This window comes from Doryrhamphus excisus, linkage group LG18 (genome assembly GCF_037039965.1).
Source record: "Doryrhamphus excisus strain RoL-2023G ecotype Guam linkage group LG18, RoL_Dexc_Guam_v1.1, whole genome shotgun sequence".
Lineage (NCBI taxonomy): Eukaryota > Metazoa > Chordata > Actinopteri > Syngnathiformes > Syngnathidae > Doryrhamphus > Doryrhamphus excisus.
The window spans coordinates 4,852,071-5,072,303 of record NC_136374.1 but is presented as its reverse complement, the minus strand read 5'-3'; the positions used below and the strand labels follow the sequence as shown (position 1 = coordinate 5,072,303).

Genomic DNA, 220,233 nt, shown 5'->3' with positions numbered 1-220,233 from the left:
AATTTTGTCCTTGTGAGCACCATTGTTATCTGGACATTTGGATACTATTGGAGCAGAATTGAATTGATCTGAATTGAGCAGAGCTGGCGGCACCGCGTTCGAGTGGTTAGCACGCAGACCTCACAGCTAGGACACCAGGGTTCGATTCCACCCTCGGCCATCTCTGTGTGGAGTTTGCATGTTCTCCCCGTGCATGCGTGGGTTTTCTCCGGGTACTCCGGTTTCCTCCCACATTCCAAAAACATGCTAGGTTAATTGGCGACTCCAAATTGTCCATAGGTATGAATGTGAGTGTGAATGGTTGTTTGTCTATATGTGCCCTGTGATTGGCTGGCCACCAGTCCAGGGTGTACCCCGCCTCTCGCCCGAAGACAGCTGGGATAGGCTCCAGCACCCCCGCGACCCTCGTGAGGATAAGCGGTAGAAAATGAATGAATGAATAAATGAGCAGAGCTGGTAACACTTGTGATTGTCAAACACCTCCTCCACCTTCCTTACTTCCTTCTGCTTGAGGACGACCCACATCCACTCTGTCACCTTCATCTTCCTCAGCAAGACACTTGATCATCTTGAAGGTGTAAAAAGTAATTTCATGTCCCAATCAGGAAGACAATGCATGATATGCTTGCATGTTGTTATTCCTCATTATACTCACAGAGAAACAGAGAAAAAGGGAAAGCTTTACAACGTCAGAGTACATGCTGGAATTCATCTTTCCCCTCAGTGAGCCACAGCTGCCCAGTAACAGCAGCACTCATGCAGCCCCAGACCATGCCACTTTAACATTGCTGTGCTTGACAAAAACATTATATTACAGTATATTGTATTGTTTACATTGTATCACATTACATGATTATGTTGTTATCTTTATCTTATAATAATAATAATAATAAATGTAATTTATAACGCATTTCAAATAAATGATCTCAAAGTGCAATTATTATATTATCATAGTTATGTTACAATTACATAGTAATTTAATTCATTTGAACCTAAAAACATCACTAAATGAAGGTTTTTGCAAGGGAAATATGGTGATGCGGGTGCATGTGGTGCCTGCTCTAATGATGCCCTGTAGTTTCCTGTGAAGGTCACAGACTAAGGTTGTTAAACACCACGCACACACACACGTACACACACATATGCAGGGGGTACTAAAGCTAAAAGACTTTGCATCAGCGCGTGAATGTCCTGAAGTCACCTTCCCTATATTATTCCTGCTTTTTTTTCAGAGACTCTGGGATATACTTTGACGTCTATATTTAAATGTCTTTTCACTTTCTCCTGTTGCTGGAGATCGGCCGCGAGATGAATCCCCAGGCAGATGGCAGCTGAAACCTGATGCCTTCAAATGCAGCAGCATTCGAATGAATCAGTCCTGGTTTGCACGGCAAGGCCATTAATTGTTGTGCTCAAAGAACTGCTGCTAGTCTCACCCAGGAATAGTTTGTTTAGAAAGTCATTATGTGCTCCATCAGTCTGCTTCATAGCATATCGTGTATGCGTAGGCCACCATATGGATATCACACAAGTGCAAAAACATCTCAAGTTGCACATTTCTGTACTCACTCTTAGCCTACTGAGTGGATAAGTGCATTCACATATAGGTCAAAATGCAGTGTGAGTACCCGCATGTTGCACTCACAATTTGTTTAATTTTTCTTTAATTATTGTGTGAAAGTGGAGGGGAAACAGGGAACAGGGGACGCTTTCATCCCTTGAGGACTCAAATATTCATTCATTCATTCATTTTCTACCGCTTTTTCCTCACGAGGGTTGCGGGGGTGCTGGAGCCTATCCCAGCTGTCTTTAGGCGAGAGGCGGGGTACACCCTGGACTGGTCGACTCAAATATTAAAAAAGAAAATAATTATAAATTACAAACAATATTGTTTGTGGCTACACGGCGGGGCTAGTGGTTAGTGCGCAGGCCACACAACTGGGAGACCCGAGTTTGATTCCACCCTCAGCCATCTCTGTGTGGAGTTTGCATGTTCTCCCCGTGCATGCGTGGGTTTCCTCCGGGTACTCCGGTTTCCTCCCACATTCCAAAAACATGCTAGGTTAATTGGCCACTCCAAATTGTCCATAGGTTTATATAAGAAAAAAAGTCAGATTCTAACCTGAAAAAAAATGCAATTTTTTGAGAATTAAATAGTAATATTATGAGGAAACACAATGTAATGTAACATCATTTTAAAGAACAATATATTTAAAAGTTGTAATATGATAAGAAATGAATATTTAAAAAAACAACGTTAAATATGTGGGAAAAAGAGCAAAAGTCATAGTTCATACCTTTTTATCAAAAAGGCGACAATTGCAACTTTCTTTGGCTCCATAGAGACTTGTGGTGCAACTGTGTTAGAACTACAGAGAACTACAGAGTCAGCCGCTGATGACATCATGTACGTGTGACGGAGCAGACTTATAGTTCCTGTTTCCATGTATTGGCAAATAGGCTACTTAAGGTCTTTTTGTAATTAAAAATACATTAAAATACATTTGGACAACAAGACATGCCCCATATTGTATATACATACACACACATGTTGATTTCCCAATTTTGTCCTTGTGAGCACCATTGTTATCTGGACATTTGGATACTATTGGAGCAGAATTGAATTGATCTGAATTGAGCAGAGCTGGCGGCACCGCGTTCGAGTGGTTAGCACGCAGACCTCACAGCTAGGACACCAGGGTTCGATTCCACCCTCGGCCATCTCTGTGTGGAGTTTGCATGTTCTCCCCGTGCATGCGTGGGTTTTCTCCGGGTACTCCGGTTTCCTCCCACATTCCAAAAACATGCTAGGTTAATTGGCGACTCCAAATTGTCCATAGGTATGAATGTGAGTGTGAATGGTTGTTTGTCTATATGTGCCCTGTGATTGGCTGGCCACCAGTCCAGGATGTACCCCACCTCTCGCCCGAAGACAGCTGGAATAGGCTCCAGCACCCCCGTGACCCTCGTGAGGAAAAAGCGGTAGAAAATGAATGAATGAATATTTGAGTCCTCAAAGTGTCCCCTGTCTCCTGTTTCCCCTCCACTTTTACACAATAATTAAAGAAACATTAGACAAATTGTGAGTGCAGAAAGGTAGAAAATGAATGGTTATTGTTAGTTTTTTCAACAGGCTAAAGGTCAAACAAAAAACCAAACATATGAAAACCAAAACAATTTTTCCCAAAGGAAATCATTCAATTTATCCTTTCCAGACACCCAAAAACACAAACAAAAAATAAAATTTACAGATATCCCTTCCCACTTCCCACTTTAAATTTTCTGACGTCAGTCTACCATGGTTTTTCCAAAATATATTAATGAATAAATCATGTAATTTCATGGTTGAAATAGCATGAAATTATGTGCCCTGTGATTGGCTGGCGACCAGTCCAGGGTGTACCCCGCCTCTCGCGCGGAGACGGCTGGGATAGGCTCCAGCACCCCCGCGACCCTTGTGAGGAAAAGCGGTAGAAAAAGAATGAATTAATGAAATAGCATTAAATACGGAGCGGAGGTCGTCTCCCAACCGGAAGGTTGAGGGTTCAATCCTCTGTCCTTTTTTCATCATGTATCCTTGGGCAAGATACTGAAACCCCACTTGCTCTTGATGCTGCGTCCTTGGAGGTGGACAAAGGCCATACAGGTGAAAGACTATTTACCATTTCATGGTTGACTAAAGCCTACTTAGTTAAAAAAAAAATAATAATAATAATAATAAAATGCACATTTAAGCAAATCATTTTTGCCAAAATGAAGCATTTTCAGGCAAAAAATGTCTAAATGAAGTCCAATACAAATATAAGGCATTCAGTAGACACATTTAAATGCATTGTAATGATATGTCGTATTTATACTGATCACTTGGTGTCAGTAATGTTACTGTAATCTTGGGTGAGAAACACAACCACCAGATTTAATTGCCAAAACATCAGGCTTTTATTGCAGGGATGATCCCACAATGGATAAAATTTTATATAGCGCTTTTAGTGGTAATCTACATCAGTATCCACAGCTGCCCTGAGGCATAAGGAATAGCTGTAGATAATAAGGAATATTGTAGATGAAATATTGTACCAAAACCGACGCAGTGTATGAAACCACTACATTTTAGCAAATATTTTCAACAAAAAACAAGACATTCTAAAAGTAACTGAAAACAGAGGTTTAACTGTATTCCATTTGTGACACAGCACCTTGAGTTTGATGTGTCACCGCGTAACGCAGAAAATAACCATCCAGCTTGACTGCGTTCACGGCATGTAAAGCACTTCCTACTGCTGATTTGAAAAAAAAATGCATGTGCTTGGCTAGTTTCCTGGTGAGCACATTTCTGCATCCACTTTGCAGCTTGCAAACGCACCACATTCACCGCCCATACCAACAGGAAAATGAAAAATGTATTGCAGTGCATTTATACAAATTTGCGCTGCGAGCAATTTTTGTTGGCTCAGGTTTCCTTCAGTGCAGCGGGGTACGTACGTAGTATGTGTCTGTGTGACATTGTTGCACTCAGCACAACCTAAGTTCATCTGGCACAACCGGCCTACTTTGACGACATCAACATTGTTTGGGCATCAACAGTCTGGTTGCTAGGTAACCCCCCTCCCCTCCTCCCAGTCTTCTGGACTGTGACTCCATACTCATTACCTCTGGGGTAGTACCGCTTTGCAGACAGTAGAAGTGTTACTCCTAGAGATGCGCCATATTGGCTGTTGTACAGATATTAGATATATCAACCGATATCAACCGATATCAACCGATACCAATGCTGGCAGCAGCTCTTCCCCCAAACTAATGTGGCGTAATGAACACATGTTGCTTCTTCTACAAGTAAACCCAGTTTGTGCAAACTAAGACAAACACTGCACTATGCAATGTAAGTGTGATGTCATTCATACTTTAGTCAAGGATTCTAATAGCTACGGCCAACTTCCAGGACAAAAGTACACGTAGAGGAAAAGCCCCCCTCACACACACACCGCACACACACAATGCATCAACTCTGTGGGTGTGACCCTTAATGATCAAAGTGGACGGTTGTTTGGGTGGGAGGAAGGGAAGCTTGCATGTGTGTGTGTGTGTGTGTGTGCGTGTGTGTGAATAGAACTGCCGTGGAAAGGTTCAGCAAGTTCATGTGTGGTGGGGTTCAAGGTCAAATGAGTGGAAAGAGCATGAAAGAAAGCAGACTTTAACGGTGGAGGAACAAAGGCAGAATGAGGGAGGGTGGACTTATTGAAAGTACATATTGGGGTGCAAATGACAAACGAGAACTCTTATGGTGAAGATGGCCATTTTTTAGCAAACTTTTTATGCCATATTTTTAGCACATGAGAAAGAACACAAATAACACACAAAGAAACTAGGCCATTTGTGTAGGAACTGTCTCAGAATTCTGAAAGTGACTTGAAATCCTGCACAGAAAATTTGGTATTGCGGGAAAAGTGGGAATTTTTGGAATGTGAAAAATACTGTACATTGGAAATCGGATTCAAAAATGTTGAGAATGCCATTCATTTCAATTGGATTTTTTGAGCTTGGGATGTTTTGGTGTTGGGATGATTTCAGTGGTGATAAAAATTCTTCAACTCCATTGGAAGTTATCCTATAAAATAAATGCAAAGTGGAAATTTTGGGGATGTGGACAATTGTTATGTTGAAAATTAGTTTTCACTGTTGGAGCGCTTTGAGTCATTGAGAAATGTGGAATTGGTAGGAATTCTTATCATAGTTTTTGTGTCTTTCGGCTTTTTCCTGATTACGGAGTGGCCACAGCGGATCTTTATGATCCGCATACTGATTTTTGGCTTGAGCCCTTTATATTGTGTTATGGAAAGGGGCTATATCAGCAAAAGTGGAAGTATTTTTAAAGCTTGGAATGGTTTGAATCTGTTGAGAAATGTGGCAGTAGTACGAAGTAGTTAAAATTTGTGTTTTGGAAAAAGTGGAATTTGGGGAAAATTGGGAATTGAGGGGCAGGGAGGGCGCACAGTGGATTAGTAGTTAGTTATAAATGTAGTTACAATGTTGTATTCTCGTGTTAAACGATGCCATAGTTTCAAATAACGAGGTTTGCACATTTGGAAGTGAGCCCTGAAAGAAGTTTGGGATGGCTCAAAATGCTTGGTTTCAAAAGGCGTGGTAATGCTGCCCCTTTGTGATGTCACAGAGGGGCAGACTTCCTCATATGGGCATGGCTGTAAGCCAATTAAGCACTCTGCCCTCCCCCAAGCTCCGCTTCTCTGTTTACGTTGCTCGCAATGGCTTGTAAGGGAAAGCCACATTTTTTTTAATTCCTAAAGACGCCACCATCAGGCACAAGTGGTTGGAGTTCCTGATTGCCTACCAGCATTTTAATCTGTCATCGGCATTTCACACTGGACTGTTTTTGAACATGGGCCACTGTGCAGCTGGACTAGCCCACAAACTTGCTCAGGGACGTCTTCTCGGCACTTTGTCAGGACTGAAGCCAACCCCGATGGGGGTCGATTTGAGGACCTCACTAAACCATCCAATCGGTTGTAAGGGCAGAGACTTAATCAACGCGAACTTGCAAATTTGCCAGCCGCGTTTCTGATGTTATTTGGTGGTGTGGAAGAATCAGAAGAGCAAGCAGTAAGTATCAGTTTATCAGTGTCCTGACTTCTTTATTTTGTGTCACGGAGTCATGGAGTCACGGAGCAAAGCGCTTGCATACAAGGAGCGGGGTTGCTAATAGCCGTTTCCCTTCACAAATAGTGGCCATTAGATGTTACCGATGCTGTAGAAATGCTACAATGCTAAAGCTACTTAACATTGAGAGCCGTCTTGAAGTTACCTCTTTTCCTGAGAAACTTTGGACTGTTCAGCCTCTACTTTTGGGTGGAATACATGAAAACAGACCATTTTTGCAGCTGAATAGGTGCAGATTCTGCAAGAACTAGAAAGCTTTGTGTGCTGATTATCTGTGCTGCTCTATGTGAGTCCACCACTCAATACAAAAGGCCAAAAAATTAGCATAATAGGTCCCCTTTAAAATTAAAGTTGGCCGCACGATATCCAAGTGTTGTCCAAGTACCAGGTGATGTCCAGGACTCAACATCGGCAAAGTAGATGAACGAAGGTAATGGTAATGGTTTCATTTCATTTGAACATGCATCAGATTACAATTGAGTGCATCCCATAATCAGTTCACAGTTCCACATGTCCAAAAGGAGTAGGAAGAAGCAAAGCTTATTAAATCCTACCCCTCCATCTGGTACTTTTAAGATACGAGGTGATATGAGCATCCAATGACATAATGGGTACCATAGTAAGTGTCAATATAGTGATATATATAGCACATCATGACTGGTTCAAGACTCTTCATCCTTGTATTTAGCAAACATCAACTGCTTGTATTGTTTCTTGAATTGGCTCATCGTTGTGCATTGTTTGATTTCCTTACTCAATCCATTCCATAGTTTGATTCCACATACTGAAATGCTATGGCTAGCATAACGTAGTCCTAGCATAGAAGTGTTTCAAATGTACTTCTTCCCTGAGATCATATTTCTCCTCTCTTGTAGAGAAGTATTGGGTGACATTTTTAGCTAATTGGTTATTTTTAGCCTTACGCATTATTTTAGCTGTTTGAAGATGAACTATATCAGCAAGTTGAAGTATTTGTTATTTTAGAAATAAGGAGTTAGTATGTTCTCTGTAGGCCGCATTATGAATTATCCTTACTGTCCTTTTTTGCTGTACATTTAGCGAGTGAAGATTGCTTTTATAGTTATTAGCCCATATTTCCACACAATAAGTAAGATATGGTAGAACCAGAGAGCAATAAAGAGTGTGGAGTGATTTCTGATTGAGAACAAATTTTGCTTTGTTCAATATTGAAATATTTCTGGCCACCTTATGTTGTATGTTTATAACATGAGGTTTCCAGCTCATATTTTCAGGTAAGGTACCGAGGGTATCGAGCAGTTGCCATGCTCCTCTAAAAAGTGACAGTTAAGCTTGTGCAGAAGTGAGAGTTAAGCCTGTTGGAGTGTCGTCGACTGTGTGTCTGCGTCTTCCAGTATTTTTCCATCAGTCAAATGTAACTGTTGCGTAACTCTGATTGTGTTATGTGAGTGTGTGTGTGTGTGTGTGTGTGTGTGTGTGTGAAGAAGGCCTTCTATGAGAAGCTGTTGACTGAAAATGCACTGAGGTCATAGACTGAATGGAAAGGTGTAATAATAATGTTGAAAGAAAATTAGTTTGATGGAAAATCTGGAAAATGGGGGGAAGTGAGAGGAATGTGAGATGAATATTTTAATGGTTCGAACGGTTCTCAACCCAATGGAATTAGTTGAGCGTCAAAAATGTGGAATAAAAAACAAAGTGCAGGAGAGCAAGCATGAACAAATATGTAAATATATATAATACATATCATTTTTCAACTTTCTTTTAAATTACTATTCTGTGACAAATTGAAAAACTGGCTCTGATCTGGGTCAAAGTGGCCCAATATTGAAATTGAGTCGTGTCATAATGAAGAACATCTGTAAGCGAATTAGAGGGGGAGGGTATTTAGCGCAATTTGCCCCTCCGAAGTCGTAAATAAGGAGTGTTGTGAAGACGTGTGCCAAGCAGTACACCGATAAAGTGATGGATGTGCTGGCTTCACACCAGAGTAGTCAGGTTACACGTCTGCCCACCAGACCACACACACACACACACACACATACACAGACACACACACGCACATACAGACACACACGCAATCAGTCAGGCATTCCCGAGGTTGGAATGTGTTTTGGAAGGCGAGTGTGAAAGAGGAAGTGGAAGGATTAAGAAGAATGGCTATACCAAATACAAGCTGGTAGTGTATACTGATGGTATACGTATGTACGCATGTATGGGTAGTGGTACCTGGTTTTTGTTATTAATTCATTCCAAAAGGTTTAAGGCTATTTTGTCCACAGGAAATAATGTAAATCCATTCCAGACACTCCAAAATATGAAAGAAACACATTTTACAGAGAAAAATTCCCTCTTAGGGAAATGTGCATGGTTGTTTGTGTCCTCTGACTGACTTCTGACCAATCCAGCATGCACCCACAGCGGGCTGGATAGGACAGGCACTATAGAAAATGAATGAAAGTTTGCATACGTGGAATTAATTAGCAAACTCACCAAACGTGTTTTTGTATGCACTGTGACTATTCAGTGCCAGAACCAGATGAGAACAAAAAGTCCTCTACAGATACTTTAAAGTTTGAAGCACCACTGAAGTGGTCTATTTAGTCTAACTGGGAGTAACATGAGCAGCGGATTTGAGGAGGCAAAGGGGAGGAAAGGAGGGAAGGGGGCAAGGGCACGGCAAAGTGGAGAAAGAGAGAAGCTCAGCGGATGGGGGATGGGCTGTTTGTGCATGCCTGGAATTCTTTAGGTGTTATCAGCATATCCCGCTGCATAATTGTTGGCTTCTAAGAAGAGGAGGAGGATGGGAGGTGCTAGGGCCAAACATTGTGAAGCTTCCTCTTTTCACCACAAGGGAGGGGGTCAAGGGCCCGAGACGGCGAGGTCGACACTTTGTTGTCTACATTGTTATTTTTGCATCATTGAGACAAAAGACAAATTTGGATTTCCAATAAAACAGCTCATCAAAGGACATTTGTTATGACTGACACACACCACCTACCTGCAATGTGCAGTACTTCCTCAAAATCTGTCAGCTTTGTGATATAGGTAACAAAGTATTATTAGTATCAACTTTGATCTTTGTGTTTTCGTCCCCATTTTTACTGATCCATCAACTTTTTTCTTTCAAAAGATCTTCAATCGTGAATTTTCTTTTCATAATATTATAACAGCCTCAACCTAATTTTCCAAAAATGACAACTTTTTTGTTTGTTTTTCATAATATTACAAGAATTGTATTATATTTATATTTATATTTATATTTATATTTATATTTATATTTATATTTATATTTATATTTATATTTATATTTATATTTATATTTATATTTATATTTATATTTATATTTATATTTATATTTATGTTTATGTTTATGTTTATGTTTATGTTTATGTTTATGTTTATGTTTATATTTATATTTATCGTGCTGCTAATATGAAAATTCTTCATAATATTTCAATTTTATTTTCTTAAGTTTACAACTGTTTGTGTCAACTTTCAATTTTAACTTTATTCCCAAAATATTTTGACTTGTAACATAATTTTTTCCGTAGTCTAATTTTCCAAAAATTCCAACTTTATTCATTGTCTTGTTTGTTTCTCACAATATTACGCCTGAAAAGAAACATTTTTCTTTAATCTTTCAACTTTATGCTACTAAAATGAGAAGTAATCAAAACATGCATCACATTACTAGCTTTAAAGGGAACCTAGGATGATTTTTCCACTTTTCTGACCAATAAATGTACTTGGAATGTTGTATTCTTGTATTAAACAATGCAAAGTTTCAGATAATGAGGTTTGTGCATTTGGAAGTGAGCCCTGAAAGAAGTTTGAGATGGCTCTGAACACTCGATTTCAGAGGGTGTTGTAAAAGTCTCCTTTTGTGATGTCACAGAGGAGCGGGCTTCCTCATATGGGTGTGGCTGTCGGCGATATGTGCTCTCTGCCCTCTCCCAAGCTCCGCTTCTCTGTTTACGAAACAAAACAAGCTCAGGCAGAAGTTATTGTACTTGTTGATTCCCTCCAAGAAAAAAAAATTTTCATTTGTCAACAGCATTTCACACAGGACTGTTTTTGTGAACATGAAATTGAAATAGCCAGAAGCAGTGCGCTCTCGTCAGGAAAGGCGCATTAATGTTGGACATGCTGTGCATCCACAGAGGTGGGGAGTGTAATGACCGCATGTCCACTCCCGATGTACCAAGATGGTCTGCAGTTAGTAAACACAGCACCCTGACGTCCAGCCTCTGACAGGCCAACATGTCTTTTGGATGTTTTACTCGTATCAGCTTTGGGCGAAATGTCCATTTTTTCATACGTCTCACTTGGGGCCTCCGTATGTGAGTCGTCCAGCACACTTGCGTCCAACATACGTAATTAGTGCGGCTATTGGGTTCAAAAAGGAGTCCATTATTATATTAAATATAGTTTTACACGACTTCCAGGGGGTTCTTGGACCACACCTTCCACAAATAACGGGGATCTTCTGTACTCTTTGTTTTGGGATAAAAAAGTGAAAGAAAAAGTGAATCTCCCAGATTCAATGTGAACTGCAGGCTCACACGATGTGCAAGGTATTTTCACCGTCAACTTCCCAACTGTACGACTTGCCTGCAGAAGTCTTGCTATATTTATTGTTTTCTTTGCTGATTTCTGTTTCGCTTCTGCAACCATCCAACTGAAGCCTATTCTCAAGTGCAGTTGGAGAAGTTTTCTTGCTCGTGCAAGATTAGCTGCTTCCTGAACCCCACCAACCCCCCGCCCCACACACACCGCACCCCTCACCCCTTGACAATGAGCAGATGGATAGGTATGAATAGCAAAGAAGTCCTTTGCAGAATTGCTTTCCATTTTACAGAAATTGCTGCGGTGCATGACTGTTTTGCTCCTGATGGGAGTCGTAACTGCGTTGGTGGGACGCCGCCGTGCACACACAGGATGTGAATGCAGGAACTTTGATTGATGAGATAATCCATCTGGCTCAGCGGCTAAGGAAGAAGGAGGGGGGTGTGGGGGGGGGGGCAAGTGAAGGACGGGAGAAAGGCACTGTGTACAACATGAGTGATGGCATTGGTCCAAATTCCAGCTTCATGCAGGATACACACTCCTTCAGCAACATACTTTTAGGTCTAAATTTGGATTTAACAAATGACAAACCACAGTTTTTACTTACACCGTGGCAAAAAAAACCTTTGTACAATGTACCAACAAACTTGCCACTTTAAGGGTGGCTGTGGGTTGTGTTTTCCTGGATCGTGTTCTGGCGGCCTGGTTTCTATCAGCGCTACAGTGAAGTGGGTGGACGACGGAGCATCAGTGATGAGAGAATGACAGACGAAATACTTGTCCCAGTCAGGACATAAGCCAGGCAAATGGTGTTTTCACTTTCTCATGCAGGACAATTGGCCCAGTAGAGAAGGGGGGAGCTACACCCCACCCTGGTATGGGGAATATTATACCTCTGTATCGTTTTTCAGGTTGAACTGTAAGTATAAAGGGTGTATGGTTTTACAGCGTGACTGGAGTATCTGTATGGAATGTGGAAAGCCATCCCTTATGATCAAAAGCATCATGTTACAACTTTGATGCTGCAGATGCTCCAAATCAATACACCACAGCTACTGTACTCCTGTAATAGGAATGAGCACATTAGATGAATAAGAGCAAGCTTTAATGGTGTATTGATGGAGATACAAGAAATGGGCCTTTGACTACATTTCTCTGATTGACTATGGCAAAATGTAACACTCAATACAGCAGTAATTATAGTAGTTATTTTTAAACGCCATAACTGAATGTCCTGAACTCCCATTTCCATTGATGTTGTATGGTACAAATACTATCATCCACTCGATATGTCTTCTATACAATATTTTTCAATGGACAAAAAATAGGCTTTCTGACCTGAGTACAAAAAAAAGTTGACGTTGAAATCCATGATAAAACTACGAGTGCTTGTTGCTGATCAGAATGGCTTGTATTTTGCTGCCACCTGCTGGTGGATTGTATTAATTACACTTAATCACACCGGCCACGTTCAAGCCATAAAAAACGTCAAAGAAATGCCACACTAAAGCTGTCTTGTTACAAGTACATATATTTCTAGGGACTTAAAGTCACCATATGAGCCTTAGAGGAAACGTATGATGCAATAAAGGCAATGTAAATATGACATAAATGCAGCGGCATTGAGTTACGTCAAGAATTAAAGTCAAGCTAGCTGTATTTTGCTGTATTTATCCACTGTGCTAGCTGTATTTGTCAACTATGCTAGCTGTATTTGTCATCTATGCTAGCTGTATTTGTCAACTATGCTAGCTGTATTTGTCAACTATGCTATATGCTAGCTGTATTTGTCCACTGTGCTAGCTGTATTTGTCAACTATGCTATATGCTAGCTGTATTTGTCCACTGTGCTAGCTGTATTTGTCAACTATGCTATATGCTAGCTGTATTTGTCCACTGTGCTAGCTGTATTTGTCAACTATGCTAGCTGTATTTGTCATCTATGCTAGCTGTATTTGTCCACCATGTTCGCATAGTGTAATCGTGTATTTCCATTCACTGCATTTGTGTTTGAGTTAAATCTGGATTGGGGGGGGGGAAACATCTGGCATGACCACATTTGAGAGTGCCAAAGAAAGTACTAAAATAAGCAAGAACGTGAAGTGAAATTGCCGACATAAGCTAGTCATTTCTCTTTGTGTAATAAAATCGCTGGCCTCGTTAAAAAGTTTGGGCTGGACACCAAATACTACTTTTTTGGTGGCGGTAGTGAGTTACAGGAAAGTACCCCCCCCCCTTTCATTCCTTTCACACAAAGAACCCTTTGTTCTATGTAACACTGACATTGTATGGCCGGTAGGTGTCACTGTTGTGCAGCTTTTCACACATACTGTTCCAGATGACGCTGCAGTAATTAATACAAAAGTATAAGGGACCTCATAGTAAACAAGGAATGGATGTCATTTAATACAGATAGATAGAACAATTATAGAACAAATATATGTATGTATGTGTATGAACTTTTTTATTTTAAATTTTTGCAGTTTATTTTTCAATTTCCCAAATATTTCAACTTTCTTCTTAAATAAACTTTGTACATTTTTTATGACTTTTTTCCCCATCACATTAGAACTTCTTCCACAACCTAATTTCCAGAAATTTGTTTAGTTTCTCATACTATCAAGCCATAAAAAACACATTATTTTCTTTATATTTCCCTATAATATTACAAGTTCATTCTCATAAAATATTGACAATTTTTGTTGTTACAGTACAAGTTTTTATTTTGATTTTATTCTTGTGAAATTACATCTTTTTTCTCAATTTCTGCTTTGTTATTTTTTAAATTTCAAACTATTTCAACTTTCTCTTTGTAAATTTTCTTCTCATGACAATGATTTTATTTTTATTTTATTCTCGTCACATTATAACTTCCGCAACCTGATTTTCCCAAAATTATTGACAATAAACGTTCACAATATATTCTAATTTAATATCATACCATTATTCTTGTAAATAATGATTGATTGAATCGATTTTTTCTCATTTGGTTACAACTTTTTTTCTCTTAATATTTTGACTTTGTTCTTGTAAAATCATTTTTTGCTGTTGTTGGGGGGGGGGGGGGGTGGTAGTTTTCTTCTGAAATTCTATCACAAGAGTTTGTAAGAGTCTCTACTCCCAAAAATGTAAATCAAAGTCAATTGAGGTCTACTCCCTACTCTTCCCATCACCCACTGACCACAAGCTTGGGTGCAATGCACTCTACATAGGAGAAACCAAGCAACCTTTATACAACACATGAGAGCGGTATTTGCATCTTAAAAGAGACGGGGCATTCTAATGATGTACAAATTCTGTATCGGGAGGACTGCTAGTTTGAAGGTGTGAAAAAAATCCATATATGTCCATTTAGAGAAGTTCACATTTTGATATCAACCCGACACCAAGTATTGCTGATCCTGATAAAAAAATAAAGATTTTTTTTCAAGACTGATGGTTGACTTTGTGATTTTGGAAATATTTTCTTGGTTGTGACTATAATCAGAATAAAACACAGACTATTAGGTACTTTTGGATGGCATATGCGTGTGTACAAATCTATTTTTTCCCATTTACGCTTTGATTGCACAATATTGAGACATATATACATAATGCACATAGGAGGCTGTGTTTATTTCATTCATTTGATTGATCATTCAATTGATTTTAAATTTTTTAACTTGTTTTAAAAATATGATTTAACAAAAACCTTGAAAAAAACAGCAAAAGTGGAAAAATCAGTAGTAATATTACACGAAAAAAAGGTATCTATCTATCTAACAATCTAACAAGAAAAGCTATTATTTTACAAGAATAACGTTGTAATATTATGAGGAAAAACATTAATGTCATTTCAGATATAAAAGGAAAAAGAGAATGTAAGTGGTATTATTATATGAAATAAAAAACAAAACATAGCTGACATTTTTGGAAAATTAGGTTGTGGAACGTTTGGAAAAAATGTTAGGATAATAAGGCCAAAATATTGCGGGAATAAAGACGTAGTAATGAAAACCACAGCTGTAATTTTATGACGACAGAGTCAAACTATTCAGAGAAAAAGTCACGTTCTAACGAGATTTATTTTATTTTATTTTATTTTTTACAATTTTGCAATTTGAAACTTGTAATGTTATGGAGACAGATAATGCAATTTTAGTAGCATAGATTCCATGTTATTTTTAAAAACTGGTAACTGACTGTTTTCACATCCTTTAAAGATGTCAAATTTGCATAATAGGGAACTAAATAAATGAAGGTTGAATAATTGTGAGTAAACACAGTCTCCCCTAGACATAGTAAATGCGTTGATTGCAGTGAATGAATGAACCGAAGAATACTTATTACTACTATTGTTAATACTAATACGAATACTTACCAATAGCAAATTGAGGCATAATGGAGGTGGATGGAGGTATCGGGTGCCCCGGGAGGAGGGGGGAAGGAGGGAGGAGGAGAGAGGAGGTGGGGAGGGGAGGGCCAGCCGACGTCACTCATCAGACGGCTGGCTGACGGCACTTGGAGCCTCCAGCCTCTCAATCTGTGGCCAGCGGCGGCAGCAGAGGCAGAGGCGGCGGCGTGCAACAACCGGCAGCGTGCAACCTTTTCCAGCAAGCTTTTCGGCTCCGTGCAGTCAACCTCATCCTTGGACGAGAAGCGAACCGAACTCAAGGCGGACGAGCTTGCATGATCGGCGGCTCCAGCGAGACAGAAAGCCAGGCTAGCCGAGCCCGCTAGCCTTTGTGAGGGTGGCCGGGCTGTCCGCGCACCCGGGGAGCCTCGAGGCAGCCCCGGGCTGGCTGGGAGAAGACGGAGCCGGAAGCCTCGCGCCTTTGAACCCCCGAGCCTTGACAGTGTTGTGTTTGCACGCGGCAACGGTGGATCTCCAGTGAGGAGCATCCTCTCCCGCCTGTGTGCAGCCTACCAGCCTACCAGCTTACCAGCGTGACAGCACCAGGAGGCGATTGATGACTAATATTCCCTCCAGATAAACCACAACAATGTTGCGCACCGTGGCCAACGTGCTGGCAGCAGGATTGCTCGTGTTGGGAATGCTGCACAGCTCGGACGTGGTGTCTCCATCCAGGGCTGTTGATGGTAAGCAGGCTTCCTGTCTATCACCTGCTGCTCAACATACAGTACCTGCAGCTTGAAGCTGGGTAGCTCTTTTGTTCCCGGGAATATTTGCATATTACGATATTAGCTTCCACCGAGGCGTCGTTATTAGCAATTGTTTTGAAATGGGAATGCCAAAATGCAAGCACTTGCTGCGTAGTAGCTTTTGTGTTTGTGGACTTTTGAGTGGTGGCGGGGCTTCAAACGACACACTCGGAGCTCTGGACTCATATTTGCTGAACGCTGCACAGCTGAGACGACAGCTTCACCCCACACCTTCCCGGTCACATACTGCATGTCAGGGCTCCTCAACTCCCGGCCCCCGGGCCAAATCTGGCCCAGGTATCACGTCAAACCCTTCCCGCACCCTGTGAGTTCAGTTTGAAAACAGTTTGCTGCTCTCCTGTATAGAGGATCTTCGATTGGCATTTTTGCAGTAGGTTCTTAAAAACTGACTTATAGAGGATCTGACCCGTTTATAATATTGTTTGTGTGCTAGCGAAGGCTGCCGTATAGTGGATCTTTGATTGGTTTTCTTGCTGTTTGTTATGAAAGAAAGCGGTGTTCCTGTCACATAGAGGATCTTTGACCAGTGTATATATTGCTTGTGTTTCAACTTGGGGGAGACTAACATTTTTGCACTAGAGTCCTAAAAACAGCAGAGCACAGCCCCATAGAGGATCTTTGACTTGCATTTTTTCAGTAGGTTCTTAAAGGCAGCAGAGCAATCCTATTGTATGACAGGATCTTTGACCAGCCTACATATATTGTTGTATATTAATTGTTGACTAAACTGGGGTAGAGTCATAAAAAAGCACAGCATTATCATATAGAGGATCTTTGACTGGTGTTATTGCCTTTGGTTCTACAAAAAAAAGAGTGTTTCTGTTTATACAGAGGAGCAGAGCAAGCCTAACACAGATACCAGCAGAGCACTGTCATGTCAAGGATCTTATGCAGCTGGTCCTTACACACAGCAACACACTACTCTTATATTGAGGATCTTTGGCAAATGTTTTGACAATGTTCTTAAAGACAACAGAGCTCTAATGTTACAAATGTCCCCACTGAGGGACGAATAAAGGCATATATTAATGACAGTAGGTTCTTAAAAACAGCAGTTCTTGTCAGAGAGAGGAACTTTGACCAAAAACAACCGTGCGTCCCTGTCACATACAAGATCTTTGACTTTTTAGCAGTAGGTTCTTTAAAACAGCAGAACACTCTTGTCGTACAAAAGGATCTTTGAACAGTGTGTTACTTTTGTTTTAAAAGCTTGGGAGCGACTCTCATTTTTGGAGCAGATTGCTGTGATTTGAGGTCCTTAAAAACAGCACAGGATCTTTGACTGCTGTTTTTGGCAGAAGGTTCTAAACTCATTCAATCCCAGCTGTACCCCCTCAGTACCGGCCATTTTAGATGATTTTGACAGATTTTTCAAGGCACACAGAATATTGTATTCTATGGCTATATAAACATGGACATACCTTGTTCTGTTCTTTAGTATTCAGCAGTAGAACATAAATTAAAGTTTCAGGACTATACCTGTTCCCTACTAGAAAGGGGGAAAAAACTTTTGTGAAAAGATATATTTGCAGCCTATTTTTGAAACAAATGTTTTGCCTCTCTTGCAAAATGTCTTTGGGATTGGGTGTTCAGATTTATAAGAGCGTAAAAATACGTCTTTGGGATTGAACAAGTTCAAGACAGCAGGATGCTCTTGTCGTGTTGACCAGGATACATATTGCTTGTGTTTTAAAAACATGGGAGCGATGAACATTTTTGCAGCAAATACCAAAAAACGGCAAGGGGTTTTGCAGGGCGTTGTTAAAAACAGCAGAACGCTCTTGTCAGAGAAAGGAACAGTGCAACCCTGCCCCGTCACATAGCCTTCCAACCACCTCTGGCTCTGACCACTGTATTGTTTTTGTTTTAAAACCTTTCATTTTTGCAGCAGAAAAAGCAGAACAGTGTGATTTTTTTTAGGTCCTTAAATACAGCACCGCATCTTTGAGTAGTGTTTTTGCAGGAAATCCTCAAAAACAGCACACCTGTCGCATAGAAATGTTGCGTTTTCATTCTGGACAAAACATAGGGCCAGAGTGTTGTTCTATAGAGATTTGCGTTTTTTGCAGTAGGCCCTTAAAACAGCAGTACGCCCCTGTTATATGAGGATCTTTGACAAGTGTTTAAAAATAGACCATTCCTGTCGTGTGGAGGATCTTTGACCAGCCTAAGTCTACAGTATTGCTCGTGTGTTAATTCAGGACTATGTCGTCCATTTGGTGAAGTAAAAGTTCAACGTATGGCAGTTTCTTCACGACTAGGACATTTTTGTTATCCAGGATGAAAACAGCCCCCTGCCCCCGCCCCCGCCACCCTCCTCCCCTTCCCACGACTGACTTTGCACACCTTCACAGACTGGAACAACTTCTGGAAACCATTAAAAGCCTCCCAGTCAGACTCACGCACACCTCTATGTGGCCAGAGAGGAAAAGGGCGATTCGTTAGATTTTTAAAATGGAAACAGAGGGACTTGTTTTCTTTAACATTCCCTATCCCCAGCCATCCTTTCAGTGGCTGAATGAGCAACTTTCAAAAAGTCATTTTTAATGAAATGTTCTGTAGACTAATGCACACTTATGTGACCTGTAGGAGTTGTAATGGAGCATCCTGCTCCTTTAGTTGGAACTGATTCAACAGCGCCCCCACTGCCTGCAGCCGAGTACTGCACACTTGGCTTCAATTGCTTCAAGAAAAACTTAATCAGCCCTCAGTGCCACACAACTCTGCTATTAACAATGCACCCATTTTATTTTTGATTTTATTTAGTGTGTTTCTTGAGGCCTGTTTGATTGGATGAGTCATCTTGGGCAGTCGGCTGTCCGCTTGAATATTCACTGCGGTTTGTTTCGGGTCAACATGAGAAAAAGGACTTGATACGCTGTGAAAGTGTGTTTTTCTGGCGGATAGTTCCATTATGTGTGACTCATCCTGTTCCATGTCAGCTTCTTCACTGTTACCAAGCAGTGGTAAAACCTCTTTGCAAAAGCTGATACATCACATTCAAAGATTTTCTTGTGTACGTTTTGTTTCGGACTCACTGTGAGTTGTTTTGCCATGTTCTGTACCGTAACCAGGCATCCCGGGTCACTCACCAGCCGCCCATTGGTTTTAATTGGGTCTAAAGTGCTCTTTGTTTCTCTCGGTGAACAGTTGCAAATTGTTCAGAAAGTGCTGCTAATTGGCGGCTTAGCGGCAAAGACCCTAATGAAGGAATTCACATTGCTTCACCGTATGAAACCCCCCTAAAAATGGATTCAAATTTCACTTATTACTTGTTATTTTGTCATTTTTGATAGACTTTCCCTAATAACCAAATCAGCTCTTCTTAAAAGATGCCTATTACGCAAAATTAACATCTTTAAGGATGTTACAATTTGTCATTCTACAGTTCTCTCTAGAGCAGGGGTGTACAAACAGCGAGGGCCACATTGTGAAGAATTCTCCCCTTTTTGCTGTTTTTAAAAAATATATATAATTATTAAAATATCATCTAAAATATTTTGGGGATGTTTTGCTAATATTATATTAATACCTTTCCACAAAATGAAATTTTTTAATGATATTTTGACTTTATTCCTGTACAATTACAGCTGTTTGTTTTCTATTTCTGCTGTTACATTTTCCATAATATTTTGACTTTATTCTCATCACATTATTACGTTTTCTGCATTGAAATTTTTCAAACTATATTGGTAATGTATGACAATATTACAACAGTATTCTTGTAAAATTCTGACTTCTCGTTCACTTTTTATCTCTCTTTAATGTTCAGTTTTATTTTTAAATTATAAGTATAATATTATAACTTTTCCCCAATTAAATTTTGGTTTGATTATCAAAATTTTATGACTTTTATAAAATAACTTACTTTTTTCTTTAACTCTATGCTACTTTATTGTTGTCACATTCCTGTTGATTTTTTTTCCTGGCTTTGTTGTTGTTTTTTGTTTTTGTTGTTAAATTATACTTTAAAAATGTGGTCCATAAAAAGAAATGGCCCCTGGGCCACACTTGGGACACCCTCATTACATTGGGACACCCAAATCATTTGATGTGAGAAAAACCATGTTTGAGAGAAGATGCTCTTGTTTGAAGTTACGGGTTTGACGACACATCTTAAAATGCCACCTGGAACTGGAAGCAATTATCTATCTGCCAATCAGCTACAGACATGGGAGCTGTAAGTTTATCTCTTTGGTTTTAATCAGCCAATAGTCTAACCAAGCAGGATGCTTCTGTTCAAATGCTAGTGGAATGTTAGCACTGTAGCTCACATGCGCTAGGATGATTTTCGAGGTATATGTTTCTGGAAATGTAGTCAGATTTCCAAATTGTACGACCTCAGGTGTTTTTAAAGAAGTTCCTTCTGTGTTTATTTACAAGCTAGTAAAATGTCATATCTTCGAAGCTCCCTGAACCAAAGACTTTTATGGACGTTGAGGTTTTGAGTGACATCTTTCACTTTTGAAAGGTGGTGGTTTGACCTTTGCCGTTTTGTGTCACCTTAGAGACTTATTCAGCAATAATATATACGTACAGTCACCGAAAGCAGACTTCGCCACACATCTTCAAACGTAGCCTGGAGTTCTGACAACTATCCGTCAGTCAGCCACAGACACAAAAGGTGTAAGTTTAAGCATTTTGCTTCTCTTCAGTGAATAGGCTAACCTAGCATGAGGCTGTTGCAGCTTATTTAGCGCTTGCCCTGCTGAAAAAACCAGCATAGACCAGCTACCAGCATGACCAGCATATGTTGTGTTTTCCTGCTGGTATGTCGGTCTCCAGAACAGTTCACATATTAGTTATTAGTTGGTTAATATTCTGCATGATACGTTGGTAGTGTATTGTCTGTTTTATCCATTTTATCCATTTATTGTGTTGCTGTGTGTGTGTGTGTGTGTGTGTGCGTAGTTCTTTTGATACCAGGAGTAGGAATTGTGTGTGACGAGCTAATATGTCTCACACAGGTCGACTGTACTTGAGTACCATCTAGTGGCTCAAATGTAACATGACACGATGATCTTTTAATGATAACTTTTTTAAAAAGAGAACTCAAAATTATTGAATATCGGTTGATAATTAATACCACCAGCAAAATTTGTTACAGGCCTATTTAGCACCGTGCCAGTGTCGCAAACAATCATATCCTCCTGTCCCACTCCTTAATGTTAAGTTGTTTTATGCGATATAAAGCATCTATTCCATTGGCCGTTGTATATTAACTTAACTTATTATATTAAGTGGATTAAAGTAGCTTCTTTGAGACATATATTTGTGTCGTGGACAAACATGGCTCATTAGCAATGAAGCTACACACTCTAGTGTCTAAATTCCAACACTGCAAATAGACTATTGAGGGACCTCTGACATGTCTTAAAAAGTGGTGGAAAATAGTATAACTTAAAATGAACTTACCATCTGTGATTGTAATCTCTTGGCGCTTTACCCCGACGTAACGTTTGGCTGCATTACTTGGGATTCCCACAGATGAAAGGTTCATATTTTGCTGTCTGCAAATATGGAGTGCATTTGGCGTCTTCGACTTGAACGTTGCATATTTCAGCTTGTACGGTGATTAAAATATCTAAAAGTGACACTAAGATTAGTAGCTCCTTTATGTATAATCGAGTACTTTTGGTCAATGAAAATAATAAGTGAGGATCATAACCGAGCTACATTATTATGTTGAGAAGCATCAAATACTTCATGCAAGCCAGGGATTTCATTTGCTCATCACTGTGAATTTTTCAGAAAGATCATCACATTTTTTTCTTTCATTAAAGAGTTTCAGTGCAGCCTTACTTCTTGTGAAGCTCTTTAAATATCTTTCTAAATGAGAGCTGGATGAAAAACAAATTACAATGGTCGGCTAGCCAAATAAGTGTTAGCTTAGCGTATACTGTATGCTATAAATGGCTAACTCGATTTGGTTTGTGTGGGAATAAAAATGATTTCAAATGTGATTCTATGGCCTCTATTCTCTGGTAAAGAAGAAACTACACACGTATACCACACAGTGGTGTGAAATGAGTTTTCCCCCTTCCTTTTTGTTTTTTTTGCATGTTTGTCACACTTAAATATTTCAGATCATCAAACAAATGTAAACATCAGGCAATGACAACTCAAATAAACACAAAATGCAGTTTTAAAATGAAATACTGTGGGGCAATGCCAGACAAAATGTGTGGAAGCATAAATGGCCTTAAATTAAAGAAAATAATATATATCATGCTAAGTGTTAGCATGCTAACATTAACATAGCAGCATTTCTAGACGTTTTCATAGGTTTTATATTTATTTATGATAATATTAATAACAACTATAATTTCATGTTTAATTTTGTTTTTGGAGGCTATTCGTAAGGAATTCATGCTAGCTTATTCCCTTAAAGCCAACTGACATTTTCCTCTGTAAATACACACTTCCAAAACTGGTTTCAGTCTATTTTAAAAAGAACACGATCAAGAACAAATGCAAAAGTTTTTTCTATTATAATAATGCACAGGGGGCTGCACGGTGGTTGAGTGGTTAGCGCGCTGACCTCACAGCTAGGAGACCCGAGTTCAATCCCACCCGCGGCCATCTCTGTGTGGAGTTTGCATGTACTCCCCGTGCATGCGTGGGTTTTCTCCGGGTACTCCGGTTTCCTCCCACATTCCAAAAACATGCTAGGTTAATTGGTGACTCCAAATTGTCCATAGGTATGAATGTGAGTGTGAATGGTTGTTTGTCTATATGTGCCCTGTGATTGGCTGGCCACCAGTCCAGGGTGTATCCCACCTCTCGCCCGAAGATAGGGATGGGATAGTCTCCAGCACCCCCTGTGACCCTTGTGAGGATAAGCAGTAGAAAATGAATGAATGAATGAATGAATAATGCACAGTTTGCACAGTAAAGTACAGTATATTAGTACTGCTGCTCTGAACAGGACTGTTTAGCGAGAGCTGTAATTCTTCATATTTGGGTATTTTGAACAAATATTTTTTTTAAGAAAGACTAATTTGTAAAAAAAAAAAAAGCTAAATACATTTTCTTTAACATAATGTCATATTTGTGGTGTTAAACTTCATGGCATTAATGCTAAAAGGTGCTTCTAATTTTTGCCCCTGTATGCAGGAAAGTCGTGCTTTATTTTGATGCAGCTCTTGCACTGGATATATTTTATGGAACAATTTGACGTTGGGCTCTTTGGTGGCAACATCCTGGAGACAAATGGTGCCCACAGTTTCAGCTGTATTGGCAGCCTCTGCTTTATCATCTGGACCCAAATACACCCAAACAGGGCACAGAGGCATTTTTCTTCTTGCTCACTTGCCAATTCAACTTCAAGGCGGTCCGAACGCTGACACTGCAGCCATGTTCACAAATTGTGTCCAATTGAGAACTGTGTGTTCAAATAAGTTTGTGTCACCTCCAAATGTCTTGCTTTGTTCATAAATTCATCATCGATATAAATATATATATATATATATATATATATATATAAAAAAAAGGCCCCGTTTTTGTGCATCTGGTTTTGTGGGTCTTTCCTGTCCCATGTAAACGAGCCACCACTCACCCGTCCCTTCCATTACCATGACGACTAAAAGCACCGCTTCCAGAGAAAGTACTGCAGTACAGTGGTAGACTGTACGTGTGTACTTCTCTAAGAGTGTCTAACTGCCAAAACTGAGCATTATTATCTGGAAAGGCAGAATGTTTGATAAAGCTCTCGGATTCCCTGTAGTGTAGGGAATTATAAATGGCTCCATGAACAGATAAAATGCTTTCTATTTTAAGCACCCGCCCGCACAATTCATACATTCATTCACGTCCATTTTATTCTTTCACTGTGGGATATGCCATCCATTTTTCAGTGACAAACCTACGAGGGGGGCAAGGGTAGAACCCCTTCTAGACGAGCATTCGTTCCTTGTATGGAAGAATTGAAGCAGACTAACCTGACAGGATGCAGAGCTTCAACAATCGAACACCCTGATAAAAGCTCTCCCAGCTCTTTGTGGACCGACAATGGAGGAGCCTGGCCTTTCAATCGTTTTGACGTATTAATCTTGTTTTTACAGTCCTGTACCGTGGTGAGATAGCAAAATAAGGTTGTGGAAATATTAACGCCTGTCGGCATGATGGTGTAGGGGACTGGGAACCAAAATGCTGGATTCGCTGGGAATGAATTGTGTGGGATTGAGTAGTGAAGTAGTGAATAGCAGGGGTGTTGAGATTCACTCCATGACAATGACAATGGGACACGATTTTAACAAAAGTACAATAAAAGTACGATAATAGAAAAAATATTTTAAAACGGACAATATATTTCAATCTACTTAGTATCTATCTTCTATTATGTTACCTACATTCTGTCTGTCACCCCACCGAGACAAATAGACTGTATTACTGAGAAAAGGGCTCACTCCGTTCATGCATTTGCTCTTTGGAACAAATGCCCCAAAGTGCTAAAACCAATAAACAGGGTGAACTATCTTCCTTTTTTTGGAAGCGAGAGATGAGGCCAGCAAAATTATCAACTTCATTTTACATTTAGCATGTGATTATTTATTATTCTCTTTCCAGGCCAAGCTCCAACAAGACATTTTTTTTGAACAAGAAATCTTGTCTTGCAAGATATTCTGACCCTCTTAATGAATAGAGTGCAGTACTTGGCTGCGAGCAGCAGAGGCGCTGTGGATGCAGCATAGCCCGCTGTAATGTGATCACTTCTCCAGTTACATTTCACAAACTTTCATAATAGAACGACAATCGAAAGACAAATCCCTGGTTCATAGCGGGTAATTGGGTCCACACCCGAATATAGAAGTTATTTATAAATGTACATTTTTTGTAGTTAGGGCAACCCTCTTAATACGTTTTTTTTAACATGATTAGAGACCTGTAGACATGAAATAACACCCCTATAGTTATCCTTAAACTTGCATTACCTAATGTAGTAGAAATAATAAGAGCAACATACTCACACGTTTGCATTGGGACTGTTTGCTGTTGTTATTTTTTTTACTTCCTGTTCTGGACCGTACATCTATTGTCTCAGCAATGTAAAATTATTGACACCTAGTGGACAGTGTAGGATATTACATACCATCACAACATATTTGGATGCATCTTCTGAATGTCTTACATTTGTGTTTGACTTCATTTAGCCATTTTTATGCTTGAAAATGCTTCATTTATGTATTCAATGATTTATTAATTATTCATGAAGATATTTTTGAAAAACCATAAAGTGACATCACAAAATGTAGCGAGATGTTTGTATGTAATAATTATTCATTCTGAATAATACGAAAAATACATCGTCATTCGAACGCAATAAATGGTCACTGCTTTGTGGTTGGCTATGACTATTATTAGTGACAAAAATGCATATTTGAGCAAATTGTACATATATTTTGCTCAAATTACACATTTCCAAGCATAAAAATGTCCAAATAAATTTCAGTACAAATCCAGAGTATGTGACTCTATGGGTGTTATTTCATGTCTAGATGGTTGTGATAATATTGAAATATATATTTAAAGACCATAAACAGGTCTTTTATGGTATAACTACGTAAATATTCAATTCATAAAGATGGAGCCTACTTTGCTGATTTGATTGGTCCTCTGCATGCAATACAGAGAGCAGCTGATAAATAAAAGATATTAAAGATATATAATATATCTTATATATAAAGGGTAACCTTCAATTACTTCTTATAGTCTGGCACTACTGTATATGGAAACTAATTTCAACTCAACGTTCTTGGTAGGGTGGGTTGCCCTGCTAATATTCTGGTCATATATAAAATATGCTACCTCTTCCTTCAATGAACATTATCCCTGCTTCATGGCGCGCATGCGTCACACGTGGAGTTGAAACCTGCACTGGTCTCATGAAAAGGCCCGAAAGAATTTCATATAATCTTCTTTAGCATGTTTCCCCTCAACGGCATGTTAAGTAGGCTTAATTGTCATTCTTCTCCCACTGCAGCTATGTGCGGCGTGCGCTGTGGAGATGGCGTGGCGGGGGGATTTATCTAAACTGACTACGTTGTAAGTGTGGAGGGTCTTCTTTTCATATTCCCCATGTCTCGCTTTCCCCCCTCACTGAATTTCATTTTACGTGGAAGCCACAGTGACGGAGGAGCAAACACGCCAGAGAAAAAGGATGAAAAATAGAAACAAAAACCAACCCACAACAGAGAAGGTGACAAAAGACTATTTACTTATATTACTTAAATTACTTCGGTTCTTCTCTTCTGGCTTCCCTCACATTCATGTAGTAAAATAGCTATTTACGGCTCTTTACATACCGGTTTTAACATTATTAGAGCCCTGTAGACGTGAAATAACATGCCTGTAGTCACCATTATGCTCCTGTTACTAAAAGGGAGCTACTACGTATATATAGTAGACATAATAAGACACATATAAGACAGAAATAAGACTCATGCTCATGTGTGTTGATGTAAATGTGTTTAAGGATTATTGTGCCTGTTGTGAGATGATTCAAAACATTTGTATAATCATTTTTATCCTTGAACATGCTTACCTCATTCATTGCCAGCCATTTTTCAAAAGACATCCTGTCCACTACTGGCCATTTTAGAGGATATTGACTGATCTTTCAAGGCACATAGAATATTGTGTTCTAAGGTTGTATAAACATTTCACACAAAAGAAAGATTCGACTTGTCTTTCAACGGTTCAAAATAGTTTGTTTCTATCTTTTTCTGTTCTGTAGGAATAAGCAGTAGAACAAGGAAAACAGCGTTTTGGGAAAGATGCATTTTAAGCACAACTACGACTTTGACACAAATTTTGCCATATATACAGTGCATCCAGAAAGTATTCACAGCGCTTCACTTTTTCTACATTTTGTCATGTTACAGCCTCATTCCAAACTGAATTAAATTAATCTCTTACCTCAAAATTCTACACAAAATACTCCATTTTGACAATGTGAAAAAAGGTTTTTTTGACATGTTTTAAATTTATTAAAAATAGAAAACAAAAAAATCACATTTACATAAGTATTCACAGCCTTTGCCATGAAGCTCAAAATTGAGCTCAGGTGCATCTTTTTTCCTATGATCATCCTTGAGATCTTTCTACAGCTTAATTGGAGTCCACCTGCAGTAAATTCAGTTGATTGGACATGATTTGGAAATATAATAACTGTCTATATAAGGTCCCACAGTTGACTGTGCATGTCAGAGCACAAACACCAAGCATGAAGTCAAAAGAACTGTCTGTAGACCTGCGAGACAGGATTGTCTTGAGGCACAAATCTGGGGAAGGATACAGAAACATTTCTGCTGCTTTGAAGGTCCCAATGAGCACAGTGGCCTCCATTATTCGTAAATGGAAGACGTTTGGAACCACCAGGACTCTTCCTAGAGCTGGCCGGCCTTCTAAACTGAGCGATCGGGGAAGAAGGGCCTTAGTCAGGGAGGTGACCAAGGCCCCGATGGTCACTCTGTCAGAGCTCCAGCGTTCCTCTGTGGAGAGAGGAGAGCCTTCCAGAAGGACAACCATCTCTGCAGCAATCCACCAATCAGGCCTGTATGGTAGAGTGGCCAGACGAAAGCCATCAGACCAGAGAATTTTGTTTCTCATGGTCTGAGAGTCATTCAGGTGCTTTTTGGCAAATTCCAGACGGGCTGCCATGTTCCTTTTACTAAGGAGTGGCTTTCGTCTGGCCACTCTTATATAGACAGTTATTATATTTCCAAATCATGTCCAATCAACTGAATTTACTGCAGGTGGACTCCAATTAAGCTGTAGAAAGATCTCAAGGATGATCAGTGGAAAAAAGATGCACCTGAGCTCAATTTTGAGCTTCATGGCAAAGGCTGTGAATACTTATGTAAATGTTATTTTTTTGTTTTCTATTTTTAATAAATTCATAAAAAGTCAAAAAAAACTTTCACATTGTCATAATGGAGTATTTTGTGTAGAATTTTGAGGTAAAAGATCAATTTAATTCAGTTTGGAATGAGGCTGTAACATGACAAAATGTAGAAAAAGTGAAGCGCTGTGAATACTTTCCGGATGCACTGTATTTTGCCAAAATATCAACATTTTTTGTCTAATATAAGAGTGTAAAGATGACCATGGGGGGTCATGACAACTTAGTTTTTTTTTTTTACATGACAGTAACATTTTGTGTACAATACTGCAGCATGACCTACAGTATTTACAGTTTTCACATTTGGAACTGTACTGTGTAAACGTGTGTGCGCATGGTAAAATTTCCGTTCAGTTCTATAACCTTATACATGCTACACTCCTCCATGCCTTCCCACTCCCTGCTTGCTGTGGAATGTGTTATTACATAGGAAAGATGCCGAGCTCTTCTAAAATGCACTTCTGTTACCCTGTGGCTATTTTTAAGGCTCAAAACGCAACTAAACATGATTGTGTCCTCACCTCTTTTTGACTCTTGTGCAACAAAAACATAAAAGATGTATACTGTAAATATGTCTTTGGTAGCGAATTTGCTCAAGTGTGTATATTTTTATGCATATTCAACATGTTGAACATCATCCTATGCAGGTTCTGTTTGAATCTTTATTTGCTATCCTTGAGCTCATTTTTCCATCTTTTTTTTTTTTTTTACAGCTTGCACAATCTCTGAAGAAATGCTTTATTTAACAGGCACAGCTGGGGCCCTCTTCTTCTGTGTTTTGTAACATGACAAATAGGAAAACTTGTCTTCCCAGCCCTCTTGTGGGTCTCACTCTCTCCCGTTACAAAATCTCGGATGACTTCATGCCTGCGTTGCGGTGGAGGATGAAGAAGTGGTCGAGTGCAGCCCAACAGGCTGGAATCCATGTTTTTAAGAGCGCTGTTGTGTTTTTTGGGGCGTGAAAAAGGACAAATATGAACCAATATTTTCCAGTGGAGCCAAACCTGATTATGATTATGATATTTATGAGCAGCTGTGTTGAGGTAGCATTTGTGTGGACTTGTTGATTGATCCTTGTCCTCAAATATTCTTGGAAGGGTAAATTTAGGACAGCAGGATTATCATCTCCTTGAGAAAGCCCTCCAGTGTTTTGCTCATGAAAGTACGCCCTACGCCCTTTAGTAGACTAAACTAAAGATGGGCTTTTATACCCAAGCAGACATTGCAAGGAGTCTGTGAATGTTTTCAGCAAGCTCGCCGCGCTTTTACCTTGGCCGGCACGGCCACCTGGTGTTTTGCTGTGTCCTGGTTTATTCTGGTCAAAACTTCAGGATGAATCACTAACTCTTTAGTGGAGAGAGGATCTCGTACGGACACCCGCCTCAAGATGTTTGTTGTGTCTCCATGGAATCAGGAGAAGTGGCGAGAGACGCCTTATCTTCCATAATACCTGGAGATCATACAGTAGTATGTGTGGCCTTGACTCAAGGCACAATTTTGATGACTCTGGATGAGACTTGACAACGTCATCAAGACTTGCAGCTCGAGTTGGACTTTGACATCAATGACTCGACTCGGACTTTAGTGTGATGACTTGAAAGCTTGAGATTTCCAGTGAATGTGTTGACTCACATTTCCAGCAATATATAATTCCAGCAAAATATAATATAATTTATATATATATACTCACCTCTTTTTGACTCTTGTGCAACAAAAACATAAAAGATGTATACTGCAAATATGTCTTTGGTAGCGAAATTGCTCAAGTGTGTATATTTTTATGCATACTCAACATGTTAAACACCATCCTATGCAGGTTCTGTTTGAATCTTTATTTGCCATCCTTGAGCTCTTTTTTCTATCTATGTATCTTTTTTTTACAGCTTGCACAATCTCTGAATATATAAACTTAAATTATAAAATATATCACGTCTTATAAAATTGGGTTCGGCAGCTAACGGCACAACACCAGAAGTCCTTCTGAGCACTTCGGGCCGGGTGTAATAAATTAAATGAAAACAGACCTTTTTCGCCAGAAGCATGAAATCCAAAAAAATACAACTTATGTAAATAGGTGCAGATTCTGGAAGAGCTAGAAAGCTTTCTGTGCTGACTATTGTGTGTAGCTGCTCTATTGGAGCCCACAACTCAATACAAAGGGCCTTGAACATCTCCTATATGACTATTAGGATTATCTAAACATTTTTATAAGACACTACCAAGTCAGCTGTGGTTTCTCTTTCAAATTTTTGCCAAGATGCGCATGACATTTCATGTGAACAGACATTTTTTTTTAACCAGTGAAGTGAAGGAAATGTGCAACAGCATGATGCCAGCCATGTTTGGCGACTTGATGATACGCGGGCAAACATACATTTCTTTAACATTGTCATTTGAGTTTGCCAGATGAATGAGTTACGCATAATGTTTTGTGGTCGAGTTATGATTTTATGAGGTTTGACTTGTCTGTTTTCAGCTTTAATTTGGAGGTCAAGCAAAAGGGTCAACTGTAACAGAAGCTGGTGCACATCGTCCTCAGGCTGTTGCAAAAGCGACCGAAGAAGGCTGTCTTGTATGTTGATGCCGTGTCGTCTCAATGTCTGCTGGAGCTTTTTGTGGTGCCCCTCTTGATCTCGGACAGCAGACCTCCAACTTATTTATAGCCGTGCTGTGGGTGTTGGAGGAAATGGCGCTGTGGCTGGAGGAGAGGGTGATGTTTGTCTTAGGAGACGACGCTTCCTCCAAAAAACAGACTGAACTCATCTTGGAGGAGTAGCCTACAGCGGTGAGCGAGGGGGGTGGGGGGCCCGTCCCAAAAGACCTAAAACACTCTACCTCGGTAAACACACAGACTGCTCATTGATAGCATGTGTGACATTCCTCCATCCCAGCTTCTTCTCAGATCTTCTTTTCCAGTCCAGCCACTTCTTCATTTGCTCTCAGTTCATCCAGTTTGTTCTCTGATGTCATCCTGTGTCATATGTATCTGCTTAGCTTTCTTTATGCTGTCTGTTCTTCCTGCTTGCATTTGTTACGCTAACAAAAGACACCTGACAGCTTCTCAAAGAGACAACGGAAGAATAATGGATGGAAACTTTTTTGAAATCTGCATTTGTCAAAACAAATAAATCCAGAGAGTCTCAAGTGACAGGATTGCTGGTTTGAAGCTGTAAAATATTACACGTAATATAATATAACGTTCATAGAAAAATCTGAAACCATACAGGAAGTGGATGAATGCTGTTTTAGCTGTAAATGAGCTTCATCGCCAAAGTAAGTAATGGGGATTGGTGTATCAAAGCATGCATCACCAAGTGCTAGGGGTGGGACAGTAAAGCACTATGCTAATAATAGTTACTTAAGATGTCTTTAAAGTCATTCTTAAAAAGTACATATACTTTTACTTGAGAATGACCCTTCTAATATTTGTAATATTTACTTAGATTGTCTGTGTGGAAAAAGATACTGAGCTTTTTTAAAAGTAAATGTCACTACAGATTTTTTTCAGTGGTGGTTCCCGAAGTGAGGTATGCATACCCCCAGGGGTACATCCATTGCCATGGGGGGTACGTGAATAAAAATGAAAAACAATTAGCCTAAAGACCCCCAGCGGTGAAAACCTGTCACTGTGAGTGGGGATTCACATGAAAATGAGGCTTTATTGTTGGTTGTATGTATTTTTGTATTTTACATACTATTAAGAAGGCAGTAGTGGTTCTTTTAGATTTGGGACACCATGGAAAGATTCCAGTCAGATCATGGACACTTAATACTCAACAAGCAGGATCAAAACTAGCAAACTGCTGTCAAAACCAGCCGCTTGTTGCTCATACAACAATAAGACAATGTCTTATTACCTTTGGACAGACACTGCTTTATGGTGATTGATAAACTTTATATGCAGACCTTAGCCATCCCAAGAGGACAAAAAAGTGAAGCTTAAATCAAGTTGGTTCAAATCAAATAGATTGAAGGGGGATGATGCCAACATTAGAGTGGAATAAAAGATATATAGGATGATAACTTATCTATTTATCAGTGCTCATGTCAAACTTTGTCCTAATCTCATCATGCAAAATACACCCGAAATTACGATAAAATGAATGAACCATTAAATTATCATTATTACTTCACGTTAATTAACACAATAAGGTGTATGATTTTTAAGTGTGCAGGATTAGGGGGTACATGGCTTCAGGTCAAATGTCTGAAGTAGGGATCGACCCATATGTTTTTTTTTCGGGCCGATGCAGATACCGATTTTTTTTCCCATCATCATGATAAAAAATATTACAGGTCTCAATTTTAAACAAATGTTTATTGAAATGCAAACACTGAACACAGTAGAATTCAACTTTCATTTAAACACACATTTAAACGGCATTATCAACTTTAAAAGGAACAAATATTCAACCATGTGCAAAACATTTCTGTCGTAGTTGAAGTTTTAATCTAGCATCGATGCGATGACTGCTCCTCTGCAGTGAGACAGACACCTCGTCCCCCCCGCCCGCCTCCACACACACAAACACATCACACTGACACAATTTAGTACGATATATAAAACATTTCTCTCATCATTAAATTTAGTGTTGTGCACACTAAAGACCTCTGATAAGCAGACACGGCTGCTCCAATTCCTTCTGTGTGTGTGTGTGTGTGTGTGTGTGCGTGCGTGCTCGGAGAGAGCGCACACACATTAATATGACACGCATTTAACCTCAGCCCAGCGTTGGCTGAATGAAACTCCTACAACGGTAGGCACTTTTAAAGATGAAGCATTCAGCAGCATTCCTGGTTTTCAGACCCACAAACTAAACTATATTTTCAAGCACGTATATTGCATGCACTTGGCGTTCATGTTTCCTATTTCAAAGCAGGTGGCAATATTTCAACCAAGTTGAACTGTTAGAGGCTAATTAAAAGTTGAAAATGTACCCTTGTCGTGATTCAACGTTGTGGGAGGGGTACTGCGACTGTGTGTGTTGCAGGGTCCCCCGGCAACACAAAGTTGCCCGGCCGATGCCTGCCTGTAAATCATGCGGCGGAAAAATACATCGGCGAACCCACACGCGTATCGGCCGATACCGATTCAAGTAAAGAATGCAAATATTGACTCGATATATCGGCTGGCCGATGTATAGGTCGATCCTTAGTCTGAAGGGATACGTGACTGTAAAAAGTTTGGGAACTATCCTTATATGGTTCATAGTTAGGAAGCACTTTGGGCTTGTGACCAATCACAGCACAGTGGGCATGTCTGGAGGCGGGCCGTGGGTGGACTAAATTAAACATAACGTTTTGTCAGGAAGCGCAAATCAAAGGAAATACAGCAGGAATAGGCGCAGATTCTGGAAAAGATTTCTGCGCTGGTTATTGTGTGTAGCTACTCTATAGGAGCAGCTCACAACTCAATACAAAGCACAATGGATCCCTTTTAACAGTTCCATCGCTACTGAACAATGGCGGCCGTTTTTGTCAGGGATGTTCAAAATGCGGCCTGGGGGCCATTAGTCAATACTGCACATGGAAAACAATACTAGTTTGTCAAAAGACATTTTTATGGCCGTCTCAATTACTTGCGGGTTTAAATGAACACTTAAGCTAGTTCCACTGTACAGAGAACACATGGACATACAATACAGTTTTTTTTCTACATATTTCTTTTTGATTAATCTTTGTAAACTTTCTTATCATAATATTGAGATTTATTTCCCATAATATTTTGACTTTATTTTTATAATATATCCTTTTCTTCAACCTAATTTCCCAAAAATGACAACTTGGTTTTGTTTGTTTCCCTTATTTCAACTCTATGCAACTAAATGACATTTTTGTCATTAGAATAAGAAAAGAATTTTCGAGATATAGATGGTATAGATTGCAGACATAAAACATGATATCGGCCTAAAAATGATCTTCATGACCATCTTGTTTCTTTCTTTGACAGCAGCTAATATTATAATTGACTCGGAAGCTGTTTGTTTTCATGTTGTCAGGGTTTGCTTCTGTTGCTTCTCCACCCCAACCATCTCTAGCGGTACAGTAACCCACACCTCCACCTCGCTCACCTCCTGACCTACTTCCTGTGCTGTGATATGTTTCTGTCGCCAGCATCTAGCGCTCCTCCCACAGCTTTTATTGGAAAGAGAGCATCCTGCCAGGCTGTCAGCTTGTAAATAAAGCATGGACGGTTGACAGAGCGAGCAGCCGCCTGCTTGGGCTGCTCTCGATACCCACCCCCCCGAACATGAAAACAAACAATCACATTGAAGAGAGAAGGAATAAGGAGAATAGTGAAGTGTAATCTTGGCCGCCTTTTCATGAATAAATCAATAGCTTGTGACTCCTCAAAGGGATGTTACGCTGCTCCATGCACACGCTCACACACACTCACATATTAAGTGTGGCGATGTGTCAGCTTGAATTCTTCCTATTTAGGTTGAGCTCCATCGAGGCTAGCTTTAAGTGTTCGTTGTCTGCAGGATTCCATCCCATGCTTCATTCGAAGCACTGGTGGTCTCAATAATCTAGAATTTACAGTAAAATGTCATTTCATTACAACCACGCATTGAGAGCTAAAAGCAATTTGGAGTTAGCGTTAGGAGTTGGGCTTAGGGGAAATTTTGGGTCAAAATGCCCAAAAATGACAACAACAAAAGAATGCATCATTCATCATGCAGCAGACTCCAAACTTTAACTGACATTTGTTTTAACCAGCAATGGCAAGAGTGTGATGATGACCATAGAACAGGAAGTAGACCTTATGGCATTGGCATTGTCATTCTCGCCTGCCTTGTCTGCAAAGCCAGACAGCTAAAGCAGCATCAGTAATAAAAGCAGAGCGAGATGTCCAACACAAATGGACTTCTGTTTAGTGTTAATGTGGGGAGACTCAATTTGTTGTGTGCTAAGACTTACTTGTCATGTTATGACTTACCTATGTCATGTCCACCATGTCATTAAATTTGACATAATTTGTCATTGAGGTTTTACTGTGCAAGTGTTGACTTATTATTACACTTGCATGATCTTGCCAAAGAGTGAATGTGAACAGACGCCCCCCCCCCCCAGGCACACGCCGTGATCCTCCCCCTGGATGTCACATCCACCGCATAACATGAAAGTTGACATGAAATGGTGGTCTTTTTGGTTTGGGTCGTGTTTGACTCGGGAGATTGCACAGTATTTGATTTGAACGGTGACAGGAAAAAGTGTTTCATAAGAACTTTTTTGGCTGTTTCACAGCGGGCCTTCCTCCATTTGTCACTGTCAAAGTCTTATTAAATGAAAGACAAAGTTCAGCCAGTGCTGTTGCTTTAAGCCTACACTACTAAGTAATGAGAGAGGCCTTGGATTCAATTCAAGGACTGGTTTACCGCTTAGCTTCCTCAGACATTTTGCAGAATAGATTTTTTGGATAAGAAATAATTTCACTGGAGGTTCATTATGTCATTCTATGTCGTGTGATTGGAAGCACTAGCTTGCCATGCAGTAAGTTCATGCAAAGTCATTCCAAGCCTTTTTTTTCTTTTGCACAGTTGAATTAGTGCCCGCAGCATTAAGCACAACAGACCCCGCTGGCTAATAAGACCTCAGGAATAATAAATCTAATTGGCACAAAAGGTGTGTTTTCCTCTGCAGCCATTTCAACGTGTTCTCTTTTCTTCCTTTCCAGCTCCAAAGACCTGCAGCCCAAAGCAGTTCGTGTGTAAAGATGGTGTCACGTGTATCTCCAAGGGCTGGCGCTGCGATCGTGAGAAGGACTGCCCAGACGGCTCGGACGAGGAGCCTGATGTTTGTAAGTGGTTTTTGGTTTTTAGCATACATTTTTTTGTTTACAATGATTGTCTGCATTTTCTGCAGAATGAACCTTGGCTGACATTGAACTATTCAGAGTCGATAATTGCAGCTTTGGTGGGTTTCACTTTGTGCAGCTCTAAATATATGCATCATATAATTTAAGGAGGGGAGGGTTCAGGGTGCTTTTTTTTTGCATGCTGTGCAGTTGATATGCGTTAATGTCATATACGTTATTTATTTCCCCCACATTCTCACTGCAGCTCATCCTTCAAAGTGATTAAAAATAAATGAACATTTTCCAATGTTGGCAAAAAGTGTGATGATGGCCACAGAACAGGAAGTAGAATGTATTGCATTCTCATTTGGTGCGGAGGTGTCATGTTTCAGTGCAACCTAGTTACGCCTGGTCTGTGCGTTTTAAGTACTTAATAGTGCTCTTATTTATTACTTATTGTAAGCAAGCTTACAGCTATAGATGTTTAGCTTGCTCCATTGTTTACACCGGGGAGCAGCTGTTAGCTTTGAGCATGCTTTGCTACGTCGAGTGATTGGAGATCCCTGCGGAGATCTGGAGGAAAGGCTGCATAGCGGGAGTGAACAGCGAAAAAGACGGTATAAAGGTAGCTGTAAAGACGCTATCAACCATTTTTACCATCTGTCGTCATGGGGAACGTAAGATGGAAGTGCTAATGGTGCTAACCCGGCTGCACTTAAAAAAGACAAAATACTATTTCATTTCAGCTGCTATTTTTCTATTTTAGCTTTGACGTTTGTCTAAATTCAGTTCAGGGGGAAAATATTGGAGTATATATCGAAATTCTACCTAAATATATCGGGATATGAGTTTTGGTCCATATCGCCAAGTCCTACGTTGACCTGACACTGAGCAACTGATACTATGTGGTAATCGCTAATTGTAAACCGTTGATACCACCACCATTTTCTATACATTTTAAGATGAAACGTGTCATGTTAGTACGCATATGTTTACACTACAAGTGATCTGTAACATATAACATCATAAATGTACTTAAATAGTGTTATGTGCTTATGCAAAACTCTCCGAAAGAACACGTCTTGTCACACTGTCTATGCCGTGGCGGTTAAGTTGCCAACTTTTGTCAACACATCTCATGTACGTGCTTTCAGCACATTGAAGCCCAGTTTTAACTTTGCGAAATAACACAGAAAATGACAAAGTATTTCCACATAGTGACCGTCCTGGGCGTGTTTTAGCGGTTTTGAGACTGTGATATTTTCATACCATGGTATACATTGAAACCAGTAACCGATCCATGCCGAGTCACAAGCTTAACTAATTGCCAATAGGAGTGCTCAATTACAACAGAGGACACAGTTAGATTTGTCTTAGTTCGTCTCCTCCTCTTTCTCTCTCCCACAACAACAGCCACTTCCTCCTTATCCACCAATCAGAATCCAGAACATTAACATTACACCACAAGAAGGTTGTGATAGTAACATTACTGACACCTGGTGACCGGTGTAGAACATGACATGTCTTTCAATATGTTTTCTGAGGGGGTGTCCCCATACAATTTTTAAATACCGATATTGCAGCCTTTAACACTGTCAGATACCGATATCAGCATGAATCATTCTGACTGTGTTGTGTAGTGTGGAATGTTAGAAAAGTGATATTACTCAAACAGAGAATAACAGTCTGTGCATGTCATGTTTTATCCACCTTGTAGTGGCAGCTCGTCATAATAAAGCAAGGTTCGAGGTGTAGAATTAAGCATTCAAACACAACTTTGGGTGACAAGGGATCACTGTAATTCAGATGAAAAAAATGCTGCATGTTTCAGTTTTTGTCCAATTATTTGGAACAAACGAACCACAAAAAACAGGTACGGCTGTACATTATTGATGTTCCCTCGCATCTCGCATCCTAGCTGCAACTTGTATCATTTTGCAAGAATATTTTTGGGGAGAATAATGCAGATTGGTTTGAGTTGTTTAGCGAGCATGCTTATCTGTCTACTGTCATGTTTGATCCCTGTAAGAAACTCTGACTGAGGACATTGACGGTCTATTAGATGTGGTTAGCGTGACGGGTGAAAACAGTGGGTTGTGTTGTTAGCGATGCACAGAGATTATTTAGCCTTAAAGCTCACCCGTTTTGCCCAATTAAGACATTTGCAAAGGTTTTTTGCCATCTGTGATTCTTTGTTTTTATTTCACTGTCACAGAAAATGCACTTCATGAGACAAACAGTCTAAAAAAAAATAAAGTAAAAAAAAAAAAGCATCTGTGGTTCCAAAGTCTACACTGGAGATGGACTGCCCTCAAACTTCATCCCTGGGGAGGGAATGAAAGCAGTAGTGTCTCTCTGGTCAGCTTCTCAGGCTGAAACCACGGTAGTTTTCCAAGAGGACATGGGGGAAACTGTGTGTGTGTGTGTGTGTGTGTGTGTGTGTGTACATTTGCCATGGGCTGGCATGGAGTGTGAGACTGGGAGGTGAAACCTCTCGAAGTCTAGACGCAAGGACTGTGAAAGAGTCAGTCTGGAAGTCATTAGAGACGCGCCCTGCTGTTTTTCACAACCTGCTCTTTCCTCCTTCCTCATCTGTGGGCGATGTTTCTATCTGGGATGGAGACAACGGTGACTACATCCCTTGTCTCACCCGGTCTGCCAAAAGAACAACAAAACTTACAGGAATAGTGCACTGAAGAAACCTGACAATGTGCTGGTGGAAAACCCTGTGCTGTTAATCACAGAAAGACCTTCCCATTACCCTCTGTGGCTGTAGTCAATCTCCTGATGTTGTGGGGCCGCTGTGGGCGCGGCCTGGCTGTGTGGGTCAGGGTTGTTGGTTGCAGCGACAGTTACACATTCCCGTGTGCGTTCCAGTTATTGTCATTCTGTTTACTATCCTGGTGAAAGATTGTTTCAGTTCAGTATTATGACTGTGACTGTTGATTGCGGTATTATTTTGTCTTCTCCATTCTGGTCCTTTTGGCCATCACAGACATTTGCTGATGCAGTCACGTTGGTTTCAGTTGTTTTGGTATTGTTGCTCTTGTTCTTGTCTGAAATAGTCGGCGTCCAACATCTTTATGTAGCTCTGCATGCGCTTTAAAAACATTATTTGTACCAATCATCTCACACGGGTTACAAAGTTGTTTGCATTCAATTAAAATGCCATATCAGTTCATATTAGTATTATTTTTCTTCTACTGATTATAATATTCCACCACTTTCATATAAACCATCTATGCCTATATTAGTGGACATAACGTGATAGCTGGTGGCTAAAGGAAGCATATGGAATATTGATTGATTCCCTTACGTGGATGTAGCCTCACAGTGTCCCTTGTGGGGGTGTGGGCTCTTGCCGGTGAAGTCAGCCACTGTCCCCTGCAGCTGCTATGTTTCTCCCACAATGCTGTCCTTTGTACCCTGGGGTGCTGGGCCAGACTGGGATGGAAGGACACTGACAGAGGACAACAACAACAGACGGGATGCTTGGGCATGTGCCCATTTTATATACAGTAGATCTGCGTTCCCAGTCAACCAAGCCAAGCCATGCCATGTGACTGATGGTCCTCAGGTAGGGTGAAGCCTCTCTTTTGGAGTTCCCCGGGCCACGGACTTCATGTTGGTCTTGAAGTGTTCCCACGTCTATAGCGAGGGGCACCCTGGAAACACAGGAAGTGTGATTGTGACGTCCACGGCCTCTGGCCTGTAATAAGGCCAGTTTTACAGTCTGTGCCTACCTAAGCTGCAATTAGCCTTTTAGGACATTTACAGCCCCTGTCAGTGTAGAAAAGCCATTTTAATGATGTGGTATATGAGAGTAGCATGCAGAGGATGCTGACACATATCAAGGGGCTTTTTGTATGGTTTCGTCCGTGGTTATTATACTCACGTAAGACGGACTGTTTGAATTGAGACTTTAACGTGAAACAATATGTTGTCTCACTGTCAATGATTTATTTGTAACTTTTCGGTTTGGCATTCCACCCCAGGCACAGCCTTAGTGGAGAGAGGCTGCAGATGTGTTGTGTTGCTACTTTGGGGGTTCATAACAGCGCCACCATGTGGTGTATTTTTCTGAAAAATAATAGCACAATCAACACAGCGTTGGGGCATGTTATTTTTTTACCCTTTTGTGTGCAGCGGTTCAGGAGTAGAAGAGTTAGCTTACACATATTTTAAGAGGATGGGGCTCTGCCAGCCACCGTTTGGCCATTTTTAGTTTGACCAAAGCTGCCCCCTGTCAGGGGGTTTAAACCAAATCAAGAAAAAAGTTCATTATGTAATCTCAGCAGGGTTCCCCACAAACGTAGTGGGGGGGCTGTGGCAAGCCAGAGGCGCTGGAAGGGGACACGAGAGCAAGCCTGGGACAACATAGCTGATTATAACACTCGGCTGTAGGCAATTGTGCAAGATGAACTGTAATAACACGATATTTGGAGTCGGTGACGCTGAGGCAGGCTTCATCAGCGCATGCTCAAAGACGGCATAGGACGGCGCTCTCATCTGCAGAGATGGTGTAAGTATTTATAAGACCGGTTTCGGAACGGGGTCACTTTTTTGTGGCGCATGACGACAGTCGCTAAGATACAATAGAGTGGGGCCTCTGCCAGTCAACGACAGTCGTATGAGTGGAATCTGTCCTATCTAGTCTCTGAGCATGAAGTGATGAAGCCTGGTCGGATGAGAGGCAAAATGTCTTGGAAGACAATCTGAACACTCCAGTTTTGATGGATTCACTGCCCCTTGAAGTCTTTTCCAGACTCAGCCCAGCTGTCATTAATATTGTTCTGTGCCAAATGTTAAGAAATGTAGGACCCAAGCGCTCTAGTAGTTTTTCCCTGCCTTACTTTCTCAAAGGTTGGCCGCTTTTGAGTTATAGCTTTTAATTAGACTTCTGCAGACACAAACCCAACAGAATATTGGGTTTGTTTGGCCTCCTTTTGAGTCAGTTTCCTATAAAAGCAAGGGTTTTTCATTATTCATGAGGCAAACAATTGCAAGCTTGTCAAGAAAGTTTTGTAGTGGGAAGTTAGAGAAATAAATAGATGATCTCAATGGAAATCAAAGCTCAGACTTTTTTGGACAGCAGGTTTGTGTCCATGATATCCGTAATTAGCCTACTTTTGTCACTTTTTACGATGGAACCTCAAAGATCGTGTTCATGTTTAATCCTAAAAAGGAATGCATTTGAACAGGTGCTATCATAAACCTTGCCCACCACAAAAAAAAACCAAAACAATCAGGCTTCACCACATGCCTTAAATAAAACTGGGAGCTCTGCCAATTATTCAGTATTGCAGACAGATGATGACAGATCCACAAGCTACAAGTCATTAAGTTATTATATATTTTGGTTTTTCTGAGCATGATGTGACCATCATTTTGGCACAGAGCATTTTTTGCATTCTTTTTCCATGTACAACTATTATTATTCAAAATAAAGTGTATTTGTGTTCATATTTTGAGGTATCTGGAGCAGATAATTGGATTTCCAAAAGCAGAAATCACTTTGGTTTTGATCTTTTGGAAAGAAAAACGAGGTCTCACTGTACTATCCTAAGTTCTATTGCGAGCCAATAGTTCAGTATGTTTATGAGAAATGAGTTAGCACTTTTTGTGGGGAAAAAAATTAAATGGATATTTTTGTCAAGAAAAGTTCTTGAAATACCGGCACATACCTCCTCTGTGTGATCGTTTGCTTTCAATCGTTCATAACCCAAACTAATGGAGGAAGGTATGCTTATTTGTTTGGCATATCCGGTGAAGTCTTGAATAAATCTTCTGTGATTTGTCTGCCGCAGGGACACTTGAAGTCTTCATTTGGACAAGTATGTTGTGATATGGAGTGCTGCATTTATGTTTGCTGCTTGGGTTGTCACCTTACCAACTCTGAAGGAATGGAAACGCGGTGGTGATATTGTTGAAGGGCAAAGATCATGCTGTCAATGCAGTGTGAAAGGAGGTCTAGCGCTGGGGTTAACCGAAGATGCAAGAAAGGAGAGCTTCAAACAGATCAATATCAGATGAGTTCTTCATCCCCTTGAAGGGCAATAGCCAGTATTTTCCTAGGCTGACAACCTGTAATTTTGTCTAGCAGGCACAAATTTCTACCTTAAAGTATGCATGTCCGATTTGTTACTAAAAACTAAAAAATGGTTAAAAAAGACAGCATGCAAAGCCCATTTTGGGACAATTGGGATGCAGACTTTTCTGTATCCACGCAGGAAAACCTCCCATGCCACGAGGTCGCAAAGGCAAGGTAGAGGAGAGGTACATGCCCCTTGCATGTGTTGCAAGTTTACAAATACATTGTGTACATTGCCTGGCCGTGGCAGCGGCTCCTCCCGCAGCGGGCGACTACTCCAGCTGTACCTTCTGGTTCTCCTGACCACCGTGGACACACGCCGACTGCGTACATAGTGTATCTGGCATGAATCGAAGTGAGTAGTAGTAGTGTGTTCTTTGAAAGGCTGTCCTGAGATTTTGTTTTCATTTTTTTTGACAGGACAGACAGTGTAGACGGCCCAAACAGTTCCTTGATGGCTTTAGGTCAGGATTTGGTTGCTTCATCCAAGAATGCGTCAGAGAGAGCCAGCTGGTCAGCGATGGCCTGACATAAAACAAACACTATGGATGGGGGTAAACTGGTGCAGCACTATTTATTCATGAAGTATATTTATGGAGGGTAAGGGTAATAAATTATTCATCTTTATGTGGACAGCCATGGAAAAAAAAACTAGAGGGCTTATTTTGGAGGATCCCGAACCAGTAGAAGGGCTTGTCACAGTGGGGATGCGTCTACTCGGGTATTAACTGGCGAGAGGACCCGATGACACTTGTTGCCATGGAGAGTATGGTTACATCACTGTCAGGGATAATTTGTGGGTGGCGTTGGCAGAGTAGCAGCAGAATAAAATAATCTGTGACTAATAAACTGCTCTTGTAGCAGGAAGAAGTCGTCTCATTATCAACTCAAGTGACAATGTTTTGACAAATGAAGTTCAAATCCAGTCACGGCACGGAGGAACCCTTGGAATTGAAATGACGAGCCGCTTTCTTCTCAACAAAGAAATTTGTTGCGTATGCATTGGAACTTGTTGATGTATGTGGTTGTTGACATTATCGAAAAACAAGCATGTCAACTAAAATATATCGGGATCGTCGATACTGGCCCTGCATTTACCGGAATTTCCGGACTATATGCCACTTCCTTTTTCACAGTCTTTGAACCCTGTGTCTTAAACAATGGGGCGGCTAGTTTATGATATTTTTTGTCGTCTTACAATAACAATAACCTTTTGTTCCAAACAATGTGTGTGGCCCTTTGTTACAAAGGTGACACGGCAACGAGATTGGCACAATCTCATGGAGGAAGCCGATATTATTTGATCTTCAAAGATACAGAGCATCGACAGCGAGACATCCCTGGTTTCCATGTTGCTTAGCGGGCAGAAACGGACGATGTATTTTTGCAACAAAAGCTAATGTCACATGTTTTCAAGTCTTATGCAGCGATGATGTTTGATGAAGTGTACAATTACAACAGTGGACTCGGACTGCTTGGATTGCAACAAATCAGATGGGAAAAAAGCGTCTCACATCTAACCATAGAGCTAGGGACACTGAGTGTAGGTAGGATTGCAATGTTTACAATGTTTACAATGTTTACAATGTTTATGTGTGTCTTTGTGTTTAAAATGGACACCTTTGGCCTATAGAAAAGTGTGGCCAATACATGTACAAAATAGTTTTTTCTTTTAAATTTGGTGGTTGTGGCATTACTGTAAATGTGTCACCACATAGGTACATAATAGTTCTCAAAGACACCCCCCCCCGTCATCACTGTGCTCTCCCCATGTGGCCGTGCCACAGTTCAGATCAAGGTTTGCACATGACAGCGCTTACAACACCGCAGCTCAGCGTGATTTGTATGGGCCCACAGCCGATTGAAGTGATCAAACAATGGCTTTATTTCTCGTGTCCCCTCGGCTTCCACCCCTACCTCTGGCCTCACTTCATCCCACTGCCCCAGTCCATGTAATCCACCTCAGTGTGCAGCGGCTTAATGATGTGTCTGCCATGTCTTGTTCTGTTGGCTTCTTCATCTGCTTTTCATATGTGTTGATTCCTGGTATTACAACATCCATGTGACATTTTTGACACCTGTTTTGGTGGGGTTTGAAAATAATATGACATAACCTCTAAAGCCAAACGCCTGTCAGGTTGAGTTAGACCGTACTTTTTTTTGGACAGACACACCAATGGTTTCCCTGCCAGATGCCTTAACCTCTTCCCAAGTGAAGCGCAGGCGTACACAATATGGCATTAGAAGCATTCAAGTAAATCCCCTGTGACAGAAAGTTAAATCTAACAATTGAAAATCCACGATTTCATGGCTCACACTTGACATTCCGCTAGTTGCTTTTCTACTTCATGTCCTGTAGAGGTTGGTAGCATGTGTTTCAAACTGTTGTCAAAACGGATAAAGAAGAAGAAGGCATTCCAGACATCGGTGGGCTTGGAACACCGGTGTGCAGAGCTGACAGAGGAGAAATGTCTGACAGAAATGTAAAGAAAAAGGCAGCGAATGTCAGAGGCAAGGAAATGTGACGATAAGCGACATAGGAAGAGCAGGAAAGATGATCCCCAGGGTTGGGCAATTACTATACGATTGTGATTGCAATCAATTTCAGATTAATGATGGCGATCAGCCAGAAGCATATTGACTTGATCAAACATGGTGGAAATGTCCGTGACAACAGCCAATAAGAGTCACTTTTCCTTTCTAAGGTAATGGAAAAGTAAACGGAATGACTCAACATGGAGCTAAACGTGCAGCTGAGGGCAGCGAACAGATGTCAGCCGAGTTAAGCACCAAAGATGAGGCAACGTGGGGGTTTGTTGTCTTGCCCAAGGATACTTTGCCAGGACGGAGGAGCCAACCGTCCTGTGCTCTGAACACCTCCCCCAGGGAGCCATCCTGACCAGATGCCCGAGCCACCTCATCTGTCTCTTCTCAATGTGGGGAAGTGGTTCTACTCCCGTATAACAGTGCTTCTCACTGCCACCTTATGGAGAAAACTCATTTTGGCCACTTGTACCCGCGATCCTGTCCTTTCAGTCACTACCCAAAGCTCATGAACATAGCTGAGGGCAGGAACATAGAGCGGCCGGTAATGTGAGAACTTTCACCTCAGCTCCCTCTTCACCACAAAGAACTGATGCAGAGTTGACATCACTGCAGACGCCGCACCAATTCGTCTGTCCATCTCACTGTTGGTTTGAAGATATTGTGTGCAGAGTAGGGATCGACCAATGTTATTTTTTTGGGCCAATGCCGATATCGATTTTTTCCCATCACCCTGAGCCTCCACACTCACAAACACATCACACTGACACAAGTTAGTACGGTATATTAAACATTTCTCTCATCATTAAAGTTCATGTTGTGCACGTTAAAGACCTCTGATAAGCAGACACGGCTGCTCCAATCCGTTCTGTGTGTGCGTGCGTGCTCGGAGAGAGCGCACACACATAACACGACACGCATTTAACCTCAGCCTGGCGTTGGCTGAATGAAACTCCTACAAACACCATGGGACTGAATTGCCAAGGTTGCCATTAAAGCGGTGTTGGTAACAGCTGTACATATTAGCCTCCAACTACATCAACAGCTCCCTAATTCCAACGGTAGGCACTTTTAAAGATGAAGCATTCAGCAGCATTCCTGGTTTTCAGACCCACAAACTAAACTATATTTTCAAGCACGTATATTGCATGCACTTGGCGTTCATGTTTCCTATTTCAAAGCAGGTGGCAATATTTCAACTAAGTTGAACTGTTAGAGGCTAATTAAAAGTTGAAACGTACCCTTGTTGTGATTGACCACTGTTGCCTTGTGGGAGGGGTATCGCGACTGCGTGTGTTGCAGGGTCCTCCGGCAACACAAAGTTGCCCAGCGGATGCCTGTCTGTAAATCATGTGGGGGAAAAATACATCGGCGAACCCACGTCGTTATCGGCCGATACCAATTCAAGTAAAGAACGCAAATATCGACCCGATATATCGGCCGGCCGATGTATCGGTCGATCATTAGTGCAGAATGCTGGTGCCAAGAACAAAATATCAGGATCCCAATCGGTGGGGCGTCTCGATACAGCTTTTTCACTTTCAATGCAATACTGATATTGCAGCCTTAAATATCTGCCAATATCTGCCAATGTCAGCCCGTCCGAATATCAACACCAATCATACATACTTGACTTATTTTGTAGCGTGAATGTTTTACATTTTACTCCAATAACAATAGTCACCAACTCAATTTGTCATGCTTTACGTTGATTGGGAGGGGGCGAAGTTTTGTTCGTTCACGTCTGTGATCTTTTCAGAATCCTCATGCTATTTTTTGCGGTGTGGCAGGAGCTACAGGAGACTTGGACTCAACTGCGACGTCTTTTTTGGACTTTGCCGAAGGGTGCTGTTAGCACTTTGTTGTGAAAATATGTCCACTAGAGGGAGCCTGTTGCGAACCACTGGCTTCCACAAAAGGATACAAACAGTCCACAGCGGATGCGGCAGAGGAATATGGAATAAAAGGCTGTGTTTCAGCCATTTCTATGGCAGCCTGAGCAAGTGCTGCCAGCTCACAGAAGAATGAGGCCTTGTGGGACTTTGGACCACTTCCTATGAATAAGGTGTTCAATTAGCTCCCGCGAGGCTCCTCTATTCTTTTTCATTCTTTTTTCCATCACTTCAATTGTTTCATGCCCTGGTAATTGACCACACATGTACTCTGCATCAACAGGAAGAATCAATTCCATGTGTGCTTTTGCGTTGTCAGAATGTCCGATTCAAAGCGCCACATGATGTTTTACACTTGGTTTCATTCCATGCGTTCCGTCTTTGCTGCTGACGTAAGCCAGCTTCTTTTTATAAAGTTTGGCGTTATATAATCCTGCTGCTTGTCAGGGCATCCGCCCAAATGTTAAATGAGGGGTTGTGCCCACATAAAACAAGACAATGACACGGTGGGTGTTTATTTCAACATTTTTTCCTCCTGGGGTGCCAGCATGTGACCTCAGCTTATTAGCCCCCGATTGGCAGCATAGCTTAAAGGCTACAAACAAGCCAAACATCCGGTCTGCTGTTCTCCAAAGGTAAAAAAAAAAAGGTGCCCCCTTAATTAACACCTTGTTCTTAATTTGTCCTCATATTTAATCCCTTGGCCAAACAGACGTAGCCTTGGGTCGGTGGTTTGATGGCCAGGCCCACAGCCTGCTCAAGACCGCAGTGTTGTGTTGTTATGGCTCCCTGTTCTTTAGAAAATGCATTAATCCCCAATGAGGGGCTTTGTCGTCCCTTGTTAAACCAGCAGCTTAGCGACGAGGGAACCGGCACGGGGGAGAACGTCACACTACGTGCTGATGCTATTGTGTGAACATGCCCCCACCATCAGCCTCTGCCAGCTTGTTCATTTAGCATTTACAATACTTTAGTAGCATATTGAGCATGAAGTCAAACCTCTAAGGTACGGTAAAGATGATGTGTGTCCTAATCGAGGCCCATCGCTGTTCTTTTATTGGCTGCAGCACATTCTAAAACTTAAAAAACAACAAAATCCAAGAATAAACTTTGAGTATTGTGTTCCAGCAGAAATGGAACACACTGCAGTCATTTCAATGAGCATAAAGTCCAAATATTATGAGACAAATTTTAGGAGAATAGCCGCGTAAAAATATAATTTGAGTAGTGTAGAGTTTAAAAGTCAAAGAAGCAATACTTTAAATAAAAAACAGTAATACTGAATGATCGCCTGACCAGTTCAGCTTTACAAACTCCTTTCCAGTTATGATATTTCATGAATCATTTGTGCTTTTTCCGCTGGGGGATAGTGGAGTGGGGGTGTAAACTAGTGATTCATCGATGGGTTGTTATGATGGTTACTGAGCAGCACTGCTGCTCCCCTCCCTTCGCGGAGACTTGGACAGTGTGTGACAGCCGTTGGGACAGACTTCTTGCTGAGTCATTCGTCCTTTTGTGGATGAAAACACGGTCAGAGTCACAAGGCAGCAAAATCTCATCCAGAAGAAGAAGAAAAAAAAGTTGAATAAGAGTTAAGTAGAAAAGCCGTCTGCGCTTTGCTTGTGGCAGAATATTCACTAGTTTGTTGAGTTGACGCCGCAAATGCTCCACGTCTCCTGAGGAATTGAAGTCTGCCCAAACTGGTGTTTACTCCAGATATATTTTCTCCCTCAGAGATTCCCAAGATATCCCTCGGCAAACTGCACCGCGCCGTGTCTGCATGCCACTGCACGGCCCTGGCATGATTATTGTGGGTATTTTGTCTCGCCGTGGATGGAGAGGCAGTGAATGCTGGAGTGTTTGTAGTTCTGCTGCTCTTCCTCCGTGGTCACCATTTGCTTGTGGATGTCTGCCTTGTGGTCGTGCTGTAAAGTAGGCATAGTAAGGAGGAAACCAAGCCAGAAAGAACAACTTTATAGGATTATAAGATAAAATTTGGTAATGGTAATGGTTTTATTGCATTTGAACATGCATCAGATTACAATTGAGTGCATCCCATAATCAGTTCACAGTTCCACATGTCCAAAAGGAGTAGGAAGAAGCAAAGCTTATTAAATCCTACCCCTCCATCTGGTACTTTTACAATCAGTAACTGTTACATTTGTTCACTTCCTGCTTTCCATAATACAGTTTAAGGTTTGTTTTTTTAATTTTATTTTTAATTTTTTAATTTTTTGTCACGTACTGAAGTAGGAGGTGATATGAGCATCCAATGCCATAATGGGTACCATAGTAAGTGTCAATATAGTGATATATATAGCACATCATGACTGGTTCAAGACTCTTCATCCTTGTATTTAGCAAACATCAACTGCTTGTATTGTTTCTTGAATTGGCTCATCGTTGTGCATTGTTTGATTTCCTTACTCAATCCATTCCATAGTTTGATTCCACATACTGAAATGCTATGGCTAGCATAACGTAGTCCTAGCATATAAGTGTTTCAAATGTACTTCTTCCCTGAGATCATATTTCTCCTCTCTTGTAGAGAAGTATTGGATGACATTTTTAGCTAATTGGTTATTTTTAGCCTTATGCATTATTTTAGCTGTTTGAAGATGAACTATATCAGCAAGTTGAAGTATTTGTGATTTTAGAAATAAGGAGTTAGTATGTTCTTTGCAGGCGGCGTTATGAATTATCCTTATAATTACATTAAAATTTCATGTGAAGGATGAATTTTTTTGGTCCAACATCTCTCGGCAGGGCAGGTCATGAGACAAGCAGACAAGTCAATGCTAACCTGTAAACGTTAATAACTATATGTACCACATAACATTCATTCATTCATTCTTTTTCTACCGCTTTTTCCTCACGAGGGTCGCGGGGGTGCTGGAGCCTATCCCAGCTGTCTTTGGGCGAGAGGCGGGGTACACCCTGGACTGGTCGCCAGCCAATCACAGGGCACATATAGACAAACAACCATTCACACTCACATTCATACCTATGGACAATTTGGAGTGGCCAATTAACCTAGCATGTTTTTGGAATGTGGGAGGAAACCGGAGTACCCGGAGAAAACCCACGCATGCACGGGGAGAACATGCAAACTCCGCACAGAGATTGTACCAAATAACATATTTACCAAAATTGGTACATAGGACACCTTGAAGCTATAAATAGGTCACTTGCTCAATTTGTCTCAAAATGAAATGAAATCGGCACCCCCGCCAAGGTGGGCCAACCCACATGAACCTGGATGTGTGTGGCTGTGAGAGGGCCCGTTCGACACTGCGCCCAGCTTTAATTTTTTTTAGTGAATTGATTGTCTCATAAAGGCTGCACGGTGGGTGAGTGGTTAGCTAGGAGACCCAAGTTGAATTCCACCCTCAGCCATCTCTGTGTGGAGTTTGCATGTTCTCCCCGTGCATGCGTACAGTGCATCCGGAAAGTATTCACAGCGCTTCACTTTTTCTACATTTTGTCATGTTACAGCCTCATTCCAAATTGTATTAAATTAATCTCTTACCTCAAAATTCTACACAAAATCCTCCATTATGACAATGTGAAAAAGTTTTTTTTTGACTTTTTTTGAATTTATTAAAAATAGAAAACAAAAAAATCACATTTACATAAGTATTCACAGCCTTTGCCATGAAGCTCAAAATTGAGCTCAGGTGCATCTTTTTTCCACTGATCATCCTTGAGATCTTTCTACAGCTTAATTGGAGTCCACCTGCAGTAAATTCAGTTGATTGGACATGATTTGGAAATATAATAACTGTCTATATAAGGTCCCACAGTTGACTGTGCATGTCAGAGCACAAACACCAAGCATGAAGTCAAAAGAACTGTCTGTAGACCTGCGAGACAGGATTGTCTTGAGGCACAAATCTGGGGAAGGATACAGAAACATTTCTGCTGCTTTGAAGGTCCCAATGAGCACAGTGGCCTCCATTATTCGTAAATGGAAGACGTTTGGAACCACCAGGACTCTTCCTAGAGCTGGCCGGCCTTCTAAACTGAGCGATCGGGGAAGAAGGGCCTTAGTCAGGGAGGTGACCAAGGCCCCGATGGTCACTCTGTCAGAGCTCCAGCGTTCCTCTGTGGAGAGAGGAGAGCCTTCCAGAAGGACAACCATCTCTGCAGCAATCCACCAATCAGGCCTGTATGGTAGAGTGGCCAGACGAAAGCCACTCCTTGGTAAAAGGAACATGGCAGCCCGTCTGGAATTTGCCAAAAAGCACCTGAATGACTCTCAGACCATGAGAAACAAAATTCTCTGGTCTGATGGCTTTCGTCTGGCCACTCTACCATACAGGCCTGATTGGTGGATTGCTGCAGAGATGGTTGTCCTTCTGGAAGGCTCTCCTCTCTCCACAGAGGAACGCTGGAGCTCTGACAGAGTGACCATCGGGGCCTTGGTCACCTCCCTGACTAAGGCCCTTCTTCCCCGATCGCTCAGTTTAGAAGGCCGGCCAGCTCTAGGAAGAGTCCTGGTGGTTCCAAACGTCTTCCATTTACGAATAATGGAGGCCACTGTGCTCATTGGGACCTTCAAAGCAGCAGAAATTTTTCTGTGTCCTTCCCCAGATTTGTGCTCTGACATGCACAGTCAACTGTGGGACCTTATATAGACAGTTATTATATTTCCAAATCATGTCCAATCAACTGAATTTACTGCAGGTGGACTCCAATTAAGCTGTAGAAAGATCTCAAGGATGATCAGTGGAAAAAAGATGCACCTGAGCTCAATTTTGAGCTTCATGGCAAAGGCTGTGAATACTTATGTAAATGTGATTTTTTTGTTTTCTATTTTTAATAAATTCAAAACATGTCAAAAAAACCTTTTTTCACATTGTCATAATGGAGTATTTTGTGTAGAATTTTGAGGTAAGAGATTAATTTAATTCAGTTTGGAATGAGGCTGTAACATGACAAAATGTAGAAAAAGTGAAGCGCTGTGAATACTTTCCGGATGCACTGTAGGTTTTCTCCGGGTACTCCGGTTTCCTCCCACATTCCAAAAACACCCCTGCAACCCTTGTGAGCATAAGCGGTGGAAAATGAATGAAGATTATCTCATAAAATATGAATCAAGTTTCTGTGGCTGCCATGGGTATAGGTATAGTAGTAAGAGGGTCATCACTTTTACATTGAAGAGGAACTCATGCACTTGCACTTATTTTGGGAATTTTGCTCATCATTCATAGTCCTTATGTCAAACACATATTTGAACACATACTATTTCCTTCTCTTTTCAGTGCATTATAAGGCGCAAAAATATAAAGATACAGTTCACATAGGTACAGCTCCTTTGATGCTTACGCCCCAACAAAAAACGTTTTCCATAACTGACCTGTATATTTACAGCAATATTGTTATCGTAGCAGCTAACACAAAGTACTATAGTATCACATTGCCTCGCTATAGGCGTTGTAAGTGACATCTCAGCATCACTCACAATGCCTCAAGCTACTCCATAGTCACTATTATACTATTACTCCACAGTAATACTATTGATGCTAATCCGATGCAAGCGGCATTTTATTAATGTTCAACTTCACCGCATATGCTGTTTGCTGTTTATTAGCACATACAACTACTAGTAAAACAGCATGGTCGTGCGCACGCAAGCAGCAGCGAGGAAGTTTCTATCCCCCCCGCAACGTTTAAATGGTATGTTTGGAAAATAATACCGTGTTAAAAAGCCGTACAACGGCAGCAGGACAAACATGCAGACCCCCTTAAAAAGGGGACACCACAACACAGACAAGTCTACCGCCGCCCCCACGTCTAGTTCCTCGTCGAACACCAGGGAAAAACCAAGCAAATCAGGTCAGAACAAGTGGATCTTCCTCTGCTTTCCAAATGTCCAGGAGCTATTTGTCCGTCCCTGCAACAAGTGTCCACAAAAGGGTAGAAGTTGTTTTCCACTTTCTGCTCCTCACTACTGTATTAGTCTACCTCCTAGTGCACTCATATTAGCAGTACGTTTTACAGATAGGAATATAAACAAACATTGATTGCACTGTTGAAAGTGTCACTTTAACTTTGCTGTTGCTGTACTGTATTTTTTACAGCAGTAATTGTTGTTTTTTTTATTGTAAATAAGTCAAAATACTGTAAGTATTACATGTTATCATCAGTGTACATGTTCTTGCATGATCACAGCATGTATATACAACTCTAAAATGTTTGAGGTTTTTTAGAGGCCTTCATAGTTGAAATAGGTGTGTCCCAATGGCATGTGTTGTTAGCAAACTCATATTAACTTTTATGCACAGAAAAGGCTCACAACAAAAAACACAGAAAAAAGTGCAGTTCTGCTTTAATTCCATGGGAATCCCTCATGCACAGAACCAAAATGGCTTTATAACAGAACACACTAAATCCAATACCTTATTGACCAAAATTTCCTGAATATTTCATCTATAGAGTGAAAATATTAAAGGAAAAAATACTTAAAATATCATAACATTATGAGGAAATATAATATTTTAGTAGCCAACTTAAATAACATTATATTTTCTCATAATATTACAAATTTATTTGTGTAGAATTGTGGTGTTTTTCATACATTGTAGAATACATTGTATTATTAATGGAAAATATTAATAAAACATTATATTAGCTTAACAATTTGATTCTTTGATTCTTGTTTCATGTCTTAATGAATTAAATAATCGAAATTTGACATTTCTTCTTGTAAATTTTCATTTCAGAATTATCACATAATATTTGTGGACTGTATTCTCGTAACATTAGAACTATTTTCCACAACATAATTTTCCAAAAATCGCCACTTTGTTGTATTTATTTTTCATCCTTTTACGAGCTTGAATAAAAAACTGACCTTTCTTTCTTTCTTTCTTTCTTTCTTTCTTTCAATTACAACTTTTTCTCATTAGATTACAACTTTTTTTCTCAATATTTTGACTTTATTGTTCTAAAATACTGCAAATTTTTCAATGTTCGGGCTGTAAATTGCTCGGAGCTACACCAGGGCTCTACATTAAAAACAAAAATGACTTGCCCATGGGGAATCCTTAAGGTGAGAACTACTTGCCCGAATATGCTGATAATTCATCAGATAATAGTACTGATGCATTGTATTTGGAGGAATGTCTGAAACGTATGTTAACATGGCATGCCATGCTACCTTACACATGGTAGTCGTAGTAAGCAGTGATATTTATAAGTTGTGCACCACAATGAAACATTATTGAATAGACACATTTGTGTACTAGTAAAGTGTTTTTAATCCAGAAAAAAAGCTCAATGGTCAAACAATAATTTGTGAAGCAAAGGTGAGAAAAATACACAGAGAAATGGAAGCGCTAGATTTTGTAGCTTGTGCAAAATCAGCACTTGGTATTGGATCTAATGGGTGGGGTTTCATTGTGACCACTTCAAATTGTCACAGCAATGTGATTCACTCACCTGTGCCATCATTTGATTTGCTGCCGCTAATAAAATACTTGTTTAGGAGGCACTGGTTCATCACTTTTTGCTGTTTTCCTTCACAAGTTGTTGAAGAATTAGACCATGTTGGCATGGACGCCATGATGGATGTTTTCCGAGTCAAACCATCGCTGATTGGTTGATCGCGAACAAGAACGGGTGTGGGTAAAACGCGGACTGTGGACTGCGGACCGCGGACCGCGGTCTAAATAAACGATTCTGATTGGTCTATTTCAAGATTTGCAAGGATAGGTTTGCAAATTACCACCGGAATTACGCAGTCCGTGTTTTACCAACACCCAACAAGAACCGCTTTTAAAAAAACTTTTGGTATGGCATACCAAAGTGCACTTGCCCCACGGGAATATCACTGATTGGATTTACTTGCCCCAATTTTGTTTTAACTTGCCCTGGGCCATCGGTACATCGGTATTGTCGAGCCCTGTACACTTTGGACCCCCTTCATGTAGATGTTTATACATTTGAGCTTTTTATTTCAGTAGTGCCAGCTTGTGTTTTTTTGTTTATCAGCAGCAGTGTCGTAACCTGCGTGTAACCTGCGTGTAATATGGAGCCCGGTCACAATGACACCGTTTATGCACATCAACCCGTCATTCCAAATGACCCATGTGTGATATCATGTATTCCAGTTCATCGTTTTGCTTCTTTAAAGCTTTTTGCTTTCCATCTCATCCATCTTTACCAAGTGAGGCATAGCAATTATGATTGTTTTTCTTCATGCTGTCATGATCCTTCATGCATCTATTGTGTTGTTTAGCTCCTTGCTGTGTTCATAGCATGTCATTCAACATCATCTTATTAATATAGGTAGAAATGATTCCAAAGTCCCAGCGAGTTGGAAGTTGAGCGAAATCCCTCAATAGATGACGCTCACCCTGGGAAGCTTAAGGGCACTTGACCTCACTGCACTGAATTCCCAGGACAGTCTTGAGAAGACACGAAAGGGACTCTTAAGGAGCCCAGACAACGCCACGCGCTGTAAAGCTTGCTTGTAAAAGGTTGTGAAGTGACAAGGGCCTTCCGGCCACATGTCAAGTGCTTAATTGTTGCCAGCTTGTTTGGTTTGCTGGGAGGAGATGATAACTCGTCTTAGGAGAGGTCCTTTGAGGTTCTCATGCGATGTCAGGATGGGGTGGGATAGAGCTGGTATCGCTGTAGATGAAAAAGAAAGATGCGTTTGTGCCTTCTAAGATCAACTTGAATGACTATTTTATGGAAGTCTACACCAACGTGTGATTATTTGCAACATTTTTCCAAACTTTGTACTTAATAAAGTGTGTGTGAGTGTATATTGGGTTGCATATGAATATTGTCCTCTGTTTTAGCCATGCAATTAATATAAAGTAACATTATGTACGTAAACAGGTACATTTCCTACACTGTTTGTGAGCTTTCAGTCACTCGGTAGTGTTATATTTTGCAATGACGATATAATATTGGGGAAAAATATCCAGGCATTTATTGCAGTATGCAAGTCAATATGTAAATGTCAGTGATGAACATTTGACTTGTCTTGCTTTATTGCAGGGGTGTCAAACTTGTTCACAGTTATGGTTGCCCTCAGAGGGCTGACTGTAACTCTGAAACTATATTCATGTATAGTCAACCTCATAATGTTATTGTACAGTATGTATTGACTTAGAGGCCTTTATTGACTTACTTACAATGCTAAGCAGAAATTTGTGTATCAATTGTATAGTTCATTTGAAATGAGGTTTGACAGTTAAAAAATAAGTCCACTTGCATGCAGTGAAAAATGTCTGTCAAAATTGACGTAAAAATCTATTTAGCAAGATGTTTTTATGTAAAATAATAAAAATGTGTAAAAGAATTAGAACAAATAAAACAATTAGTAGTAATTAATACATGTAAATTAATACAAACAAATATCTTCAGTTTTAGTGGATTTTTTTGGTTGCGATTAACATTTTATTCCCAGTTGTTATTATTACTATAATAATTTATTATATAATTTATATTATTTATTATTACTATATTACTATATTAGTATTAGGAATAATACTTATTATTTATTTATTTTAGATTTAATTTAATACATTTTTATTTTTTAGATTAAAATATTAAAATGATAGTATTGTTCTGAACTCCTTTTTCAATGCTAGTATTATATTAACCAACGCTGCATGGAGGAGTGGCCTCATATTGAGTCGAGATGGACTAAGTAGCGCCACTGGTGGTCACAGCCCAGTGGTGCACTCCACAGACCAATTCTTTTTTTTTTTTTATTGAATTTTGAATTGACCATTTTATGTGTCTGTCCCCCTCAGGCCCACACAGTGCCGTCTTAAAGTGCCCCCCCAATGAGTACCAGTGTGGGGGGACAGAGCTGTGCATCCACATGAGCAAACTGTGCAACGGGGTTGCAGACTGCACCGACGGCTGGGACGAGGGACCGCACTGCAGAGGTATTTACGCACCATGTGGTGACACATCATCTTATTTCATAGAAAAATGCATTATTAATCCCACTATGTGCTTCCTTTGTAACAGTCAGCCTCCAGTAGTAGTAGTAGCGTATTTACAGACCACATCAGGGTGCAATGGGTTCACACATTCTGCATGTGTGGTGAAACTTTGAATACGTGCTACACGAAGCCGATTCGGCGATGAATCACACATCAAAACCCCCTGATTGAAGTGGCGAGTGTTTATCGGCTCGCGAGGCCCGAGCGAATCGATGTACTGTGTCTGTGCTTATAAAATATCGACCTTGTCCGCAGCTACAGACAAACTGAGATTGTCTGTGTGTGTGTGTGAGAGTGTGTTTGTGCATGCATTGTTGTCTTCATCCTCTTTGATGGGCCTTCTCCTAAGCCGCTGTCAATCAAAGAAGGAGCCAGGAGGGTGATTCTCATCATTATCTCAGCCCAGCAACCCTTTAGTATTGACAGACCAGGAAAATAGGTGGTAATGACACAGATTGTTTCCGAGTGAGGAGATTATTAGCAAAGGAAGAAAGGGATGCGGCATGACTAATATCCATGTGCCAAATTCACGAAGTATAACATAGAATATCAGTACAGTAGTTGGGGACGGATGGGCATAATAATCAATGGTTAATTGATAATTGATGTGCGTCCCGTGACTGCAACCTGTGCCATGCTTGGACTGACTCTAAAGTAGTCCGGTCTTAAGAATAACTGTAATGCCATCACTCCTTGCAGGTTATTGATGAAAACCCAGAGTGAAACAAAAACATATTTGACCCTCTGAGAATGAGACTTCTAAGTCGGGGCAAGGGGAACTCACCCAGGTTTTAACAGCCTGCTGTGTAAAGGCGGGGCATTCAGTGCATTCAGACCATTCACAATCGAGTAACTGATTGATATTATATGCAATGCTGAAGCCTTTACTTTATCGCTGCTTCTCCTCTCATGGAATGTTGCTCTGGTAAGGACTTGGGATCATTTACTTACATGTTGGCAATCACATGGAATTGTTGATAGTTTTTAAATATAATCCAACAACCTAAAAAGGAATTTCTTATGTCCATTTTATAAACTTCCCCAAATGTTCTCAATTGAATGTAGATCAGAGGAACACCAGGATGGTTCATGTTTCAAATAATTTATTCCTGTGGAAGAAAATCGCCATTTGACGCCCCTGCACAACTTGAATCATGATGGACCCCCCTCCACTGTGCCGTGTGGAAAAGTCCACCTTTCAATGGCCCATGTTTGGTGCTCTCGTGCAAATTCAAAATTTTGTGGCGATGAAGTACTGCCTTTGAAGTTCTTGTCATGCCAGTAGCCACCAGAGCCATCAAGGTTACATTTTTTTTCTCATCAGGGAATAAAACATTCTTCCACCTTTCAATGTCCCTTATTTGGTGCTTGTGCAAATTCCAAACGGGCAGTTTTATGTTGTTGAACGAGACGAGGCCTTGGAAGGCCTGTTTTCTCCTTAAATGTCTTCTCTCTCTCAGATGCTGGCTGGTGGTTATTAGACAGCACTCTGCACCAGCAACAACCTTCAATTTTCTGACATTTTCTTGGGTCGAGACGTCACTGGACCTTTTTGTTCCATAACCCCCAGGATCTTTGAAGAAGTTTCAAACTGTGAATTTCTCTTCTGAGAGTAATAAGATATGGATCTATCGACAGCATCTACCTAAACAACCGTCTCACTGCGTCCAACTTCAGCAGTCTGTACAAAAGTCTGAAAGTGCTCAAGGACAGCTTTTAATTTACTTTGGGTATGACGTTTGTAGGCCGGAAAAGGAAAATGTCATAATTCGAAGGGGTTAACGAATTGAACTTGAGTTGAACTTGCAAACAACCTCAATTAATGTGACAAGATAGCTAAAGCATAACATCGTAAGGTGTGTGATTTAGCAAAAGCACTTAATCATGAGTACAAGTACACGCTGAAAATAATCCTCTCATGCATTTTTATCCTCTCCATAATGCATATTTTGTGCTGTGCGTCAGTGTAAGTTGTTTACATTGTTGCCCATGTCGCTTTTCTAAACACATCTGACTTTTCAGTGCTCAGACTTGTTTTGGAAAATTCCCGGCATGTGTGTAAATTTAACTGCGGCTGTCTGAGGGAGCTTCTGAAGAAGAGCTGGATGCTTGTTGTGTTGCACTGCAATCGGCTACAGTTCCTTTTTAACAAAGCATCTTTCTCAGAAGATGAACAAAAGATGATAAAGAAACGAGAAGCGTAATTATGTAAATATGCGGTGAAGAGATTTGTTTTTGCCGGAAAGTCCTTCCTTGAAGAAGCACTTCTTATCAACGCTGCGCCTCATCTTGCTGCAGTAGTTGACAAGTTGATGCGAATTGTGTGTTTCTGGGCAAAGTGAATCACTTGTGATAAGCAAGCTGACTGTGTGTGTGTGTGTGTGTGTGTGTGTGTGTGAGAGAGACGACTGATGATGACTCACTATGATTTATCATAGGGATTCTATCCTGAGACAGTCAGCGAACAGGAAGGTGTGATTGTGGCAAGTTTCTGCTGTTTGTGTCCTTCTGCATTTTAAATAAAGCTGCGCCGGGTCGGTGCGTGGCTTTGTCATTATCACTGCTTTCAGGGGGCAAGAAGTATTTGTTACGGTAAAGAGCTTCCGTGGAAGGTTCATTGTAACAGACAGAGACGGAATGTTAAAAGAAAACCCAGTAAAAAAAAATAAAGGTTATAAATTAATTGATTTGATTGAGGGAGATAAGTGTTTGATCCCCTACTGACCAGCAAGCATTCTAAGACCCCCCTAACCTCCTCTGTGCCAAAGAGCAAAAAAAGCTACAAAGCACACAAATAAATAGTGTTAAAAAGCCTTCCATTTGAATTGACCAGTACAGAATGACAATGTAGGATCTGGTTGATGATGTCAAGGGAGTTGGGAGCACAGCCGGGAGAAAAGCATTGCTCCTGGTAGCTCATGGCTGTGGGGAGGGCAATCCTAAAGCATATCTGGCCTACAGCGCATGCCCATATAATAATGCGCAAACCTCATTATCTGAAACTTTGGCATTGTTTAACACGAGAACATGATAACAACATTTATAGGTCAGAAATGTGGAGCAAGCATAATGGGGCCCCTTTACGTGCGCTGCCTTTAACAGCCAATTGTTGGCAGAAATGTGAATTTTGTGTCAGGTATTCACAATGTCATGATCTCTTTTTTCAAAGGCAATAACGTTTTCTCTTTTTGAACGTGGTGGGATTGTTGAGCTGCATAAGCAGGGCCCCTCACAGCGCGCCGTTGCTGCTGAGGTTGCACAGTAAGACCAAAACTTCTTCAAAGATCCTGAGGATTAACGTCAAGTGATAGACAAAAAAGAAATGTCACCATCCCCGAGCCGCAGAATCCAAATTGGCTGTCCACCAAGACACAGGACAATCCTCAGCCCGAATGAATGCTGTGTGCGGCCCAATAACCACCAGATGCCATCTGCCAGAGGAGGCTTGTAAAAAGAAAAAAGGTCTTCAAAGGCCTCTTCTTCTTCAACGCCATAAAATTGCCCATTTGGAATTCGCGCATAGACAGCAAACATGGGATATTGGAAGGTGGAAGAAAGTTTTATTGTCTGATGAGATAGCTGGTTATGTAGAGAGGTTGTAGGTTGGAGGGGACATATCTTATGACTGAAGGCCTTAGTCTGTGTGGCAATGACTGGCAATGCGAACAGTCCACAATGCCCGCCTTACAAAGGAGTTCTTCCTGAGGAATGAGCTCAGTTCTTTTTTTGGACCATCCTGCATATTCCCCTCATTGAAAATTTGGGGATGGATGGCAAAAATGGACATCAGTTTCAAGCAGTCGATGCCCACCAGAAACCACCTCCATCACCTGGAGCAACATTGCCATTAGGCTCCTGGAAACACCGCCATGATGAAGGCCCAAACCAATTCTTCAGCCGATGAACAAGAATGGCACAGCTACTCATCACTGACTCCTGGGGGATCAAATACTTCTTTTGCCCACTGTGATCCATTCCCATGTTTGTGAATGTGGAGTTCCAGTGTACTGTTTGTTTGGTCCACATGCAATTGCAGTGATTGCAAGTCTATTCTGGGTATTGTGGGTGTGGCGCAGTGTGATGTTTTGGATGTCAGAGCTGATGGATGACCATAACCAACATTTCAATTGAAAACATTTCTTGTTGAAAATGGCAAAGACAAACAAGCCTTTGTTTCTGACTTCATTTCTCCCTCCACTGCCTTTTGTTATTTTTTTTCTTTCCCTTGTTTTTGTGCATCTTTGCCAACTAATGAGCTGTTTCTGCGGGCCAGTTGTCAATGTGCAAGTCATCGATGCGGCTCCTTCTGCTTGAATACAGCCGGTGAAGTCATAGCGAGCTGCTGGATGCTTGATCCTTCAGGCTGCAGTATGATTTGTACAAACTTCACTGTCACATTGTCATACTGTCTGTCGCCCATAAAGACACATTTAGTCCATTTTGCGTACATGCTGACTTGTAGCCCCCCCCAGAATATGTATACACTGACAGCATTAAGTATTCTGTAATTAAACGTGAGTGAGTGAACGCAGTTTCATGTCTGCACATTCGGTGGATTATTGCACACTTTAAGCACAAATCCTCTTTCCAACAGAAGTACTAATGCAGCATTTCCAACTGGATACGAGTCTTCCACTTCTGTGCACAGCCTGCTATGTTATTCTACAGTATCTCATTGCACAAGTTCCACCATGTCAAATAAATGTCCCTTCTTTCTCCTTTCTCAGAGTTTATATCCAATTGCTCACTTATGGGCTGCCAGGACACTTGTGCAGAGACTCCACTTGGACCTGCTTGTTACTGTAAAAGTGGTTATGAGATCAGCTCGGATGGAAAAACATGCAAAGGTGAGTCGATGTATAGCTTTTACATTCGGGACTGGAGGGTGGCGGTTCATTGATGGGGGGGAGCATTAATTCCATCATGTGCTGTGACATTGTGGAGAAGAGCACAATCCCCTGCCTTGGGAAACAGTTTTACGACATGATACAGAGCCCCAAAACACCTTCAAGATGAGGAAGATGAAGGAAGAAAGTCCCCAAACCTGAACCCAATTGTGAGCGCCTGTGGGGCATTCTCAAGGTGTGAAATGTGCTCCAGCTCCACACGTAATGTCAATATGGAGGAGTGGAATGTTCCCTCAATGAACCGCAACTTCCCTGTGCTAGCAGCACTCGTGCACAATGTTCTGTGTACATCCTCTTGAATGCGGTCCACAGTTGTTAGCGGGTTTGGTTTTTGTACGTTCAGACTTCAATGAGTGCAGTCTGTATGGGACCTGCAGTCAGTCCTGCACCAACACTGAAGGCTCCTACTCTTGCTCCTGTGTGGAGGGCTACTTGCCGCAACCTGACAACCGATCCTGCAAGGCCAAGAACGGTAAGAAAAATCTTAAAAAAAACCCATAAAAAGTCGCTGACAGCAGCGCTTGGAGACGCCATGTATATGCTGTTCACATCCTCCCTCCATGTTTATGTTTGTTCTTCTCAGTCCCGGTGGACCGTCTGCCTGTGCTGTTGATCGCCAACTCTCAGAACATTCAGGCTACCTCCCTGAGTGGCACCACCGTCCACAGCCTGCTGTCTACCAGCACCAAACAAACCACCGCCATGGACTTCCTGTACACACAGGAGACAGTCTGCTGGATCCACGTGGGGGACTCCCCCTCATCCACGCATCTTAAATGTGCCAAGATTCCCAACCTGAAGAGCTTCAGTGAGGAGAGAGTCATCAACATCTCCCTCAGCTTGCATCGTGAGTACAGAACAACATGGACCACTTTTAGACCAGTGTAGGACTTGGGTGGGGGGGGGGGGCACACCGTGGTAAATTAAATTGCATTGCACATGAAACAAAAATACCTTTTACTTAAATTTTTTTCCAGTCATATTCCTGGGTGCCACAAGCAACCAACCACCTGAGTGTTCTTCTACCTCATAGGCAGCTTCCCAGCCATTTATTTAATTGACCAAATATGAATCTTTACCAAATAATATGTGACATACTAGATCCTCTCACCCAAACATCTACAGTGCATCCGGAAAGTATTCACAGCGCTTCACTTTTTCTACATTTTGTCATGTTACAGCCTCATTCCAAACTGAATTAAATTAATCTCTTACCTCAAAATTCTACACAAAATACTCCATTATGACAATGTGAAAAAAGTTTTTTTTGACATGCTTTGAATTTATTAAAAATAGAAAACAAAAAAATCACATTTACATAAGTATTCACAGCCTTTGCTTAATACTTTGTTGATCCACCTTTGGCAGCAATTACAGCCTCAAGTATTTTTGAATATGATCCCACAAGTTTAGCACACCTATCTTTAGGCAGTTTTGCCCATTCTTCTTTGCAATAAGTCTCAAGCTCCATCAGGTTGGATGGGAGACGTCTGTGCACAGCCATTTTCAGATCTCTCCAGAGATGTTCGATCGGATTCAAGTCTGGACTCTGGCTGGGCCACTCCAGGACATTCACGGAGTGGTTCTGAAGCCAATCTTTTGAGATCTTGGCTGTGTGCTAATGTCTACTGTCTATATGGTCAAGGTACATGACCAGTCTACTGAGGTCAAGAGCGCTCTGGAGCAGGTTTTCATCCAGGATATCTCTATATATTGCTGCATTCATTTTTCCTTCTAGCCTGACTAGTCTGCCAGTTCCTGCTGCTGAAAAACATCCCCACAGCATGATGCTGCCACCACCATGCTTCACTGTAGGGATGGTATTGGCCTGGTGATGAGCAGTGCCTGGTTTCCTCCAAACATGGTGCCTGGCATTCACACCAAAGAGTTCAATCTTTGTCTCATCAGACCAGAGAATTTTGTTTTCACATGCAACTTTTACAGAAATGGCCTCATCTGCTAGTTCTTTTTGCTAATTCTATAATATTTCCTTGTGAGTACTTACTGTGTAGTACGTAATACTGTGATATGATTATGCATGCAGGTCAGGCATAAAGGAGGCTTGGACTTCATCAATGAAATTTACAGGGGCACTATTTTTGAAATAAAAACTGCCGTGCTTCTGCGATTAAATCCATTCTTTTGGCCACATCCATATCTGGAAGGAAGCCAGTAGGGATCGGAAATCAGGCCGTGTGATTAATTAGCTGAGAAGTTTAAGTCTGATTTCATTGTGCTTAGTTTTGCTGGCCGCCATGTGCCACTGCTGCTGCTGCTACTGCTGGGATTTCAATATCAGACGTAAACATGCCAACCGCTGGGTTATGCTGCATTTATTTGATATGTTTTCCTCCATGAACTGACTGTTATGTTATTCAAAGATGGGTACAACAAGTATCTGGTGGCTTGTTTAACTCCAGTCAGAGATGTCATGTCTGGAAGCATCTGAGAGGTTTTGGACCTCCTGGAGACCAGACAGCATACGTGTGGTGGTGCCACTCCACCTCCTGTACAGACTTGTTGACATGGAGTGGCGCAGAGTGGAACACTTTTGTTTACAATCCTCCATGGAAGGAGGAGGCACAGGCAAGCGAAGGCAGGAGTGAACATACAGGAAATGATGCACGTGTGGTTGGAGTGACTCATGACCTCGGTACGCCACAGATGGGTTGTGCAGATGTGACTCCACCACCATCTCTGTCACTCTTTTCTTCTCTGCATCAGGTCCTCCTCCAAGACTTGCAGGCTTTAATCATGTCATTGCACACGAGGAAGACACTCATAATATTGCACATGCAGCTCATCAAATTCAGGCTTGCTGGAATTGAATATTCTGTAAATATGGAAGAGATGAACCGTCTGGAACTTTTAGAATAGCTTCAGTCTAACTGAGAGGGACCAAATGAAAAAAAAAAACGTCATTGAAGGTTGAATGGGACTCAAATCCCCACGTGCACGGGCTATGCGATTTTTGGGAAATTTGTTGGCCGTCGCCGCCACGTAGAGACTAGTCAGAGGGGTTTACGTATGGAGCAGGTGTTTCCTGACACCCACCTGCTTGCCGCCTGCTCCTGTAAGAAAATGGTAGTTTTTAGCTCGGGAGTGCAGCGTGCGGCTCATGCATGCTAGGTGCATGCTAGGCTTCATGTGAGGCTGTCATACGTTTCACTCACTGTGGACGTACGTGTGTGGGCGGCGTACGAGGCTCTTGCAGCCCACTCACTTGGATTACAGGACGCGTGTAGCGGCTTCCTATTTGGATATCCGCCAATACCAATACGATTAAAGTGGGCATGACAACAAAAGAAGTTAGAAAAAAACAAGACATGGATAAATAAATCTGAAATAGGAGGGAAATGAAGTGGTGATATCAGCAAACGCATCCAGAAGACTATCAGCTATCTCCACACAAGCGGCATTGCTGACGTACGCGAGCGCTCAGCCTGATGTTTTAATGGCTTCACATTTAGTCAGACAGCAGACAACTCTTAACATCACTTAACATCACTTCCGGGTCGCTCCATTCCCGTTATTGTTTATTTGCTACGAGGCTTTCATGAACTCCTCTCTACGGGAAAGCATGATATTGGAGCAACCTGTGTTCAGAGTTTGGGATGTCCGACTGTATTGTGTGGCCGTGAATGTGTCAGGCAGAGCCCTCGAGTGTGTCTAGCTGCATTTGCTGATTTTATTTTTTGTCTATGAATGATAATCTCGTGGCTTTGTTTGCTGATATTCTTATTCTAGCTGTATTTGCTGGCATTCTTTTGGCTATGTTTGCTGCTACTCTTTTGGTTGTGTTTGCAGATATTTTTGTAGCTGCAGTTGCTGATTTTTTTGGGTTATGATTGATACGCTTTTAGATTTGTTTGCTGATATTCTTCTAGCTGAATTTGCTGATTTTTTTTGGTTGTGAATAATAATCTTGTGGGTTTGTTTGCTGATATTCTTCTAGCTATATTTGCCGGCATTCATTTGGCTATGTTTGCTTCTACTCTTTTGGTTATGTTTGCAGATATTTTTGAGCTGCAATTGCTGATATGTTTTGGCTATGTTAACTGATACTCCTTTGGCTTTGTTTGCTGATATTCTTCTAGATATATTTGCTGGCATTCCTTTGGCTATGTTTGCTGCTACTCTATTGGTTGTTTTGCAGATATTTTTCTAGCTGCATTTGCTGACTTTTTGGCTATGATTGATAATCGTTTGTCTTTGCGGACATTCTTTTTGCTGTATTTGCTGGCATTGTTTTGGCTATGTTTGCTGATACTCTTCTAGTTACATTTGTGATACAACAACATTACAGCAGAGATGTATCATCCCCCCTCCCACATGATACATCAGGGCTCTACATTAAAAACAAAAATGACTTGCCCATGGGGAATCCTTAAGGTGAGAACTACTTGCCCGAACTTGCCCCATGTAAAATGAAAAGACTGCCATAATGATATCATGTAATTTTTTGTGGCATCACATGAGAATCTCAAATAAATAAAATAATAAAATAAATAATACCTTACACATCGTAGTCGTAGTAAGCAGTGATATTTATAAGTTGTGCACCACAATGAAACATTATTGAATAGACACATTTGTGTACTAGTAAAGTGTTTTTAATCCAGAAAAAAAAGCTCAATGGTCAAACAATAATTTGTGAAGCAAAGGTGAGAAAAATCCACAGAGAAATGGAAGCGCTAGATTTTGTAGCTTGTGCAAAATCAGCACTTGGTATTGGATCTAATGGGTGGTGTTTCATTGTGACCACTTCAAATTGTCACAGCAATGTGATTCACTCACCTGTGCCATCCTTTGATTTGCTGCCACTAATAAAATACTTGTTTAGGAGGCACTGGTTCATCACTTTTTGCTGTTTTCCTTCAGAATTAGACGATGTTGGCAGTGACGCCATGATGGATGTTTTCGTAGTCAAACAATCGCTGATTGGTTGATCACGAACAACGGGTGTGGGTAAAACGCGGACTGTGGATTACGGACCGCGGTCTAAATAAACGATTCTGATTGGTCCATTTCAAGATTTGCAAGGATTGCTTTGCAAATTACCACCGGAATTACGCAGTCCGTGTTTTACCAACACCCAACAAGAACCGCTTAAAAAAAAAAACTCTTGGCAGTATGGCATGCCAAAGTGCACTTGCCCCACGGGAATATCACTGATTGGATTTACTTGCCCCAATTTTGTTTTAACTTGCCCCGGGCCATCGGTACATCGTTATTGTCGAGCCCTGTACATAATGATATGGACTACAGTACGTGGTTTCATTTGTACATTTGTACCTTTGTTGTGGTGCTGCATCCACAGGAAGGAGAAACATTCATGCTTATTGCAAATGTTGAGCCGAAATAAGAGCACAACATCTACGTCAAGCTAGCAGGAGGGTTTGGACTTGGCATAGGTATGGTGCCCAGATCCATCAACGTAACCCCTGTGAGTCGTGTGGATCTACAGTAAAGGCAAAGTTCCTTCCTTGAGAATCCTTGAAGCGAAGCTCAGTGAACCTTAGACACTCTGAGCATGGGAGGGCTGATCCCAGAGGTGTCGCTAAGCCTCCAGGAGAGACCTGCCCAATCCCCCTCCACCCGCCCCCCTTGCACAGCCCGCACCGTGTTCTGCTCAGCACACACGCCAGCTTGAAATCTTCTTACAGGGTCATGTGCTGCTAAAAGTCAAGCCAGCCAGCACATTTTTCACAATCTCCTGCCCATTCACATCCACCCTAACCTCCATTGACAATGAAGCATTGTACACTTCATTGGCTTGTCTCCACTTTACTGCCTCAAATCCTCTTCTTCCCTCTCCTGTCTGCAAGCCGTGGCATTTAGAGGCGACCACCTTTTTTCACACTCACGCCAGTATGTTTCTGTTTGTGACGCATTGGCCAGATGCTTGGGAGGGAGTGTCATATGCAGGAGCGTGGCAAAGGAGAGTGGGGGTTGGGTTGCAGCAGTGATGGGTGGCACTCAGCAGAGTCGATCATTAAATAAAAATCATGGTGCACCAAACTTATTTATGATCATCATTGTGGTTGGCGTCAGTTTCTGCAATCATCAGCTTGGGCTCAGACTCGAATGAGGCAGTAAATTCTAACAAGATAATACCTTGTCATATAAAAACAAACACAAAACAGTCACACAAATCATATTATGTGGTGCCAAGTGTGAAATAAGCTTATCATGATAAGATGATTGGGTGAATTGGCTATGTTCACACTGCAGGGTACGAGTCCCAATTTGGATTTTTTGTTCAAATCAGATTTTTTTATGTGGTCATTAACATTACCAAAGAAATGTGGCTTTTTAAAGTGAAAGCAAGCAGAGTCGATATTTTCTTAACCAAATGATTCCACGTGGGAGATTAAGAACAATGAAGGCAAGAATTTTGGCTATGGCACTTTGTGTAGAATTTGTTGTGACATCTTCACTGACACTTTTTAAAATAATTTTAGACTGATTAGAATAACTTTTTTGGTGAGTACTTTGATCCAATTCTTGCACAGTAAACCACACCTTTTGATGACGTATTGCTCGGATATATGCAATCTGACTGTTCAGCTACATATGGGATTCGTATCGCCATATAAAGGAGGCCTGGGTCATATTTGAAAAAATCTGAATTATACTCTTCACTGGTGGTTAATCTTTGCAGAAAATCATATAAATAGTAATAATTAACATCCGTTGAGTAGAATAAAACCCATTTTTTACTGTGTGGTTAGTGATAGATACAGTATCTGTGGGTGTGTGAGTGGCAGGTAGAAAAGCTCTGACTCACTTGGAAAGAAGTCGATTGGCGACCCCAAATATAAACTGCTATGTCTTCAGACCTATGGAAAGTCATATACTAGTATATGAGTCAATACACCACTTACTACTAAACAGAGGATGCCTGTGACATCCTCCCTTACAGTATTTGTTGATGTGATATGTATAAAACATTGCTAAGTAGTGCTCCATTTGGTTTTGGTATTAGGTGAACGTGACTTCCCAAGTTGTTGTTTTGCTACTCTCATGCACCAAAAAAGGCGAAAAGGCCGTCTGTTTTTTTTATTTATTTTTTTGTCCCATCCAGCCATTGGGGCAGATAGTATTGTTGGTCTAAATGCCCTTACATGCTAAACAGATTTACTCTGTCAGGAACTTCCCTGTACTATGGAATTTTATTTGCTGTTATTTGGTGTTATTTGGTGTTTTTGTTATGCGAATTTGGAGCGGCTGGACCGGAGCAAGAAGAAACACAGAAAAGAAGAAGAGAAACTGGGGTGCGGGGGTGGGCGGAGACAGTAGAGAGAGAGAAAAAAAAACAGCAGCAACAACAATTCCCATGACAACAACAGTGACAAACAGGACTGCATCAGTTAAATGTCAATGATGGCTAAGGGTCACAATGGAGATGATATCAGTGAAATGAAACAGTCAAACTTACCAGTGGCAATAGTAACAATGAAGACATGAACTGTGATAGTAAACAGAATTACAGCAATACAGTTGCAGTAATTAAAATCTCACTGCTTGACATCATTATTACTGTAATAATAGCATACCAATAGCATAAAGACATCAAGGATAAGATGGTAGATTGTGTCGAGAAGCACCCATGTGCTGTGAGTGTCCATATGGAGGTGTGTACTTCTGTTGGTGTGTATATTCATATATGTGTGCATAAGTGTGCTCATATGTATGAATGCGTGTGTGTGTAATTGTCACTGAGAATGACAAAAGGAGAGGGACTGCCTCCTACCACCCAGTAAACCCCGCCCCGTGCGGCCAGGTCAAGCTCTCACCGCCAGAGATTGGCCTGGTGGGTGCGGGCAAAACCAGGGCCGACTCCCCAAGACCCGCCCCCGAAGCATCCCCCTGAAGAGACCAGCAAGGGACCATGGAGGAGAAATCCCGGCCAACAACAGGGCGCCAGCAGGCCGGAGGAGAGCCACACCCCCGAGACCGGCGGGAGACCATACCCCACTACCCGGAAGGGAGCCCGCCCATGGGCCGGAGGGCCCCCCCCCCAAGGAAGCAGAACCCAGCCCGCCCCAGGTAACCCCAGGCCCGGCCACCGACACAGGACCGCTCCGGCCGGGACAGAAGAGGCCCGGACCCACTACCCCATGGAGGACCAGGCGGCAGAGATGGGACACCCTGCGCCAGACCCCCGCAGAGCTCACACATAAGCAATCGGAGGGGGCGCGCAAGCTAGCAGCAAGGCACCCCACCGCGCCGGCCTACACCCGCCGGGCAGCTCACCCCCGGAGAGGTGTAGCTCACCATCCACCAGGAGGCCCGACCTCCCCCTCGCTCCTAGAACTAGCAGCGCACCACTCACGTACCGGAGAACCATCCTCAACTAGCCCTGGGACAGATGTCGCAGAGTATAGAGACCAGTGGTAGCAGACACCCAAATGCCTGGGAGAGCATCGCCCCTCCAGCAGGCCCGACCTCGAGGCGCATGCCCCCCATCCGCCACACGCCACCCAGGCCCCCGTCCGCACGAGCAAGATCAGGCTCCATCTCAACACAGCAGCCACCACAGCGCAGCAACCCCAAGCCACCACCGCAGACTTCAGGCCACCAGCAGCATGGACTGCCCGGAGACCGCTGAACGCTCCCCCAAGGGCACGGAGGTGCCCGTGACCCAGGACAGACCAAGAGAGGTACCGCCAACCGCGCCCCGAGGGCAAGCCCGAGCGTCAGCTGGTTCCAGCGAGACCCCCAGGAAGGCTAGGCAGACCAGCCCAGGGCACCCCGAGCGAGCCACCAAGCCCCAGCAGCCAGCGGGCCAATCGCGGGGATAGGCAGAAGGCTCTCCAGAACTGAGTGTCAAAAGTGCTTTTAAAATTGAAGGGTGTCCGAGCCAGAGGACAAAGGGGCCATCCGCAAGGAAACCCCTCACCCCCGGCACAACCAATTGCAGATCACCCCCCCCCCCCCAAGGTCCTACATGTATGTGAGGTGGTGCAATGCAGCAGGGAGGACCGGGGCCCACACACGCCCACCCCGCACTACCGACCAACCGAGCAAGCCGTGTGCTGCAGGACCGGCTACAGGCCCCAACCATGGCAACCAGTCTGGCCCCAACCCCCCCAGCGATGGCCTCTGGCCATCCCACACAGGGGGCCCCACCAGAGATTGCGCCAGCTACGGCACCCCCAGACCACCGAGAGCCGCGGACAAACCACACGCCCCGAGACAGCTCCCACAACCGCCAGAACAGCAGAGGCCGCACCCCGGTGACACATCCATCACCATGGCAGCCCGGGGAGCAACACCAGAGACCGCAGGAGAACCAGGACCCGCATGGGGCAGAGCACAACCACGCCCCCAAGGAACGTGAGCCAAAGGTGCCAGGGAGGGACAGGGACACACACACCACACGGCACCCGCCTCGGCACCCACGCACCCACAGCCAGCCCCCCCAACCGCCCGCCCCACATCCACCACAACACAGCCGCCCCCCTACCGAAGAGAGAGAAACAGGGAACCCTCCACCTCAGCACTGCACCTCCCCCATCCAGAGCCCAAGCTGCACAATCGAGACCCCACCTCCCACACGCGCTCTCCAGGCACCCCACCCGAGGAAACAGTGGGACGATAGCACACCATATATCCCCTTATATCACACATGCCTTCCATACACAAAAATAAAAATAAAGAATAAAAAAAATTGAAATAAAGTCATTGATAATAACAATACTAATAATATCTTGATAATAGTAGTTAGGTATGTATAATAATACCACTACTATTAATCCTTAATATATAATAATAATTTATATACAATAATAATTTTTAATAACTTAGATATTTTAGATATGATAATAATAAATATATACATACATACATACACACACACACATATATATACAAATATAGATATATACATACCTAAGGGAGAAGGCTCTGCAAGGGCAGCGGGGTACAACCACCCCTGCCCCCACCAAGGACAGGGCCAAAGCCCCCCATGCCCACACCCCACAGTCCCACACAGTATCCAAGCCAGAGCACCAAGGGCAAACCTCGGCCCACCCCCAGAGGCGAGGGAGGCCACGGAGAAACCAGGGCCCACCGGCCCCCCTGGCAGCAGCAGGCGCCCACCACCCGCCGGATGCGGCACCCCGTCTACCCACCACCCCGAGGGCCTCCAGGGGGTCAGCCCAGCAAGAAGGAACAGAGATACCCGGTGTCCACCCGCCCACCCCCCAGACGCCTGGGCAACCCGGCGACCAAGACCATGCCCCAAGCCAGAGGAACGGGACCGCCAGGGGCAGAGACAGGCACACTCAGCCCTTCGAGAATTAGATTAAGAGATTAGTTTAAGAGATTAATTATTGGAGCCCATATAGATTGAAATTCTGACAGTTGTTCTTTGGATTCAGCAGACATTCTCTCAATTGCTATATGATCTAACAGAAGATTTTTGTAAAAGGCTATGTTCAGTTTTTTTTGGATTTCCAATTGATAAGAATGGTTTTCTTGGCGATGCTTAACGCTGTGATGAGGAGTTGTGTGTGATTTGTTTCTACGTTGACTGTAGAAAGATCACCCAACAAGCATAATACAGGTGAGGAAGGAATAGAGGTCCCAAGTGCCAAAGAAAGGTCTTCGCACACTGCTTGCCAGAAACTATTAATGGGGGCACATGCCCACATGGAGTGTAAATAATCATCTACTACATGATCTGGGCAGTGTACACAGATGTTAGAGTCGGTTAGACCCATTTTAAACATTCTCTGCCCTGTGTAGTGTACTCTATGAATGGTTTTGAACTGAACCAACTGTAGGTTGGGATTTTTTATTAGGTTATTATTCCTGGTTTATTAGACAGGAAGGATTAATACATATTTGCTTCCAGAACTCAGGGTCACAACTTGTAGATAAATCTAGGTTCCATTTGGAGACTGGAACCCCGACGGCGTTGTCACACTTTGACAAAGGAATATACAGCTTGGATAATGTTTGGGGAGCGGATACGTTTAAGAATTGATCAATGGTGGGGATTGCATTCCCAAGATATGTTACTTAACTAGCTCTAATTATGGATTTAATTTGGAAGTATTCAAGAAATGTATTCTGGCTTAATCCATACTGTGTAACAAGGTTATTGAATGACACAATTTTTTCCTTTTTGTGATATTTTCCATGCAACTTATTCTTTTTTCATGCCATGTTGTAAAATCCAAGTTTTTTTTTTAAAGCAATATATCAGGGTTATTCCAGATTCCAGAGTGTACTGGCAAGGAGTGAGCGAGAACCTAACTATTTTTAAAAATTCCCACCAAGCTGTCAGAGTGGTGTTTATACAGTGCATCCGGAAAGTATTCACAGCGCTTCACTTTTTCTACATTTTGTCATGTTACAGCCTCATTCCAAACTGAATTAAATTTATCTCTTACCTCAAAATTCTACACAAAATACTCCATTATGACAATGTGTTTTTGACATGTTTTGAATTTATTAAAAATAGAAAACAAAAAAATCACATTTACATAAGTATTCACAGCCTTTGCTTAATACTTTGTTGATCCACCTTTGGCAGCAATTACAGCCTCAAGTCTTTTTGAATATGATCCCACAAGTTTAGCACACCTATCTTTAGGCAGTTTTGCCCATTCTTCTTTGCAATAAGTCTCAAGCTCCATCAGGTTGGATGGGAGACGTCTGTGCACAGCCATTTTCAGATCTCTCCAGAGATGTTCGATCGGATTCAAGTCTGGACTCTGGCTGGGCCACTCCAGGACATTCACGGAGTGGTTCTGAAGCCAATCTTTTGAGATCTTGGCTGTGTGCTAATTTCTACTGTCTATATGGTCAAGGTACATGACCAGTCTACTGAGGTCAAGAGCGCTCTGGAGCAGTTTTTCATCCAGGATATCTCTATATATTGCTGCATTAATTTTTCCTTCTATCCTGACTAGTCTGCCAGTTCCTGCTGCTGAAAAACATCCCCACAGCATGATGCTGCCACCACCATGCTTCACTGTAGGGATGGTATTGGCCTGGTGATGAGCAGTGCCTGGTTTCCTCCAAACATGGCGCCTGGCATTCACACCAAAGAGTTCAATCTTTGTCTCATCAGACCAGAGAATTTTGTTTCTCATGGTCTGAGAGTCATTCAGGTGCTTTTTGGCAAATTCCAGACAGGCTGCCATGTTCCTTTTACTAAGGAGTGGCTTTCGTTTGGCCACTCTACCATACAGGCCTGATTGGTGGATTGCTGCAGAGATGGTTGTCCTTCTGGAAGGCTCTCCTCTCTCCACAGAGGAACGCTGGAGCTCTGACAGAGTGACCATCGGGGCCTTGGTCACCTCCCTGACTAAAGCCCTTCTTCCCCGATCGCTCAGTTTAGAAGGCCGGCCAGCTCTAGGAAGAGTCCTGGTGGTTCCAAAGGTCTTCCATTTACGAATAATGGAGGCCACTGTGCTCATTGGGACCTTCAAAGCAACAGAAATGTTTCTGTATCCTTCCCCAGATTTGTGCCTCAAGACAATCCTGTCTCGCAGGTCTACAGACAGTTCTTTTGACTTCATGCTTGGTGTTTGTGCTCTGACATGCACAGTCAACTGTGGGACCTTATATAGACAGTTATTATATTTCCAAATCATGTCCAATCAACTGAATTTACTGCAGGTGGACTCCAATTAAGCTGTAGAAAGATCTCAAGGATTATCAGTGGAAAAAAGATGCACCTGAGCTCAATTTTGAGCTTCATGGCAAAGGCTGTGAATACTTATGTAAATGTGCTTTTTTGTTTTCTATTTTTAATAAATTCAAAACATGTCAAAAAAACCTTTTTTCACATTGTCATAATGGAGTATTTTGTGTAGAATTTTGAGGTAAGAGATTAATTTAATACAGTTTGGAATGAGGCTGTAACATGACAAAATGTAGAAAAAGTGAAGCGCTGTGAATACTTTCCGGATGCACTGTATTTATACTTTTAAAACAATCGTTTTTCCGACGGATTTGACTTATAAAAGGTAAGTTAAAGATGGGGATTTCTTGGCTAAATGATATCAATATCTAGCCATAACTGATCCAAGGGGTTAGGCTTTAGCCATTTTAAGATATACTGTAACCTGAGAAATTTGGCAGTTCTAAGCCCCCACATTCTTTAGATTTTTGTAATGTTTTTAGGCTTATTCGTGCTGACTTATTTTTCCAAAGAAATGTATTTATATATGAATCTAATGACTTAAACCAAGTTATAGATGGTTTGGTTGGGATCATAGAGAACAGATAATTGATCCTTGGTAATATCATCATTTTCACAGTGGATACTCTGCCCATAAGAGAGATCGGCAAAGTTCTCCAACGTTCAAGATCATCCTCAATCGATTTCAACAGTGGGTTATAATTCAAGCTGATCAGGTCTGACAGATTGGAGGAAATGTTGATGCCCAAATACCTGATATTCCCTGAACGCAGTGGTATAGAGGGGGTGCTTTGGAAAACAAAATTAATGGGCAGTACTATGGATTTAGACCAGTTAATAGAGTAGTCCGAGAAGGTGCTAAAGTTATTGATGAGTGTGATAGATTGGTGAAGTGAGGAGTGTGAGTTTTTTAGGAAGAGTAACACATCATCAGCATAAAGGCTTATCTTATGATGAACATTCGTTGTGTGGATCCCTTTAATATTTACATGTTGTCGAATTGCAGCTGCAAGAGGTTCAATGAAGATAGCAAACAATGAGGGGGAGAGTGGACAACCTTGCCTAGTACCTCTTTGTAAAGTGAATTCTGGAGAGACCAGATTATTACCGAACGGAGGCCTTTGGGGTGCTATATAATATTTGGATCCACGTTCTAAATGACTCTCCAAAGCCAAATTTCTGTAGGGTTGCAAAGAGAAATTTCCAGTTAACTCTGTCGAATGCTTTTTCAGCGTCTAGTGAGACGATTGTGGTTTCCAAATTATGGATGATAGAGTGATCAATCAAATTGGTTAAGCGGCGTACATTGCTAACTGAGTGTCTCCCCTTGATAAATCCTGATTGATCGGGATGTATTATATGAGGGGTATTTTTTTTCCAGTCTTCTAGCTAATACTTTGCATATTATTTTAAGGTCTGCATTAATAAGTGAAATTGGACGATAACTGGAAGGTAATGTTGGGTCCTTTTCTGATTTTAGCAAAAGACTGATTGTAGCAGAGTTCATATATGGGGGTAGGCGTGCATTTTCTTTTATTTCCTGAACCATTTTAAAAGATACTGGGGCTAGCAATGACCAGAATGTTTTATAAAATTGGGCAGGGAACCCGTCCGGTCCTGGTGCCTTGTTTGGCATTTGCTGTAGAGCCTCATAAAGATCTGTTAGAGAAATGGGTAAGTCCAGGGTTGTCACCTGATTTTTTTTTCAATTTTGGTAATTCTATGGTGCTAAGAAATGTTTCAATGTCTAGAACAGAATGGTTAATCTGAGGTGTGTATAGTCTTTTATAAAAGTCCCTAAAGACTGAATTAATTTCCTCCGGAAGGTGAGTGATGTTACCTTCTGAGTTTCTAATGGAGGTGATAGAGTTTTTTTCTTTATTAAGTTTTAGTTGGTTAGCTAAGTATTTTCCAGATTTATTGGCATGTTCGAACTTCTCCAAACGTAGTCTTTGCAATTGGAACTGAATTTTCTTATCAGTAATTTCTTTTAAATCTAATTTCAATTTTCTAAGGTTATTCAGAGTATTCTCATCTTGTGAATCTGCATAAGCGATTTTGATTTTTTTCTCCAATTCCAATAATCTTTTTTTTTCTTACATGAATGTATAGTTTTTTATATTTTATTTATTTATGTATATTTTATATATATATTTTCTTATATGAATTTTATGTTCATATAATAATAATAATTCATAATTCCTATGAATGTATCAATAGGAGATAATTTTTCTGCGCAGTACTACTTTTGCTGTCTCCCAGAGAACACAAGCCGAGGTTTCCGGTTGGTCATTAAAATCTAAAAACATTGTCCACTCTCTCTCAAAGTCTTTTATAAAGTCTGGGTCTTTAAGCAATGATGTATTAAATCTCCAGCATCTAGTAGGTGTAGCCGTCTGTTTTTTGAATTCAGTTGCTCTTCACAGACCGAGGTGGACGGAAGGGTTTTTAATGACTCCAGATCAGCGAGGGAGATGGGGTAAAGAGAGTAAAGGAAAAAGAAAAGCAGCGTGTGTCACAGACGTGTGGACATTCTTTCACTTTGACACGATTGCACAACCTCCTTCTCTCCTTACCTTTGTTTACGCGTGGCTTAATCAGTGAATCAGTGTGTCGCAGGGCAGCTGGAAGTGTTTAAACAGAGAACTGTGTGTTCAAAATTAAGACTACCTCTGGGAATATGGCCGCCGACTCCCATAAACCTCAGCAATGCGGCACAATGGCCAAGTTTCCCTGGTGGAAATCAGATCTCTCGCTTTCCCTCCCAGCTTTTCCTCTGTCTTCTATTTTTTGACCCATTCCTCCACCATTTGCTCTCCTAGTTTTTTTCTGCCAGCTTTAACTCAAACCAAAACACTTGCAACACTTGCAAGTGGAGATGAGATTTATGGCTCAAAGTATCTTTTTGCCAAAGAATCTGCTTTGTCATTTCCTCCTCACCAGAGCCTTTCTGTCTTGGTTGGAGAAAGTGAGACTTTGGTGTCCTTGAATCATCGCAGTGACCCAGCTCACCCGCAGTACTTGATGACCCGGGACCCCTGCTGCACCACTGCAGCGCCATATCTGGCTTGTTTGTGTTTGTGTGAGGGCACTTGTGGAGGGAGCAGAGCTCAAGGCAGCTGTAAAAATAGACGTCTTGTGGTTTGTCGAGCCCTCCTCCCCATTCCACTTTCTCGGTGTCGCTCACACGCTTCTTTTTCATCTCCTGTCAACAGGCGGATGTAAAACAACACACATATCTTTGACTGAGAGGGGCCCGAGCCTACATTGGCAACTTGTCTGACATGGACGTTTCAGATCTTGTGTTTCTCTTCGACATGATGTGTCAGATCAGGAGTTTGGGGTCTTTTTTTTAACTTATTCCTGATCGGATACAAGACCGTTATGAGGTTTTGGAACTTTTGGAAGTGCATGTATGACACCTTTCCAGCGTCCAGCAGTAATCAGTACGGCTTTTTCTTTAAAAGGGCCTTTTTTCAGATGTGAGATTTGGGTATCTAAACCAAAGTAAGGCCGCAGTCAGAAGATTTGGTGTTTTCTGGGGAGCCAAAGACCGAGCTCACATTTGAACAAAGCACAGTTACACGTGCCCTATCCAGTATAGTAATCCCTGTTTACCATGGTTAATCGGTTCCAGACCCCACCAATAAGTGGGAAGGGAATTTCTGTCAAGTAGGTGGACGTTGTTATAATTGATTATTATTAAATTGAATATTTTGGTAGTTGGAGCATAAAAAAACTGTTTACCACCGTCTGTATATGGCTTTAGGCATTATTAGAGCCCCTTAGACATGCAATAACACCCCATAGTCATCTTTACACTCCTATTACCTAATATAGTAGACATCTATTTTCTGTCCCACTTATCCTCACGGGGGTCACGGACATGCTGGAGCCTATCCCAGCTGTCTTCGGGCGAGAGGCGGGGTACACCCTGGTCTGGTCATTGACCAAGTAATCGTGTTCAATATTTCAAGTTAATCAAGATTTTTTAAAGTTTAAGGAGAGGTGGGTACAAACGCCTGAAGGGGGAAAGGGGTTACTGTACCCCTGTATTACAGTATAATCCTTGGTACACTGATAGCATAAACACAATTCTATGGTATTGTAAGGTATATTCTTTTGGCAATCTCCAATGACCGAGGCCGTTTGTCCGCGAGTGGAGTGCCCAAACATAGAATCCCACACTCCCAGGTTTTCGTACGATTTGGTTGGTTTGGTTTGGAACAGAGTAATAACGATGAATAGCCAGTATTGAGTTATTCCTTCCAGTAGGAAGCATGCATGTGGCCAACAGGAGACTAATGCAGATTTACTTTATTTAAAGAAACTTACTTTCCCAGTGAGACCCAGTATTATTTGAAAATCCTGTGAACGAGCAGGACGGGGCCCCTGCTAAAGTGGAGATGTTATACTGTTGCATGCATTCCTAAAGCTTTTTTATTTTTATTTATTTTTGTATGCTGATGTCCTGTGCAGCTTGCATCCATGTGAACCAGCTTGCAGGCAGATCTTGGTCCTCCTGGCCTTTGCATTGTTACACAGTGTAGGCCCTGGACCACATGACCGGCCCTGGTAGTGCATGGATCCATTGTTCAGACTCCGTCTTGCATCAGCCGCATTTGCTGCAATGTGCAAGAATACGAAGAAGTGAAAATGTTGTACTTTGGTAACATGGAAGTTTGCATGTGGTGACATGTGAACTGCTTGGACCTTAATATCTCCCTCTGGTGGTGATCCCTACTCTTTGGAGCAGACTTGAGCTGTTTTATATTTGCATGCCAAGGAGCAAGGGATTGTTTTGATAGCATTTAGCTTGACAGTTCCACTCAAAAAGCACAGTACACTCATCCCTCCCTTTGCGGTTCGCATTTTCTAGGCTCTACCTAGCGAAATATTTCATTTATAAATGAAATGTTGTGCGTCCATGGAGGGGGCGGACCCACAGCCTTGGCAAGAAGAAGCCACCCGCTCTCTCCGGGAAAGGTGCATTAATGTCGGACACACGATGCCTGCACTCAGTACAGGTGGACCTACTTTACCATTTCATACACAGTAAGCCAGTAACCCACAAAATTAGAATGTAGGCTTCGGCAGTAGTCCGGAAGTACTTGGGAGTGTGACCAGTCACGATGAGCGGTGTGTGGAGCGACTAACTCACAGCTCAATACAAAAGGCCAAAAAATGAGCATAACAGGTCCTTTAATAGATATTTAATATATATTTAATATATTTAATCAATATATTTTCAAGTGAAACTGCAAAAAGTGTGGAAGGATTACTGTATTCATCCAGTTTTTGAATTTTTATGTTTCAGTTTTCAGTGAAAATGTCACTACAAGCACAATAATAATGATAACATTATTACAATCATCATAAGAATAATAATAACTTGGGCTATTGTTGCGGCCGTAACCCACGCCAAGCTAAAACCCAACTCTGAAATCCTGACATCACTTCCTGTCTGCCACATATTTTGCTCCCCTTATTTTCTCTTACGTCTCCTATATTTATGATATAAATAACGAGTGATGAAAGATGAAGAATATCATATAGCTGGCCTGTCACAGCTTTGAATTTGTTTGGGCAGTCTTGCATTTCAGTAAACAACCTAGAAGATGCTGGGAGGTATTTGGCCACTTTTTCTGTCAGAATGAAGGAAGGAGGAAGTAATCAAAAAAGGGGTTATACGTACTGTAGACCGTTTTTTTTCCCTTTCACTGCTTTACCTCACCCACAGTCTTGTGAAAGACTATTTATTTTGCTTTTCTGTACTGGACACTCTTGAACTTTGTCGGGCCATTTTATTTTTCCCCTAAGTTGTCATGTGATGTCACATTGACCTTTAAACGACACATCAATGACTTGCACTTACCTTGTCAACGCATTCGTCACGCAAACATCCTCCCGGTCTCATTTTTAGTTCAACTAAATGTTACTTCGTCAAACCTTTTCCCTTCTTGTCTCGCTCAACTTATTTACAGCAACACATCACAAGTTCACCTTCTTTTACAAGTCTGCAAGAATGTAAGGACTAAAAATAAGTTGCACCTCCTCCTTTCTCCCCCTCCAATGCCTCTTTTGCTCTCTCTCTCTCTCTCTCTCTCTCTCTCTCTCTCTCTCTCTCTATGCAGATGTGGAGCAGATGGCCATTGACTGGCTTACCGGAAACTTCTACTTTGTGGATGACGTGGACGACAGGATCTTTGTGTGTGACAAGGATGGACAGACGTGTGTCACCCTCCTGGACCAGGAGCTCTACAACCCCAAAGGCATCGCCCTGGACCCCACCATGGGGTCAGTATCATGCCTTCCCTCCACCACCGACGCCAGTCCGAACGAGTCTGCAAAGCTCCCATGATGGCCCTTGACATCCATGTCACCTGACTGCAAGACCGTTAACAGCGAGCGAGGATGTGAACGTTAAATTAAGCAAGCACAGATGTTCCATTATCCGTAGCGTGACCAAAAAAAAAAATCCAACTGATTTCCCGAAAGTGTGGCTGTGTTACGCAAGCATGTGTATTTGCACGAGTGTGTGTAATGGGGGAGGAAAAAGAAGGGTGTGCACATGTCAGGACATGGATCATTTTAATCCCCAATTTGCGCTGTCGTGCACCAAACATCAAACTCATAGAAAATGTTTGGGGTTACTAAACTAAACAGACAAAAAATCAGCTTCTTCTTTAGTTTTTCACACACACAAAAAAAAATCAAAAATTCAAAAAAAAATCCAAAAAGTGTAACATGTCAATTAAAATGGTTCAAGACTTAGCTTAAAAAAACAATTCTGCTACTAAATTATAGTTTGATTCCCTGTCAGGAAGTTAAACCGAACAAGAAACAACAGTACTAAAAATACAATATTAATAACTTATAATACTAATAATAAGCAAAGAAAGAACACAAGATTACATGTACGATATTAATTAATTTTAATCTCTTCATAGCTAATATTAAAAAAATTTAGATCTGGTTAATTAGTTTTTATTTAATTATGTAATTTAATTACTATCATTTTTATTTTTTTTGCCAAAAGTGTGGTGTTCAGTGGTCTACATTATATAAATGTAATAAAAAAAAAGTACTTAAAATAAAATAAATACCACTAATAATAGTAAGAAATGAATATAATTTATTTTATTAACAATTTATTCTATTTATAATATAAACCATTTTAATATAAAATGTAATTATTAAATATAAGTGTAATTAAACATGTACTTAGTTATTACACATATTACTGATATTAATAATTACATCCATCTTGCTCCCTGTCTGTCCCCAGGAAGGTGTTCTTCACAGACTATGGTCAGATCCCCAAAGTGGAGCGCTGTGACATGGACGGCCAGAACCGCACCAAGCTGGTGGACAGTAAGATCGTGTTCCCCCACGGAATTACGCTGGATCTGGTCAGCAGGCTGGTGTACTGGGCTGACGCCTATCTGGACTACATTGAGGTAGTGGACTACGAAGGCAAGAACCGCCACACCATCATTCAGGGCCTTCTGGTGAGTAACACACTGAGCGCCTCGACAAGTCTCAATTACTGTCAAGACGGGGTGAAGGATGAGCGTGGGGAAGATGGAAGGTGTCGACTTTTTCATCAGAGCAGCTAATTAATTGCGTTTAATTTGGAGGTGGTTCATGTTTGGTGTGGGTTGCCTCTTCAAGCCTGATGTTTACTGCCATGTAGGACTTGTGGGCTATAGTTTGGCCATGCTGGATTCCCGCTGTAAATCAGTCGAGGCTGCACTCTCAGGCGCGGTTAATCAACAATCCCTTCCTGACCGATTGATCAATGAATCCAATCCATAAATATGTTCATATCAACACAGCTCTAACATATTGTGAAATCAATGACAGTGTTATTTTATGAAGGCAGAATTTTTAGCAGCGAGTCCACTTTTCTATGTCTCCAGTACGGAGACAATTTGAGATGAACAAAGATGGGGAAAATAGCGGTAAAATAATGGCTTTGCATTCCATGTAACACCATAGCAGTGCTTTGCCCTGCAGCCTGGGATGGCAGGATAATAAGTCTCTGTGTCTGAGTCCCTGTGTGTGTGTGTGTGGGGGGGTGCATCATTATTTGAGCCATTACGATCTGAGAGTTCTTCTCCTGCCGCTTCAATCCTACCAGTGTGTCCATCATTTAGTCCTGGGAGAACAGCAGCAGCACCAGTAAGCACATCTTTGTAGCAACTAGACTTAAAGACGGTTGGAGTTGCTCAACCAAGCTCCCGCATCACCGCACGCGTTTCAGTTCGTCTGGTTGCCATAGTGACAGTAGCAAGGCCTCATGCGACTTTTCCAGGGAACATAAAAGACTGCAATTGTCACATTTTGGTTAAATGAGCTCTGCTTCTTCTTCCTTCTACAGACATGTTGAATAGTTCAAGTTTACATGTGATATTCTTTGCTAAGCATGTTTAAAATAAACTAATCACTAATCACCAAATATTATGATGTATGACGTAAGTGCAGTAGTACACCCACTAATGAGTTCAGCTTCATAAATCATGCTATTTTGTGGTTGAACATGCTCTATTATTAGTAAAAAAAATACATATTTTAAAAGTCTAAATTAAACATTTTCAAGCATAACGACTACACGAAATATAAGGCATTCAGAAGACTCATTCAAAGATGTGATGATATGTAGTATTCTCCACTGGTCACTAGATGTCAGTCATTTCACATTGATGAGACAAAAGCCTTCGTACGACAACAGGGAACTCTCCCAATGAGGCTATGTTATGTCTTATTTTTCTTATAACGTCTACTTTATTGGCTAATGGGGTGTAAATGTGACTATAGAGATGTTACTTCATGTCTTGAGGGCTTGTCATGATTATTTAGAAGGTTGTAAACAGGTTGTCTTTCCTCTTTCTTTGCAAATATTACATTTATAAATAAGGAATCCAACTTCTGACTGGCGACCAGTCCAGGGTGTACACCGCCTCTAGCCCAACGCCAGCTGGGATAGGCTCCAGCATAGCTCTAATAATGTTGAATGTGTATTTGGAAGATCATAAGCAGTTTTTCTATGCTCTATATACAAAAATATTCCATTTAATCATAAGAAATCCCACTTGGCGGAAATTCACTTATCATGGTCGAGTTTGGAGCAAATTATTTGTGATAAACCCTGTGATAGAAATGATGGTAAGGCATAATGCTACGCTCTTGAATGGGGTTATAATCTGAACCCAGCGTCTTCTTCTTTAAGATCGAGCATCTGTACGGGTTGACGGTGTTTGAAAACTACCTTTATGCCACCAACTCGGACAACGCTAACATGCAGCCCAAGACCAGCGTGATACGCATCAACCGCTTCAACAGCACTGACTACCAAGTGGTGACACGCGTGGACAAGGGAGGCGCGCTGCACGTGTACCATCAGAGACGCCAACCACCTGGTATATGTCTCTTCTCTCCTACAAACAGCGTCTGTGATGAACACATGAAGTTTGCATGACGTGGTTTTCTTCCCACTCCTACGGCAGTCCGAAGCCATGCTTGTGAGGTGGACCAGTTTGGAAAAGCAGGAGGCTGCTCAGATATCTGCCTGCTGGGAAATGGACACAAGACTCGGACATGCCGCTGCCGCTCCGGCTTCAGCTTGGGTAGCGACGGCAAGTCTTGCAAAAGTGAGTCATGAATTGTTCAAATGATACAATGCACATTTTCTAAAGTACTATACGACATTATACTATACGAGTAGTATACTGTCCCAACGATGAGAACAGCCTGAAGAGCAACCCCTAGTATTTCCACAAAAGGAATTCTTGTTTTTCATTTTGAGATGAAATCCTGATGTTCTAACAGACTTTACTTTAAGACAATCTCTCCCAACTAACACAGGATGCTAACCTTGCTATTCAATGCTCATCACAAACAATCATAATGTCTATTGAACACCACAGAGCCGGAGCATGAGCTCTTCCTGGTCTACGGGAAGGGCCGCCCAGGGGTGATCAGGGGCATGGACATGAACGCCAAGGTGCCGGATGAGTACATGATCCCCATTGAGAATCTGATGAAGCCCAGAGCGTTGGATTTTCATGCCGAGAGCGAGTTCATCTACTTCGCTGACGCCACCAGCTACATCATTGGGCGGCAGAAGATCGATGGCACGGAGAGAGACACCATTCTGAAAGAAGGTGGGTTGTGACGCCGAGGGAAAGAACGGAATGTGTTCAATAAGGATTAATCGCAGGGATCCACACGGTGGAGGGCATCGCTGTGGACTGGATGGCAGACAACTTGTACTGGACGGACGACGGACCCAAGAAAACCATCAGCGTGGCTCGGCTGGAGAAAGCCTCCCAGACCCGCAAGACTCTCATTGAGGATAAAATGACTCACCCTCGTGCCATTGTGGTGGACCCCCTCCATGGGTAAGTGATTATTTCATGATTTGGTGGAACTGTCCTGATTCTCATTCTTAACATATAAAGTAATAATAAACAGCTCCAACAACAAATAGGAATTTAAAAGTGATTTGCCAAGAAATTGTGCGCCTGCTTGATGATCAGTAAAATAGATGACTGCAATCTACTCCAATAAAATTCCTATAAAACCCACCCGGGACTCATTTTCTGGCCCCATCCCAAAGTTAGTTGTGAAATGGTGTTCTTGAAACTTGAATCGGTAATATTGAACCAGGGTCACTATTGTTGTTTCATTAAAGTTGAGTATGCTTTAGAGTAGTCTGTGTGCAGTTTGTACTAGCCATTATTCCCTCAATAGCTGGCAACATGAAAAAGAAGATAAAACAATATCTTGCCTCCAGTCAAGCATTGTTCTAAACTAGATGGTGAATTTTTTTCCTGACTTTTGGGCACCCCCTGGAGGCCACAATGCCCTTAGCATCCACCTATATGACCTAATGGGCCAGGCAACTCTGCTTGGTGTAAAGATGTGACCAGTCACCAGCCTGAGTGATGCTTCCTGTTTGCTGTTATCTTTTTAGAATGTATGCATCCTGTCTATCTGCAGTACTAACACACAGGCACTCATCTGTCTGTCACACTCTCAAACACACAATAATCCGCCTGTGTATGGATGAGTCTTATTGCTACGACCTCCATGGCTGTCTCTTGAGAAATACTGCACATGCTCAGAATACGCACACACACACACACACACACACACACACACACACTGTCTGGTTTGCTAGTGGCAGCGTGATGTGTGTCCATGCTGTCCATGCTGTCCATGCTGTCCATGCTGTCCATGCTGTCCATGCTGTCCATGCTGTCCATGCTGTCCAGGGGAAAGGCACTCGCCTGCACTAATGTCTCAAATCAATCTGGCTGAGGGAGAAAAGGGAGGAAGAAGAGACGTTTGCCGAAAGGAGGGGAAATATTGAGACAGATGGGGAAAGAAATGCATTTGTGGGAACAAAAATATTGGGACAGGTCTTTTAAGCCTTATTAACCTGTGTCGCCAACACTAAATATCTAAAATGGGCTTGATCTCATCAATTGGATATTTATTCAATACATTTGCAATTGCAAATCCGAGAAAGCCTGACGTGATGTATTTGTCCCGATCGCACAAATGCTAATAAGACACTCAATAAATGTCACTGTTTCCATGGTTTGAAATGTATTAGTACTTTTATTGCACGGTTATTGTACAGGATTTTTTGGAGCAGATTTTATTTTAGACTCGGGAAAGAACTTTGGATGCATCATTCTGTCACTAATGGAGCTCCTTGGGGCTCCTTTATCAGTTTGTCCAGCCTCTTCCTTCCCGCTGCTGTGATGCTGCTCCCCTGGCGGACCACACCATAGAAGGTCCCACAAAGTCGGACAAAACCCAAAAATGCCCCCGTAGGAAATAATGTGATGAGATTTGATGTAGACTTTGCTTACACTCTGGCGAGATTGAATTTGATAGCGTTTCTCACCTTCTCTATCAATTGGCTGGCACGCTGGCATTCTTTGGCCCCATGGTGGGTTATTTAGCAGCCACACTTTGTTACATGCCAGAGTGTATGAAAACCGAGGTTTGACAATCATTCAGTTCTTATGACCAGTTCATGAATGTACAGTCGTGTATGAAAGGCATATTTTGTGTATGCAGTAGTTGTGGTGACGTCATTGCCTTGAGCTAATGTATCTTTCCAAAGTGTCATTTCCCATCAACCTCAACAAACCATCAACCTCAACTATTCCCCTTAGGTGGATGTACTGGACAGACTGGGAGGAGGATCCTAAGGAGAGCAAACGAGGCAAAATTGAACGCGCTTGGATGGACGGCTCCAACAGGAATGTTTTCCTCACCAGCAAGACGGTGCTGTGGCCCAACGGCCTGAGCTTGGACATCCCTCAGGGAATCCTCTACTGGGTTGATGCCTATTACGACCGCATTGAGATGGTCTACCTCAACACCTCCGAACGCAAGGTCAGAATCTCTACCAGTGGAGAGCTTTACATAATTGTCTTTTAGTCGTGTGTTCGTCTACAACGGTGAACAAGCTGTCTTTTTGTCATTTTTTTAATTGTACATTTTGTTGTGTAATATTTTGTTGATGCTCGGATTTCACTTCAAAAAGTTGGAAATTTACAAACAATCAGGTTGAACCTTTTGATATGGGTTTTTATTTTTGTATTTGTTTTTTGTAGCAATCTGCTGAGCATATTATCCCAAAAAAACATATACACAAAAATAATTGTAATAATTGAGTTTATAGGTAACCAAAAGGACTTAGTTGCACAAATAAGTTGCACAAATAATTCACAATTAAATTCAATATTGCAATAAAGATCATTACACATAATTGGTTAAAAGCTGTCCACTTCCCTCAAACAATTTACTTTTTTTTTCTACATAATTAGGCGCTACAAGATAACTTTTGTTATAGATAGAGGCATTGTACCGCCAACTTTTATCCATAATCGGACATGAAAAGAGCTAAAAGTTGCATCTCTCTGTGTAGTTTGAGACGTCCCATTCATCATTGCCGCGGGTGAGCAACAGCGAATCAGGAGGGGCGCCGACTGATGTCATAGGACATCAACAAATTGACGTTTGTGCGATCGACAAAATGGGCCTGTCTTATACGTTGTGATTGATCTTATTATGTCTAATAGGTTGCGTAAAATCAGTGTAACGGCTACTGTAGATGTTATTTAATGTCGAGAGGGCTCTAATAATGTTTCTATTCTTTTTGAATAAATTTGATTTAAAAAGAAGGAATCCTACGTTGGACAAATTCACTTATCACGGTCTGGTCTGCTACCAATAACCCTAACCCAACCATGACAAACGAGGGATTAAACATATTTGGTAATAAATTAATAACGTAACAAAAAGAGTCCATTCCCATCACTGTTGCTATTATTGACCTTATAAGGAATGAACTCTAAAGCTGTAGCTTTTATTTTGACTGGCTTGTTGGGTTTATGTTTCTTCTTAGCAGTTAGCCATATGACTCTACAAATTGGAATTTTGTTGTCTAAATATTTGGACAAACTTTAAACAGTATTTAAAACGTATTTAAAAGTGGACCCAAATGTCTTGACTTGTTGCATAGTGGTTTTTTATTTGAATGTTTTAATGCTTTAATGTTAACTGCTAGATTTTCAGTGTCATTACCTGGAAGTAGGTAAGAACTTACATTTTATCCTCTCACCCAATCCCCCATCCCCTTCCCTCACGCGTACAGACGGTGTACGAGGGCCAGGAGCTGAACCACGCCTTCGGTCTATGCCACTATAAACACTTCCTGTTCTGGAATGAGTACCGCAGTGGCAGCATTTTCAAGTTGGACACCACCAAGGGCACTGCCACCCTGCTGCGCAACGAACGCCCACCCATTTTCGAAATCCGCATGTACGATGCTCAGCAGCAACAAGGTCGAGGCGCCGTCACATACAGGACTCTTCTCTGTGTGTCTCAGCTTTGGTGTTTAACTATCTTCACCTTCTTCTTCTTCTGCAGGTTCTAATGCGTGCCGTGTGCACAATGGAGGCTGCACCAGCCTGTGTTTGGCCATACCGGGGGGCCGGCAGTGCGCCTGTGCCGAGGACCAGATACTGGACCCCACAGACAATACCAGCTGCAAAGGCAAGTCCCAACTGGGATGTAGTCAAACAATACTAACGAAGGGAACCACTCCAAATTAGTCTACAAAGTCAAAATAAATACGTGTCGTTTAATGAATGCAATCACTCTGTTGGAGGCGATGCAGAGAGCAGATCAGAAATTGTAGGTTTTGAAATTTTTGACCATGACATGCCGCTAACACCAACATTCACAGAATAGACAACCGTATTGCAATCGCTCCTCCATTTGACATTACCGTTCTAACTTTTACAGACCGTTTTCCATGCGACTAAATGGGAAAATGTCTCCAGATGTTTGACTGGTAGTGTACATTTACATTTGTCAGTTCTTCATAACAGAACGCAACAGAAAGACTCCAATTTGGAAATGGCATTGAATAGAGTGTACATTGGAATATGAACGCAATGAATGCATTGCATTGCAACTATTTTGTCCGATCTGTTGACTTTGTGATGGAATGGACATTTGATCGAACCGCACAATAGCCTCCTCTCATCCTCCACAGCCAACCCGTCCTACGTGCCCCCTCCTCAGTGCCAGCCTGGGGAGTTTGCCTGCAAAAACAACCGCTGCATCCAGGAACGCTGGAAGTGCGACGGCGACAACGACTGCCTGGACAACAGTGACGAAGCTCCTGAGCTGTGCCGTGAGTAGACACACACACACACACATCTGCTGTTGGCACTGAGTCACCCCCCACACCCCCCCCTGCAGTCTAAATGATGATATTGAGGCTTTCCTGCCCGCCTGCCCTTTTTCACACTCATTTGCATACCAGGCGTCTTCAGCCATCCTCTCGCCTTCCCTCTTCATTTCTTTCCTCCAGACCAGCACACATGCCCCACTGAAAGATTCAAGTGTCAGAACAACCGCTGCATCCCCCTGCGCTGGCTGTGTGATGGCGACAACGACTGCGGTAACGACGAGGACGAATCCAACACCACCTGTTCAGGTTGGAAAACTAACAAAGCCAAATTGAGCAAGCTCTCCTTGCGTTTAAGTCCAACACCTCATCCCGTGTTGCCTTTCAGCTCGCACGTGCCCACCAAACCAGTACTCGTGTGCCAGCGGCCGCTGCATCCCTATCTCCTGGACGTGTGACCTGGATGATGACTGCGGGGATCGGTCGGATGAGCCTGCCTCCTGTGGTGGGTCAATGTAGTCTGGGACAGATTCATGCTTCGTTGAATCAATCTCCGCTCCCGGTTTAAAGGATACGTAGTTTAGGGTCTACTCACTCCAAGCATCCATGGAAGCAAGTGTGCTGTGGGTTTTGACTTTGTAGATGATGTAGTCTTTCTATTTACTTGTTAACTTGAGCGCAGATCAGGGCGCTTACATAACTGCAAGTGTGAGTATACCCTGGTTCCGGCTTTCATTTCACGTCATGGTCCAAAACGGTTTCATGTGTTTGTGTGTCAACAGCCTACCCCACATGTTTCCCCCTCACCCAGTTCACCTGCAACAACGGACGCTGCATCAACAATAACTGGCGCTGTGATAATGGTGAGTGTCACTCTGCGTCACGTGCGTCCACTGGTTTTGGCTTTTGATGTGTGTGTCACCATGTAGATGTTGTGTGTTTCTTTCCTGTCCATGTCGCTGTCCTGTGCTGTTGGCCCACTCTGGTGTCTTCCATTGGTTCTGTGTTTCAGAAAAGGATTGTGCTGACGGCTCTGATGAGTTGCATTGTCCAAAACTGGCCGGTTAGTGCATAGATCAACATGCACGGCGGTGGCCATGACGCTTGTCTTGCTGGTAGATTAGCCCGGCAGGCTAAAAACAAACACTTAAATGCTGCTTGGCTTAAACGTGGCCACACGCTGATGCCAATATCGCTTCTAATACCGCACAAAGGCTCAAAGCTAAATTAGATTGGCTTTAATGTCAAGTCAAGCAAAGAGATGGTGATGAGCTACGTAAGTTCATTTGATAAAACGACAGCTCTCTTGTGCCGATCAAGTGACTTTCTATCTGTAGCCATAAATGTTCCAAAAGACAGGTTTCATGTGGTATATCATGTATACAGGAGAGGTGGAATTAGAAACATGAATTCATTTATTCATTTAGGTAAAATAACAACATTTTAAGATGTTAATAATAATGATAATAATCATCATAATAATAACATTAACAAATAACAAAAATAAAAATATATAAATATTTATTCAAATAAATGAATGAGATTCAACAGTATTGTCTGAGATTGGCTGGCGACCGGTCCGATATTATTAATAATAATATGAATAGTAATATTAATATGAATGTTAATCATAATAACCATAATATGTATTTCAAATACCATTGTTATGATTATTATTATTATTGAAACATGTCAACATTTTATAATGTAATTATTTAATAACAAAATCACATAATTGAATTATATAATTTCATTATGAATTATTTGTTGTTGTTGTCATGAGTAATAGCAATATTTGAAATTATTTTCTTGTAATTAATTAAGCTAAATTAATTTAGTTTTAATATGTCTATTATTTTATTGCAATTAATTACATTAAATTAATTTAGTCTTAATATGTCTTTATTATTTTATTTACTTGTAATTAATGACATTAAATACATTTTGTCTTATAATTACACCTCTGCATTATAACTAGTCTTTTTAGCGCTCTTGCTAAGCACAAGAGAGTATCATAATTGACAATTTTTATGAAACTTGATTATATATTATAATAAATACAAAACATGTATTCGTAATCTGATGTTTCTGTCGTTGGACTGGTGGATTTGTCCTTATTTTCTGTAAAGGTTCCCCTGTTTCCAAATCCAAATATTACTAGTGGTATACTTTCCACCCATTCCACCCACCCGTGGTATTACCTGCTTCTTGTGCTCTGCTGCCAAGCCCGATGTATCAGCGCTGGGTACAATCCCTCATGGTGCATGGTCTGATCTATGCAGTCATTATTCAAACTCTCAACACTCAAACTCTTTCTCTTGTTCACTTGCTACGAAAACAAGCCTTTCCTGTCTGGACAGCGTATAAATATCGTAATAATAAAGCGTCTCTCCACCTTTTTGGTTTTTCAGCAAGCGTCCTGACAGTGAATGTTTGAATGTTCTTTCCAGATAACGACTGCGGGGACAACAGCGACGAGGCGGGCTGCAGCCATTCGTGCTCCAGTGCTCAGTTCAAGTGCAACAGTGGGAGATGCATCCCGGATTATTGGACCTGTGACGGGGATAATGACTGCGGGGACTACAGCGACGAAACACACGCAAACTGCACAAATCAGGGTCAGTATCTCAGGTTGCTCGGACTCGGGAAGCCTCTGGGATGGAGATTATTGATGACTTCGGATTGGAGGGTAAATAATTCTGCAATTAAATTAGAGCACGGTACATGCGTGACTGGATACAGTCAGGAGACTGGAAATGCTTGCATCTCAATATGTTGGATTCATGTTGGATTTCAAGCAAGGCGTTCAAAGGTGAGCTCATTTAATGGTGACAGTGGTTCAAACTTTGTGCAACTTTAGAAGCGCATTTAACAATAACAATGTTTCAATAACTTGATAACTTAATTTTCCAAAGTTGACTGCTTTATTGATTTTATTTTTTCTAATAATCCATCCATCATCCATCTTCTCTGCTGCTTATCCTCACAAGGGTCGTGAGGGTATGCTGGAGCCTATCCCAGCCGACTAAGGCCAGAGGCAGGGTACACTCGAACACTCTAACAATGTGTACTGCTTATTGTCAACCTTCTTTCCTGGCGCCTTCCCGTTTTAGTAGCTTCCTGTATGTTTACCAAAAAAGTCCTGTATTTTCTGGAAAATAATTCCCATATTTTGAAATGACAATGTTGTCGGGTACGATATGCTGATGTATACTTAGAAGCACTAAGCCACTCCTTGTGTTTTTGTTTGTTCCATGCAAGTAAGCAAACTGGCTAATCTAAATGACTGTTACTAATGGCTAAATTACAGTGTGACCCCAAATAAATGAGCTCCCCGGAGGGACGTCTAAATAACAAAGTCTTTGCCTGCCGCCTGCACCAAGTTGCGCCCCGGATTTTTAATGTATGCGAGTGAAAGCTGCAGCCTTTGGCAACGATTGCACTTCATAGCAGAATTCACCACAGCGACCAGCGATGAATGATAATACCGCCGCTCTCTCGTCCGCCTCAGGTGTGCACGGGGGAGTGCACGTGATGCACGGAAGGGTTTTCAGTGGCTTTAAAGACGGATAGACACCATGTCGCCGGGGTTTCTGGCACGCAAGTTTTGGTTGAGAGTGGGCGTCTGCTTTCCTGCCTCAATTTCTTGTTTCCATGTGAGGCAAGAGATCCAACAAGATCCAACAGGCTTGGTTCTGATCACTTACAGGTGGAAAATGTGCACTACAGAGGCAAAGGATGGAAAAACAGAAAACATCTGATAATTTTTACGAAGCGTACACAAAATGGATTAATTGCCGGCTGCTCTTTATGGCTAAACAACAACCTTCTGCCCCCCCCCGCCCCCGGTCCCCCACAGCCACTCGTCCACCAGGAGGCTGTCACACGGATGAGTTCCAGTGTCGGATGGATGGCCTTTGCATCCCCCTGCGTTGGCGCTGCGATGGCGACACCGACTGCATGGACATGAGCGACGAGAACAACTGTGAGGGTGTCACGCACATGTGTGACCCGGCAGTCAAGTTCGGCTGCAGGGACTCTGGTGAGGGGTCTGCTGTTACTGCTAAAAAACCTACTGTCTAATATTTGTCAGTGTGGTAATACTCGTGTCCTCTCTTTGCAGCACGGTGCATCAGCAAAGCATGGATGTGCGACGGAGACAACGACTGCGAGGACAATTCGGACGAAGAAAACTGCGAGGCGCTGGTGTGCAAACTCTCTCACCACGTGTGTGCCAACGACTCCACCATCTGCCTGCCCGCAGAGAAACTTTGCGACGGCACCGATGATTGCCCAGATGGCTCCGATGAGAAACTTTGTGGTAAGTGGCGACAGAAGCAAGGATTAGTTTTTTAGTAAATATTCATATTTCTCATTATATTAGGCCATATTTAACCACAAAGCAGCATGACTTATGGATATATTGTTGAAAAACCGTGATAGAGGGAAGCATAAAGTGGATTACTGTACATTTCATGTCAGTGATAATGCAGTATGATCAAAAACCAGCGCAGGTGCAGCTCATGCTTTACTGTTCCAAATGCTTCATTCAATCCCGAAATGTCTCCTGTCCTTGTCCTTTTCAGACCTGTGCTCGCTGGACAATGGTGACTGCAGCCATAATTGCACGGTGGCCCCCGGCGAGGGCGTGATATGTTCCTGCCCCCTGGGCATGGAGCTGGGACCAGACAACAAAACCTGTCAGATCCAGAGCTTCTGCGCTAAACACCTGAAGTGCAGTCAGCGCTGCGAGCAGGACAAGTTCAGCGTGAAATGCTCTTGCTACGAGGGCTGGGAGCTAGAACCGGACATGGAGAACTGCAAGAGCACGGGTAAGGTGCTTCGGATGAGGGGCAGAGAAAGGCACCTGATTGGTTGAACTAGAAAGGCAGCATTTTGCCGTTGGCTACCAGATATTTCTTTGTTAGACAGTAAATTTGTCAATTCAAAGACCAACACTGAACATTTTACTGCTCAGTTTCTCTTTTAAAAAGGTGTGGCCTTGGCCTCCGTCTTTGCAGATCCTTTTAAGCCCTTCATCATTTTCTCCAACCGCCATGAAATCCGACGCATCGATCTCAATAAGGGTGAGTTCAGCGTGCTTGTGCCCGGGCTGAGGAACACCATTGCCTTGGACTTCCATCTCAGTCAGAGCGCCCTTTATTGGACCGACGTGGTCGAGGATAAGATCTACCGTGGGAAGCTGTCCGAGAATGGGGGTGAGATTTTGTGATGACTGTATCGTAAACCGGAAACATTTACAGTAACAAACACGCGCCAGTCTTATTTATGTCTTACTATGCCTGCTTTATTGGGTAATAGGAGTGTAAAGGTGACTATGAGGTGTTATTTCATGTCTTGAGGGCTCTAATAATGTTGCATCCTACTTCAAGGAAATGAACTTATCACGGTTGAGTCTAGAAACCAATGAACTATGTTGAACAAGGGATTACTGTAGCCTGGATTGATTCTACCGCCATGCAAACCTTACAAACACACAGCTAATATTCTCCGGAATGAGATACAGTATCCACTTACTTATTTTTATGAAGTAATAAACGTGTGGATTCTTCCCCAAATGTGATGGAAACATCATTGAAAGAATGCCAAGCCATCATAAAAAATCCATCAAAAACTGTCGACAGGAAGTGAAGTTATCCGAGGGCAAGATACCGTCTTTGAGCATTTATGAATCAGGGCTTTGGGATGGCACTACGCTCCAAAGAACAGATCTGCTTTGCTTCAGGCTTTTCAATTTATGTAAATGCAATCAAGCAAGTTTTCTCAGAAAGCTAATGTTGCATCGCATGAAATCAAATAGCTCTCATCCACGTGTTTGGGAGAAAGTCTTTTCAACACTGCTTTACAAAAACAAGCATGTACGGTTACACTTGTTCCGGAATAAAACAAATTACAAAAAACTATTAACATATTAAATAAAAAAATACTAATTAAAGTACAAACTATGAGGTATGTTAATACATTAATTACTTTTGTGTTGCTTTTATGTTTAGTGTCGTCGCTACACAACAATAAACATGATCTCTTCTTTTGTGCACTTATGTGCACTTGTAAAAAAATCATAAATACTTCTTTGGTAGTGAATGAGTTAAGGATTGGACACGATTCCCCCTTCTGTCTCAAGGCCTCGACTTCCCTGCACTCACACTGAGCATTCATGCCACCATCCATTATGCATGCTGCACGCTGTTGCCAACTCCCCAGTCAGAAAAGTACCGTAGCTGTTGGCTGACCTAGATGATGTCATTGGCTAAGTTGCATATCATTTGCATATGATGTAAACGTTGCTTTAGGAAATAAGCATTACCTCGGAGAGACAAAGTTGAGTAATAACACAAGTAAATGTTATTCTTGGTTTGTTAAAATAAAATTGGCCATTATTTCATCAAACATCCAGGCTCACCTCCGACCTTTGTCTTTTATCTGGTAGTTTAATTTATCATACAGCGTCCTCGCATCACATGTTGCTGACACAGTGACAGTCCCGAATGAGGCCTGCTTGTAATGAGTAGTAATTTAATGAAGGTTAAAATAAAAAAACAAAACAATTTCAGATCAACATTTACATTTGTTGTAATTATTCGATGAGGTAGATTGCATAGAACATGCAACACGCGCTGCTCAATAGAAACTAACAAATGAATTTGTCATGCACTTGTCTGCATCTTTAGCTTTAACCAACTTTGACGTGGTAATCCAGTACGGGCTGGCGACCCCTGAGGGCCTGGCAGTGGACTGGATAGCAGGAAACATTTACTGGGTGGAGAGCAACCTGGACCAGATTGAGGTGGCCAAGCTGGACGGCACCATGAGGACCACCCTGTTGGCTGGAGAGGTTGAGCATCCTCGAGCCATTGCCCTGGATCCCCGTGATGGGTAAGCAATTGCACCACACACAATCTCAACTGTGGCTTTCCTGACATGTCATTTAACACAACTTCTCCTCAGAATCCTCTTCTGGACCGACTGGGATGCCAGCTTGCCAAGGATTGAAGCCGCATCCATGAGTGGAGAAGGCAGGAAGACCATCCACAAGGAAACTGGCAATGGAGGCTGGCCAAACGGACTCACGGTGGATTATCTGGAGCGACGCATCCTCTGGATTGATGCCAGGTCTTTTTGGTGCAAATACCCTCTTGTCATTCCTGTCAGAAATACAATGATTGTCTTTTTTGTTTTGTTCTATGCAGGTCGGACGCCATTTACTCTGCCAAATACGATGGTTCTGGGCTGATCGAGGTTCTGAGGGGGCACGAGTATTTGTCCCATCCTTTTGCTGTCACCATGTACGGTGGGGAGGTGTACTGGACCGACTGGAGGACCAACACGTTGGCCAAGGCCAACAAGTGGACTGGGAGCAATGTCACTGTGGTCCAGAGAACCAACACGCAGCCTTTTGACCTCCAAGTGTACCATCCGTCCAGACAGCCTCAAGGTGAGTCAGAAGTACACCCAGTAAATTACATGGATATATACAAAAAATTGATGTCTTATATTTGGGCTCAAGAGGTGTTTTTTGGGGGTCGAGCAGAGTGGTTTTGAAACTGTCAGTTTGAGTGCCCAAACAAAGCCAATGCTGACTCACCTTCTGTGCATTTTTTATTGTGACGGGTAAATAAACCACCATGGGGTCAAACACAATTAAATTACATCTTGCCATGCAGCTGAAGTCCACATCAACAATAAGTTCCATTTAGTCGACATTTAGAATTATTTGACGTTGTTTTCTGCATGTAAAATCCTAATTATTTTCTGTAGTTTTTGTTAATTGTAATTGGATTTCCATATGGGAACATTTTTTATTTTTGTTGAACATTTTAGAACAAATTAATAACAGAAACAGAGGTACCATTGAGTAATACTATATTTTTAGGTTGTAGATTCATCTCCTCCTCCTGTGAGAGATGGAGACAATGAACGGCAGGCTCACATGCCTAGACACTATTTGAATCAGGTGATCAGCATGTGCAGGACTAGTTTTGGATACAAGAGGCCTCTAGTCTCAAACAGATAATCATAGCAAACCAGTCAACATGAATGTGTGTCTTAGCAGAAATACTACATATATTAGTATATGTTTGTGCATAATTATACCTGAGCTCCCAGGCTACCATGGTACCACTACTATGCTGTTTGTATGTGCTGTGCTCTTTCCACACCGCCACATACTGTAGCCGTATATCCAGCTGCAAATGAAGTCCATACCTGTGAAAGTTGCCATTCATACATTCACATTCTTGTTTCGTCTGCAGCGCCTAACCCGTGTGCTGCCAAAGACGGCCAGGAGCCCTGCTCTCATCTTTGTCTCATCAACTACAATCAGACGTTCTCGTGTGGCTGCCCCCACCTCATGAAGCTCGGGCCTGACAGGCGTACTTGCTACGGTAAGCATGAACATCGTATCTACCGCCGCAGACAAACGCCCTGTGGAAAGCTTACAAATAATTCCCTCTCGGAGTGTAATCCCTGTCTTTGCTAAGTCGTTTATTTTTCTTTCTTTTTATAAGTATGTGCATGTTTATGTGTGTGTGGTGGAGAGAGGGGGTGCAGCGAATAAACAAGACTTTTTTCATTTTGAGGTGCCATTATTGTGGCAGCTTTGGTCCCCATTGATGTGGTTGTGATGAGTGTACGTGCAGCCAGATTAGTATTCAGCGCAGGGATCGCTATTCTCTTCAGGGGTAATGGAATGGAGAAGCCCGTTCTTGTCTGATGCAGGCAACCCTCCACGCCACCCACCACCTCGCCTGACTGGGCTGATCCAGCTTGACACTGTTATTATTCCCCTCCTTCTTTCCTGCACAGTCTCTCTTTTCCTGTCTATTATGTCGGCGCTGGAGGTTCACCGATAATAGGACTGGCGAGACCGGTGCAGTCGTAATGGATCTTCTCTCGTTGCATTCATTCACATGCTCATGACGGTGCGATGGAGTTAGCCAGCCAGATGTAGATGAACGGTTTGTTCAAGGAGCTCCAATGATGGAGATCTCAGGGCCACCAAGCCTGCCTTGATGTATTCTCTAGTATGAAAGACAACAGGCAGATGCTCAGATGAATGATGTACCTTCTGCCATCTAGTGGAAGAGCATTTCATTATTTTTGAGTGTGTCACTGTCATAGGCAGATGAACAAAATACAATAAATAATAATCCAATAAATAATCCTCACTCGGGATGGGACTAGGGCCTGTTATTGGCTTTTTACAAATATCCAGATTCATTGGTTCCTGACCCGACTGTGATAAGTGAATTCCTGAAAAGTTGTATTCTTTATTTCAAAATGGAATATTTTTATAGTTAGAGCATAAAAAACCTGTTTATGACCTCTAAACAGTTTTTAACATTATTAGAGCCCTCTAGACATGAAATAACACCCCTATAGTCACCTAATTGTATTACCCAATATAGTAGATTTAATAAGAGACGCAATATAGACCCACACCCCCACCCCCTTCATTTAGCCATTTGTATTCCTCAAAATTTCATACACACAATTTACTTAAAGCAGCATATTTTTTGATGAGCATTAGCCGTATCCAACCACAAAAGAGCATGATATATATATATATATATATATATATATATATATATATATATATATATATATATATATTTGAAAAGTGAAGCCTATCCCAGCCCGGACTTTGAACCATATAAGGAAGTCCACCCCTCTGTGATGTCACAAAGGAGCAGTTTTACCACGCTTCTTCAAACGGAGCGTTTTGAGCAATCCCAAACTTCTCTCAGGCCTCACATCCAAATGTGCAAACCTCATTAGCTGAAACTTTGGCATGGTGTAACACGAGAATACAACATTCTAACTACATTTATAGGTCCGAAAAGTTCATACAGCACTGCTCTGGCAAAAGACCCAGATAAAGAATTTTTATGCCAATATCATCTGATAATATGGGTTGGCTGACATGATCATCCCTAATGCAGTATACCTTCATACACAGTATACCATAATACACAGTATACAGTATATCAAAAAATATGTCATTGCTTCTCCCTTCAGAGTCTCGTCAGTTCCTGCTGTACGCTCGCCAAATTGAGATCAGAGGAGTGGATATCGACAATCCCTACTACAATTACATCATCTCCTTCACTGTGCCTGACATCGACAATGTAACGGTGGTGGACTACGACGCCATGGAGCATCGTATTTACTGGTCAGATGTCCGCACGCAGACCATCAAGAGGGCTTTCATAAACGGCACTGGGGTGGAGACCGTGATATCTGCTGGTATGACTCACACCACAACACATGAATAACTGTATTGTACTTAACCCAGAGGAACTCAAACAATTGGTGCTTTAAGGAAAAGTATGGCTGATGTACCACAAACCCAGTGGAGATGGAGTCCTGGAGCTGATCCTTGACCAATAGCAACAGAGTAGTGGTGTTCCAATAAGCTGTTCCAGGGGTGTCTAAAATGTCGTCTGGGGGCCATTTGCAGAAAGCGTTTGTTCTTTTTATTGGCTTGTGGCAAATGCTAAAAAATGGTTAAATGTAAAAGATCACCAGTAATTTTACAAAAATAAAATATATAGAGAACAAGTCCAATGCTAATGAGAAAAAGTCCCACTTGTACGAGATTAAACCTGGAATATTATGAGGGGAAAAATAATGTCACTTTGTGTGCATTTTTTAAAGGAGTAATATTATGCATAACAGAACTAGATTAGGTTTTAATTCTTGGAAAATGCATTAGGGGAGAAAGTCTAAATATTATGGCAATAAAGTCAGAATATGATAATAATTATGAGATGAAATTGTGCAAACATTTATAAAGAAATGAAAATATTAATGAAATGTAATGAATTTAATTAATAAAATGAAAAACAATTCTATCAAAAAACAGCACACAGAGTTCATTCAACTTAGCATATCTATTGTTTTATAAAATATCAAAGTGACCCTTGCATCCTTCCATTTTTCACTATGTGGCTCTCACTGGAAAGAGTTTGGACACCGATGAGCTATACATTCAATGATATCTAATGTTAGATGTCACATTGCTCTCATGAGTTGACAAAAAAAACACATAAAAAATGCATGTGTGTTGTGTGGATGTGGGCATGCAATGTTGGGGCCGGAAGAGGGTGGGACGTAATGCTGGGCTTTCGGCTTTGGGGAGTTGTGGATACCAGAATTTTGCTCTGGTAACAGGCATATTGGCTTTGTTTGGCTATGAAAATAAATGTACCAAAAAGTTTGATTTTATAGCTCTCACGAGAAAAAACCTTGGTGACTCAGTAGTACAGTCAGTAGTACATTTAAACATGTACACTTCGGTATCGGTATTGGACAATTTTACTAATGGATGATCGGGATTGGTATCGACAGCATAAAACCCTGATGGGAACATCCCAAATTATTTCTCCTGTTTTTATACGTTTTGGTTTTTGTCTGGAACAGATTGCCAAATATCAAAGTTATACTGTATTAGGGAACGACAATATGTTTTTTTTAACAAATATTACAGGTCTCAATTTTAAAGACATATTTATTAAAATGTAAACACTGAACACAGGTGGCAATATTTCAACTTCAACAAAGTTGAACTGTTAGAGGCTAATTAAAAGTTGAAAACATACCCTTGTTGTGATTCACCACTGTTGCAGTGTGGGAGGGGTACCACGACTCCGGCAACACAAAGCTGCCCGGCGGATGCCTGTCTGTAAATCATGCGGCAGAAAAATACATTGGCGAACCCACGCGCATATCGGCCAGATATATCGGCCGACCGATGTATAGGTCGATCCTTATACTGTATTAACTGTATATAGTAACACAACATTTAAAAAATTATTCCTTGTGTGCTTGTCCATCTTCAGATCTGCCCAACGCTCATGGTCTTGCAGTTGACTGGGTTTCCAGGAATCTCTTCTGGACCAGCTACGATGCCAACAAGAAACAAATTAATGTCGCCAGACTGGACGGCTCGTTCAAAAACGCTGTGATCCAAGGCCTGGACAAGCCCCACTGTCTAGTTCTGCATCCTATCCTGGGGTGAGTCACACCGTACACACGCTGTGAAGCCGTCACATGAAGTCAAAGTAAAGCTCATTGAAATATCACATCGGAACCACACAGATTTTCACCTTTACCCTGTATCACGCTGACTTTGAACCCCGCTATCCTTTCCTTCCTCCTCATTATTTACGGCCTGTCTATCTTGTCTTCTGTTTCCGTCTTTATCCTGTGACTCTTTTCTTGTTTAGCAAATGTCTGTTTTCCTTAGTGTCTTGAAACCTAATCCCCTGCTGAGCTCCCCAAACCAAGCCTGCATGGCCTCGCTTCTAAGTAGCACAGCAGAGACAGACCATCTGTATTTATACATCAAGTTCAGTCCCCTTGAATGTTTTCTCTTTTTTTTTTTCTGAAGTGGATTAAGAAGGTAGAGAGTCTGTAAAATTGTTGTGGCCTTCTGTCTTTTCTCCGCTCCTCCCTTCCCACTTAAATGGAGGAATGTTTGTGACGTGAGCGTTGTTGTCGTGGGGGAAATGAAAAGCAGATGCTGCGAGATGCATGCGTCGTCTTTCTGGCACACCATCACTGCGTGCATCCTGGGGTGGGCGCAGGCAAGGCATGAGGCTTTGAAAGGAAATGGGCAAAGCTCCTTTTAAAGAAACTGTCGTCTGTACTCGGTCTAAGTACAGGAGCACACAAGATGTCTTACAGAAAGAGAAGAATGGTTGCTGCTTAACCCAATTCTGCTGTGCCTAAACACGAATTAAAAGACTGGACAAATATTAAAGGGGACCTATTATGATCATTTTCCAGCCCTTTGTATTGAGTTTTGTACTGTTGTACAACAGCAGCTACGCACGATAATCCACACAGAAAGCTTTCTAGATCTTCCAGAATCTGCACCTATTCCAGCTGTATTTCCTTGGATTTCCAAAACGGTCCGTTTTAATTTATTCCATCCACGGCCCACATCCAGGCACACCCACTCCGCTGTGTTTGGTATCACTCCCACGTGTTCCCGAAGACTTCCGGACTACTGCCGAACCCAACTTTCTAATTGTGTCTGTGCAATGATGATAATAAATGAATAAACCATTTGGAGAGCTACTTGAAAGTGGTTAGGAGCTACTGCTTGTTTTTTGCAGGACTACCCGTGATTTAAAAAACTCGGGTAGACTGGTGGTGAAAGAAGGCTATTAGCAATTCCAGACATTTGCACCCCATATCCTGCGTGTACACTACATAGTGCTACACAGACAACTGCTTACGTACACAAAATAAACACGGGTATCAATTGCTACTTACAGCTTGCGCTTCTGACACTTCAAAATGACCAAATAATGTTGGAAAGCCATCGGATTTCAGCCGCAGTTGGTGGATAGTCCATCTTTGCCCATGTTCACAAAACAATCCCGTATTTTTCACTAGCTGTTCAGGAGTCTACAACTCCAACCACTTCTGCCTGATACCTGACTGTTGGGCAATTTAGCTGTCCCTCAAACCCGAATAAACATGTCCCGGAAGAAGCCAATGCTCTGTGAAATCTTCAACATAGCCATGTAGCGGGGTAGCAGTGTTTGCGGACGGGGCCTACAGCTTGTGCTCACTGTTGGCGAACTGTGATGTTACAAAGAGTGTGACGTGTTTGAAAATATTCTCTGAAACAGAGCGTTCAGCGCCATCCCTAACTTCTTTCAGGGCTCACTTCCAAATGTGCAAACCTCTTATCTTTGGCGTAGTTATTCTAACTACATTTATAGGTCAGAAAAAGCATTGTGGTCCCCTTTAAAGATCACATCTTCACGACTACATGAAAAGCACAACAAACAAATACAGACCAATGCAGTTTGTTTGGGGGAAAAGTCATTTGACAGCAAGACTGCAGCAGAAAGGTTTGCTGAACAAGAGGACCTGGAATTAAAAACTGCGGATCTTTTCTCACAAGATCTTACTCAGTTAAGGGTGATAAGATTTCTCCTCCAGAGAACTGTCTCACAATAATAAATAACTGCAAAAAATGAGGAGCAATGCAAGGTAACATAGTAGAAAGTTGGAGGGAAATACAGTAGATGCTTGCAAAGCCAAATGCCATAGTATACTGAATGTATTTGAAAGTGGTAGCAACATAACAGACAACAAAACAAACCTGCCCAACTCAAACGTATCCACACAACTCAGTTTTAGGGATTAAAAAAAATATAAATTGAGGTGCAGAGCCTTCGTTCTGACACTCACTGAGACGTTTGGTCGGTTATGTAAATACAAACAAAACAGCATAAAATTGTGTGTGTTCACAGAAAGTCATGGCAAAAGAAATTCTGCTCTTTAATACAGTTGAAAAGTCAGCATTTCAAGAAATGCTGCAAACGTTTGACAGACTGAAGTAGTTGCCTTTGGGAAACAGCAATTCCACCACTTTACAGAATGAAAGATGTCATATTGAAGGAAATATTGAATTATTATCATACATTGTTATTATATACAGTATCATCTTATTATATTATTAGTGGTTTCAGAAAATGTTGACAATAATATTGCTTAGCGTCAATTTGTGGGCAATAGACATAGTTTTTTTGACTCTGTTAAATTAAAAATGTTATTAATCCAGTCACATTTTTTCTTCAAAAATGTCATCTGGCCTTGTTCTCGCGGTCCCAATCTCATGCATTGTCTCACCTCGGGAGTTGGGTGTCTCGTGACAGACCCTATTTATCTGTTATTGCTCAATATACATTCCACATTTATTTATGCAGTTCATTATGTTACTATAGTATGTCACTCTCATTTTTATTGATTTTATTTTATTTTATATTTTATCTATTGTCTTTTATTATTTTTTGTTTTTAATTTATTGACTTATTTAATTCATTTTCATTTAACACTTATTTTCCTCTTGTTTTTTTTTCCTTAATCACTGTTATCTGTTCATTATTACAATTTTTTTCCTACTAGAAAATGTTGACATTTCAACACAGTGAACAAATTATCAGTAATTACTGAGACACGGAGAAGTTCCCAATTCCTCTTTTTCAGACATGAAAGTTGAATTGTGCAAAGTTGAAAAGTATAAACATCAGATTTTCCTTGACGTAACTTGTTAAGCATCTCTGAAACAAATAAACCATGGCCAAAAAAATGTTATGTCTGAATTCATTGCTGTGTTGCACGTACTGCGTAAAGTAAGATATAGCAAAGGTTGCTTTACTGATTCTCTCTGCTTTCCTCCCGCAGGAAACTCTACTGGACAGATGGGGACAATATCAGCTTAGCCAACACAGATGGCAGCAACCAAAGTGTCCTTTTCACCAACCAGAGAGGCCCTGTCGGTGGGTATCACAATGGTTTAGGTGTTCCTCAGGGCTTTGTTGTCGAGCCATACAGACGTAGGACTATATGGATTGGACACATAGAATGTACGTACACTTAGTAATATTGAGTTTTCAAACATTGGAGTGTTTGTTTTCCAGGGCTCTCCATTGACTTTGACACTGAGCAGCTTTACTGGATCAGCTCAGGTAATAGCACCATCAACCGCTGCAAGCTGGATGGCTCTGGATTTGAAGTCCTCGAAGGGGCCAAGGGCAAGTTAACCAAGGCTACGGCTTTAGCCATAATGGGTTAGTGGCCTAATTTTGTCTTCTGCAAATGTCACCCAGTTTTGTGTCTTGACAATGTAAGGTGTGCTCTTAGTCCCTCATAACAGTAATGACATGTCATTGTCCTCCAGGGGATAAGTTGTGGTGGGCCGACCAAGGAACTGACCAGATAGGAACGTGTAACAAGAAGGATGGTGGCAACTGGAAAGTCCTAAGGAACAGCACATCCCCAATGATGCACATGAAGATCTACAACGAAACAGTGCAAAAAGGTGCCTATTTTACCTTTACGATGACAATATTTCAGGCGGAGGCTGTGGTTATCAGTCGGAAAAGGGTCCATCGAGTCATTTCTTGCCCGAGTTGGAGGAGTTAAAATGTCTTGGGTTCTTGTTCACAAGGGAGTGAAAACTGGAGACCCACAGCCAAATTGGTGCAGCGGTCTGAAAACTGGAAAGCAAAGCTTCTACTTCTACTTTCCTACCCTCAGCTAGGATCACATGTTTTCCTCGATATTGGTCGATTGGTCATCTGAGAGCAACTCAGGGTAGATCCAGTGCTCCTTACATCCAGTCCAGAGGAGCTAGTTAGGGTGGCCAACTTGTGGCTAGGAGGAGGTCCAGGCATAGACCCGGGACACGATGGAGGGATTATGTCTCGGCGATGGCCTGGATATGCCTTAGAGTCCCCATGGTAGAACTGGAAGAGGGGGTCTGAGACCAGAAGGTTTGTGCTGTCCTCGTGACCAGGACCTGGATACACGGCAGAAAAAGGAAGACTGGATGGAGTAAAAGACTGTATTTACTGTCAGTTTGTGTTTTCATAAGCAGATTCTTGATACCGATCTTCTAGTAGGTTTTATTCCATAGGACCTGTTGTATTCATTATTACCTTGGTTCAAGTACTTGTCGTGTAAGGTCTCATTCTTGAACCAAGACATAGTTGAGTTAGTTTAGCACGTGTTTCGTTCTTTACTTTTTGTGTTTTCATGTGTTTGTTCTCATGTTTTTCTTTGTTTCCAGGCACCAATCTTTGCAGCAATAACAATGGTGACTGTTCCCAGCTGTGTCTCCCCACCTCCCCGACCAGCAGGGCTTGCATGTGCACTGCAGGATACAGCCTGCGCAGGGGCCAGCAGTCTTGCGAGGGTGCGGCGCATTACATTTGTATTGTGTAGGCTTTGAAAGAGTCAAACGCTTGCTAACGAGTGTGTGTTCGCTGTAGGTGTTGGCTCCTTCCTCCTGTACTCTGTCCATGAGGGGATACGTGGTATTCCTTTGGACCCGTCGGACAAGTCTGATGCCCTTGTACCAGTGTCAGGCACCTCCCTGGCTGTGGGAATAGATTTCCATGCTGGTAAATCAAGCTGTTTGGAATCATAAAAGTCCTGCCATTTGATTCATTCACCTTTTGATCCGTGTTTCCTCAGACAATGACACTATCTACTGGGTGGATATGGGCCTGAGCACAATCAGCAGGGCCAAGAGAGACCAGACGTGGAGAGAGGACGTAGTCACTAATGGCATCGGTAGGGTGGAGGGAATAGCTGTGGACTGGATAGCAGGTGAGATGACACACTGTGAGCTGTCGGAACAACAAAGGTCTTATCTTTAATCGGAACCTGTTATGTGTCTGATGACCTAGCAAGTAAAGAGCAAATGTTAGCGGGGTCAGAACGACACTGCTAGTGAAAGTCGTGCCCCACTATTTGAGCAATACTGGGTTAGTGAATCCAATCCACGCACTCTGGGACTTGTACGACGTCACTCTGCCTTTTGGTGTCTGCACAGGAAATATCTACTGGACAGACCAAGGTTTCGATGTGATCGAGGTGGCCCGTCTGAATGGATCTTTCCGCTACGTGGTTATCTCGCAGGGCTTAGACAAGCCTCGCGCCATCACTGTCCACCCTGAGAAAGGGTGAGAAGGCAGCAATTTTGACTTCAGGTTGCTATTTCCCTCTTGATTGACTACCAAAGGAGTCATCGTTGTGCCTGTGTGTGTGTTTGTGCAGCTACTTGTTCTGGACGGAGTGGGGCCAGTACCCCCGTATTGAACGCTCCCGACTGGACGGCTCACAAAGGGCTGTTCTGGTGAATGTCAGTATTAGCTGGCCCAACGGTATCTCCATCGACTATGAGGTAGTGTAAAACAAAGCCCTGCAGTATGATAAAAGTGATAACTTTCATTTGAAAATGCACGCCGCTCATGCAGGACGGTTTGCTGTACTGGTGCGACGCCAGGACTGACAAAATTGAGCGCATCAATCTGGAGACAGGAGAGAACAGGGAAGTGGTTCTGGCCAACAACAACATGGACATGTTCTCTGTGTCCGTGTTTGAGAGCTACATCTACTGGAGTGACCGGTTAGTCCTGGCTTTGCCTTTACTGGTTGTGGTTGTCTGCCACTTTTCTTTATTGTCATCACCTGTTTTCATGCAGGACTCATGCTAATGGCTCCATAAAGAGAGGCAGTAAAGACAACGCCACAGACTCGGTCTCTCTGAGGACTGGGATCGGGGTGCAGCTCAAGGATATTAAGGTCTTTAACCGGGCCAGGCAGCAAGGTGAACATGGTTACATTCACACACTGGACACGACAACATCAGTAATAATAACAATATTAGTTACATACCTGCATGCAAGTAAATACTGTGCAGATTTCAAAACACAAGAACAATGAAATACAACCGTCCCTTGCCACTTGGACCTTTGACATTTCATTGTATCGTAGTTTGTCAAAAATATATTTTCATTGCTGTTTCATGGTATTATTATTATTAAATCAATATTTTTTTGCAAACATAAAAATGAAAGTAAAATATAATTCAGAAGACGCACCCAAAGGTGTTACGATGACATATACGTAGTATTCTACACTGGTCACTAGGTGCCAGTAATGTTACATGGATGAGACAATAGCCACTGCAGGAAGTGCTTTACAGAATGTGATTCTATATTATTCCATGTTATCGTTTACTTATTTACTTCTATATTATTATTACTTATTTCTTACATGCCCTATTTTGTCCTATTATGTCTACTTTATTGGATTAGGGGATGCCAAGGCAACTATAGGGATACGATATTGGGATACGTTTTTCTATTTTTCAATGCCCCAAATTTTCCATTTATAAATAAGAATCCCTTATCACGGTGGGGTCTGGAACCAATTAACCGCAATAAAAACGAGGGATTACTGTATAGATATGATACATAAAATATGAATGAGTGGGGGCGGGGCAATTTGATACATTTTGTTCAGTCTCTGTCCCACTGTGTTGTTTAACAATTCCATCTGAAACAGACTTTTATGAATGTGTTTATGCCTCCAGACATGGCAGCATTTTGACAACAGTAGGACCAAAAATGAATGTTTTCACAGCCATGACATGTACTCACATATTTCATATAGGCAGCCCGCTCGCTGTCATGCTCCCTCTCCTGCACGGCAAAAAGTCACTTATTGGTCTCATGTTCCATGGTTTATTTCCTGACCATGTCATTTTCTGTATTCAGGAACGAATGTGTGCAAAGTCAACAACGGCGGGTGTCAGCAGCTTTGTCTTTACCGCGGCAACGCGCAGCGCACATGCGCCTGCGCCCACGGCATGCTGGCCGAAGACGGAAGCAGCTGCCGCGACTATGACGGCTACCTGCTGTACTCGGAGCGCACCATACTAAAGAGCGTTCACCTGTCGGATGAAAACAACTTGAACGCGCCCATCAAACCGTTTGAGGACCCCGAGCACATGAAGAATGTCATTGCCCTGACCTTCGATTACCGAGGAGGGGGAGGGAAGGGAGCCAACCGGGTCTTCTTCAGTGACATCCACTTTGGCAACATCCAGCAAATCAGCGATGATGGATCTGACCGCAAGACTGTAGTAGAGAGTGAGTATTACTGTTCCCATCTGATCTGATTCCCTGTCTTATCCACAACGTCCTTTTCACAATTATATGAGCTAGAATTCAAAATATTTTTTTGCATCCCATTTGTAGCAAAAAAAGGATGGGAGATATACCACAGACCAAGTGGAACACATTTATGTTTCTTTTCTTCTGCCTTTTTTGGGCTTGTACTTCAAGTTGTATTTGAAATTGAACCAAAAAATATAGCAGTAGCAATATTATTTCAGTTCTGAGTTTTGATGGAAAAGTCAGGGTTTTATCTGTATTATTTTGAATACAGGTAATCTGTATATTCATTCATTCATTCTTTTTCGACCGCTTATCCTCACGAGGGTCGCGGGGGTGCTGGAGCCTATCCCAGCTGTCTTCAGGCGAGAGGTGGGGTTCATACCTATGGACAATTTGGAGTCACCAAAGAACCTAGCATGTTTTTGGAATGTGGGAGGAAACCGGAGTACCCGGAGAAAACCCACGGCCCTGTATATTATCTCTCTCTATTTTTAATATGATGTATTTTTATGTATTATTTGTAATCTTCTATGATGGATGGGATTGTGCAGTTCAACACATGAACGAACACAGACAGACAAAGCTCCATTTCAATGATTTCAAAGCTCTTCTAGTGACTTTAATGATTTAAATGCAGGGATTGGTCGTCTTGACAAGGATTCCAATGAGAGATGATTAGCTGTAGATCCCAGTACAGTAGATAGTCCGAGAGGATTAGTTATGCCACACCCCCACTGGCGCTCTGCCCTCCCCTCTTGAACAACTTCTGCAGGTCCTCTCTGAACTTTTGGGACATGAGCGCATAGAGAATAGGGTTTAGCACGGTGGAAGCGATGGCCATGAGTCGTGCGAACACGGTGAACGGGCCGTATCGTGGGGAGGTGCCGGTAGCACCTGAGCTTTGATCCAACAGTAAGGCCAGCATCAGGCCGTAGGAAGGCAGCCAGCAGAGAGTAAATGCCAGAACCAGCAAAGCAGACGTCTGGGTTACCTTGCTCTGGTAGCGTTCTATTTGTGGAGCCTGACTGGCCTTCCGAGTCCTCCACAGGAACAAGTAGATGTTTCCATAAGCAATGGCGATGGTGATTAGTGGGAGCAAGAAAGCTACGAGAAAGTGGAACAATCCGTAGATGAGCTGGTCTCTATGGGACAGGAAAGCGAAGCAAGCGAGCCCATCTGGGTTACGATGAGGGGTTCCCACTGAGCGGAACACTAACTGGGGCATCGCCAGGCAGCATGCTGGCACCCAAAGAAGCACGGCAGCGATGCTCACCCTGCGAGGAGACAGGAGGTGGTAAGCTCTGGTAGGGTGCACCACCGTCATGTAGCGAGACACCGCCAGGGTGGATAGCGTGAAGGCGCTGGCTGAGGAGCAGGCCGATCCCAAAAAGCCCGCCAGGCGACACAGGAAGTCTCCAAATGGCCACAGCTGCATGGCGATGGCGACTGTGTGAAAGGGTAGCGTGGCGAGAAGGAGCATGTCTGCAGAGCTGAGGGCCAGCAGGAGGACGTCTGTACCCGTTCCAGTCATGGAGCTCTGTGCAGACTGACCCGTTGTCCTCCTGTGCCTCCTGCAGAGGATCACCATCACCATGCTGTGGCCCCCCACACCCAAAAACAGAATCAGGACATCAAAAATAGGGACGAGGACTTGCTCAGCATTGCCTGGCCTGCTGTCGCTACTGTTTCCTAGCAGATCCTCTCCACCTGTAGAATTCCACAGCAACATTTTTATGTCTTCAGTTTAGTCTTTGCCTCTGTAATCATGCTCCGGGCGCTCGTAAAACCCGAGATAAGGCGCACATTGGAAGCGATGGCTCACATTATGGGTGAATGGCAGTCTACACGGGAAAACAAAGACAATTTCCTTTAAGCATCGATGATTAAAGGCACCGCAGGGAGCCCCTAATTGTTGTTAAAACGTGTACCCACAGTAGATACGCTGCCTCCTGACATTTACCCATTCATGCACAGCCATTGATGTAAATTCTTGCTTGTTGGGCCATTCCGAGCAGGTCAATGCTGAAAAAAGGCGTCATCTGCGTTTTATGAGGAGTTTCTCGTCACGCCGAAGCAGCTCCAAGCCGCTCCTGAGAAAGAAAAAGGCCATGTTGAATAGCTTTACAGAAAGACTGGATGGCGGCGAGTCATCAGCAGGTGAACTCTGGACTGATTATGATAGAGCAGGACGAAGATTGGCCGGCATGCTCACAGGGGGTGGTCCCTGTGGAAGCCAAACATAGTAGCTTTTTCCCAGGGTGCGTTCACTTCCCAAAGAATGTCAACATTTGAAAATGAGACATGAGAGAATATGAGGTGATCAAATGTGTGCCATAGCTTGGATGTTGTTTGGTACTCACTGGCCACAACATATGTTCCTAATGAAGTGTCTGTGAGCGTGAGGAATTGGTATCAGGAATATGGGTAATTATTGACTGCTGATAAGAAACACTGACCTGCTATTTGTTCAAATCAATGCCATACTTGTACGTCACTGTACATCTCAACTCTATATATACACTACATTGCAGCCTCCAGCCTCGCCTGCAGCCACACTGCTGCTGGAGTAGCCAGCATGCTTTGCGGGCACGGATTACACAGGTTTTTAAAAACATTCATCATTGTAGCGCTAAGTTGGCACCCTGAGTAAGACGGCAAGTGAAAGAGTACCTTTAGCTGTTGTCTATCGTGTGTGTGTGTGTGTCTCCATTTCAACCCCAGGACGTTGTGTTCCTCCATCCTGGCCAGTGCTTGTCAGCCATCTGGCCTCTCTTCAGGCATGAAGTACACAGGGTTTTTTTTTTCCTGACTCACGTCAAGGTTAAAAAGTAGAATTTGTGCTCCTCCTCCTCTGCTGAGGTATTGCAGGGGAAAATAATACGGCACTTTAATCGCTATTGTGACCTTTTTAGTGAGGCATTTTTTGCCGAAAATCCCGAGCCCGAGCCAAGACATTTCCACAATGTTCTTGGAAATGTCTTGGCTCGGGCTCTGACCCCTTCCTTCCACCCTGCAGCCTTTTAACTCCGCACTAGTGTTGACATGCTTCTTTTCCCTCACCCTCATTATTATTATTATCATCTCTATTTAGGATTCATCTTCACTCCCAATGTCCAGTGTTATTGTTAAAGGGTACCTGTTATGCTCATTTTTTCATTTTTTTTATGCTGAGAAATCGGTCTGGGTTCTTAGCCTGAAGTCACTGTGTTTTTGCAGATGTGGGCTCAGTGGAGGGTCTGGCGTACCACCGGGGCTGGGATATGCTGTATTGGACCAGCTACACCACCTCCACCATCACCCGCCACACAGTGGATCAGAGCCGCTGGGGCGCTGTTGACCGGCACACTGTGGTCACAATGTCAGGAGATGACCACCCCAGAGCCTTCGTTCTGGACGAGTGCCAGAGGTTGTACTTCCATATACGGGATTGTTTTCTCTGATCCTTGTCTGTCAGCTCCTTTGTTAAATGTCTTGTTTTTTCACATAGCCTCATGTTCTGGACCAACTGGAACGAGCAGTCTCCCAGTATCATGCGGGCCACGCTCACTGGGTCCAACGTGCTAGTCATCATTGGCACTGACATCCGAACCCCCAACGGTTTGGCCATTGACCACCGTGCTGAAAAGCTTTACTTCTCTGACGCCACCTTGGACAAGATCGAGCGCTGCGAGTATGACGGCAGTCGGCGCTACGTGAGCTACATATTTATTCAGCAGTGCATTTGCATATCTGTTTGTCTTCCCCGGGATTGGAACCCCCTGAGTCACGAGTGGGGCTGTGCTTCCCCCTGCAGGTGGTACTGAAGAATGAACCGGTGCACCCATTTGGTCTGGCCGTGTATGGAGACTACATCTTCTGGACGGACTGGGTGAGGAGGGCTGTGCTTCGGGCCGACAAATACACAGGAGGAGACATGAAGGTCCTGCGTGCCGATATTCCCCAGCAGCCCATGGGAATCGTTGCCGTGGCCAACGACACTAACAGCTGTGAGTTCCCCCGCCCCCAAATTGTGCTGGTGCCACTGCTGTGTCCTGTGTCCGGTGTGCTGTGATTGATTGGCACGTCCTATCAGATGGAGCCTCTGTACCTCTAGTGGCACTCGCACCACAGTTTTTCCTCACATTCCTGCTTCCTGCACAGGCGAGTTCTCGCTGTGTCGCGTCAACAACGGAGGATGTCAAGACTTGTGCTTGCTGACGTCGGAGGGGAGGGTCAACTGCAGTTGCCGTGGCGACAGGAAGCTTCTGGACGACAACACTTGCATTGGTAATACCATAATACTGCTTGGATGTGTTCCTGAATCTTTGCAGTCAAGTTAAGTTAAGCGAGTCAAGAGAGTTGATACCTCGGGACACAGGATGGACACTCTTTTGTCGTTTGTCAATTGAATGATTAGGTTGGTGTCTCAAGACATGTCCATTTTTTTTTTTATTAAATCTCATTTGAAAAAGGTGAGCCGAGACTAGGTTTGAACTTGTTGGAATGAGCTGTGAATGTCTTTTGTCTGCTCTCTAGCTCTCAACACGACCTGCAGTAAAATTGACGAGTTTGAGTGTGGAAACGGAGACTGTGTGAACTACACGCTGACCTGCGATGGCATGGCCCACTGCAAGGACAAGTCTGACGAGAAGCAGTTTTACTGTGGTGAGGAGACACGCTTTCTCTGCAGTGATGAGGTTGATTTTTTTTTCTGTTTGCTAATATCACTTGGTATCATCTCTTGGCTTGTGTTCTAGCCAACCGAGTGTGCAAGAAGGGCTACAGGCGTTGCGTTAACGGCCGCTGTGTGGGGCATCACTCCTGGTGTGACGGACAGGATGACTGTAGAGACAATTCAGATGAGCTTTTCTGTAACAGTGAGTCTGTTCACGTCTCGTATCCCTGCAGTGATCCCATAACCTGTGCATTAGCAATGTGGTGTAAACAAAGATAACCTGTATTTATATTATTAGCGTATTTATAAAGTCATAACCAGGTTTTCTATGCTCTAACTACAAAAATATTCCATGTTTTGTGTCAATGCTGAAAGCATTTGAGTCAAGTTTCAGCTTCCGAACGGCTCCTGTGTTCATTCTAAATTTGTTTCAGTTTTGCTTCAGCTTTTCAGCGTTGCATCATCCAGTTAACAAATTAATCGAGTTGAATCCTAGTTTGTGGAAATACACTTATCGCCGTTGGGTCTGGGACCAGTTGATCTTGACAAACGAAACAAACTCAGCTTTGGGATACGGATGAAAACACTTATTATTAGTATGACATTTTTGCCATATTTGCAAATATATTTTTTTAAATTTTCTAAATATTTCTAACTTTCCTTTTAAGTAATTTTGTAATACTGAGTTTATTTTACAAAATATTTTGACTTTTTCACCATTAATTACAACTATTTCACCTCAAACACATTTCAGTTGAATCTAGAATTGCAAACTTTTTTTTTCAATAAATTTTTACCTTAGAAAAATATATATTGTTATGTTATTCTCGTACAATCGAAGCAGTTTTTTTTCCATTTTGGCCTTTTCCACATTTTTTTGTAATTTTCCAAGTATTTGAGTTTTATTCTTGTAGCATTTCTTAATTATGACTTATTATTCCTGTAATATTTTAACATTACATTTTTCCGCAACCTAATTTTCTTTTTTTTTTTTAAAGTTTATCTTGGGGTTTTATTGCTTTTGTTGTGATTTTTTAAAACGTTACCTGGCTGCTGGCTTGAGATGTTCGTCCTGCAGCAAAGCAGGCCCACAAATGATGCTGCCACCCCCATACTTCATAGTTGGGTTTACAAACGTGCTCATTGTTCTTTTCCCAAATGTAATGATGGCCATCATGACCAAACGGTTGCACTTTAGTTTGATCAGACCCCAGGACAGACCCCAAAAAGCAGTAGGATAGCTTTTTTATGTTGCTTTTGGGTGATGACTTGGGTGTCACTTGGGTGTTGCTTGTCTGCACAAGACTTGTTTCATCATCCTCACAAAATCAGTTAGATGCTAAATATCCAGCACCTGATTATGAATACTGATGTCAGCTGACACCTGTATAGGTAGCAGGATGTATTTCATAGACGCATATGAAGTGAAACTCAAACTAAGCCTTTACATTGTGCCCGTCAGCCACACTGTGTTCGCCGGAACAGTTCCAGTGCAGAGACGGAAGCTGCATCCTCAACTCCAGCAAATGCGACCAAAAAGTGGACTGTGAGGATGCCAGTGACGAGATGAACTGCAGTAAGTTAGAATGACACAGGAATCCCTCAAGAGGCCGTGCTGTAAAGTACTTCCTGTCTCTCTCCTTGTTCTTTTTTGAAGCGGCCACAGACTGTTCCAGTTATTTCCGCCTGGGAGTGAAAGGAGTGACATTTGAGAAGTGCGAGTTCACCACCCTCTGCTATGACCCCTCTTGGCATTGTGATGGAGCTAACGACTGTGGAGACTTCTCGGATGAAAGAAACTGCCCAGGTTCCCTGCAGTACATTGATTTTCACTAAAAGGGGAGGTAGTGATCTGGGACGAAGGTTGTTTTGCACTCGGACCTCTCACTATAATGCCAAGTCATATTAGAGTGGTCCCTCGGTTTTCATACGCCCCGGTTTCCATGACCGGAATGAATAATGAAAACCGAGGTACCTCGGTATTCCAGATGAAACAAACAACTCTTGTTCTTGAAGAGCATCTTCTTATGTCATGATCTCATGCTGATGTGTGCTGTAACTTGGCGCTCTACCAGGAAGTGTCAAAACCAAGTGCCCGGCGACTTTCTTTGCCTGTCCGAACGGACGATGCATCCCGATGAGCTGGACCTGCGACAAAGCGCACGACTGCGAGAACGGCACAGACGAGGCTCATTGCGGTAAGCAAGTGACGTTATGTTACAGCGCTATGCACGCCTCATAAGCGGCCTCTGTCTGGATCTTTTAGATAAATTCTGCTCAGCCTCCCAATTTGAGTGTGGAAACCATCGCTGTATTCCCAACTCGTGGGTCTGCGACGGAGCGGACGACTGTGGCGACAGCAGCGACGAGGACAGCAAGTGCAGTAAGTGGCGAGGACCATCTTACATGGAGGCCATTGTTCATGCTTATGTACATGCATACATGCATACATGCATACATGCATAGTGCATGCAGTAGGGTTATGGAGCAAATAAACAGGAGTCTTTTAAACAGCCATAAAAATGTTTGACAATTTAAGACGTCTTTAAGTGATAAAGAAGGCTAACAAAATATATAAACCAAAATGCAGATATTGGATTATCTCCAGATATATTATTATTGGAGCATCACTCAACTAATTAACAATAATAATAAAATAGTAATACATATATATCATAAAATAATAATAACCTAATATAATAAATTGGCTGCATGATCCATGTAACAGGAAGAAAATGTGACATGTGACAGGAAGAAAAGCTCCGGTATAAGTTGTTGGTTTGCATCTTTCAACCCCCAAAATGAAGTGAGCTGTCTTTGTCAGGCATTTTATGAAAATATGGCAATGTGATGTCTGCGAAGTGGTCCCAGTAATGATGGTTGAGCATGATGCTGATGATGATGGTCAAATGCGAACAGTATGCTTCATGGCTCCTCTGCGTAACTGACAGAAACACAAACATGCAGTCCAGAAGCATTCCAATGTCCCGGATCCCACATGTGCATCCCTCAGCGCTGGAAATGTGATGGCGACAAAGACTGTCCTGATGGGGCTGACGAGAACGTGAAAGCTGGCTGTGGTGAGCGCAGAGTGAGCTGATGGCCAAAAGAGAAGAAAATACTGTACATCTGTGACATTCCTTTCCATTTTTATTTGTGTCCCAGTCTTCAACAACACGTGTCGCAGCAACGAGTTCATGTGCCAGAACAGGCGGTGCATTCCCAAGCACTTTGTGTGTGACCACGACAACGACTGCAGCGACGGCTCAGACGAGTCGCAGGAGTGTGGTGAGTGGGTGGTCTTAACCCGTATGAAGCCACGGTGGCATGCGTCCTAACACGCGTCCTATACATGCAGAGTACCCAACATGCGGACCCAATGAGTTCCGCTGTGCCAACGGACGCTGCCTCATCCAGAGCTCATGGGAGTGCGATGGAGACTTTGACTGCCACGACCACTCGGACGAAGCCCCCAAGAATCCACGCTGCACGGGACCAGGTTATATAACAGCAGGGGTTGACCATCCAGGAAGTCAGGTTAACGTAACAGATTGATTGTCCTTACATGGGGAGCAGAGAAGAAATGCAACGAAACGGCCTACACATGCAACAACGGAAAGTGTGTCAACGAGACGCTACTCTGCGACCACAAAGACGACTGCGGCGATGGCTCGGATGAGCTCAACTGCTACATTAACGAGTGCCTGAACAGCAAACTGAGTGGCTGCTCTCAGCTCTGTGAGGACCTGAAGATAGGCTTCAAGGTAGAGTCAGAGCGTATCTTCAGAGCGTATTGAACGTGGCGTGGCTTTACCGGTCGTGTGCTCTGTCTGCTCTGTCACCTTGCAGTGTCGATGCCACCCCGGATTCCGATTGAAAGACAATGGGAAGACGTGTGTGGACGTGGACGAGTGCACGAGCACCTACCCCTGCACACAGCGCTGCATCAACACACACGGCAGCTTCCACTGTCTGTGTGTGGACGGGTTCCAACTGAGCCCTGAAAATCCAACCATATGCAAATCAACATCCGGTAAGAGATGCTGCCAGACATCATTCATTTTTGCTATTGATTATTCCATTCGGAGCAAAAAAAACATCGGGAAGGTTTCACAGCACAGCACTGAGCTGACTTTAGAAGTAGAATTGTTTCCACAGCCGTCCCGGATTTATGCGCTGAGACAATCCTGTCTCTGAGGTTTTCCAGACAATTTATTAGCCTGCATGCTTGGTTTGTGCTCGGGCATGCTCTGTCAACTGTGAGACCTTCTATAGACAGATAATGTCCAATCTACTGAATGAACCACTACAATGAAGCTGCAGAAACATCTCAAGGATGATCAGTGGAAACGGGATGCACCTCAGCTCAGCTATTTTGAGCTTCACGGCAGAGGCTGTGAATACTTCTTTTGTGAAAGCTGAGAAGCTTATTAAATACGAATGGGCAATTTATTTGGTGCGCCTTACAGGTGGAAAATCATTTACCATTTTCCATGGCTGAAACATTGGGCTGATTCTTCAGGCTGACAGGGCTCAGATGGTAGAGTGGTTGTTTCCCAACCCGATGGTCCGTGTGTTTCTGTTGTTAGGAATGGAATATTTTCCACTCTCATAAGGCCTTTCGCTTGGAAAAGGTTGAGATGTCACGATTAGCTGTCCAACTTAGACTTGATGGTTCCTGATTCTTTCCTCAGTCAGTGAATAGAACGCATTTCTACGTTATTTCAACATTCATTCTACATTTTAATTTGTGCAGACGAGGAGCCCTTCCTCATCTTTGCCAACCGCTACTACCTTCGAAAGCTCAACCTGAATGGCTCCAACTACACTCTCATCAAACAGGTGAGATCTGCAGCTACCGTTCGTAGTTTGTGTGCTTCCACCTAATAAGCCGCCTGCACCTTCACAGGGCTTGAACAACGCAGTGGCTCTGGACTTTGACTATCGTCAGCAGATGATTTATTGGACCGACGTGACCACGCAGGGCAGCATGATCCGGCGCATGCACATCAATGGCAGTGATGTTCAGGTCAGTATTAAATGGACCATTCACACGACCACTCTACATTTTGGAGTACACTACGTTAGAGGAAGTACTATTTGATTGACAGGTCCTCCACCGCACATCACTCAGCAACCCAGATGGACTGGCAGTGGACTGGGTGGGAGGAAACCTGTACTGGTGCGATAAGGGGCGGGACACTATTGAGGTGTCGAAGCTGAATGGGGCGTACCGCACAGTTCTGGTCAACAATGGCTTGAGAGAACCTCGGGCTGTCGCTGTGGATGTGCGATATGGGTAAGAATATTTATCAAAACAGAGGGTGAGAAATTGCAATATGCAAATAAAACCATCATGAGCGATCAAACAAAACAACAGAGCAAGACAGGTTGGTTTTAGTAAATTCCAAAATAGGAATCCAATTAAATACAATCTATTTAATACAAACATTCATTCATTCATTTTCTCCCGCTTATCCCGTCTGGGGGTGCTGGCACCGTGCAACCCTTAATACAAATGTTGAAATTCAAAACTGTATTAAAGCATTGCGTCTCAAATAGAGAGGCCCCCTGGGGGTAGCGTGGTGAACTGTTAGGGAGTACTTTCACTGTTACTTCAGACCTGCCAACATGTACAAATACGTATATCCAATTTGACTCTTGAATACGCTTGTCTGCTTCACTGCTCCATTTTATTGCATTTTCCTGCTTTCTGTTTTGAGCTCAGTTTCGACAGTACAGAGAAATAAATAGATATTATCAGTTTCTCAATAGTATGGGGAGTGTGTGAAAATAACAGCGTGACAGAATGACATAAAATAATTGAGAACCACTGGATTAAAGGCAGACGCCTGGAAGCACTTTATATTTTTCGTTTTCATGTATTTATGTGTTTTTTCACAATGAATTTGTTAGTTTATCCTTTCTGTCATTTGGTTTTGTCTTTGTCATCAGGCAGTAACTTTGTTTGTTTGTTTGTTTGTCAGTTACTTGTACTGGTCGGACTGGGGGGACACCCCTCACATTGGGAGGATTGGGATGGACGGCACCAACAGGAGTGTCATTGTGGAGGATAAGATCACCTGGCCCAACGGCCTGACTCTGGACTTTATCAACGATCGCATCTACTGGGCCGACGCCCGAGAGGACTACATCGCCTTCGCCAGCCTGGACGGAACCAACAGACACACAGGTAAACACACACACACACACAAAATAAACGAGTGTGATTTTTCTGGCTACTAACTTTTATGATTCCCCCACCCTGAACGCAGTCCTGGCCCAGGATATCCCGCACATCTTTGCAATGACTCTGTTTGAGGAGTACATCTACTGGACGGACTGGGAGACCAAGTCCATCAACAGAGCTCATAAGACTCTGGGAATCAACAAGACCATGCTGATTAGCACCTTACACAGACCGATGGACGTCCATATCTACCACTCATATCGCCAACCAGAGGGTATGATCAAATCATTTGCTGGATCCTTGTGGATCCTTCACATCCTACCTGGACTGGATGACATTGAACGTCCTTTTTCTGCAGTGGCCGATCACCCGTGCCAGACCAACAATGGTGGTTGCAGCAACCTGTGCCTGCTTTCACCCGGAGGGGGCTACAAATGCGCCTGCCCCACTAATTTTTATCTGGCAGCTGATGGCAAACAGTGCTTGTCCAACTGCACTGCCAGTCAGGTGTGCAACCTTCAATGACCTTCAATGGCCTTCAATGGCATTCCCAGTGAAAACACCTCATGTCCAAAACATAAACCATCCTTTCTCGCTGTCTCTCGCTTCAGTTTGTTTGCAAAAATGACAAGTGTATTCCATTTTGGTGGAAGTGTGACACGGAAGACGACTGTGGGGATCGCTCAGATGAGCCCGCCAACTGCCGTAAGTGATGCGTCGCATCCAACCACCGTTATGAGCCAGTAGTGGTAACACGCTATATACTGTATGTATGTAGGCATATCGTAATCATAAATACGTCTTGTTTTTCTTTCTGTAGCTGAATTTAAGTGCAGACCAGGTCAGTTCCAGTGCGGAACAGGAATTTGTACAAATCCCGCCTACATCTGTGACGGAGACAATGACTGCCAAGACAATTCGGACGAGGCCAATTGCGGTAAATGCATGTGCTGAGGAGTCGTTTCAAATATTGTTAGCAGTCTAAAACCTTTGCCACCCACCTTCCAGACATCCATGTGTGCCTGCCCAGTCAGTTTAAATGCACCCATCCCAGTCGGTGCATCCCTGGCATCTTCCGTTGCAACGGACAGGACAACTGCGGAGAGGGAGAGGATGAGAAGGATTGCCGTAAGTCGTGTTCACACTTTCAGTTTACTTTAGAGGCATTCGGTTTTAGTTGTGTTGTGTTTGCTGTCTGTCAGTCAGCTGGACTCATGACCTATCTGTCCATCCTGTTATAGCCGAGGTGACATGCGCCCCCAACCAGTTCCAGTGTGCCGTCACCAAGCGCTGCATCCCGAGGGTGTGGGTGTGCGACAGGGACAACGACTGTGTGGACGGGTCTGATGAGCCGGCCAACTGCAGTAAGACCCGCCACTTTTTCTTATGTGCATGTTCACCCGGATGCATATGCTCGCAAGGTGGGATACATCTCTCACAAACATGATTTTTGGGTTTGGCACGCCTGCGCACTGTGCCGCTGCAATAGTCCGGGCCAGAGGTGATTGGCAAACGGTGAACGGTGGCCCATCGATTGAAACTTCCCTAAACACAACAACATGACAGAACACATATGGAAACAATGGCGGTTGAATAGTTTTGCCAAGAAGTGCATTTTACGTTACATTAATACATGACTAATGAGCAAGGCATGAAAGTTCCATACCTTCCCCTTCTAAATCCTTTGTGGTGCAGCCCAAATGACGTGTGGTGTGGACGAGTTCCGCTGTAAGGACTCGGGCCGCTGCATCCCGGCACGCTGGAAGTGCGACGGTGAGGACGACTGTGGCGATGCTTCAGATGAGCCCAAAGAGGAGTGTGGTAAGCAGTCAGGTGCTACGGATGAAGAGAGACGGCAGAAACAGACGCCTGTGCTCATGACATCACTTTGCCGCTCAGACGAACGGACGTGTGAGCCGTATCAGTTCCGCTGTAAGAACAACCGCTGCGTGCCCGGACGCTGGCAGTGCGACTACGACAATGACTGTGGGGACAACTCTGATGAAGACAAGTGTGGTAGGTTCCCATTAAGAACGGAACTGTGATATAATATTCATACATTTTGCGTGCACATTGCCAATTTTTTAGTTAGCGGGTTAGGAGAATGTGTCACATTTCACTGTATTTTGTCGTTAATGGACTCAAGCAACATTCATGGTTGTGATTCCGTCTGAATCACTTCTCTGGTCATTTGCACACCTCATATCATCTCATGTCTATTTTGTATTTCACACTGGCCTGTCGCCGTGAGCCAGAGGTAGGTGTTTTCATAGTCTCACCTCCAGAATCTTCCGCTATGTTCCCAGCTTGTACTGTCCGCTTTCCATCCCTTCAGATCCCCCCCAATCCCTCCACTTTGTACCATCGTGTGCCGTATGCTCGTCCATCCCCACCTCTGCTGCCCCATGAGTCATTCCTGTCCAACTTTATTGACCTCTTTTGTTGATATCCGCCTGTCCTGCCACAGGAGCAGCCTTTACTTTTTGTCTTTGCAGTGCTTTCTCTTCTTTTTCCTGCTCCTCTTTTCCTTTTCTCCTGTTGGACACTCATCATCACTCATCTCTCATCCTCCTAAAGTGATAACTGTCTTCTCTCAGTGCCTCGCCAGTGTTCTGAGAGCGAGTTTGCCTGCACAAATGGCCGCTGCATTGCCGGGCGCTGGAAGTGTGACGGCGATCATGACTGTGCAGACGGCTCAGATGAGGTATCACTCACAACTTCTTATTTGACACCCTGTTAGAATATAGGTTTTGTTATTGCTGGGATTATCTGCTTGAGGGTGGAGGCCTCTTTTCTCCAAGACAAGTTATCCACATGCTTATTGCCTTGGCTGTGTAGGCATGTGAGTCAGTCCTTCAACCTCTCTCTCCCTCACAGGGGCTGTTCGGTTTGTATCCATTTGACATACCTCTCATTATCGTGAAAGAACTTGTCACATTTCTTGACCCATCAGCAGACACAGATACCTAATTCCACAAAACATCCAGAACTGTTTTTGCTTTTGTCCAGAACGGCTGTGATGTGAAGTGTGACAGCGATCAGTTTCAGTGTAAAAATGGCCACTGCATCCCCATCCGCTGGCGCTGTGATGCTGACCCCGATTGCATGGATGGAAGCGATGAGGAGAGATGTGACAGTGGTGGTGAGAAAGACTTTTTTTCCCGCTTCTGAACGCATCACAGAGCAAGGTCATGCTGTAACCCTGGTGGTATTCCAGTGGGTAGGCACTGCCCCCTGGATGAGTTCCAGTGCAACAACACTCTGTGTAAACCTCTGAGCTGGAAGTGCGATGGCGAGGACGACTGCGGGGACAATTCCGATGAGAAGCCAGAGGAATGCGGTAAGACTCGCTCACCACTGACAGCGTCCCTGTTTCAGCTATTTCCCTTTCTCAGCTTCTCTCCTTTTCCCTCGTAGTTAAATTCCAGTGTCCACCCACCCGACAGTTCCGCTGTCATAATGATCGCGTGTGTCTGCCGATATCGAAACGTTGCGACGGCGTCAACAACTGCGGGGACAACAGCGATGAAGTCAACTGCCGTGAGTTTTAATGTTGGAATTATTACTTCATCCAAATATTTTTTATAGCTTTGTCTGTTTTGTTGCAACCTGTTTATTGTTATATTTAAAAAAATATAGATAAAAAAGTGATAACCCAAACATGAAAAGAACCGTCTCAGCATATGGGTTTCTTTAAAAAAATAAAAGTGGCCCCGCATTCTTTGATTTTTTTTTAGTATGTGGCCCCCGGTGGAAGAATCCTGACACCCCCAATCTAAAACCTGTAATATGCCGTTCACAGATCCTGTTTTACAGATTCATTGATTTCTTCAATGGAAGAAGCATGTATAATCCTTTTTTTTTGTTTTTTATTTTTTTTTTTTGTGTCCCGCCCAGCCATTGGGGCAGATAGTATTGTTGATCTAAATGCCCTTACATGCTAAACAGATTTGCTCTGTCAGGAAAGGTGTAAGCTACAACTTCCCTGTACTATGGAATTTTATTTGCTGTTATTTGATGTTTTTGTTATGCGAATTTGGAGCGGCCGGACCGGAGCAAGTAGAAGAGAAACTGGGGTGGTTGGGGGAGACAGTAGAGAGAGAGAGAGAGAGACAAAAACAGCAGCAACAACAGTTCCCATGACAACAACAGTGACAAACAGGACTGCATCAGTTAAATGTCAATGATGGCTAAGGGTCACAATGGAGATGATATCAGTGAAAGGAAACAGTCCAACTTACCAGTGGCAATAGTAACAATGAAGACATGAACTGTGATAGTAAACACAATTACAGCCATACAGTTGTAGCATGTATAATCCTAATCAATACATTCTGTGGACTTCTGCAGCGGTGCTTCCGTCCACACCCGTGTGCCAAAAAGATGAGTTCCAGTGCTCCAGCGGCCGCTGCATCAGCTCTGTGTTGCGGTGCAACTTCTTCAATGACTGTGAGGATTACGGCTCTGATGAAATGAACTGCAATAAGAAAGGTGAGACGCAGCAGATGGCGTGACGGTGACCTTGGTGAGTTGGCTGGGTTCTTATTGTGCCAAGCATCCCCTGGCTTGTAGACACGGCGCTGAATGACTGCCGCAGCAACAGGACGGTGTGCGGTGACGGCGATGAGGCTCACTGCGTGGTCAACGGGACGAGCTCCTTCTGCTCCTGCAAACCGGGCTTCAAGTCCTACGGCCGTAACAGATGTGAAGGTGCGGCCCCTCTCGTAAGCCGGGCTCTCGCGGCACCTATTGACTGCCTTTTTGTGTGACTCCTGCAGATAAGAACGAGTGTGGAGCGTTTGGAGTGTGTTCGCACATCTGCAACAACACCAAGGGTTCATACAAGTGCAGCTGCCACAAGCACTTCACTCGAATCAACGACACTTGCAAGGCTGACAGTGAGTATGCACGCACATTTAGGATGCAAAAGTATTGGGACTGCTCACTACACCAACAGCAAGGGAAAATTGAAGAAATTGAAGAAAGAACAGTATTCCCACAATGTGCGTTGGATAAATTTTGCCTTACAATTTTCTCCAAAGCAGCGGCACAAAAAATAGGCATGCATTTCATGCACCACAAAGGGAGTCAAGGAGTCAAAGTCAAGGAGGGGAGACTTTATTTTAGGTTGACATTTCTGGTTGTGTCTAAATATATATATGATATGATCACTAATTTATTGATTATATACGTTATTGATTAGTGGCATTTTTCTAAGCGAATAACATTTCTCCGGTTCCTTCCCAGCTCAGAGACAAGTTCTCTACATCGCTGATGACAATGAGATCCGTGGGCTGGACCCCTCCATGCCAAATTGGCGCTATGAGCAGGTCTTCCAGGGCGATGCCAACGTGCGCATCGATGCCATGGATGTGCACATCAAGACAAATCGCATTTACTGGACCAACTGGCACACAGGGCGCATATCTTCCTACGAGTTGCCTTCTTCCTCATCGCCGTCACCTAACAACAACCGGAACCGACGTCAGAGCGAATCGCGGGTCACCAACGTGGAGGTTTGTAAATACAAAACCTGGCTGATATTAGAAGTTCCGTTCTGAAATGGGCTTTCATGTAGATCCCTGATCTGACTATGCCACGGGGTATCGCTGTGGACTGGGTGGCGGGGAACCTGTACTGGACTGACTCGGGTCGAGATGTCATCGAGGTGGCTCAGCTCAGTGGAGGACACCGCAAAACTCTCATTTCTGGCATGATCGATGAGCCTCACGCCATCGTGGTCAACCCCCCGAGAGGGTGAGCAGGGAACAAACATTTTGAGCTGAGTCATATAAGTGAGTAATGCAAATGAAATTCATTGTTCATTAGGAAAATGTACTGGGCCGACTGGGGGAACCACCCAAAGATTGAGACCGCCGCCATGGACGGAACTATGAGAGAGACGCTGGTGGAAGAAAACATTCAGTGGCCAACTGGTAAAACACGCATACACTTCTGGGTCCAATTTATTTCAACATATTTGTTTTCATCCTTGCCCTCCTTTTGACAGGTCTTGCAGTGGACTACTTCAACCAGCGCCTGTACTGGGCTGATGCCAAGCTCTCCTTGATTGGCAGCGTGAGGCTGAATGGCAGTGATGCTGTTGTGGCCGTACACAGCATCAAAAACAGTTGAGTCACGCTCAAGTTACTAGAGCCCTCTAGACATGGAATAACATCCATGCTGTCACCTTTACACTCCTATTACCTAATATAGTAGACATAAGACTCACTCGTTAGCATTGGCAGTTTCTTGTGTTTCTGGGATCGCTCCCAGAAACACAAGAAACTCCGGTTGGTTTAAAAATACGTAAAGTAAAAACTGTAGCAGGGTGAATGCGTGAAATGGTACGGGATTACTGGAATCTCTTCCAGACATAATACACCAGAATATAAACACAAAATATATGTTATAGAGAGTAATTACAGTTTTACAGTTTTGCACCTCAAGTCAACCATTCCGCTGACGTTACACGCCATATTGTACAATGTTTTGTCGAAAGTGGTTTGAATTGCATGCTATTGTTTTTTGCAGAGCTGCAGCAACCCTTCAGCATCGACATATTTGAAGACTACATCTACGGCATCACCTACATCAACAACCATGTCTTCCGTGTAAACAAATTTGGAAAAGGCCACGTAGAGAACTTGACCACAAGAATGAACCATGCCACTGATTTGGTTTTGTTCCACCGCAACAAGCAACCCGAGAGTGAGTTTCACTGAAAAACCTCCTCAGTAAACAAAAAGCGTGTTTTATTGGATGCTCTGTGTCTGTCTAGTGACCAACCCATGCGATCCAAAGAAATGCGAATGGCTGTGCCTGCTGAGCCCCAGTGGCCCAGTGTGCATGTGTCCCAACGCTCACACGTTGGACAACGGCACATGCGTGAGGCAGCCCGCTCCCACGCTCTCGCCAATCTGTAAGTGAGCATACACACAATGCACAAATTCAAAACTTACCGCAATGTACATGCCTGCAGCGCCCCCCGGTGGCCCCTGCCTGGTCCAGTGTCTGAACGGCGGAAGCTGCTTCCTCAACGCTCACAAGCAGGCCAAATGTCGCTGCCAGCCCAACTATGGAGGAGATCGATGTGAGGTTGACCAGTGCAGAGACTACTGCAAGAACGGAGGAACATGCACACCTTCTCCTACAGGTAGGACGCACCTATAATGGTTACTGTAAATAGCATTTCTACTGCTTACAGCCTCTAGGGGGCACAGTAGCATGGAATTTGGAGAGTCCCATGATTAAAATAGAGCATCTCCATGTGGCATTTAAGCAAACTGCAAATGTATGACAGAATGATGTTTTCTTTCATCATCATTTCTTCATCATTTATCCCTCCGAATGTCAACAGGGTCGCCTACCTGCCGATGTCTGCCAGGGTTTACGGGACCGAACTGTAACCTGCACACATGTAGGAATTACTGCATGAATGGAGGCAACTGTACCGTCAGTGCAGGAAATCAGCCAACCTGCAACTGCCCTCACGACTTCCTGGGCGACCAGTGCCAGTATCGTGAGTGTTGTTGACCGTCTCATATCTTAAAATACCGATTGATAAGATCCATCACGTGTCTGTCTGGGGGGCATAGGAAGCTGTGAAGGCCACTGCCTGAACAGAGGCACGTGTCTGCAGACCGCCAGCGGCTCCAAACTGTGCCGCTGTCTGCCCCAGTACACCGGCAGCACATGCCAGATCGACAAGTGTCACTATTGTCGCGACGGAGAGTGTATCCCCAAGGACAGGTTTACCTCGACTGGGGAATTCACCTGCCGGTAACAGCTCGTTCACACACAAACAGTCTTGTGTCCTAAAATGTGGAGTTTTTTTTGTGTTTTCTGCTTAACTTCGGGTGTGTGAAGGAAGAAGAGGACACACTTTGCTCACATTTTTCTGCCCTCAATAGATGCACAAATGGAAGAATCCAGCCCAGCTGCTACACATGCGATACAAATGAGTACTGTGCAAACGGCCAGTGTTCCATTAATCCACATACCCACCTTCCTGAGTGCAGGTGAGCAAACAGTACTGCATCCCTGATTACAGTAGCACACAAAAGCAACCCTTTCATTGTAATATTAAGGGACAGTACTACAGAAATGAAACTAGATGGACGTTTGGGTTGACTGCCCAGGGATCATGCTTTCATTCCCAATGTCACAGTATCCGGTATTTGTAGTGCACACAGTACATACTTACTGTACACTGTAAGTACACTTTTCATGGTATCCAAAGTGCTTCACAGCTGGCAGTTATGTGTAGCGTCAAAGAGTTTTGAGATTCCCGATGGGGATGTTCCAATCAGGATTTTATGCTGCCGATACCGATAATCCATGAGTGAACTTGGCCGATATCAATACCACAACGGGGGAGGAGCTGATGGGCTGAGCAATTTTCGGCCGATGTCGTTCCCATCCTTTTTCCACTGATATCGGCTGATACCGATCTGTGGCCAATCGATCGGAGCCCCTAATTCCTGACTGTCTGTGAACATGACTTTGTGTATGTGTGGAAAAAGCACGTCAGCTGAGTTTGCTGATGTCATAGTGTTCGACAGCAGCTGGTTTTGGTTTTTGCAATTAAAAACAAGACAAAATAAGGCAAATCGAAAAAAAACAAAACCCAAGACCATCTTCATCCTTAATGCCGCTTTATTATCATAAAAACGGTTGCTATGTTATGACTTATGGATGTATGGATGTGTGTGTGTGTGTGTGTAGATGCTCTGATGGATGGGCGGGGCATCGTTGTGAGTCAGTCACTGAGCCTGAAGGTGCCACCAGTTCAAGTGGACGTAAGTAGAAGCACTTCATCACATCAGTGACTCAAACCTGCTTACGTGTACGTTCATGTATTGTGTATATTGTGTGTGTGTGTGTGTGTGTGTGTGCAGGCACCGCCTCCATCGTGATCCCTGTGCTCCTTTTGCTTCTGCTGGTTCTGCTGGCTGCGGGAGCCCTGATCTGGTACAGGAGGAGGATGAGAGGGTGAGTCAAGGGTCAACATATTTACAGTAAAAGTGCCGTTTCTCTTGTTCTTTTTTCCACTTCCTTCATTCCTTCCTTCCTTCCTTCCTCCCTTCCTTCCTTCCTTCCTTCCTTGCACCAGCACTGTAATGGCATCTCCTCTGCTCCTCAGGTCTAGCCGGCCCAGTAAAACCGGCTCCAAACGATTGCGGTAACAGTTGCGGAGGGGGCTCTCTGCTTCCCTCTACCCTTTTCCCATGGGTCTTACTTGATGTGTAGTGTTTGTTTGCCGTGATAAGCGTCTCTTGCCTCTTTAGGAGCTGCAGGACAGATCTGCAATAAATAGATCTGTTTGTCGATCATGCTTTGTCTTTTTGTACCGCATGGTAGGGATGGGCATGCAAAACATGTCCATAACTCCAAAACAGACGACCGGGTGGTGGTGGACTGGGACCGTGACATCTCTCACGGGACAGGCCGATCTAGCTCGGAATGACATTTTCCCTTCTCTGAGCGTCTCTGCTCTGAAAAGGGAGATGATTGATTGTCATATATTGCAGTTAGAAGATCATCACTACATTCAGGACATGTGATGCTCATCCCTACTGCCACGACGCTGTAGTGTGTATTGTGTGAGAGCTCTTCCAACTCTCTCCTAAATCCATGGAGTCGCTCGCAATGTGTCCAAGCATTGTCATGGTTCATTTTGTGTGTTGAGTTCTGAATCCAACGCTAGGTTTGTGTCTGTGCTTGCGTGTCTTTTGCGTTCTCTCAGCTGCCTCTGTCTTCACTCCATGTGCTTGTTAAGAATCTGAAAGCTGGATCTTTATGTGTCATGCAGAGCCAAGGGTTTCCAGCACCAAAGGATGACCAATGGGGCCATGAATGTTGAAATCGGAAACCCCGCCTACAAGATTTACGAGGGCGAGCCTGATGACGATGCCGGGGAGTTGTTAGACGCGGACTTCACCCTGGATCCGGACAAGGTAGAGATGTCATGTTAACAACGGGGTGTAGCGATGCAACATAATCTTGGTTCAGTGCAAACATTTCGTGTGCTCAAGGAAAGGAAAGGAGGCAAGGGGACTGAATACTGACTACAACACTGCCCAGCATGCCTTGCTGCACCTTTTTGTAAACAGTTGCTCATTGCTTAGTTGCTTACATTTAACATAGTTGTTTATTATCATCCACTAGTAGTGCTACTTATGTCTCTGTACCATATTATGACTTGACGTACCGTTACACTCCTACCCCACCGCCTGATCTTTTATACTTCCTCACAGCCTACCAACTTCACCAATCCGGTGTACGCCACGCTGTACATGGGTGCTCACAACAGCCGCAACTCTCTGGCCAGCACGGACGAGAAGAAGGAGCTGCTGTGCCGCGCAGAGGAAGAGCCTCTCGTGGACCCTCTGGCGTAGGCCGCCGCCCGTCATGCCATTCCAATCACCCTGTTCTGGCCTTTTAGAGAAAACACAAACAAAAAAATCGAGAGAGAGAAACGACACAAAAAAGCGTGTGAACACTGTATAAAATGTACAAAAATGAAGGACTACTTTTGTATGTGATTGCAGTATTATATTTTGTTTCTTTTGAGTTTCCTCCGGTCAAAAAAACAAAACATTTTCTATAAGAAATTTTTAATTTCCGCGTGTCCCTTCCCCTTTACCTAAATAGCCACTACCTCTGTGCAAAATGAAACGGAAAGGAGACAATTAGAAGTCATCGGAGCAAATGTATTTTTCTTGTTATTTTTGTATGAATTGTATAAAGAGAAAGAGAGAAGTCGTTCCATTTCACCAGTGCCAACTGTTTGTTGTTTGTGTGCACTTTGAGCGAGAAAGGCAAAACTCAAAGTTGTGAAAATTCTTTTCGTTTCGCTTCTCGACAAGATTGTGTCCTCTTAGGTTGGCTTATTTTGTCCTGGGCCCAAAGGCTGTGGCGTAAAGAACAGAAAGGACTTTATTGGACAGCTTCCCATGACCTAACTCACATATTAATACCAAGCCTTTTTTGTATTCGCAGAGAGCCTCTAATATATACTTTTGAAGGGTACCATTGTCACACACAAGAGAGAGACTACTTCCGACGTTCTGTTGTGGTTTTAACACCGTTTCGTGTCTTCGGTCCGAGAAGCCAACCGCACCAGAGCTGAATGGGTTGGGATGCTGGGTGTTTTCACTGGCAGAGCAAATGCACCAGAGTTCCTTTTAAGTGAACCAAACGCGACAAGTGTGAAGGCACTCGGAGTGGGAAATGATTGTGTTGTCTTCCTTGCACAGAATTCCAATTGAATAGTATTTTATACAGAGATGTTTTTTTTCACGGCTTTTGTGTGTGTGGTGTGTGTTGGAGAGGGAGGACTTTGCTCCTGGCTCGGGTGATGTTGTAATGAAGCAACCGGCTGGTAAACAATAGGAGGACCAAAAAAAGGCACCGCCAGTTAGGAGGGCAAGTGAGTGTCATGTGACTTCCAGGGTCTTCCTTCCTCCAGTTGAAGGTGAGGATGGACCTTTTCTTATTCATGTCAGTCATGAGTAACTTTCCTCCCTTTACTGCAGGGTTGCTCACACTTTTCCATTTACTGCCATTAACTCAGCAGCCAAAAACATGCATGTTACGTAAGTATATGACACATTCTCCACACCTGCCGTGATCTTCTAGTCTATGTATATTTAGAAATAGTGGTAGGTGAAATGGAAATTCCATGGTTGTCATGGTTACATTATTAAGGTACCTTTATCTTGTGTCCGGCACCATTGCATGCATTAATTAGCACAGGAAGCGCTTTTATGTCAACACACCATCCTACTGCTACCATTGACATATCACATTTTGTTGACACCATTTTTCATGAGCTTAACATTGTACAGTTATATTTTTATGATGTGTGAGTGAATACATTAGATACCTTTGACGTTCACGGGATTCTGTTTTGCTTCCAACACCAGCTGCAAATCTAAACGTGAGGCTAAATTTCATGGCTGGAATTGTTCGATTATTAAAGTACCTTTTTTACCTTTGGTGTCCAGTGCCATCATGCGTGTTCATTAAGGTCGGAAGCTCCTTGAACAAATGTTTTGCTATAGCTAGGCTATAGTTATGTCACCAAATGACTCCACGTGAATAAAACCTGAAGTGAATATGTATTGATAACTAAAAATCATGTGGTGTCCAATCATCATGAATGTTATGTTTTATTAGTTTTGAGGAACTTAACCTTTTACACTTTTTTAATGATGTGTGTGCCTCAACTTTAAATTCGGATCAAATTTTACTCAGCTGGTGCGGAGAAGTGTCATACATGTATCATGTGATTGGCTGGTGAGCAATCCAGGGTGTCCCCCACCTCTCAAAACAAAAAGTCAGTTGGGTGAGGCTCCAGCGCCTTGGAAATGGATGTCTTACCGTAAAATTCACAGTAAATAAATGACAACACAGAAGATGACATACAGTATATGAACGTAATAGTGCCAATGAAATAAGATCTTACCCTCACCCGGCCCCCATTTTGGGTCATGACTTTGGCAAACCTTGCCTTAGTGGATCAGAGTGAGCGTTTTGTACCGCCTCTTGTGTTTCAAGTGCAGAAAGGTCGTTTTGGTATTTGTGTTTCTTGAGCTTCGTCCAAACCCCCCGCCCCCACCCCCGTGGAACTGCTGCTGCTATCGCCACCACTCTTGTCCTTATTCTGCTCAGCCTCTGTCCCCAAATGCTGCTTCTGTCAGAAACATGTCAGCCATATCTTAGTGCATGTAACACTGATTGTCAGTTATTGTTAAGGACAGCCACTGTTTTTGTTTTTATGACATTGCTTCCGTGTCAGCAAGTCGTATTATACTGGGTTGTATATGTCTTTGTATGGAGAGATATCTACAATCAACTGTGTTTCCCCAAGCAGCAGTTTTTGCTAAAGATCATCATCAGTCGTTCTTAATTGTTGTTGATTTCTTTCTTTTTCTTTGGAATAAATAATGACACATAGCTTTTATAGTACACAATGCATGGAGGCTCAGACTTTCTCCTGGAAAGAGAATAATGTTTCATTTTTGCTGGAGTACTTTACAAACTCGATAACAGATATTGTTATAAATAAATTGAAAATTGTACAGAAAAGACCGTGTTTCCTGCCTTCTTTCAAGCCATAAGTGCCAGAACCCAAACCAGGAAAATGGGGGCTATACCACAGACTAAACATTGAAGACATTTCTGATGATTGTTTTTTTTTTCTACAATACCACAAAGTTACAACACTTCACTACAACACGACACTACAACAGTCTTGCCACCGTCTTGTTTATTTAAAACAACCAGTGTTATAAATCGAAAACATTTTTATGACACATACCTGTCTTTCTTGCCCACTTCTGCCATTGAAAAAAAATCCCAATGGTTAGTCATAATTATCAGTTAAGAGTCGAAATTATGACATAAAAAGTAGAAATTGTGAAATAAAAAAATCATAATTACGTGTTACAAAGTCAAAATGATTGAAAGTGCTAAAGTCATAATTATGAGATTAAATAAATAATTATAATTTTAGTAGCGTCGCGACTGAGGCAAAAATGGCTACACGTAAGCAAGGTGAGTAACCTATGTGTCTTTAGTCAATGTTCGATGTTTGCCTCATGTGCATGTATACTACTTGACCGTGAGCCGTGTGCATTAATATTGCATTAATATCTTGATGATTTTCTTTATCATTTGCCAGCAAAACAGTAGCATGTTTAATCATCCGGTAATGTAACTCCCCTCCCCCGCTGAATACTTGGTATTACCCAACCCGCTTTCTCGCCCTAATGTTCAATATTTGCTGTATGTTTGACATGGGTGGGGACAGCAGAACTGTGGAAACATGAAAAGAACAATAAAAGGCGGACAGACAACAATCTTTCGTTGTTGGTCGATACCTTCAGCTAATTATATTGTTAGGTGATGATTTGTGACTGGAGTTGGCAAGTGTCCAGTGTCCTATGAGGTGAAGCCAGGGAGTGTCAGTTTTGCTGAGTTTGCTCCTAATACATGCAAAGTCCACACAGAGATGTCCAAGCCCCAAAAGCAACACAATAAGTTATTCATTCATTCATTCATTTTCTACCACTTTTTCCTCACAAGGGTCGCGGGGGTGCTGGAGCCTATCCCAGCTGTCTTAGGGCGAGAGGCAGGGTACAAGCGGGACTGGTGGCCAGCCAATCACAGGGCACATATAGACAAACAACCATTCACACTCACATTCATATTTATGGACAATTTGGAGTCGCCAATTAACCTAGCATGTTTTTGGAATGTGGGGGGAAACCGGAATACCCAGAGAAAACCCACGCATGCACGGGGAGAACATGCAAACTCCACACAGAGATGGCCGAGGGTGGAATTGAACCCTGGTCTCCTAGCTGTGAGGTCCACAATAAATTAGATATGCAATATTTTTAATATCCCATCTTTCAACACTCTACTGGTGTACAAGAGTACTTGCAAATATGCACAAAACAAAGATTAAAGCATTAAACTGATACAAAGCACAAAAATAGACATGAAAAAGCCACATCAAACACAAGCAAGCAAGGTGCTGTATCATAGAAGAAGAATTAACACTGAAGCGGCATACAGATGTGACACAACACAATTTCAAGACCACTTTTGCCTGTTCTATTATCACATATCAAACGCTCCTCCACTAAGTACCAAGTATCTTTTCATGACACGCTTTGTGTATATTCATATATTTTTCTTATATTAATATGTGGAGAGTTTTACAGCGTACGTCACAACAAGGTGTGCTGGTTGTGTGTGTGTGTGTGTGGCAGCGATGTCCGATTATATGGAAGTGGAAAGCAGAAGGCATTTTGTGTGAGCTGCAGCAATGGCGCCATGCCACCTTTATCTTCACTACTCCGCCTCACCTCTCAGAATGAACCTGCAACAAAGAAAGAAACATTCCATTTGAGTGACATATTTTATAATGGAAAAAAGACGCTATGGTGCTTTAAGAATACAGTAGAGGTCTATCCAACCCCCCTGAGCATGGTGAAAAACTGAATAATAACCCACCAATGCACCCATAAAAAGGACTAATACAGAGACATGGCCCAGGCCCCCTGTGTATTCCAAATATTTTGTATATATACCGTGGCAAGCGTGAATTCTCCATGAGGAGGTCAGAGGCACTTGAGCTTAACTCTAAACACATAACTTTAGCAACTTTTTACAAAACAAGTCCCGCACGGCATGCTGGGAAGCCAGTAACCGTTCCCAGCGCCACTACAGTATGTTATATATTTTATTATTATGTATTTTTTGTGGTGTGCTTGATGCGGCCCATCGTCACCCACTATGTTTGAGACCCCCGCTTGAGAGACACATTTTGCTATGATGGTAAAAAGTCAGTTTTGCACAGTAGGAGACCTCTGATGTCTGTTGAATGATTGATTGAGTGATTGAAAAGGAGTTCATCTGCTGTGCTCACCACTCCGTGACTCCAGACATGAGATCGACCTCTGCCAAGTCAATCAGCGCCTACAAGAAGATTATATTGAAGTAAAAGCAAGGATGTCACACTCCAAGTCATCATAAAAGGACATATCACCTGTCCAATGAGGTCACGGCTTCTGAATGAGGCAGAGTTATTCTTCACTGAGACACTGAGCTGCTTCAACTTGACATCCTCCACAGGCAGCTGGTAGTCAAACCTATGGGAAGGTCACCAAAGATGATACGGTATGCGTTGTCTTTTACAACTACGTAAATATGTTGGTGAAATCTAATATAAATAACCTGATTGATTCTGTTACCTTTCCTTAAATTCAGGGTTGAGATCTCGTTTCTTGACAGTCGTCTTCCTCTTGGTGGCTTTGCTTTTGTCCGGCAGCAGCGACAAGGAGACATAGCTGTCCACCGCGTCCTTGCTGTCGCACAACAAACCTCTGTATGCACACAGACAGCATTTAGCCAACATTCCAGTCACCCTGTTCATTATTGTATGCTAGAAATGAGGCTTTCTGTGGAGCCTGTTGTCTTTTCATTCAAGTATGCGCACTCTTTACATCAAGCTTTACATTTTCACCTTGTCGATATCCTCAAATAGACTGATGTGGTCTGCAAGGGACAAATAAACCCCCAAATGGTGTTTAGTGTCACAGTATGATTAATAATATATGGCTTGCATATATTATGTAAACAAAAATGGTCCACCGTGTGTGGGGCCGCCCCTGGTCAGCTTAGGGCCAGAAATGACTATCATAGGAGGGGTGCCTCCAAGAATACGAATTAACAGAAATAAAATGTAAAAAAGGTCTTGGTTTGGAGTCAAACCAGCACCCTATGCCTTAAAAGGCAGCAGCTGTACCATTACACCTTCTCCAACGAGCACGGCGTCAGACTGTTGGTTTCTTATTTTAACCATCTCCCACCTGACTGACTGTGCTTATGTCTATGTCTCTATGGCAAGGTGTCTAAAGTGTGGCCGGGGGCCCATTTGCGACCTGTGGCCCACGGCACATCCTAAAAATATAATAAAAAGAACAAGCAACAGTAAAAATGAAAACTCGGCAGTCATTTTACAAAACTGAAGTCAAAGTATTTAGAGCAGGGTGCCCATTACGCCAAGCTCCCGGTAGATTGCCAAGGTAGTTTGGGTCGTGTGAATGTGACTTTGTAGTCATATAATACCATTCATGTCTTCCTGGCATCATTTGCTAACACGGCTCGGGTACTAGATCTCATTGGATGGTGCGGGTGTGTGAGCCCCAAGTATGTGCCCACCTGCAGGCATGGATGATGACGATCAGCTTGTTGTCTTGCGAGTCATAGGAAAGCGACAACTTCACCTGCCCGTTCCCAGATCCACTTCCGGGAGCTACACAAGGCAGCGTCCCGCTACTGATCATCTCCACCATTCTGGACTCCAGGATCTGTTAAAAATAATTCCATTAATAATAATAATAATAATACATTGTATTTGTATAGCGCTTTTCAAAATACTCAAATACACTTTACAGAAGAATGGAGTTGAATAAAGCAAGTAAACAAAATAGAAGACACACCAAAATACAACATTCATTGGTTAATACACAGTTAAAACATGAGTAAAAGCGGGGCGGGGCACAGCAGTCAGATATAAAAAGTTGGACTTTAAAAACAGATTTAAAGAGGTGCGTTTTTAGTTGTTTTTTGAAGGTCGGAAGGTTAGGGCAAGCACGGAGTGAATGGGGCAAAGAGTTCCAGAGGGGGCAGCGATGAAGAAGGCTCTGTCTCCCCAGGTTTGGAGCTTGGTCTTACAGGAGAGTGCCAGGAGGTTGGAGTCTGAGGAGCGAAGGGGACACGGGGGATTGAGGGATGGAGCAGGCCTGTGAGATATGGGGGGTCAGATCGTGGAAGGCGTTGTAGGTGATGAGAAGAATTTTGAAGTGAATGTGTTGGGGAATGGGAAGCCAGTGGAGGTTTTGGAGGACAGGGGTAATGTGTTGACGGGAGCGGGTGGAGGTGAGGAGGTTCTGAATATATTGTAGTTTGTTGAGGGTTTTGGAAGGTGTACCGTAGAGAATACTGTTGCAGTAGTCCATTCTGGTTGTGATGAATGCATGGATCAGAGATTCAGCGGCAGAGAATGTAAGTGATGGACGGAGTCGGGCTATGTTCTTAAGATGGAAAAATGCAGTCCGGGTTAACTGTTTGATGTGGGGTTCAAATGTGGGGTCTAGGAAGATACCAAGGTTGCGGATGAGCGGGGATGGAGTGAGGGTGGCGCTGTCAAAGAAGTTATGGGTGGGTGTTGTGGTGTTTTTGGGACCGATGATGATAATATCTGTTTTGTCACTGTTAAGTTTCAGAAAATTTTGTTCCATCCAAGTTTTGATATCAGCTAAGCAGTTGGTGAGGGTGGAGTAGATGTTGGAGTTGATGGAGATGGTAGAAATGTATAATTGAATATCATCGGCGTAGCTGTGGAAGTTGAGGCCATGTCGACGGATGATATTGCCAAGTGGAAGGATGTAGCATTACCGTAGTAAATCCATTACATTAAACATATATAATAAGGCTGTGGAAAATAATAAAAAAATGTGCGCAGCATGGACGTTCGCACGCAAGCAGCAGCGAGGAAGTTTCTATATTTAACCCCCCTGCAACATTTAAATGGTATGTTTGGAAACACTAAATATTCTCAAAGAACGGCGGAAAGCTCAACAAAACGTCCACCATTTGCAAAGAATGCCGCGTTAAGAAGCCATACAACGGCAGCAGGACAAACATGCAGACGCCCTTAAAAAGGGGACCCCACAAAACGGACAAGTCTACCGCCGCCTCTCAGTCCCTGCAATAAGTGTGTCTCTCAAGTGTAAAAATAATTTTAAATGGGTAGAAGTTGTTTTACACTTTCTGTTCCTCACTACTGTATTAGCCTACCTCCTAATGCATTCATATTAGCAGTAAATTATAATTGTATGTGTAGTGTTGGACGATGCGGGGGTCATGTGAATACAGGTAAGCTAAGTATAAGCTAAAGTGCCCATGTGCTATGCTAGTGCTAATTCCATTATGGGACTGGGATGATAGCTCTGTGTGGAGTTAAAGCTACAATATGTAATTTCTTGTAGTCAGTGGAAGTGTGAAATACCTGGTCATTTCATTAGGGGTGACTATAATTTCAGTTCTGTATAAATACATTTCATGAGAGTAATGGAAAAGAGAATATAACAATGATAAGAAACAGTGGTCGAGAACATTGCAAACGTGTATTTTGAGTTTATTGAGATGTGCTCATAAAGTAAACTAGTATATTGTCTTTTGTTTGTTGGAATATTTGATTTGTAAGACGAAGAAAAGGTTTAGTCAGTACATGATGAGACGTGTGCAGACACACATGGTGTGCCCATGACTAACCTATGTTCCCTTGTTTGCAGGCTTTGCAACACAATAAATATGTTGCACGGGACATGAGTTGGCCCATCATTCTCTGCGGTGTTACACTGGCTGTGTATCGAATCGTCCTCAGTGCTGAGATTCACACATCTAATATATACTATCACATTATACGTATGTACCATATTTTCACGACCATAAGACACAATTATTTTCATAGTTTGGCTGGTCCTAATTGAACATGTGCTGCCTTAAGTGGTCGTTGTTTGCTTTTTTGGTGATACTTTGTGGCCATAATAATTCGTTGAGTTGAACTTGTGACACAGTTAGACAACACAAACTGAATGATATGCAGCGTACCGGATGCTTTTTGCTACGCAACACTTTCTAACACACCCTTGCCTTGGAGACTGTCTAAGTTCTGTCTGTAAGCAATGTGCAATCAGCAACATATAGTCCGTGAAGTGCATATCGGTTGGAGTCGTGTTTTCATGCCCACCTTGAGCTCAAGCCTTAGGAGGACCTTACTATCAGCCGCTGCTCCATCCAGGTGGAACCACTGATCCAGGATCAGCTGTGGTGCAGCCAGCAGCTCCTTGACCGAGACCACCAGTGAACCCATCGACTGGTCCCAGCCACTGGAAAACTGCAAGAAAACATGACAAAAATTAACACTATAATATCACTATGAGCAGTGTTGATGTTATTATTATACTATTTTTTATTGTTAATATTTTGTTTGTATATATTATTATAAACAAACATGTGTGCGTAGATTTTTTATTATGTTTATTATTTAATTATATTACATATAAACTAGTATATTATATAATAATTCTTGGAAATTTCTATATATTTTTTACTACATGATATATTTTCATGATTACAATATTATGATTAATGATGATCAATCGATTAAAATATTTAATCAGGATTAATCGCATTTTGTCTGAAAATGTCAAATTTAATCAGAGAGAGAAATTAGTTTTTATCTATGTAGTTTTTATCTATGTTTTAGGGTAAATCTCTTTGTGGTAAACGATTTGATGTGCAACTACAATAACTACACCAAATTTTATTTAAAGGAATATCAATTTTGGAAGTATGGGCCATGATTTCAAAACACAATATACTATAATATAATCCAGCATATTATTGTACTACTATTTGAATTTATTATTAGCATATAAACTCTTAAACTCAACAAATATGTTCAACAAATACAAAATTTGAGCGAGTGAGACCTCTCACACTGACACAAAGCATGGTAAGATTTCTTTATTTATCATACTGTTTTTAAATTGTAATTGTTTGTGAGTAAAAAAGTTTATTTAGGAACATTAAGAAATTATTACTATTAAATATTTGCCACACTGCGCCTTTCCTTCATGAAATGTATAAATGATTCTCTCAAATGTATTCTCTGTATTCATTTAGTGCTTTTGATTAATTAATTTATTATTCATGAATTTGATAAATAAGATCAATCTGATCGCTATGTTGTACGTATGTTTTACTGAGGTGTTATAATTATATTTCCCTAGCTAGTTTGCAGTCAACATGTCATTAAGTTTAAATTATGATACTCATAAAGATAATTTTACTAAAGCTAAGAATGTAAATGTCGTATTGCCTTACCTTGAGCACAAGCATCTGCTGTTTTGGGTCACGCACCAGGAAGTAAAAAGATTCCCCCCACTGGGGACTGGTCGTGCGGTCACACAGCTGGAGAGAAATAGTGGAATAAACAATAACAAATAAACGGAACATTTCATGGTGTATGGTGCATCACTCTTTAAGAGTCTCACTTTGGTTTTGTAGCTCATATCTCCAAGAAGAAGGTCAGCTCCTGCTTTGGGTTCCTTCCCACTCTTCTTCAGCTGGAAAAATGTCATCATTTATGAGGACCTTTACCATTTTTTCCACTTGGGATTGTTATGCCAAGGAGACTTACAGGTAACGAATGCGCTCGATCCACGTAAACAAAGAGCAAAGCAGCAGAGAGGACCACTTTGTTTTTGAAAGCCTGGAGAGACTGAAGCTGCAGTACCTGCACAGGGCATGAAGACCACACCTTTAGGACTTTTCATCAACTTTTGATTCAATATATGACAGTTTTACCATTCAAATAAGCAACCCAAAATATCAGAACCGTCTCTCAGGATGATACAGATGCAAACCTTGTCAAGTTGGATGGCGTGTGACACAGTAGGAACCCACTCCAGGATCAAGTGAACCCGCCCTGACTTGACATCATTCAAAGTGTACCACTGCAACACAAGTAATGTTAGCCTGACACACCAATAAGAATACTACAGCACAAAAAACATGACAAACCTGGTCTATCAACTGGGATCTGACGACCTCACTCAGTTTCACGCTGAACCTGAGAAACATGAGAAACACCAAGTTATTGATGTGACAACAAGATAGGGGAGACGGTGACACACACCTGCCCAGGAAGTCATCAGTATCTAAATCTTTGTCAAATGCTTCAATGTGGACATCCTGGACACTGTGGTTGTTCAAAACCACCTGGAAAAATAACACAATAAAACGTTAAGCAGAGAACTTTTTTCCATTATTACTGTTGCTTCCTTTAGTTTTCTTGTCTAGTGTATTTTTAGAATGTAAAATGCTAACTGTTAGCATGCTAGCACCTGAAATTATAGTGCTATGTATCTTTGTGAATTTATACTGTATATATGAAAAGAACTGTAATGGGAACATGCTAACTATTAGCATTCAAGGAGCATGATAGCACTAAGTATCTTTGTATGTGTTATAAAAATATCTAAAATGCTAACTAGCTAACAGGATGTCAGATATGTTAACACACAAACTGTTAGCATGCCAAAACTTGACTTGATAGCGCTAAGTGTTTTTGTAGGTTTATACCTATAGAAGTGGATTTAATGTAAACATGCTAACTGTTAGTATGCTAAACCAAGCATGTGGTGATCTGTGTCTATATAAGTTTACACCGATGAAAATGTTGAAAATGGTAACGTGATACTACTATTCATGGTGTAGTGCATCCTGGTGGATCGTCCGACAAACGACGATGTTGTTTATTCGGCAACAAGGTTCCCTTGGGGCGTTTACCTCATACATCTCGTTCCAGATGGGGTTGAGATTCTCCTTGATGACGTGACTCTTGAAGGCAATGCTTCCGATGCTGATCTTGACATAGGGATCACTCTTGCCTTTCACCATGCCCCCCATCAGGTTGTCCTTGGCCACCAGACTCTGGGCCTCCAGCAGGTGAATTCTCAGCAACCCCTAAACACCATGCACACATTACATTTCATGAGCTTTCAGGTACCCCCACCCCCCAACAGACAAACCTCAGTGGCAAAGTCCAGGCTGGGGGTGGAGGTGTGCTGTGGACAAACATCATCTTCTGGCTTGGAGGGTTGAGCAGGAAGACCAGGTCTGGTGGACTGGGCCAGGTCATCCAAAGCAGCACTGCAAAACACAAAGACAGAAAGATCAAGACACTTCTTGTGTGCTGACACCACAACCTTGTTATCCAGATATGCTCAGCTCACTCCTCGGCTGTGGTTTCTTGTGTAGGTTCCTGCAGGTCCGACTGGGGGTGCCACTCTTCTGCATCTGCTGCGTCCTCCACCACCTGAGGCACATTTCATGAAGCTTAAAAAGGTGATGAAACAAACAGGAGTGTGTGTGTGCTGTGGCTCACTGGCTGAACTGTAAGTGACCCTGCATCATCTTGTGCTCCTTCTGAGTGCTTCAGCTGGTTGGTTCCTGCAGAGAAACTGCAAAAAAGCCCACACTGGTATCAGTTCCCACCAAGAGTCACCCAGAATGAATGAATTAGTTTGCAGCCTGATTGTGAAATGCACAATGACGCATGAAGCACTCACTCATCAAATGGCAGCTGAGAAGCAGGACCACAAGGCTGTGGAGCGTCCGTCATCCTCGAGTTCAAGATCTGTCAGCAATAAATATCCCATTGAATATTCTGTGGGTGATATTACGGTATCCATCCTCGGCCATCTCTGTGTGGAGTTTGCATGTTCTCCCCGTGCATGTGAATATGAATGTGAGTGTGAATGGTTGTTTGTCTATATGTGCCCTGTGATTGGCTGGCAAGGGTGTACCCCGCTGGTCCAGGGTGTACCCCGCCTCTCGCCAAGAGACAGCTGGGATAGGCTCCAGCACCCCACGACCCTCGTGAGGAAAAGCGGTAGATAATGAATGAATGAATGAATGAATGAATGAATGAATGATATTACGGTATTGACCGAGATATTAGATACAGTATATTGTGTGTGGGGTCCCACCTTAAGTTCAGCCCTCAGTAGGATCTCACTCTCAGGCAAGGCTCCATCCAGAGGCATCCACTCATCCCAGACCAGCTGAGGTTCTGACAGAAGCTCCTTCACAGGAATTACAACAGACCCCATCGGCTGGTCCCAGGCACTGGACAGCTAAACCATAGTATCACGTGTTACACTTTGACAGTGGCTTTGGGATGTAAATACTCCATATCACTATTCACCTTGATTACCAGCATCTCATCAGCAGGGTCATGGACCAAAAAGTAGAAGGCCTCCTTCCACTCGGGTGATCTGGAGCGATCACACACCTTCCGAAGGAGAAGGTCACACCATTGAAGCAGCATGAATTAGCGACTGTATACTAAATAGAATAATGGAAAGCTGCCTTTCAACGATTTGGTAGTGGAAGCATGGCTCTGGTTCTGTTGAAAGCTGTTCTAACATTAGTATCTACAGAAGCGTGCAGCGTTCCAAAGATTTATAACACGTCTCAGCATGCAAATAAAACTTCAGCTTTGTCATGTAGGTAGTAGACGGCCAGCTGGCAGGCCGTCAGAACGACAAAGGGATAATTAGCTTGCATGAGGCAGCACGCTCTGCTTGTTGTGTACCTACCTATCATAAAGTCCTCTGAAAATGTGATGGGTATTTAACTCTGCACAACCGATCAAAATGTTAAGACCAATTGAAAAATTGCAACATTTTGCATTGTGGATCTTATGCAAGTAGAGCTTCAAAATGCAAAAAGTAGAAATGGGAGTGAGACCAATTTTAAGCAAACAGAAACCCCCTAGATGTTTCCAGGAGGTTAGTGGGAATGTTGCTCCAGGTGGTGAAGATGGCTTCACAGCGGGCAACCACTGTCCTGAACTGATGTCCATTTTTGTAACCTTCCCTCGCCATCCATCCCCAAATGTTCTCCATTGGATTTAGATCACGGGAACACCCAGCATGTTCCAAAAGAGTGAGCTTATTCCTCAGGAAGAAGTCTTTTGTCAAGTGGGTATGGTGAACTGCAGCCTTGTCCTGTTAAAAAAGCCAGTCATGACCACACGACCAACGAGGGATGCCCCCTGCAACAGATCCACATAGCCAGTTGCCGTTTGTCACCCCTGCACAACACGAAGCTCCATTGTTCCATTGAAGGAAAAAGCAGCCCAGGTTATACCGGAAACGTCTCATCAGAGTATAAAATGTCTCCCGCCTTTCAATGTCCCATGTTTGGTGCTCTTGTGCAAATTCCAAAGTGACTGTTTCGGTTGATGGAGATGAAGCCTTTAATAACTTCTGTGATGGTTATTGGACTGCACATTTGGGCTGAGGACCAAATGAAGTCAAGTCCCGTGTCTGGGCGGACAGCCAAAGGGATCCTCTGGGTTGGGGCCTGTGACATTCCTACTGTTTCATAACCCCTGGGATGTTTGAAGAAGTTTCAAATTCTAATTGCAACAAAACCTCAGCAGAAATGGCGCACTGTGAGAGACCTTACTGATGCTGCTCAACAATCCTACCATCAAGAGATTGTGATAATGTGATTACCTGACAGAAAACGACATTTTTGCCAAGATTTTTCTTTTGATCAGCTGATGAATAGCCTATTTCACTTTAATGCTTTTTTGCAATAAATTGCTGAATCAAAATATTTTTTGTCTCGCTCCCATTTCTTCTTTTTGCACTTTGTTTCTGTATTGTTCATACCTTTGTTCTGTAGGTTGTGTTGCCAAAAACAAGCTCTGCACCAGCCTTGGGTTCCTTTCCACTTTTCTTGAACTAAACACACAAAGATCTGGGGTTTGCTCATTTGCCAATTTATGCTTTTAGAAAACCCAAAGGAAGAAGTGACTTACCGGTAATAGATGTGCTCTGTCCACGTGAACAAAGAGCAGAGCTGCAGAGGGAATTGTCTTGTTGTCAAAGGACTGCAAAGACTGCAGCTGCATCACCTGCAGATGAGACGGACATCATAACATAAAAGGAAAGAGGACCTGAATATAAGACAACAGAGCTTTAAATACTATATTAACATGTGCAACATGAGTAAATGTCATGAATCTCTTACTCTGTCCAGGCTGCCATGATGAGACAATGTTTGGACCCACTCCAGTATGAGGCGAACACGGCCAGACTTGACATCGTTGAGAGTGTACCACTGCAAAGTAAGTACACGCTTCCTGAGCCACGGCACTGCAACACGAGACCAGATCCAGTGAGGGGCTGTGTCTGCTCACCTGGTCTAAGCACTGGGAGCGGATGATGTCGGCCACGCTGACGCTGCACCTAAAGAAAAAGGACATTTAGTGTTGTAGTGAGAATCAAACATGCTGAATATTTTTGCTGGACCCTCGCCTTCCGAGAAAGTCATCTTTGTCCATGTCTTTGTCGTACAGCTCCACATTTACTTCCTGACCGGGCTGAGGCCTCAGCACCACCTGTTGGAGACCGAAGAAAATGTAGCTTGGATGGCAAGTAACTGGTGACACTGGATGGTTAGGATCTTCACTCTTTAAACATGTCGGGATGATCGCTTGCGATTCAACCAATCTTTTGGTGATTTTTGTCAGCATAAGACTCATTTTGATATCGAACACAAACATGCCAAGTTCATGATGATGACCACCAAGGTCGTGAAGGTCGATGCTTTGGATTTTTTTCCTAGCTTTCTACTGTCCTCACTGCTAAGTAGTCCACACTTAACAATAACTACATATGCTTGACCAAAGTCAGCTGGGATAGGCTCCAGCTCACCCTCAGACAGGATGCCTGAAAAGGGATGAAAGCATGCTCAGCACCTGATACATCTCGTTCCAGACAGGGCTGAGATCCTCCTTGATGACGTTGCTCTTAAATGTCACCTCTCCAACAGCGATCTTTGCGTAGGGGTCACTCTTGCCCTTCTTCATACCACCCATGAGGTTGTCCTTGGCAACCAGATCCTGAGCCTCCATGAGGACAATCCTCATTAGCCCCTGCATGGATAAGACACTCATTTGACACTCATTCTGGGGCATCTCCGCACGATGAATCATTTCATTTAACAGTACCATGAATTCTGAATAACAAATGCTCACTAACAGTTGTATATATTACACACGTATATATACATGTATCCATTTAGTAATGATATTGTATTCTATTTATATTTTTGTCTTACTTGCTCCCGGATGCTGATAATATGTGGGAGCCCATAAAGGTAAGATTTGATGACTTTGAGTGTTAATGTGCATTATTGTGGTAGTTCCATGCTAAATGGCTAACGCTAGCAAAACACTGGACTTCAGCCACGGTCATCACATTGACAGCCTGTCAATAGCAGCTGTAACTCCAATTTAGCTGGCAGTTCAATGCCAAAATCATCAGAGAGATGTAAAAATATGAAAAGCACTGTTTAGTTGGGCCACTCTTATGCCAAAGTAGCATTGTATATGACAAAAAACAATACCTGCACTGCTCCAGTCTCTGGCAGACCATATAATCTGTGATAAGTCAAACACAGCCACAGTAGATACAAATAACTTTGGTCTTGCTACAAGAGCCATTTGCCAGGGCTTTGAAGCTAACTTTACCAATCTAAATACTCTTTTCTTTCTCCATTTCCCAGCTCGTGGCTACATAGTTACCGTGCTTCTACCAAACTACGGTGGGAGTTTATAGGAGGAGCGCACCTTAATCACGCATCAAAATATTTGCCGCCGTTAAAGGGAACTTCTGTTAACGTGTCATTAACGCGTTAGCTTTGACACACACACACATATATATATATATAGCATTAGCATCATAATTCTTTCTTTCTTTAAGATAATGGTGATCAAGCAAGATGCAAAAAAATATAATGATATAATGGAAACTTCACTGATACTGAAAACGAAATCTAAAAAAATATTGTTTTCAAACAATTTTTCCCAAAACAAAATTGAAGAGAAGAAAAGAAGAATTGTCTTATATTCGGGACAACCTTGCGCGTTCCTTTCAACTGCCACATCAAATGGAAGTTGAAAGGACATCAGAGTGTTGCTCTCAAGCAGAACTCTATTCTTCAACCGCCAAGAACAGAATAAATGTCAAGGCAGGAAACTTCTATTTGCCGCCCAAAACATAGTCCACAAACCACGTCCCCAACCCCGGCTGAATGGGTGAGAGGCACGCCCGCTAGTGTTCACTATACCATTTACCTGACTGGCAAAGTCGAGGTCTGGAGAAGTGTGAAGAGGTTTCACCACCGCGGGACTTGATATTTCTTCCTTTGCATCGTCCATCCCCTCAGCAAGATCTTCTTGCAAAGCCACTTGGGAGACAAGAGTTTCTACCGGAGTGTCCACCAAACTTGACCTAAGAACCCAATGTAGCATGAAAACCAAATAAGACCTGAGACTAGTGTGCTTGGATATACGCAGCGCTCACTTTTGCATCACATCTGCCTCCCGTTTCTGCTGCTCAGTCGAGCGGTCGGAGTCTTTGGAAGTGAATTTAGCCTCATGATCACCACGAGGACATTTGCTCGGAATCAGCATCTGCAACAATTCCATGTGAAGTCTGGTGCGATTTAAGACTAGAATGAGAGATCGCCTACCTTGAGTTCAGCTCGAAGAAGAATCTGACTCTCTGGGGAGGCGCCATCCAGATGGAACCACTGATCCAGGACCAGTTCTGGTTCCGAGAGCAGCTCTCTGATTGGGACGACTAAGGAACCCATGGGCAACGTCCAGCTGTGAGAGAGCTGGAGAAACAAAGTGTAAAGGTAGTAATACAAGTCAAGTTTGTTGATATCAGATGGTGGAAATACTAAAAATAATATTGTTAACTTACCTTGACAACAAGATTCTCTTCTCTAGGGTCATGAACCAGGAAGCAGAACGCCTCATTCCACTGAGGTGATGTCGTGCGATCACACACCTACAGCAAAGATGGACGTGTTAGTCCCAGATGCCAATACCCTGGTTATTATTTGGCTAGTTGCCATGCTTAGTAGTCTCACAGTAGTTTTGTGGGATGTTTTTCCAAGAAGCATATCCGCTCCCACTTTTGGCTCTTTTCCACTCTTTTTCACCTGTTGACACGCCACATGGGTCATAATAAAACACAGATCATGCCTCCTCAGTACCTCCTCAACTCACTTACTGGTAAACCATCTGCTTGTTCGATGAAGACAAACAAAAGTCCCGCAGATGGAACGGCTTTGTTCTGGTAGGACTGCCTGGAGTAGAACTTGAGAATCTGAAGAGAATGGTTCGATATTATTATTTTTTATAGTTGAATGAAGCATTAGTACGCTTTTTCTTCTTCTGGAAGCACCCACCTTATCCAGTTGGTCTGCCTCCGAGGCTGTTGGAAGCCATTCCAGGATCAGGTGAACGCGACCTGACTTGACATCACTGAGCGTGTACCACTGATACATAAAACACACACAATCCTTTGAATGCTTGAACAATTCAATGATAATAATATAAGCCGTTTCCATACCTGATCCGTGTACTGAGAATCAATTATGTCCTTCAGTTTGACCTTCAGCCTGCATGTTGAGAAAGATGACAATTATTTCAACCACTTGATAATGGAATGGATTTCTTTTCTCTAATTCATGTTTATTTTTATTTTTTTATTTATTTACACTGCAATATTTGATATTTATACATATATATTTAATATCATTTGTGTTCTACATGAATGTTCTAAATGATTCCAACCATATCAAATTCTACAACCTGTCTTTAATATACTGTAAGTGTGTGGCATCATTTTTCTTGTGAATCGGACAATAAAGTGTAGATAAAGGAGGATGGCAGTGCTCTTCTCAATACTGGCATCGCTGCTCTGGAGGTAGTAAGCAGTATTATCAAGCAGTTGCAGTATGTGACAGTATTTACAGCGTGATAGTATCGATAATAACAACACTACTAATGTGTACTGGAAGCAGTACCTTCCCATAAAGTCATCCTTCATGTCCATGTCTTTATCAAACACCTCCAGATGTAACTCCTGACCTGGCAGCTGGGTCAAAATCACCTGATGGAGCAACAAAACTCATCATTTATCATCTGGTACATGTATTCATAATCTGACGAGTTGCTACTTTACAGTGGCCATAAAGCTTTCTACAAATGGATTAAGGATTAAATATTCTAAAACAAAAGATGCAGATTGGGCATTGATACTTTTATGTTGAAAGAACTCAATTGTATATCAATAACTCCTGTAACCACAAATCTCACTCTCTCAATTTCTGCGGCAGTTTTTCCTTGTGTATGGAAGGCATCAGCTGTCATTCAATGTATAAGAAAGTAGATCCTTGTCCGTTTCCAATTTCAAACCAATCTTCGAGTTGAAAAAAGGTTTTGATACTGTAAAGCATAGAATAGTGTTGATCAAACTAAGCAAATTCTACTTTTCTTCAGAAAATTGAAAGAAAATGGCTAGACTCATATTCATTAGTTAGATCACAGGGTGTCTGAATAAATGACACATTCACATTCTTGCATTCACCTCCGTTACCTCTGTCCACAGGTGTCCTCCAAGGTTCCATTTTATGGCCTTTGTTATTTTCATTCTATATAAACAACCTTCCTTCCAAATGTATGTAGACGATACCATCATTTACTGTTTGCACAGGGTAATACAACAATTCATGTAGCGACATACACAACATGGATACTCAGAATGGCAAAGCAGTCCTGCTGAAAACTCAATGCAAACAAAACTGCTGCTATGTTCTTTTCAAAATCTAACATTGCAAATAAACAAAAAGATATTCACGTGAAAGGGGGAAAGATTTAAGCTGTGCCAGAAATCGAATATCTTGGTGTCCTAGACTTAAGAATATAATGTAAACATCTGATGAAAAAAAGGTCTGTAATGGTATAATATATAATAATTCAAATTTCTGGTACATAAGATCACAGCTATCATTAGGCGGCTAATGTGTCCATGTGTACTATGGTCCTGCCAATTTAACCTACTGTCTTACAACACTAAAACCTATAGAATCACTGTACAAACGGACAGTCAAAATACTGGATAAAAAACATGAAGACAACAAGTCGATCGTGAGACATCAGTCGATCTTTGGGAAGAATGAAAGAATATTATTAAAAGTACTATCACATCAGTGCGTTCCCCTGGCAGGGAGTGAAAAGAACAGGCCCACATTTTGTCCACTGAACACGCCTGTACGCCTCGCCGCTCTACAGGCACGCAACCAGGTCCAAAAATCTGGCAACCAGCGCTGGCTCGCCTCGCAAGCGGCAGCTTGCAGAGGTTGAGAAAGATGGAAAGACAGAGTGACTGAGCACCGCAATGTGCCTGTGCACACAACAGTAAATATTGCACGTTAATATGGATCAAAATATGCCTTTGTTGGCCCAAAATTGACGCACAAATTAACTCCATAGACGTGCAAAAGATCTTGCAGCTCCTGTTTTGACCTTTCTCTCCTCAACCTCAATCACTAGCTCACGACAATGAGCCAAAAGATTGTCATTTGCTCATGGAAGGGGTGCGCAAAGTGCAGCTCAGGGGCCATTTGTCATTGCATCACAGAAAAAACTAAATACAATATAAAAAACAGCACAAAATGGTACAAATATCGTCCACCGTGCGGCCAAAACAAATAAAATAAATAAATATAAAAGAAAATATATTATATTCCCTATCATGTTCTTCTATATATACAATTGTGCATCTGCATGTCTTATCTGCATGTGGTTACCTCGTACATCTCGTTCCAAGTGGGATTTAGATTGGCCTTGATGACCTCGCTGGTGAATGTTTCCCCCCCCATGTTGATCTTGACATAGGGGTCACTCTTGCCCTTCACCATGCCGCCCATCAGATTGTCTTTGGGGACGAGGTTCTGCCCAGCCAGCAGGTGGATTCTCAGTAGGCCCTGCTCACACAGCAGAATAAATATGCGCACATCCAGCCTGGGTTTGGATGCTGGATTGTTACCTCCGTTGCAAAGCTGGAGTGAGGAGACGTCTCCTGAGGTAACTGCTTGCCTCCAGATTCCAGGTGAGATGACACATCAGCCGTGATCCGTTCCTCATCCAACCACAGCATCTATACGGTGCATGGAAGAATGTCTATCAGTTATGATGATTAGTCTTTCATTTGCGTATTTTTCCATGTGTCAGGCCACTTTACTCGGAGAACGGCATTGATATATATGCGACTCGCTGGCCCGGAGTTGTCCAGCGTAAACATCTGGTCCAGAGAGAGAGTAGAAGTGGACAGCAGTCGAGACAGAGGGAGGGTCAGACTGCCCAATGTCTGCACGCGGTCGACATCCTTCACCTGGTTGAGAAAAAACACAAAGTTAACAGTGAACGACTCAGTGTCTGAAAGTACCCTCACTGGCCACTACATTAGGTAGCACAAAAACTGCAAAACAGTAACACAGTAACACAGTAACACAGTAACACGCAATACAGGCTTGTTTGAAGTGGCAGATTTTCCTGATGTCACAAAGGAAAAACCTCCTTCCTCATGGACATGATCTCACCTGCCCTAAGTAGATGAGGAGAGAAAGGGGGCTTCGCTACACATCTTAAAAAGCAGCCTGGAGATCAGTCAGCTGCAGACAACTGTACAGTTTGACAATGTTGTTTTTCTCCAGCATGATGTTGCTCTCATGTACAGCTTGTGTAGCAGTACATTTACCATCACCACACTGCCATAGCTGGCAACAACATGATAACTGTGACTTGTCAACAGTCAAGCTGGGATATGGTTGGGGGCTGCACGAGTGCTGCCGGCACTGAGGGAACTGTGGTTCATTGAGGGGAGACATGAATTCTAACCAGTCCTCAGTTCCCTGGTTCTGCTTCACAAGGTCACAGTACATGTTGGATTTCATGGTTTCCTCATTGAACCATGGTTCCTTCTGTGCCGGCAGCACTCGTGCAGCCCCCCACCATGACCAGCCCCGCCATGTTACTTTGAGAGTAGATGAAAAACACAATGACTGTGTGTTGAGTGAGGAAATGTTTACCACTGAGAGGTTACCTGGACGTCAATGTCCTGTTTGCGTGGGTCCTGAATGAAGAAGGTAAATGCTTCCTCCCAGTCTGGATCGACAGTAGTGTAACATGTCTGAAAACATGAAACAAACCCAAAGTCATTCAAGTGTAGTGTCAAGTGTTTTGTACACTGGATTTTTAAACACAATTTTAAAAAACATGACAAGCAAAACAAATATGTTTAGAAATACAAATAAACTTTCTTCTGTCGCTTCTTCTTGTGTTCTTCTCAAGGTAGACAGGGGCCCACGGCAGAACCAGCTGCAATGTAGTTATCCCTCGTTTATCACACTTTATTGGTTCCAGACCCGACCATGATCAGTGAATTTTCGTGAAGTAAGATGCCTCATTCATAAAAGGTATATTTTTGTTAACACATGGAAAATATTCTTCTACATGGGTTTTTTTAGCATTAGTAGAGCCCTCCAGACTTGAAATAACATCCCATAGTCCCTTTACACTCCTATTACCCAATACAGTACACATAATTTTAAAAACTGTATTAAACATAAATAAGACATAATGTACTCACAAATGTATGCATTGAGAGAGTTCATTGTTATTCTTTTTTTATTTCCTGATCTGCAGTGGCTATTGTCTCATCAATGTAACATTACTGACATCGAGTGACCCAGGTACAATACGACAGAATACTACATATCATGTATTTAACTGTCTTCTGAATACCTTATTCAGAATACCAGAATACCTTTGACTTCATTTAGCAATTTTTATGCTTGAAAATAATTAACTTGGGCAAGAAAAACTTGACAAATTTGCTTCAGTATGCTGAATGCTTAGCGCACAAGCCTCACAGCTAGGAGACCCAGGTTCGATTACCCCCTCGGACATCTCTGTGTGGAGTTTGCATGTTCTCCCGTGCATGCGTGGGTTTTCTCCGGGTACTCCAGTTTCCTCCCACATTCCAAAAACATGCTAGGTTAATTTCTGTAAAAAACATGTGATCGGCATAAGCCTATGAATGCCTTTCAAATCTGATCATTGCTGTGAGACTCAAAACAAGTCTGTAAAACCTCAGTAGATTCAGTTTAACACAGGCTACACAGGCCAAAATCATCACACAGCGACTTAACACTCAAAGGGTAGCTAAGAAATATACAAGGCAAGTTCCAATACGAGTTTAAAATAAAGAATGGCAACTATTTAAACTTTTTGCCATGATGCATTATTCCCAGCTGAGCAGTTCATTGGCCAATCATGGCAGCCATGTCCGCATGAGCTTCCCAGCTCTTAAGATCGAGTAATGGCCTCTTCTGGTTTTGAATTTCTGATGGGTTGATAAGCTTGTGGTGACTTTTCTCGAGCCTCGTCCTCACTGACTTATGTATGCCAAAATATGTATTTTTATGATGCGGACATGTGTGGCTTAAATATGTACAAATCAGTTTTTTGCTCTAAATTTACTGGGTGCATCTAATACACCAGAAATTACGATAACTCTGTCTTGTCTTTAAAACACTATTTGTGTGTTGTTGTTTAACTCATTCACTACCAAAGAGGTACTTATATGTTTTTTCAACCCGACTGCTCGCTCCCAATTCATTCCAATTTATATGTCTTTTACGCTTTTTTGCACGAGAGGCACAAAGAGGTGATGATGCAACCGCACAATAGAAGAGAGCACGTTTGATGCAGTTTTAAGCCAAAAATGGCCACAACGTGTGGCAGAAGTTTATTGTATAAGAGCTCGGCCTGCATCTCTTCCTAATAATACACGCTCTGCAGCAACCAGAAAACCAAAACCTGAAAACTGTAAATAATTTATGGTATTATGTTTGTTATTTTCATGTAAAACCATTTTTTTGTGTTGTTTATGTTAAGCTAAGCTTGAAATGTACTACAGTATCTTTTCACAAAGAGCCAAAATGTACAAATTTATAGAAGTCAACATGCAATTGGGGCTGCACAGCAGTCGGGTGGTTAGCGCGCAGACCTCACAGCTAGGAAACCAGGGTTCAATTCCACCCTCAGTAATCTCTGTGTGGAGTTTGCATGTTCTCCCTGTGCATGCGTGGGTTTTCTCCGGGTACTCCCGTTTCCTCCCACATTCCAAAAACATGCTAGGTTAATTGGCGACTCCAAATTGTCCATAGGTATGAATGTGAGTGTGAATGGTTGTTTGTCTATATGTGCCCTGTGATTGGCTGGCCACCAGTCCAGGGCGTACCCCGCCTCTCGCCCGAAGACAGCTGGGATAGGCTCCAGCACCCCTCGCGACCCTCGTGAGGACAAGCGGTAGAAAATGAATGAATGAATGAACATGCAATTGGACTCTTGAATACACTTGCATGTTCTCCATTTTGTTGCATTTTCCTGGTTTTCCTTTTGAATTGTCTGCCAGCATTCCTGGCCAATAGCACTCATCATAAATAAATGAAAATGTGTATAGTTCATCCATGTGATCTCTATCGGTATAGGCCGATCTGACATATGGATGATCGGTATCAGAATCATATCAAAATATATCAGAATCATAAAACCCTGATTGGATCATCCCTAGTTTAATACATGGAACCTATTTTGTGGCAATCGGATCTACTGTCGATATACCATACCTTGCTCTCTCGAGTAATGTCCTGCACAGACAACTGTACCATTGGGCTGGGCATTTTATTCCCCTTCTTCATCTAAAAGTTGCAAAGAAAGACATGAATAGTAAATCAGGTGAACAAGTTGAAGGTGTGCAAATCCACCCCAGCAACAACAGAAACTTGCAGACAGGAAGCGACATTTAACTATTATGTGACACATTCAAGGAGGCACAGTTCCCCGTTAAGACCACAATGAGTTGTTCATTCCACACATTCTGTCTGAGGGGGAGGGGGAGTAAAAATAGCCAGCCAGTGTGTGTGAGCAGAGGCCACAGCAACAACGCAGTGGAATGTTACAGTAGATGGCAACCTTGCAACCACACAAGCAACTGTGAGTTTCTGGAGTCTTTTTGACTCACGGGAAGAGCTTCAGCCTTATCCAGATAGACGACCAAGATGGCGGTGGAGGGCGGGTCCGCCGTCTTACTGGTCACGCTTTCATTCCTCTTCAGGATCTGAAGTGAGAGAGTGTAAGTTATTGCTGGAGGCGAAAAAAGACTCACAAAATCAGTGCACTATATGTAGATGTGATTTATTAAGTTTTTTATTTTTAATACATTTACAAACATTTCTAAAAACATTGTGTCATGCTGTCATTATGCAGTGTTATGTGTAGAATTTTGAGGGAAAAAAATCTATTGATTCCATTTTGAAATGAGGCTGTCACGTCCCAAAATGTGGATGTGAACATAAGAGAGGCACACCTGCTCCAGGCGATCAGTCGTGGACATCAAGGACAACCACTCCAGTCTGAGGTGGACCCGACCTGATGGGGTGTCCTTCAGCGGGAACCACTGACGAGACATGAACATGTAGAGAAAGTTAGGCCGCTTCATTAGGTACACATCTAATACAGATCCATACAAGAGCTCCAGCAAAGAGCTTGAATAATAAAGATCAAAATGCACAGAAATTGACGGGAAAACTATTTAAACTGGAGGAAGATGTGAAGGAAGGGAAAACTACGGGGGTTGAAAGGAATGGATGTACAGTAAAGTCTCGTTATATCGATATTGTCGGGAGTCGGAAAAAATATCGATATAACCGGACTGTCGATATATCCGATCCTGCGCCGAACTGCATTAAAAGTGGGCAACAATGCTGCTCGACATTGTTCTATACTATAGAACAATGTCGAGCAGCTTAAATCAATCTTTGCTTAAGGATTTCAATACCAAAAAAGAACACGGCGAACGGCTGCTTCCAGTCAACTTTATTTTTCACACTTCCACCACCAGAGCGCAGCACACACACCGATTCCCGCACTTCCTGGTTCACAGGTCATGCTCAACCCGCCCCACATAGCTGGCCAAACACATGCCTGCAACAGAAGAACCAACTGCTATATATAGATTCTATACACACGAGAGAAACCACGAACGATAAAAAGATATCTGAATAAAACACAATTAAATACATGTATTTGTACGCTTGTGTCTTCGTTGGAATAGGTGTGTATGCTATGTCAGTTGGTTCTTCTGTTGCAGGCATGTGTTTGGCCAGCTATGTGGGGCGGGTTGAGCATGACCTGTGAACCAGGAAGTGCGGGAATCGGTGTGTGTGCTGCGCTCTGGTGGTGGAAGTGTGAAAAATAAAGTTGACTGGAAGCAGCCGTTTGCCGTGTTCTTTTTTGGTATTGAAATCCTTAAGCAAAGATTGATTTAAGCTGCTTTTGTATCGATATAAGCAGACCAAATTGGCTGGCGGGAGATGAAAAGGGCATCGTAGTAACCGGATTATCATAATAACCGGGTGTCGTACTCACGGAACTAATTATATCATAAAAGACTAGAAATTTGCCGGGAAATGAAAATAGTATCGTAATAAGCAGTAATTCGTTATAACCGATATCGATATAACGAGACTTTACTGTATTGTATTTTATATATTATTAGGGAAGTCCAATATTGGCAGTAAAGTGTTATGTTTTGCTCCACTTAAACAGTAGTACCGGTTGCTACTGACAGGTACCACTGCACACGCTTTCCAGCAACCACAAAGTACCTGCAAAATGGTGCCAAACAGGAAACCAAAATAAGAGCACTAAACAGGAAATGGCATGAATTTAGTTGTGACTTCATTCAATATTTCTATTTGTCTGGCAACAAAATTTATCATGAATTCCACAAGAAGTAGGAACTCCACAAGATAAATAAATAGATTATACAATGATATCACTATTGTTGAATTTGAATCATAATTAATCAAAATAACTTTTTTGTAGAGTGCCTTAAAGCACAGGTCCAGGAATGCAAAAACAGGATTTGCTTACTTCATCAACCGCTGTGGATTTCTTCACGATGCCTAAGTCCAGTTTGGTCCTACAAGGAAGAGAAAGAATGCATACATGAATTATAAAAAAAAACATCTCCACCCCTTCATATCGAGCAATGACAGTGCATTTTACTCACTGAGTGACATGTGTGACATCTAACATACAAACATAAAGAGACATGAAGGATGCACATGTACCTGCCCAGGAAGTCATCCTGGTCTGGATCTTTGTCATAAACCTCCACCTCCAGTTCCTGACCAGGCACTTCATGGACTATCACCTGATGTACCAGACACACACACAGATACATGTATCCTGACAGGATGGTGGGATGTCACATGGATGAATGAAAACAAATGACAGCACTGTGGCGGCCTCACGCCTCCGTGATCCAGGACTGGGAGAGTGAGTGTCCCATGCAAACGTAAGACCTCCTTTGTTCCTCACCTCGTACATCTCCCCCCACTTGGGCGAGTCTGTGTTGTCAAAGTGCTGGGAGGTGAACATCTGAGGACCCACCCTCAGTATGGCATAGGGGTCGGACAAGCCAGCCATGACCCCTTTGACGTAGTTGTCCTTTGCAGCCAGGTTCTGGGCCTCCACCAGGTGGATCCGAACCACACCCTGGAGGGAGATCAATGACAGCATCAAAAAGAGCTGAAATAGAAAATGCATCGCCACCACATTTCTACAACCATTTTTATGATAGTAAAAAGGGCAACACTATAGAAAGTCAGTGGAGGTAAACAACTGACTCAACACACATTGTGTCATTGTGGTCTAAAGCAAGCAACATTATAGAATAGAATGCATGTTTCTCCTCAATGAACCACAGTCCCCTCAGTGCCAGCAGCACTCGTGCAGCCCCCAACCATGACCATGCTTGACTGTAGGCAAGACAAAATTGTCATGATTGAAAAAATCATGTTGTCGCCGGCTATTTACACAAAAAAGGCTGTGCGTTGATGGTAAATCTATACCGCTATACAAACTGTACACTGACTACTTTAAAGTGTATCCAAGTTTGCTTGGGTGTATAATGCATCCTTACCCTTGGTAAGGGCGAGCGTAGGTGCCCCACATGCATGTTTGGGACCAGGGGAACAACCAGGCGGTTGGGCAACACCAAGAAGGAGGCAATAGCATCCATGATCATGCTGTCAGACATAACACTGAGAGGAGGAAGGACACATTTCAGAGGCATTCCAACAATAAAGCACCATTGAAACATGAATTGTGATGTTTATTATTAGACTTAGGTTAGGCCCAAAAAAAAAATAATAATAATAATAAAATATATATATATATATATATATATATATATATATATACGTATATATACGTATGTGTGTGTGAAACTAAATTACATTGATTTTGACATTATAATGATAATAGTAATAATCACATATTTATTAATAATAAATTGACATTAATATAATAATCATATTTATAATAATAGTATTTTTATAGTTAACTTTTGATCCTAAAAACAATGAATATTACATACGGGGGTGCTGGAGCCTATCCCAGCTGTCTTTGGGCAAGAGGCGGGGTACACCCTGGACTGGTGGCCAGCCAATCACAGGGCACATAGTATAGACAAACAACCATTCACACTCACATTCATACCTATGGACAATTTGGAGTCGCCAATTAACCTAGCATGTTTTTGGAATGTGGGAGGAAACCGGAGTAACCCGCGCGGAGTAAAATGCAAACTCCACACAGAGATGGCCGAGGGTGGAATTAAACTCGGGTCCCCTAGCCTGCGCGCTAACCACTCGGTCGCCATGCAGCCCATATGCACAAGATTAGTAACAAAAAAAGGTCATGGAATAAAACCACTATAGTCACCTCTACACTTCTATTACCCAATATAGTTGACATAATAAGAGAAAATAATGCATATAAGACATAATTAGTGATCGACCGGTATGTTTTTTTTTGGGCTGATTGCGATACCAATTTTTTTTCACCCTTAGCCGATGGCCAATTTTGCTTGGCCCGATAATTGGGGCCGATACTGCTTTTGCTCCCTCAATTTACATAAAAAAATGACAATGATAACAAATATTACAGGTCTCAAGTTGAAACAAATATTTATTGAAATGTAAACACTGAACACAGTAGGATTCAACTTTCTTAAACACAATAAATATTCAACCATGTGCAAAACATTTCTGTCGTAGTTTAAGTTTTATCTAGCATCGATGTGATGACTGCTCCTCCGCAGTGTGACGTGCACCCCCCGCTTCCACACACACAAACACATTACACTGACACAATTTAGTACGATATATAAAACATTTCTCTCATCATTAAAGTTCGTGTGGTGCACGCTAAAGACCTCTGATAAGCAGACACGGCTGCTCCAATTCCTTCTGTGTGTGTGCGTGCTCAGAGAAAGCGCACACACATAACACGAAACGCATTTAACCTCAGCCCAGCGTTGGCTGAATAAAACTCCTACAAACACCATGGGACTGAATTGCCAAGGTTGCCATTAAAGCGGTGTTGGTAACAGCTGTACATATTAGCCTCCAACTACATCAACAGCTCCCTAATTCCAACGGTAGGCACTTTTACAGATGAAGCATCCAGCAGCATTCCTGGTTTTCAGACCCACAAACTAAACTTCCTGGTTCCCAGCGTGCTTTGCGGCACCGTCAATGTAAATAGTTCGTCAGTTTGTAGTTAAAGTTGCATAGTTGGTCATTCTTGGTCTGCTCAACTTGTGAGAGTGCTTTTATTCGTCTGTTGCGTTGGTATGTGATGTTTTTGGGATTTCTTGGTGTCACACCATAACTTAAACTGTTATGCCTAGCGGTCACCCAGTGAAAGTTGATGAACTGTGTATGGTATAAAAAGCAAGCTTAATCTTTTACTTTTGAAATAAACGCTGTGCTCTGCACTATAAGACCACAATATTCTCAAGCACGTATATTACATGCACATATTTCAAAGCAGGTGGCAATATTTCAACTAAGGTTAACTGTTAGAGGCTTATTAAAAGTTGAAAATGTACCCTTGTTATGATTCACCAGTGGGGGTGGGGTACCGCCACTGCGTGTGTTTTAGGGTCCTCTGGCAACACAAAGCTGCCCGGCGGATGCCGGTCTGTAAATCATGCGGCGGAAAAATCGGCGAATGCACACGCGATACCGATTCAAGTAAAGAACGCAAATATCGGCCCGATATATCCTTATGTATGATGATCCTTAGACATAATATACAATAGCATCGGCAGAGTCCCTTTTTTTTACTTCCGGTTTCCGGACAGTACTTCCTGCTCTCATCAACGTAACATTACCTAGTGACCACTGTATAATATATCATCCAACATCCTTGAATGTGTCTTCTGAATGCCTTATATTTGTATGTTACTTCCTTTGGACAGTTTTATGCTTAAAAATGCATAACTTTGACAAAAAAAGATACAAATTTCTCACTCACTTCAGTCCAGGGATATCCAACAGATTAGTCAGTCCTGTCCAGTTGATATCTAGTTTCTGGGGCGACATAAAGCAGAATAGAATCATTCAGCATGCGAAGCAATTGGAGAAGAACAGTAAAGAGTAAAGCTAAATGTAGATCAACTTACAGGCCTGCGGATGAAGAACATGGTGACCGCTCCCACTATGGGCACGTCACCAATCAGCGGCTCCAGAATGACCCGCATCATCCCGTGCAGCTTTGAGGAAATTTGAGAAAAATCAAAAAAACATTCCTGCCGTTTGGTGTTTGTTCCTACTCACTTGTATTCCTTTAACTCCAGCTTTGCAGAAGTATCTCTTCACCTCCACATTGATCTCCACATTGCCAACATAGCTGAGAGCAAGATACTGTCACAAAGCAGCTGGCAGAAGTAGTGGGGAGGGGCGGAGCAGACATGCTACCTGATATACAGATCTAGCAGGACTTGTCCTTTGTCGTTCTCTGTGTGTGCCTTGATCCCAACCACCTTCATGGCCTGCAGGAAGACAGACGAACACGCCTGATGAAAGCCGATGGCACAGCTTTGTACGCCGTAGAACAGCGGCAAGGGCATCACCTTAGTGCCCATGTCCACTTTGGTGAAACTCAGCGTCTGGAGGTGACTGCTGGAGGCTCGGATGGACGGGGCAATGGTCTCCACCAGGAGCTTCTCCAGGTACTGGCCAACAAAGGGCCACACCTGCTGCAGCACCTAAAGACCAACACACACAACAATAGATATATACTGTATATATATATATATATATATATATATATATATAGTTCAACCCTCATTTTCGAATTCCCATATCAAGCAATACCGATACAGAATACAGATATGTGTAACATCACACATTTCTTGAGTTAAATTGTAAAGTAAGAATACCGTTGGTTTTGTTGGCTACTCCACCCATCTCTGAGTAGAGAAGTAATCTTTTGCATATTTTATATAATGTAATAACATTCAGGTAATGGTTTTATTTCATTTGAACATGCATCAAATTACAATTGAGTGAATCCCATAATCAGTTCCCAGTTCCACATGTCCAAAAGGAGTAGGAAGAAAGCTTATAAAGCTTATAAAGCTTATAAAGCTTATAAAATCTTACCCTCCATCTGGTACTTTTGCAATCAATAACTGTTATATTTGTTCACTTCCTGCTTTCTCCTTTCCTAATATAATTTGAGTTTTTATTTTATTTTATTTTATAGGTGATATGACAATATGATGTGACCAAGAATACCTTAGTGTTTCTTGTACCTTGATTTACGTTATTTTTGGACAGATTTCATGTATTTTTAGCTATCGGCACTATTTTGTGCTTTGATGTAATGTGAATAGTAGTATGTGCGATCAATGAAGTTCTATCTTAGCCATCTGAGAAGATCAACTACATTGTTTTTGGAGCCTAACTGTTTTCCCAGTTTTAGTACATGTGTGAATGTATACATGAGAGGTATTAACTTACATTTCTTTGTAGAAATGTGTTTAATGATGGTAAGTACATTTACTTGTATTCACTTACACTGCAGCCTTGCCACATCCAACATGGGGGCGATGTTGACGTATATATACCTTCAGCACTCAATGCAAGCTCCACATATATGGTTTTTACAACAGTGCTTCCTGTATCCCAGAGTGTTTTGCTGTACTGTGTTGTAAATGGCTAATAATTTACATAGAGCTCACATTGTTGTTGGTTATTCTGCATTATTTGTTGGTAGTGTATTGTCTGTTGTTATCTAGTACACATTACGCTGTCATTGTAATGCAGACCTACCAACATGTACAAATTTATAGTACTCAACATGCATGCATACATGCACTCAACATGTTTGACTTCTGAATACGCTTGCATGTTCACATTTTGTTACATTTTCCTGGTTTCAGTTTCAGGTTCAGTCAGTACAGTACAGATGCATGAAAAAATATGATCACTTTCTCTAGTATTTCTAATTGGATTTTTCAGTGCAGAATTTTCAGTTCATTATAGAAGCGGACCAAATTTTGTCTTGAAAGTTACAGTTCATATTATACCGTATTATATATTAAATATTATATGGTATAATTATATGCACCATATTGTTTTTCAATAATTATGAATAAGTCCCAGAGGTTCAACAAAGGAGTAATGGAAGCATGTTCTCTGAATTCTAGCCTTGATGCTGCAATGTAGACAGTTTAAATTGGTAGTAATTCAGTAAACCCTGTTGGCCCCTTTTGTGCATATGTAAACATATGCATGTGTGTCCCCAGGAAGGAGCACCATTATATGTTGTATACTTTATCTACTCTCTGGTCCAATGAAATAGATGGCTTATAGCGATGTAACAGTAAGGATTGGGACAGTAGGACACAAACCTTAGAAACACTAACATAGCGATGTGATGCTGTAGTGCTAACATTATGCTCACGGTTTAACAAATGCTGTATTTAAACAAGAACTGCACTTTTTAGGAATTTTGCCCATCATTCACAATCCTCAGCAACATGAACACATTTTTCGGCCCTTTCTGTGTATTCTAGCGCAAGAATGTAAAAATAAAAACTACAACTATTCCATGTTATCATGCGTGGACGTGTCAATGCATGATCACAGCATGGACATCAAACCATGAAATGTTGTTCATCGTTGAAATAGGTGTATCCCAATGACAGTATTGTAAGCTAGCTCAAATTAACAAATTTTCTCGTGTTATGAGGCACAAAAAAGAAATATGTGTTCATGTTTCACATGTGCATTGATTGTGAATGATGGGCAAACTTCCAAAAGAAGTGCAGTTCCCCTTTAAGTGACTGAGGCAGCTGTGGCTGAGCAGTTGTTCCAATCCTCACAAACAGCACTGCAACTTGGACAGTATTCTGTCCCACGGGGGAAAGAATGAAGTGCATGGGCAGACTGTTTGTGCCACAGTTGCTAACAAGTAGGCATCAGTGAAGAATGAGTCATCAGCTCATGTGGAGGCCTCCATGTCCTCCAGTCGTACCACTTAAAACTCGACTTTGTCTGGCTCCAACATCTTGTGATCTTGTTAACATGGTGGATGTTACTTTTGTGTAACTACAGTATCAAGGGGGGGAGGGGGTGCACAATGGCTAATTTCTTTTCATGCACAGGGCTGCTCCTCCCCCTTCCTGTGTGCAGGGCTGCAGTTAAGTGGAAATGTTGAGTGGGTTGTCTGGCACCCATCCTGCTGCTTCTGCTGCAGTACAGACTGGCTGAGGGGCTACGATAACAGAGGGGTTGGCCTTTTCATGGCTGCAGCCTGCTACCGTAAGCACTGTGCATGCGCCACATGTCAGCAATACAATGTCAGCATAGCAGCTGTGTTTGATAGCATGTGTGTGCTTTAGTAAATGCCAAACAAACAAATGGCAAGTCTTGTTTTCCTTACCTTATTCAGCCATTCCACTTTCTCAACATCTGGAAAGTTTACCTGTGGTAGAAAATAAAGAAAACAAAGATTTTTACATTGTGTAGGGCGCATAGGATGTGGCATATAAATTGCCAATACATTGTGTGTACTGTACATATACGGTATATCACCACATTAGGGACACCGGCAGAGTTTAATGATGTTCAATATGCAAAATGTATAAAAACATCTCTTATAAATTTCTTATTTTTTCAATACCTTGCAATCTAAATATGAGATGACATTTTTAAAAATATGTCTAATAAAAAAAATTACAATAACAACAACACAATAGTAATAACAATATTTTGTACCTATAAAGCACTTTTTACATACTCAAGATATTTGGAGAAAAAAAATACTGAAATACCCACGACCCTTGTGAGGATAAGCGGCAGAGAAAATGGATGGAATACTGAAATATAAAAATATTAATATTAATTTTATTAATCTCAAAAAATATACATACAAAACAACTAATTATATAATAATTACATGTTGGATAATCATCAAACAAATTTAAATATTAGTCAAAGTCAACAAAACTGAATACAAAATGCAGGTTTGAAATGAACCTTTTTACTATTAAGGGAGAAATAAATCCAAAGCTACACGGCCCTGTATGGAAAAAATGATTTCCCCCTAAAGTTAATAACGGGTTGGACAACATTGGAGGCTTTTCCAGCATCTTCACCATCAAGTGTTTTTAAGGTCATGACACAGCATCTCAATAGGATTCAGGTCAGGACTTGGACTCGGCCACTCCAAAGTATTCATTTGGTTTTTCTTCAGCCATTCAGAGGTGGACTTGCTGGTGTGTTTTGGATCATTGACCTACTGCAGAAATTTGCTTCCGCTTGAGGTTGTTTGAGCTGTGGTAGACGGCAGAATTTATGACTCCATTATCACAGTTAGTTGTTGTAATTGTTTTTGTCCAGCTGTGCTTTTGGTCTTGGAACTCTGGCCTGCAGGCCGTTTTTGCCCAGTGTATTTCTTATAGTGGAGTCATGAACACTGACCTTAACTGAGGCAACTGAGGCCTACAGTTCTTTGGATGTTGTTGTGGGGTCTTTTGTGACCTTTTTGAGGAGTTGTTGCTGCACTCTCAGGGTAGTTTTGGTTGGCTGGCCACTACAGGGGAGGTTAACCACTGTTCCATGTTTTGCCACTTGTGGATAAAGGCTCTCACTGTGGTTTGCTGGAGTCCCAACGGTTTAGAAGTTGCTTTTTAACCTTATAATGATCGTTTTTTCACACAGGGCCATGTAGGTTTGGATTTTTTTCCCGTCCCTTAATAATAAATGTAAAAAAATGCATTTTGTGTTCAGTTGTGTTGTCATTGATGAATATTTAAATGTGACAAATATGCAAAACAAACGATTTTGTCACTATATTCAGTATATACAGACCCTCGAGAACCTCTTTTTCAAAAAAGCGACTTGCGCTATGAAAATGCATTTTGAAGTTTTCTATCGCTCAATTGAATCACAGTGGGGGCTGCTGTGAGCTCCTCCCATCTCGCTTTTTTGCAAAAGTGATCGAATAAAAGTCATCTGTAGTTTAAAAATATTTGTTTTTTGAATACAGAAGCCCAATTAGGCAAATTTGATTATTCCATCATTACATAATCACCACTAGCAACCCACCACTGTGACAAATAGCGTGCAGTCCTGCGAGAAACACTGTAGATGCACATATGGAATGTATATTGTTATATCATAATATTGACAAAATAACAATAAATAAAATACACACATGGACTGAAACGGTATGACAATTAAAATTGTTACAAACTAAATACTTAAAAACAAATTAATATAAACTATTCAAATAAATGAATGTTAAATGAATTCAACACCTCTCAATGTGTACTTGTATGTATTTTAATCTCTAAACGTCATCACTACTAAAACAATTGCTGATCGTGGGACGACATAAGATTTGTAACGAGTAGTCTCTCTGAAGAGCATCCTCATCTTACACAGTAGCTGACTGCTTCATGCATTCTATTTACCAACACCCTCATGGAAAATCACCCAGACAGAAATGATCCACAGGAACCTCAGCTGGGTGTGGCCATATGACGAACATGTGCTTTATTTCTGCATGCCCATTTTGGGCTCAGTCATGCACCAAGATACTTAGTGTCCTTTCAGTGCAGGCTTGCAGTTGAAGATGCTGAGCTTCAGCCAAAGCACATACAGCAGCAGACATGACGTCTTCGTCAAGTATCAATAAAGATGAACTTTAACATTTATGTCTTACCCAGGCAGGTAGATCTTTCTTTATCTTGGACATTTTTAAGTGGCTGTGCTCCCGCTCGTCGCAGAGGAGCTCCATGGCCGACTTGAGCCTCTCCTCCTTGGCCTCCCGGGCGTGCTTCCACCCGGTGTACACCATCATCCCGCACACCAGCAGGCTGGTGCTGACCCGGTAGTATCCTGCCAGGTAGACGGGAAGCAAAGCCCCCAGACACTTCCCAAAAGTCCACAGCACTGCCACGGCGCTGATGCCTTTGGCCCGCGGAAACGTCTGCACTTCGCTGCTGGGGCTCGGTGCATTCTTCTCGGCCTCGCCCGGGCCAGCACCCTCGGCGACTTTCGGATCGCTCGGCTCAGATTTCTCGCTTTGCATTGTCTTCTTTCAGCCTTGGAACTCCCGGGAATGCCCGTATGAAGAAAAATGCCTGTTAAAGAGTGTCCTTGCAGGACCAAATTCCTTATACGTACATTGATCCGACTAAGTGCCTTAAGAGCTGAACTGCATGTTTTCTAGTTGTATTCTATTGCGTCTTCTTTTAGTTTGGTTGAATTTGCAAGTTCTGCTCTTCGTTCTCTCACAGTCCCGTTAACTGAATGAAAACACGCCCACTGGAACAAATGTGCATCCTTGACTCCTTGGTAGGCCGATCGATCCAAACATCGATACTGTCGAGGAGAGAATCAATTCGATACAAGCGTGATGATGTCGATAATACTATGTGTTTTGTTGTATTATTCACATTTTTGGCATTGTCATATTTATATATTATTTGCAAACTCAGGGTATATCTTTTTGAACATGGGATGGCTTTAACGGCAAAGGATTTGATAAATGACAACACTTAGACTTATTTTTGGAAGAATTTTAAAAAGCTGACGTGAAACTGAAATGATTTGAAAAGGTGCAAAAATCTCCAAAAAAAAACACAGGAGCCGTTCGGGAGCTGAAGCTAGACTGAAATGCTGTGGAAATATGCTAAAACGTACAATGAACCATCCATCTCTGGGTCTGGATCCATGCACTCTTCCAGTTGCGATATCCAACTTTAACTATGGATGGATGGGTGGAGGAATTGGTAGCACACTTGTCTTGAGTGAGCTGAACATTTTCATGTTGGATTTTCATAGAAAATATGAAATTACTGTCAATGTGGGAATGTTTCCAAAAGTCAGTTGATGGTTGCAATCAAGAATTTATGTTATCAAGAAAGCAGAATTTGTTGTCTTGTCAATTCTTTCACAGGTGGCGGTGATATGAGGACAGTGACCGCTGTCTGACTTTCCACCAGCAGAGGGCACCATTTAAAATGGCCATTCATTTATCACGGGAAGATTTTCACAGAAAATATGAAATGACACTAAATGTGGGAATATTTTGAAAAACCTGAATGGGTAGTTCACCTGTACTGAATGAGCTGAACATTTTGATGTTGGATTTGTTTGAATTGGTGAAAGGGCACTTATTATGCTCATTTTTCGGCCCCTTTAGAGCAGCTACACACAATAACCGGCACAGAGAGCTTTCTAGATATTAAAGAATCCACACCTATTCCATCTGTATTTCTTTGGATGTCCCGTTAAAACAATGTCTTTTAATTTATTACACCCATGGCCGCTGTGGTCACTTCCAAGTGCTGGCTTGTGCCGCTAGCTGCGATCCCAACTTCATAGTAGTGGGGGGTGTCACTGTTGCCAACTATCCGCTTTAAAACAGGTGTACTTATGTTGTCACTATAGGTGTGGGAGCGGCTTCCTATAAGATTAGTCTTCCTTTCTCACCAACTGTTGCGTTTGTTGAGACAACCACACGGATGTCATGTTGCTGTGAAAGCAAAACAAGTTGACATGTGACTCCGCCCTTTTTCAAGTATAAGACACGCTTGGGTCTGCGGATGCAATATTTATTTTGTGTGCGGCAACACAGGCAAATACACACACATCAATGAATGACCAACGTAAAAGTTAAATTCACAAAAATGTCTCCTGTGGTGTGCATGACTGAACCACATCACTAAGTTCAATAGTCGTTTAAAGTAGTCCCAAACCTGGTTCAAGGGGTGCACAAGTCTCTACTACCCTCTGGTGGGGAATCATAGGTTTACGCTGCCTTGCCAGCTGTAGGTATGAGGGCCACACTGGAAGAAAATGTCTAAGAAAATAAAGGTATGCAACAAAAAAACAGGTCTAAATATAGAAATAAGAAAAAGTCTTGATAAAAAAATTTGCTATTAATATAAGATTTGCAATTCCAGAAGAAAAATTGTATGAAAATCTGAATAGAATCTATTTTTTTAAGTTGTAATCTCCACTGTATTCGTCAGGAAGGGCATCCAGAATATAAAGGGCTCAAGCCAAAAATCACTATGCAAATCAAAAAGACCCGCTGTGGCGACTCCGTAATCAGGAAAAAGCTGAAAGAAACAAACAAAAAACTTTTGAACTTATTCTTTGAAATTCATATTATTATACACCACATACTCCTACAGTGCCTTGCCAAGTGTATTCACTCCCCTTAAACATTTAAGCTTTTGGTTGTTATTATTGATATAATTTGGTTTTGACAAAAAAATCCCCTTTCAAGTCAAAGAAGAACAAAAAACTACAAACTGGTATCAAAATATGTCAATGCGAAATAAGTGTTTGCTTAAGTATTCGCCCCTTTTAAAGTGTGCACACAGTGCAACAGTAAACAGAGATCAGACTGGAGAACTTACTGACATGAATGAATGAATACGTATGAACGCATTGCTTCATTCACACAGAGGGCTGATCGCCTGACTGCGTAGTCAGGCGATCTGGAAGACCTGGGTTCAAATATGTGCTTGGGCATCTCTGTGTGGAGTTTACATGTTCTCCCCATGCGTGGGTTGGCCATCGGACAAGTGGGAGTGTGAATGCATGTGTGCCCTGCGATTGGTTGGTGACCAGTCCAGGGTGTACCCCTCTCACGCGAAGTCAACTGGGATAGGGCCAGCAAACGTGTTGAGGATAAGCAGCATAGAAAATGGATGGATGGATATTTAAATATTGAAGTGAATACTTGTCTATTTTTAAATTACTGGCACAAATTCATCAAAAAGCTCATTTGCTTTGATTAAAACATTGGGGTGAATACTGTCATGGCACTGTGTAGTGCTTCTCAGGTAAAACAACAACAGAGATTTTCAAAGTGCGTCGCAGGATCCCTCAGAGAATATGATACTGTTGGGACCGCCTCTTAGTCCCCAAAATAATGATTTAGTGGAAAGCCAGTTACTTCCGTTTGTATTATTCTGACTTTCTTCTCAATTTAAAAATGACATCAAATAAAAGTCCAACTACCAGTGTGGCCCAAATCCTCCTTCACACGGTACAGATGGAGACTGTGGCAGTACTGAAGCTTCTGAGGAAGAGTTAATGAGGCAAAGTGGTGATCCTCATGCTCTGACTGGCAATGGGGTACGATACCATCGGCGTGGTGGCGTGACTCATGGTGATGCCTGGCAGAGGCTGCGTCATTGACACAGCCACTGGCGCCACCGACACAGCCACGGGCGCCATGGAAACTGGTGGAGCCATACCCTGGGCAATGGTTTGTGCCAAGGCGGCCGACAATGGCGTGATCTCCGGGTTGAGGTGAGGGGGAGGCGCTGTTGGCGGAGCGGCGTTGGTCGGGGGTGCCGCAGGAGCGCCAGTGGGCGCCACAAGGTCCTGCTGGGTGACCGGCCGAGGCTGCAGTCCTGTGCTGCTTAGAGTGGTGTGAGTCTGGGCGATGCTGTGGTTGTAGGAGCTGACTGCACCAACAGGGGCTGCCAGGGTCTGCTCAGTGGGGGCCGGGGTGGAGGACAGCGCCATCACCTTGGTCTGACTGCGGAACTGGGCGTTCTGCTCCAGGAGAACTTCGTTTGTGGCAACAAGGTTTGACACCTGTGAAGTCGAGAATGTTTACAAATAGTTCTTGTCAAGTAACAACCAGCACAGGCCTGTCATGATAACAAGTCAATTCATCACAGTACATAAATACAAAAGAACTCAATCTTGCTGACCTCAATTTATTGACATGTGCATGTGTGTTTCTTTTCTCTCTACCAAACAGGCTGGATGACAAGAGGTCTCACTCCATCAGTCTCAACACCTGGGCGTGTTGGTTCTGTAGCGGAATGACTAAAGTAAGTGAACCCTCCTGTCAGTCTGTCTCTTTGTGCCATTGGGGTTTGTTTATGTAGTTTGTAGTCTTTGTAGTCTTTAATTGTATTTAAAAGCCTTTGACATTCCAATGACAATGTTAAATGCTCTTGAGAAATTAATTGCTTTTTATATGATGATGTACTCACATTGTTATGCCATATATTTCTAAGTCCCACACCCTTAAAAAGGTGAAGTTATTCTCTGCCTTGGTAATTGGTACTTCATGGGGGGGGGGCGCCAACCGTCTTTGTATATTCAGCCTTTTTCCGACACCGCTGCAAGCCAGGGCCCATACACGCACGCCTTGTTTGTTGTCAGCCAGTGATTGCCATTTAGAGTTGAATCATTGAATGTAGAGCTGTTCTCACCTGTTTCTTTAATTCTTCCACTCTCTTCCTCAGGAGGTTGTTCTCTTCCTCCAGAAACCTGTACTCCAGAGGGCGTGTGGGCAAGGTGGCCTGGACACCAAGCTCATAGTGGCCTCCGACGCTTCCATCAGCCAGTCGTAGCCCCTCTAACCTCCGTCTCTTGATCTGGAGGGCGGCATGGTCCAGTGAGCCCTCCAGAGAGCCGGAATCAAAGAGCCCGCCCTCAAGCAATGGGTCGTACACTGTCAGGGAGCTCCTGTCGTACCGTCTCTGTCCTGAAGGACCTATTGACAGACAGCCACTCATTCCTCCCGCACCGACACTTCCGACACCCGAGAGGCCTGAATCTCTGCACCCGCCCATACTGGGGCAACCCATCCCAATCATGTTATTGCCAACCCCTGCACCGACAAGTCCTGGAATCCCCCCACATGTTCCTCCTCCTCCACCACCTATAGCATTTCCAGCATTCACCATTCCACCAGCACCAGGCCCAATCACACCACCCCCGGAAACCCTGGAAGGTTCATATTCATAGTCCTTTTGGACATGGCGGAATTTACACTTATTTCCTCGCTGACATTCCCCCTTCAGGAAGTCTCTGCAGATTGGGACCTCCCCTCTGCTATGGGGAAGATCCATAGGGGAAAGGCCAAGCCGTGCTGCAACTTTTCCTCTCAGTCTGAGGGGCAGCTCTCCTGTTTTCTTATAGTAGTCCTCATCCTCTTTGGATCCATGCACAAATCGACAGTTGGAGCGCAGGCACTCTTTATTCTGATGATCGTGGCAGAAGATGAACTCATTCTTCTGCACCCCCAAGTCAGGCACTTCATTAAAGTCAGGATGCTTGAAGCGACAGCGCTTGCCTCTCTTGCAAACATTGCGAATAAAGTCTCTGCAGACGCCATCCAGCGCCAGCCCAGCACCTTGTACTCCGCTGCTCCCGTTCCCGCAACTGTTGCCGTTGCCGAGTGCCCCGCCGCCCCCCATCCCCCCAGAGCCAGACAGATTGCCACCAACACCCCCTCCTGACCCTCCTCTGCCCTCTGCAGTGCAACCAGAGCCCGGTCCTCCCTCCTCGCTCAGATTACCACCACTTCCACCGCCACCTGACAGGTAGGAGCCGTCCCGATCAGGCATGGCGCTCGGCCCAGCTTGGGGAGAAAACAGCACTCATGTGTATGAGGGCTACTGTATCCAGGTGACCGTTTGCATGTGTACAAATGGAAGTCATGAGTTGCGCTTTCCCTCGGATCCAGCCTTCCTCTGTCAGGAGCTGCAAAATACAGCAAATTAGACTTCCTTAGAAGCAACACAACTTGTGAGGGCTACACAGCTCAGAACAACGTGACAAAAACATCTCAACATCAATAACACCAGTGACCCTGGTTATCAGTGTTGAGTAGGAGGCAACAATTCGTTCATGCATTGAAATTACTGCTCCATAACAAGCAATTACAGTGTCAATGTCAGATGAACAACGTTGGGCTAAATAACACGTCGTGCTTGCTAACCTTATTGCAAATCAATGCTATTACGCTAGTTAAATGCTAAAGCTATCTTACCACAAATATGGTAGACGGCGATAATCCACAAAGGCACTCAAAAACACGTCACCCTAACAGACGCAAAAAGTCCTCGTCTTTGATAAAAAACGCGCCGGTGTTGTTTAATTATTCTTGAAGGGCCTCGATGATGTTTTTACACATTGCTAGAGGTTCTTTTTAAAACCACCGAAGAAGACATTCTTCTTCGCTGTTTTCTCGTAAAGTGCTCATCTGCCCCTACTGGCAGAAAATGTGTATTTCATATGTTTATGTGACGTATCGTCATTTGTGTTTGTGTGCTCAAAAGCCGTCTTTATTTTGTCAAAAAGGTGCCCTTGCATGTTGAGATGAAGCAGTGAGTTAAAACAAACAAACAAAACATGACAGCACGACCGTGTCTTGTTCTCCTGCTGCTCTTCCTTCTTTTATCTCAAGCAGTAATCAGCAAAAGTTACTACGAAACACTCAACGTGGAGCAGACGGCAAGTGAGAGGCAGATAAAAAAGGCTTACCGCAAACTTGCCCTTAAATACCACCCTGATAAAACCAGAAGCGCCGACGCAGAGACGATTTTCAGGGAGATTGTCGAAGGTAAACCCATCTAAACAACTACTGTATCTGGTTGTCACATCACAGCTTTTATAGAAATCGCCAAGATAGCAAATCAAATATCTGCCTCAGTGGTGCTGTTTGGTGAAAACAGCATCAACATGCTAACTGTTCTTTGCACTCACACGCAATACACTCTTTTGAAACACAATAACAAAGTAAATGCTTTCATATTTATACAGATAAATGATAAATGCCCCCAGAATTCCACCAAGGTTGATTAACAAAATAATGAAGGGTTGCATTTGTTTGTGTGTCCCTATGTTAGCATTTGGCGAATGAATGGAACCGAGTGTAGTAGCCATGGAGGAGAAAGTTAGCCGTGATGGTGAGCAACAGACGTGGGCAGGGCTCGGTGGACAATAGTGGACAATGTTCACTAGCTCTGAGCTGAGTAAGAAATAAACTTATATCCTGCGTCTGCACCTCATTATCTGAAACTTTGGCATTGTTTAACACGGGAATAGAACATTCTAACTACATTTATAGTTTAGAGAAAAAAACATATTAGGTCCCCTTAAAAACGTTTAATTGTTGCAGATTTCAGTCATTGCAGGCTATTTTTGATAACCTATCCCTCGCAATAAACAAGGGAACAACGTACAATTGTTTATGGTTTCCCTGCATTTTTTTTCTGAATAATCTGTCTTTAAAACATCTAGTTTGGTGATATGGACCTGAAGACACAACCATATTGTAATTTGCAATGTACCTGTAATAGCTATTTAATATACAATCCTTCTGTTGCAGCCACCTCGTGGTAGAAGAGTACATAGTGCCAAAGCATTTCATTGCAGAACCTTTCTTCCTTGTGTCCCCAAGCGTACGCTCTGCTCTGTGATACAGAGAAAAGGAGGCTTTATGACAAGTTGGGCCATGATGGCTTCCTGAGCAACAACGTCTTGTTGGAGTCCGTAAATGAAGACGAGAGCGGCTGCCTCTTCTGTTTTGGGGACCTGGAGGACATATTTACTGATAGTTTTACAGAGGAGCTGCACTTCTATGAGGATTGAGGACAAAGAATCGCTTCATATATAACATGTACTGTACGTTCATAATAAAATCTTGTGTTTTATCTTCAGTCTCCGTAGTGTGTGTTATGTTTTATTGCATATGTTGTAAATTCAACACTTCTTTACAGATCACCAGTTGGGCCGTCATGCCCCTTTTTCCTGTGTGGGTGTGTCGAAAGTTACTGACTAACACAACATTCTTTTTTTTTTCCTCTTTGGCCAGCACTTTAGAATTTGGCACAGTTGTACTCCCCATTTCTCATCAAGCCAGCGTGCACTTTGACCCAAAGGATATCCTGTGCTTTCTCAGCACTTGCAGCTCAACTGGAGAGAAACGATCTTTAGAGCTTTTATGCATTTATATGAACACATAGAGACATTTTCCCAAAGCTGAAAACGAGAGCGAAAACCTTGACGATGATGGTGAGTACAGCTGAAAACCTTTATTATGGCAGCATCTGACAATCATGTGACAGCCGTTTCCACAGACAGAAGTGTTATTTGTGATGAAACATAGTGGTTTGTGCTGCAGTTTGTTTGATTTGACAGACAGAGGCAAAAGAAGAGGCACCGACTTTGAGTGTCCATGGTCACAGCGTGAAGGTTACAGAGGTGCTGAAAGAAGTGGATGGACTCACATTTCTGATAGTCTCTCAAAAAGTAAGACAAATCCATATGAATTCAAAGCACTAGTTCAAACGTTCAAATGCTTGGTGACAGAAGTAAGAGGCTAATGTGTAAATATGGTCACGCAAAAGTGTCAGAATGACATGTTTTCCATTTGATGATGCTCTCCTGGAAATGTATCTGCAGATGAAGATTGTGTTTACTTTGTGCAAGGAGCGGCCTGTCCCGCCAAGCACCGTAGCACTCATATACCCGCAAGTCCTGCAGGGCTAAATTTTAACCCACATGCATGTAAAGATCTGTACTCATTCTCTCGATGTAAACATCTGTTGTACATTTACACACATAGATACACAAGTGCTGAGAAACACTGAATAAGTATCAGTCATACACATTTGTTTAGCCACTCACACATAATATGTCTATCTCTTCACAGTACACATAAATACAGTCTAACTTACACAGGAAGAAAATGTACTCATCTATTGTGCCTGTCCATTCACAGTATAAGTATTTAAATTATTAAGTACTTATAGTACTTAAGTATCTGTCTTCTCATTCGTGCATCGTTTACACTTCTGTCTATCCATTCACGCATAATATAAACACCTGGGGTCCACTCAGATGATGTCACCATCTCTCTGTTTAGTCATAACAACATATAAATGTCTGTCCATTCATAAATTGAACATCCGTTGGCCCATTCATACAGTTTCCACATCTGTGTATTTATTCACATATAATATCACTATTTATCTGCCCAGATAACATGTATTGTTAACCTGTCTATTCATTCACACATCAAATAAACACTTGTTCATTCACACAAATTTAAACACCCGTCTATCCATTCACACATCATGTAAACATTTCTTTATCAGATAGACAGATATGGATAGACTCTATCCATATAATACACAATCTAAACCTGTGTCTATCCATTTACACACAATGTCGCCATTTTTATGCCCAGATAACACGTACCTCTGTCTGTCCATTCACACATCCTTTAAACATCCATCTTTCCATTCATAAATCATGCAAACATTTGTCAGTTCACATAATTTCAACATCTATTCACACAAAAAGTGAACATTTGTTCACCCACTCACCCATACTTTAAACACCTGTGGAAACATCTGTGTTCACACATAGGGCTCTAATTTTGTGGCACAAAGCAAGGTGGCGCAGGGTGGCACAGCATGGCGCACCCCATGCAGTGGTACTGTCATCCAGCGCACCACTGTGCGCAGCCAATTTCGTAGATTGGGCTGTGCTGAGATGGGCGTGGCGGCACACTTGGGGGAGGTGTACACATTTTTAGCTGGTGTGCTGAAAGATCACCAGCTCTGTCCTGGTCTGTTCATGGCACAGGCTAAGCGCACCTAAAGGCTAGGCGCACAGTGCAGACACGTCACCAAAACCTCACAGGCAGGTTTTTCAGAGTGTCAGGCACATTTGAATGCAATATACAATCACAGCAACCACTATTTAATGTAACCGTCTGAACCAGCATGTACATGTTGCTATTAATTATCCCATCACATTTTATGTCAGATCAAGATAGACGTCACGCATAATGGCAACTCAGGAACTCAACCTGACGGCAGCTGAAAGTATAATGGCAAATAATGAGTTCACATTTTTCAGCCAACCACAAACAGTCACAGCATGCAATATGAAGTATGTATTCTCATCGACTTACCTCATCTCATGAATCTCGTTGAATAAATCGGTGTCTAAAGGATTTACCTGTGATCGCCCATATTTCTCAGTTTTAATCTTTATCAGGGCTGGTTCTCGGCATGCACATATGGGGTGCTCTGTTTAATGTGACTGTCAGGAACATAGGTGGTCTACATGTCTATCCATTTACACTAGTCCATTCACACAATGTAAACACCTGTCTATCCATTTACACATCATAGAAATATCTTTCCATTCACACAATGTAAACATCTGCTTATTCATTCACACATAATGTCAACATCTGTCTGCCCACATGCCTTCTAATATAAACTATCGATGCATTCATCAGGAATCCTTTTTCACGTAATGTGGAAAGATGTGAACCTCTGTCTATCCATTCTCACGTTTGTCTTTCCTGTCGGGTGCAGCTATCTGGAACAGGGGAGTACCACGTGGACCGGACCTATGAGGACTTTGAGTGGCTGCAACAGCACCTGTTTACTCAGGAGGACGTGCCCGGAATACAAGGGGTCATTGTCAGTAGTCCCACTCAATGTATTTCTTTGACACATTTCTCTATAAACAGTATCAGGAGTAGATCAGATTATTATTTTATTATTATATTATGTCAAAAAGTAAAAAATATGATATTATTATTAGATAGACTTTATTTGCTAAAAATATCATGATTAGGGCTAATCAGATACAATGAAGATAAGAGTGATTTTAGTACTTCCTGTTTGTAAGCTACTGAATAGTAATGTACGTTTGCTATTCTTGACTGTCAATGCAGCATAATCATACCAGGAAGTATATTCCGTTGTGCAACACTTCCTGTATACTGGTACTGTGATACCACTGTTTGTAGCGGGGGTTGTGTGGCATTTATCATATAGAATGTGTTCACAAAGAATTCAATAGAAAAAATGCAACATTGTCTTGTAAAACAATGAGTCTTTGTAAAACGGTGCTTCCCCCCAGTTTCCTCCTCTTCCTGCAAAGGCTCAGGTGAATTCATCAGGAAAAGTCTTCAAGCAGCTTGGTGAGCACGTGTTGTGATAAAACTTGGAATTTACACTTGAACTTAGAAATTGAATCATATTCTCCGTTTGCTGAAAGTTTTATTTAGTACTTTGAGCTAAATAGTTTTCCTGTAGGTTTCTTGGCTTTGGAAGAGTTGCAGCCATACTGTGCGGCACTGCAGACCTTCCTCCACCAGGTCGCAGCACATAACATACTCGGCAAAAACAAAGCTTTGGAGATCTTCCTCACCAGCTCGGAAGTGAGTAGAGCAACATCGTGCAATCTAATCAGATCCAGTCCATGGGCTGCACATCCGTGTGTGTTAATGATGTAATACTACATAACAGTTTGGAGTGCTTGTCGTATGACAGTCATCTGCTATCTCAGTTTATGGCTCACGGAGGAGGATGAGACAGGGTACGTTCTAAAAATGCAACTTAACAAGAAAACGGAAAAAAATAACAGAACATATTATTGTGGGGAGGGGTCATTTTAGTAGCAGCATTGAAATATTAAAGGAAATTATAATACGGACGTTTTTAAAGCCATACTATTATGAGAATCACACAAAACATGAATAAAGCGGTACTTTTGTGGAACGTTAAGTTGGGGGAAATATATTGTATGGGAATAAGGTGAATACATTGTGGGAACATTTGTAAAAGAAAGTTAGAAAATAATAATGAAAAAAGAACAACAGCAAGAATAAAGTCAAAATATGACAAGAAAAAATTTAGTAGCATACAGTTGAAATGTTACATTTAAAAAAAATTAAGTCATAGTATGACAAACAACCCAAGTATATTTGTAATTTTTGGAAAATTAAGTTGGGGGAAAAGTCATAAAATGGAATAAAATCATAATACTGGATTACAAGAATAACATGTCTACAATACAGGAATGGGGGTGAGCAAATAAGATATGCTTCTTTTTGCTCCGTTTACGATATGTGGAACTGTGCTATGTGATGTACTCCAGTGTAGCTTGAATGCATGTTCAGAATTACTTTTATTTATAATATCTATAATTATTATTACCGGGGTTGGAAAAAAAAAAAACTGCAGAAAAGGGGTTAAAAAAAGCTGACATTTTATGAGAATAAAGTTTCAATATTAAGAGAGAAAATGTTGTAGAATACAGTTGAAATATTAAATACATATGTTTTAGAGCTGCACCGGGATCGAGTGGTTAGCGCACAGACCTCACAGCTAGGAGAAGAGGGTTCAATTCCACCCTCAGCCATCTCTGTGTGGAGTTTGCATGTTCTCCCCGTGCATGCGTGGGTTTTCTCCGGGTACTCCGGTTTCCTCCCACATTCCAAAAACATGCTAGGTTAATTGGCCACTCCAAATTGTCCATAGGTATGAGTGTGAATGGTTGTTTGTCTATATGTGCCCTGTGATTGGCTAGCCACCAGTCCAGGGTGTACCCCGCCTCTCACCCGAAGACAGCTGGGATAGGCTCCAGCACCCCCCCCCCCCCGACCCTCGTGAGGATAAGCGGTAGAAAATGAATGAATTAACATGTGTTTAGAGGGGACCTATTATGCCATTTTTTTGCCCTTTGTATTGAGTTGTGCACTCCTATAGAGCATACACACCAACCAGCACAGAAAGTGTTCTAGTTCTTCCAGAATCTGTACTTATTCAACTGGATTTCTTTGGATTTCCTGCTTCATGCGAAAACGGGAAATATTTAATGTATTCCACCCACAGCCTGTCTCCAGTCACGCCCACTCCGCTGTGGTTGTTCCCACTCCAGAGTTTATCCCGCTGACTGCGAACATAACTTTATAGGACTTGATAAACGGCATAGGAGTTCATAATAAACGGCAACTTATCTTTTTAAAATTTTGGCTTTTAATATACAGCCATATGTGTTGGAACCCGAATCCAATCCGGAAGTAGAGACTGAACAGTCCCAAGTTTCTCAAGAAAAGAGGTTACTTTAAAACGTTTCTCAATAGCATTTTTGCATTTTTTTCGACAGCATCGGTAATGGGTAATGTGTTTTGCGAGACGAGCAGTGTTTACAAAACTTGGGTAGAGCCACTAATTGTGATGGGAATAGTCCAGCTGCATACTGGCCCATGTTCACAAAACAGTCCAGTGTGAAATGCCGTTGACAGAATAAAATCAATTTCCTTTGCTGGTAGGGAATCAGGAACTCCAACCGCCTTGTGCCTGATGATGGCGTCTTTAGGAAACAAATGTGACTTTCCCTTATGAGCCATTGCTAGCAAGTAAACAGAGGGGCAGGGCTTGGGAGAGGGCAGAGGGTTTATCTGGCTTATAGCCATGCCATATAACAGGGGTCGGGAACCTTTTTGGTGAAGAGAGCCATGAAGGCCAGATATTTTAAAATGTGTATCTGTGAGAGCCATATACATTTTTTTAAACATTGAATGCAATAAAATGTGTGCATTTTTATGTAAGACCAACAGTTTTAGATATTGGGCTCTAATTACGTAGACCAGGCACACTACCCCACGCCAATGGGGTGTGGCCAGCACACTTTCGTGAGCAGCGCAGTGTCTAATAATAAATCAAATACTTGCTGCCATTAATACAACTTCTGCTGCTGCATAGTTTTGCACCGTACTCCGTAGACGTATTTCATTCTTTTGGCCATCTTCGTCAGAAGGCTTGGTTCTGCAGCTTTAGCTATTTAGTTTACATTTACATGTTTTTTTGACATCTCAATGACCGAGGTAGACTACAGCATTACCCAGTAATAATCAAGTTTTGGTGTTTGACCTGGAAAATATCATCAGGAAAGATAGATATGGTTGGCCGTATTGCAGCAGAATATAGATGGACGAATTAAAATGCATAATAAAGTTGTTGATTTTGAATATTATTTTTAACAGTCATTTCTGTGATGGTTTACTTTAAAATGTTAGCAAAAATATTTTTTTATTGTGGTAAGAAATGCTTGAGAGCCAGATACAGTCATCAAAAGAGCCCTACCTGGCTCCCGAGCCATAGGTTCCCTACCTCTGCCATATAAGGTCCTCTCCTCTGTGACATCACAAAAGGGCAGTTTTACCACGCCTTTTCAAACCGAGCGTTTTGAGCCAACCCAAACTTCTTTCAGAGCTCACCCTGCAACCCTCATTATCTGAAACTTTGGCATGGTTTAACAGGAGAATACAACATTGTAACTACAGTTGTAGGTTGGAAAAGTGGAAGAAGCAGTGGAAGGTCCCCTTTAACCTTTTAGCATGCTTTATAAAATGCACCCTTTCATTTTTCAGTTTGTGACCCTTGCTGGAAAAAGTTTGGACAGACCTGTGTTAGGCACGAAATGGGTCTAGGCTCTTCTGGGTTTTTCAGAACAGTCAGCATGATTCTCTGTCTCCACATGCAGCCGCCAGGTCGACAGAGAGCAAGGAAAAACATTTTCAACCGACTGAGTCAAGCTGTGGAAGAGATGAGAAAAGAAAGCCATAAGGTGCTCAGCATTTACAAAAGACAGCGTGTCACAGAATGTCAGTATTTACCCTGAGAATGTCTCACGGCGTCCTGGCTGCCTCTGCAGGATGTTGACGACTTCTTTCAAAGCAAACGAGACATGAACCTCACTCTCACTGGCAGCACCAAAAATACTGTGGAGGTGAGTCCAACTCCTTCCTTGCACACAAAGCTGAAAACATCTTTCAGTTTTGATTTTCCATTTTCTTTCCTGTAGAAATTCCTGGACGTGGTGCTGAGTGAGCAAAGTAAGAACTGGAAAGATGTGGTTAAAGTGTGACTTTATTTCTATTGCCGTCATAGACAGTTGAAGAATAATTGATCATGTGTCGAGGGACGAAGAAGCTTTCAAAAGCCGTTTTTGACTTTGTGTTGCAATGACATTTTTGTGGCCAAATCACACACCAATCACACAATGACATCAGTTTTATGCGTAATACTCCCTAATGTGCTCATGCAGAAATAGCAGTGGCCTGTGGGCACTTTGCAGCCTCCCTGCATCTGTGTGTGGAGTCAGGAGACGATCCTGACAAAGCAGCTTTTTCCAAGTAAGACTGGTCTCAGTTCTACATCACACGATAACGCTATTGGGTTAGTTCAGGGGTGTCCAGTGTGCGGGTCGGGGGCCAATTGTGACACATGGCTGTTTTTTGTCCCGTAGCACATTCCAAAAAAGACCATTTTGCAAAAATGAATTTGAATTGAATTTGAATGAATTGGTAGTCATTTTACAGAAAAAAAAGTTGAATTTTACGAGAATTATGTCATAATAGTTTGAAAACTAATTACATAATTTCGGTATTTTAAAGTTGAAATATCAAAGAATTTTTAAAAACGTTTGAGAAATAAAACAATAAAATTATTTTCCAAAAATCTTGGGAAATTAGGTTGAGGATTTTTTTTATAATATTATGCAAATTAAGTCAAAAATATTATGGGCATTATAGACGAAGAAAAAGAAAACGAAAACGAAATGATACATTGATACAATGAAACATTGTATCATCAAAGCCAGCCTTACCAAATGTGGCGCCTGAGACAAGATTATCGGTTATTTATGCTTCACAAATAAATTGTTTTTATTTTATTTTATTATAGTGTTATATTGTGTTTTATTTATAAGATGTGTCCCCATAAATTAGTCAATAAATCATAATCATAGTAATAAATTGTAAAAACAGCAATCAACATCAAATATCATCTTAAATAACCACACACACCATTCAATAAGTAAATTGAATAAAGTATTTATACACAGTACACCAAATAATTTGGTATTATAATTTAAGGTCAGCTCATAGTTTATGTTGAAAGTGAATTTCCCCTTCGAATTTCTTGTTCCATTTTCAGCTCATATTAGTACTTGAGTTATTTACTCCACACATTCATACACTAAGGCAAACGTTCTTTCTTCATACAGGATTTGTGTGAAATTATCAGACATCTTCGAGTCGATGAAGGTAATTTGTGCTTGTGAGGACATAGAGAAACATCTTCCCGCACCACTTTTCTGTTGTTAAGAGGCTGTGTGTTGCTCACATGCAGAAGAACATGGCAAACGTTGCTAAAAATGACGTCAGCACCCTTGGGCTGGGTCTGGATCTTGAGTCGCGCTATCAGGAAGCAGAAAAGGTGCCTGACTTTACTCATTTCATGAGAACAATTACAGTAATGCCTCATATTTAGTTATTGCTACTATAGAACAGGGTTCAATTCCACCCTTGGCCATCTCTGTGTGGAGTTTGCATGTTCTCCCCGTGCATGCGTGGGTTTTCTCTGGGTACTCCGGTTTCCTCCCACATTCCAAAAACATGCTAGGTTAATTGGCCACTCCAAATTGTCCATAGGTATGAATGTGAGTGTGAATGGTTGTTTGTCTATATGTGCCCTGTGATTGGCTGGCCACCAGTCCAGGGTGTACCCCGCCTCTCGCCCGAAGACAGCTGGGATGGGCTCCAGCACCCTCCGTGACCGTCGTGAGGATAAGCGGTAGAAAATGAATGAATGAATGAATGAATGAATGAATACCTCCTCAAGGGATGATAACCATCAAAATGAATTTTTTATACACTTTAGAGTCATCTGTGAAAATGACTTCTTTCTTTCTTGGCAATATGACCTAATAAATACCTTTTTTGAGATACTATACATTCTCTGTGTTTCATATGTCACGCACCTCCTGTCCATTGCAGGAGATGCTTTTCAGAAGGACCTGCAAACTGGTGGAGTTGGAAACTGCCAGAAAGAACGCAGAGAAGGCGAAACCAGTCAAGAAGGCAGCTGTGAGTATGAGTACGAGTATGAGTAAACTGTGTTTCAAATGGAGTACTTTCGTGAGTATACTTCATTGGTACACTGAGTAAAAGGGATGCTCCGATCGATCTGCAACCGATCAGTATCTGCCGATTTCCATGAAAAATCACATCATCGACGTTCAGTCCATTTGAGCCATTGAACCCTGTGCAATGACACCTTGTGCCAGCAGGTGTCAGCAGAGTAGTGCTTGTTCACGCTGACAATTAAGTGTCCTGCATGTGTTATCCACTTGAATTTTTCATCAGTTGGAGGATGTGAAGAAAGCGGCAGAGACAGAGTTTGATCATATTTGTGAAGTGGCGAAACAGGAGGTGAGGGACCTTGAGTCTGACATATATTTCTGTCAAAGCCCATGTGTGTATATTCATGTGAGCGAGATGTCTTGCAGATTGAACACTTCCAGGGTGAACGAGTTCAGACGCTGCAGCGAGCGCTGGTGACCTGGTGTGAGAAGCAGCTCCTCACGGCCAGAGAGAGCGCAGAGCAGTACGACCATCACCTGCAGGTCTTCAGAGAGCTGTGAGCCCGGTGTGCACCACGACTTGGTTCAAACACAACATGTCAATGTTAATGAGGAATGCTCTGATGATGATTGTTGGTAGCCTGCACACTACACTCCTTTCATGCTCCTTGCATGTTTTATCACCAGGATCATCCACTAAATAAAAGTGAGAAGAATTCCACCAAACCGGTTTCTTTCACTGTTGCTTTTTAAAAATAATGTTGTTTAATTTTTAGAATGTGCCGCGAGCTGCCGGCTCCAAATGGCCCCCGGGCCAGACTTTGGACACACCTAGGTTATGTTGTCATACACAGTTATTTATTTGGGATATGTCTCCATCTCGTCAGCTTCTCAAGCCCAGGGTTTAGCAGGTTCATCAGCTGTGCAAGGACATTGCAGCAAGGACAAGCTCAGTTTGTCTTTCCTTTCTCTCTTTCAGCCCAACAATCTCCCTCACATTTGTTTTCAATCCATCCTCCCTCCCCACCCTGAAAGCTAAACATTCAGACAAACTTTTTGCCAATAAGCTCAATGTCATCCTCCCCTCCCCGAGTGGCCCCAAGAACCACGGCGTGCTCCGTCTCATCAGGTCTCATCAGTTCCGGGTGTCACGCCCTGTGTGGGTTCCCTCGTGACAGTTTGTTTGGTTTCCTTTCTGTACTCTTATTTTGTATTTAACGTCCTCTTTTGCCTCGTCTGCCTTTGTTGTTGCCATGGTTACCCACACCTGTCCCTAATTTGTCCTCTTATTTAGTTCAGGTGTGCGCTTCTCCCTTTGTGGGATTATTGTTGGTTGTCAGTCAGCAAGTTGAGTTGCGTTTCCTTTTTGCTGCTATTATAGCGAAAATAAATATTATTTTACCTGCATTTGGTCCTGCTCTCTGCATCCTGGGGTCGCACCGCAACATTGACATGCCGCATCGTGACAGAATAATCCCACCATATGACGACGACCTCGCGGAGAGTGATTTTCGGACCGGGTAGCTTCTCAAAGCCTTGGAAGAGGAGGAGATGGCGAGACCGCCATGGGAACTGGAGGAAATGGTGCGTGGGCCGGGCGACACACTCGCTTCAATGGCATGGTTTTATCCCGGACCCACCGACGACACTCCAGACAGGCCGCGACGCCGACGCAAGCCGCGGCTCCGGAAGGCGAAGCCACGCTCGTTCTCCCCAGGTGCACCCGCCCTCCTGCCCTGCCGGCTTCGACGAGCCCGACGGAGATCTCGAGTTCGACGAGTGGACCCGGCAGTTTTTCAAGGCGTTGGAGGAGCTGGAGACTATGGTATGGGGGCCGGACTGCACGTTAGTGCCCATGACTTTGGTGTTCCCAGTACTTGCTGCACACCCTCCGACCCGGCGGCGTCGCCAGCGCACGGCACGTCGCCAAGAGGTGTGGCCGCCCTCTTCCGTCTTGCCATGTCACGCCACGGCACAGCTGTGCATTCCCCGACGGCTCCCGTGCCAAGTGGCGAGGCGCCCCGGATTCCTCCAGTGCCCAAGCCACGCAGCCCCAGGTGTTTCCAAGACCTGGCTCCCGTGCCAAGCTGCGTGGCATCACAGATTCCTCCAGTTCCCAAGCCACGCAGCCCCAGGGGTTTCCAAGACCCGGCTCCCGTGCCAAGCTGCATGGCGTTACAGATTCCTCCAGTCCCCAAGCCACGCAGCTTCAAGGTTCCTCAAACCCCGGCTCTCGTGCCAAGCGGCGTGACTCCACAGATTCCTCCAGTCCCCAAGCCGCGCAGCCCCAGGGGTTCCCAAGACCCGGCTCCCGTGCCAAGCTGCGTGGCATCCCGGATTCCGCCTGTGCCCAAGCCGCGCAGCCCCAGGGGTTCCCAAGACCCGGCTCCCATGCCAAGCTGCGCAGTGTCCCTGATCCCTCCCGTGCCCAAGCCTCGCAGCTTCAAGCCCAAACAAGTGGCTGCGGCCGGGACTGCTGACCTGGAGGAGCCAGTGACCCTCCTCCAAGCCTCCCTCCTCCCTTCCCTGGTTTCAGCTCCCTCTGATGACACCTGGGATCCGCCTTCGAGAGGGGGGGCTAGTACCACCTGCTGGGCTATGCTGGAAGCACAGCCCAGCCCGCCGATGGAAGGGGAGGATGGCGCCACCTGCGGGGGTAGTGAGGAGGCACAGCCCACTCCACCTGTAAGACGAGGAGCAGGGCTTGCTGGAGTAGCTGGAGAGGCTCTGGCATGGACGACGCCTGCTGCTTTGCCGTCGCCGCGTCAGGGCCGGACGACTGCTGCTTTGCCGTCGCCGCGTCAGGGCCGGACGCCTGCTGCTTTGCCGTCGCCGCGTCAGGGCCGGACGCCTGCTGCTTTGCCGTCGCCGCGTCAGGGCCGGACGCCTGCTGCTTTGCCGTCGCCGCGTCAGGGCCGGACGCCTGCTGCTTTGCCGTCGCCGCGTCAGGGCCGGACGCCTGCTGCTTTGCCGTCGCCGCGTCAGGGCCGGACGCCTGCTGCTTTGCCGTCGCCGCGTCAGGGCCGGACGCCTGCTGCTTTGCCGTCGCCGCGTCAGGGCCGGACGCCTGCTGCTTTGCCGTCGCCGCGTCAGGGCCGGACGCCTGCTGCTTTGCCGTCGCCGCGTCAGGGCCGGACGCCTGCTGCTTCCATCTCACCGCAAAGCCTTTTCCTTTGTCCACCAGGAACACTTTAGACAAGACTTTGGCTGTTCAACTGAATAACCCAGAAAGGCATATTATAATTTATGAAAATGCTAGTTGGTTGTGTGCAATTGATAGCTTTGTATTAAAGGTGAAAAAGCCTATTAGTATGAACGTTATTTTCTAAATACAGTAAAGTCTCGTTATATCGATATTCTCGGGAGTTGGAAAAAATACCGATATAACCGGACTATCCATATATCCGATCCTGCGCCGAACTGCATTAAAAGTGGGCAATAATGCACTCGACATTGTTCTATAGTATAGAACAATGTCTAGCAGCTTAAATCAATCTTTGCTTAAGGATTTCAATACCAAAAAAGAATACGGCGAACGGCTGCTTCCAGTCAACTTTATTTTTCACACTTCCACCACCAGAGCACAGCACACACACCGATTCCCGCACTTCCTGGTTCACAGGTCATGTTCAACCCGCCCCACATAGCTGGCCAAACACATGCCTGTAACAGAAGAACCAACTGGTGGAAACCACGAACGCCAGCATGTATATATGAAAAACAGTGATTATTGCAAGCGATAAAAAGATATCTGAATACAACACAATTAAATACATGTATTTGTACGCTTGTGTCTTCGTTGGAATAGGTGTGTATGCTATGTCAGTTTATTTAGTATTTAGTACTAACGGCACTAATTATATCATAAAAGACTAGAAATCCGGGAAATGAAAATAGTATCGTAATAAGTAGTAATTTGTTATAACCGATATCGATATAACGAGACTTTACTGTATATTAAATATTTCAATTTTATTTTTAAATTATTTGTCAATTTTCTTTTCTTGGCAATTCCCACCCACACATTTTTGCTGTGTTTTCTTCCAACTAAAGTTTCTTTTTCATTTCTTCTCGTAATTTTGACTTTATTACCATAAAACTTTTACTTTATTGTCATGACTATTTCATGCAACGTAATTATAAAATATTTTTACTTTACTCTTGTAGATTTGTCAATTTTTTGCATTTTTATTTTTTATTTTTATTGTAAATTATATTTTTAGAATGTGCCGCAAGCCGCATTTCGGACACTCCTGTCTTATACAAGTAATAGGACAGGAATAGCAACAGTATCTTCTAAAACATCTTGGAAAGTTCTGGATTGTTCTCCTGAGAACCTTTATCCAAATGTGTTCGCTGTCTTCAAAGGCAGCAGCTGTACCATTACACTGACACATGATGGCACAAGGGTGCTTTGTGCGCAAAGTGGGATCCCCCCTAGATCGTTGGGCCCTACAAGGCACTTGTTCTGCGTGTAGTGTAGGGCAGCCTGTTTGCAAGTGAACTCTGATACGGTTAGGTTCAATTGACCTCAAACGCTAAACAGACTGAAAACAGCAACATTGACAGGAAAATATGCAGAAATGATAACTATGTAAAATAAAACGTGTCGGAAGTCAACAGTGACAACACCATTCTCTATTTTAGCTGTTAAATCTAAGCTGGTAAAAAATGTATACAACTCATTCATCATGAATGGATGGTCATGTGATATGTCACAAAGCTGCTCAATCAAGTCCTTATTTTATGTTAATGTTCTTTACTGTGCAGGCTGTGGTCCCATGACAAAAATACCAGTGGGAACGCTTCCTGGGCCACAATAAAGTAGTATCTTTTTTCGGCCCAGAGATGGGTTGGTGCCATGCATTAGTTTTCTTCCCCTTGCTTTCCATGGCGACTGCACACAGATACGCCCACATTAATAATGAGAGCGCGGCTCAGCTGAGTGTGACCCAGAACAAGGACGAGGAGAGATCACCGCAGCGCTGCATGTGTTTTTAGTGTGAGAAAAGAAGAGAACAGAGAACGGATCTGCTGAAGGACTGCAAGATGTGACAGACAGAAGAGGCAGGCAATGGATGTCTGAATGTGCAGCACTTCAGCAGCTCAAGTACAAGGGGGGGGTGGTAATGGTAATGGTTTTATTTCATTTGAACATGCATCAGATTACAATTTAGTGCATCACATAATCAGTTCACAGTTCCACATGTCCAAAAGGAGTAGGAAGAAGCAAAGCTTATTTAATCCTACCCCTCCATCTGGTACTTTTACAATCAGTAATAGTTACATTTGTTCACTTCCTGCTTTCCTAACATAGTTTAATTTTTTTAAAACTTTTTGTCACGTACCTAAGTACGAGGTGATATGAGCATCCAATGCCATAATGGGTACCATAGTAAGTGTCAATATAGTGATATATATAGCACATCATGACTGGTTCAAGACTCTTCATCCTTGTATTTAGCAAACATCAACTGCTTGTATTGTTTCTTGAATTGGCTCATCGTTGTGCATTGTTTGATTTCCTTACTCAATCCATTCCATAGTTTGATTCCACATACTGAAATGCTATGGCTAGCATAACGTAGTCCTAGCATAGAAGTGTTTCAAATGTACTTCTTCCCTGAGATCATATTTCTCCTCTCTTGTAGAGAAGTATTGGATGACATTTTTAGCTAATTGGTTATTTTAAGCCTTATGTATTACTTTAGCTGTTTGAAGATGAACTATATCAGCAAGTTTAAGTATTTGTGATTTTAGAAATAAGGAGTTAGTATGTTCTCTGTACGCGGCATTATGAATTATCCTGACTGACCTTTTTTGCAGTCCACTTAGCGAGTGAAGATTGCTTTTATAGTTATTAGCCCATATTTCCACACAATAAGTAAGATATGGTAGAACCAGAGAGCAATAAAGAGTGTGGAGTGATTTCTGATTGAGAACAAATTTTGCTTTGTTCAATATTGAAATATTTCTGGCCACCTTATGTTGTATATTTGTATTATGAGGTTTCCAGCTCATATTTTCATCTATTGTGATCCCCAGAAATGTATTTTCCTTCACCCTTTCAATGTCTACACCGTCTATTTGTATTTGCTGGTGCGTGTCCTTTCTGCTGTTACCAAACAGCATGATTTTAGTTTTACTTAGGTTCAAGGACAATCTATTATCATCAAACCATCTTTTTAGTGTGTTCCATTTCTTCTCTGACCTTTCTAATGATTTCGTCTGTATTCCCTCCGGAACAAAAAGCAGTGGTATCATCCGCAAATAATACCAGCTTTAAGTCTTTCATTACTTTGGAGATATCATTAATGCACAAGTTGAACAGTTTTGGTCCCAGTATTGACCCCTGGGGAATCCCGCAGTAATATATGAATATATGTAATATATGTAATATATGTAATATATGTATTCTCCTAGCTTTATGTATTGCTTCCTATGTCAGGTATGTAACTTTTGACCGAGTTCAGAACTAATCCTCTTACATTTCTAATTTAGTTATTAGGATGTCATGATTGATTGTATCAAAGGCTTTTGTCAGATCCATGAATACTGCGTCTGGACACTTCCTATGATCTATAGCGTTAGTGATTTCCACCCTAATTTTGATCAGTGGCATGGAGGTAGAAATGTTAGCTCTGTATCTATACTGACTTTCTGATAGTAATTTGTTTGCATTAATAAATTTATCCAGCAAAATGAATACCTTCTCAATAATTTTGGAGATTTGTGGTAGTAAGGAGACTGGCTGAAATTGGTGTTTGTCACCATTTTTAAAAATTGGAACGACCTTTGCTGTTTTCATTTCTTGGGGAAATATTTCGGTCTGAAAAGATAAATTACTGATGTACATCAGTGGTTCTACGATCTCGTGTCCATTTCGATTCCATTACAATCAGTTGATGTTTTTGCTTTACAATTTTTGACAATGTCGATGATTTCCTTTTTTGTTACATCTGTCAGAAACTGAGAAGCGAAACTAGTCACAGACCAGTTTCGCTTCTCAGTCGGAGGCACCCAGATTCCATCGGTGGGGGAGAAGCCAGTTAAGAGCCTGGGCAAGATCTATGACTGTACCTTGAAGGACACCGGAGCACTCCAAGCGACATCAGAGGAGTTGGGAACCTGGCTGACAGCAGAGGATAAGTCAGAATTACCAGGCAAGTTTAAAGCCTGGATCTACCAACACGACATCCTGCCACGCCTACTCTGGCCGCTGCTGGTCTACAATGTGCCACTGACCACCATCGAGGGCTTCGAGAGGAAGGTCAGCTGTTTCCTGCGGAGGTGGTTGGGCTTACCGCGAAGCCTCAGCACCATCGCCTTGTACGGGAGGAGCAACAAGCTGAAACTGCCCTTCAGTAGTCTGATGGAGGAGTTTATGGTCAACCGAGCAAGAGAGGTGCTGCTGTATAGGGACTCTAATGACATCAAAGTCTCCTCGGCTGGCATAGAAGTACGAACTGGCAGGAAGTGGAAAGCTCATGAGGCGGTAGACCAGGCTGAGTCCCGCTTACGACACAGTGAGCTGGTAGGAACAGTGGCTTCCGGACGGGCAGGCCTTGGGAGCAACCAAAGACCTCACTTCACCAAGGCCCAGGGAAAGGAAAGGCGTCAGCTGATCCAGGAGGAAGTCCGAGCAGGGGTAGAGGAAGCCCGCTGTACTAGGACAGTAGAGATGCGGCAGCAGGGAGCATGGACCCGATGGGAGTAGGCAGCTGACCGGAAGATATCGTGGACAGAGCTATGGCGATCTGAGCCACACCGGATTGAGTTCCTCATCCGGTCGGTGTACAACGTTCTCCCAAGTCCGTCCAATCTCTTTCGCTGGGGCTTGGCGGAGAATCCTCTCTGCCCTCTCTGCCGGAGTCCTGGATCACTGGAACACATCCTCAGCTGCTGCCCAAGGGCACTGGGGGACGGGCGCTACCGCTGGCGCCATGACCAAGTACTGCGTGTCATTGCAGAGGCCATCAGCACAGGAATCTCCACCAGTAAATACCATCAACCAACAAGGTAGTCCATTGTCTTTGTTAGGGCTGGGGAGAAGCCGAAGCAGTGCCGGAGTCAAGCAGGGGGGCTGCTGGCAACTGAAAGTCGACCTAGGGAGACAGCTCAAATTCCCAGAGAACATCGCAGTGACCACTCTCAGACCAGACATGGTCCTGGTGTCAGAAACAACTCGGCAAGTGGTCCTGCTGGAGTTGACTGTTCCCTGGGAAGACCGGATGGAGGAGGCCTTTGAGAAGAAGAGGGCCAAGTATGAGGAGCTGGCAGACGAATGCCGAAGCAGAGGATGGAGGACCCGATGCAACCCCATCGAGGTTGGGTGCAGAGGTTTTGTAGGCCAGTCTCTCATTAGAGCACTCAAGATGCTGGGAGTGAAGGGTCAGCATAACAAAAGACCATCAAGAACATCACTGACGCAGCAGAAAAGGCGTCCAGATGGCTGTGGATCAAGCGGGGATGTCCGTGGAGAACAAAAGCTACTTAGACACAAGCCAGGACTGATCAACCCGGCTGGGTCACCTGGGCGAGGGTGTCTGTTGTGACCTGAAACACCCAGTGAACCCAGGATACAACACTGATGATGTGTCTAAGTTGCACCGAAAGTGTATGTCAGAACTAGGATTCCTCTCTATTGTTTCATTCCTTTCCTTGCTTGTCCTTTGTTTCTGAATCCCTTCTTCTAGTTTGGGACCAATATTGACAAAGTAGTTATTGAACTTTTCAACTGTCTCATCCATATCATCATTATAGGTGTTTCCCACCATGAAATAATTAGGGTAGTTTGTCTTCTTGTTACTTTTTACTTGATAATACTATTTAGAATGCCCCAGGTAGCTTGAATATTGTTTTTGTACTTGTCTAATAGTTGTCTGTAATATTCCTTCTTACACGCTCTTAAGATTGTAGTCAACTTATTTTATAAGTCTTGTATGTTCTTTCTGATTCTTTAGTCTGTTGAAGGATGAATTTCCTGTATAGAGTGTTCTTCTTCTTGCAAGCATTAGTAAGTCCTTTTGTCATCCATTGCTGGTTGTTTTTCCTTTGCTTCTTTGACTTTTCTCTCCAGGGACAGTTCTTATCGTACAGCTTCATATAATTATGTAGAAAGTGTTCGTATGCTTCATCCACGTCTTTGGCAATGTACACACACTCCCATTTTTGTTCTTCTAGATCCTTCTTGAAAGCGTTGACTCTGTCCTCTGAACGTAGTTCTTTACAGATTTCAATTGTTATGCAATCTAGGATATTGTCAATTGCAACTGACATATTCTTTACCACTTTGTAATGTAGTTGTTTGTCCACATACAGGGCGACTCCTCCTCCCCTCGTGTTGTTCCTGTTGATGCATGTCATCGCATAACCTTCCAACTCAAAGGCCGTGCCTTTATCCTCGTTCAGCCAGGTTTCCCGGATTGCGATTACTTTGAAAGGTTTCTTGAATACAATCAAATGTTGTTTGATGTTGTCATATTTTGCATACATGCTTCTGCAGTTTATACGTATGATTGACAACTTGTCGCCAATATTTAAATTGTTATTGTATTGCTCTTCTGTATAATAACGACAGTCAATTCTCATGTGTGAAAAAACATTTGTGTCCGGATCTATGTCCTTTTCCAATTCCAATTGTTTGTGTTTTGTAGAGCCAAAGGTGCCCAATTGCAGATCTTCTTGTATCATAATGGTGATGTTTAAGCTGTTTTCCATTTTCAAGTTAGAGCAATCTTAGAATTGTTCCAGATCCACAATATTTTTGACAACGAGCACACTGGCTTCCGGTCTTCCATTGAACTTGATGAAAATTTTGCGGTTGGCACTCCAAGTAGCTTGAATATTTCCCTGCTTTCACAGGTCACATGCTTTCTTCGCAATTTCAGCATTACGTTTGGTCAGGTGGTCATTCATGTAGATATTTGTACCTTTCAGCTTCTTTCCTTGTTTTAGTACAGCGGTCTTGGATTTCCTGTTAGTGAACTTGATGATGACGACCGGTGTGGTTCTGTTCCTGCCATATAGCGGGATGTGTCGATGGATTCGATGTCAACATCTACCTCTTTAGATGTTAAGAAATCCACTACTTGTTGCTCCGTTGAGGTGACGTCCATGTCGTCTGCTTCCTCGCTGTTCCTGACTGCCCTGGCATAAGACCTGGGTTCTTCAGCCTTCAGCCCGTCACTATTATGTCCTTCATCCTTGTATTCTGATCCATGTCGTCGATTGTATTTTTCAGCTCCTGAATTATTTTGTCTTTCTCCTCATTATCTTTTTTGATGATGGTATGACTTTCTTGTAATTCTTTATATGCGTCTTTCAAATCTGTCATCTCCTTCATTAGGGTTTGAACGTGCTCATCCATCTTCTGTTCCGATTTTTCCAACTTCAAAGTCACCTTTTGCAGTTCATTTTTTCGTAATTTCTTATCCATGTGATCTGTCCCCCGGGTTAAGTAATCCACCTTATTTAACAGCTTCAATAGCATCTCTAGTATGTTCTTCATTAGCGGCTGCGGCATCAGGGGGAGATCGCTTCCAGGGGGAATCGGCAGGGGATCTTTGAAGACTTTCTTCTTGTCTATAATTGTGTCCGGAGTGCTTCAGCCCAAGCTACATGAGTTCACAGGTACACTTCGATCTCAGGTACTTGGGCCGGGAGGTTCACTATTTTGTCCGTGGGGTGAACCCTTCCCCTTGGATCTCCGCATAGTTGCGATTGCTAGGCAACGCCTTGTCAACACCGACCGTTGTTAGCCTGCTAGCTTGTTTTACAACTGTCTACGATATTTAGTGTTTATTGTTATAGCGACTATAGTCTCTCACTACTCAATGTTACAGCCCGAGATGTTATGGAGGTTATGGAGGCTAAAAGCTGCCACCAGCTAGCTAGCCACCAGCTTGCTAGCTAGCCTTGTAACGGCTGTCGACTCCTTACTGTTCATTGATGTGGTGAGTTCAGACCTCCCTTGTCTTGAATTAAGAGTTCTCAGCAGAGTAATTTGAAGTGCTGACACGAGTAATGGTCGGGAATATTCCCAACAAAAACTTTAAAAAACTTAAAAACTAAACTAAACTAAATCGGAAGAACTAAATGTGAACCACTTATATGCTAGGACTACGTTAAAAAGCCATAGCATTTCAGTATTACAACACGCTGTTCACAGTGCGTGACTATTTACATTTAGTCAGACATTCCCCCGGGGGGAAGAATCCTTATCTGGCTACAATTTTACCCACAGCTTCTCCTGCAGGCCACAGCGTTCACTGCACCCTGCTACTGCTTGCTCTACTTTTCCGCCCGACTGGACTCCGCTATTACAACAATAAACATGCAAATATGATAAATCTCCGCCCACTCTCCCGCAGCCAAGATCAAATGATGAACTCTTATAATCTCAAATGATCCCTCCTAAATGTCCGCTCTCTCAACAACAAGGCTCTCATCCTAAATGAATACGTCACTGAAAATAAACTGGACTTCCTCTGTTTGACTGAAACCTGGCACAAACCTTTGGACTATTTCTCCCTAAACCAAGCAACACCTCCTGGATTTACTTACCTTGAAAACGCCTGTCCTGACGGACGTGGCGGTGGCACAGCAGTTATATATAAAAAGAACATCAAAGTCACTCCAGTCTCCCTCCAAAATGTTCACTCCTTCGAATTCACTGCCTTCAAACTGTCCGGTCCATCCCCCCTTGTCACTGCTGTCATCTATCGCCCCCCAAAACCAAATTCTTCTTTCCTATCAGATTTTACGGACCTCATCACCCAATTAAATGCGATCTCATCATCCATCCTTCTGCTCGGTGATTTCAACCTTCATATTGACAATTCCAACTCCAAACCTGCGACAGAATTCCTTGATCTTCTCAGCTGTTTCTCCATCACTCAACAAGTTAACTTCCCCACCCACACCAGAGGACACATCCTGGATCTTGTCTGCACTACTGGTATCAATATTCACAACCTCACTAGCCATAACCTGCACATATCAGACCATCTGGCCATCACATTTGATTTACACACATCTCTTAGTGTCTCAAAAATCAAACGTGAAATAACCTTCAGGAATCTCAAATCCATCAACCCGCATTGCCTTACCTCACTTCTAACCGCAAAATTTGCTATCTCCCCTCCCCCGCTCTCCGAGGACCCCTCTGAACTTGTCTCCTACTACAACAATACCCTTTCCTCCTGTCTTGATGAACTGGCCCCTAAAAAAAACAAATTGGTCTCCTTCTCCCACACTGCCCCCTGGTACACCCCTCAGCTCCATAATATGAAGACCCGTAAACGCCAGCTTGAGAGACTGTACAAGAAATCTGGCCTAACTGTTCATCTTCAAGCTTACACAGACTTTCTACAGCAATATAAAGATGCCTTAAACACTGCCCGCTCACGATACTACTCCAATCTGATTACATCTAGTTCCAACAATCCTAAATCCCTCTTTTCAACAATCAACACACTGCTAAAGCCAAATGACAACTCCTCCTCATCCTTCACCACCACCAAATGCAACAACTTCTTAACCTACTTCCAGTGCAAAATTACCAAAATATACAGCTCCCTAACCTCCCCCTCGGCTCACTCGCTTCCCCCTGACCCTCCGCTATCTGGCTCCACCCAACGACTCTCCAAATTCACACCTATCTCACCCGTGCAACTCACTGAAATACTGACCGGTATGAAGATTCCAACATGCGCCCTGGATCCTATCCCTTCTTCATTCATTAAACCCTGCCTCCACATCATCTCCCCGCTGATCACAAGTATCATTAACTCCTCCCTTATCACTGGATCCGTCCCACAGTCTCTCAAGCTGGCGGCAATCACCCCCACACTCAAAAAGTCTGGTCTCGATCCCAATAACCTCTCCAATTTCCGTCCCATATCCAACCTCCCCTTTCTGTCCAAAATCCTTGAACGTGTCATAGCTGCTCAACTTCAATCTCACCTCAACTCCAACAGCCTGTTTGAATCCTTCCAGTCCGGTTTCCGTCCCAAACACAGTACTGAAACAGCTCTTCTTAAAATCACCAATGATCTTCTTCCGTCTTCCGACTCCGGCCATCTTACCATCCTCATCCTCCTAGACCTCACCGCAGCCTTTGACACCATTAGCCACTCTATCCTCCTGTCCCGCCTCAAAACCAGCCTCAATATCACCGATTCTGCTCTGTCCTGGCTCCAATCATACCTCACCAATCGTCAACAGTTTGTGCACATAAATAGCTGCACCTTCTCGATAACCCCTTTACCTCAAGGTGTTCCCCAAGGTTCGGTGCTTGGTCCTCTTCTCTTCATCCTCTACATCCTTCCACCTGGCAATATCATCCGTCGACATGGCCCACTCACTCTGTGCTTGCCCCGACCTTCCCACCTTCAAAAAACAACTCAAAACCCACCTCTTTAAATCTGTTTTTAATGTCTAACCTTCTATATCTGACTGCTGTGCCCCGCCCCGCTTTTTTAACTGTGTATTAACCAATGAATGTTGTATTTTGGTGTGTCTTTTATTCTGTTTACTTGCTCTATTCAACTTCATTCTTTTGTAAAGTGTCTTTGAGTATCTTGAAAAGCGCTATACAAATAAAATGTATTATTATTATGATTATTATGTGGAATCAATGATGAGCAAATTCAAGAAACAATACAAGTTGATGTTTGCTAAATACAAGGATGAAGAGTCTTGAACCAGTCATGATGTGCTATATATATCACTATATTGACACTTACTATGGTACCCATTATGTCATTGGATGGTCATATCACCTCGTACTTCAGTACATGACAAAAAGTTAAAACAAAATTTTAAAATAAAAAATAAATGTAAAAAAAGTAAAACTATATTAGGAAAGCAGGAAGTGAACAAATGTAACAGTTACTGATTGTAAAAGTACCAGATGGAGGGGTAGGATTTAATAAGCTTTGCTTCTTCCTACTCCTTTTGGACATGTGGAACTGTGAACTGATTATGGGATGCACTCAATTGTAATATGTTCAAATGAAATAAAACCATTACCATTACCAGAACTCCGGCAGCAAAGCCAGAGCTCATGCCGCCCATGTCCGTCCTTGTCAACAGGAAGTGACGTCGGCTAGAATATTTTTGTCAGTGCACACATTTTGGGTTTTTTTTGGGTGTCCAAAGTGTGACCCCTGGAGACCCAAATTCAATCCCACCCTCGGCTATCTCTGTGTGGAGTTTGCATGTTCTCCCCGTGCATGCGTACTGCTGTTTCCTCCCCCATTCCAAAAACATGCTAGGTTAATTGGCCACTCCAAATTGTCCATGGGTATGAATGTGGGTGGGAATGGTTGTTTGTCTATATGTGCCCTGTGATTGGCTGGCCACCAGTCCAGGGTGAAGTTGGTGATAACAATGGGTATTTTCACCTCTATCACAAAGATGAGATGCAGTTTATTCTTGAAAATATATTACTTCTTATTACATCTATATGTGTTGCTTTACATAATATTAAAGTGGCAAAAGTTGCTTTCTTTCATTTTTCACGATGTGCCCCCCCCTTCATCAGTGGAAAAAGGCTGGCCAACCATGGAGAGGAATATTCTGTTACGAATGTTTAGAAAAAGCAATATGGACATGAGATGTTTATCAGCATTTGTAAACACATACTGGTTACATTATGTGTGTCATGAATATGCAAGAGCTTCTCTGCTTTATTGATCATTAATCTGCCCACCTTATGTAGTCAGTCTGCATTTCTTCATTTACAGTGTACGGTGGGAATATAAGTGTTTGATCCCATGCTAGATACTATATAATAACACTTATTACAAATGGAATATTTTCCTCTCTATTCTGTGTGGGTACTGCAACTTGTATGTGCTTATGTAAAACATGAGGTATAAAAAATGAAGCAAGACCTTTAAAATGCAACAGAAGGCACCCTGTTTTTAATTAACCACACACACACACACACAGTTTCATTATACTGGTCTACGATGCTTTTTGACGTGTCTCTTATAGTCAGCCTCAGGGTCATCCTGACCGCATTCTAACAGTCATCAGCCACCATGGATGGATTCCACTGGTATCTTCTCTCCATAGCTGTGATGTCCTGGTGGAATCATTCCCCTGTGCTCATCACTTACTTCTTTGCAGTTCAATGGAAATTAATCTAGATGTACTGTACATGCAAAAAGTGTATCTTCAGCGACATATTACAGCCAAGGGCTTTGTAGGACTCCAGGCGGTTTGCCACCAGCTGCTTATAATTATCTGCCTTGTCGTTTCCAAGAAACTGGGTGGACTTCAGCTTGCTAAAAGGGCAGGTCCGAACACAGTACATCATTTTTATGGTAGGTCTGTTGTAACAGAGATGGTATTTATAAATCCAGAAAGATCATAATAAAAAGGTTCTAAATGAATTTGTATTTGATTGTGTAAATAAAGTTTTTGATCCCCTGCCAACCAGGGAGCATTCTGGGCCCCAGTTATGTGCCAATGAAGCACATTAATTAGTCCTCTATCTGTTGGGAAGGTACTCCTAATCTCCCCCAAGACCGAAAAACTGCCAAGAACCTCAGGGACAAGACTGTGGACAAGCACATATGGAATATTTTGCTTTGTCTTAGGTGTAGTACAGGGGTGGGCAAACTACGGCCCGGGGGCCACATGCGGCCCACCAAGCGTTTGAATCCGGCCCGCCAGTTGCTTTCTAAGTATTTCAACTTTTAACATACAAACTGGCAACATGACTTGCAAGTCTTATTTAGTAAAAAAAAAACAACAAAACTGTCAAATTAAATGACGTAGTTAGATGTGGTGTGATGTTTAAAGTGCTCCTGAAAAAAAGGGACATGAAAACATACAGCTGATAGTATATAACACTTACAGATAAAATTAGACAAAAAAAAATTCAAGGAAAATTATAAGTATAAAATAGTGTGTGTGTTAAATATATATATATATATATATGTTCTGGCCCCCCCGGACAATTTTGTTTCCTCAATGCGGCCCACGAGTGAAAGTATTTGCCCACCCCTGGTGTAGTACGTAGTAAGCACAGCAATGTGCTTATCTACCGGCCGTAATGCACTCAGAAGATTCTTCACAGAAGTTCTAAAAGAAAGTAGAACAGAGTTCCTCTTCTGAGATGGAATGGACTTCACTAAATATTCGTTGCTAATTGCTCTCTGCAGTGCTGGCATTACAATCGCTTGTATAGACTCCTGGAATAATTCAAGTGTAAACTGTCCTTGAGACTCCTAAACTCACTTCACAGCTACACGAATAAGAGAATCTAAGGGGACTTTTGCCCCATAAGAGTCAGTCCGAACACTGGAATTGGCTTCAAGACAAAGACAAAGAACATTGTTGGTGCAATAATGACACCAACTACCGGCAACTGATTCCTTGTACGTTTTTTTATTGTAACTGGCCAATAAAGAAGATCCTGATCATTGATAAATGGAAGCAATCCAAGAGAAAAGTCCATCTCCCTCCTTCTGGACCTGTATGCAAGATTTCACCTGGTGGGGAAAGGTGATTGTGAGAAAGGTGAGGAAGCAGCCCACAATGACAAAGCTGGCTGATGATGTCAAGAGAGTTGGGAGCATTAGTAAGACACTTTGCTGCCATGGCTTGAGATCCTGCAATGCTCGCATTTCCCCCCCTGCAAACAAGGAAATGATTTTGATCATTTGCTCAGTAATTTCCAGTAATATTGCCATTTTATGTGATAGTTGTGTTGTCTTTCCTCGTCTTCTACCTGACCCTACCCTTCATTGCACCTCTGCTGTCTTCACGAGCCGCTTTGATATCGAGGAGGAGCTCAGGCTTCTGGGAGTTAAAAGAACAAAATTTGACTACAGAAATGTATTATGAAAGGCTACTCTCTACCGTGGCTGTTTGAGACAAAATAAAAAGGGAAAATAAACTTTGAGCGCTTTCATCTTATATTCTCTTGCATCGGGCTTCATCTGGAAGTCCAAGGCTTGTCGTCTCCTCTCCTGCGCACCGTCACAAACGAATGCCTGCGTGGCAGCTGAGTTGTGTCAAGCCAAGGTTGTTGGCACCTCATTAAATCTAATCACTGCCGTGCACACATTATGACTCATTAAAAGTTTGGGGGAACAAGATAGGAAAGGGAGGCGGAGGCAGAGGCGGAGGCGGAGAAGAAGGCAATGTAATGCACATTTGCTACCACCTGTGTTGTGGATTATTATGCAGTCATTATTAAATGACTGCACTCGGACATATGGAACATTAGTTTATATGACATGGATCACCAGATATCTTCCCAACAGAACATTCTTGAACAAACACACACAAGACCAGTTCTCTCTCATCAGCACATTCTAGGGTTTTCTGAGAGTATTCTGACTATGTATCTGTATAGATCTTTTCTTATCTAGTTTTGTGGTTATCTGGTTTGCAACTCATGCTATTATTCAATAGTGGGTTTTTTCTAACATATAGTTCCTCCTTTTGGGAGTCACTAAACCCACAAAACAATGTTAAGACCAATTTCATGCACAAAGTTACATTTTGAAGGAGGTTCGAAGTAGAACTTCAAAATGCAAAATGAATAAATTGATTGATTGCAAACAAGCACTAGAGTCTATTCATCAGCTTATCAAAAGCCATTGGTTTGGTGCTTGATGCCAGTTTCTCCAAGAGGCTAGTGGGAATGTTGCTCTACGTGGTTAAGATGGCATCACAGCAGTGAGCAGTGAACTGTATGGATTTCCATTTTTGTAAATGTCCCTCTCCATCGATCCCCAAATGTTCTGCATTTGATTTAGATAAAGAGAACACCAGGATGGTCCAAAACAGTGAGCTTATTCCTCTGGAAGACGTTCTTTGTCACGTGGGCATTGTGAACTGCAGTGTTGTCCTGTTGAAAAAGCCAGTAATTACCACACAGACGAGGGCCTTCAGTCATGAAGGATGACCCCTGCAATATCTCCACATAGCCATACACCATTTGACGACCCTGCACAACCTGAAATTCCTTTGTTCCTTTCAAGAAAAAAATCAGTCCAGATCATAATGGCGCCCCCGCTGTGCCATGGGGTGGCATGTCCTTGTCATGCGTGCAACGCTGGAAGCCATTAAAAATATCAAGGTTACATTTTATGTCATCTGAGAGTAAAACGTTGTTCTACATTGCAATGTCCAATTTTTGGTGCTCCCATGTAAATTCCAAGCACTTTTCCACTGGTCTTGACACACACATAATTGATTGATTGACAGGTACAATACAACTTGGTCGTTTGTTGAGTTTCATTTTTTCCCAGCCACCAACGTTGGTCGTCTCAGCTCAGAATTTGGCTCCTCGCTCGGATGTGGCCCTCAGGTTAGTGCCATCTCATCTGGAACTGGTGGTTATAAATATTAATACTTTCACACTCCGGTTGCCTTCCATACGTTCAAAGGTTTGCAGAAGATGCGATGATACAGTTAATTAGGTTTGCAATGATGTCAGCAGCAGGTTGATATGCTGAGTGGATGACTCGAATGCGCCGCACCATGAACACAAAATACCACCACGTACTGACAATTCATTATGTCTGTTCTATTTGAATATCAAAGAAAGCATGTTGAAAATAATGTTTGGTCGAGCAAGAGGTATACAATGATTACTGAGAGAGTTTTCACACACAAATACAAATGCAGCCATTAAAAGTCAAATCAATTATTCATCAGTTTTTCCAAGGGAGGAGTGGGACATATGATGTAATGATCAGTATGGATCCCCCGAGGTCATTTGGTCACATGTCTTCAACATGTGGCCTGTGTATAGTACTGGAACTCTGGGCTGTGTTTTGCATAGGCCAGGGATAGCCACAGTGTAGCCTGGGGCCATTTGCGGGTTTTAAAGGCGCATTCCAAGATAAAATTCAAATTAGAGCCACACTGAAAGGAAAAAAATAAAAGCTGTAATGTTAGAAGCTATCAAAACAATCCTATTGGTGTAGTCATGTTGCAAGCAGATGAACTGGGTTTAAAGAAGTAAGCACGTCTACATGAAAATCAAAATGCCGGAATTGGCCAAAAAGTAAACCATTTAAGGAAGCAGGGAAACAATTTGAGGCACTTGGAGCACCAACTATAATATCTATATCAAGTGAAATGGAGAACCGACAGAAGCCAAAGTGCTTGTCATCAAAAACATCAAGGAACTGGACAAATATGAAAAGATAGTGTAATTTTGGACTCTAAACAATAATAAATGACATGGTGACCAGAGGTTACTCTTATCTGGACCTCCTTACTGGTAACAACCAGAGAATTATTTTACCTCTGTAAGATATGTTGGCTGAGCCATCAAATACGGTACTTTGGCTTCCATTAATAGGTCCAGAATTGTCTTTCATGGCCTTAAGGCCTCATTCATGGGCCCAACCAGATGTAAAGACTTGAGGTCAAACCTGGAAGTGACATGGACTGTCGCTAGATCATGTGGTTGCACCTAAGCAATACTGGGATCTTTGTACCCTTTGGCGGTCACTAAACCCACAAAACAAGCAAAGAAGTTCTTTATATTCCCAGTATCCCACTATGAGAAGACTGTGAAGTACACACTTTACTCATGACATACGTACAGTACACTTGGTCGTTTCTTGAGTTGACTTCTGATAATCGGCGTGCATGCTTGTACCAGCAGAAGCTTGCAGTTTTCATTCAAGGACACAAACGTGTGTCAAAGGGCTTCCTTGGTGAAAGCTATCGGTGGCAGATGTCCAAAAAGCAGGTCAAAACAGCCAGGATGAAAGTCATCCCAAAGAGGCGCGAACAGAGGCTGAACATCTGGTGCAGAAAAATGTGGCCAAGCCCACCTTTGGTTCTCAAGATGAATGTCACCTCCACTTTCATGCTGTTGATCTACAGATTTATCGAGGCGAGGCGTGGATTTTTTCAATGCCTCTTGGTTATATGCTAATACCATTCGCTTTGAGATAACAAAAGTCTCATTAATCCCAATCAGCGATAAGGTATACTAAACGGCCATTATAGTTTGATGAGAGCTGCTGTCACACTGATTGTGCTGTTTATCAGCCGCTGCAGGAAAAACAAGTCATGATGCAATAGTGCAAAACAAGCTGAGCAAGCAGTAACATTTTTCTTTCCCCCACTCGAACAATTTTCTCAGACAAGATGAAATTGTTGTATTGTTTGGGCCATAATGAATGCGCTTGACAGAAGTTTCCTGAAGAGCTGCTACTGTGCAGAGGGTGTAATTGGTCGAAACAGAAGACAAAAGAAATCCATTTATTCTTGTCATTTAGCTGCCTTTAAAATCATCACCACCATCACTAGCTCTCTATTTAATTAGAATAATGCTTTTCAATTTGTTTAACAATATGTTTATTATTTTAATGGAAGTTTTTCATTAAACTGGCTTTGGAGGTGTTTATTTGTAGTGCAGGGGTGTCTGCTGCACATTCTAAAAAAATGTAATTTAACAAGAAAAAAAAACAATAGCAAAAATAAAAAAAATCAGCACTACTTTTACAAAAGTAAAGTAAAAATATTAGGAAAAAAAAAGTTGGAGTCTAATGAGGAAAAAGTCAGGATTTTACAAGAAGGCCATAGGCTCATGAAGGAAAATAATGTCATTTTATAGAATAAAGTTGAAATATTAAAGAAACATGTTGTTTTTCCAAGTTGTAATGGTATACAAAACAACAAAGAAAGGTGTACTTTTTGTAGAATTTGGCTGTGTAAAGTCATAATGTTATGTGAATGAAGTCAAAATATTATGGGCATACATTCATGATGATTTGAAAGTTGAAATAGTTGGGAAAAAAACATCAGAAACAAACATTTTACGTCAAAATATAAAGAGAAAAAAGTATATTTCTAACGAATAAACTTGTCATTTTATGAGGAAAAATTTCATTTTAGTAGCATAGAGATAAAATATTTAAAGAAATGTTTTTTTATTAAATGTGTTCATACGTTGTAATACCATAAGAAACAAACAAAACAAAATGAGGTTGCCATTTTTGGAAAATATGGTTACAATATTGTTACGTCCCAAAGGAGTCTATGGCAAAAATGGGGTGTAACTAAAAGTGTAAAAAAGTATTTAACTCTAGGAGCAACAGAAAACAATCCCCACAAAACTGGGGACGAAGCAAAAACGCAATCCTAAACACCAGGATGCAAAAGAAACTAGTGAACCAAAAGTAATGGACACCAAATGGCTGAGCACACAGCAAACAGCACACAACATGGACCCCTGGTCACCCACACAGCAGCACTTCCAGGAGAGCAGCACGAGAGAGAGAAAAGCAAGGGTGCATTGATTGCTGCCTGCCTCCTACTATATGGAGGCTCCATCTGATTGGCGACTGGCAATCATGCACACCTGGAATGCACCTTCCAGGTGTGCCACCACTCTGCAGAGAAAAAAAAAGGTGGGGGGGGGTACACACAAAAGCATCCCACACAGTCTGGGACGTAAGAATATCATGGGAATAAAGTCAAAATATGGGACTAAACTCCTTATATGAGAAACTTTAAATATTTGGAAGTAACAACAATGGGTAAGGGTTTTAATTGACCATGAGTAATGAGTATGAGAATGATGAGTCCAATGTTCAGTCATGCCAAAGAAGGGATGTGTGCCGGCTTTGAAAACGGATTACGATTGGAAAAGGTAGACAAGGGACACACACGCATGTGTGTAACATAGCCGAGTCACAGGAGGACGAAGGAACACAAACGCCGACAGAAGCCCGGACTTCTCCTCCAGTTCCACTGGGAGGACACCGAGGAATTTCCAGGCCAACTGTGAGACATAATTCCTCCAGTGTGTCCTAGGTCTTTCCTGGGGTATCCTGGCTCACCAGGGTGGCGTCTGGGAGTCATCCGGAGTACATGCCCAAGCCACCTCAACTGGTGCCTCTCGATGTGAAGGAGCAGCGGCTCTACTCTGAGCTCCTCCCTGATGACTGAGCTCCTTACTCCTCTTAGTAAGTCCAGCAATCCTATGGAGGAAACTCATTTCAGCTGCTTGTATATGCGATCTCGTTCTTTCGGTCACGACTCAAAGCCAATGACCATAGGTGAGGGTGGAAACATAGATTGGCCGGTAAATTGAGAGCTTTGCCTCCGGCTCAGCTCTCTCTTGTTGGTACAGCAACCGCATTACTGCTGAGGCTGTGCCGCTCCACCTGTCCAAGTTCAAGTTCACAGAGCACGGTTGGGCAAACTCCCATGTGCCCTCCAGTACCCTCGCGAGAGTGTAGAGCTGGTCCAGCGTTCCGCGACCGGGACGTAAACCATATTGCACCTCCTGTAGCCAAGGTACAACTGATGACCACAACCTTTTCTCCAGCACCTTGGAATTTACTTTTCCAGGGAGGCTGAGGAATGTGATCCCATTGTAGTTGGAACACACCTTCCAGTCACCCACCCAATGTTCAGGATAAAACTTGTCCACCCTGGCAGCTTTGCCACTGAGGAGCAAGATATATTGGATTTCCGGTTCCGGTGGAGTGAACGCTGGCGCGACTGGCTGCCGCTACTCTCCCGTAACTTTCAAGTGTTTTTTGGTTTTTATTGCATCAATATGGACTGAATGGACTATTGTGTTAGCACTGAAGTGTTTTCCTGCGTACGTTTACCAATCCAGCCACTGCTCCTGTGTTTTTATGTGCCTGCTTGCCAACTTCTCGCCTACCAGCTGAAAGTTAGCACCTGGCCACAGACACGTTGTGGACCAACAAGCTTCTCACCTGGTCTGCTCGTTCTGCCACCACCCAATGGCAGAACCGATCCGGTACACAGCTGCAGAGCTTCGCTGGATACGCTGGCATCTGCCCGTGCCCTCACCGCCACCGCCGGTACTTTACCACCACCCGGACATCGCTATCCTCCCTCGTTGGAAATACATCCATCGTGGGTCTCGCAGGAATTTCAATCACGACAACTCCTCCACAACAATAAAATCCATCTGGTCTACCACTCGTCGTCCTCTCAGAAACTCCGACAGGGTAGCAGATAGCAGTGTATTAGCTCGCCTGGTTAGGACGGCTAATGCTAACACTACCGCTAAGCATGACAACACCACTGTTCGCTTCGGTCTGCTCAACATCCGCTCTCTCACGAGCAAGGGTCATCTCCTCCAGGATCTCCTCACTGACCGTAAGCTTGATTTTCTGTGTTTAACGGAAACATGGCAACAGCCAAATGACTTTTCCACTCTCAACGAATCCACACCGGCTGGCTTTGTTTACTTCTGTCATCCCCGTGGCAACGGTCGCGGCGGAGGTCTCGCGGTAATTCATCGCAAGAAGTGGAAAGTCCTGCCGGTGACGATCTCTGCATTCAGTTCATTTGAATGCATGGAATGGGCCATGGAATATGGCTCATTCAGACTTGGTATCCTCGTCCTCCCCCAGGATGCAGGCGAAGCACTGCCGGAGGTGAGAGTTGAAGACTGGACGAATGAGAGACTCTGCCAGACGTTCCCCGCACACACATACTACATATTTAGATCACCCAGGTATCCTCCGCCGCCATCTAACTCACCACCAGGTGATCAGTTGACAGCTCAGCCCCTCATGCAAACACAGGTCTGATGATACGACCACAAAGTCGATCATAGACCTGCGACCTAGGGTGTCCTGGTGCCAAGTGCAGTGGTTTTCAATCATTTTCTCTCATGCACCACCTAAAGGACAATACTAAAAAAACTGAAACCAGGAAAATGCAACAAAAGCATGACCTTATAGGAGAGACAAAAAAGTGAGTACACATACCTAAATTACATTTAGAACTACAAATAAACTTGATTCTTGGTTTGTACATTTAAAAGTGGCCATCACTTCACCCCAACACTGACGACTTGTCGGCTTTGGGGCGGGGCGGACCTATGCGGCGTTAAAAAGCCGTACAACGGCAGCACGACAAACATGCAGATCCCCTTAAAAAGGGGACACCACAACTCGGACAAGTCTACCGCCACCTCCCCATCTAGTTCGCCGTCCGACACCGGGGAAAAACCAAGCAAATCAGGTCAGAACAAGTGGATCTTCTTCTGCTTTCAAAATTGTCCAGGAGCTATTTGCCCGTCCCTGCAACGAGTGCCCCCCAATTTCCCCCTGCCCCCAAACGAGTGTTCAGCACAGAAAATCTTTGTTTTAAAAGAGTAGAAGTTGTTTTATTCTTTCTGCTCCTCACTGCTGTATTAGCCTAGCTGCTAGCTCATTCATATTAGCAGTATATTTTACAGACAGGAATATAAACAAACATTGATTGTACTGTTGAAAGTGTCAATTGCATCATTTCGCGAGAAATTGCACCATATCATATGCACCATATCATATTGGATTGCATTAATTTGAACTAAATGATTATCGCATCGTATCGCATCGTATCATATCGCATCGTATTGTATCGTGAAGGGGGTGAATCGTATCGCATTGTATCTATCGCCAGAAAATTCCATGTATCGTTAAAGTATCGTATCGCTGGCAGTGCATCGACATGTGTATCAAATCGTCCTCAGTGCTGAGATTCACACCCCTAATTTAAAGGCAATGAGAGCCGTTCCTTTGATTGGCCACAGTCCTTTGGCGCGGTGTAGGCGTGGCGTAAGGGATGTGACACGTCTTGTCTACGAAATTAGAGCCCAAGAGGATACAAGGTCCACTTTGATATTTTGTAAAGCACACATGTAGATATGCTAAGAGGTTATATTTATTTCAGAAAAAAAAACTTTGGAATATAGGCTAAAATTTGCATTAATAGTATGAACTTTTTAGTGTTTTCCAAAATTTACCTTTTTTGTTGTTTTTTCATATTATTAAAAACATTATTATTAGTAGTATTATTATTGTCATAGTATTTTTGTTTAGTTTCCTTGTTGAATTGTATTTTTAGAATGTGCTGCAGGCCAATAAAGAAACAGCCGCGGGCTGCAAATGCCCCCAGGCCCGCTTTGGACATTCCTGAGGTAATGCCGACTCCACCTCTTACCGCTGACACCTCAGCAGTGGCCTCAGGTGAGAACATTCTCAGTCACTGTGTGACTAGAAATCTAACATTGGTGTGGGTGTTTAGAAGTGTTGATTTCTTGCTGCTCAACCAGCGACTCCTCACTTTGTTTGCAGCAAGGCCTCGAGGAGACACAGAGCGTCTGTAAGCAGACCAAAAAAAGCATACAAGCATTATGGATGCAATGAGACAAAGCGCATGAGACGAGAGCCATCTCATTTGCCATTTGACATCTTAGCCACCTGTTGCTCGAAGAGAAGCTTGTTTATTGAAGTTGTTTACAGCAGTGAATGTATTTTTTCATAGTGATCTCAACCATGCATTTTGCTAGATGGCGGCCATGTTTTTCAACCAATCTCATTCCGATTTCACACCCATGCTTGTCAGTTCCCTAAAAGTGTGTATCGAATTTTGTGTCAATTCAGCTAAACAACTAATGTTGTGTTTTTATATTTTGGCACCTAAATTGCATTTAAAAGAAAACAGGACCAGGTCTGCGATTTGGTGACGGCTAGTATCGTGTGCAGCAGTTCAGGAGGAAAATGTACAGGGAAAAGTATCCCTAATTATAAATAAGTAATTGTGGTGATTGGTTTGACAAGTGATATTGGTCGTGTACGATTTTTCTGTAGCTTGGTATAAAATTGGTAACAAGACATGGTGTATTGTCTATCATTACTTCCCACGAAAACTCTTAAAGTGTACTGCAATGGAGAGCATGAAATGTACACGCTCCCTAATCTGTGCTGCGTAACTACTGATGAATATGAATGAGGTAATGAATATTGATGGCGGCGCTTTCCCCTCCCTCTGATCGATGGCATGGGGCACCGAGCGTAACCAATCAATCATCATAGAGAAGTCGCATGATTGACAGGCAGTGTACAACCCTGCAGCATGTGTATGTGTGTGAGGGACAGGAAGTGTGTCTGGTGCACAACATAAACAATACAGTGCAGCCAGGAGAAGGAGAAGCCAGAGCTTAAAAAGCCTCTTCCATGTTGCGTTGTGGGCGACCTTTTGTATTCACATTGACAAAAAGCCTCAAAAAGCCCCCCCTAAAAACAAGACCTATGCAGAGTTCAAGTCTTGTAAAAATTTGGTTCAAATTCCCGAGTTCTTGTGACTTTGGAAGGCACATTTTTCCCCCAAATATTGGTTATATTTCATGAACCTATGGCCAGCAAGCCAGATATGGCTCTTTGATGTCTGCATCTGGCTCTCAAACATTTGTGAGCACACAAATGCCACAAATATCGGCCCAACCAAAATTGGCCATCGGCTAAGGGTGATGGAAAAAAATCGGTATCAGCATCGGCCCGAAAAAAACCATATCGGTCGATCCCTAATAAGAACAATAATAAATCAGTGATTGTACCGCCACCCGAGGCTACATGATAGAGTAAATGAACACGCTATCTGTGCTGGATTCAAGAACGGACAAAATCTTTCTCCTTGATGAAATATATGATCAGAGAAACATAAAGAAACAACTTGTTGGGGTGATGAATGTCTTCAGTGATATCATGCTGATATTGATAGAGCAGTTGAGTGGTGGATGGATTGAGAGAAGTTTTGGGTGGGAGGTCAGCTGTCAACTGGTCATGCTGACCTGTGCTAACTGGAGTACTATGAAGCTATAAATAAATCACACGTTAATGCCTGCTGGTGTTCCGAGCTTCCCAGCCTGACAGGAAAAGCTGCCATCTCTTGCTGCGTCATTAGGAATCTAACGCGGTGTTTCCTGTTCCTACACCGGTGGGATCGTTTACCACCTCTTTACCTTGTGTCCTTCCCCCAGTCTACCTCAGGCTTCCCATTCCCTGTAATAGCTACATTGATCACATCACTGCCAACCCCCCCGAACAACATCAATGGGATATCAACTGTGCAGCCTGGGTCCTTGCTAAAATGTATCTAGAGAGGAGAAGTCCAAATGAGGAGCAGTGGAGCGAACAGGTAGTAGTTCAAACAGAGGTGGTGCCAACTAACGTGTCTAATGGAGGCTCAGTAGGAGGTGGCAGGGGCTAGAGGTGCATTGCAGGACTCCATAAGACAGTACTTATCATCATATTGTTTTGCTTCTTTCCGCATTTCTTGAATGTACTTCTTGGGTTTTTTTTGTTTGTTTTTTTTGTTGTTGTTTGGTTGATGTTGTTGATCCTCTCATTGCACGGTGTTGCTGTTAAACTGTAATTGTAACGTTAGCACTGTAACGTCCTGTAACGTGATAGTTTTGCTTGACAGGGATTTCAAGTCGACCATCCGTCACGCTACGACAAATGTAAGAGCTGTGGGATTTTGTTTTTCTTTATTGGAATGTAAGGACTGTAGCATCACATACTGTAGTTATGCTAGAGTTACTAACTGTGGGGGAGAGCTGACTGTATGTGTGTTGGGTAGGTTCACTGGAGCACCTCATCCACACCAGAACTCTGGACAGAGAGTGAGTCCGGACACAGTAACTGAACTGTATGGACTTTATTCCTTTACAGTCCAATTTTCCATCCAACAGGTTAATTTGTGTGTAGTATAATGTCTTAATGAGTCTGGTTTCTGTAATGAATGAAGATTTGCATAAATGTAAGTCACAAGCTCAGAGGAGCACATGCTAATTTACACACACACATACTGTATTTGGCCTCACGACGAAACAACAGGGATAATCGCCGGCTAATTTGCATATAAATACGATCGCGACGATCGTTAACAGCACATTAACTCACCTTTATGGCTCACGCAGACAGACATATGCAGTACAAGAACAAGCTTTCTGATGTGCCCAATGGCTAGGCTGTGGTCCTACTGAGGACCCCTTAGTTGCCCCGCAAGTTGCCTGGTACAAACCCAACATGAAGTCTGCCCTGAGCAGTGCCTGTACTAAAGATTACATTTACAACAAGGGAATTTCCAACACTAACGTTTGACTTCATTTGTGATGGGAAATTCAAGGGTCTTTGACTTTAGAGGGTCCAACTGTGTTAATTTGCAAGCTAACAAAATGTGGTATCTTTGAAGCTTGCTGAATCAATGCCTTGTGACGAACATTGAGGTTTCACATTGTTTGATTTTTTTTTGTTACTTGCACAACTTTATGGCCGTTTTTAACAATAATGTGTACAATGACCTAACACAGTTTTTGCTACACATCATTTGGTCTTTTTTCAGTGACTATACTATAACACGATCTTGCTGTTAAAACGTGAGTACAATGTTATCGCTGGAGCGCATGTAGCTCTGCTAGCATGCTCCGCTGCTTAATCTATTGGTGCTGCCCAAGCAGTGTGATTCTTTTGTTTTGCAACCATTTTGTAGATAACATTCTCAACTGTGAGCTGTTTTACATCCAAGACCATTCGCTTGCGAGCGTCTTGATCATTGGTCAGAGTCCTCTGCCAGGGTCTTGAACACTTGTTGACATGTTGTCACTTCACGTCCCACACGCCCCTTTTCGCATGGCGTGTTTGGGACAGATGTTCTCATCCTAACAGAGCCTGGGAATTTGTGCAAAGGCTCGCTCGGATCAGGCCTTCTCCGGCGTTCACACGTATCCAAATGCCTTCAGTGGCACGGGGGCGGGCGCTCAGCTGCGCACCGCAGGCGGGGGTTGGTGCGCTGGCTGGGATGCTTCTCTGCCGCACTCCTCTATGTGCTATTGAAGTCCTAAAGAGTCCAGGTTAGAGGTCAACCCTTCAGCATCGGCAGGGTCAAACTTCATTTCATGAATATGGAAGAGACCCGGGCCGAGGGGACCATCTGCTCGTCTCTATTGGAACCCAAACAAACGAGCCTGCTGTGAGGGTGCCGTATTAGTGTAATTACTGTGGATTTCCCAGGCCTGAGATGCAGTGTCAGACGTCCGTTTTCAGCCACCGTCAGCAGGTGGACTGGTGGCAGCAGAAATTTAACATATCAATCAAATAAAACAACTTTGGTATTGAACTGAACATGACAGTCATCCTCGATTGTTGATCAGCCTAATTTTCATAAAATTGTTGAATGTTTGTCCAGCGTTAATTTTTCTTTATGTTTCGTAGTTTAAATCTGCTTTTGTTGAGACAGTTGAGAAACTATTGAGAGAGATCAATAGCTGTGAGTTTTGTTGGTAAACAAAAAAACAATGGGAAATCATCATCACCAACACCCACAGGAAGTCAGGAATTAGGTGGGCCATGCCGGGCCACATTTGATGGGTTAGACCAGGGGTGCTCACACTTTTTCAGCCTGTGAACTACTTTTAAAATGATTCCACAGCTCTACTTCCTACTGTGAACATAGAAAATATATCTACAGGCTGACTGAAAAGTAACTATTGTAAAGTATCATTATTGATTGATAATTTTTGAAATTTGAAAGCCCTACAAAAATGGCTAGATGTCTTAAACACGTCTCAGTTAAAGCTTGAGAAACTGGTGGTGAATGCTGGCACCCATATCGAATTTTAAAGGGGACCTATTATGCTTATTTCACTTTTCTGACCTATAAATGTAGTTAGAATGCTGTATTCTCATGCTAAACAATGCCAAAGTTTCAGATAACGAGGTTTGCACATTTGGAAGTGAGCCCTGAAAGAAGCTTGGGATGGCTCAACATGCTCGGTTTCAGAAGACGTGGTAAAACTGCTCCTTTGTGATGTCACAGAGGAGTGGACTTCCTTATATAAGCCAGCGAACCTCTCTGCCCTCCCCGAAGCCCTGCTCCTCTGTTGGCACATTTGCTTAAAATTCCTAAAGCCACTATCAGGCCCAAGTGGTTGGAGTTCCTGATTCCCGACCAGCAAAAACCTTTTAATCTGTCAACTGTATTTCACACTGGACTGTTTTGTGAACATGGGCCAGTAGTCGGCTGGACTAGCCGACAAACTTGCTGTAGCCCGACACTTTTCAAACGTTACTTGGTCATGTGGAAGAGTCAGAAGAGCAAGCAGTAATTAACAATTCATCTGTGTCCTAACTGCGTTTATTTTGTGTAAGTCATGGAGCAAAAACACTTGCATACAGGGAGCGGGGTTGCTTATAGCCATTTCCCACCACAATTATTGGTCACATTTGACGTTACCGATGCTGTAGAAAAAAACGCTAAAATGCTAAAGCTACTTACGTTGCTAGCGAAGCGGAGAGGGTGCGGACAGGTGAGGTCCGATTTTCATTTTTGCTTGGCGTGGGTTACAGTCGCAACAACAACCCATGTTAGGGATTATTGTGCAATCATTCAAACCTGCAATGAAAGCCTGTTGTTCCGTTGACAAGTCTGGTGCATGGGTGTCCCACTCCACGTCACAGTAACATTACTGGCACTTTGAGACCAGTGTAGAACACTACATAAGTATGACAACATCTTTTAATTTTAAAGTTTGGAATAAAAAAACATCTGAAATATTTAACCAATAATAGGCCACATTCAACCATAAAACAGCATGATTTATGAATTGATATACTGTATTTAGGAAAAGCTAAAGCTGATCTACATGACTATTTCTGCTGGTGAATCCATGCTTTGTGTCCATCTGATTTAGTTCTGGTTTGTGTAAACCCCGTGACTGTAATGTGTTGGAAAGCAACCAAGCACGGATGCATGTTACAGTATCGAGCTCCTGCACTGTAATTGCAGCAATTACATAACTTGGCAAAAAGCCTCCACTGTCGACATGGTGCCAAGCTGTCATCATTATTTATTTATTTGTGTTGACAACAAAACAATCCCTGATCAGTGTCTGTGTTTTCCCCCATCGAAATAAAACTGACTTCATCTGAAGGGATGTCTCTTTCTGAACTGCTAAAATAAATATATTGAATTAATACCACTCCCTGACAGTGTCAATCAAAACCGAGCATGATTATCTTTGTAAAGGCAGACTTTTTGATTGGACATGCAGGTGTGTTTCTTAGCCTGCATTCTACTGTTTGCAACGAAACAATCCCAATATCGACCTCTTCTCTTCCTCCCCGAAGAGAGCTGCCATAAAGCGACGTATATGTCCCCTGAGTCAGTGTATTTATTTTTACATCAAGTGCTTTTTTAATCTAATGTCTGAATTAGAACTAACAATGCTTCTATTCTTTACACACCGATAGGGCAGGCCCGGGGCGTATGGAAGCAGGAAAATGTAAAAGCCTGCAGATGAGACAGCTTCATCCGGAAGCTTTTTGATGCGGGGAATACAAAAGAGGCACAGCGCCTCATCCTTTTTTGTTTCATGGGTGAGAATTCTTCAGCTTGCTTTTAATTCAGAGTACATTTTGCAGTACATATGGTCACTTTATGTGGTAATTGTATTCAATTACGCTTTAAATATGCTGCAAGATATTATAATTATAATAATAATTATAATATCTTATGTATTATATATAATATATATATTATAATTATAATTATAATTATAATTATAATTATAATTATAATTATAATTATAATTATAATTATAATTATAATTATAATTATAATTATAATTATAATTATAATTATAATTATAATATAAGTATAATTATAATTATAATAATAATAATAATAATAATTATTATTATTATTATTATTATTATTATTATTATTATTATTATTATTATTATTATTATTATTATTATTATTATTATTATTATTATTATTATTATTATTATTATTATTATTATTATTATTATTGGAGCTGCACGGCGATCGAGTGGTTAGCGCGCAGACCTCACAGCTAGGAGACCCGAATTCAATCCCACCCTCAGCCATCTCTGTATGGAGTTTGCATGTGCATGCGTGGGTTTTCTCCGGTTTCCTCCCACATTCCAAAAACATGCTAGGTTAATTGGCGACTCCAAATTGTCCATAGGTATGAATATGAGTGTGAATGGTTGTTTGTCTATATGTGCCCTGTGATTGGCTGGCGACCAGTCCAGGGTGTACCTCGCCTCTCGCCCGAAGACAGCTGGGATAGGCCTGAGCACCCCCCGTGACCCTCGTGAGGATAAGTGGCAGAAAATGAATGAATGAATGAATTATTATTCCATGTATTTATTGTAATAATTTCTATTTTCTATTATTATTGTTGTATGTATTTGTTGTTATTATTTCTACTTTCTATCATTATCATTATCATTATCATTATCATTATCATTATCATTATCATTATCATTATCATTATCATTATCATTATCATTATCATTATCATTATCATTATCATTATCATTATCATATTTTGTAATCATGTCTGGTGCTAAAAAAAGTGCTACAGGCAAATCTACTCGGCTAAATATGACATATTGGTTCATTTTAGTATCATTCTTTCCATAATGATATCAGTGGTGTTGTTGTATTGTTGATTATATAGAATATTGTCCCATGAAAAGGTATAATAGAATAGTTGCTGGCATGTGCAGGGTTTGTCACCTTGGTGATACTGTAAGTGTGACCTGACGTATGTTGGGAGGAAGGAATTTACCACACTGCACATGTTTGAATTATGAATGATATTTAAAGCAAGCAGCATTTATGTTCAGTAAGGGGCTGAGCTTAGCATTGGCCTGTCAGACTGAGTGGCACTTAAGACTCAGAGCATGAATAAATCAGTACAGTTTGACCCATTTGAATACCAAATGGAGCCAGTGGGTAACAACAGGCATGCTTGAACACCCTGGCTCATTTCCATGATGCAGGCAGCAGGCCACGTGCAGACAGAGGGACTGTCCCAGTCCAAGTATCATCCCGGTATCTTTCCAAAGTCCTTCAAGCACCGCGGACAGGAGTTTGTTGTCTGTGGCTAGGGGTTGAATACGCCCTAAATCACAGCAAGGTGGTTTCCAATCGCACCATCATCCCACTCTTCAAGTGGCCTCGGTCCGCTGTGTGCAATATCGGATCAATTGGAGACATTTTCCATCACCCAAATTAAACCTGTCACAAAATAGAATAAATCCTGTTATGATCTGCAGCTTCGCTCCATGCTCATAATATGGCATAATTCCACACCAATACCATCACAGCATTAAACGACACGTGATTTGGTCATGTGTTCAGGGTGTGTCAGCCAGCTGGTTTCCACCTGCTGCTCCTGTACTCCTGTCCCAAGGAGGATGTCCCCTTTTGTCAGCGGAACTGATTCATTTTTAAACTCGTGTTTGTCTCCGATCTCAGGAGTGACTAGAACCACAGCTCTGAGACAAAAAGGGCGGGTTATGGCTGTCAGGAGTCGAGGTTGGTTACTGATAACGGTGATGTCATTGTTAGCCAGATGGAGAAAGTAGAGGAATGATGATAATAGATAAATACTCTCAAGATGAATATGTTTCAGCCATTATCATTTTATTAAACACCACTGGAGGCATTAGTTCAGGATGTATGACATCAATATTTAGAATCCTCCTTTTGCTGAAATAAATGCTTCCTAAAGCTTCCAATGAGGGTCTGGATTCTGGTTGAAGGTATTTTTGACCAGTCCTCTTTCCAAAACATCGCCAGTTGAGTCAGGTTTGATGGTTTCCAAGCATGGACAGCCCGCTTTAAATCACACCTCAGATTTTGAATAATATTTAGATCTGGGGACTGAGATGGCCATTCCACAATGTTGTACTTGTTCGTCTGCATGAATGCCTTAGTAGAATTGGAGCAGTGTTTATGGTCATTGTCTTGTTGGAAGTATCCATCCCCGACACAACTTCAACTTTGGCACTGATTCTTGAACCCTGTTGGCAACAGTCTGCCGATACTGACTGGAATCCATGCCACCTTCAACTTGAAGATCTCCACTACCTGCACTGGCCCCACAGCATGATGAAACCACCACCAAATGTTACTGTGGGTAGCATGTGCACAGAAAAGGCTTCTTCCGTATGACTTTCCTTTAACAACATGAAGCAGCACAACGTGACCAATGTTACCTCCACACATTGGTTCTGCTCACCTATTCCAATTACAGGATCACAAATGCAAAATGGTTACATATTTTTTTATGACGGAAAGTGCTGAACAATAAAATCTGATCACCTTGTGATCACGGATGGCGCTTTGAAAAGCTTTAGATAAATATCATGTTAGTATTTAGGATGCTACAATACATAAAAATGATGAGCTTTAATTATGTTGTAAAATAAAACAAAAATGGAGAACCTCTTTGTTGCGAATGTAACGGAAGGAAGAAATTTACCACCAGCAACCACTTCTCCGCTCTTGGAAGTTGCTGAATATTACTGAATCATAATATTTCCTTAAAAAAAACACTATTTTACTAATTAGGCCCATAAGAGCAACACCGCAGCCTCACTGGGTGGCTTTAAAGAGCACTTCTATTGATTTAACCAAGAGGAGCACTTTAAAATATATCCCTAATGCATTAATATTAATACTCACCATCCTGCAGCTGCAATTAGTCCTGAAGCAGCACATGCAGGAAAATATGCTGACAGAGCATTTTGGCTTTTTTCACTCAAAAAGTGAAACAATACATCAGTCCATTTTCTATCTTGTACATACGGAGTCCTGGAATGGAAGCTCGTCAAGAACAGAGTGACGTGAGATATTGAATAGGAATGGATCCCATAATTTTGTGGCAGCGCAAGGTGGCTTGGGTGGCCGCAGTGACAATTTCGTGACAAAACAGCATGCCAAAGGTTCGCTGAAAGCTCGCCAGCTCCAACCCGGGAAAAGCGCACCCTGTGCAGGTGAAGCGCACCCTGTACAGTGGTAAACTGGCTGACAGGCGCACAGTGCAGACACGTCACCAAAACCTCACAGGCAGGTTTTTCACAGTGTCAGACACATTTCAATGCAACCAGTAACCACTACAGACTGTCTGAACCAGTCTGTACATTTTTGTATTAATTGTCCCATCACATCCGATGTCAGAGGACATCGTGCATTGAGTTCAGTCAAGAGTAGAGAATCAATAGAATTCAAGTATGGTTCTTTGCCCTACTCAAAGTAGCTTTCTAACATTCTAAAGAATCCATACATGGCTTGTTATCATATCAGTTTTATATTTTGCATTTTCTTCTCTTACTGTACCCAAAATGAACTGAACTGTGACTGAGGTACGTACCGGACAGTGATTATGACGTACGGTTACTTCCCTATGGCAACAGATCTAAATGAGCTTAATTGAGTCATTTACCTAATATCCATCCCTAAAACGTACCCTTTAAAATGACAACCTTTGATTTCTGACACGTGATCCGATATGAAATTGATATCAGATGTATATCGGATTTAGATTTATAATTAATAGCAAAGCAAGGGAACGCAGAAAGACTTGGAGCATTTTGAGACAGGCAGAGGCGTATTTAATAGAAGAAGCAAACGAAAGGAGGTTACCCAGCCCCCTTCTCCCCATCTAGCCCAAATAATACCCCTCAGAGAGCAGCCTGGTAAACACTCCATCAGCCTCCAGCACATCAGTCCTGCCTTATAAGGACAAAACTGGGTGGGATAGGAAAATTCCATCACTCCGGTTGCTGTTCCTCCAAACGCAAATCCTCTTGCATGTCTTTAGTCACCTTCTCTCCTAACCTGTCCTTCCACCACAGACTTGAAGTTCTATTTTATTACCCTGCAAGCATGTACTTCACTGGCATCATCTCATCCTCCTGTCAGAAAAAGAGGAGCACTTCTTTTGGAAAGCTACTCAAGGACAAAGAAGTGCCGGCCAGAAGAGCTTTTACGGAGACAGCTGCCTTTTCAGTTCCTCACACACTCAGTCTCCATTGAAAAGTATGAACAAGGTGCTGATGCTCCAAGCAGAGTGTGCACAGAGCCCATCATTATCTTTGGGATTATTTTCTCACCCCCTTGTCTGCGCATACACACATATCTCTGCCAACAGCACCACAGACGCAAGATATAGTCTGACTCTCAGGCACAGCCAACAAAGAGTCGTTGTCTTTGTTCGCGGCGGTATGAGAGGGAGGGGGTGAACGAGGAGGATGGAGGATGGGTGAGACGTTCCACTTTTTTTAGTATGAGCACAAAAAGAGCTGAGAAGCCAATTTTCACCATGCTAATAATGCACCTATTAAAGTCTGTGAAGGCCCGAGTCCCGAGCTACAATTTCTTAAACCAGGTGGTTCCAGTGGCGATTCAAATTAGCACCCGCACATGAATGCATCACATTTTTTATTTAAAACTACCAAAACCCGAGCCATGGACACAAATACAGTCAAAGAAGGAGTTAACTTTTCTCCTTCCCTTCCTGGTCTTCCTGGAGATGCGTCATGCTCTTATCATCTCACCATACGGCTAATTATTAAATGATAAGACACAGATGGTAAAGGCTTATGTAGCACTTGCTTACACTTCAGCAGGATGATTGCATCACCTCCCGTGTGTCCTCAAGACATGCAAATCATCAGAAAATGCTGAGGCGACCTGTCGATGAAATATAAACGCATGTTCTAATAGGCATGAACATTTTGTTAGCAAAGCACACAGTCATATATAATAAAGATAATATTACTGATTCAACATTGTTAAAGCTTTAGATTGTCATTCTTTTTAAACTAAAATAAACATTAAAAAATGTGTCACAGTAAAAGTTTTTACTTGGTTACAATCAATAATGTAGTGCACTTAAGGCAGTTCACTCCTCACATATTTACAGTAAAGTCTCGTTATTCTCGATATTCTCGGGAGTCGGAAAAAATACAGATATAACCGGACTATCCATATATCCGATCCTGCGCCGAACTGCATTAAAAGTGGGCAATAATGCACTCGACATGCACTTGTTCTATAGTATAGAACAATGTCGAGCAGCTTAAATCAATCTTTGCTTAAGGATTTCAATACCAAAAAAGAACACGGTGAACGGCTGCTTCCAGTCAACTTTATTTTTCACACTTCCACCACCAGAGCACAGCACACACACCGATTCCCGCACTTCCTGGTTCACAGGTCATGCTCAACCCGCCCCACATAGCTGGCCAAACACATGCCTGCAACAGAAGAACCAACTGCGTTCGTGGTTTCTCTCTTGTGTATAGAATCTATACACAAGAGAGAAACCACGAACGCCAGCATGTACATATGAAAAACAGTGATTCTTGCAAGCTATAAAAAGATATCTGAATACAACACAATTAAATACATGTATTTGTACGCTTGTGTCTTCGTTGGAATAGGTGTGTATGCTATGTCAGTTGGTTCTTCTGTTGCAGGCATGTGTTTGGCCAGCTATGTGGGGCGGGTTGAGCATGACCTGTGAACCAGGAAGTGCGGGAATCGGTGTGTGTGCTGCGCTCTGGTGGTGGAAGTGTGAAAAATAAAGTTGACTGGAAGCAGCCGTTCGCCGTGTTCTTTTTTGGTATTGAAATCCTTAAGCAAAGATTGATTTAAGCTGCTTTTGTATCGATATAAGCAGACCAAATTGGCTGGCGGGAGATGAAAAGGGCATCGTAGTAACCGGATTATCATAATAACCGTGTATCGTACTAACGGAACTAATTATATCATAAAAGACTAGAAATTTGCCGGGAAATGAAAATAGTGTCGTAATAAGTAGTAATTCATTATAACCGATATCGATATAAGAGACTTTACTGTAGTTCTATAATCTTGTTGATGGGCTTTTGGTCCACTGTAGTCCATTCCAGTCTTGTGTAGGTCTACATCTCTGTTGACTGTCTTCTAATCCATTCCACTCTTGTGTATGTTTACAATCTTGTTATGGTCTTGCAGTCCGATCCAGTCTTGTGTAGGTCTACAATCTTGTTGATGGTCTTGCAGTTTATTCCAGTCTTGTGTAGATCTACAACCTGGTTGTTAGTCTTCCAGTCCATTCCTGCGCCATGATCTTTTTCCTTTCAATGTAAGAACACATTAATTTAGAATCTTTAATTTATCTTTCTGTCTCTTGCTGTTATAATAAACCTACCATTAAAAAATCTGGACTTTTTCCATATTTTGGAGTATAAACTTACAAAATCAGCAGGAAAACAAATACGTATTTCCCCCACAGTACAGTATTCAACATACATACATACATACATACATACATACATACATACATACATACATACATACATACATACATACATACATACATACATACATACATAC

The 220,233-nt window shown here is 42.5% G+C and overlaps 5 protein-coding genes and 1 pseudogene across 10 annotated transcripts; 3 read left to right on the top strand and 3 right to left on the bottom strand.

Moving 5' to 3' along the window:
* Positions 1 to 15,714: 15,714 nt before the first annotated feature.
* LOC131106550 (low-density lipoprotein receptor-related protein 1-like) lies at positions 15,715 to 129,681 on the top strand. Of its 3 annotated transcripts, XM_058055730.2 has the most exons (90): positions 15,715 to 16,299; positions 35,964 to 36,086; positions 56,384 to 56,521; positions 61,309 to 61,428; positions 61,832 to 61,960; positions 62,072 to 62,335; positions 80,287 to 80,449; positions 81,441 to 81,663; positions 83,385 to 83,574; positions 83,662 to 83,805; positions 84,082 to 84,318; positions 84,375 to 84,555; positions 86,347 to 86,569; positions 87,834 to 88,023; positions 88,109 to 88,234; positions 88,740 to 88,880; positions 89,061 to 89,186; positions 89,266 to 89,382; positions 89,660 to 89,740; positions 91,328 to 91,495; positions 92,737 to 92,919; positions 93,001 to 93,198; positions 93,464 to 93,709; positions 93,899 to 94,096; positions 95,570 to 95,774; positions 95,847 to 96,011; positions 96,089 to 96,333; positions 97,151 to 97,282; positions 98,916 to 99,143; positions 100,739 to 100,913; positions 104,106 to 104,200; positions 104,342 to 104,491; positions 104,602 to 104,742; positions 105,493 to 105,618; positions 105,695 to 105,826; positions 105,900 to 106,034; positions 106,261 to 106,390; positions 106,485 to 106,611; positions 106,685 to 106,836; positions 106,913 to 107,037; positions 107,990 to 108,364; positions 111,608 to 111,797; positions 111,879 to 112,083; positions 112,185 to 112,377; positions 112,532 to 112,657; positions 112,907 to 113,035; positions 113,128 to 113,247; positions 114,508 to 114,621; positions 114,703 to 114,852; positions 115,121 to 115,243; positions 115,312 to 115,428; positions 115,997 to 116,125; positions 116,211 to 116,333; positions 116,404 to 116,544; positions 116,622 to 116,809; positions 116,895 to 117,078; positions 117,802 to 117,887; positions 117,955 to 118,074; positions 118,157 to 118,344; positions 119,033 to 119,238; positions 119,321 to 119,509; positions 119,594 to 119,742; positions 119,847 to 119,940; positions 120,056 to 120,172; positions 120,244 to 120,363; positions 120,477 to 120,599; positions 120,931 to 121,056; positions 121,135 to 121,251; positions 121,833 to 121,939; positions 122,245 to 122,377; positions 122,453 to 122,575; positions 122,653 to 122,775; positions 123,586 to 123,726; positions 123,808 to 123,945; positions 124,014 to 124,133; positions 124,483 to 124,751; positions 124,814 to 124,992; positions 125,065 to 125,171; positions 125,246 to 125,365; positions 125,770 to 125,946; positions 126,017 to 126,157; positions 126,218 to 126,391; positions 126,596 to 126,757; positions 126,834 to 127,017; positions 127,149 to 127,256; positions 127,963 to 128,036; positions 128,136 to 128,229; positions 128,381 to 128,419; positions 129,050 to 129,194; positions 129,495 to 129,681. In XM_058055730.2, exons 1-90 carry the CDS (start codon positions 16,203 to 16,205, stop codon positions 129,633 to 129,635), a joined length of 13,710 nt encoding a protein of 4,569 aa, XP_057911713.2. In that variant the 5' UTR covers positions 15,715 to 16,202; the 3' UTR covers positions 129,636 to 129,681. The 3 variants fall into 3 exon arrangements, 2 of the variants coding, with proteins under 2 accessions (XP_057911713.2, XP_057911714.2); XM_058055731.2 differs by lacking the exon at positions 128,381 to 128,419; XR_013630249.1 differs by lacking the exons at positions 122,653 to 122,775; positions 123,586 to 123,726; positions 123,808 to 123,945; ... (14 more) ...; positions 129,050 to 129,194; positions 129,495 to 129,681 and having other exon boundaries at positions 121,831 to 121,939.
* On the bottom strand, positions 108,995 to 110,549 carry LOC131106552 (galanin receptor type 2). Its single transcript, XM_058055734.2, has 2 exons — positions 110,324 to 110,549; positions 108,995 to 110,232 (listed from the first exon to the last, which is right to left on the bottom strand). The coding sequence occupies exon 2, from the start codon at positions 110,118 to 110,120 to the stop codon at positions 109,110 to 109,112; it is 1,011 nt and encodes a 336-aa protein (XP_057911717.2). The 5' UTR covers positions 110,121 to 110,232; positions 110,324 to 110,549; the 3' UTR covers positions 108,995 to 109,109.
* Positions 129,682 to 133,626: 3,945 nt separating the features above from the next.
* LOC131106551 (uncharacterized) lies at positions 133,627 to 166,023 on the bottom strand. The gene is made up of 52 exons (XM_078798709.1): positions 165,428 to 166,023; positions 163,142 to 163,183; positions 160,323 to 160,457; positions 160,168 to 160,241; positions 160,027 to 160,099; positions 159,873 to 159,962; positions 159,725 to 159,780; positions 157,323 to 157,443; positions 156,719 to 156,895; positions 156,469 to 156,551; positions 156,269 to 156,317; positions 154,701 to 154,790; positions 154,356 to 154,451; positions 153,961 to 154,032; positions 151,371 to 151,457; positions 150,510 to 150,659; positions 150,315 to 150,425; positions 150,076 to 150,252; positions 148,291 to 148,376; positions 147,834 to 147,882; positions 147,670 to 147,759; positions 147,492 to 147,587; positions 147,349 to 147,420; positions 147,180 to 147,266; positions 146,944 to 147,090; positions 146,775 to 146,884; positions 146,546 to 146,702; positions 145,166 to 145,342; positions 144,712 to 144,805; positions 144,605 to 144,669; positions 144,436 to 144,525; positions 144,224 to 144,319; positions 144,075 to 144,146; positions 142,598 to 142,684; positions 142,380 to 142,526; positions 141,960 to 142,027; positions 141,776 to 141,851; positions 141,624 to 141,706; positions 141,420 to 141,540; positions 141,178 to 141,354; positions 140,525 to 140,607; positions 140,410 to 140,458; positions 140,253 to 140,342; positions 140,027 to 140,122; positions 139,881 to 139,952; positions 139,711 to 139,797; positions 138,572 to 138,718; positions 135,976 to 136,124; positions 135,006 to 135,137; positions 134,801 to 134,903; positions 134,681 to 134,730; positions 133,627 to 134,131 (listed from the first exon to the last, which is right to left on the bottom strand). The coding sequence occupies exons 1-52, from the start codon at positions 165,794 to 165,796 to the stop codon at positions 134,104 to 134,106; spliced, it is 5,385 nt and encodes a 1,794-aa protein (XP_078654835.1). The 5' UTR covers positions 165,797 to 166,023; the 3' UTR covers positions 133,627 to 134,103.
* Positions 166,024 to 167,275: 1,252 nt separating this feature from the next.
* On the bottom strand, positions 167,276 to 172,173 carry zc3h10 (zinc finger CCCH-type containing 10). Of its 2 annotated transcripts, none has more exons than XM_058055503.2 (3): positions 172,018 to 172,173; positions 169,959 to 171,234; positions 167,276 to 169,329 (listed from the first exon to the last, which is right to left on the bottom strand). In XM_058055503.2, the coding sequence occupies exons 2-3, from the start codon at positions 171,096 to 171,098 to the stop codon at positions 168,817 to 168,819; spliced, it is 1,653 nt and encodes a 550-aa protein (XP_057911486.2). In that variant the 5' UTR covers positions 171,099 to 171,234; positions 172,018 to 172,173; the 3' UTR covers positions 167,276 to 168,816. The 2 variants fall into 2 exon arrangements, with proteins under 2 accessions (XP_057911486.2, XP_057911484.2); XM_058055501.2 differs by lacking the exon at positions 172,018 to 172,173 and adding an exon at positions 171,524 to 171,746.
* Positions 171,747 to 182,943, top strand: LOC131106436 (sorting nexin-6). 3 transcript variants are annotated; one of them, XM_078798500.1, is made up of 14 exons: positions 173,207 to 173,550; positions 173,677 to 173,787; positions 175,872 to 175,979; positions 176,425 to 176,485; positions 176,601 to 176,725; positions 179,836 to 179,919; positions 180,007 to 180,081; positions 180,157 to 180,187; positions 180,400 to 180,487; positions 181,360 to 181,399; positions 181,485 to 181,571; positions 182,132 to 182,221; positions 182,501 to 182,566; positions 182,644 to 182,943. In XM_078798500.1, exons 1-14 carry the CDS (start codon positions 173,545 to 173,547, stop codon positions 182,776 to 182,778), a joined length of 1,107 nt encoding a protein of 368 aa, XP_078654626.1. In that variant the 5' UTR covers positions 173,207 to 173,544; the 3' UTR covers positions 182,779 to 182,943. The 3 variants fall into 3 exon arrangements, 2 of the variants coding, with proteins under 2 accessions (XP_078654626.1, XP_078654627.1); XM_078798501.1 differs by having other exon boundaries at positions 173,246 to 173,550; positions 173,660 to 173,787; positions 175,872 to 176,485; XR_013630275.1 differs by lacking the exons at positions 179,836 to 179,919; positions 180,007 to 180,081; positions 180,157 to 180,187; ... (4 more) ...; positions 182,501 to 182,566; positions 182,644 to 182,943 and adding an exon at positions 171,747 to 172,096 and having other exon boundaries at positions 172,937 to 173,550; positions 173,660 to 173,787; positions 175,872 to 176,485; positions 176,601 to 176,695.
* Positions 182,944 to 183,768: 825 nt separating this feature from the next.
* On the top strand, positions 183,769 to 190,714 carry LOC144902065 (uncharacterized; annotated as a pseudogene).
* Positions 190,715 to 220,233: the final 29,519 nt, after the last annotated feature.

Excerpts from the sequence above, each read along its gene's own strand:
- LOC131106550 (XM_058055730.2), top strand. The coding sequence starts at position 16,203 with ATGTTGCGCACCGTGGCCAACGTGCTGGCAGCAGGATTGCTCGTGTTG. Across the intron at positions 104,492-104,601 it reads TACGGCTTTAGCCATAATGG|GGGATAAGTTGTGGTGGGCC; the intron begins GTTAGTGGCCTA and ends ATTGTCCTCCAG. Across the intron at positions 128,037-128,135 it reads TGCCACCAGTTCAAGTGGAC|GCACCGCCTCCATCGTGATC; the intron begins GTAAGTAGAAGC and ends GTGTGTGTGCAG.
- LOC131106552 (XM_058055734.2), bottom strand. The coding sequence starts at position 110,120 with ATGTTGCTGTGGAATTCTACAGGTGGAGAGGATCTGCTAGGAAACAGT.
- LOC131106551 (XM_078798709.1), bottom strand. The coding sequence starts at position 165,796 with ATGCAAAGCGAGAAATCTGAGCCGAGCGATCCGAAAGTCGCCGAGGGT. Across the intron at positions 160,242-160,322 it reads AAGTGGACATGGGCACTAAG|GCCATGAAGGTGGTTGGGAT; the intron begins GTGATGCCCTTG and ends GTCTTCCTGCAG. Across the intron at positions 147,760-147,833 it reads ATTCTCAGTACACGGATCAG|TGGTACACGCTCAGTGATGT; the intron begins GTATGGAAACGG and ends TTTATGTATCAG.
- zc3h10 (XM_058055503.2), bottom strand. The coding sequence starts at position 171,098 with ATGCCTGATCGGGACGGCTCCTACCTGTCAGGTGGCGGTGGAAGTGGT. Across the intron at positions 169,330-169,958 it reads TGGAAGAATTAAAGAAACAG|GTGTCAAACCTTGTTGCCAC; the intron begins GTGAGAACAGCT and ends TCGACTTCACAG.
- LOC131106436 (XM_078798500.1), top strand. Across the intron at positions 173,788-175,871 it reads TTCTGATAGTCTCTCAAAAA|CTATCTGGAACAGGGGAGTA; the intron begins GTAAGACAAATC and ends TGTCGGGTGCAG. Across the intron at positions 180,488-181,359 it reads GACAAAGCAGCTTTTTCCAA|GATTTGTGTGAAATTATCAG; the intron begins GTAAGACTGGTC and ends TTCTTCATACAG.